This window comes from Melospiza georgiana, chromosome 1 (assembly GCF_028018845.1).
Source record: "Melospiza georgiana isolate bMelGeo1 chromosome 1, bMelGeo1.pri, whole genome shotgun sequence".
Lineage (NCBI taxonomy): Eukaryota > Metazoa > Chordata > Aves > Passeriformes > Passerellidae > Melospiza > Melospiza georgiana.
Window position 1 is genome coordinate 44,372,541 of NC_080430.1, and position 288,358 is coordinate 44,660,898.

The window sequence follows — 288,358 nt, forward strand, 5'->3', positions numbered from 1 at the left end:
TCACAACTTCTCTTCAAAGCATAGATCTCTGAAGTGGCTGAACTTCAGAACTTTAGTCTTCAGAAAACATCTTTTAACCTGTAAATATCTATTGCTGGCTAGTTAAATTAACTACCTTAAAATGGTTAACCTCAGTATGTAAAACATAGGCAGACAAGTGATTTCTCTGAAATATGGTTTCTATATGTGGTTTGCGTGAACCTTGGGCTAACGTTTTTATAGCAGCTGAAATTTCCTCCTGAATGATATTAAACAACTATGGAAGAAAAAGCTTTTACAGAAAAAATAATTTTTAAAGTTTAGCAGAGTTGATGGACATTCTGCCAAACAAACCCCCTCTGTGTGCAGCAAAGGGCTCTATTTAACTTCAGGCTATTACTTTAGCCTGTATAAGGCAGCAGCGAGATTAGGCAGACTGGTGTTCCTTCTCTCTTTGACCATGAACCAGAGTATCCACAGACTGGCAGACATAATTGAGGCTGCCAGCCTGGGGAACTCTCCTCATATCTATTCACTCATCATACAGGAAGGTGAAAAATCTTACACTTCCTAGTCAGTAATTGGTTACTCTGTTATTACAGCTTCATTAGCATATTTAGCCTATTTATTTAATATTTGTACTGTGATTGAAAACAACTAATTGCAGATGTTGCTAGTGGTTGGTGTATGACATGGACTCAGCCATTCATGCAGCAAATGAAGGAAATGTTGGGCAGAAGAAGAAATAAGAAAGGAAAGCCATAAAAACACAGCAGTGGTTGGTTTTACACTGATAAAGTAAAATCTCACTGAATAATCCATAGTTTCAGTGTTGGTGATATTTCACCACCAGCAACTCTTTCTTTAATTGGAAGGAAGTCAACAAAGATTGTAAAGCTTGTTGAATGAAGTGTTGAGGAACCAGGCAGATGGGGAGATCTTGTTTTAGCCTTTTAGTGTCTAAAAGGGGGCTTATAAGAAAGATGTTTTTTATTGGGCCAGTTGGGATAGGACAAGGTGCAGTGGTTTTAATCAAAAAGAGGGTAGGTTCAGAGGGTGGTAAAACCCTGACACAGCTTCCCCAGACAGGTGCTGGACACCCCATTCCTGGTAGCATTCAAGGTCAGGTTGGACAGAGCTTGGACCAACCTGATCTGTTTGATGCTGTCCCTGCAGGGAGGTTGGACTAAAGGACCTTTAAAGGTCCTTTCCAACCCAAACCATTCTGTGATTGCTCTATACACCAGAATCTCTGTATACCACTTCACACTCTCAAATCCTAGATTCCCGATGCACTCAACATTTCCATGGAAGTAATAAGAAATAAAAAGTAAGATAGCCTACACTATTTTAAGTAAGATAGTGTACACTATCAGTACAGTAAGATAGCCTACACTATCAGAAGACTGATGTAGCAGGTTTGCATTGGCTGATAATAGTTATATAGCAATAGCAAATCTAAGGCAAAACGATATAACCAGAAAAGGTAGGGTTTTTCCCCTCTATTGGTTAATATAGAAAAATACCAACCAATAATGATTGTGTCTAATGAGGGGAGAGGAAGGACGGCTTAAAATTTTGAGGAAGCAGCAGTACTTTGGGTAAGACATTGAACTGGAACAGACCTGGGAGCTGCCACTGTTTCTAGATCTGCACTTCTGAGGCTCAGGTTCTCAGCCACACCAACGTCCCTACGAACGTTCCCTTGCCTACGGGATAAATCCTAACTCGTCAGTAGCAAATTTCCTCTGGAGATCTCTTCCAGGCAGGCTCAAACCTGTAAGAGTTGTCCTGACAGCACACGAGCCCCGATGTAAACGAGTGGTAAAACACTGCCAGAATGTCAAACAACCCACTGCTCGCGGCGGAAGGGGCCATGTGGAGCGAACCGCTGTGGCAGCCACCTGTGATTTCCCTGTCACACCGTATTCCTGCCAACAGCTCCTGCCGTACATTTAACCTCCTCAGCCCGGCCCCCCTAAACCCCGGGCTTCCCTCTTGGCGCAATCACGGCTAAAGCCCCCTCCCAGATCCCGGTAAGACCCAGCCCCGGTAAGACCCTGCCCCGGTAAGACCCTGCCCCTCATCGCTGGCAGCCGCTGCCGCAGCCGTGGCTCCTCATTGACATTCGCCGCCCGCGCCTCGCCCGCCGCCGCTCCGCGCCCCGCGGCGGGGCCGCCGCCTCCCCCGCCCTGCCGCAGCCAGGGACCCTTCCCGGGGAGGCCGGGCCGGCGGAGCCCCGCCCGCCGCCGGGCCAGCAGCAGCGGCAGCGGCAGCAGCGGGCGGCGGAGGGTGCCCGGCAGCAGCAGCAGCGACAGCAGCAGCAGCAGCAGCAGCGCCGCCGCCCGCTCCGCAGCGCAAGGGGAGGTGAGCGGCAGCGGGAAGCGGCGCCCGGCTCCTGCTCGCCGGGGCGGGGGCTGCGCGGTTCGCTTCGCTTCGCTTCGGCTCGGCGGCACCAGCTCCGGAGCCAGAGGGATGGGGCTCCTCTTGTGAGACGCGTTCGCTCCTCGGTTTGCCTTCTTGCTCTTGTTTCACGAGAGGTGATCCGAAGTGGCGGCAGCCTGGTGGCCAGCGCTGATAGTTTAAGGAGCGTTGCGTTGTAGCTGTCCTTCTGCGGCGAACTGGGCTCGGTTATATGTGAATAAGCAGTTTCAGGGGTAGGTACGTCGTGAAAATAGCGTGTGGATTATTGCCACTCTCTTCGAATGGGTGGGAGCTGCCAGGGAAGGTGACATTAGTATCTATCATTCCGTGAAAAGCATCATATCTCGGGTAGAAGGCAGGATTTTTTTGGTTTTCTTTTGTTTTCCAGGCAGGAACGACCAGGTGCTTGTCGCGACCAGTTAGCAGAGATGTGTATTGGTAATATTCAGCCAAAGGCACGAGACTGCTCCATATCAAAATGAACTGGGAGCCTGTGGCTTGCATGTTATATTTAAAGTAGAGCACTGCATCCTTTCTTAAAGATGTCTAGAAGTGTAACCACAGAAAAAGCCTGTTGTTGTAGTAGTGATAGGCAGTTTACTAGACATAGCCTTCATATATTTATCTCATATAGTAGGAGGGGCCAGACGACTGTTTCAGTAAAATGTTTTAAAGCACAGATTGCAGAGACGGTTGTAACAGAGATAAAACAACTATGGATAAGTAATTAAGGATTGAACAGACTTATATGGGAAAAATGGGGAAGGAAATTGAACTGTGCTATGAATAAATGGCCATGCTTGTGCAGCAGTACTACAAAATATCTACTGTATCAGAGAAAATTCACCTCTCTTAACTGCAGAAAGCAGTCAGGCATTGAAGGTCTGTGGAGGGAGGGAGTCCTTTATATGGAGATGCTGCTGTGGAAAAAGCCGCTAATTAAAGCACGTAGGATCGGTTCATCTTTATCCTATTGACAATTTAATGTTTAAAAATGACCCTTTGACTGCCTGGGAAGGTAAATCAGCAATGAGAACATGCTTTTGATGAATGAGGGTGGCATTTTACACCTGGCCTTTATTTTGGAGGGGGGACGAGGGGAGAGGGGAAAGTGTGCTAATCAGTAGATTAAGGAATGCAATTGAAAAGAAAAAGAAAATTTAAGTAAACATTTTCTATGAATGCTTTGCAGCACTATCCCTGGAAGGCAGATGCAACTGTTCAAATCTATATTAAGTTCATCAGAGTGAGCTCTGATGTTTGCAGAATGATTTTAACCAGATAATTTGCAGGGATAGATAATAGTATAGTAACAGTGACACTGTGTCTGAAGATATTCTAGAGACTTAACTAGACCTAAAACTGTACATGCAAGCAATTGGCTGTTGTCTGCTCTGCTGTTGTCCCAGAGTGACCTATTCCCTTCTCGTTTATGCCAGACTTACTGTAAGTCAGAATCATAAAGTAATATTTCATGCAGATGCAGTGAAATTATTCTGCTAAATTTCTTACCAGCTATTCTGATTGTGGTGGACCATGCTAATCAACTGTGTGAACACCAGTTACTCCTTTTTAAAAAATGTGTTATTTCTGAGGATTTGAAAACTGCAGAAATACCTTTAATCCTATTAGAACTGATGGAATTTGCCCTACCCTTGTAAACTGATGTTCTCTAGACTAATGCCAGGTGTAGAATAGTTTGCACTTTTGTCTTTCCACTGGAGAGATTAAAGAAAGAGGGAGGCCAATTACAGGTGTTACAATGGTAGAGATGCAATTATGTGATTGCACCCAAGATCTGCAGTTACAACAGCAGAATAAAACAAAACATAAGGTTATTATTGGCAAAATCTTTTATTTCTGTTAAAAAAATGGATGTTTCAATATACTGCTGACATATCTGCAATATTGTGCATACATTAAAGAAATTTTATGTGTTGTCACTGCCTCTAAAAGTTTGAAAACACTGGGCAATCTTTCCTCTCCTGGCAACGGCGGGCAATATTCCTAAGTGCTTGTGCTGTAGCATCTCCTCTGGTGCTGCCTTCCACTGGAGGGCTTGCCAGGGCTGAGTTTTGGCTTAGCAGATAAGCTGAATCAGCACAGATTACATTTCTTCACAGCCTGCAGCTCCCCCAAAGCAAGAGTTCAGCTAAGCTGAACCTCTCGGTGGCCATGCCACAGATCTTGGCTGGACCAATGAAAACCAACTCATGCTCCAGTCTAGGTCATTGTATCATAGGTAGACCAGAAGTTTTGGCCATGCTATAAATTGGATTATTCCATTGCCAGGTAAATAGGAGCAATTGGTTGAATAAATTCTATTGTATGTGTTTGCAAATTATTTATTCTTGTCAGAGTTAGTGGATATGTGTAGTAAACTTTCCCTGACTGGTTCCGTGACATCCTTGCTTGAGCAAAATATGAACAGGTATGCCTGGCTGTGCTTACTAAAATACTAAATTAATTAATAAGCAACCTATGATTTTTTACGAATAAGTACTAAGTTTTTGCATCCAAAGCTCAGCTGTGTTGTGGAGCACAACTAAAGACAATATGGTGTCTATGACAGATCTTCTTTAAGTAATAGGGAGCAATTTTATGACTGTGATACTGAAGATATTGAAAGCTTAAAATCAGTAGAAATTAAAGTGAACTAAAAATCTTGTTATTCCCTGAATTATTTCAAGGAAACCATTAGGCACAGTTACTGTGGGGTAACTACAAGGGACTCATCTGGAGCCATGCCCTGGCCACAGTAAATATACAAAACAGGAAGAATGAAAATCTCTGTTAAGTTTTTAACTTAACATCCACAAAGAGAAAGCTTCTTTGTCAACTCTCTTGTCTGACTGAAGACTGAGTTATTCTTCAAAAGAAACAGGAGTGAGCCCAGGTTATAACTTTGGATCTGCTTGGTAGTCTGTTATAAATAAAGCTTTTCAGACTTTGAGTTTAAGATACTAGGACTCAGAATGGTGAGGTTAGAGGTGTTACCAATAGATCATTAGTAACAGGAGTGTGGTAACTGTTGAAATAAGGAGTGATGGGTGTAGGAAAAAATGACCTATCTCTTGCTCCTGGCTGATGGAGGAAATGAATTATGCAGAGCACTTAGCCATCTCTTTGGGCAAGAACATGATACATCTCTTCTTGGTACTGAGTAATCCTTGCCACTGATGATGATATATGTAATCCACAGGTAAAACACTCATTGTGATCTTTGGTTTGCTGATAGCATTCTCTGAAAGATGTGTATGAGCTGGCATGCTTGCCTGTTTTCCTTTGAAAAGCTCTCTGGAGCTGAGTAAGGGTCCAACTTGTTAGTTATTATGGCAGTGAATTCTCTATGCTTTCTCTTCATTCTTCTGCATCAGAAAAACAGGTTTTATTCAGTGTGATGGGAGGCTGAGGGAAAGATTTGCTAAAAATTGCCTTGGCAGTCACCATTTGGGAGCATGATATAAAGGGGAGACATAAAAGTAATTTTACAAGTGGCTAATGCATTAAATGCTGAAAGTAGGACTACTGATCTTGCTGCAGGCAGCAGTGACCACTGGAGCTTTTCTCCTAAGAGAAGAATAAAAGAAACAGCATGATTCTTAGAGTAAGAAGCATCTTTAATATCTGGGTACATTTTCAAAGTCATTTTTGCATCAGTTTGTTCCATTTGTGAAATGTGGAGAACTCAACTGAGATCTTTGTACCACTGTTCAGGATCAACTTTGTAATTTGGCCAGGTCAGTAACATGCTATGGTGAACCTGTTTTAAAAAAAGAGTTAAGTAAATTTGGGAACAGGGCTCTGTTTACAGGGTCGTAGAACTGCTGAGGTTGCAGGAACCTCTGGATGTTGTGTAGCCAACCCTTTGCTCAAAACATCTAGAGCGGGGTGCACAGGACAGTGTGCAGCTGAGTTTTCACTGTCTCTAGTCTCTGGGGTTGGAGACTCCAGTGCCTCTCTGGGTCACCTGCATGTGTGTTGGACCAATCTCACACTGAGTTTTCTTCTGTTTAAATGCAGTTGCTTATGTTTTCAGTTGTGTCTGTTGCATCTTGTTCTTTCAGTGAGCCCCTGAGAAGAGCTTGGCTTCCTCTTCTTTGCTGTCCCTTCTTTGTCACGTGGGCATTCTCCTTGTCTATGGTCACCTTGTCCACTGAGAGTCCCAGGTCTTGCTCAGTAAATCCATTTTGCTAGCCAGTTGCCCTCTAACCTCTGCTAGCACAAAAGGAGAGGGAGGGCTAAACAGAAAGGTGGGAAGAAGAGAAAATGACAAAGGGAAAAGAGTAGGAGACCTGATGGGAGGTGGGTGGGGTGTGCAGAGGAATGCAGGCATCTGGAGACATTATGCTGTTTGCAGCAGGCTGGTTTACCTCAGCCCCATTATAGTGCTGTTGAGGGAAGACCACATGTCAACCCACAAGTGCTTTTATGCCTGGTAATTGAAGCAGGATTTAATGCATCCTGTCATTGTAAACAATGACATTAGTATGAATCAACAAGGATGTGTGAGTTTTTCCTCTGAGGTTGGTACATACGCTTCCAGGGCAGCCAGTCTTTGCAATGGCATAAATTCAGGCAGTTTTGGTGTGATTTAATAAAAGGTTTGGCTGGGCAGCTCACTTTGCCTTATTAAGCTTATTAAGGCAGGCTTTTCCAGGAATGGCCTTTCAGTAAAACGTCATGATTCCTAAAGGAACAACAATAGTTTTATGACAAGTCACTAGTATGATACGTTAGTTATGGAAGACGTGGGTGAGAGAAGCCTTCTGTGGTCACTTAGAGGATCACTGGCATTCATATTTTAATCTAGTGGTAGTGCTCTAGAGTAGATGGTGCAGGACTACATTTAAGAGTCCTTTATGGTGGTTGTAAAATGGAGGTTGTGCGATGAGGTTGATTCTGGTGTTTCATAACACTTGTACATTGGAGCATAGAATTCCTTGGTGTTTGGAAATCACAAAGACTCCAACCACTTGGAGTCTTTCCTAGCTCAGAAGTAGTTGCTGCTTGTCCTTATCATTAGCCCATGCCCACATCCACTGTAAATAGGTCACTCAAAGTCAATGGAGCAGTATCTGTCCACCACTTGTACTTTGGTTTTTTTCTTCCAGAAGATGAAAAGTCACCCAAGAAACAAAAAATATGATTTTCCTTTTCAAAGTCACCAGAAGTGTGATCCATGGTAAGGTGTTAGAACAATGCCATCAAAATTCTCTTTACTTTCATCCAGGCACATGCCAAGGCCTGTGTCTCAGATGTCCCTTTTCTTAACCTGCTGCCTCTCTGCCAAGTCGAGTTGTCCTAGTCCATGTTTCAGTGAAGATCCTCTTCGAAGCACCCACCATTCAAGAGACAGCAGCCACTCACCTCTGTCTGAACCCTGCTTGCTTCAGGACTCCTTGCTGTTACAGGGAAATAGAGATTGATCACAATAAATATGCTGGCTGCCTTTCCTGACCTACAGGCCCTGGTCCATCCAACAAGCCTGAGATGGCAGGAGGGTTTCATGTACTAAGACCAGATTTACTTATTTGAAGTAAAGTATAAGGTATAAGTATAAAGTACAAGTCATTGTATTTGACATTATGTTGGAATTGTATTCTGAAAGAGTAACACAGTATTATGCCAAAATCCCAGCACAAGCATGCTGCAGAAATTGTAATATATAGTGGAATTGCAATGCAAGCTCTTCCTCATGCCAGTCTCTGCATGCTCCACTGTCATGAAGGTGGATTTCTTCTAATTAGAGAGGTCCAAAATCAGAGGTTGAATACAAATAACGCCTTCAAATGTTCAGATAACCTGTGTAGTGTGGCATTTTCAGGTTTTTTTCCTAGCAGTTTGCATTGTGGTGCTTAATTTGCAAGAGTGTGTGTTGTATTTTTTCCCTACATTAGGTCATGACTGTCATTTTATTCAGTACTTCAGAAGGACAAACCTTTTACTTCATAGAAACCAAGTCCTGAAACTTGTTGGGAGTAAAATGTTGTGTAATGTTGTTATTTCTCTGAGATTGAAAATCAAGGATTCTCAGATAATTGTGTGTGACCTTTCAGATCCGAGATCTGTCTGCATCAAGGCAGAGGCACAGATACCTTAAAATATGTGCCAGGATCAAGGCTTTTTCTGGCTCTATCAGGAGTTTCAGGTTTGAATAAAAATCAAACCAGATATAACATGTGCCATCAGTGTGTGGCATGCAGGGATGGGGTGGCTGTGTGTGCCACCCTTCATGGTGACGATTTACATCAGGATGTAAGGCTACAAGTGGTTCATATAGTATAAAGTGTCACCACTTAGGATTTTTAGACATTCTGACTGAAGTGAATTAATTTTCAATTTTCCATCATAAAAAGGGAGGGAGAGAGCAGCCTACAGAGGATATGCATACTGCAAACCCCATATACGTGAAGCTATACTAACCTTTGAAATACTCATGAACAATTTCTGTGGAGAGCAGGGATGGCTTTTAAGCAGCAGGAGCCAAAATGTGGAAAGCAGCAAATATGCATCCCATTTTCTGTGCCATGATGCTGGAGCCAGGGGTGTCTGGTGAAATCTCATAATGAAACAGTTGTTTGAGCAGTTGAATACAGCCCAGCAAAGCAGCTCTTGAACTAACATGGGCTGCCTGTCTGCCAGTAAACAGATAATTACCCTCTGCTGTTTAATTGAACTTCCATGAAAACTGCAACATGTTTTTTGCAAAATCTACCATGAAAATGTGTCCTGCTTGTGGATCCTGCATATGGGGATCAAGATGCTGGGGAGGGGTGTCAGGTACAGAGGTAATGCTCTATATGCTGAACACAGTGCAGTGGGGAGTCAAGCATATATAAGTGACTCCCTCATAGCTTTCACAGAGGAAAAGAGTATAAGCAGAGAACCTGTTGCTTGGTTTTCAGAAGTCCTTCTGGTTCAGATGACCAAATTTAGATACCTGGAAGGCACTGCAGCTCTGGATACATTTGAGGAATCTACTGTTCCATCTGAGGAATTTACTGAGTAGATTCCTCAGTAGGAGGAGGAGTAGTTAAAAAAAAATCTTTGACTGAATTTTCCTGCTGTCCCACTAATTCATTTTGTTCCTAAAAACCATTGAAAAGTGGCCAGGGTCACTTTTTGGGAAGGTTTTTTGTTTTTTATTACCTTGATTGCTGAGTATAAATCTTGGCCAGTCTGTCAACCTCCAGTTTCTCAGATTAGTAGCATTCTTATTCTGAAACTAGTATTTAAATTGAATTTAGTCTCTTTCCACAAGAATCAAGAGTCAACCTTTAACAGATAAATTAACAAAGAAATTGATGATTCAGAGATACAAATCGTGTCATGTTTTTTTTGTTAAGTGTTTGAATTTCTTAACATTAGGAGCATGTTGGGAAATCTGTAGGATATACACATATGGAATGTGACAGTCTGGAAAGTCTGAGTCTGCAAAGAAATCCTAGAGTCTTCTACTTATACACCTAAAAATCAATAACCTACAGAAACAATGTGGTCTGTAATCCATTACACTGAAAGCTCTGGAGAGCAATAGGAGCCACATGGCACAGAGCCATATGTATTTAAATTGAATGCCTTATAAAATGAGATGAATAAACATCTTGGAATAATACACCCACTTCTGTAAATTTACAGGTTGCACCAGCTGGCAGATTAAAAAATAAGAAAGGAAGAAGCTGGAAGAGATTTGATCACCAGGAAGGTCTGAACCAATGGACTGTGTGGATATAGATATGTTTGAAGGCATCTGCTCTTCCCCTTACAAGGTAAGGCACAAATGGATTTTTCTGCTGCTTTGTGTCTCTTCAGTGCAGTGCAGCTCCCTTTTGTGGCACTGCCCAAGATGGTAGTGGATGTGCTCTCCAAAGCTTGTTCAGCCTAGTGTCTGACTGCTAATAACTGTGGCCAGTTATTAGTGACGTAAGTGGATGATATGCAGACCCAAAAAAGCCTAAAACTTCAAAAGCCAATGATAAATTTGGATCCTTGGGGCCTGTAAAATTCCAAGTTTTATTATACGAAGTACCTGCTCAGATAGCTCTACAGGTTGTCTATTTTTAGCATGTGCTAATAGAAGACCTTCCTGCTCACCTAAGGCATCTTTTTATGTGCTTATTAATTGCTGTAGATTGAAGTAGATTTGAAACCTGTACGTAGTTTAGCAGCTAATCAGGAGAAAAGATCTCTAAACTAAATGCCATAACATGTCTCTGACTGGAGATGCAAGTTTTGCTGTTTTCTTTGTACAGTTTTCATTTTTCACTTTCAGGATTGGTATATGGTTTGTTTACAAAACCTGCTTGATTTTCCTTTTTTTTTTTTCCTCTACCAGTAAAATTATTTACTTACTGGTCTAAACTGAAGGTGGTGGAGAGCTTGATAGATTTGCTGGGCATCTTTTGCCTGATGCCCAGATATAATCTCACTTACTCTGAATGTTTCCTTTACTGAGTTATTTTCAGGGAAGGTACAAAACACAGAATTTCAAAAAGCTACTTGAAGCTGGTAGAAACACTTGAGAAACACATTAACTGAACTTGTTTCAAAGTAAAATTTCTCATTTTCGAGATTATGTAGTTCTGTGTGTCTGAGGAGTGGCTATGTGGGACTTCGTATTTTAACAATTTGGATCAAGACAAGTTTGCTACAAAGCAAACACAAAACCATACCAGCTCTGTGTTACTCAAGAGCTCAAATCAAGCAGCTGAGCAGTTGGAAAAAGAGGCATCTGGGCTTAGCTGGTCTCTACTTTAACCCAGAGCAGCTGAAGAGAGGACTTTCAGCTCAAGTCAGTGCAACTCTTAATTTCTCCATTTTCCCCAGCCAGTGTTGAGTGATAAGGGAACAATCCTGTGCAGTGCTCTGCCATTTCTTCTATTCTGTATGGAAATATGAGCACCAGTGTTATCAGTCTGCCATTTCCACAAGTGTGAGATAACCAGTCTCCTTCTTTTGTGGAAGAACTAAATTGAAGAGATCCTTAGGTGGGGACTGTAACAGACTGTGGCACTGCATCCTGTAGATATATAGTGGGGGGGCTCCCTTGCATGCTGAAATAACAGGAATGACATGTGTAAAGTATTCAGAAAATGCAAAGATAAGCAATAGGCAGATACAACTTAAAAGGAAAAACACATTCAAACACTTGAGCACTTGGGACATTCCAGTAATTTTCCACAACTCTTGTTAGGAAGGAATGCACATGGATCATAAAAAACTGTAGGATCTGTTCTAGATAACAGGCATTTCTCTAGAGAGTTTTATTTCGTCTACCAGGTGGTTGTGTAACCCCTGGTGTCCACACTCAAATGCCCCAGTGGAATCTGTTTTGCCCCCAGTTGTTGCCAGCTCCCACAAGTACAAATGCCTGCTGGTCTGTGCTTTCCTGTTTGAACACCTTTACACCAGGTGTGTGCAGGGGGATGGGGAGTGGCAGCTTTGGTTCTGCCTGTGAGAAGGGACAATGCCATTTCCTGTGCCACCTTGCCTGCTGTAATCATGTCCTTCTCTGGATCAGAGCTTCCTGAGTTTGTGTTTCTTGGCACAGCAGGGAGCCCAGCCTTGGACAGGGCCTCTGGCTGTTGCGTGGCAAGTAATCCTTCCAAATAGGATTTGCATTCTTGCAGCAGCCCTTCTGGGGATAGAGGCTGAATGCATGGAGGCAAATTGTGCTTACACAGACATAGCTCAAGCCCAGCCATTCAGAACACCAGTCAATGACAGAGTTGCACACAAATTGAGTATCTGAGTATCTGAGGAGAACTTGTACTAGTGGCTAAGAAAAATGTACCAGGTCAGAGTATTCTGCAGTGTCTTAGTTAACTGGATTTATTGGTGCTGCTTCACAGCAGAAATGTTGTTAGAGCCCCAGAGTTGCTTTGTTACTTTTCATTTGCCAAAGGCTGTCATCCCTGCAGTGCTGCTGTGTGAAAATGTGAGCTTGCAACTCAGCTACCTCTGTGAACCATCTTGGTCTTCACCTAAAACTTCATTGATCTTTCAGTGCTGTGCATGCCCTGCTTTAAAGCACCTGAGATGATCTACTACATCTATACTCTTGGTATTGGTATGGTATATATAGTACAGTTTATATAATATATGTTGTATAGTGATTCTTGATGGTAGCCTGCAGCTGTTGGATAGAAAAAATAATTGGATGTAATACTGGCTTAAATCAAAGCCAGACTTTGAATTCCTAAGCTTTTAAATTGTGATTTGTTTGTGGGGATTATTCTTGATAACCCTTTGGCCATGTTTATCCAGTTTTGGCTGAGAAATGATTGAGAAACCAGATAAAGCTTAGGAAGTGAAGGAAAAAATGACCTTCTAGTTTATACCCAACACAAATACTCCAATATTACAAGAAGCTAGGTGAGTTTCAGCTAATATTCATGTCATGAAAATGAAGGCCTGCAAACCTCTGAAAATCATAGATTAGAAAAGTTAAAAATTGAATAAACATTTTCTTCAGCTCATCCAAATATTTTGTAGCTCTAGTTTTGTTGTGGGTTTTTTGTTTGTTTGTTTATTTCCTCTGTAGAACATAAGGACATGTTTTTTCTCCATATTGAAGCACTGATAATTTTTAATTGAAACATTTGTTTTTAAACTAAGGTTAGCTGAATCAAAATGAGTTCACTTTGCTAGGAGTTTGCAGTCCAGCAGAAGACTTCCTTATACTTCAATTTAAAAAAAATATTTTGCTAATGACTTAGTCCTGTCTTCCTCCTTTCTGGTGCACTGAATTTTATGTACCTATTATTCACTTTTCTAGCCTTGATGAGACCTCAGTTGTTTTTCGTACTGTGTTGGGTCCCACATAAAGAGAAAATGCATCTTTCTGCAAAGAATATATGATCAAAGAGGCAAGAAAGACTGGATGGGTATGACCCAGGAGCATAGGGACAGTGAGACATTTTTCATCAGCATAGTAAGCAGTGCCTTCCGGAACCTGCAGGCAGCCATTTACATACACAACTCGGTAGCCTTGAGGTGATAGTGTTTTAAGGTGGTAGAGAATCAAAGCCTTTCATCCATGCAAGTGGGGAAGGATCTGAAGAACTGCACATCGTGTCACTGTAGTACTCCATCTATGCTGTTTTGATTTGAATAAGAGCAATTTGATTTAAATCAGCTTGGAAATGGGAGCAGGTTCTTGGCAGTGGGGGGAAGCCTTTTCCTTTTGGAAGTGAATGTGACATACATCTTGCCTGTCCTGCTGTGTAATTTGTCCTGACATTTGCTGGCACAGTAAGTTCTTACTAACTGCAGTGACATTTGCCCCGTGTGACATAATTCGGAACACTTTTTCATAATACTTCCACTTGAACTGAAAGCAGCCAAACTGTCTTTTCTAATTTCAGCTCTCTTGATCCCTTGTCCCCAGTGATAAATTCTGCCTTGCAATGTTTCCCAGTGCTGCCTGAAGTAAAAAGATGAGATAGCAGCTAGCAACACCAGGTTTTTCCCCTGTTGCTACTCTAAAGCATGCTAGAAGTCACTGATCCTTTATGAGCCAAATCCTGAAGGAGTTAGCTTCACAAGTCAGCCCTCCCAAAGCAGACATTAAGATACAGAAGTAACAACAGAGTCACCTAATGATCAGGTGTGTTTGTTCTTGCCTCTAATACTATTAATACTGGTCACTAGTCACAGAATATTATATTCAAAACCCATCAAAAGGAAAAAAGGAAAAAAGGCACAGTTTACAGTCTAAACACGCAAAAAGAATTTTTTTTGTTTTGATGGGGAATTGTTTCAACTTTGATTTCAATTTGTTTCTAAAAGAAAAGTATTCCGTATTCTTTAGTAAAGAATATCGAAACACTTGTTGCTACTTATTCATGTATTCAAGCTGCGTGTGAGATGCAACATTTATTTCTTGGTGATTAGGTGGAAAGTAAAGTTGTTTTGATAGCATTTTGTTCATGTTGGTGACACTGAAAATACATAATTCACTCCAGGTTGTGATCTGGCCCTGACAAGTTTGATTACTATTTCTATCACTAATAAGTGACAGTGTATCTTTTGGGGTGGTAGGAGACAGTAGGGATGAAAAGTCTTTTGGGTGCAGTTAAATGTTGTCAAGTGTGGTGGGGAATTCACCATTAACTGGAGGATGTTTGGGATTATGATCTCTTGTTCAGTATCTGGTATGGAAAATAAACTGGTATACTGTGTAAAATCAGACTGTGAAATCTGATAAAAAAGATGAACTTGCTGTGAGACTAATCTAAGAGGGTCCATCAGTACTGGCAGAAAGAAAGGAGCAGGAGCCTGGCTGTGCAGGATGTCATAGTGCTCCCTCTGGTTTCTCACCAAACATAGAAACAAAGGGAGACGTTTAGGTATTTACTTATATAGCCTCCGGTTCCTCACAATCCATAATGAGCCATAGTTTTGAGGACAACCTTGTATCAGCTCTGTGGGGTGGGGAAATGCCCTTATCCCACCCCTCCATACAGATGGCCACTGAGATTAGCCCAGGATGATCATGCAAAGCAGAGAACTAAATTCCACTTCTACAAATAAGCACCAGACCTGGCTATACTTTTACATGCATGGGCTGATTTTTCTGCAGAATGAGTGGGCCATGCCATACCTGTCCTCAGATTAAGGATCAGTCTGTTAAATTTCAGCTGTGCATTTCTAGGTCAGATATAAAGTGAGTAAAAATGTCACACTTCAACTCTTCGCTCTTCAGGAAGAGAACTGAAAATAGTAAATGGAGAACAGAGAGCTACAGAAATTCAAGAGACTCAGTTTTCAAGAAGCAGGACACACTGAACTTCTAAACTCTAATCTGTCTGCAAAGGTGAAATTGCAGCTGAGATAGCATCACTTTGTGCTAAAGAGGTCCCTATAAATTAAGATCCTCATGCAGGAAATTAAGTCAGTATAGAAAATCCATACAGAGTGACCTGTGTATTTGTTTTTGTATCTGGGCTATTAATTGCATGTTAGATTACTTGAAGGAAAATTTTAATACTCTATTTGTGATTTAACCTTTTCTTTTTTGTTTCTGTTTTCCTCTTGTTTTTTATTCTTCCTTACATGTGTGTCATGATTGCTTAGATTTAGTTAGATGTTAAACTGCTTAAAAACAAGCCTTTGCAAAAGCAAAGTAACATTCTTTTTCAAAACCTGTCTTTTGGCACTTAGCATGCCAACAGCAGTGCTAAGAAGTCAAGGGAATGCCTGCAAGCAGGAAGGGAGAAGCACTTGAAGTGAAATTTCACATCTGAAAGCCAGCATCCTCTTTTGCAACTATTGGGGATGTTTATGGGTGTGAAAAGCTTGCTGACTGCCGAGTTGTCAAATCAAAGTGCTTAAAAAGTTGGGAAAGATTTTGACTTCTATATGTTCTGTAAAATCCTATTTTCATGCATTTCAGTGTGGGATTCAAAGTTAAACTGTTGGCTTCTTTCTAAATGTGTGCAGACATGGGAAACTGATAGATATGATGCACTATGTCAGAAAAAGCCACAGTGGTGGTTTTTTGCTAGAAAGTGAGATGAAAGATGATCCGAACATGGTCTTAGCTGCAGGATCTGATTGGGTTTTTGTTTGGTTTTTTTTCTGCATGGCTTTAGCTAATTTCCTAATTATCTACTTTAAATATTTCCTTTGGTTGAATGGAGTAATAGCTTGACTTTGGGAATGAAATGAGGAGGTAGAAATATATGTGCAGTTGCTGAAGCTCCAGATTGTTAAAAATGCAGACTGCTGGTATTATACAACTTTGGTCTCATTTGAACAACATGAGCAGCAGGCAGCATTGTCTAGGCATCCTAGTGAACTACCAAATAAGTATTTAATTCCCTAAATCCTCTATTGTGGTTGTCTTTTGTATGCATCAATGTCGCAACTCATGTTCTCTTTTATAGCTATTCAAGGAAAAGGTTGGTCCTTTTTTTAAAGTTATATTCTTTGTCCTAGTCCTTTTTTTTTGGAATATTCTGAAGAATTGTATTTCTTGCTCATTTAGCTGCATCCAGTGCTGACTTTCCTTGCTCAGCTTAGTCATATTTTGCAGATAGGATATATTGTCTATAAACTTCAGGTAGTTCAGCTGCTCTGTCTTTTATGCTGAATATTTTTTAATTTTCCACACCATTGTCCAGAAGAGACTTTCAAAGCTAAGAATGACATCAGAGAGTCACCTTGTTCTGTTCTTTCTGATTTGGTGTTGTTAGCTGCTCGTGCCTTATCTTATGGTAAAGTCAGCTCCAAAAATGGTTCATGTAAAGTCTTATTCTCAGAGCTTTTCTTTAAATTGAAAGATGTTTTACTTATCACTATAAAGATACTAATTTGCAATTGTTTCTTTCTCTTTTGAAATGTCATCTTCATGCCCTTGAGTACAGTCTCTCTTAACATGATGTCTTAGGCAGACAGTGTTTATTTTATTTCCTCATTCTATCACACAACTTAATAGCTTTCGGAATGGAAGCTGTCAGGTACCAATTGGCAGGAACCACCATACTTTAATTTTGTACTTTCTTTGGCAATTTAATGATACTGTATTTTTCAGTTTTCTGTTTCTCAATAGTAGTCTGCATCTTTCTTCATCTTTCATTAAGGCAAGGCATCATTTATGACTTTTTCCCTTTTGGAGGATGTGACATCTTTCTTCCTTCCCCTTAGGCTGTTGAAATTCTTCTTTGATCTTCTTGCACCTTTCCAGGTTAATTTTAGTTGTCTGCTTATGGGTGATCAATCTGTTTTTATCCAGCTTTACACTAAGTAGAATCTTCTTTGTGTTTCCCTCCTGGGACTGTCTCATCCCTTGAACTTTTGCTCAAGGGAAAAGTAGAAATATTCTGCTTCTCGAACACAAAAATACCAAACACATTTTCATGCTAGTAGGTAGCTTTTCTTATGTCTTACTTAGGTAATACACAAAATGCATATCAAAGAGATTTACATGGTGTCTCTTAATCTAATGGTAGCTTGCTGTAGTCCTGGACTAAACTTGCTAGGCATGGCTAAAATAATTTCTGTCTTTTGCAGCACCAATTTTATGTGTATATGTATATGAAACCTGTGCTTTGTGCTCTTCACACACTTGTTTAAAACTTCCCAGGGAATTTCAGCTGGGTATCTGCCGAGTTTCCAGTCTTGTTCCATACAGAATCTTTTCTAATTTAATGTTGCCAGTCTCATGATTCAGTTTGCTGAACACCTGACTTCCAGGTTTGGAAGAATGAAGGAAACCTGGAACTTGTTAAAAAATTTTTGGCAAGAAGTGGAGGTGGTAATTTTCAACAACACGGCCAGAAATAGGTTGAGAAAACTTAATGCCTGGTTTCTTTCTGATGTGACTGGTATAATGTATTTTAAAGTAAGCTCAGAAATAAAAGACCAAAATTCATATGCTGGACACATGGCAGATCAGAGCAAAGCAGTCCTAATGAAATAGCAGTCCTTTCTCTCTTCACATTAGCAGCTGCTGGGACAGAAGTGCTGTGATTTTCTCCTGCACAGGTAGAAAAGGCACAAAAAAGTGATGTAAGGGAAATATTCCGTAAAAATTTCCCTAGAGTGTTTGCTTTCAAGTATGAAAACTGTCTAGGCTGATCAGTAGATCAGTTCAGGCATAGAAGAAGCCATTCTGCAGATCTTTCCCTGCAAAACTGCAGAAAATTTCTAACTACCTCAGATATTGGAGGCACCAGCTCATCTAAGGTGTGCATCTGTTTCAGTGAAGCAAAAAAGAAATAATTGGCTCCTTTCCCAAATGTGTGTTTAGTTTCTAAGCACCATAGGGTACAGAGTACCAGCAGAACTCCCTAAGAATTAGGTTTGGATAGCTGGCTGCCAGCAGTGACTTCTTAAAAGGAAAGGTGATTTTAGATATCAGCAACTAATAGTAGAAAACCAGTTTAGCACTCAGTGTGATAGCACAGCCGCGGAAGTTTGGTGCCGAGGCGGGAGCTGGGGAGAGACAGTTGGGGAAGGCGTTGAGGGGGCGGGAAGATAATTTTCACACTCTGCACAAGTAACATAAGCTCTGTGTTTAATCTAATATCCTGAAATCTGACATGGATAGCTATCCTCAGGGGATATTCACAGACTAATTGTTAGTTCTTCTTTGAGGAGAGGAGAACTCACTGAAACATTGCAGGAAGGGTAGCTGTGAAAATTTTTCCACACATTTTTTTTCAGTGCTTCTTATCTCCAGTTTAACCCTTTGTCTTACTGAATTGCCTTCATTACCCCGTCTGATGTAGAATACTCGTGGATTATGACAGACCCATTGCAACAATGGGATCATTCACTATTTTTCTTCAAACTTCCAGTAATATTGTTCAGTGGCTGTGCACACAACCTTGCAGTGATGCAGTGACCTAGCCTCAGGCTTTCCCAGTGTTTTGTGTGCAATTATTTAACTTTACAATACCCTTCTGAGGCAGCATTTGACCTGTGTTAGGCAGTGCTTGTGAGTAGTTATATTGTAATTATTTTAACTGTTTATGAGTGGAAGTATGGTGTTGGGTGAAATCATGGAAGGTTGCCCCATCACATATCATATATCCTCCTCCCAAGGTCTTAATACTATGATGACAGGAATGACAAAAATAGAAGCTGAGTCTCAGCTCCTGGGAGAGTGATTTCATCATTGGACCTTCTGTGTATTTGCTTTATCCCACCTTCTTTCTACCTTTGTTTCAAAGAAGTAGCTTTACTCTAAATAAAATTTTAAATTAAGTGAGTTGCAATAATACATCTCTTCCACAGGAGTTTGCATTGTCTTTCTTTTTAAGTTAGATGTACTAGGAATTATACTGAACTCCTTGCTGTGTAGTCAATACTGCATGAAAATTGAAACATTCAAGCACCTTTTTGGAATGGAATGCCCTTACTGATGTTGCAAGGCAATTAAGTTCTGTTAGTTTTGTTTCTTGAAAATCAACCAAAACACAACACCATTTTTTTTCTCCTCATCCCTGTGTCACAACCCTCAGTTTTTTGTGTAGATGTTAAAAGCTAAGATTCCCATTCTTTAGAGAGCCTGCACAACTTCTCTCTGCTATAGTTTGGATTATCATGTGAGGTATAATCAGGTTTTTTTATACCACATAATAATTTTTGCATTCTAAATGCAGCAAAACTTGCAAAACATGATCACCAAAGGACTGTTAAAGCTGATTTCTTATCACTGGAGCTTACAAGCTGTAGCTGACAGCTGGGAATACATGTAACTAGGTAAAGGTCAGAAGTAATCCACCTCTTTGCATTCTGGCACTGCAGACCCATTCTAAATACAGTAACTGGCTGCAGGGGTGGGTTCTGTTCAGATCTCCCTCCTGGCATACACAATGTGATGAGAAAAGGAGCTAATAAAGGCTTAGTTTTTTGTTTTGAGAGTGCTTGCCCAATTCAGTTTACTAAGGACCAGGCTGCCCAGTGCTTTGCTTTAACATCACCATCATCCAGAATAACATATTGACTGCTCCAGAATAATACACTGAGCACAAATCCTGGTCAGGAACAGTAAAAGTAGCTGATACCATAATGCTGCATGGGAAGGGCAGCAGCTGTTACAGCTGTATTCTTTAAATTTATTTTTAAGTTGTATTTTAGTTTTGGTTTTGTTTGATTTGGAGGGGTGATTTTTTAAATTTTGGTTTGGTTTGCTTTTTTAACTTGATATTGGAGATGTCACCTCAAGGGAATCCATAGGGCATTTTCTCATTTATGCAGCATTTTCTGCATATTATGCAGAATTTTCTCATTTTATGCAGCAAGTCCCTGCTTAGTATGAGGCAATCTCTAGAATTTATGCCTGTATCTTGGCTGCAGATTACAGACTACATCATGCATATGTTTGGAAAAGTGCAGGAGTTCTCTTACTGAAGTTAAAAGTAAACTTTCTGTTAACTAAATGGTTCAAATTAGTTATGGTGGTTTTGTGCAGTTGTTTTCCATGATTTGGACAGGACCAATCACAGGAGAATGATGAAGGTTTAACAGCAAGAAAATAGGGTTAATTAGGAACTGTGGGGTGCTGTAATGACCCTAGAGATTGCTGAAGTAGGCATGGCTTTTGTTGAACATGAGACTGCTTTCTTGTCTCCCAAACAGTTACACCCCAAAATGTGGATAAAGCTGTTGTAAAATGTGCTTCTCCAGAAGGTGTCATTCATTGAGAGAAAGAAGCTTACTAATTTTTTTTCTGTTTTGGAACTATTTGAATAAACATAAATCAGTTACTCTTTCTCCCACTGACTTGTGAATCAAGGTGAGGGATTTTGATCCTGTGCTATTAATGATCATAGTTTTAACTGCAATGTGTTTATGCAGTGCTTTTAGTTGGACTCCTCTCAGAGTTTATTTTTGTTACTTAATGTACTACAGTACTGCTTAGTACATTTGAAAATTATATTTTACTCAAACTCAGAATTTCTTCTGTCATTTTGCAGTAAAACAATGTTATGTTGCCATGTTTTTATAATCTTCTGAAGAACACCATCACTTGATTCCAATATAATTTCTGTTTATTTAAAAGGCTGACACATTATAGTTTACTTCAGATCAGAAAAATTAATGAACATTCCAGGAACATCAGGGATGAATAATGAGTATTAGTTAGTCATCGCCACACCTTTTCTCTTTACTCCTTTTCCTTCATAAAAAGGAAAAATTCAACTATTAATATTTTTTATTCTTCTTTTTTCAGTGAAGATATAATTCAAAATGCATTAATAGCTAACTGCAGAGTGCCATGGAAGTCTAATAAGATAACAAATTACCTTAAAAACTAGGCAACTTTCTGTACTTATTCTTGATTCTGGACCATGTACTTTCAAGGCTATGTACTTAAGCCATTGTCCTCTCAGATAATCTCTCCCAGTTATTAAAGCAGGTCACTGTCTGGTATGAACAGGAGCATAGACTCAGGTTTCAAAATAATTTATCTATTCTGATCTGTGAAATGAAATACCAGTAGTTTAATGTATTTTCTAAAATTAATAATTACAATGTATTTATACTATCTTTCAATTCACATAATTCAACAGCAGATGATAAAAAAAGAGAATAGATAACTTGATTTGTTGCTGTGCCAAAGCAGGATTGTCCTGGTGTCGTATTTTCCATTGCATTGCTCAGTTCACTTTTTGGTAACTTCAAGGACAGATTGCCCCTAATTTCCTCCTCCTGTCTAGGTAAGGTTGAGGTTCTTAAATGAGTTTTGTTAAGAGGCTCATTCTTTGTTGCAGTCAGAAGTTCATCAATGTAAAATGACATTTGCTGAGGTGAATCCATGTGTTTGTGTAATAATGAAGCAGTTTATAAACCTTAGTGACTGGATGGTGCAACTGGAAGAGAAAGCATGTGACCCCTTGACTTCTAAGGGTCTGAAAAGGTAGAAATGTTGCTTCTTGAAGGTCTCCTCAGGTGGTTTATTAAGTGGTTGGTTTATGGACTCTGCACTGAACATTGAGCTTTGTATTCCAACCTCTTGGGAAAATTCAGTGGCAAGTAGGTTTCGTGGTTAGCCAGGAAAAGTGAATTCAGTCCCTCATCATGGAAGTGATTGTATTTCTTAAGCAGAATTACTAACCTTCTTGTAATCTAGAGAGAGAGGCTGATTTGTAATATGAGTCTTTTCCCATTTTGTAACTCTATGTGAAAGAATTGGCAGTCCCTCCGACTCATATAAAGTCACCTTAATCCAGGTAAAAGTTTTTTTCTCCTCTCTTCTTTACTGCAGCCCACCAACTAAACCTTTAGTAGTATTTAAAAGATTACTTCAAAAATGTTTCCTTTACTTTTTGCAAAATTACACTCAATCTCTTCCAGAAATAATTTTCATTGTGAAAGTGCTTCAAGTGAGCCCTTTCTTCAAGCAGAAAGTTTTTGCACTCTCTTATTTAATAGAGGAAAACATTGAAGAAATTACAAAACTTGAACCCGTGTGGCTTGTGTTGTCTCTTAAACCAGCTACCATAAGTGATGACTGAAGGATGTACAGTCCAGCATTTATCTTGCTTGATTAGCAGATCCATCAACTGAATTTTGTTCTTCCTGACACTGAGGAAGTGAAGCTGCTTGCCTGGCCTTCTCAATTCTGTCCAGCTAATTATCTCTGTAGGATTAAATGCAAACAAACCAAAAAAGGCAAGCATGCAAAAAGCATGGTTTATGCTTGGTTTTGAAAAGAGACTTTAGATACTCATTCCCATTTGTTCTCATTGTTAAGGAATTGGGCTGACAAAAGCACTTTGCTCATGAAATAAGAGGAATGGAAGGAGAGGGCAAGGCAACATTAATTGGACTGAGGGATGTGCATGTGGCTTGGCAAATTGAGCAAGTGGAGGAGGTAGGGTCAGGCCTCCCGACTTCACAGCTGATAGACTGATGTTCTCAGTTTAACTGATTTACTCTGCGACACAGAGTACCTTGGCTCTTCAGTACGCCCAGATTCTGCAGATTATTTTGTAAAATGCTTTGGGAAATTTGAATGAGAAGATTTATAGCTAGATAGGTACAGATGTAGAAATAAACACAGTTATGCATCTTAGCCTACTGCAGTCACAGAGCACAGCATTACTGCCACCAGAGGAAAGGACTGAAGGAAATCCTCCGGAAGCCATTAAGTGATTCCTTGAATCTTTTCATGCATGTACTGGATGTTGCTTTTTTCTAGCAACAAATGTGGAGTGATATGCAACTTAGTGCATGGATAGAGGCAGAAGTGTGGGGATAAAGGATCATCTGTTGAGGTTTTTTAATTCTTTTGTAACTTAACTTGTCATTAGAACCAAAATTTGTTATTTCTCTCCTCTAGAGCCCTAGAGTGTTAAGGTACTGGCATTTAAAATGAAAGAATTTCAATACCCGAGAATTATATCCTGAGGAGAAATAAAAAGGCTTTTTCAAACATGCTTTTCTTGAAAACAGGGTACTGGGTAGATAGCTCCCTGGTCAGCTTCAGGATGCCAATTTTTACATGACTACAGCAACTCTTCTCTGAACACTTGTTTCTCCTATGGCTCATCAATTCCATTTGCAAATCACTCCGTTTTTAAACCATTAAACTGGTTAACACATTTTAAGACTCAGTCCTAAAAACTATTTAAAGCAGTAGTGATCTGCCAAAAATAACACCAACCTGTTCTTCTACAGCACTGTAGGATTCATTCCCCTTGCTTTGTATCTTCCATGTATTTTTCCTTTAGATCCATCTTTCTTCAGTTTCTGCTGTCCTTGTGGCAGTGGTATTTAGATGGAGTAGAAAGCAAGAAGGGAGAGCTCCCTGAAAGCATTTTTGCTACACCACTGTGAGAGAAGCCTATTGGTGTGTGTCAGCAGGGACACAGGTGAGAGGTAACAGGTGGCATGAAAGGAAATGTAAGAAGCCGTGAAGGTACAAGGGAACAGCATTTGTCAAAGAAAGATAAGTAATGTCAAAGCAATGTGCAGGGAAGGGAGACAGCTGGGGACCTAAGGCAAAGGTGGTCAGAGCTTGAAAGTGGACAAATACCATTCTTCCCAGACAGAGCCTTTTGTGGGATGTGGCCCATGGTGACCTGCTGACTACTGGGGAAAAAGCTTTGGCCTCTTCACACTGAGCTAAAAGATCCTGGCTTTTTAGATCAAAAGACAAACAGACCTCTCAAGTACTTTAGTTCATGTTTCTTCTTGAAAGTGTCCTGTGCCATTAGTACTTGGGTACAAACGGAAAGAGGGGAAATGTAGGTTCAATATTAGGAAGAAATTCTTTACTGTGAGGGTGGTGAGACTCTGGAAAAGGTTGCCTGGGAAGTTGTGGATGCCCCAGCCTTGGCATTGTTCAAGGACAGGTTAGATAAGGCTGTGACCTACCTGGGAGATGTCCCTGCCTATTTTGGGACTAGATATCTTTAAGGTCCCTTCCAATCCCTTAACATTCGGTGATTCTACAATTAAGTCATGCAGTAAGAGAAAAAGCTGCAGGGCTGCAGCTGTTTATTTTGCCTAACCCGTATGGCTGCATCACCCTTAATGTGGCCAGCGTGCCCAGTGTCACTCAGGCCCTGGGCACAGCTAGATACATTCAGCTCAGCTCTATATAATCAAACATGTTTTAGTTTACAGGTGATAGCTACCTGTAAACTGCTTGCTTGGTGTCGTTATCTGTAGATTGTTAACTCTCAAAGTGTGTCTGGAGTTGTCAAATCCAGGACAGTGACCCTCTGAGTGATCTAACAGCATTGGTGATTGATTTCCAGCAGCCAGAGGGCCATAGGTTGGCTTTCTCTGAAGGATATAGAAGGGGATGGAAAGCTGACATTATACTGATAATGGCAGGTCAGAGATAGGCAGTGAGGATGCACAATGAATCACATTGATCTTGACATTCTTTACAGCCCAAAGTGTTTTGGGTTGACTTTACTCCACCTTAAGGAACGGAGCGAATATTTTGAACAAGTTTTGCTTTTGAATGTCGGAAGTTTGTTTGAGCCTGAGGAGATTGGTTGGAAAAATGAACAGGGACAGATTGCAAGTCTTCTTCCACAGAACTGCTTCAGTACTCTCTGCATAAAGAGAACAAGATTATTGGGACTGTATTGTCGAAAGCGAAGGGAAGCCAACCCACCTTGTCGTTGATCAGCATTGACTTCGATTTATTGATCAAACTTTATATAACAGTGTTAATTAACTTCATGCATATTGCAAAATCCAAGCTCATGATAGGTTAACAGAGAAAACTCTAACCCCTCCTTTTGTTTTACAATACCTATGATTTGTTTATTGAAAACAGGACCAGCGTTCTCACTGTGATATGAAAAGTTCCCAAAACCTCCATATCCATTCCCAGAGTAGCTATCTTTTCCCAGAGAGCCCAAGGACAGAGTGTTTTGCCTGTTATGGGAAAACTGTCTGAGAATCTTATTGTTTATAAAGTGTTGCTTGAGAGAGCCTAATTATTTATAGAATCAAGCCTGGGAATTGCTTTACAACTACCTTTTACTTTACCCTCAACTGTATACCTTCAGGGCCTATTTCTTTAAGCCATGCTAGAACCAGACTCTCCACACTGTATTCCATGAGGACCAGCTATGAAACAAGGCTAAAAAGAGGCACTTTTCTGTTGATTGCACAAGGAATTACACTTGCCAATGCCATTATGTGGATGTCATCCTAATGCCCATTTGCAGCAATGCTGTAAGCAAACTTGTACCATGGTTTATTTCTAACTAATTAAAGTCTTATTTAGGAATAAGTTATCTGTACACCAGAATAATTTATTTATTTATTTATCTAAAATCACAGAGGCAGGCACTTCATACTGAGGCCTGCCACCTCTGTAATGCAACTTATTATCCCTAAAATGATCTGGGGTTGCTTCTCTCTGAATTCAAGCATCTGTGACGTTAATGTTACTGCATTTTATAATTGGTACTTGATAGTTTAAGTGGATAATCAGCTAAGACATAAATGCAGCTTACCAGGAAACAATTGAGAATTTAGGATAATAAGACTGATTAGACACTGTGTTATGCCAGTCTCATGCTAAGATAATTTTACTGAGTTGAAGTTGTACAAATAATGTTGTAAGATGCACAGTGGTCAGGCAGGTCCCCTTCACATATGCTTAACTGCCTGTCTTTGACCTGACACTGTCTGAAAGGTAGTACGCTCTTGTTAGTGAATAAGATTATATGCTTCTCAAGTCTAGGATCATAGACATTGCTTTCCTGTGATCTTTGCTACTTCTTTCACAGAGGAGTTTGAAAAACAGTTAATAGCATCTCAAAGCAGTCATAATTTCAAATACCTTTGTCCTGTTATCTAGGCTCTTTATTTTAGATTAAAATATAAAGGCAGAAGTGTCTTCTCTGGCATTACATAAGCCTGGTGGCTTCCAGCATTCATTGGGAATGCTTGTGTGCTGCTGAAGCATGTGTTAATGCTCTGAGGAGGAGGGAACTGAGGGCATTTTTCTGGTGGACGAGCAGAAAACTGGCAGCACATAATTTGTACAGGCTCTTAAATCAGCAGCAGAAGGAGCCACAAGCTCCCCTTGAGCTGTTAGGTAGAGGTGAACAAAGAAAGCTTTATGTTACCTTTGCTACAAGGCTTCATGAGAACCAGTTTAGTCTATGTCACAAAAGATACCAGCCTTATTGTCGGGGTATCAAAGGAAGGTGACACAGCCTGGTGTGGAAGATGTTGCTGGATATAGTAGCACAGGAAGGAGACCATTATTTGTAGCACAGGAAGGAGACCACTCACTCTTTTGTCCCAAGGGCTCATTCTGGCCTGATTCCCATGGTCTAGGGATGGAAAGCAAATGGAGAGAGTTCAGGGATGATAATTACAAGTTGGTTTTTTCCTAGAGTGTGCTTCTCTGACACCAGGAAGTACTTCTGCTAAGAAGATTGATGTGTCAGTATCTTGTGCTGCTCTGGGACTTGCATAACCTGAATCATTTGGATCTGTTTCTCAAATTCCTCTGTACTTATTAGGCTCATGAAATCCATACACTCTGATGAGCATTAAATGCTATCTCCAAAAGTGCTGGCTAATCCCCAAGTGCCTGTTCAGCATGCCCTTGACAACTTCAGTGTCACAGGAGCAGCAGCTGGAACTGTGTGCTCAGTGGCCGTGTGATGGTTGGTTGGGGTGTGTTAGGCATATGCTGTGTGTTCAGGGCTATTAAAAGGATTAATTTACATGAGCCATGCCACTGTACTGAAGCTAGTGGTCTTCAGTCTGTGCCCATTACTATGTCATGCTTAAGCACAACAAACAATTCATCTTATTCCCAGTTAACTTTTCCCCTCCAAAAATTCGCCAAGGGGAGAAGAAACTCCATGAAAATAACAGGACAGCTTTCATGGCTGGTTGTAAGACAAAGAATGAATTTCCCTAGCTTTCCTGTTCTAGACTCAGTCTGGCTCAAGCCAGCTGCCCAGTGTGTCTGGTTCATAGATGTGAGTGAGCCACAGTAGTGAGGAAAGACACTGGGATGTGTGGGTGGGGAGCTTTTCTGAGATTATTAAGGTAGAGTGGAAAGAAAATTACTGTTTAGGAAACAGGCTGCCAGTGAAATGATTCCTTTTTTAAGCAATTTGATAGAAAGACTGCTTTTTGAGCTAATAGTCCCAGATTTCTTTAGTTACTGACTGTATATTGGGTTATTCTTTCAGATCTTTGTAACAAGTTTTTTTTTTTTTCCATAATGGCACTTTTTTATTTCCTTTACAATAAGGGTTATTTCACTGTCTTCCGAGCATAGGAAGCTTCACTTTTTTTTCTTTCTTTGATGTTAATAGATTTACTTTGTTATTCTTAGGCTGAGAATTTTTTAATTATTACTTTGTTTGTAGAAGTATGGCAAAAGTCCTGAGAACTGTTATCCAAAAGGAACTGGCCCCTATTTGAATTTTTGCTTTGATGCCAAAGGAATTTCTGTGAAGGAAGGGAAAACTCTGGTCTCTTTGTCACTGAGAACATATCTGAATTGATTTCAGTAGAGTCTGGTAAAATTGGTGTCAACCTTAACCACTGGAAAAAGACACTTTGCATTATTGTCTTACTTCTTAATAACAGTAAAGTACCATTTCCATCAAGGTTAGACAGTTCTGAAGTGTGCTGATAAATATCTGATGGCAACTGTGCCAGTGGATCAGCATGGCTCTGAGTCAAGAAGACTGAGATTCTGATTTCTGTTCAATTTTTTAGGTACCAACTGTCCACTGGCCTGTCCTTCTATCCAGCTCCTATTGCCAAGCTATACATTCACTTTCTAATAGACAACTTTTTCCTTTTCCCCCTCATGTTTCTGGCATGCCTATTTGTTTATGCACATATTTATTCACTTATTGTGCATCCAGCAAGATAAATCTGTATGAAGAGCTGACTGTAATTCAGCTGTGTCGTCACAGCAGATTTTTACAAGGAGAACTGGAAAATCCCACTATGACAGTCACAGCCCAGCTGCACATCTTAAAACTTATTGCAGCTCTAAACAAGAAAATGGTACAATTTAAATAATTAAGTGGATCTCAAATGTTTTTATTGCAACCAAACAAATAGACACACAATGAACATGGCCCTGCCACTGTTGACTGACATAAAACATTAGGGAATGTCATATTTCATGGTGCAGTTAAACACCCAACAGCCCTATCTCAGCATGGATGTCACATTTATATTGTAAGAGTGCTGTATGATGGCCATGATTTTTATTGATGACCCTTGCTACCCATAGAAAATGTTTTCTTGCAAGTGTGTTATCAAACTGACATCACCCCTCTTCCTTCCTATTCCACATCCACAGCAACTTTCCACAGCAGATGGATTCAGGTGTTTGACCTTTTTAGCTGCTTTAACAAAACACGTTACTCATAGGCTAAAACTGCAATATGAAGTTATAACATTTCTTACGGTTCCCCTCACAAAAATGTATGTGGCACAGAACTTTATGGGAAGGAAATGTTTTACCCAAATCTTATGTAGCAAGAAAAACGAATCCATCTTGCTAAAGATGTGGGGTTTAGGAATGATCTCAGCTTTGATAGTGAACTGAATACAAATCACCGGAAAAATACAAGCATTTGCCTTGTTCCTTTAGAGGAATTACACTAAACTTATGGTTAAATAGCCATTTCCACTATGGTCAGCCAAAGGCAGTGTTAAAGAAAGTTTGTTGTATTTCAGAGAAGCCAAATCAGCTCTCTCCAACAGTCAGGGGGAATAGGGGTTTTTTGATTATTTTAGCACCTTTTACATCTTTATTCTTGCAAAGCTGGAAATACTGTGTGAATAGCGTCCCTCTGGGAAAAAAGTCGTATTTTATTTGCAGCCTGTCAGGAATGGAGAGATCTGAAACCTGGTCAAAATGAAAACCAAAGAAAATTGTTTGGATTGGGCTGCTGCCTGAAGATAGCTTGCTCTGAGTACTGAACTATGTGTTACTTCATGTTAAAAATGCCCCTGTTGTTCAAATTGTGTCTTAGCTAGTGGATTGAATTTTTTTAGGGATGTCAGCTGAAGGTGCATTCTATGTTGGGATGGGAAGTTATTTGTATGTTTTGTGGAAACAAATCTAATTTGGATAGGAAAATTACTTATAAATGCCAGGTACATTTCGTGGCTGAAATTTTAGTCTAGTAACCTCTTGAATTTACAGTCACAATTTAGTTTTAGGTGGGATGCAAAATACAGCAGGTTAGATAATCTTTCTAGCTAGATGGAGGAGCATGTTTTCTAGGAATAAACAAATGACTGATTTTTCCCTTTTCAAAGTAGTTAATGTTCTCCAAGGTCTCTTCCTCAACCTTTACAAGCAGAGCATAAACAGAGGGGGATGAATCTTCAGTGCATCAGTTTCACACCAGCCAGTAAGAAACATTCATTCTAAATGTTGCTGAGCCCTCACTGCACAGCAAGGCATTCATTGCCTGCGTGTGTGCAGGAGTTCTGCTTCTGTCTAGTTGTGTTGGACACACTGCACTTTGGAAGGTTTAATCTACAGGGCAGGTCTTGTACAGTTGTCAAATGCATCTTTGTTATGAGGTAGTCCTCTGACCAGGGGTGTTTAGCATCCCAGAAATTCCAAAAGGTTGAAACTTTCTTATTTTCCTTGTCTGTAAAATCCCTCAAGCAGTAAAAAAAAAAAAAAAAATGCCGTGAAGAGGAAAACAAACAGAGTAGTGTTAATCAGAGTTATGTGTTGGAATAGGCTTGGAATTCAAAGAAAGGCTGATAATCTTGATGTTTCTGATGTCCTTTACTGCAAAAAAAATTGTTCAGTCACATTGGCTGCAGGCCCTGTCCCTTTGCTTGTCCTCCTGCATGGGCTGTGCTGCTCATATATAGGATTGTGCTCTCCCTTGCTGAGTTCTGGGCAAGCTTGGTGTGGATTCATATGGAAAACTGAAGATAAAAAAGCAGATCTAGAAAATAGAATTATGTGTTCTCACCTGTTTTGTCTGAGGTAAAGCAAGTTGTTCACTGACCTTTTCTTGCTTTAATGATCTCTGTGTTCCATCTCTTATTCCAGGAAGCTTTGCTTATCTGCTTGCTGTACCCATGACTAGAAAGCATTAATTTGGACACCTGGATGACAAAGAATTGTTTATTTACACTTAAGCAGCTGCAGTGTTGGAGTGCATCCTTTGAGGATAAGAGCACATGATGGACACTAATTGGAAGACTTTGAAAACTGAGCAGTATCTGCCTTGAATTATAACCTTGTGCTGTGCTCTGCACAAGATCTCTAAGATCAAGGCAGAAAGTCTCACTGAGAACTAGCACAGTTTCAGAGACTGAAAAGAAAAGAAAAGGCATTGGCAGTCCTAGAAATGCCTCACTCAGGGGTGAGTGGTAGACATGTATCTCAACTGCATGGGCCTGAAGGAGAGGAAAAAAAATCTGATGTGCGGTTGAGGAATTCTAAGCTGCGTTGTGTTAGTTCTGTATGAATTGTAGATCTTTGTTCATTTAAGAGAGGGCTAAGCCTCAAGACCTGAACAGGCTGATTTTTCATGTGCAGAGTTCTGCAAAGACTGCTTTGTAGATTGGTTTTTTAGATATCTATGAGCTTTACAAGCCACTGTACAATAGGCACAATGAAAAATGTATAACCCAGAAGTACAGACAGTGAAAACTGTTATCTCACCAGGAAGTGTAAAAAGGGAACACCGCTGAGGCAAGCAGCTGAGTGAAAAACTTTGACAAATGGTAGCTTTTTCTCTTTGGAGCTTTTCTGGATTTACAAGGCTGTGGGTAGGGAATCAGCTGGGGTAGAAGCCAAGCACCAATTTTAGTGGGACATTCATGATGGCAATGGTGCCATGTGAGAGGAGGCAGAAGGGACGCAGCAGCCTGATGGAGAATGACCTTGTCATTCACCTAAGATGGCAGCATCTGAGAAAGGGGAACTAGAAGAAATGCAGTTGTATCTCACAAGGTGCATTGTTGTTGTAAGAGGTAAGTGCAGTGATGTTTGCCATTTTCCTTTGCAGGACTGCCTGGCAGCCAGGCTGCTCTCAGGGGCAGTATGTTGATTTGCAACAGAGAAAGGCTTGCTGTATCCTGCTCACTTTGGGTAGTTTCTCTAGTTGCCACCAGTTCAGTGACAAGATCCTGTGTTTTTTATGTGTCCCCTAGAAAGGAGTCACTGTCCCTGCCCACCCTTTCTTTTGTAGATGTACAGTAGCCTGTGATGAAACATAAATTTAGACTATTGTCCCGTTCCAAAAATCTGTTCAATGTTTTTATAATGCAGCTAGAGTGATTTTTAGGCATGTGTTTCTTTTCTTTAACTTGCTTGCCAGTCATGTTTATGCCTTACAGAGCACATTGTTCAGGGCCATCTTTGTTTGGCCATGTTTGCAAAAGCCTTTTTCAATTGTGCTGTTGGTTTATGTCTAAAGATGGATAGCTTTTGAGTCTTGGTCCTTCACAGAGGCACTTCAGTGAAGATAAACACTTGGTATACAAAGTACAAGGCTAGATGTAATGAGTTGTTTCCTTGACTTATTTGGGTGCAGTGATTTTTACATGGATGTAGCTGGTGTTGGTTTCCCATGTAGACACCCTTTTAGCAGGGGATATTGGGCTGTTTTGGGGATTTATTATATGCATCTTTTATCATACAGGATTTTTATTTTTTTTAAATAACTTCTACATGACAGCTATACTAACCCAGGTATCTGAAATGCAGGTCTCACTTTTGTGGAGATTTGAGGATTACAGGTTCACATGTTCCTGTACAACCTAAAGCCCTTCATTGCTCTGTGTGCCTCATCTCGGTGTGAAATGCTGGCCTAAAGCCTTACTTGTGTTTCTCTTTGTATATCCTGGCAGCAGAGTAGCTGATGTTGCTGCTGCAGGAGTAACAAAAGCTTCCAATTACCATCTGTCATGTCATATTTATAATTTTCAGGATCCAACCACGGCTCTCCTGGTGCAATTGACTGCGAATCATGATTGACGTTAATAGCTATTTTTAAAAGTCAGAACCTAGGCTTTATTTCTGACAAGAGGAGCATGTTTGATTGATACTGAACTCATTACAATAATATAGTCGAGTCCAGGAGTCCTGCAGTGACATTTATAACAGCTTTGTTTCACATGCACGTGTACAATTATGTCCTAGTTGTGCAGGGCCTGCTCCCACAGCTGAATTTAATGCCATGTTTGGGGGGCTCAAAGAAGGAAGAAGAAGGGAAGAGACACCTGTAGAGGCAGTGAACGCCCCTTTTAGAGAGTTGTCATATTGCTGAGCAGAGGAAAAGAAATAAAATGTAACTCTTATGCATAGACTTTAGCCATATTTTTGTTTGAAGAGATGCACATCCCATTTTTAAGCTGTGGCATGCTGGCATCAAAAAATATTCTGCAAGGGCAGTAAATCCCTATTATTTGGAACAGGCTCATGATATGCTTGAAAAATGCAGAATTTTGATTATCCTTACTTTTGTCATTCACACTTGATTGCTTTTTATTTTATATACAGTAAGTAGTTCTGAGAGATACAGGCAAAAGTTTTGATTCAACCTTGAAACCAGGCTGGAAATAAAATGTTTTTGCCAAAATGAAAAAAAAAAAAGGAAAAGGCAACCAGACTTTTGTCAACTAAGTTGGCAAAAATAAATACTGCACTAGCTTTCATTGCATTGATTACAAGAAAAAGAAGAGACAGCTGTGAATGAAGTCCAAAGGACAACACCTGTGGCCTGAAAAATCAATATATTAGAATAAATTGTGTTAAACATTGACTGTAGTTGAAAAGCACGTTCTGTTGAGAAAATCTTTAGAAGTAGATATTGTCCTTCAGAACTTTGCTTCGTATTCTGTGGTTTTTCTGCTTCTCCTGTATATTTTTAATAATTTGTGAACAACAAAAATGAAATTCTGAAGGTCTTTTTTTCGGCATAGTTCTAGACATTTTAGTGCTCAAAACACATTAAGATTAGGTGATAACACAGTAGCATCTAAGTCTGCCACCAAAACCAGCCCTATAATTTCTGTGCAATGTTAAGATGTTTTTGATGATTAAGAGCCTGTTTCTGTCCTGTATAATGAAGTTTTTAAAGGGTTTCCTTCCAGCTCTCTGCCTCATTTTTGATGTTGTGAGTTTGAAGGGCTGGGCTGGCACCAAATTAAACAGAGCTCTCATGTCTGCTCTCTCTGCCTCCCTGAGACATGGAATGAGTAATAATAAATCGTAAAGACTAGATGAGATTAGAAAATCTGCATAAATAAATAATAGGATAAAAATCAAGTTTTACAGAGTCAGGGGCATTTTTTTCTTAAAGTCAAATGTCATAATTTTTAGAGACACACCTCACAAATATGTAAGTTAGTGTAATAATTTGTGAAAATGGCAAGCCATGAAAGGCAGGGGTTCTAATAGGACTATATAGCAACATGATCTATGATTAGAATTAATTATATCTAATTGTATCCAGTGCAACTTCTAAAATAAGGCAAACTTCAAATAGGCATTTGTCATTACCACCCTCTGTCAAAAGGTGGGATAGAACACGCTTCTCTTGCAGTCCCTGGGAGCAACACTAGTATTTGGCTGGCAAACAATAAAGGTTTTCTAGTAAAATTATGCTCATGGCTGCAGAAGACAAACTCACATTTGAACAAGTACATTGGATCATGGTGCCTACAAGCAGATAGCAGCTCTCAGGATGCACAGCCAAATGTTTGCTTGTCTATGTACAAGACATTTTTGTTCTTGTAAAGCAATGCATGAGCACTTTTGCAGGTAGTTATTGGACATTGTTGTGAAAATCTGATCTTTCATTTGATAGCTTAATGGACTGATACTATATTTTCGTTTTCATTAATACACATAATCTTGATTTTGCATGAATTCCGCTGAAGAAAGGATGTAACTTTTCTGCAGGCCTATTAAATTTTGTCCTTTTTATCTTTTTCTAGGCTGTACTTTAAAAAAACAAAATTGTAAAAATTAAAGTGTTTCTTGGCATGAACTTCAAATGTCTTCTGAAGCAAACTTCCTTTTTTGAGCTGACTTAGCAAAGTGCCCTGTCTGCTCTCCAGCATTCATGCTGTGAACACAAGTTTGAAATGCAAAGAAGGTGTCTGTTTAAGTACCACTGGCCAGGGGCAGTGAAAGGAGTGCAGTTCTTCTTACCTTCAACTTAATTCAGTGCTCCCAGTTCTGGGGGAGAGACTATTGAAAGAAGAGTCCTCAGTTTGGAAACAACTAATGATTTGTGTTTGACTGGGTTTGATTTCAGATCCGTGACTGGGTGAGACACCTGACCAGGATATAATGAGAGGTTCACATTTTGAATTAAAACCAAGCCTAAGTAGAAGTAGCTGGGGCAAAAGCTTTTAAGTACTTCTGCACATAGTAGAGAATATTTTTTTCAAGTATGAAATATTTTATGTGAAATGTCTAATGAACCTTATGTTCTTTTTTATTCTTGTACATATTAAAAAGCTGAGACATGAGATGTACAGTAAGGCAGATAAATTTAATCTTAAGTTGGTTTTCTTTTATTTAGAAAAAAACCCCAAAACTAAGAGATATGAGAGTACTATCTTCAATAGATGTGAGGTATGCTAAGGAAGGCTTGTGAAATTGTTTCCTCTAGGAAACAGAGTTCAAGTACTGTTTGAAGTTTCCCTGCTCAGGAGCATGCCCATGCCAGTATGAGCATGCTCATGGAGGCAGCACTGTTGTCCTGGAGCTCAGACTACAGATGCCTGGGTATCACTGAGCTACTTCCTAAATGTTCTGCAGCACAGGGCAAAGTAAAGTAAGTTTACTTCAGGAAGTTTAAAATTGATTGAAACACAGGCTCACCTCCATTGAAAACACCTTTTCAATGCAGAAAGGTTGAAAATCACTAGACTCCACAATTACATATGTAGGATTATTACAGAGAGCTAATCTAACTGCAGGTAAAAGCTCTCAGTATGGGTTGCTTTCACTATTGACATTGTGTATGTACTGGAAAAGAAATTGCTGTTGTTTTGATTTCTTCAGATGAAGAATGTTTAAGTGTTAAAGCACATTTGTTCCATCTGGTGAGACCAAATACCTCCTGTTTGGAAGTATTTTAGCCAACAGACAGAATGCTTTTATGGTCAGTCATCAATTAACAGGATTTTCAAATCAATTCTTTAGATATCAAATTCTACCTTGGCACAGCTGTTGTCTTCAAGCAATGACTTTTAAAGTAGATTGTTCTCCAGAGAGAAATGAAAGTGTCTCTCTGCTGGTAATGTGATTTATGCTTCAAGTAATGAGCATACCTTGAACAATAATACTTGCATACTCAATTCTATTTACAAGTGAAGGGTTTTTTTTTTGTAATTTCTAGTAAGTTTTGCTTGTGTGATAGGTGGAGTGGTTAACATACACCGAATTCTGATGGCTGGGACTAGTTCCTAAAATATGGGTGCTTTTTTGAGCAGACTTTGTGCAGTTGAAGTGATTTTCATGCCTAAATTCATGTTTAGGTATTACATATTTACTTTTGTCTGGAGATTGAGATGATTGCATGTGTAGATATTTGTAGATTAAGTGAATGTTTAGTTCTAAACCATAAGATAGACTACAAATTAATGGCCTAGAATTTTTAGAAGATACGAGTATGGTGAACAATCTCTTGTTTTAGCTTGACTTCAGTGTATTTGAGGTATCTCTTGTAATTTTTTAGCAAATGCATATTGATGTTCTGGGGTGATTTTTAAAATTTGATTATTTTATATTTATGTTTGAGTCTGAATGAAGAGCATTTCCATTTCTGATTATCCCTGAAGGCTCTCCACTGAGAGAGGAATGCTCCAGAATGTTCCAGGAGCAGTGCCTTCTTAACCACTGACCAAGTACAAAGTCACAGAACCATATAAATTGGTGGTTAGCAGGCATCTCTGGAGAATACCTGGTCCAGCCTCCAGCTCAAAGGGGGCTACTACCAGCAGCACATCAGCTGAAGTGTGGCTTGACTTTGTCTTGCTGAGCCTTGCAAACCTCCAAAGCAGGTTTTGCAGCCTCTTTGCACAAAGCAGCCCTCCAGCATGGTCATTTTGCTCTTGGGCAAGAGGTTCAGCTAGTAATGAGTTGGTGTTTCTTGAGCACACAGTTCTAGGTGGAAGAAGGAGGAATTAATCTCTCAAACTGTAAGACCTACAGTGTAAATCGAAACACTTTCCATAAGTAGGTTTGTTGAAGAAAACATAAAGGGGAAATTCCATGCTGGTTTCCTTTAATCACTTCAAAGCTCAGCAGAGAAACTTGAAAATCAGTTATACAGACATGACTGCATGCCAACACATCTCTTTTAGAAATAGCAGAATTGCTACTCCTCATTTTGCTGATGATGTCATGAGGAATCTGAAGCAGCAATCTGAACAAACAGCAGCTTAGGCAATGCTTTATCAGCAAAACAGTTATGGATTTGTGGTTAGCAGCATATCGATCATGTGTTTTAGTGCACTTGGCAGTTTTATCCTTTAATCTGCTTGTAAACCCTTTTCACTGGCTTGTAAGATAGGCTTTCTCAAAATATGTAAACTGCAGAGGTGATTGTGTATGATGTTGCACTGAGATGAGCATCTCTCATAGTTAATATGATGCCATTTTTTCTTCTTGGGACCATGGAAACAGTTTGATAAATAATGTAGTTATAGATTTCAATAAAAAAGGGAAAGAATTGAGTAGGTCAAGCTGGACACAACTAGATACCACAGTAGTTGGTTTGGAAATGTTTTATAAAGTTGGAAAGAACCCCATGAAGTCTGAATTGGGGCAAGGAAATGTACTCACTTACTTTCAGAAGTAAGTTTTGATTTCTGCTAGAAATAAGACTGACTGTGGGAATAACAGTGATAGAGATCCTTTGACCCTTGATTTTGCAGTGTGTAGAAACTCTTCAAGATTCTTTCAAACTACTTTGCTCTGGAAATTTTGTGTGCATTTTGTGAGCAAATTTTCCCATGTCCTTGAATTTCCATGTCCAAGAATAAGCAATCGGTTTAAGTTACAACTCCTGAATGATGGAATACACCCGAAAATTTGCAATATTTGTTCCAACAGTCCAGCAAGATTTCATATCTAGTTGTCAGGAATTCACCTGACTTAGAGATGAGTGCCTGAGGGCAGGTCTTGCTTTGGGTGCCACTTCCCTACTGAGCCCTGCTGCTTAGGTCTGCTTATCCAGACGTGGACTTGCTGCAGTTGAGTTTGCAGGTTGCCATGGGCATTAAATAGTTCAAAATGTGTTCTCACATTTTAATAACAGCCAGTTCCTGCCCTTCTGGGTCTGGATGATAATAAAATTACTGTGTGGAAATGGATAGGGGACAAATGAAGTGCTGCTGAAAAGGTAGATGTGACAAGCAATATGGAGGAATAAGACATTTCCAGGGCTTTCATTTGTGCTGCATTATGTGAAATGGATGAGAAATGGTTTCTTTGTTCAGTCAAGATTTTGTTATGAGGCAGCTAGGTCACCGAGGGTGACTTACAGTGAAAACAGGAGAATATTGATGACTCCTGATTGCTAGCCAAAAGCAGGAGAGAGGGAAAAGCAGTTCATTTAAAATTGAGAAGTGAAAAATGTCACAGAACAGAAGTTTTTTCTGTTTCAGGAGAAAACATAGGTAGAGAAGTTTTTGTTCTCTTTGTGAATGGGTATCAGACTTGAATGTATGTACAGTCACAGGTATTCCAGGTCTTAAAGCTGTACAGGTACCATTATCAAGGGCCTTCCCTTGCAATCCATGCCAGCTCTCTTGCATCCACTTATTGCATTGAAAAGTAATGACTGAGAAGTTGGTGTTTCTTTCCATCTCTCTTCCTGCTAATAGGTTAAATATTTTCTGCCTCTGTAAGAAATGAATCAATAAAAATGGCTGGAACCCCTTGAAATGTACATCATAGGTTTTTTTGTTAAAGGGGTTATTTTTGATGGTAGCACTTCAGGTCTATTATGTACTTAAGAATCCTAGCCTTCCCCTTCCCTAGTCCTGCTGGGTCCTGACATAATAATATGCACATAAAATTTGCAGTTAGCCAGACAAGTGAACAAGTATGCTGTTTTCTGTATTTTCTTAGTGTTTCCTCATGCCAGTCATATGTCAATCATTTAAGCAGCACCATTTGCTAATATTTTTGTTAACTTGTTTTCTGAGTGCTCTGTCAGCAATACAGAGAATGTCATAAATTGCTAGCAAAAGGGCAAGAGTCAACTTCACTAAACCATTTCTTGAGGCCTTTTCTTCATTGGGTGCAGATCCCTCTGCAGCCTGTACCAATGAATAGTTGATTTCTTGGTAAAGTAAATTTTACCTGTGATGGAATGAGATGAAATTCTTCAAAGGGTTGAAATAGTTATCTGTGCCTGGTAGGGCTCCTTTTAAGTATGTTTGTTTACATCTTTTAGATTGTCTCCATTGATCATTGTTCAATGCCTTGTTTTCTCTTTTACTGCTTAAAAGTTACTTTGTTTTTTCTGCAAACAAGGCAAAAGAGTTTGTACATAAAGAACACTGTGGAAAATTGCCTCTCTGTGTTCAGAAAAGTATGGAAACAAACCCAACAACTAAGTGTACAAATTTTGAAAAAGAAAAATACTGTGCATACATGTAAGCATATTAATATACCTGCATACCCTAAGTAAAGATACAAACCCATGCATGGTTTTGCTAAGTCACCACAGCTGCTCGAGATGCATCTTGTTCACAATTGTATTTATGAAATTGTCAACTCATGTACATCAACACTTTATTTTTCCTGTGTCAGGGAAAAAAATGGTTTGAGATGAAGTTGACATTGTATGATAGGTCCAGAAAAGAAGGGGTACTTGCTTTATGGTTAAATGGTGGCATAAGGTCTTCTTAGCTTGTAGTTTCTCCAGTCTCTCTGAGCTGGAACTGCAGGAATTAAGTCCCTACAGCACTCTGACAAAAAAAAAAAAAAAAATAGTGGGAGACAGACATCGCAGACCTTGGTAAACACATCAGAAAACCTACTGATCCAGAAGTATTAAAATTGCTTGGAGTTTGATATGAGGAAAGTATGCAATTATTTATGTAGGTTTAGGACAGCAGCTCAAAGTCAGTTCATGGTTAGGACCAGATGATTGAAAAGGGATATGTACTATTTTCCCCCATGTGGGCATGGATAGGTGCCTTGAATCCTTGATATAATAATGGCCTTTTGTATGGCCAGTGAAGATAGGACAGTTAGAGATACATTAATTCTTGATGCATTGCTTTTTGCATTAAAAATTTGGCATAGAATATTGCTGTTGGTCCAGACAACTCATGTCTGATGGTGGTTGATCTCTGCTACCTAGGCAAGGCATGCATAAAGTAGCAGAAAATTTTTACCTTCTCCCTGCTCAGGACTGCTTTTTCACAGACCCAAGAAAATGATAAATTGAACTGGGTTGTAAGTGAAATTCTTCTGCTTCTCTCCCTTCTGAATACAGTCACAACTTAGTCATCTCTTATATGTTTAATTTGAGAAAGATTCAATGCTGAAACCTAAAATATCCATATTTCAGTGTTGCTCTTGTGATCTCTACTGCCCATCTGACACTGTCTTCAGTGCCTTGTACAGAGAAATTCTGGTCTCGTATACACAGATAATTTTTCATAAGCCAAGCAATCTCCGGAGCAGGAGATGGGAGACCACAAGAGTATGGCTTTGAAATGATGAGAGAATGTCTACAGGCTGGCAAATAGCATTTTTCAGTGGAACATTACCAGCTGGTCATGATCTACTAAACATACCTTGGAGTTTTTTCAGCCTGGTACCTGATTTTTGGCCCTCTGACAGATGGCACCCCCAGCCCTTGATATCACATTAATTCCTCTCCTCAGTCTTGACTCTGAGGTAAGACTGCCATCTATTGAAGCCTCAACATTATCTCCTGCAAAATTTAGCTTTCCACCTAAATACTGACCAGTTGTAGTCCTGCTTTGTTTATGAGATCTGACAAGACTGGAGGCCTCCCTGGCATGCCTTCAGGCTAGATCACCTTGCAAGCAGAGATCAGAGTGTCAGAGAGCAGCAGCTGAGCAAGAGCTCTTAAGCTGCTGCACTGATTCTTTTTGCACTGAAAGAAGCCATTACAGATGCATCTTTCCATAGCATGGTTGTCAGATGCATTTTTCCAGAGCTTGTCAGTCGTAGTAGGATGCAGCTGTCTTCCATCAAAGGGAATTTCAGGCACTTGAGGATAATAGAAAGAAAGAGATAAGAATAACTTTCAGAAAACACAAAATTGGAACATGATTATAAGAAAAAACCCCTTCCATTCAGCTCATTGATTCCTCTCAATGATTTCTCTCTGCTTTCATTTATATGCAGGAATACTCTCAAGTGTAATAAGATTCATACCCTGCACAGTAGTAGCAGAAATTTTTAAAAGCACTGGCAGGATGCAATTCTGAAATTCTTCCTTCTCCCTAGACACCACTTCACCTTAATAGTTTGATAATGTGGAAATCCCATAAGCACAACATTTGAATTTTTTTTTTTTTTTTTATTTATTAAGAGCCTCTGCTGAATGCAGTGGACTTTTAAATAAGACTCTCTCATTGAAAGATGTGGACTGACCACAGCCCAGGGTTGTGTGAAGCCATGTGACTCAGTGGTCTTTTCTGGATGCCAGTGCAGTGGGGCTCTAGCACTTCAGCTAAGTTGGCAGGCCTTGTTTGTTAATCTCCAGGGACTTCTCTTGCACAGTCAACAAAGGGTCTGTTCAGGAGGATGGTGAGGAGGCTGACTGTCTCTAAACACACCAGGGTCACTACCAACCTGGCACCTCTTGTGTTTCCAGACATTCCTTCTCCAGGCACTGAACAAGACAAAGGTGCATGGCTAAAAGCTTCGTTTCACTTGACATATTCTGCACATCTGTCTACAAGACATCTGTAAGGCCCTCCTTTCTTAGCAGTTTTCCTTGGAATATCTCCTCTGTATAATCATTTCCAATGGTATCACCAGTTTCAAGCAAAATCCTAAATATCATGCACTGCAGGATGGAGCTAAGCATCAAAGATGTCTAAGTTGTGAATCCTCAGAATTTTAAGGATTATTATTTTTTGTTGCCTGCAATGGAAATGTTTGCAGCTATGCCAGCTGAAAAATAAGGTAAATCACAGGCCCAGTTCTTCTTTGCTCTCCCAGAAACTGATGTGAATTACTGGGAGCACTCAATTCCAAAGTGTGGTATATTCCCCTTCAGTGATAAAGCAGCAAAGCTGCTTGTACCTGCACATCCTTCCCTTTGGATTTAGGAAGGATAATGCTTTCCTGTTCAGGCTCCATAAATGAGATAATGCCTCACCATCAGAAAGCAAGGGGGAAAACAAGGCCCAAAGGTTAGCATACATCTTATGCTAGTTTGGCATTGCCTGGACATTGGAAATCCACTGTCCCCTGCTCAATTCCTACAGCCCAAGGAGCAGAGGCCTCATCTTGTTCTGCATGCAGTTGTCACTTGGGGCCCTTCTCCCAAGGCTGTGTGAGCAGTGAACTCCTAATGGAGCCAGAATTGCTTGGCTATTGTAAAGTGCAGCATAAGAGACAGAAATGTTCTCATCCCTTAAGGGGATAAATTGGATAGACACAGGAATGAGAACAAAAGGTTTTGGAGTGGATTAAGCAAATAATACATTTTACTACAAAGAGAATCAGCACATACTGGGTGAACATATTGCTCAGGAGGATATGTTAAAGTGCATAACTGTTCATGTGTGGGATTGTATGCTCCAGTGTTCCTCTGTAGGTGTTCTTGTCACCCACTTTCTCACTTATGGAGAGGCAAAGTTGTGCGTCACCCAGCCTAGTCCTGCACAGTGATCCTGTACGAGGCCTTTCAGCACCCTAAAAGTACCTGTGCAACAACCTCTATCTGAACTGCATCTTGAAAGGGCAAGACAGACAGAAAATGACGTCAGAACTGAAACATTTTTTTTTTCCTTGAAAGATCTCCATTTTTTTCTCATTCTTTCTTGGGGCTTTTCATTCAGACATCAATAAATTCTTCCTTGACTTCTGGGCACCCAGAGAATGGTGCTGGCCCCAGAGCTTGTTGTGTGCTCTAAATGGCAGCATCTTGTCCAATTCTTGACTTCAAAGTCTAAGGGAGATTTGATTCCCCTAAACACATTGGGTAAAAAAACTGGGAAGTAGATGGGCATTTACGAAAATAAATTTCCCCACACTTTGTGTGAAGTATTAGCCAGAAAAACCAACTAATGAATTCATGTATGTGTTTTATTCCTCCTGAGGCAAATATGAATATGGATCATCATTTGTTTATGCCGGACAGGAAATCTGTGTAACTTTAATAGGGCTTTCTATTAGTTTGTGACAAATAACAAAATGTCAATATATTCACAATTCCAAACCCATTAAACCTGTCAGCTTTGCAAATGATTGATAAAATGCTCTGATTCAGACTTGCACATTTCATCCACATTTTACTACAACTACTGCTTCTTGTATGAGGCACAGCATTCTTACCAGTTTCTCATCAGGGATAAGTAATTGGCCAATTAAATCATAGGCAATGATATCTTGTAGAGTGGAGTTAAATCAGTGATAGTCTATCTCTGAACACTTTGAATCTTAATGTAGGATAAATTGGGCTCCCTCCTTTGCAGTTCCCTTCATATGGAATCCTCTGGTGTGAATAATGGAAAACCTGTATTTGTCAGTCAGGCAGGGCTTTACACCCTTTTTTGTCACAGATTTGTTTCCAGACTGGGTTCCACCTCTACATTTATTACTGAGAAGGCATTACCAGCTTGGTTGATAAAATAATGTCTCCCTTATTTAGGCTGAGGCCTGACATCTTGGTAGCAGCAAATGTTTTATCAGGGTGAGGACTCCAGGACTTGATGCTGGAGCTTTCACTCCAATATTACTTTCCCCCAGTAGTTTTGGCTTCTTAGTGCTAGAGGTTGAATTAATATTAGTAGTCCAGTAGTGGATAGAGGTTTTGAGCTGTACCAGAGCTCCATTGTGTCACAGACTGTATGTAAACCCCTAGTTTAGTGGGGAAAAGTCTCAATCCTGTAGAGACTGCAGTATAATCAGGCAAGAAGATGGGTAACAAAAGGAAATGGTATCTCTCTTTTTCAGATGGGGTTTCACTATTGACACAGGATAATGGAACAGTAACGCTGTCTTCAGAAGTGTGGAGAAATAAAGCATTTTGCCAAATGTCTTAAAGAGAATTTCTGTTAGAGTGAGGAGTGAGCTGAGATTTCTTGAGTCCCAGTACATTACTCTGATAAAAAGACAATCCTCCTGCTTTGTGATTTTTAAACAAAATTCAAGCATATCTCCCATAGCCTGGAAGCTAAGTAACGTTCTTCTGGTAGATGAGAAAAAAGCACTGTACCAAGTGGGGAAGGCGCAAAAAGTAAACGAAGATCATACAAATAAATTAGTTTTTCTTTTTTCCCTTCTAAATAATTTACAGATATTTTAGTGACAGTGCTAACATGTAAAGATTGCTTCTACTTGACTCAGAGCACTACTTCATAGTTGGAATATCTCCTTTTAGCACTCAGAGTTAATCTGGGTGCTTGGATAAGAAGGAACAAAAAATGTGAAGTGTGTGTTTAAGTTCCTAGTAACAAAAGTTGTGACCAAGGTTTGCTGTTTATGCTCCTGGATCACTTTTCTGCATTCCTGTGCTGGCAGTGACTGTTCCCTAACTCAGGACTGAATGTTTTCAGCAAAGTCCCTTCCTGAAATATGCAGCAAACTCAAATCCTTACTTTAACTTGAACCCAAGCCTAGGTATTTTTCCATAGAGGCAAGGACTCCAACAGGGGAGTACAAAATCACTGTTAAACACATAAGTTCTCTTAAAAACCAGAATCATAGAATCATTTACATGAGAAAGACCTTTAAGATGTTCAATCCTAACCACAAAAAAAAAAAAAAAAAAAAAAAAAGCAAACAAAAAACCACACACAAACCTTTTTGGTTTTGAAGAAGCGGATAAAACATTGTTTATTTGTTCTTAACCTATCCTTTGGTTATGAGTCAGAAAACACCTATGCAGAAGCAGTTGCAGGACCACAAAAAAATCCTGATTTGGGCTACATTTTCCACTGAATCCATGGAACTGCACCCAGTAGTTAGGAATTTGGTGTGATGTCATGTCAGGAGCAGATGAGGAGGGCAGTAATGTTGCCTCTGCTTCACTGGAAAAAATTCCTGATAACAAAAGCAAAACATCAGCCCTGATTGTGGGGTTTCCCCAGCCCAGCATGGAAAACTGAGTTTTTGAGCTTTTCTTGTTGGTGCTCTGTGAACTTTTTGTAGGTGGATCATGTGTTCATACACTGAGGAAGGAACAGACTTGGCTTTTCACACCACATCAGAAGGGCTTGATTGCTTTTTTGGAGGGAATGTGCCCAGACACCATCAGGGGATAAGTAGTAACCAGCTGGTGAGAGGTATTTAGAGCAGAGACACATTTGGTGATTAAGTTTTGACTGTTGCACTGATGGCCTTCAGCCTGGTTTCCTTAATGGGGCAGACTTGGCAGCAGGAGGAGTGGGAACACCTGTCTGCTGGCTTTCCCTGCTCCAGCCTGAGCATCCTATCATTTGGAACACTGGACATCTGCTGCTAGACCCCGTCTTTGTGAGCACTTGCATACTTTTTCAAACATTTGCATATGAGCTAAATGCCAAATTCAGCTGGGACAGGGTGTCAGGAGTCAGAAACTGAAGCTGAACACCTTTGCATCTGGAGTGATCAGTGGGCTTATTTAAAAAGAGCTGCAAAACAGAAGTGCAGTGAGTCTCAGCTGTGATGCACGGTAGGCTTGTGCAGACTCTGAAAACCAGATGTAAAAAACACCTGCATTTAATCAGTCTGGGGAGAGTTTTCTCTGAGCTTTATCAAGACTTCTGATCAACTGCTGGTGCCTAACAACACCCAGGGAGGCACTGGGAGTTGTTGTGTCACTGGCAAGATATAATGCTGTTGTTAATTTAACGCTCTTTAGATTGTTTAATTTGGAAATTCAGTTTTAATCAAATGTCAAACTCACTGTCCAAATTCCTAAATTAAACATGAATTGTTTGGAAACTTCACCAAACTGCTGTTTGTTGCATCAGTCCCACAGTCACTTTTATTGGTTGCAGAAGCAACTATTTTGTACCAAGGTAATTTGGCCCTTACTACAGGAGTCAGAATAGCTGCCTTGAGACATACTGAGCCCATTTTCTGTAAGAACTTGTGATTTTTAATAACCTCATCAAAGTCATTTTGGCGGAGGCTGAGCAGGAGTGGAATAAAAACCCACAAAAGGAAGGGTAATTCCCATTCTCATTAAGGCATTCCCTTTGTCTCTGTATCATGATGTATGTCTGCTTAATGACTGTCATCTCCCCCATCCTCCTGAGGGTATTCATGTTTGTCTGCTTTTATAAGAAATGAGTCATGGAGTTTGGGCATCTCTGTCACATAAAAGCATCTGCAAAGATCTGAGTGTAAACACTAGGGTTTTGTTCTGCTGGTTAAAACTGCTCTGCAAACACTGTGCTGGCTAAAGTTGCCTGAAATATCTTTGTGAAAAGGGGAAAGACCAGACTTGGAATGTAAATAAATATATGAATATTTGTTAACAGATGAGGCTCTGGAGCAACTTTTTAACTTGATACTGGAGTTTTTGGTGTAGTGTTGTACATGTTTGATTGCTACAACTCTGCAGCCTGGTTCCTTGTTAACAGCAGGGCTTGTGTGAGCTGAGCGATGCTGAAAAGCCTGTCCCACTTGTGCGTGTGAACGGCTCACAGCAGAAATATGGGTCCATCTGCTTTTTATCGACTTCCTTCCACACTGGCACTTTGTAAAGGATGGGCTGTGAGACAGCAGCTATTCTAGATTAGAGTACGGATGCCAAGTGTCTCCTCACGTTGTCCTTCTGAAGAGTTGAAGGATTCGGAGCAAGAGCTTTGCAGGAGCCTGTTACTGCATAAATGCATGTGCTATCAGAACAGTTTTCAGAACAGTATGGTTTCTGATCTTTTGTAAATCCAGAACAAATGATACAGTGTCATTTCATATTTTTCTTAAGCTAATTAAAAGCATAATTTAGTCCTTAATGCAGAGTATCAGAAATAAAATGGTTATTAAGTTAATGGTCACTTAAAATAGTGATGTTACACTCAGTCCAGGAGGGCTTACTGAAAGATGCTCTGCTGCTCCTCCTTTCTCAGGATCACAAACAATGCAAACACCCTTGTTCCAAAAATAGACTTGATCAATACCACTTGTATTTAGATTTTTATTGCAATTATGATTGTATTTCAACTTTTCTTAATAAAACCAGCTACCTGTAGTTCACTAATCCTGTTCTTGGTGTTACTGGCAGAAAGGCAGTTACAAATGTGTTCTGTTAATGCAGAATGGATTTTCAATATGCACCTAAATTTCAGCCTGAGAATACTGAGATTGTGTCCCGTATCTGTTCAGGGATTGTCAGTGGTACCAAAAAACTTGCATTCTGGTCAGTGTAAGAAGAGGTGAATCTTCCCTGCAATGCTCCAGAGAGATACTGGGGATGTTTTGTTGAGGCAGTTGTAGCATTTGGTATTGATGGGACCCTTTACCTTGCCAGATCCATTGGAGCAGGATGTGAAAACTGAAAACTGAAAACTTCTTAGCCTAGACCAGTAAAAGTGTTTGTGTGTGTAAGATCTGACTTCCCTCAGTTCAGCTGGGTTGTTGAATATTTTCGGAAGCCAGCAAACAGCTGCTGCTTACCTATTCCTCACTCTGTAATTTTTGACCTGTTACTTTAATTTTGTTTCAGCCTTGTTTTTACCCCAGTGTTCCTCAGACTTGTCACTAGTGCCTGCAGTATATGGAGCAGGAAAGGAAAAACAGGAGGGAGAAAAGGACAGGAAAGAATCTGGCAGTGTGGTCAAAGCCAGATGGTATAAGAGTATGTTTGGGGCAAGATATCTGGCTTCTGAGAATATTTTCTACCCTTGTTATTTAATTTTTTTTAAATGACATAAGAGTCTGTGGTTAATATTGCTTTGTCACCAATGTGTAACAGCTAAAATGTGTTCTTCCTAGTCTGCAGAAAGCTGTGTCCCAACTAAAGTGTGAAGCAACATGTCAGAAAAGCAAAGTGACATTCCGAGTCCTGAGCAAGACTTTTCTTTTTTTGCTAAAGGGTAAATAAATCTGAAAAATGGGGAAAGCTGTTTTGGTTTAATTTATCTTGCTTCAATGCAAGACTGGTAAAGGGCAATATGAGTGTGCTGTGAAGTGGACGTACAGAATGGGTAATTTAATTTTCTTGCTGTTGTAATCTGCTGGGCATTTTTCCAAAACAAGAGTAGGGAGTAACTGACATATTTCATTACAACTGCCCCGATGACTAAGAGGAGATTAAGCCTTTAATTACAAGATGGAGCATCCTGAGCCAGCATTACAGCTTGTGACTGAGGCCACAGTCAATCCTAGAAAAATCTAGAGGGTCTCAAATAGATGACCTGTATGTACCTGCTAAAGACTTAATGTCTTGCCTATTTACATATTTATTTTATTGAAATTATACGAATGTATGTATAAGAGGATTAATATTTTCCATGAACTGGAAATATTCTCATGTGTCTGGCCTCCTAGCCATGTGGCACTGAAGAAAACTGACAGCCAGTTCTTTTCTTCTGTGTTTTCATATCAGCAACATAATTTTTAAAAGGTGCTACTCTGTGTGGATAGAACCTTTAAACATCATATTTAAACGCCTTGTCTCCTTTTTGACTTTTCCCTTCATATTACCAAGGCTGGTTGCTGTCAGCAGTGGTGAATGGTTAACATTCTTGCTGATTTTACTTGCCATCACACTGTCAAGTTAGGAGATGGCCTGCAATACTCATGTAAAAGCGGCAGAGAGCAGATTTTTGGTATTTTTCCCCTTGTAAAATCAGTAAAAAGCCAAATGGAGAGATCTCAAGTACCAAGAAGGGCTGTCTTTTGACAGTATTTCATTAAACCAACCTGTAAAGAAGGAGCTGATTTCTCTTTTACACAGAACATTTATATGGAATAATGATCTATCATTTGAATATTTTGTTTTTTAGGGAGCTCCTTCAACTACATTCGTCTGTAATGGGAGTTGGAAGGGCTCAGCTTATTGCAGGAAAAGAACCTGAAAATTATGCCTTTATGCACAAGACTTAGGTGATTAAATGTCACTGTCATATTTTCTGAAAAATCTCTTTGCACAGGATTCTTCTCCTGGGAAGCTGAGAAGCCTCAGAGAAAAAGGAAAACAATAATTATCTGTTTTGCTTCTCCTGTGTTTTGCTGCTTTGGAATGTGGTTTGGACATTGTTTACCAACGGGTGCTTGTTTCATTGGTTTCATGTGAATTGTTTTTACTTAATGACCAATCACCGTCAGGCTGTGTAGGGACTCTGGAAGGAGTCACGAGTTTTCCTTATTATCTTTTAGTCTTCTGTCTGTATCCTTTCTCTATTCTTTAGTATAGTTTTGGTATAGTACTCTTTATATAATATAATATCATAAAATTATAAATTAGCCTTCTAAGAACATGGACTCAGATTCCTTCATTCCTCCTCTGTCTGGGGAACCCCAAAAATACCACAATTAAATTTGAGACCTCTTCAGTAAATTATGATGGAATAGTAGCTGGAGCAGAGTGAAAAAATTTATAGTGCTAGTTCATGTGCCCAGGTTGAAGATATGGCATGGAAAGCTGTATTGTGCCAGTGTTAGATGGTCTGCCAGAGAGGAGCATTCCCTGACAGAATGCTCGGGTATTGCAGGCAGGACCTGGCTGTGAAGAACAGTCATTCTCTCTCAGCTGCACAAAAGTTGCAGGATGTGGGTGATTTTGTTACTCTGATTCCCTAAGTCCTGGAGCAGCGCACAACTTGAATAAAGCTCTGGTGCTGTGGATGTTTCTGATCTCTGGCGCTGGGAGCAGGATGCATTAAAGGGGCAGTTGAAAACAGCCATCAAGTTGGGCCTTTTTCAACATACAATGAGTCTGCTTTCCTCACAATGTGTCTGACTCTGGTTGGCATGATGTGTCCTCTTCTTGACAGTGGTCTCTAAGAAGAAAGCAACAGTGCAGTTTTTTTGGACATTACAGTGTGTTTGTCTGAGACAAGGCAAGAACTAAGTGTTGCAGGCACATCAGCTGTAATTGAATGACTGAATTATGGTGACCATCCGGAAAGACCTAAAGAGGAGTGCCGAATTTGGCTTTAATGGGATTACTGTGAAAAATGGTGTCCTATGAGCATGCAGTTTTTGATGCTACTCAGAAATCCTTTGGATGACAGAAAGTCTTATGGAGAAGCTGTAATTTTACATGGGATAAGTGCACTTTCTCTCTTTAAATATAGCATATGTGGACAGTGGCCTAGTGAGTTGATAGTCTTCAGAATCTCAGTTCAGGCAACACTGCTGTTACATCAGTGGGATTTTTCTGCAACTTAATTGTCACTTAATAAGAGGAGAGAATATTTTCAGAAGTGAAAATATCCCTGCTAGCTTCTTTGGAAAGGAGTTTTACCTTTGAAAGCTTTGAAGTTAACATGAGAGGAGTCAGTAAACTAGCAAGCATTTTGATACGTAAAGGTCAAGGATAACTATTAGATAGAGTGGCTGGCAGAGAAAATCCAGGCATTTAGCGGTGGATTCATGCCACAGTGAGTTGTGATCAGGCAGTTAAATAGCAGGGTTATTTGCATCATCCATGTGGCTCCGCTGTGCTATTAACCATTCCTCCTGGTGTCCTCTGCAACAGTGTTTTTGAAAGTTTGTATTTAATTGCATAGATATCCTGAGGCCCAGACTTCTTGTTCTTGTGTTAGTGGCTTTAGCAAGGATATCAAGAGCTGCAGGATAGGGCATATTGCTTTAGCGAAAGAAATTCAAAGACTACATTAAAGTAGCTCTTTCCCTTATTTGTTCTTATGTATTCTGCTTTTCATCCTTTGAACATGACAGGAATTTATTTTCTTTTCCCCCATAGTAGAGTGCATTGTGAGCACTGTATATGTCCCTCAGCTATGACTGAAAAATAAAGGAGGGAAACAGCTGCAGCTATTCCGTAGCCAGCGGCAGCAATCACTGCATGCTGGGTCGCCTGCTTGGCAGGCTCTACAGCTCTCTGCTCAATAGCCAGTACAATTACCTCAGTTTATTTATGGTTGGGGGGGGACATCAAGAGTAAATTTGGGGAAAATTTCCATTTTCATGGTATACCTGGAAGCCTCAGTCATTGCACAAACTCAGCAACCTTACCTCTGTTGAGACAGAAGTTGAAAACCCATCCATTCTAACCCAGCTACATACATCTTTCTTGGGTCTGCTTCTGTTGTGACTGCACATCTGTGTTTTCAGTGATCAGCCCCATTGAAAAAGAAGGTAGACAGTGGAGGATCTGCAATAGGTTTTGTTTAGAGAATCCCTCCTGTTGTCTGCACTTCTTATGCTTTCATTCACAGCAGTCCTGGTGCTTGAGAACTGGACTGGCTTAAGATAAACCTAAATCAGAAGCTGCAGCTCTGTTTGCAAATTTCTCTTATTCAATCCATGGGACACTAAAGCAAAGCTAATCCCAAGTAAGCCACTCTGAAACATATAGGATGTGGTTGCTGGATCTTTAGCAATATTGTCATAAAAAACTACTCCGGTTGGGCTACACTACTTGCTTAATAGATGTAGCCTGGAACTACTGAGCTCTGTAGCGCAAGTCATTCCATGGAGTTCAGCTCAAGCCTTCATGCATCTCTACTCCCAAGTAGGAGAGACTTCACATTCAAAACCTCTCTTGATGGAGGGGGTGATGGTGATTTTCTCATGAGTACTCACAGCAGGGCAGGGTGAGATGGCTTCAGCTACCAGCAGATTCCCAGCTGCCCAGGGAGGAATGCCTCCTTTATCCTACAATAACCCTGGTCCTTTGAAGATGGATGATCTGTATGAACTCCACTTTCATTTAACTTCCTCAGTGCTGTAATGAAATGCCACCACTGGATGTGTTGAGGAATAGAAGAACAATTGTGACGCCTTCATTTTACAAGATGTTAATTGAAAGCTGCTGAATACAGCACAGGATACAAATACTTCCTGTGTAGCAATGTTTATTATTATTACTGTCTGGATGAAACAGGACAGTTTATTGTAGTTATATAGTTGTTAAATGATCAACAGAACACAATTGTATGGAGGCTGTGGAAGTTCAGAGGGTGCCCCACAGCAGCTGAACAAGAGTGGCATTGCAGCTTATTCCCACTGTGTGGGCTGGGTAGTAACCAGCCCAGTTCACTCTTGCCAGGAGAACTGGGTGGGCCTGTTTCTTTCATGCTGTACCAGAAAACTGTCTGTGGTAGCCAAACAATGCCAATGTTTTCAGTATTACATTACCATAATTGAAAATACTACTGAATTGCTAAAAAACTGCCAAATCAAATGTTCCAGATAACCGTGGTGCCATTTGTCTGACAGATAATGTTTGATTTTCTGAAGAACCATGCAGCATGCAGAATTAGGCGAGAGAAAATACACTGCATGGTTATTAATTCTTCAATACTTGAAACTACTTAGCAAAGAACATGTAGATCAAAGCCTTTGCATGAGGAGATTGAGCTTCTGAGACAGGAGATAACAGTAGCAGTCTGGAGCAATATAACAGAATCCTGGAGGATAAAAAAAAGAACTGATTACATTTCCATTAGTTTTAAAATCTGCTTTGTGTTCAGTTTAGACATTTTCATGGCTCTTGAATTCCAGGTTAAATGTAACCTGTTAAGCCCTTGATCCATTTTCTCAAATTGACAGGCACTAGCTTTCCATTTCTAATAAATATGCTTGGAATTTTAGTAGCCATCCTTCAGGAAAAAAACTGAGATGCTTGTTGGTTTCTGATTGTCTCCTTAGATTATGAAATAAAGAGGTGGGTTGTAATAATCCAGTCTTTATTGAAATCGCCCCCAGAAGACATATTTCAGACAGGTCAGATTTTCATGACCTCAGTTGCTATTGCTCATAGAATGGAAAAAGGAGGGATAATCCTTTCTTTCTTGTTGTGATGTGCATTTAATGATCTGATTCATATTTAAAGCCCAAGCCTACCATAAGTACGTTCCCTATTGATTTCATTGGAAACAGAAATAGTTTTTTATACCCAAAAATCCTGTAAATCCAAAATCTGACCCTCCTGAAGTCAATGACAATTATACCAGAAATCTTCTAAGTGGCAAAATTTGACCTCAAGCTCCTCTGGATATATATTGGAGCTTTGGAGAAATGATTTGGAGCACAACTCCAGTTTAGTTACATGAAAAAGAAAATAAAAAATTTAGGGTCATTTTGATCTATTGCTAGCTTTTTAGCATTTAATGTACTCAGTAATTTGATAGTATCAAACCTTCTAAAATTCTATGCTAGTGTATATTGCAGTTTAGTGTTACTGAAAAGGATCAGTTAAGCAAAATACTGATTATCAGTGAAAACTCATCATATTTCATTAGAAGGAATTGCATTTCTCCTTGTATAAGTTGTTGAAGAACCTGAATTTCATCTCAGGAATCTCTAAATCAGTTGAAGCAAATAAAAACCCCTACAAATCTTGTATTAGTAAGGAATAAGTTGATACACTGCATTCTTTATATTTCCCTGACATATAATTGTGTTTATTTCTGTAATTAGCACAAGTGTGAAAAATAGCACAGATTAAGGCAGCAAGCTGTCCAGTTTACAGAGCTGTGACTTTGAGTCACTGGGAGGGCAGTGCTGAGCCCTGGCTTAGTTAAATACACAAGCCAAGGAGTAAATCATCAGAACACAAAAGTAGGCTTTAGGAGATGTTAATGCTACTTATGTTAATAACCCTTCATGTGATACAAGTATATAAATGGTTCTTTCACCATTGCTGTTTTTACCCTTTTGGTACTAACTGGTGAAGCTTCAATTAAGAAAATGTCACCAAAAGGTTAAGTTCTTGGTGGAATGTTTTCAGATCTTTAAATAAAAAATACTTTTGTATCTTCCTTCTTCTCTCCTTTCCATCCCTTTCCTGACCCCTTTTTAATGAGTATAAATACTGGGGAGGATTTCCAGGATGTTTAGGAGTCACTTTGGCCTCACTGACCTCAGCAGACATATGTTTATTTTGAACAAACATCTGATATTCTATTTTACTGTGTCTTTTCTTCCAAAGAGATGCCTGAATCTTTTCTTCTTGGTTGGTTTGGTTTTGTTAAATGTTAAATGCAAAAATGCATTTAGCGTTGCTAGATATCAACTGGCTGTTTTAAAACAGTGGGAGTAAATAAATATTGACAGAAAGTATAACATGCTGTAACAAATATAACTCTATCTTCTACTGCTAATTAAAAGTTGAAAGTCAGATTTTTACATGTAATTTGTGTGTGAATAGAGCAAGTCTTTGTAATTAAGGGTGTCAAAAGAGGAGACTTCTAACAGCTGTCTTTTAATTTATAAGGTGATTTGTTTGTTAAATGGTTCATGGCTGCCACAATTTTGGGTGTACCTGAGTGTGGGCACCCACCATGCTGCTCTGTGTGTTTTAGCTGTGTTCCTCTCTCCTGGAGGCACCATCACCCCAGAGACTGTTGTGTCAGAGATGAAGAACTGCAGGGTATGTAAAATATACAACAGCACACAGCAGCTTGGCTCTTGGTGTGCGTCACAGCCCCCTGAGCACACCTGAGGCGTGGTGTGAAGCACCTTGGAAAGGCTCCATTAGTTTTACAAACCCAAGTTTACTTATGTTCTCAGTTCATTGGTACTGAAGTATTGAACTCTTTTATGAACAGGCAAATGTGTAAAATTCAAAATGAAGGGGTTTATGTGCAGTAGGCTGGATTGCACCTTGAGGGACCTTGTGAGTCAGAGCAGAAAGAAAATCTTCTGGCTGGTACTGGCAGATGTATTGAACTTTTCATAGGTGTGATTTATGCTTCTCTCTGCTTTCCAGTCATTTTTGTTGGGCTGAGGGTGAGAGAAAACAATTTATGCTATGCCTTTAAAAAACAAATCAAAGTTAAAACCTGCTAAATTTTCTTTCCTCGTTTCTTCTTTTTTGACCTTGAATTCAGTATAATGGTAGCATGTTAACAGCAGCAGAGACAGCATTGAAAACAGAGAGAAAATTCTCAGGTCGTGCCACTAGCTAGAACAGATGAAGCACTACTTAACAGGGCCTGGCTATGTTCTCTTGGATTTTTGTTCATGTTTTGTTCATTTTTGTCCATACTTTGTTAGCGTAGCATTATGGTTTGCATGCATTTACTTCATGGCAGAACATTTTGTCTGTGCATATGAAGTGTTGTGCAGTCATTACTCCTGTTGGCACTGAGCTTGGACCCCTTAGATATGAATTACAGCAAGCCTCGATGTTCAAAATGCAATCAATTTTGTCAGAAAATACTTTTGCACTGAAAGTGTTGTTTTACTAAAATAAACACCCAGTTCACCTAATCTCTGTTTGTCAAGTCCAATGTAAGACAAAGAATGTCCCTCTCCAGGGTATGCAATTCCCTCCTGGTATAGACACTCATGTGAGAAGCTGAGCTATGGATTCAAGTCCCTGGCTGAATCAGACAAAGCAACAATTTGAGCTTGTACTTTTCTAGATACTAGGTGAGATTTTGTTTAGGGCTTTTGGTTTTGTGTAGTTTTTTTTTTTTTTCTTTTTTGCCCACTACAATTTTAAGTGTAAATTCCTTACCCCAGCGTAGAACAGAAAAATATTTAAAGTGTTTCCAATTTTCTTAACATAAAAAAAAATCCTGCCCTTTATGATAAATTGCAAGGAACCCTTTATTTAAGTGATGTGTCATTCAGGAGGAAACTAATGAATTCTGTATTATGTGCTGTTCTGCAACCCCATCTCACTGGCAGGCCCTGAAAAGTGAGAAACAAAGTCTCTAAACACTCCCTACTGCCACAAGAGAGCTTTTGCATTAGCACAGAGGTTTTGGAAGCTGCTATATCCACCTTTTTGGAAAGATGAAAGGGATGTGGGAACAGAAGCTGCTCTGTGCATTGTCTCCATTTGTGGGGAGTGAAGTTTGCAGTTTGGGACAGAGGGTTGTTCTTTTGTTGTCTGGAGGACAAGGACATAGGTTCCTCTTGGCCACTGTGGAGCTCTTGGGTGGGTGGGAAAGGCACTTGGAGCTTCGGTAGAACTCTTATTGTCTTCTGTTAGAGACAAAAGAAAGCCTTTGTTTTGTCCTCCTCCATCTTTCTCTCCATCCCCCACATGAGAGCTGTGAAAATCTCCCCTTAGAAATACTCTTCAGATACATGTCTGTATGTTCAGGCACACACACACTCACATGTGAGGGCATGTGGGTATTCCTTGGATTGTCCTGGGGACGTGCAGGTGGTCAGCAGGTAGAGAGCCCTAGCACACAGCAAATGACCCCATTAATTTTCCCCTGTTAGTCCAAACAATGCCAGCCCTGGGAGTTATTTCTGGAATGTGTTAGAGCAGAGCCATGTTCAGCAGACTGACTTTGTTGCTAAGGAATAGCAGCAACCACAGGGAAAAAAAACAAGCTGATTTCTAAGCTTTTAGAAACAATGTCTGGAGGGATTTCCCTCTGGACTTAAAGAACATTAATCTTTCTGTCTCTTGTCAGAATTACAGTGTATTCGTGTTCAGGTATCATAGCTTGGCTGGAGCCTTGTTTGTAAACACAGACAAATGTCTCTTCTCTGAGTATTAGGGGTCTTTTTATTTCAGGAAAGCAGTTTGGCCTCTTCAAATAAATTCTTTATGTCTTGTGATTTCAGCCCTTGGGAATAGCTCTGGCTTGACAACCTCAGGTGCACGGGGCTTTTGTTTTGCTAAACAAAGCTTTTCCTTAAAAAAGGGAGAAAGATATTGTTTTTTCTGATGTGTGATGAGCAGATCTGCACCTAGTCCACAGAGGAGGAGACCTAAGCAGTATGGCAGCAGTGTAGAGTTCTTCACACCTGTGTCTGTCCATATGGGCAGAGAAATTCTGTGGCACTCTTAATAACTCAGTAAAATTGATCCCAGTGGTGGTTGTAGAGGAGAACATGAGTTTGTCTGCTGTTGCTGGTGAATGGTAATATCTGTTTAGTTGGACAAATGGGTGCACTTTGGTGATAAAGCCCATTTTCCGTAGCTGCTGTAGGTGGTCTGTGGTCATTCTGCATGAACTCTTAACTGCAGGTTTCTTAACTGCTGTTCAGTAAATTGAACTGGAGATTGCATCTTTCTTGAAAGAGCAGCAAGAAATAAACATGCAAGTAAATAAGAAAATTGTGAGGGAGAAAAGTAAATCTGTGTATGTATCCCATCAATTGTAAGCATCACCTCTACACTGATATCTGGCTTAAAGCATCTACATGAGACAGGTACAATTTACTCTTGTAATAGAAGGGGGACAGGTCCTTTTTCATGTGTGCTCATGGCTAATGGTCAGAAAACTGGGATAAGTGTGATATTAATACATAAATAGAGTCATAAATATGAATTGTTACTCAGCATAGCTCCCTGTTTACCCTTCAGATATGTGCTACAAAATTAATTCTGTTTCACTAAAGAGTGAAATAATAGGAAGCTTGGTCAAGAAACTGTTTCCTGCTTCAAGAGATAAATTCTCTGTAGCCAAAACATTTTTTGTACCACCAAAATTAAAAAGCTGACTGTAGATTGTGTAAGTTTGATTTTTTTGAGTTTTACTGTTAAATAAATCCATAAGGATGATTAAACACTGGCTTCCTCTCGACCCTTTCATTTGTAAGGAAACAAATGTGCCAGTCTCAGCAAACAGATGTCCACATCATAACAGTCATCATCACAGTTGGCTTGAAACCTTGGCCTGTCTCATAAATGCATCTAAGGACTGAAGAGATGAGGAGTTTTACACCTCTTGGTCTCTCTAGGTCAGGCCTGAGAGAATAGCAAAGGAGAGTAAAGAAACCTGCTTTGTTACTTGGATGTTGTATTGCAGGGGTTTTGAAATCCTTTGGTTCCTGTTGCTGTCCTCTTGGGATATCTTGTTATTAAAAGAGAGTTATAACCAAAAATATGTAGACAATGCTGTTGTGTGATTGTTACTTTATTCACACCATGATGAATCTGGGAGGAGAATGCATTAAGGATTTAATGCAAAAGTACTGGGAGAAGGAATTCCCCAGTCCTGGCACAAGCACTTGGATCACTGTGAAGAAGGGAACTTACCAGAACAGGGAATTGATCTGAATGCTGTGGGGCAATTTTGGGGACCTGTGTGCAAATTCTTTTACTGATTCCTATAAGAGTGTAAGTCAGACTCATTGGATATGCCTGGGATCTGGCTGTACGTTTTTCAGATTCAAAGATTGCATGGAAAATGCAATTTCCTGAATCCTGTTTTTTTGTCCATTCTCTGCATAACAACAACTCTTAAGACCCAAGAGTAAATTTGCAGACAAAATAAGGTGTTTAGACCATTACTTTACTGAGGAACAACTTCAGATTTGCTGTGGGTGCTATAGCTTATCAGCCACCAGCACATGCAAGACGTAAGAGCAGGATGCTCTGGGGGTGCCTTTGTTCCTGAGTGGCTTTGTGGATTTACAAAAGCCTGAGATGCCTGCCAGTCAGTTTTGGTGAGTAGTGTCTCATGCAGGATGAGTGGGGAGATTGTGAAACACTGGAGTCCCACTTCACAGATTATGGTGCTGTTTGGTGCCGGTGCAAAGAACAAAGAGGCTGCATCTCAAAGTGCTTTCAATAGTCTCAAATTGGGTTTTTTGGGGAAAGGAGTGGCTGATTTTAGACTACTACATTGTAGGGTAAGGTTTTGTAATCCCAAACTACCACAAACTGCTGTCTCTAGTTTTTGTGAGGGGTTCATGGCACCACAAGTGAAGTCTGCTGTGGCACTGGGATGGGATGGATCTTTCCTTACAGTCCTAAAAGTACTGCGAGTCTGACCTGTATGGGGAATCTTGTTGTGCACGGCGTGTTTGTCTTCTGCTTCTTGTGTTGTGACCTCTCTTGTGTGTCGGAGGGTGGGGGTTGGGAGAGGTGTCTGGAAAATATCTGTCTTTCAAAAGGACTGCATCTTGCCTGCCTATACAGGAATGATAATGCTGAATTTCTGACATCGTCAATTTCCATGGCAACGAAAAATAATCTCATAAATGTGGGATTATTGCTTTAGGATCAAAGGGGGGAGAACCTGGGCTGTGAAAGAGAAAGTAAACCCCTTACTTTATTTAAATATCTTAGCAGAAGAAGGAGTAAGAAAACAACTCTTGAGATTTGAGCATACTTGCTTTCACTTCTTGATCACCTAAAAACCCAAGCCTTAAATATTAAGCAAATAAAAGCAAGAATGTTCATCTCTCTTACTCTATTATCTTGTCAGCAATGTTCATTGCTTCTGAGTGCTCAGCAGATGATAAAATAATTGCTGTGAAACTAAAAGAAATCCTTTCCTTCTTTCAAAGTATATCTAAAAGAAATCCTTTCCTTCTTTCAGCAGTGCCCTCACAGCCACTGGCTGGAAGGTTAGACCCCAAAAAAGAGCGTGATACTGTCCACATTGTGGTAGGTGACTCATCCCAAACAACTCTTAATGGGGACTCCAGTGGGAATATTTCTTCTGAGCAGGCTGGTTGGAGGGCAGCAAAAACATTCATGGGCTTGCTGAAGAATTCTAGATGGAGTCCACTGCAGTTTTCACCATGAGAGGATCGCTGCAAGCATCTCAGTGTCCTCTGCTTCTTTTCATCACATGTCATTTTGAAGCTGTTTGTCTCTCACATACCTACTTACACATTGAGAAGTTACAGAGGAAGTTTAGGTTTATAGGAAGGGGTTTATCAGCTGCCTTTTTTCCTAAAAGAAAAGCTGCAATTTAACATTAACCTAGCAATTAAGCAAAAATTTACGCTAACATGCTGCTTTCTTGCATAAAAATCCCTCTCAGCAGCTCTGAAAATTATCTACGAGAAAGGTAATAGAATAATTCCCAGCATCTTTGATTTGGAAAAGCCATTTTCTGGCATGATTGATATTTCCTTTGTGTTAGCATGGGAGGCCCTAGAAAGAGGAGTAATCTTTGTAATGGGTGTACTCCATGCTGGTGCCTGGGGTCCATGATACATTTGTCAGGCTTTAATTAAAGCTCTGGAGTTGAATTTCCACAGTAATTAACTTTTATTTTCAGTTATACTATGTCTCTCCTTTTTGACACTGACACTTTCCTGTTAGAGATAGGGGCAGCAACTGGCACGAAAAAGAAAGAATGTGGAAATGAGGAATAATTTAAGAAATGGCATTGTATTTGCCATGACTTCTGACAGTAGACAAAATCACATTTTCCTAAAAAGCTGTTTTGTTGTTAGCTACTTAATATGTTTTTTCTTCTCCATAAACACAAATCCTCTTACCTTGGTTACTCTTCCTTATGCAAGGTCCAGTAGTAAAAAAGCAAGTTATATTCAGTGGTATCACATATTGCTGTTACAACAGGTCTTTCCTGTTATGTCTTGCACAAATATTTTGTTATCTTTTGGCAAATCTTGACTTTTAAGCATGAATATGTGCTAGGGAGGCTATTCAACCATTATTTCTGGTATTTCTGCAACTTTCAGTTCCGTTCTGAGTTGGATTTTCAAGAGTAAATACTACAATTCTATTGTAGTATGTATTGTATTGTCTACATTCTATTGTCGAGTCCACATTCTGTTGTCGGTGGTGGGTTTGGATTGCAGGAATCTCTCTCTCATTGAACATGCACCCTGCTTTTATTAGTAGAAGTTAGGTACTTGTATCTTTCTATTCCACTTTTAAATCATGTAGTTTTCACATGTTTCACATACTGTGAAGTACTGTTTAGTAGGAGCACAAATAGTGAAATGACAGAGTCATTGTCATTTGGCTTGGCCCTAACAAAACAGCCTTTCCACGAGCAGAGAAATTCCAGAAGCAGACCTGGAATCCAGTCCCCTTCTGTCTGAACTGCTGAATCAATTACCCTATGTCAGACACACTGAGCTTCATTTTAAAAATTAAGGGTTCTTGGTTTGTTTTTACACTACTGTAGTCTAAAATCTCTGCTATTTATTGACTGTCTTCTGATTTCCACTTTGCATGTGTTCCCAGCTGGCTGTCACCATGTCCTCACGTGTGCCAGTCTGTGTGTTCCTGAGCTCCTAGATGGGAGAGTGAAAGCCTCTTTGCAGAATGCTGTAATTGAGTCAAGAACTCTCAGAAAATATTAATTTCCCAGGTGTCTGAATGTTGTCTTGTCTCACCCTCAAGAGTGAGGGTGAGACAAGACAACATTTTTTCCAGAGAGGAGGTGGCTGCTTTCTAGCTTTACTTTTCTCAGGCCTGTTGGTGTAGCTTCGGGATTTGTTTTCTGTAATTTGCAGCAGCTTCGTCTTTGCTAAATACTTGAAAGGTATTCCTTGTTTCTAAACTGCAGGTCTGGTCTTGCTGCTATAGCTTTGAAACTGGTGATGGAATTGGCTCTCAAAATGCAATACTACCAGTAAAGAACCAGCTAAGAATAGTATTGCTTCTGAAATAAAGCACTAGAGATAATTAAGCAGAGCAGTGCAGTAAATCAGTGTGGCACTTAAGGGCATGGCAAAGGCCGTGAAAAAGAAAGGTAATAAATTGTATGGTGAGAGATGCTAATTGATCATTGTTTGCAATTTCAAGCTGTGTCTCCAGATTTCATTTTAATATTTCTTGTGGACTGAAAAGCAAGTGCAAAGCTGAACTGATTGTGATCAGATAGAAGAATGGAAGCTGCAGAGACACATGGGCTGTTCAGGCACCAAATTCCTGTGGAGTAATTCTGACTGGCAATATGTTTCCAAATGTTTTGCCTATCTGTTTTATAATGTGCTGGCTCTACTCACCCCACTTGTCTTACAAAACTGTTCCATAACAGAGTGTATCTGAGTGCTGTGAAATCCTGTATGATATTTTCTCTATACTTTCTTTTTTTAATTTGTCTTGATTTTTCCTTGTTTCCACCATGTCTATACTTCATGTGTCCATACATTGTTTATCCACTGTCTGTTAAAACTGTTCTTTGTAGATAATTTTACCAGGTCTTTGATCAGCTTTATCCCTGAATGTACTTCAGTGCTAGCATCTCTTTGGCAGTGCTGTGTCAAAGACTGAGGGACATTATTTTACATTCAGTTGTTCTAGAGATGTCATGGGGAGGAATCTCATCCATGTGTTCCACTGCAATACCCACTTGGAAGAGAAACTTGGGATTTGTTTGATTTCTGACCCTGCTCAAGTTCCCAGATCTGATTTTGCACTAACCTGAGGTTAGTGACCCATCCTATTTTAATACAGAACCTTGTCCCAACTTTATTAGAAATAGGCTTATGTAAATGGCTTACAGAAGGTTCCCAAAGATGGGCCTTGCCTCAAATCTGCCATTAAACAAAATAACATTTCTTCCAGACACCTGGAGAAAATATCTGGAGTCTTGCAAAGCAAGAATTAATGGGCAGGGATCCTGCATTGGTAGAGAGGAATAGCCACTGATGAGGTCACAACTGTATAAACCATATTTGCACCATTGCTGGGAAACTTGTGTGTGATATATTGTGTTTTATATCATTTATAATGATCTTTTTTGTTATAAGTACATTTCCAAAGTTTCCTTCTTCATCAGCAGAACATTTCATGCCATGAATTTATAATTCACTTCTTCCAGGATCTATCTATTTTGCACATAGAGCTATTACTTCATGTTTTACAGAGAAATCTCTTACCCAGGAATAGGATTTCCTGCCTATTCATTGTCCTTTGATGGAGTTTTGCAGACCAGTCTGAGTTCACTTTGATCTTGACTTCCCCAGTGAATGGGAAGCCCTGTAGGTACCTTAGCTGTGCTTGATCCAGTAAGCTCTCTCAGGGGGCTGGATTTATTCCCTAGAGCATACTGCCACACTGTGTGGTTCTTGCCTTCAGCCAGCTCACATTGTCAGTAAAATATGTCTGTGCTTATCTGCAAAAGGCTGTGTAGCTGTAACACTGATGTGTGGGGTGAATGTGTCTTGCAGCTCTTGGCTCCTTGGGGAGGTACTTCTTTGTATGTAGATGGTATCTAGGAGCAACGGTTTCTGCCATTCCCAAACCTTTAGGATGCTTGAAACCCTGCCCTTCATGTGGAGAAACAGACTGAATGTGCATTCAGGATGTTTTTATGGCATATATTAAAGGTGAAAGCACACTGTGACATTGACTGGAATCATTCCATCACACAGGGAGGCTTTCAGGGCACCTGCTAATCATTTGCAGCATCTGTGGTCTTTCTTGACTCTTGCTGTAGCCAAAATATTCTCAACACAAGAATTAGCTCAGCGGTTTTGCATCCCTGTGCTTAATATCTCTGATAAAATGAGCATACACAAATCTCAGGCTGTTAATGTTGATACATAGATGTCTCAGTAAAGAAATAGAGAGAGGAAATAACTATCTGAGCTTTAAATCTATGTGTGTCATTTTATTCTTTCACCTAAAGTGTAAATTAATAGGCTGCCGTCAATCTGCGCATTTTAGTCCTGCTACAGCTGTTTTGTCTCGAAGAAATAGTTTGGTGTTCATGGCCAGAGAGAGAGACAAAGAAACTCATCTTTCCATTTAGCGGAGATTTCAGAACATTCTCATCACATAAAGGAGACTTAGGTTTTGTGTCTTATTTATACAAAATGGAAAAACAGATCTAGGAGGGCAGGGAAGGAAGCCTTATGTTAGAGTACTCAGCAGAATGATGGTTTAAGTACTTATCTAGGCTGTCACACTGGAAGGAGCCTTATTTTTCTGAGAAAAGAGTTGAAAGGCCATTTTTCCATCCAAGAAGAGTGGTCAAATATCTGAAATCTCAATAAAAGAAAGAAAAATTGAGGTGTGAAAAATATCTAACTCATCTCACTGAACAACACTTTCAGTTGTACACACCATCAGAAAGTGTCAACATCATATGTCACTCCTCAGCTTAATATTTCTACAGTTGACAAATCAAAGGTTGGGGCAACACTGCATCAACTCTGCTATCACTGCAGTATTCTATTGCTATCTGCAGTATTCTGAGGCAGTCAAAAAACAAGCTAAAACTTTAACTCCTGTGTAGCAATGGTTCTCCAAAATGCACCAGTAGGTGAAATTGGAGTAAGAAATCACATTACTCCTTGAATTTGCAGTTTGTGACTAGTGCAGTGTCACCATCATATTTTCTGAAAAATCTCTTTGCCCAGGATTCTTCTTCTAGGAAGCTGAGAAGCCTCAGAGGAAAATGAAAACAATAATTACCTGTTTTGCTTCTCCTGTGCTTTGCTGCTTTAGAATGTGGTTGGGACAGTGTTTACCAACAGGTGATTGTTCACTGGTTTCTGCTGTGAATTATTTTGAAATATTGGCCAATCAGGGGCCAAGCTGTGTCAGACTCTGAAGAAAGAGTAATGAGGTTTTTATTAGTATCTTTTAACCTTCTGTCTGTATCCTTTCTGTATTCTTTAGTATAGTTTAGTATAGTATTCTTTAATATAGTCTAGATCATAAAATAATAAATTAGCCTCCTAAGACCATGGAATCAGATGCATCATTCCTCCCTTCATTGAGGATCCCTGAAAATACCAGACTGTAGTTCCAAAGTGTAAATACAAGGAACTTGCACGTATGTTAAATTCACATACATGAATTGTCCTCCTACTCTCATCTGTAGTGTTGTTTGCATGGCCAGCCTGCATTCAGAGCAGATGTCAGTAAAAGCATCACAAACCCTAGGTAAGATAAATCTGAATATCTGGGTCTCATCTGCATTCATAGCACAATGGGAAAGACTTGACAGAGTGATGAAGATTTAAGAAATGGAAGCTTGCACAATTCAGGTGCTGTGTGCTAAGTTACTTAGGCATTCTAACATAAAGATATGTCCTGGTTTTTTTTCCTGAGTCTGTGATAAGGAGGATTATTCAAAGCTACAGTTGATTCATGGATAATGCAGACGTAGTATATTTCCACTGGAATCCAGAGAGAACTGGTTCATACAGATAAGTTATTAGAGAAGAATGGCACAAGATTTTCTTTCCAAGTGAATAATCAAGCATCTACATTGCCCTCAAAATGTCTAATATTGACTTTTCACAAAAAAAGAACATCAGATTCAGTGGACCACTGCCTTTGTGACTATGCCTGGTTTATAGATCCAGGATCACTATGACAAATCCCACTGTTCTTTGGTGTGAGATGCACTGTTTTCCCAAGAAAACATTAAATGGTTTATATAAAGTCAATCTCACTCCCAGCCCTAACAAACTACTCCAGAACTACTCTTTGTTTGCATTGTTCCATGTGCATTTAACCTTCTGGTAAATAGCAAGTGAAAGTTTTGTTCTGCTGTGTTCCAGCATGCTCAGTTGTACTCCTACCTGGTGGGAACAGATGTATCTACTTCTCCTTCTTCAGAAATGCCTTGCAGGGCTTTGAGACTTGAAATGGCCTATTATCTACCAAATAACAGATGTCTTCACAGATTAGCCTCTTGGAGTAAAAACACAGGCACACCACACAAAAGATGATGATTAGCTAGTTGAATAACAATAGACAAACTCCAATGCAGATGTACAGGAAACAAGGAAAGGATCAGGCAGTTATATTTCTATTTTTCTGAGTTCATTATATGCATTCTTTTTTACAATGACATCTTAATGTTAAAGCTGCTATTATGCAGCTTTCTGTTTCAAAGCTTCTAACTTATGATTTTTTCAAATTAAAATAATGTATTAATATTTCTCCCAATTACATGCTAATAAAAGACTTAATTCAGTTTGCATACAATTAATGCATTTGTTGCAAAAGTATTCCATATGTTATTTTACTTGATTTCTTTAAATATATTTCAGTTAAGGATTTGCATTCATCTCTTTCAATATGAAGGAGATTAAAGAATGCTTCAGGTAAATCCTTCAAATCATAATACACCTCTCTGTATATGGTCCAGCAGAAGCCAGAAAGTTTGCTCACAGAATTTGGAGTGAAGCATATGAAGAATTAGACACATTTATCTACAGGACTTCCCCTTGATGTTTTAACTGTCTCCTTGCGAAGACTTGAGTGCTTGCTGATTTGATGGATCAGAGTCTTCCTGAATGCAGAAGAATATAGACAAGGACTCTATTAACCTTGAGTGTGGTAAAGGTTGCCTGATGCCTATTTTAGTCTGTAATTTTTTAAATTTCAGTGAAAATAATTTAGTCTCTTAGAGAAAAAGAAATTAACAAAACGGGGGGATGGGCAATCATGTTTGATCACATTACAGTACCTTGTATTATTATGTGGAATTTCCATATCACAGATCAGGAAGTTGAAATCTATTGGGGAGAGAGGACCATGCAGGACAAAGACTAAGATTTCTCGAGTGGAAGTCAAGGTTAGAGCTTTACTCATATTAGTGGAAAACTGCCACATTAGATTGCCTTCTGGTCTGAAAAATCCTTATCCATGTATGTTTCTTCAAATTTTGCAGTTCAGCTGTGCTAGGATTTGGTCAGTAGGGAGCATGCTTCAGATGAGGGAGATACAAAGGTTGTGGCTATGGCCTAAATGATTGCCTTGGGTATTGAAATTATTAAGAAAGGACAGGGCTGGGATATGGTCCCCATGGAGGGGAAGCTAGGAAAGGGACAAAGAGATTATTAATATGAGGAGATAATATGGTGAGGCAAAGAGAGAAGGCACAGAAGGGTGCTGAGGAGGGGAGGATGGGATGTTAAGGAAGGATGAAACCAATACACAGGAGAAAGAGGTGGGCAGGATTCTGGTGGCAGGGACCAGACTAGCAGTAAGGAAAGGTCAGGTTGTCAGCTCAAGGGTTAAAGTCTGAGCTCAGAACAGAAAAGGCTCCAGTTCTCTGGAGGATTGTTTTTATTTTAATTTTTTTAAATTTATGATTTTCTCTTTGTGTTTTTAAACTGTGTAAGTTACACCTAAAAGCCCTTTTAAGGGTGCAAAGCAAAGCTCTCTGAAATATGGAGAGATTTCAGTCAACATTGCTCAGATGAATCAATATTTTATTTTATCATGGTAGTTCATTATGTCACCTCTTCTTCCTGTAACTGTACATCATTCAAAGCCAGCTTTGAAGCCAGAGTTATTAATTTCCTGGGGAGCACTTCTGTGGCTCTCATTATTGCAGCATCCGAGCACTTTAAAAACATTAATGAATTTATCTGCACAATGTGCCGATAAGGTGAAATGACATTATGCACCGGGGAAAATTATGCACAGAATCATAATGTCAACAAAGGACATTTAATTTAGATGCCCAACTTGAGATGTTCATGCCCTGACTTTCAAGAAACAGCATCCTCTCTTTGTTTTGGAGTTGGCTTCTGCTGAGTCCATCACCGTTGGAATTGCTCCACGCTTCCACAGTTCAGAGCGCAGGTGTTCCATGCTCTGCTCTAAGCAAACAAAGAAGATGCAATTAATGACTGCCTGCATGAAGTTTGGGTTTTGTGACTCCCTTGGCATTAGGCACTGAGGCAGAGACAGAATCCAGTTCCCCAGGCCAGCTTTCCACTGCCCTAGGCACAACCATGGTGGTTTTCCAAGCCCTTACCTCAGTCTTATTGGACTGCCCAGTGCCATCCGTGCTGAGGCAGAGATGCAGCAAACAGAAGTTCCTCCTTGTTGTGACCTTGACTTGCTGAATGTGTGCAGTCAGCCCTTGCTCTTTCACTGAGTGAGGCTGGATATTAGACTAAAAATCAAGGTATGTGAGTGTATTATTTGCATTGTCGCAGTGTGTACAGACCATAACCAGTGCAGATTTCTTGCACTGCCAGGATAGATGCACCAAAAGAGCTCTCATTCCTTCATATTGATTCATGTCTTCTGTAACTGTTGTGACAATCTTAGCACACAGGGGCAGGGGCTCCTGAAGCAGAGAGAAGCTGCAATTTTATTTGAAAATGATCCTTCATTGTGTCCCTGGGCGGCCTCAAATTGTGTGAGCTGATTTGGGGATAAGGTGGAAACCATGTCACACAATACACCTATAGCTGGACATCTCCCGTTTTTGTCCTTGCAATGTTGAACTCATGGCTCAGAAGTGCATTGCACCCAAAAGACACAGCATGTTCTCCCCAGCTTTTTACAGCCTGTAGAAGCAAATCAAGCAGGACTTGGAAGAGGTCGTCTCTGTTTCACTGAAAAATTTTTCTTTAGTAGGAAAAGAGAAGGATAGAAAGGGAGAGAGAAGGTTTTAAAGATGCACAAATAGAAGATAGTCTCTATTAGCTTTCACAATGAGAAGGGTGTCTCACTGAAGTCTGTACCTGCAAAAATCCTGCTGTAACAATCCAATCTCCCCCACATCCTCTCCTGTTCTGTTCAAGACGACTCTTCCCCATTTTCCTTCATCAGTTCATTTTCATATTGAATCCCATTGTGGTTGGACAGAGTCACTGGAATTACTCTGGATTTGCAGTCAGCAGCTCAGAAAATGGCTTACCCCATCTCAGTTGCAGTGTAGCAGAAAGTATCTGACACACCTGAAATGGTCATCACATTTTAGCTCTAGTCAGCTATTTAGGCACATGTTTATTTATTAAATCCACCTATCAGTCCTTCACCTAAGCAGTCCTATTCTTTCCCTGTCTAGGCTCTTCCTTACACCTGTCAGGAAAAAAAAGAACAACCTTCTTCAAATTGTGGCATTTGCTTGCACTGCTTTATGAATCTTGAGCCAGGTGCTGAATCTATACTGAAATCTCCTCTCAGGGTCAGTGGGCCTCACCTGAGGGAGAACTTCACCTGAGGAAGAACTTCACAGTCCCAGGCAGTAAATAGAGTTTTCACTAACCTATTAGAATAAGCTGTGCATCGGAGCATAATCTTAGTTGAGAGGATAATGTGGTTTTAGATGCTGGTGTTTTGAGATTTCCCTTTTTTGTTCATATGCTTTTCCTTCTGGCTTGCTTGCACCTCTGTACATGCCAGTGAACCTTTTGAAGGAGGGAAGATGAGCTGTTTAGCCAGTAGCAGTCTTGCTGGCTGCACAAACTGAAAAGGAAGAAAATAAGACACACAGTGATCTGCATGCTAAATCCTCTCTAAAGCTTCAGACCTGTCATGTAGAGCTAAATCTCTGTCAGTGTCGGGTTAGCATCTTGCCCAATCATCTTACCCTACCTCTCCTTCTTTTGCCTTCAGTCCCCCTCTCCAAAGCCCTAAGTTGTAGACATCACGTTGACACAGACTAGCGCATTATTATTATTCAGAGTTGCATAAAAAGTGAATTTACATTGAGTAAAACCAATAAGCCATGCTGCTCTGACATTTAATTTTCTTGGAAATTCTTCCTATTGAATCAGACAGCACTACATGCATTTTCAAATGAAATTCAATGTTTGCACTACAGTAACCTTGTAGGCAGAAGAATGAATAATTTGGAAATTACCAAGAGCCTATTTCCTGCCACCTTCCTTCAAACCTAAATTTTTATGTGACTGTATTTCTATGTGATCCCATGTGATTTTTTAAAATTTTTATTTCCACCCACTGTCTCAAAATGGTGTGCAAAATAGTCTTCTATAAAAAAAGGATTGCTTTTAATGTGTGGATCACTGGTTGGTAGTCTCCTATTTTTTCTGTGGCCATTTCTTCCTCTGACATCAAACTCTGGGAAAGTTGAGGATAAAAAAATGGTGTCCCTTGAACTAGACATGGTTATGATAAACTCTGAGATGAAATGTCAAGCCTAAGCAGGTGTACTGTTCTACTTTCCAGTGTGTGTTGATCAGCCGCCAAAGCAGTGCAGTCATATTTCAGAGCTCACTTTATCTCCCTTCTCTCCTTACCATATTGAATGTCTGATTATAAAGGAGGTAGTAAATGGCTCTGTTAAAAAGAGGTTTAACCAGAGACGTAGGTCAAGACATTGTCTTACTTTCTGTGTCAAATGATTATGCATTTATGCATCCATCCATCCAGATCTGCCAAAAATGTTCCTATTCTTAGAGCTGAAGTTGTTATAATTTCATAGAAGAAGCTGGTTCAGACAGACTTTGTCTTTGAAGTGATAGACTTCATTTCAAGATGAATGTGTGCTCTAAAATAGCTGAGCAAAGGAAAGCAGCAAACACTTCAGTTGGGATTGCCCCTGAACTAACATCCTGTCATGGGGGCAAGAGGATCTGGCAAAGCACACAGAAGGTCTCAGAAATGCTCAAACTTTCACATCTGTTTACCATACTGATATTTTTACTAAAAATATTTATATAAACCATGTTGAATTTTCTTGGGATTTATGGTCTGTTAAAAAAGCTAGCGATATAGGTTAGTATTAAATACATTAATGCACCATTGAGACTGAATGGTTAAGAACTGAAAAGCTGGTAATGCTTTCCTACCATGCTTTTTTCAATTATAATAAAATGTTTCTTTCAATCTTAGGTACTTGTGTATGTCTATTATAACCTGTCATTGTGAAATTAGATCCTTATGCTGTACTCACACATTATGATTAGAGCTGGTTCAAAACATTCAATCCAAAACTGACATGGAAATAATCTTGAACATGTATTTTGATAGGAAACTTAATATGATTTTCTTTTCACTGAAAAGAAAAAGGAGATATGTTGTACAGTTTTATTAATTTTTTTTCCTTTCTTCTTTTTTCTTTTTTTTGTTACCTTTTGTCACTGAGATGCATGCTAGTATAAACAGAGAAGGGAAGACAAACAGAAAACATAGCTATCATCTATACATATATCCACAAACAAATATACATATGCAATTCAAAATTACAATAATTAATGCATTGCATTTATTTAATTTTTTTGATAACTGAAATGGTTGTGTTTTCCTTAACTGTGGGATCTTGTTTGGTACAATAGGATGGGCCACAACCAAAATACACAGGCAGGGTACTCTGACCTGACTCAAAGTTCTTGTGTTTCACCCATCTTCAGTTCTCAGAAAGGCTGGGTCTGTGGGCTGGCCTCAGCATCTGATGGAGCCAGAAGAGCTCTACGCTGCCATCCTTCACTGGTGATTCTTTCTCTGTGCTTTGTAGATGTAAACCAGCCTGGGGAGCTGAGAGGCAAGGCAGAGTGAACGGGTCTTGGACTCAGGTCTGCTGTGCTTATCTTCCAGCAGGTCAGTTGAAGTTCCCCTAGAGATGCTCCCAAACTTAATTAGCCTATCTTGATCTTTTTCTTCTTTCATATCCCTCAATCTCGTTAATCTTTACAGTCTCTTGAGGAAAGTTAGTACAAGGAACCTTTTTTACAGATGAAGTTTTCAAAGCCTAAACCCAGTATTGTGAGATTTTTGTCAAAACTATTAGAGGCACTTTCATCTCTTAGCTTGTGTCTTTAGTTCACAGTAAATCAGATAGTGCTGATGCACAATACTGGGCCTCCTTTGTGGTGGTGTCTTAAGGATTGTTTGTTTAGCTGGGTAATTGTGACATTCACTAAAGGGAAGATGATCTTGCAGTTAAAATGTTATATTGAGATGTTTCCATCTCTGCTATAGATTTCCTTTGAAGCCACCCAGGGCCTGTGTATCAGTGTTTTCAGGATTCTAGTACAGATATGTTTGACAGCACATGACTTGCTTCCATTTTAGAGCATCTTTATTAAACTGATATTTTGGCCTGAATTTCAGAGACATGGAGCATGCATACTCCTCTTTGTGTACAGATGATGATTTCCATTCTTGAAAATTTGACCCAGTAAATCGACCTTAGGAATACAGTACCATATTATAAAAGAGGGAAAATTATACCTTCTCTTTTGCATGCTTTTTTTAATCTACTTGAAATACTTGCATTTAATCAAGGTGAATAATGTGAAAAGCCTGATTTCGGCTGCTTCACAAAACCCTTTTTCAACTCTCCTGTGTTTATTACAATGCAGGCAAAGCTATTTGCTTGCCTGTCCTTTACATTAAGTCTTTTTTAATTGTATATCCCACACAATGGGAACAAGAGAATAGTTTAACACAGCTGCAGAGAAGTTAACCCCATAAGCCTTGAAATCCCTGTAGCTGGAGAAAGCTCTGGGTGAGATTCCTTTTATAGATGTTGGCATCCTCATTTTCAGTGTTACGGGCTGAAATCAATTGCTTGACCTTCAGCCCTTTGAAACTCAGTGGAGAAAAACAGCCCCACAAAAGGAATGGGCCTTTTCCTCCCAAGAGAAGCATTTTAAACAGGGCACAGGCTTCAGAGGAGCCAATCCATCTGCTCATTGCAGAGGGAGTTTCAGTGTGTAAATCAAATGTCACATCCACATTGTAGACACCCTGAGGCCCATGAGATGCCATAGGAGATCCAGCAGGGAAAACCCAGCATCACAAGAGTGCTGTTTCTACAGTAGAAGAACATCAAGTAGAGCTTGTTTCTACATCCATTCCCTGCTGTGAGTGACAAGGATAAAGAGACTGTATTTTCTTCATTTTTCCAGAAGTTATAGAGACATCTTTACTAATATAGTCTTGTGTGCCAGAAAGGTCTTTTAGCAGGAGAGCTTCCAGTGGTTATAAAGTTCTTATATGAAAGAGCAGGCAATTTATACTGCTGAATGCTTCCTTGGTGTAGTGCAGCCTGTGAAATTTTCATCATGAGCTTGAAATTAATATTAAAAGATTTTCTTTAGTTTGGCTGTCATAAGACCCACAAAGAAAATTTTGAAAAATTACACAACTTAGTCTTAAATTTGTCATATTTCATTAAAAAAAAAAAGGCTTTTCAAGAGGACAGAGAAAAATGCTTTTCACTATGGACTTTTTCTGTACAACTTTCTTGACTCAGTTGTTACACTTTCTTTTTTCATGTTGCATTGTGAAGGATTATTCTCACAAAAACTAGGAGAAGTTGGACTTTTTTCCTTCAGTTACCCAAAACAGCCTTGGTGTATTTCAATTTCATATTTATTTCAATGAAATAAAATTTCATTATCCAAGTTTCAAATGCCCATATATTCTCAATACATGAGCACAGAAGTCTTCCCCTGCCCACCCCTAATATGTATTAATGACCAAATTCTAGTTATCCCTACAGCTCCTAAGTCAGTTTGATCTTTATGAAGATGTTAGCTTCTCAGGGCTCCACAGACAGGAATGAAGTGAAGGAAGGGCTTCTTCTTTTCTATACTAAAACTGGACAGACAGACACACACAGTCATGTCTTTGCACCATTGAGAACAAGAAGCAACCAGAATAACTCTTCAGACTTTTCTCCCACTGGAGCTGCCATAAGAAATATTTGCTAATGGTAGGTGATTAGGAACAAAGAAATAGTCAAGAAATGGTCCCTTGCACCACTGATGTCGTGTGAAGAACATTTAGCAGCCTAGGGCTTTAGAGTTTTTTTCTGTTCTCCATCTCTGGGATTTCTCAGTTGTAATCAGCCAAGAGAGTGACCCTGGCCATCACAGCTTTGCCAGAATGGTCATGTCTCTTGTGAAATGACATTTCATTTCCACCCTGGTATTTTTCCTGTCAGTTTTCCCTACCCTTTGAATGATTGCCTTTTGCAATCAGTGATTGTTTATGAGATGACCATAGATGCCAAGGCATTAAATAGCCAAAGGCAACAGTAGTTTTACCCGGCCTTTTCCAACTAAGTCCTTCCCCTGCCCATGGTCACTTGGATGTGAGGTTCTTCATGCCCATCTATTTTTATGATAGTGAACCCCAAGAGTTCCTTTCTTCCCTCTCCTTTTTATCAGCATGCCCCAGGTCTGACATGGGAATAAAGGAAGATGGTGAAGGGTGAGCTAGCTGGCTGTGGCCTCCACTTGCCACAGGAATGACAGTAGTCTTTAAGCGATCATCTTGCCTAGAGTTGTTCATGGAAACACTGTCACAGCTGGGAGGAGGGCTGAACACAGGAATTGGAACTGTTGTGCTAGAGAGATGAGGGATTGGGACTTGAATAGTTAATAATTAAGTAGGGAAGCTGAGGAAGAGGGAACAATTGCTGTGAGGGTTTATCTTGTATATTGACACTGCTTTCTCTGTGTGTTTTCCTTGACTGGTGTTTGTCGTGCTAATGGGGAGTAGGGATCCAAACGCCAATACAAGGAAAACCACAGCCAGCCTCCAGTGCAGTGGGGATTGTAGATGCTGTGCATCTGAATTCAGAGGGGAGAGGTTTTGGGAAGGTTATTTGGTTTTGCTTTTGTTCTGGATGCTCTGAGATTCTCTGCTGCCAAGTTCGTGTCCCATAGAATGCAAGAAAAGCATGGTAGTAGCTCTAGTTCAGATGCCTCCTGACTATTCCTTATGACAGGCCTGCACTCCACCACCAAGACTGGTTTTGATCAGCTGTGATTTCCTGAGGGTCGACCGTACTCTCTGGAGACCTTAGGAAAGCAAAGCACTTCTCTGGGTAACAGTGGAAGTAAATGTGAATTGATCATTCTTAAATCTGCAAAGAGGAATCTACTTCAAAAAGTGCTGAAATATCTAAGTTTAAAATCGACATAAATATAAAAAACTCTGCACTCAGAATGTAATCAAGAAAGATGGTAACAGTGGTTTGCATGTTCCAAGCAGTGGGAAATAAATCACAGCAAACAATATGGCACATGTTGAACAAGAACAGAGAATTCCTGCTTGGAGGAATCATATTGCTGCAAGTTAATCATCTTTTTATTAGCATGCCCTGAAGCTTTTTTGGATACAAATTTTGCAAAATAACATCTGGATTGTGGGAGTAGGCCATAAAATTAAGAAACAAACACGAAGAAAACACAGAGTTGTGCTTGAGCTGTGTGTAGTCAAGAAGAGGACACCTGTTCCTTTTATGAGGCACACCAGAACACCCTCTGTGATTAACCCGTGGGATGCAGTGGAGGAAGACCATGGTGGTGGACTTTACTCTGGGGGAGTAACTCCTGGGGATAATCTCTGCACTCCTGAGCTGTAAATGAGCAGCCTCTGCTGTTGATGTCTTATGAGAAATTCGTTGAACATCCTGGGGCAATATTATACTGAAAGAATCAAGGCTGGGTCTCCTTGATAGGGGAGTCAAAAAAGATCAGGGATGGAAGTACTTCTGAGTCTGTCTACTTTTTCTCTTTCATTTTCTGGAGAAATACTATTGTTGAAAACTGTCTGTGATGTACCATTTTCTCCTTTCCAGAATGATCTATAGCAGAGAGAAGGCAGTCCGAAGTAACATAATGAGGTTTATGTTTTTTATGGATGGGAGTGGCATGTCTTTTCCTTGTCTCCTGTTTTATCACCATTTTTCAGCTTCTTTATTTTAGTCTCCTGGTTTCCATTTGACAGACAATAAAAAAGAGTTCTCCACTGACTGTTAGCTTTCCCTCAATGTGCATCTTCTGTTCTTTCTCCTTTATTTCTTCTTTAATTTAAGGCCTGGTTGGCATTTTTTCCCCATCAGACATAATGAATGGCTGGGAGCTGTCTGCTCTTTTGGACTCTTTTGTCTTCAATCCATCATTATGTCTTCATTGTCCTCTTTAATTTAACTGAGATGTTGAGGGGATCACTTACTGTGAAAGACAATATTGTGGTCTGTCCACAGGGATTTCACACATCTATTCATCATTTTGGTAAGATAAACTATATGTGAAATATTGTGTACTAAAAAATGCAAAATATCTAAGTCCATTTCAGACACCAAGTGCTTAACCAGTATTTTTAAACACAAATAGGTTAGGTGGTTAGATATATCACACCTTTTCTGGATACAAATTTTATCAAATTTAACTATGGAAGATGAATATTTCAAAGTTGACATTGATTTGATTACAAACTTGCACTAACTTTATTGCTTTCTTTCAAAGTATGTCAGAAGGTACACCAATATGAATGCAATGAAGGTCATAATTAAACCTTTATTTCCTGGTTTTCAGAGGGAGTTCAGAGGATTTGGGAATATGCCCTTTCACTTGGAGACCAAAATCTAGGAAATTAACTTTACAATCCTTAAAAAAAATATCTCAGGGATCAGGTATAGTTGTATCAGATAATTCCTCAAGTACTCAGAATGGCTTCTCAAACATTAAAACTCAGTATGTTGGAGAAGTCAACTCCCAAAAAAACCTCAGGGAGGTGTTGAAGAAATGAGTGAAGAGTATAAAATGGATACAAAACTCAGAGACTCACATTAGATTCTGGATTACTGAAGTTTAGCACACATTTTCCACCTAAATTTTTTTCCAAGACCACTTCTATTTCTGCTCATTCTTCATAATTTTTTTCTATTAAGTGACAGTTTGTGTATTTAAAACAGGTGGTGGTACTCTGGTTTTAAATTAAACTGTCCAAATTCAGGAACTGGCTGTGTGTCTGCATTTTCCATCTGCAGTCCACAGCTTTGCTAATCTATTAGTGCCTAAAATTACATTCCCAAATGGCTAAGAGAACATGGGTTGGTGAACTAGAGCACTCTCATCTACCAGCAAATCTGTAACCTTCCTTGATTGTGATAAATAAATGTACCTACAGGGCCCTGAGAAGAGTATTGTGATGGCTGGACATGGCTTAATACTCAGAAAGAAGATTTCCTCTGCAGCTATTGAAATGTCTGACCATGAGATTTTGCTTTGTCTTCTTAGAGGTACAGAAGAATTTCCATGATTGGAAGGAATTATTGTAGAAACTGTGGCAGCTTCAGAAGTCCTTATATATGATAGGTACATATTTGCAGTATCATAATAATAGCAACAGTAATTCAGCCCTTCATTGCCCTCTCTCAGAAAAGTCAAGGTAGTAAATGGTTGTGTGGCAAAAATGGCAGATGAAATTCCATGGTGATAATTGCAAATTCACATCCACAGGCAAAAATTAGTCCAAGCTCTAAATACCTGAGGAAAGGCTTCAGAGGAGTTGTTGTTACTTAGCAGGCAGGTCTGTAAAACAGCGGAGTAGAGCTCAGGAGCTGTGATGAAGATAAAGAGAATCACAGGCACAACTGGGAAGAGACTAGAGAAGAAACAGGACATATCACTGTGCGGTATGAAACTCCAGTACACACCCAAATTTTGGTGGCTGCATACAATTTTTTTCCCTTCTCCTCAGATCTGAACTGAAACGGATGAGTATAGCTTAAGGCATGACAAATATCAGACATTAGGTATATCTTCTTTATGAAAAAAAAAAAATTCCTCAGCTTGAAAAAGAGATTCTGAATGATCTAATGAAAGACTAAAATTGTATGATGTGGGGGAAATAAGTGAGGAATAATTATTCTCAAGTTAAAAAAATATGGCACCTTAGGTAATTTATTCCACTCAGGCTTGCTGGAAATAGAGCAATCCATGCCAGGGTGTAAAGATTACCTTGCACTGAGGCTGTTTTGCAAATAATTTCCTGCTGTCCTGCTGGCAGCTCATGTTTAAGTCAGGGTAATGGGCTTGCTGGAGCTTTCACCTGGGTGGGTGCAGCAGTGGTTCCTCTGTTCTCAAGTCAGGTCTTGATTCAGGGACTTGATGGGCTGGTTCATCTGCCTCAATTTTGTGCAGCTTTGATGGTCATTGCAAGCAGTCTCTGCCTCTGGAAAACCATCACTGGTGTTCCTGGGATTCCAAAGCTATACAAATAAATCCTATTAGATGTCTCTTGCCTTGCAATAAAACAAATCTTTGTTTTGCACATATTTCCTGTACACAAGAAATAAGATATTAAAAACTGGGGAAAAATGTTTAAAAAATGTTTTAAAAATGTTTAAATTTAAATTAGTTGTACTAGATGATCATTGTGGGTCCTCTCTGAGTGAAATGATCTCTTCTATTAAGCCCAAGTAACACTAAGGACTTTGAAGAAATTATGACCATGTAAATTTATGGCAACATTTCCTTTATGTATGTTCACTGAGTTCTCCATGTATTATTTTATGGCCATGTGGTCAAAAGGATAAATCTTCTAACTGAGATCAACAGAAGAACATAATAAAGTTTTCTATTGATAACCTTTGTTTCTTTGCCCATATGCACACAAGTTCGTATTTCTTAGCAGAGGGTAAATTCCTGGTCTAAATAAATATATGCACAAAAGCATGCAATTTATTTCAACCACAATACTATAATTTATGAGCAAATATCTTTCTTTATTATTGATGGTATTAATATGGAGATGGGAGAGAAATACCAAAAAAAATTATGGTTCACAGCCAAGAACTGCATCACATCAATATTGCCAAGGGTAGTTAAAATTATACAAAGTTAATAATATGGATTTAGGGTTGCAATTTCAGATTCTCCTTTTTATCCATTGTTTTTTATGACTTCACATGGGTCAGTGCCTGTAAATCTTATTTTGATACAAACTTAATTAATTTGTACTTTGTAGAACTACTTGTGTGTATGGTTTCTACATTGTGAGTGGCTTATCAGGTTCTTGTCCTTTCCGGCATATATTTTCATTAATATCTTAGTGGCCGCTAAACACAGGCCTATTGTATATGCATTTTTGAAGAGTGCTGTAACAGCTTATATTATATTTGTTTATACATGAAGACAGAGGTTTTTTACTACATCTGTTTCATCATTTGGTAAGCCATAGGGAAAAAGGGGTAAACAGAAGTCCCTCAACAAGTTTCCATGATAAAACTATAGCATAAATCTAACACTAACTCTGATTAAAAGTGATAGGCTAATTCACAGGTGATTGCTTCCAATTAGGAGAAAATGCCTTGCAGATACTGACATTTCTGCAAGTTACAGAGATGTTTTTAAGGTCCAGTGTTACATGGAAAGAGTGGAGGAATACAAACACATGGCGTTTGTGTGCAGAAATTTCTGTGTGGAATAACTTAACAAAACCCAAGCATCTTTTGTTATGGGCAAGAAAAGTCACGATCCTTTTTCATTTTCCACATAAAAGTCAAATATAGCTCTGTTTTCACAAGCTCTGCAGCATTTATGCAGTTCAAAGGTGTTATTCGTTGGTTTGACTTGTTTATCTTATGTCTTCAAGATTGCATTTTAAAGCCCTGAAAGATTTATATGCATGTTAAAATGACTCAGAAATATCCCTGGAAGAAGATGAAAATGTGTTGAACTGAAAGCTAGAGGATACTACATCCTTTTTAATATTGACCAGGGGACTTTTAAGGAGGTGATTTCATGGTCCTGCTTTTCACAGTTAGTTCTGAATGTTTAGCATATTATTTTTTCTGGAATAAAAGAGCTTGAGTATTGTGTTGTCTTTGGGTACTTGGTGAGACATTACTCACAGCAGTGCTTTGGGACCCCATTCGCTTTTCACTTCTGATTTATGCATTTATTTTCCACACAATGTGAATAATTAATATCAGCATGATTGGGATTAGTTTTTTCATAGTATCTTTTAAACCAAGGTGGAAAAATATCCATGTCATGTATTTTAAAATACTGTCTGAGGACTCATAAAATATTATTAGATGCTCCCCAAGTGGGCAAAGGCAGGGAGGTAAGGTGGTCACATGTTTTTGCCACATCACATTTTCAGACAGCAGGCACAAGAATTATGAGATCCCCTTCTGCACCACGACAGTTCAATTCAGAATTAACAGAAAATGTCTAGAGACATAGAGAAGGTTCTCCAGCCCAAGTAGCTAATGAGGTATATCAGGAAGGAATATGACCTACAAAAGCTGACTAAAATAGAGCTAAAAATGCCAGGACAAAGCTGCCCTCTGTGCAGAGACTTCAGCAGAGTTTGGGGTCTCCTCTGCTTTGGCACCACTGAAATTTTCATTGGGAAAGGAAGGGGTGGGCTTTCCCTGTGTAGTACTTCTTGGGGGATGTGAAAAGGGGAGGCTCAGGGAGAAAACTACAGCCCCATGTGCCCAGCACATCTGACTGCTGGTGTCTGCATCTGGTGTTTGCTTCTCCACCGAGGATCCTTCCTCCAAACTAAAAAGACTCCGATGAAATTAATTTTATCAAGACATAAGCATGACATGAAAGTAATTTTCAGTGTGTTCATTTCACATACTCTTGAGAAATTTTTCCCTGTTTGGCCATGACTCTATCCTTCCCTGCCAAGCTGTTGGGAGAGCATGGCCAAAGCAAGCAAAGGGCAGTCAGGCAATTTCCCAAAGCTTATCAATACAATTTTCCTATGAAGCTTCATCTGACTTTGTAATGAACAGGTATAACAAGGCAGTCTATATTTTTCAAACATAATTTTCTCCTTCTCTTGACTTTTTTTGGCAGAATCATGAATAAACTGGCAGACCAGCAGGACCACATGATACCATGAAGAGAAGCTTACAGGTCCTCTATTGCCAACTGTTTAGTAAGTAAATATGATTTTTTTATTCTGTAAGAAAGAAACTATTCAAATCCTTATGTAAGACAGTAATATTTATGCAGGGCACAATTCAGGGAAGTATTTAACCATGTGTCTTGCTTCAGGTACCTGGAGGAACCATATGAAAGTTAAATTATCCTGTTGTCTGAGATATTTAGAGATGTATTAAAAATGAGTCGAAGGATCAGCTTATTCTGCAGAATTTTGTACAAGAATTGATTTGCTGTGTCTTGCAAGTGAGGCACTTATCACCCTCAGAAAAATGAAATGAAGATTCAGAGGATTGTGGTTGGAAGAAATAACGCAACATTTTTTGGAAGAGGGGTCCATCCCACTTGGCATTTCTGGTGGTTGCCACTCAATAAAAGATGTGTGAGTGAGGAAAAGTCTAGGCTCACACAGACCTAAATTCTATGCCACTTCCTGAGATGACAAGTTTCTTTCTTTTTCTAAGTTTTGGCTTTCAAAAGAGTCCATCCAATGTGAAAGTCCAGCAAAAGCATCAGGTGGAATTTAGACTGTGTGGATAGGGCCTGGTCCCCTGTTCGTGGAAGTAAGGGGAAGTTTTATTTGTAAAACAGCACTGACATTGTTGGGGCAATTTTATAAACTGAGAATTTTCAGTGCAAACATCAAGCAACAATTTTTCTTCAAAATTGTGGAGATTAAATAAAGTAGGACTAGACGAAATATAAATATAACCACTTGCTGTCATGTTTTACAAGGGAAATAGCTAATTTCCAGTAAAAATGGAAAAAAAAAATAAAACAGGTTTTTTAATGTTGTCACTTCAATTTGGCAGAATGTTTCACTTCAATATACATATTTTCATAGACAATTTTGTATGAATTTCCCTTATTCTGACCAAAGCAAGAGAAAAACCAGAAAATCATGCTTAGTGTGCTTGGAATGAGCAATGGAAGGACTGTCATTTTATTGGATGTATGAAAATTAAATCTAAAGAATATTTTGTGGGCTGTTACAGAAATCTGGTTGCTATCATATCTTTGCTTTGCTCATGATCATCAGTGTATAGAGTGAGAGATTTTGTTTTGCTTTGCTGTTTTGGTTGATGTTCTTACTCCTATGTACAGCTTCTCCTGTGGCACAGGGAAAACAGAGGCGTGTCCTCATGACATTAGAGGGGAGGCTCCAGAGGTGCACCCAAGGTTATTTTACTTGAGAATAAATCTGGGCTAGATATGCCTACATGACCTGCCCAGCAGCGTGATTTTGTCCCCCTCAGATTTTCTGCCTGGCTGGAGTGCAATGTAGGAAGAGCTCCTCAAGGAGAATTTTAACCAGGAACCTACTGAGAGTAGTGGGGGCTCTGGTATTTTTACCACAGCTAAGGACCCAGAATACATCGCTGCATTTTGCCATGTTGAAATGTGGTTTAACCCTAAAACTAACTTGGTTTCTGGACCAACATTAGGTTCATTGGAAAGAAAATATGAAGCAGAACTGTATAAATACATTTCTATCAACATGTAGGGAAAAGAAGGAAGGTATACTGTTAAATCAAGCTATCACAGTGTTGAGTCTTTCTGTAACTATTTTTATTTTTTTTAATACCATACTTCCCTGCTTGGCAACATTCGCCTCTGTTATCCCTGCTGCTTTAAACTGTATTTTTCAGGGTCATATGTTGACAAGATACGTGGCAAGTAGAGGAACACTGAATATAAAGAGGGAAAAACCGAGAAAACTGTATATATGTATATGCACACACATACATATGTAGTATGACTATGCAGAAATATTGTCAACTCTCTGATGTAATTTGAAAATACGGATTCTGAACTTACTACTTCTGATGACAGGAGAAAAAACTGCTATATTTCTCTGAGTTCAGCAAAAACTTGTAATAAATGTAGTTTCCATTAACAAATGCAGCAGCAACTATAGCTATATCAGAAGTATTTTGGGCATCTGGAATGAACGTTTTCACTGGTTGGTTTATAAAAAGCCAATAGCAAGTTATAATAATTTCTAGATAATTTCTATTATCTCAGCTTGCTTTTAGATGCACTGAGGTGTGTTACCTAGGCTCACTTTTCCCCCAGTTACATCACAGTGCTATAAACAACCTCCAAGAGAGTGCATTCTGTCCAAGGAAGAGGAAATTAATGTGTTTCCTGTGACTGTTCTTTATGGTATAAGAAGGGCCTGCAGCATGGTCTTATTTGTTTCATTTGGACAAAAGAGGAAAATTGCTGCTATTATACAGCTGAAGAAAAAGCAAACTTTCAGAGAAATTATCCAAAGAGGATATTCTGCTTTGGGCTGATTCACCAATGTCTTCCACCTGCCTGCCTTCCTCATCTGCAACTGCAACAAGTGGGTCTGTGGTGCTGCCTCAATAATGTGGCAATGTTTTCATCTTGTCTGCTGTGGCACGAGTGAGTGATTGAGGTTCAGGTTATAGACAGAAGGGATCTATGTATGCATTCTTGCAAATAGGAGCATAGGGCATGCATAAACACAGAGAACCTAGGATAGCTGGAACAAAGTGTTGGTGGGTTTTGTAGAAACAATGATCAGCTGGAGAGATGAGACTCTGTGTGTGCTTGTGGATGTGTCTGTGACAAAGAAATGTTGGAAGAAGCAGTTTCACCTCCAGACTGGTGTGTTGTTATGATTCTTGCCATATTTTGCTTGAGTCTCAGCTGTGCTACTGGGCCAGTAGTGGCTACACTCATGTGTGAATTCTTTTCCACCTCTGTTCATTTGTGCTGCGTTCAGCTGTGTTTGCGCAGTGTCTGAGACAGTAGGATTCTGTACTCTAGAGGGCTTCTTGGCTTTGGGGCTGGAAGAAAAGGCTTTTGTAGATATTGGTTTGATTTTCAAACAGTGGGATTTGTTAGCTGCATTTTTAAAATCAGACCCATATAAAAATAAGATTTTGGTTGTAACATGTCTGGGCTTTTTGGTGAATTTCACATGAGTTATGTAAGCATTCTATTGCCATCCATGCTCTTTTGCTTCCCAAAAAGAGCACATTCCATCCATTCATGCTGATCAAGAATAGCATGTGAAAATGGCACTAGCAACAGCTGCTCTTTTGAATAGAGTTGTAGCTGGCTTGAATCTGATCCCAGCTGTCAAGGGGTAGAGTCTGTGAAAATTGTAGCACTGCACTTGGCCCAGGACAGGGGCTCCGGGCGATGCTACTTTACCTCTAGTCATTCACAATTTATGAATAAGTAATTAAACATGTGATGTAAGGCTATGAAGAAGTAGTGCTTTCATACTGTATCTTCAAAGATTCTATTTAATCTGAAATTTCTTAAGACATTTTAAAAAAAACCCTCCAAAAAAGATTGAAACAAAAAATTTGGAAGTGGTTTCTTAGTAAGAGCTCTTTGAAGTCACTAGCTAGTTTGAGTTGATGAGGACCAATTAAAGCAAAACATGTGTCCACAATTTGCTGCCATTTGTTCTAGGCACATCTTTATGGATGAAGTTTGTTGCCTCTGTAATGATGAAGATGCAAATGTCTTTCCCATGAGGCTGAGCAATCTCTGTTTTTTATAAAGACCTAATGTGATGATTTAAGCCCTACAGCATGAGCCACAATATGTCTGCATTTTCTGTAGTAAAACATGCACATCATAATTTGCCGTTCATGCACTGTTTACTCAGGGCTTCTAAGTTGCATATAAGCCAGAGAAAAATGTGGGGACACGTAACTGGTAGAGCTTTTGGTGCACAACCTCTATATGAAAATTTATTTCTCAGACATTTATTTTCCTGAAAAAATGCAAGGACTTTTATTTCTTGTTTACTTACAGCACTAGGGTCTGTGTGAGGACCTGTCACACCACAGCATCTGAAATAAACGGCCATCTGAGTGCTTCTTCATGTCATTATCACTTAGTGTGTTCCCAAGTATCACTCTTTCATCTCAGAAGCCTGGCACGATGCCCAGTAATATCAATCGAAGGAGTTTCCTATTTGCAAGTACCACTCTCTGTAGTAAAATGAGCAAAAATGGCTGTGTGTAGCTGTGCCGTGCACACAGGCTGTCACAAGTCTTGTATCTTCTTGCTGTGGATGCAACTTGCCTTCCCCAGTGATAACTGGCAGCCTGGCTGCCTCTCAGTCAAGTCTTTGCAGTGAAGTTCACCCTGTAGAAAGGGTTATCACAGGCCTGCACTCCATTCCAGTCTGAAGCAAATCCATCTTGCTCATCCTTCTTCTCATAAATATTTGATAAGCAATGTGAGTTTGTAAAATTCCTGTATTAGAGAAGACCCAGTCCTAAGTGCCTTCTGAAAGGTGTTGAGCTGCCTCCTAATGCCTCTTGCCTCTGGTAGGAACCCACACCCACCAGTTTTTCTTTCTATTGCCGAGTGCTGTCTGTGAATAATTACGTGTTATTAATAAGATGGTATGCACTGATGGCTCGTTATACAATTACACATGGCTCATTTAGAGCAAGTGAAGAGGCATGGTAACAGTACAGGAAAGACTGCTGCCAGATGCAGGGGAATAACTGTTCTCTGCCCAGAGCAGTAGATGAGATGTGAAGAAATGGATTTATGGAGCAGGTAGCTTGACATTAGGCATCAGGCAAAAATGCTTTATCAGGTTAAGGTATTGAAACTCTAGAACAGGCTAGTCAGGAGGATTTAAGTCTGCCACTGAAACACCAAATGGAAAAAAGCCCCATCTCTCAGGGGAGACAAAGGTCATCTAGATGATTTCTAAAGCTCCCATCAGACCCTCTGTTGCTGTGACCACTAGGTACTGTATCCTTAGTGCAAATGAGCCTGCTCGCTTCCACAGAGAGCTCTCAGCTTGCACTAGCCATGTATAATTAATCCATTCGCTAGAGATGCACAGCTGACAAGGGCGTAAAAGTACTGGGGATCACTTGATACACATCAGCAGAGAGTGTCTTCCTGTCATTCACAAGGACCCACAGAGAGGAAAGAAAACAGAATTTTTGTTGTGCTCTGTTAGATTGGCAGGTATTAGCTTGAGCAGAGACAGCAGCGGGGAGTGGTTATCCAGCAAAACAGATTCCATCTGGTTTGCTTAAAAATTAGAAAGGTAAACAGCCTCTGGCTATGCAGTGTATGATGTACAAAGCTTTTTGGGATACTCACTGGGCTGAGGCATTTGTGTTTGAGAGTCACATGGCTTGGTAACAGCCTGCCCATCGGGCAGCTCGCAGCAAGCAGTCCCTCAACACTTTCTTTTCCCAGAATTCAATTAAAGGTTGTTGCTTCAGCTTCTCAGCAAAAACTGCCTTCTTGAAAAAAGCTGCAACCTTCCATTTTGCGATCCTGTCCTGAAAAACAGACCTTATAAAAGGGGACTTTAAAAGCAAAGCAATGCACCTCATAAAGAAACTAAATAGAATTTACATTTTCTTATCAGATGTAGGCTCCAGTGTCCTTGATGTGCCCTTTAGTGAGATTTCAGCTTAAACACACACATACAAGAGGGAGGGTTCCTGCTTGCTGCCTGAATAAGCAAAACTGTGAATCAGGTGGCTCTCGCCATTCCAAAACTGAGATTGGTCCCGTGAATAGCTTGCAGTATTTATTTTAAATTTGCTGGTTCCATGAGCTGTACCCTTAAAGGCATTACAGTTTGGTAGGATTTCACAGATAGTGTGAACTCTTTAACATCTGTGGGGTGGGGATCTTCTGCCTTGTTTTGCCAAGAGTGGATAAAAATTCAGGACATAGCAACACAAACAACTAACATACTGTGTAAAGTTCTCCTCTTTTCTTGAAGATTTGCGCAAAGACACAGAAAAATGTGGAATAGGCCTGGGGCTGTAGAATATCAAGTCATAGTTTAGGTCCTTGACACTGAATTTGGGATAAAAAGCCAACAGGCATTATTATATTTGCTCTTTGTATTTGCAAACAAGCTATTCATGCCTTTGCATATATCATTTGATAGTCTGAGTATGTTCTTGTTATTAAGCACCTTCAATTTTATGCCTATACTGGTGCTATTTGCACTAGAGCCCTGTAGATTTTTCAAAATTAATGAGCATGGATTCTTCACAGTGTTTATATTCATCAAGCATTCACACACCAGTTGTGTGACATTCTGGTAACAATGTCCATGATTAGTATGCCAGAAAACCAAGAGATATTAAGTAAATACATATAAATATGTATGCTTAGCCAAATTTGAAAATGCTGCAAGGATTTGGTTTTAAAATTCCTTACCACCTTGTTAAAACAATAATCTGATCTAAACCCACAATATTACTTCCATCTCATGTTTTGAATTATTTGTGTTTTAGACCTGAAGTGATCCCCATTGTATGACACCATATCTGTCTAATCTGTTTTAGATTCAGTGCTGTTTGCCTAAAGCCCTGAGAGAGATGTTTTAGAGCGAGAGTGAATAGGCAGGAGTACAAATGTGACTTTCCTCTATTTTCCCTTTCAAAAGTCTATTCATCCATCTCTAACAGAAATGAAACTTCAGGAACACTTAACAGCCTGTGCAAATTCATGTGTGTGTTTTGAGACCCAGTGTCAAGTGGAGAAAGAAATGTTGCTGTTGTGCAGGCCTAGCAACCATGAAATATCAGTCCTATTGAGTTCAATGGCAAAACTCCCATTGACATTAGTAGGATTGGGATTTTATTCCCAGCCTTCATGTTCCCAGCTTCATTGCTTCGACATGTTGCAATATAAAACAAAAATATCCTGTCATACATTTATTTCTTTCCCCGAAGCCTTCTTTTCTTCCTGACTGTGCCTAAGAAACATTGTTATGGTTTTTGACAATATTACAATCAAGGCCTAATTTAGCAGAGATGGTTAAATATGTAAATTGAGTTGTTACCCCAGCCAGACTGCTCCTACAGCAGCCACTAGCCTTGGGCTTGAATTGCCATTGAACTATGTTCCAACAATTTGAAATAAGAAAATTTATATGTCAACATGCACACTGGTGTCTCCTGGCCATGAATTATCCAATGCCTGTGACTGTGTTCCTGTGGGAAAGACAGAAAAATTGCTGTTAGGTACTCTTTACACTGTTATGTGGTATTCCCCATGTGAGAGCTGCCCTGCAGAAGGATTTGTACCACTGGTATCAGTACCAAAGCAATATTTAGACCCCTGTGTTTAGGTGCTGAAACTTTTATATGTTAAAAGTATCTTGCAATGCCTTTGAACTTTTCTCCCTCCAGCCACCCCGTGGCATGCTATGTTCCGCTATTTTTTGAGCAGGAAAGACCTAACTGTGGATGTTATGGCAGCTTTCATTGCTCAGTTGTGTGTCCATTGTAGCTCGTAGCAGGCTGTGTAAATAATTTACCTGTAAAACCAGGCTCGTTGCAGGCAGTAGAAACAGTTTAGAAGAAATACACATACACTAAAGTGTAATCTAATTCAGCAGCATGTGTCCCTTGTCTAATAGAAAATATATGGATGTCCTCTGTGGATCTACAAAAATTCTCCAAAGAACTTGACCATGTACCAAAACTTAAGCACATTCAACTCAATGGAAGACTTCAAAACACCACCTGTGAAAAACTTGCTGTGAATCATTATCCAAGTTAGCCTTTGGAACAAAGCCTTTGCTTCTAGAAGCAGTGCATCCATCTGGTCTTTATTTGAAGACAGGCATCTACAAAATTTCCTTGACCAATCAAGGCCCTGTACATAATTGGTATGAATGTATTATTTTGTAGTACATTATTGGTTTAAACTCTGGTTTAAACTCTGGTGCATATCTGGTTTAAACTCTGGTTTAAACTCTGGTGCATATCCTCTAATGTCTGAAACCTCAAGGGCAGGATGTACTCCCAAGGTCTGGGAAAAGCCACAGTCTCCTTTCACATGATGTTATTCCCCATATTATTTTTGGATGAGAGGATCGTTATATGTCCTACACAAGATGTTTGAAAAGTGATCTTAGCAGGAAAAAACCCCACCCCTGCTCTGGTAACTTAAAGCCATCCCTCTGCTGGGTTCACAAAAGGTTCTGGAAATGAGGAGAAAAATTTTATAACAGGTCACAGCCTTTCAGCTGGAGAAGGCAAGGGAACCACAACAGTGAGGCCATATTTCCTTGGGGTTGAGGTGCTGGGCCTCCACTGTGGCTGGTGTGTATCTCATAATGTGCATCACGAGTGCCCAGGAGGAGCCACCACTTCAGGTTTTGGAGGAATAGTGCAGTGTAGCCTGGCCAGCTTTCCCATTTCTGAGCTATTCCTATTTCTCAAGACCAGGCTCCTGGAACCATGCAGAGCCAAGGACAGGATTTCTGGGGCCAAGTTTTCCATATCAGCACATGCTTAATAACTGATTTTGGCACTCAGTGAGTTTTCCTAAGTACCTAAGCAGATTAACCTGCTTTCTTCCTAGTGGCTGGAGCAGGAAACTTCTGCAGGTGGCTTGAAGAAGTGCATGAGGCACTTCTCTCTAATACAGAGTGCCAAGATATTTTGGAAAATCTAATCCCTTTCCCTCAAATTTAAGGGAGAAGACTTTGTTTCAAAACCGTGTAACACTATGTAGAGCATAAATATTTTGCCTCAGTATTATATGAGTAATATTCATTGCTTGCTAAGACCAAGTTATAAGGAAGGGGGGAAAAACAAAAAAGGAAGGCACGTTGAAGGAAGTAAAACAGTGTAGATGGCTAGAGAGATGGCTATATATTCCTCATAATAAATATATTCATAATAAAGTAAACATATCCATTTGTTATTGCAGGTTTAATTGCAATCTTTAGGTATATTTCACATAACCATTTGAAACACTTTTGCTGATTGGATTTATTGTGTGCCTATTCTGTATTCATTGGACTGTTTTCCATAACTCTCTACTGCAGCAACATGTAAATATCCTTCTAGCCACTGCCATCATCAGTAGAAATGTGTGTCCCATGGTAGAGTAAAGCTTGCTCTGCATAGAAACCTAAAATATTGCTTAGAGCAAAATGTTCAGACCACGCAACAAACTCTGTCTCATGAGGTTAACCCATACACCTTCCTTATTGCTAGAAAAGGAACCAGCAAGTCTCTGTCATCCCTGAGGAATATTGGTCTTAAATAAGTTGACGACCACTGCCATCAGTTGTTATGAGTCATTGCAGGAGACCCTGAAAGAGTTGGAAATTTTTGTGCACTCTTAGGTGACTTCACATCACATTTTATTGTGACTTTCAGAGTGAACCAGTGAGTATTATGGACAGTACTTTGATGTAAAACTGTAAAAAGCAGCATGATTTCTGGCCACAGTATAAATCCATTTTGTAAAACCCATAGCTTTGTTGCTGCTGGAATTCCCATGCAGACAGCCTGTGAGGGATGCTCAGCTTTCTAATCCAAAGTTTCTCATTCTTTATGCATTTGGAAAAGGCACTGCTTCCTTAAGTTATCATTGCATGGGAAGGATGATGACTTTGCACTGTCTTCTAAAGCATTGGATTTCACTGGCTCCTGTAGAGGCTACAAATTCATTAGGCTATTGCAGCTTTTCATTGCTGAGGGCATTAACAATTAACATACAAACACCACAATGAAGATGTCAAAGAGAGGAAAGTAAAGATAACAAACAAGGAGAGAACCTGATAAATTAATAACAGCATGCTTGCAGGGCAAAACACTTGTATTTGTATAGACAGATTAAGTATTGCCTTACAGCACAGGGAGAGAAAAAAAGGGGCTTAAAATCCTGCGAGCTTTCAGCCTTGTCTTGGAGGTAAAAATGGATCAATTATCTCCCATTTTTTGTTGTTCACCTCAACAGTGCTGGGGTTTGACGCTATTTTTTCCTTAGAGAACCTGGCCATTTCACCTAGTTCAAAGCTGTTTTGTTGTGCCATTTCAGGAAGGAAGAGCTGTTTTTCTGATCAAGGTTCTGTACATGCCTGAAAGACTCACGTTAAATCCCTGCCCCGGGACCTACTTCTTAATGCTGAGGTTGTGAAGCATAAAGTTAATCACATTACAGTCTGTACTGCACAGAGGTGCCCTGAAAGTTATTAAGGATGAAGCTTGTGCTGGAGAAAGGGCAATAGGTGCTTAGGGAAAGAGGATCCTCCAAGGCTGATTCCCAGGAGCAGACAAGGAGGATGTGCAGGAATGGAGTAGTGTTTACAGCTTATTAGGAATGGACCGTAGCAGCTCTTTTTTTTTTTCTTCTTTTTTTCATGCAGGACAATCCCTTATGGGAGAGATCATCTACAAGATAGGAGTTATAGAACCCTGGGCCTCAGCAATGCTCACTGCAGTGCATCTGTTCTTGCCCTTGGGACATTTATGACTGGGGCGATTTGTTTCAAAGTCACCACTGAGCATGTATGTGACTGACAGGGAATCAGATATAAATCCTCTAGCCTCTGAGGTGGAAGGGAATGAACTGGAGACAGGATGAGGCAGAGAATGTTTAGTGTGCATTGTCAAAGAAAGGGCACCTACAGGAAAAAGGAAGGTGGTCTTTCCTTGTAGTTTACAGAGCTTCAGAAAACCTGGGGTGAGTGGGGTGCTGTGTACATAGGCTTGACTAGTGCTTCTTCCTAGGAAAATTTGTTTCAGAAAGGAAAAGCTGTTGTAAAGAAAACTCTTGGTCTGAATTGTTGAGAACATCTTGTAATGCTCCTAGCTATAAGCTTCTCTCAGTTCCAGGACACATGACTTCACCAGTATTTTCCAACATGAAAACAATCCCTCTTTCTTGCAGAAGGTGGTGACACCATTGAATGACTTCTGCTGTTCCCTGCTTCTAGCACTTCAGTTCTACTATAGCAACATGCCTTTTCCACAGTGGTTTTCACTGCTGCATCAAAATTTTCAGTTTCGTTCCCCTGGTTCAGAGCCTCTGTGGCAACCTAGAGCTGCACAGCGCAGCTCAGCACAGCAGCCTGTGCTTCTGTGGACCATGGGCTGGCTGTGCTCCAGAGCAGCCCCATCACAGAAAGAACAGCTTGAGGGTTACAGTCAATTAGCATAAATTGCTAAGGGCCCAAAATATGTTGCAGAGCCAGTGTGAATTGTTAAGCTTCAAAATACATTCCCTTTTTCTTGCGTCTTTTCTCTCGCTTCTTTTTTCTCTGCTGACTCTGTGAAGGAGAAAAAGCTTAGAGCCCATTTTTGTCATTCTCAGAGGAGGGATGTAGCTGATACAGCTGGAAGACTAGGGCCAAAAGCACCTCCTAATATCCAGGAGACCTTGGGCTGTTGTTTTTGTCACTGAATTTCTCAGTATCTCCTGTTCCTGCATGTCTTATCTATTGAACTGTAAGCATTTGAGCCTAGGGGTTGACAGTATTTGGATGTGTTATACACTGCTGAGCATACTTTTGGCTCTTATTTAGTAATTATAACAATTAATAAGAAATACCATATGGCTAAAAATATTGTAACTCTCAAAAGAATTCTTGGGCCATTTATTTTTTGTGCATGTGAGTGTGTGCCTCATTTAAGCCAATTATTTTTGTATTAACAGGCATTGGTTATGCCATCCTTCTGCTTTTATTTTTAGTAATATTCAGATCATTACAAGAAGTGTGAAGAGCAAATGAAAAAAAGAAATCAGTTTCCTAGTACTTGTCTTCTAAAATTAAATTTTCTGGTTGAATAATCCTACATTTAATCCTCGAAGGGATGTGTCCCTCAAGGGGAACATTCTCTGCACCCTCAGGTGCCTGCTGTCAAAATGTCAGAGGATGGGAGATGAATCCAAATGAATTAATGAATCCAAATCCTTGTTTGGAAATCAGATGGTGTTTGATTATGGCTTTACCATCTTTAACTACAAATGTGAAATTTATGGGCTAGAGACATGTTACTCTCAAAATTCTATTCTCAGGTTGTGTTCTGCATTTCATAAAATGCAACAAAATGTGATAGAGTCCCTCTTACTCCCCATCTTGTCAGTTATGGGAGACTGGAAAATCTCAGTCTTCAGTGTTTCAAGATGAAATTTTTAGGTCTAGCAGAGATGATCCTTTTTATCATGGCATAGACAAGTGTAAAGCCTCTTTTTTCCTATGGATTGAAGGGATTCAAGCTTTGTATCCATGGAGGAACGGAGATTGCACATGGTCCTGGAGTATCTCCAGATTGCTTCTGTGTGTCCCACTTTTTGGATTGGAGGCCTGTTGTCACAGGCTGTGTCAAAAGCTTCTGTTCCTGTTCAGTGATATTTTGACAGCAGGGTGTTGTTACTGAGCCCATGATCTGGTGCAAAGGATGCATCCATGTGTGTTTGCACTGGGCAGCAGCATCCAGAAGGGAACAGGAAACACAGACCAAGAACTTGGGGCACCATGGTACTTAGATCATCATAGTGGAAGATTTTTAAAGTAATGAATGAGCTTATAAAAGTGTATTTCTTTAAAATTCAGCTGTGAGTAGAATATGATGTTTATTGCTGTTAAGAATAGGGACTAATGTAATGTGCCCATTTCACTGATAATTTCAGAACTATTTCTTATGTTTAAATATTAAGTAGAAATTATTGAAAAGCTTTGACTACTGCCTTTTTGAGAACAAAAGCACGGGTAAGTATATTTTTAAAGTGTGATCTGATATGCTGAGGGGGAACTCAGGGGAGAGATGTGCAGAAGAAAGCACGTTTGTCTTAGTGGTTTTTTTTTTTAAACAGCTAGGATGTTATTTTGTGAAGTAAAGTTGTTTTGTGGTGGCAGATGTATAAAGACATTGGTTGTTTCAATGTCAGGTGCCACTTGCAGATGAATAACAAGACTGTGTGAAGAACTGCAGTTGGATCAGCAAGGCTGATTCCTACCAGTCAGAGAGCTTCTGGAGATTACAGTATAGCATGGAGAATTTATTGAGGTGATTTATCCACAGTGCTTGTGAGCACATTGCATCCATACTGTGTCTCAACTAGTGTAGAGTGGTTCTCAATACCTACAAATGTATTATTAATGTTACTTTGGAAAGCAATATGTTTTTGAATAGCTTCAATGTCCTTCATATTCATGGATTTTGAACATAACTGTAAAATTCACAGTAAATCTTCTGCTGTTTGTTTTGTTTCAATTTGTCTCAAAATTTATTTGAAACAAATAAATTTTGGGAAAACATAAAAAATACTTTAAAAAATTACATTTGATAAAAAATAATCAGCCTTTCTGCTGCCAAGAGTGACTAACAACCAGAAATAGAAATTTCCATAAAAGAGACTTCTGAAAGGAACAAAGGGGGAAAACTGAATATTCTGGTTTTGCCTGTAGGGCAGTTTTCTTGTTTTGGAAGCCTCCGTCAGTAGGTGTGCTTGGTAGCGAAGACAGGTGGAGAAAAGCTAAAAAAAGGAAACAGACGAAGCACTGTTTTATGTTAAGTACTCTGTTTTCCTCTTCATCCATAAGTTCTTGTGCTATGAGGGAAACAAAAACAAAAACACTTGTTAGAGGAGGAGACCAAGAACTTTTTTTTCCTTTTTTTTTTACAATCAACAATAAGACAGTCATTGTTAGACAGTGAGAAAAGGCTCTTTGGTTCGTGTGGTTTCCTCTGTCATGGTATCAGAGAGGGTGAGTTCTTCTCTCTGCTTTACAGTGTCAAGCAGTTCCTCAGCAGTAGCCCTTACACTCACAAGATCTACTAGCTGATCATTGCTGGCATTGCCTCCTGCCCAGGCTTGCAGTTCCATAATTTTTGTTGCTCAGCATCTACAGCCAGGGATGAGTTGCCAAAGAAGTAATTCCTTTACAGCCACCAAAGAACAACCCCTACCTAGATTTTTTTACTGCATCATTTCTGAATGGACCTTGTGAAGTGCAGAGAAGGGAGTCTGGCAGAGCTGTCCTTTTGGAAACTACCCTGGAGTACAGTGGTGTGGGCAAGGGTAGCTCCCCCAGCAAGAGTTTTAGGAAGGGGAAGATTGCTCTCAGATCAGTGTGGCTCTGCACTTCAAAGCTGTAGTGAGAGAGAAAATGAAGCTGTTCCAGGAGGCCGGTCATCTCTGGCTGATCTTCCCCAGCAAAACCTCTTTTGCACAGTGCATCTGTGCAAGAGTAGGAAACAGTCATGAATTTGGCAGTGAGAAAATTTTGCCTTATGAAGTTATTAGCTGCAATGGTTTCATTTGACAGCCCTGAAATACACAAGACACTGAACTGAGAGTGTCTCAGTTTTGCAGAATTCAAAACTGCTGGCTTTGCACTGAGTTATGGCAGGACACTGTGGTAGCTTCTGGTAAATGAGCTTCAAGGATTTACATCCTTATGCTTGCTTTGATAAGCCAATATATATGTGTGCAGAGGCAGTATTTTTTGTGCAGGTAAGATGGGATGCCAATAGTGTTATGTTTATCATTATATAAGATCAAAAATGCGTTCATTTATAATATGCATTCCAATCTCAAGACCCTGTTAATTTCAATGAATTTCAGGGTCTGATTTGAGGGACAGTGTTTTAATGAAGACATAAATCACCAGTCATAAGCACCTCTTGCTATTTTCATATGTAAAATCAGTAGCTGTATTAAAGGTTCACTGATATTCATAGTGCTTTTGGTCACTCTTGAAGATGTATTTTTCTGACAGGTCTGGGACTTTGTCATTTATGATAAACTGTGAGAATAATGGACTCAGAACTGTATGTGTCTGGGGGAGAGGTACCTCATAGTCTACTAAATTTGTCACATATTTCAGTGTTTTAAAATATCAATTTATTTTTATTCCATTTTCTAATCTATTTGTCCATTGTTCAACATAAGAGAATTTCAGCCTGTATACATGCATTAAGCACATCTCCTACCGTGTGGTTCACTCATCAGGCTCTGTAGATTGTTAAGGTTATGCCTCTAGGGCAAGTCTGGATGTGAACTGCACCAATCTTGCTCTTTCTTCCCCTTCTCCTACCCCATTTTCATTTGCAGAGGGCCTTGGCACTGCTGGTTGTCATAGGAATGTGGTAGGATTGTTGAAGAGGAAAAGGGGAGATGCATAGCTTTGCCCATAATACATTCAAGCTTCTATCTCCAGGGGCTGCAACAGCAAGGGACACAGCTTGGAGAGTCACCAGTGACTTTGCAGTTGCAATAATGTTTGGTGAGGGCAATGGAATTTCAGTACTCCTGTTTTGAGCCCAATGCCTTTACAACCCCTAGGAAGGGCTGGGAACATCTTTAAGTGCTCTACAAACATAGAGGTGACAGATATGTCTGAGTGAAGTGCATACTCTGCTGCTCTGTGGTCTCGAGAAGGCATCACTTTAATGCATTTCACAAAAATGTTGCAGAACTTCTCAAGCATTTTGTGAGGAGACACTGAAGTTGTCAAACTATATCTCCTACAGCCTTCACAAAAGAAGCAGAAGCTAAACTGTGCTGTGGATGGCTAGTCTTCACCCCAAAAGAGTGCTTAGTGGCACAGTTGGGAGATGATGTAAAGGAGAGACCTTGGAAATGTATGTCTGACTGCTATGCTTCTATAGCATTCATGTCAGCAGCCTTCTAGCTATTTATTCAGCTTTGAATGGAATTATATTTGTGATGGCTCCTCTCTAAAGCCAGTTTTTGTGATGGAGGGGATTAATGGGTCTCTTTTTTAAAGGAGCTTTGCTTAGTACTAAGTCAGTATGCTAAAAGCACCCTTGGGCTGTTTTTAATGTATGTTGGGATTGCAATACTCTAAAACATTGCTGGCAATGATGGAGCACCTGCAGTTTTCATTCTTTTAATTTTATTTCCTAGCATTTGAACAGGAATTAATCAGACTGTGAGGAGACTGCGGCAAGGTTTAGGTAGAGTTGTGGCTGCCCAAGCTGCTTCCCTAAAAAAAAAAAGAATGTCTGCCCATTTCTCTGTGACTTTGTCTATGCTGGCAATCACTGCATCAAATACTTGGCCTGAACAAGAGAATGGAAGGTCCAGCTGAAGAGAAGATTCAGAATATCTGAAGAAGGAAAAAAGAGTAGTACTGAACTTCTCTAAAGATCGTTGTTAAAGTTAAGATTAAAATCACTAACCTACTTTGTTAAAGAGGATGCTCATCAAGCACAGCTCAGTCAACAAGGCAGCAGTATGAATGCATAATGGGAGTGTGGATACATTGGAAATTAGGATTGTGGATGCAGTGGAGGATTAGTTTTTAGTGTTGTTTAAGAAATACTTCACAAAAGTGAATGAGAATGCAAGAGCCTGAAGCATCCTGACTTTACTCCACAACAAAAAGAAATACATCACCAGAGGAAATCCTGGGATCTCTGCTGCTCCAAGTACCACCTTCAGGTTTCTTTCTGAATTTTCATTTTCTAGTATATGAACTTCAAGTTGCTTCATTGTCATAAGGAACAAATAAAACTATTTTATTAGTAATGCTTCTATTGAGTCTAAAGATCATACTCTATATTTCCAGCAGTGTCAGACCACTGGAATTTCCTTAATTCACTGAATCAGATTCTTAATGGACACAAAGAAGGGCATTATTAACTTGTCTTAAGTTATTATTGTTCCATGGAAATAAATCACAAGGCAAGTATGAAAGTTTTGTCTGGCTTTCTTGTGTCCTTCTGCTAGAGTTCATGTTACTGAGCACACTGTTTATTCTTCAGGAGTTGGTCAGGTAATGCTCATCTTTTAGGCACAGCTTTACTGCACTTAGTAAAATACTGATACTGCATGTCAAACCCATAGATTTATTAGAACATTTATTTGCAAAACCTAAAGCTAGTAGATATTCATTAAAGTGTCTTTTTAAGGATGTTCCTACTGTTTTCCACATTAGTGTAGTCTCAGAGAAATATATATATAAGGTCTGTGCAAGCCCTTTTTTACATGCAGCTATTGACACAAATGCTGTAAATGAAATCCATCAAGCATCTCTTAATTTATTTTCTGGTTCTTGATAACTTCTTCTTTTACTAGTACAGCACTTAAGCATTATCAGAACACAGGTTCAGATTTTCATCTTGGTTGCTCTAATTTAATTTTAAGGAGAAAAATTTAATTCAGTAGATCGTCTTTGGATTTACACTGATGTTAAATGTGATCTGCTTCACTCAGCATCTGTTCCAATGAGAAAACCAATCTATTGAACTATTTTAATATTTTCATCTCCCTTCTTTGCTGCAGTTGCTATACGTTTTTCCTATTTATGACAGCCCTAGATAGTATACAGCTCTCCAGGCTGGTTGATTGTCATGTGAAGGACCAATAGTGGACATCTGGCTGGGGTAGGATGCTCTGTAAGAAAATGATCCCCTGAAGTGTACTGATTTTGCAGCTATGCACAGCACAAGGAGGAAGGTTGTGTGGAGTGACAGATGGATGCCTCTGGTTAACCTCGCTGTAGGTGCAGGAGGAGCAGATGGCAGGCAGGGCAATGTCCAGACATATGATTTTAGGTACCTTTGACCCTCAGCGTAGCTGTGTACAGTAGCAAGTAACACTGGAGTCTTGTGAGTCACTTTTCTGTGGTGCAATGTGCTTCTCTGGTACTTCAGGCACAGTTATGAACAGGTATTATTTCTTCTCCTGAGGGTCTTGTGGTGTCTTGCGTGGATAAACTGAAGAACTGATGACTCATTAGCAAGATCCACAAATTAATCCCCAGTAACTATTTCTGTGCTCTAAATGTATGCTATAAATAGGTGTTGTAGGTAGAAATAGGTGCTGTAACCATGTACATAATTAGTTTCTCTGCCTGTTTTGCAGGTGAGAAGCCAAATCCATGCGGGGTACTGTACAGGTTACTAATTGAGATTACTTTCTATGTAAATTATGTGAAGACCCTCAGCAAGTTAGTGGTAGAATAGAGTTGGAGTGCTGCCTTCTCTGTGTAATTCCTGCTTGTGGTAGATTTTTGGTGAACATGGCCCAGATTCTGAAGTTTGCCTCAAAACATTTGCTTTTCCTTGAGTGATCTCAGTTCAGAGGGTGACTTGATCAAAGCAGGAGAGTGATGATTTGACCTGAGATTGCTTTTATTTCTCTGAGTGATGGCTGAATAGTTCTCCTTCTTTCTTGGGTGAAGTAATGCCTGATCATGAACAGACATTAATCTCTACTGAGAACATTTCGTAAAATGGGAAAATGGAAAGAAAATTAATCCAGGCTTTTACGTAGCACTAGGCTTTCCTCTGTAGCAGAAAGAGCTGAGTGGTTTGTAGGAAGGATCCCAATTCTTCCTTTTTTGGCCCCTGCCAGCAAGCAGCTAAAGGTTAGATACAGCAAAGTGACTGCACAGCCAGAGTACAGAGACCAAGCTAATCTCTGATGTGACAGAGCCCATGATATTACCACTGAGGAGCTCTGCAGTCACCACAGCAGCAGTCTTGCCCACAGTAATGGAATCATGAAAGGACACCCTAATTTTGGGAAGCTTCTTCCTCTCACCTTTGAACAGATCCATCAATCTCTCTCTCACACCTTTCAGGAACCACTGGAAATCGGTATGTGGAGATAAATGGGGCTATTTAAGGTGAGGAGGGTGAAGTTACTGCTACCAGTAGAGCTTCTCTCAAATACAGCCATTGTTAGGGTTGTGCTCCTCAAATGCCAGGGACAAAGGCACGAAAGTTAAGGAAAACTTTCTGCAGCTTATTATTTGTGATGATAATAATAGTCTTTTTGTGTTCAAGCCGGAGAAGGACTCATTTTTCAAGCCCTGTGCACATATGTGCAATACCATCCTGGATCCTAATGCATTTTAAATCTTAACTGAGAGAAGGTGAGCAAAAGCATTATTTTAGCATTGGATGAATTTTACAATGTAGGAACTGGCTTCTTCAAGATTGGAGGGAGATTTGATGGTTCTAAACTCTACCCTCAAGGCCCACTCAGTGTTTTAGTGCACGTTCTTCATTCAGTTTGTCAACCAGTCTAGCTTACTGAATTAGGGGCAAAATTGATCCTGTGTTAATTTTTCTTCTTTCTGGTCTTTAGTACTGTAGAAATTAAAAATAAGCAGCAAAGAGTAAATACCTTGATTTTCATTTCACTTAGAATATATTTATTTCACTGTATAGTAATTGTAAATCCTGCAGATAGTTGCTGTGTGATAAGCACTCTGCTCACATAGGGAGCTTATCTTCAGGAGATGCAGAAGTCCCCTATTTCCCTATAATCACTGTGGTGTGTGAGGGAGAAAAGCAACACATAGGTTATATGTACAAAGGGAGTCTTTATCCCCAAAGCCGATAAACTACAGTGAAATGGTAGTGCCTGTTGAGCCCATGGTAGGACATAATTTCCTGCCACAGGACAATGAAATTGGTGTATTTCTTTCCCTTTTTAGTGTATACTGAAACCTTTGCCCCTTCTCCTCACTTGGCATTTTTGTTAGAAGCTGGCCAAGAATGTGGTATAATCACATTGTGTCTCATACCATACCATACCGTAGTACTCAATGACTGAGCACACACTGAAATGCTTCTGTGCACCTATTCCTTACTCACTTTCTCTGGAAGATGTGAGATTGCACATTCTATTAAGAATCACAGACTCAAATCCTCTTTATTTATGTTGGGTGGTTTTGGCTATGTTGGATTTTCTTACTGTCTCATGTACTTTTTTTTTTTTGACAGTTTCTTTATTTGTCATTTATTTTTATACTCATTGTGCAGCTTCTCTTGGTCTCTCACATTTGCTCAGCTTGCTGACCATGGCCAGTGGTATTACCCTGATGAGTAATGTCCAGCTAGGAGCCATGTCTTGTCTCAAACATGGCAAAGCAGGGCTGAGATCTTGCTCTGAATAACTGGCTCCACTGCCACCTTCCATGTTTAAATCTCCCTTTTGACCTTGAAAGACTTGCTCCATCTTTTGCCCGGTTTCACCATCCCTGCCTAGCCCATGTCCTGTACAGAGACTGGGACGTGCAAACATAGCAGAACTCATGGCCATAAGTAATGTGGTGTTTTAATGTCATCCTGTGGGTTTTCTTTTTAAATTGAAGCCAACTGCCTTCAGCAGTAGTCACAGATGAAAAGGTCTTTAAGTGCTGGTGAGCTTTAACAGGAAAGGAACCACTTATTCTCTGTGAGCCTGAGTGTGCCTTGAAGGCTTCTCAGAAAGAGAACATTTGAAGAAAACAAGAGCTGATTTCAAGTCCAGTCAGACCATCCCCTGCAAAACAGACTCAGCCCTGCCCTGTATCTCTTGTTCATATTGATTTGCAAATTGCAGTTAAACAAGCTTTCACACTGACCCTTTGGAATCACCTTATAAACCACAGACTTTTTGGTTTTTCTTCCATGTGTGAAGTAGAGTAGAGTTAGTGGCATGATTAAGACTTTGCATGTATACGGAGAGAGATTGAGAGAAACAGGAGCTGGCTTATCAGCTCAGGAGGGGTGTCCTGCTCTGGCTGTGGCTTCTGTGGACGTGCTTATAATGGTGAATATGTGAGTGTAAAATGTTTGTCTGGGGATGATCATGTACTATACCTGTGAAGGAAGGGATGCTGCTCCTAACCTTGTGCTTACATAGCCTTTGGTGCCACGTGCCAAGCCCAGTCACACTCATTCACTTGATACTCTGCTATTAAAAGCTGATTTTATAAAACTGCTTGTTTAGCACAAAATCACAGACACTAGAAACAGAAAAAAAAAAAAAGTTTATTTATACAGTTTATTTTTACACTCTCCCAATTATCTCCAGATGTTCCAACATCATACTTTCCAGCCCTCATACAGTCCTCTTCTTAAGTCAAACCTTTCGTATAGAAATTACCAAGGAATAACAATTAAGGTCTTTTTTTATCTCTTCCAGTACCTCATGACTACACAGGACATGAAACCTAATTTGTATGACACAGAGCTACTATTATGTGGTAAAGGCCACAAAATTTTCGCTTGTCTCCTTTTCTCATCTGTCCATGTTTGCTTTTGGTTGAGCTTCATTTATTTCTCATTAATCCACAAGGCCCACTCCTCGTGCGTTGTTCTTGTTTGGATGTAAAATGAAATGGAGAAATACTCCTGTGCATTGCAGAAATTATCCAGGGAAAGTTAAAGGTTCCAGTAAATAGACTACATGTTTTGGAGCTTTGGCTCTGTCAGGCAGTCTCCCCCAACACTGATCAGAAACCTGATCAGGAGTGAATCTCCCATTCTATTCTTTCTTAACGCAAAGCTGGAGGTGGCTTGTAAAGTCTGCTTGAGGAACCTTTCACAATAACAAATCACTATATTGCTTAATATATAATCATAATTACTGCTAGCTAGTGCCAGGGAAAAAGAACATTGCACTTCTTCGTGCTGATGAGACCATGAACATGGTAGAATTAAGATATTTAATTTGTCACCATTAGTATTCAGAGTGAACAGAACTTTATAATAAGTCATAAGATACCACTTCCAGATCTGGGACTGCTACTTAAGCATTGGACTGGTTGATATCAGGAGGGGTGTTTGTTTACGTGTTTTTACATTTTCTGTACTTGAAGCACTAGCAATTTTAAATCAAATCTCAGAAGGGCGTGAATCTAAGGTTTGAACTTCACAAATTAGACTTTTCTATGGCTCTTTCCATTCTCTCATGGCCCTATATTCAGAGGAATTTTATCTCCTTGCACTCTTAATGATTAGACTGTGAAATCCCCCTAATGTGCTGTGTGTACCTGCCAAAATGACCATGGTGCCCCTTTACAGCCAAACAAGAGCAGAGTCCCTGGCACCAGGTGCTGGCTCTACAGTGAGAAATAGGTGGTCTGTATTTCCATCCAAATACCCTCACCTCCCATCTTCCTAGACATTTCAAGAAAATAATCTTGGAATTTGGCAAGGGAACGGGGGACTGCACATGGCCAGATTCCCCTGCACAGATAGCAAAGCAATTAGGTCCAATTTAAGACAACAGTCATCCAAGCTGTTCTGTGTGGAGCCAAATTGAAGTATACCCAAAGCAGATTGCAGGATGTGAGCCTAAATTTGATACCTCAATATTCTTAGAACTTTTCTTTATATTTAATTATTATTTACCCTTTGTTTATTTTGTAGCAGTTCTCCCCTCCTCCATCAAGCAGAGCATTTCCATAAAAGTCAGCCAGTTGATTTCTGTAAACGTGTCAGAATCAAGCTTTCCTTATGAGTAATAAAGAATACATTTATGGGACATTTCTTTTCCACAATGTAGTGCCAGCTCTTCTTTCCACCAGGAGAGGCTGTCTGTTCCATGGCAACTGGAATAGAAATATGATTTTTCAGTTGAAATATCCTAAAGAGGCTCATAACAATGAGGCCCACCTAAGGCTGGTGGGAGGGAATTGGTGATTTTGAATAAAGTGCTCTGGCCATTTTTGACACTGATATTTTCTGAAACAGGGGCAGAAAGTCTCTGAAAACCCAAACACTATCAGGCAAAGAATTAACTTCTTCTTCATAGCTGCTGAATTGAACTATCACTGGAAGGGAAAAAAGCTCCTTAATGTTTTACCCAGACATTGATTCTCTGTTGTTGTTAAACCCCAGCTGTTCTGTGGAAAGGAATAGTGGGGTCAAAGGATAACCCTTGTTCCACACCATAGAGGATCAATACCTGCAGTATAATTCAGGTAGTTGTAATTACAAGGTCTTGACAGCTCTGCCTGTAGGTTAAATGACTATCAATACCAAGTTGGTAGATTTCTTTTTCCTGAAAGCCCCTAAACATGTGGGGTTTACTTATTTTCTAACAAAAATAGATCTTTGAATCCTGGCACTTCTAAATTGTGTGCTCTGCAGACTGGCATGTCTACTGAGCATGGGTGTGTAGGATAAATTCTGGCTCATTTGCCCCAAGGAATCCCATTACTTTGCTTTTCATGTAGCCTGTAAATCATCCTATTTTATAATGTTAAGATTTTTTCTGTTGTGGTGGGCATGGGGAAGGTACTTCCAATGACCAGGACCAGCTTCCCTTTCATGTGAAGGACAAGGCTGAGGTTTCCAAAGCAGCAGAATGTGATGGTGGGTGGGATGGCAGCTCTGGAGTCAAATCACCAGCACTCCAGAAGATATGCTGGAGAGCTTTTTGGATGGATTCCTGCTACTCCTGGATTTCAAGTGCTATATTGAAATTCTTGTCCACATCTGCTGTCACTGTGGATTAAATGATTTGTGTTCTTACCACACAGCAGGGCAAACCATAAGGCTGCTTGTATACTTGTGTGCATGCAGGCACTCATGCCTACCTAATGCTCCTCTTGTGAGCTAGTCACAGACTTTTCAAGAGACGTTCTGCACAGCTCACCACTGCTGCTCAGCTCTCAGAGCCTTCCACCAGTGGCAGGAAGAGGATGGTGCCCAACACAGCAAGAGTTCAGTGGGACTAGTCACCATTGCATTGACAGGACCTGCTTGGCTCACCCTACCTGTGAAATAATGCAGGCAGTACATCATTGAAATGATGCAGGTGCAGCTCTGGGCATAAAAAGTGATGGCATGGTGCTAATCAGCATTAAGATAAAAGCAGCACAGTCTGCTCTCCTGAGACCCCAGTGCTGCAGCACTTGCAGCCCAACTGAGCACAGGCGACCTCTGCATGCTGAGTCCCAAAAGCCCAGGAATCACATGGGTTAGGGCTGTGGTAGTGTGTGCGCCCCGGTTTGATATTTTTGGGCACTGCTTACATAGCATCAAGGAGGAGAAACTACCCAACTGAGTTCCATTGGTTTATGAATGTTGAATGCTTTTCCCAACATTCTGTACAGTCTGAGGCACTGGAAGAATTTATAGACTGATCTTCTGTGTACTTCCTGGCAGTATGTTCATGTTGAAAATTTTCTATTGTCAGTCTGCATTACAAGGAAGAACAAGTAGGATTTTTGCCATGATCTTCCCATCCAGAACCTCTCAAAAAATTTGTTATTCACCCAATAGTTGGTGTGCCCTACCAACAAAGTTTTCTGTGGTTTTGAAACAATTCAAAAACTCCAAAATTTTAGTTGTTTATCATGACAGTTACCCCATCTGGAGGGACTTAAAACACAAGTAGATATGAGGAGAAAAAATCCTGAACTTCAAACAGAGATATATTGTTTATTATTACTGCTGATGGAAACCAAAAGAAAATCCCTGTCTCTTGCAAGTCATATTTATTCTCCTGCTTTATGTTTCATCTGAAAAAAAATAGCCTCCTTAGTAGCATCTAGGAGTCACACTGTAGTGACAGAGAGGGAAGTGTGCCACCCTATGAATAACAAATAAACTGGCAGCAGTATCCAAAACCTATAGTTTTTTAGAGGTCTGTCATCTTAGAATTCACTAGACTAAACCATACTTAGCTGGTGAGACCAGATGAGATAATAGATGAGTTACAGACTGTCCCTGCTGTGGACAGCTGGTAAAGTCATTTAATTTTTAGCCTGAGATTTATCTGCAGACTTTCACTTAAACATCCTTGAATACAGAAGCACAGAAAAGGATTATATCTGTCTGTCTAGAAGTATATATATAGTTCTTACATATTTTAAAGAATGAGAGCTTACTTCTGAGTCAGGATGTAAGTTTTCAAGCTTAAGTTGTTCTAATAAAATAAAAATTGCTTGATACACCAAGTCCACAAAAAAAATCGAAGAAAAATGTGAGCAACATAACCTCATATTTTCCATATGGATTTGAAATGAAGCTGTTTAACAAAATGGAGACATCTTTCAGTTTGAAATTTCTATAATCTCTCTGCAATTATGGGATAGACAGGTAATCGATGGGAATTTTGATTTTTTTACTTACACTGAAAATCCACACTGATCCTTGTTTTCACTGAAGCATTTGGTGTTAAAATAATTTGGATGTCCTTTAGATAGGAATGCCTAGAACAGGATTTACAACTAATATATGCAAGGGATGGGGAAACAATGTTTACAGGCATCCCCTGGGTCTCAATCAAGGCATTAGCCATGGTTATTGTAATAACAAAGGAAGGTGCATCCCCTCTTGGCAAATTCCTGTTGTTTGCTTATCTCATGTGCAGCTCTCTGGTGTTTTATTTGAAGAACATTTATTGATTGTTCCTCATTAACAATCATGTTGTATTGAATGAAAAGAGTCAAGTCATGTTTGATATACTGCCCTCAAACCCTCAGGCTTAGCACATCCATCCTGGTTCCATTTTTTCCCTGACTGCTTCTATTCATTATTTTTAATGGACACTTTGAAAACTGCATGATTAGGAGCTGATTGTGCTTAATTATTTTCTTTTTCTTTTTGTCTTTTTTTCTTTTTTTTCTTTTTTCTTTTTTTCTTTTTTTCTTTTTTTCTTTTTTTCTTTTTTTTTTTTTTTATGAGGGAACAGATCTTATGTTGTAGGAACATACCAGCTCATTCAATTTGGCACATCCAACACCTAGATATGGATATATCTAATCTGATACTATCTCACTAAGAATGGCAAATATGTTGGACCAGAGTTCAGGAGGCTCCCTAGAGAACAGCTGCTATCTTAACTTTGCTTATGACTGACTTTTGTCCTGAAACAAAAGAGCTTATTGTTCCATTTTAAGCTAGCCAGATTAGCAGTGTGCTGTTCTTTTTGTTTTTTCCTTAGGTAGAGATAGATTGGCTCTGGATGATTAAATTCCTTTTTTTCTACAAAAATAACACTGACCAATTTATGTTCTTCTCTCCTGTTCAGAACCACATACCAAACTAGTTCTTTTTCTACAGCTTCTGTTTTCAGAAATCTCACTATTCTACAAGTCTAGATACTCTTGGATTTCCAGACAGAGTAAATAGACACATCAGATTTACCTTTTATCATTATTAGTGTGCAGAACTGTCTCAGCATCCCTTTTGTGCATGTCATCTCTAAGCCTTAAATCTTCATCTCTTCAATTTATCCATAAGGATAATCCTGAACAATTTTAATTATTTTTAACATCATTCACATTTTGCTTCTGCCAGAAAATGTATTGATAATTTTGGGGCTTAACATAATACTTTTTGTCTGATTGTATCTGTTCCTGAACCATACATCTATACTTTTGCTTCATCCTATTTAGCAGAATATTGGCTACATAATTAAAAAGGGGAACAAGGCATGTTGTAATGTTACTTGATAATTATATAAACAAACCATAACTCCAAGAAGTGCCATTTTAACAATCATCAGCTAATTGAACTTAAACTTATAAATAACTGGGGATGTCTGATCTCGTTTTGAAGAATGTAGTCCTGCTCCTTCAGCATAACCATAATTCTGCTTTCTGAGTCACCAGTTCCCAAGCTGCCTGTTTTTCTCTGGATGGCAGTGCTGTACACATGCATCATGCAGCACTGACACAAGCACAGTTTATTAAGCCACTTTCATCTCTGGGGAAAGTAAATGCTACTGCTGATGCCTGCTGCAAAGTCACCAATATCAGCTGAAAAAGTTCTGCTATTGTTGTCATATTATAGGCCATAATCCTTCAGAGCTCTGGAAAAAGAAAACAGTGCCAGCTACTGGTTGAAATGAAAAAACAGATTATTTTTGGCGTGCCTAATGTGCATTTTGACTTTTTTTATTTAATCCTCAACTAAGTCTGTTCTACACCAATAAAATTTTAACATATATTCCCATCTCCTTGGCAACTAACGCACAGATTTATATCAAAATGCTGCCTGAACAGGAGTCAGTTGTGACTAGATGCCCTGCATCCCATGCCAAGCCAATTCTTGGTTCCCAAACCATTAAAAAGATACATCCTGCGGAATGATTATCCTCTCTGCTGCAAACTGATTTCATTTTACCCTCTACTCTCAGATGATTTCTTTCTTTTTTTATTTTTTGTTGGAAGTGCAAAAGGAACAGGTGATACCTGACAATGGACAGGGTAGTGAGATTTTGTCCAAACATCCATGTCTGAGCAAGCAGTTTCTTTATGACCTTAGCATGCATTTCAATGAGCAAATCCAACACCAGCTGCATTTCCCCTCGCTGACAAAACAAAAATTATCCTTCTGGGGCTCAGCTTAGTTTTCCAAGAAACTTTCTAGCCTTAAAAATTGTGGGAAAAGCTCAAGAATGTGACCTCAGTGTCACAGGACACCTCATTGTGGACAAGCCTTTTAGGTGGTTGATCCTTTGCTGTGTTTTGGGATGTTTTGAAGCACTCCCGGTTTGCACACTGACCCTACTTGCAGCCTCCCCACGCAGATGCTTTCCAGCAGACACATACAGGTGTGCATTTTGCTCATTAGGTTTTACCAGGGAGGTTTTCTGGCTCACTGCTCTCACCAAATAGCATTTGCCTTTCTCACTTTCCCAAGATCTCACCTCTGGGAGTCTCAGCTATTTCCAGTTTCCATTCCTCATTGAATTCCCGAGTTACCGGAGGCTGAGTCAGCTCCTTTCACAAACTCCAGACCCCTCAGAACCAGGATCTCATGGCAGACACCATGGTGTGCTGTGTCTCGGTGCTCTTGGCTTGTGCTGATTTGGAGCTGAGTGCTTCCAGCAGCCACCAAGGTGCCCAGCTTCTCCTGGGGGCCAGAACCGTAAGCCAAGAGAACTGAGCCATGATTCACTGCTCATCACACACATGAAGAACCAGCTATCAAGGTCCTCCCAAGCCAGTCTGATCTACATTTTGGAAGCCAGAGAGAAAAGTGGTTCTGGAAGACCTGAGATAATGTGTGCTGATGTAGCTCTGCTCTAGCACCCTACAGCTCCTTTTTAGATGTCAGCTAAAATGTACTACTGAGACAACTCAAAAACTGACTCCAGAGTCTCTGTAGTGGGCTTTATCTCTGCTTGAATTTGCAAATAGCCTGAAATACTGGTTTTGAGCAAATAGCCCACCTTACTGAGATGTTTAGAAACAAAAGGCACAAAATGAAGCACTGAAAAAGATACAGTGCAGTATAAATAAAAGCAGATTGTCTCTTAAAAAAAAACAACAATAATGATTATTATTTTTCCTACTTTGTCCAACAGTCATATATTTTAAAATCATGTTCATCTGTCCCACAAATGTTGTAATATCTAGATACTTTGCAACAGATCTTGAGCCATGCCAGCACGGAACTGTTGCAGTCAAGACTATAACATGTCTATAAATATGTTTATGGTGAGGTGTATGGAGAGGAATTTGAGTGTATGTGAGTATTTGAAAATCAGAGTTTGACTTTATGGTGGGCTGACCTTGGCTGGAAACCAGGTGCCCACCAAAGCTGCTTTGTCACTCCACTCCTCAGCTGGATAGGGGAGAAAAAATATAGTATAAGACTTGTGGGTGGAGACAAGGGCAGAGAGAGATCACTCACCAGTTACTGTCACAGGCAAAACAGACCTGACTTGGGGAAATGAGTTTAATTTACTGGCAATCAAATCAGAGTAGGAACAGGAACAGACTGCTCCAGCATTAGTCCTGCACAGGGTCACAAATCTTGCCAGCACACCTGCTACCCTGCAGGCATCCCTTGGCATCACAGCATCCTTCAGCATTTACCTGCTCTGGTGTGGGCCCCTCCATGGACTGAAGGTGGATCTCTGCTGTACAGTGGAACCTCCACAGGCGGCAGGGAACAGCTGCCTCACCATGGTCTTCATCACAGGCTACAGGGAAATCTCCATTCTGGCACCTGAAGCACCTCCAGCCCTTCCTTCTCAGCTGACCTTTGTGTCTGCAGAGCTGTTTCACTCACACACTCTGACTCCTCTCTTCTTTGACTGCAGTTTCTGTTGTGTCTTTTACTCCCGCCTTGAATGTGTTCTCCCAGAAGCATTGCCACTGTCACTGATGTGTTCAGCCTTGGCCAGCAGTCGGTCTGTCTTGGAGCCAGCTGGCATTGGCTTTGCCAGACATAGGGGAAACCTCCAGCAGCTCCTCACAGAAGCCTCTCCTGTAGATCTACTACCAAAACCTCACCATTCAAACCCAAGGCAGACTTACAAGAATAAAACCATCTCTGAGGAGCCAAATCCCTTGAAAGACTGTTGAGCAACACTGATGTGCTCAAACATCAAACTAAACAGTGGCCAATTGTCTGGAGTCCCAGTCTCTGCTTGATTCTTCAAGACCCTGCTCATATCAGTATTCTGTAGAGGATACCTGTTAGTCATCACTGCAGAAGGAGGTCCTCTCCTGACCTTTACAGTGAAAAGCTCACAGGCAGTGATACACAGTCCCCTGACACTGTTAATCTCAATAGCAATCTGGAAGGTCTGCTGTGGGGACAGGTAGACCACTCATCACCCACTGTCACCTTGGCTCCTTTCAAAATTAGAAAAAAGAAAAAAAATAACAGCAACCAAAGCAGTTCTTCATAGCAAAACTGACAACAAACTTTTATCTGTTACTTGTGCTGACTGTTATCAATTTGGATTGCCAGAAACTTGGAGTGTTTCTGAATGTTGGTCTCTGCTTCACCAGTTGCCCACAGCTGCCAGCTGTATGTTCTTCATGTAGACCATGCTGTATCATCAGATAAAATTGCAATATTGCCTCCAAATAACAATCCATTTAGCACTATGTCCTGGTCAGGCCCATATAAAAATATTTTTAAATTTACTGATAGATGGTGAGGTTTTTATATGGATGCAAGTAACACTACTGTTAATCTTGGGGTCGGTATCAGAGCACTGGAGCCAGCTTTGAAGCTTTTGTCCCTGAGTATTTCCTCCTCTGCCCAGGACAGTTTATCCTATGGCCATGTATAAACAGGAGCACACTGATGAATAAACAGTGTTCCTGCTGTGTCCTCTTTGGGAGCTGTAATTATTACTCAACAAATTACTGGGTACCCTGCTGAGACATTATTTAATGCTACTTCAGGTGCACAGGAACTGATTAATTGAATGCCCCTGTAAGCAGCCATTACTGCTGCTTCAATAGGATTTTATTGTTTTGTCTCTTCTCCGTTGGGTATTTAGAGGACTGTTTCATTGCTTAACTGCCCCATATCACAAGAATTTGCATCTAAGGAAGAGGGAGGAGATCTGGCCCTTCCAGGTCTGTCTGGGACTGTGACTTTGCCTCTGTAAGAGCGTGCACCACATGAATTAACGTAGATCACCGTGGTTAGTTCTTAAGCTGATACAACTGAAGGTTTGTCTCCCCATCTAACACATCCATTGGATTAGCAAAACCATTTAACATGACTCTTGGTCACAAAAGAGAACAGTAATCATAGAACTTTAGCCTCCAAATCCAAATGAGTATGTCTGAGATGGAGCTCACCCCCTGTATGGCGGTCAGGATTGGGATAATCAAGATGGGTTAATGGAAAGATGGGTTTGGGCTGCTTGGGAGTTAATCCATAGCAAAATTCTAAATTAGCTGTCTGGATACAGAGAGAATTATGATCTTTTATAGACCTTTAAACTGTTCACAGATCATGTATTATCCTGCATTTTAAATCAGTCTCATGCAAATCAGCCCTATGGGAGGAAAAAGGGTTAGTTAGATACTGATTTCTAACCTGCAGTTTTGCTTAAATTATGTTTTTCCGGTTCTGATTTAACAGATGTGAAGTGTAATTCTATAATCAGAACCTCAGATGGACTAAAGTTGAATGATTGCTATAGCTAGGGGAATCCTGTAAATTTGGATCTGCCTCTGCTTATGCTGCTGTAAAGAACTATTTTATTCTTTCATTTTGTCTGCAGATAGCAGAGTATAGTTTGCAGTTCCATGAGTATATTTCTGTTAAAACATGGGTTTTTACTTTCAAAGTGGTTTTTAGTGTCTGGCAGCCTGACACTGAGACATCTAGTGGTTTTCATTGCAGTGGCTGTGAGCCTTGTTACTAATGCCTTGATGATTTTTCAGCTCTTCTTTCTCTCCCAGGTAACCAGCATTGTTAGCTGGAGAGATACCTTAAGCTCACTGGTCAGATGGGTGCCAGCACATGTGCATGATGACTCCTCAGTTTATCTCAGCCACAAGTGAAAATCAGCCACATATACATGGAAAAACTAACCTGATGAACAAGTCTTCTTTCTTCTTTTCCCTTGTGCTCCTTAAAGAGCTTAATTCATCTCAGTGGAGAAAAAAATAATAATCAACACTTAAACAATGAGTTTTTGCTTGAAACCCTGGGCAGTGGTTTTTAAGCAGCTCATGGTGGTTCAGTCATGTGCAACTCATTTGAAGTCAGTGAGTGCTGCATGCCTGAAACTATGCAATGAGTCTGAAACTTGCACATAGAGCAGTGTATAAACATTAAGGATGGATTCTGTCTGCTTTCAGGTAGCTTTTCATCCCACATCTTGTACATGAAGAGGCACCAATCCTGCTGACGTTTTTATATGGGAAGAGGAAATTACAGTTTTCCTGCTGTCACCTTCCCAGACAATACACAAAGCTGGTAGTTTCTGTGAAAATTCTTACATCTTATTCAGTATCTTTTCCTTTATCTATTTTCCTTTCTACCTATAAAGTCTTCTAACTCTAGGCAAGCAGTGTTGTCAATTTCTTGGGTGCCTAAAGCATAAGTGACTGCATTAATGTGGCCTCAAAGTAGAGTATTTAATTTGTGTCCTTATGTTGCCCAAGAGAACTATGGATTTCAGCAGCTGAATCTCATTTAGCCTGCCAGTGTAGGCTAGGTCAGCATTTTTGCTCAGATTAGAATGATACTTTTGAAGTGAGTCTCCTGCCTGTCCTGATTGCTGCACTTTGGCTCACATCAGGGAGCTTTAGCAGCATGCAGCAGTTTGATCCCTGTGGGTGAAACCAGGCTGAAGCCCTCACCTGGGAGCACACTGCCGTGCCCCAGCTGCTGATGTGTGCTGGAGATCATCAGAAGGAGCCCCCTGAAGCACATCCACAGTGTGAGTGTTGGGTCTTCAGCAGCTCCAGCTCCACTCCAGAGCTTCCCACCAGCTGCTCCACACTACTTGCCAACGTGGATGTTGGTGCTTGTTTCTGGAGTCCTCTGCTGCTCTGAGCCATGTTGGGTTGAGTGTGCTCTCCGCTCTCAGCAGCATTTCTGGGTGAGCCAGGTGGCTCCAAACAAGTCAGTCCATAAATTCATGTCTGCACCAAACACATTATCATTCCATAGCAAGAGCATTGCTGCTGTGAGAGTTATTACATATATGTGCATAAGGTGAAATGAAGATTACTATTTTTTCTTTCAAAGCTGGTTGACAAGATAATGAATGCGAACATGCAGCTCTTACTGACACACTGGATGCCTAATTCAAAAGTCATCCTGCCCATGTTGAAATCATAATTGCTACCAATTGGGAAAAACCTCCATTTAGCTCATGGTACCTGTATTTTAAGTTGCTTCTTTCTGAGTTTTCATGTACTGAGATTTTGAGTTCCCTGTTGTCAGGTGTCATTACTTCAGAAGGTTAGGTCAGAAGAACCAAATCACAACATTTTCAATATCCCTCTTGATACAGTACTTCAAATCCCTTTGCCCATGACATGAAATGCAGTACAACTGACTCAGTAAATGCTTGAAATAATTGAATAAAATCCTCTCTTGAGTGTAGAATACAGAGGTTCAAAGCAAATGGTTTCAAATCCAGAGATCAAAATAGAAATGCAACATAATGAGTGTTGAAGGAGCAGGGAAAATTTTTTCCTTTCATTGTGATGAAATTCTGGGTTTTTTCAGCTTCCCTTGCAGCAATTCTGATTTTTTTCATCATTGTATGTTTTAAACCACAATTGAGATTTAATACTGTGCCAAATGAGATAATTTATCTTCATCTGACTGCATATTTCTACTTAATCTACTTAGCAGATTTCTACTAGCTCTGTCAACCATAAACAGAACTCTACCCTTATACAGATTTGTTTCAGTGCTTGTGGCTGTGTGATTACCTCTCCCGTCTTTGCTTCTGTAAGCTTTCTTTCATGCATAATGGCTTACAGCTCAGTTGTGACTTGTCAAAAAAAAGAAAAAAGAAATGTTTTGTATGCATGTGGTTATGCTGTTGGGAATATAACATCCCTTCTTAATCAGGAAATGCATTTGGAGTATACAGCAAAACTGTTACCCTGCCATACTCTTCACTGATATTGTATATAAGTCTCTTGCAACACAGAGTATCCAGTTCTCAGTTATCTTTTTGTGCTACAAATAAACAAGTGTAGTATTTTGCATGCTCTCAGGTTGTGTAAACAGTTGTGAAATTGGTTTCTCGGGCAGGTCCTGTGTTCCCCAGCCTTGCTCCCGCTCAGCATGTGGTTAACATTGCACCTCTGGAAGTAGTTCCAGCTGGTGTTAATCTTACTCCACATCTCTCATGGCACTTCAAAGTGTTTATGCTGGTATCTACACTAGTAAATTACTCATTCCCAAGAGCAGTCCTGCGGGCTGATGCCAGCTGGTGGGAATCAGTGGGCTGCTGGGGTTTACTGACATCCCTAGGCTAGGAAACTCCCCCAGCCTGCACAGGAGGGTGGCTGGGTGCCCACTGCACTTGGCAGCAGCTTGGTAACCCCACTGGAGCAGTGCCACAACTGTGGCTGAGAACCCTTTTGCTTTTGGATGACACGGACAACTGCAACCCAGGACCGGGGGTCTTTCCAATTCTTACTTAATCAACTAATACAGGCATAGCTTTATTCAAGGCTTGTGTGCCAGCCTCCCAGGAAGTTAGGAAGTACAAGTCCCTAAGTCAGATTTGCAGTTTAAGATTCATGCTTTTCTGAGATGGGGAGATTTCACAGCACTTCTAACAGAAACATTTAAAATTATTCATACTACCTGGTTGTCATGCAAGTGGAAAAGTGCTAATGGTGTAAAGGGGTCTGAAGTGAGATGAGGTTTTGCATGGCTGTTCTGTGGAGCACTCTAGTACTGAGCAAAATCAGAAACATTAGACTTGGAGATTGCAACAGTTCAGTGCTGCATTGTAGAAAATGGGTATGGAATTTTTCCTTCTAGCTAATTTATAGTCCCAATTTCTGCGATAATGAGCTATGCTATGACCCAGCAAAAATTTCTGTCTTTGTTCCAGAATCAAGGAATGAAGAAATTAACGTATAACAAACCTCACTGATTTCTGTTAGGGAGCTCTGCAGTGTTATGATCAACTTTGATATTGAATTCAGGTGTGGTAAGAGAACTCCACATAACAATTTATGTCTCTTGGATGGAGAGTTTGCACTGAGATAATGAGAAAAAGGCTGCATTCATTCAGTCTCTTTGAGTAATGGTTTTAGTTGCCAAATCATTCTTATTTTCAGTAGAGAAAGGAAAAAAAAGTTTTTAAACATAAACCAAGGTATATGGCAAATAGTTCTCCCTTTCCACTATTTTAACACAGTGCATTTTTTAGAAATAGATTCCACTGACAAAAGAGTACATCGTGAGCCAGAAAATTCTGATTCCTTTTATTATTTTTTTTTATTTTTGCATGATGTATTGTAATAAAGCACATTCCTGTGTGAAGTTAGTGTATGTCAACTGATATTTATTTAATCTGGGCAAAAGAATTGCAAGAACAGCAATAGATCATATTCTGTTGTGTTGCATTTTTGGTCTGCTGAAGTAGATGGTAACAGGAGCTGGTAGTGGTTTTTGCTGAATAAAGAAAAAGAAAGCTGATCTGATCAGTTACTGACTGGCTCATCTCTTTTGGATGTTGTCACTTATGTCACCTGTTCTTCATCTTTCCATGATAAACAAGATCAGCTGAGAAATGTGGGGTTCAGGTATATATGGGAAATATATGTCCAATTGTGTCAGGAACCCACGTTTTAAAAAAGGAACCCACTTGCCGCAGCAGAATGTCCAAATATGGGCAACACTGAACAAACCAGACCAGTGAAGAACTTTTTATTTTTTGCACATCAGTCTCAAGACATTGTTAGACAATGGAGACAAGATGTTAACAGCTCACTGATCCACAGGGAATGTCAGAGAAGGTGGGGTAATACAGAATAACATAAAACTATCTCAGTCTAGATTTCAGCCAGTCATACATAGAACAACACATATTGACAAGCATTCTATCCAATCTTATAAAACACACGTAATGGTAGTTAAAACAAAGACTGGTTCATAAGAGACAAAGAACAGAGCTCTATTCATGCTAACCTTCTAAAGATATACCTTAGATAACCCTGTTGCCATCCAAAGCCAATTCTACAGAGGCCTGTTGTTATTTGTCATGTATGCTCTACTGCTTGGGAAACTTTTCTGCTGTATTTGCAATGCTAACAAAACTTCAGTCTGAGGCCTATACTTTTTTAACCATTTCCTAAAAACCCTCTAACTTTATGGATTCCAACAAGAAAGGTGGAGAATTTTTTCTGCAATGAAACAAAAATGAGGAGATCATTAATGCTCTGATGTTAAACATCCTCTCAATAGGGAGCTTCTGTCTCAGTTCAAGATAATAGACAATGAAGCTCTAAGACAGGAGCAATTTAAATTACATTTTAATCAAGTCTCAGGAGGGAAGGCAGCATTATGTGAAACTGCTAATAGAAAAACAGCAATGTTTCTTACTCTATCATTTGTGTGCATTATGCCTGAACAATCCGATGAATTAACAGATTATCTCCTAATTCAGTCAAACAGTTCTGTGATGCTTTAAAAAAAATCCCATCCTACCTTCCTGCCACTCTTTCAGAACAATAATATCAGATAATCAGAGTCTCTTATCTAATTTCATTGCATTTAAAGTCTGAGGGGTGAAGGCAGTGTGAATGTAAGAGGCAATGTTATCACTGCTGCATTGTGACTTTGAATGGAAATATTTTTTCTTCCTTAGACTTTTATGCACCCTGTCAATGTTGCTGGAACAACCTATAATCTGTGTAATAAATGCTAGAGATTTGGCCTAGAGTCCTGTGAGTAGGCTGAGTTTTCATATGGCTTGTTCTTCTTCCAGAAGGCAAACTCAATCAGCAAAATGTACCAATTGTAACAATTATTTAGTGTGAGGTATCACTGACAGAGATGGAATGGCAAGTGTGCTGTGCTAATCCCACTTCCCAGGCTGGAAATGGAAACTGCTGATTAAGAGCAGCAAATCAATTTGTTAACTATAGTTCTAAAAATAAGGTGTGCTGCAAATAGAAAATTAATGGGAAATGGATAATGCTGAATGGATTGATCAATGGAAATGTAAGAGAAGACAAATGATGTGTAACTTTACTTTTCCCTTGGCTAATCAGCTTCATGCCCATATGTAACCAATGAAAGAAGAGCGAGAGAACACATTAGTAAAAATTAACCAACGACACTGAACACTGCTCCTCCACAACCCTGAGGAATTAGTGCAGGCAAGAGGAAAAATGTTTTACATGAAAAAATCTTTTATTTCTCAGAGTCTTGGTTTAGCTGAAATAGATCCACTGTGTGCCATATATTATCCCTGGATCCACTGGAAAGGGGCAAAAGTGGAGGTGGGGGCATTACTGGAAGGAAAAGGAGTAATGTCTAAGGAACTTGGACTGGGCAAGAGCAAATATTTCAGTTTAACTGTTCATTGCCATTACTGGATTTAACTTGCAATGGTAACCATGGTCATGGTTTCACCTCACATGCCATCCCAGTGACTGAGTTGGGATTACTTAGGGTAAAATAAAGTGAAGAACTTTGCCTCTTAAGGCTGATCAATCTTAGTGAAATTTGGAGGAAACTAAGCAAAAGTAGAACTCTGCAGCTTAGAGATGCATTTGTGCTGCGACCCAGATTAATCTGAATACCTGCAGTTGTGCTGTCTTTGGAATTCCCTCCTTTAAGAGGAAAAACAGGTGGATGACTCATGACCTCTTCTGGGAGTCACACAAATCTGTCTGCATGAGGCTCCACTGCTGATCTTGTGCTCTTTGAAAGCACACATCACTGTGTTACTGTATGTTCTATCTTAATTCCTGAAAACCGCAGCTGTGTTTCTCATTCTCCTCAAGCCAAGCGTGGAGTGGTGGACAGCCTGGGGAGAATCTAGTGTTTAGGTGCAAAGGCCTATATTTCAAACAGCTTTCTTTCATAACAATGGGGGTTTGGAACATATTTTTAATAGAAAATATTGATTTAATCTGTAAACATGTACTAATATCTATAAAACTGAAAACACTGAAAACATCCTGATTGTAAAAAAAAAAATAGAGACATCTGTGGGATGTTTGTCTTCAAGAAAACCAAAGCTAAATTGATTTTTGTTGTGATGTTTGAAGATCCCCAAAATCTAGTTGCTTTTTTACTGTTAAAATTCAAACAAACAAACCAAAGCACGAAAAACCCCCACACTGCGTGCAGTGACAATTCACTCTCCCTTTTCTTTTAGGAATTATTTGCCAGTTACTTTCAGGAATTATTTGCCAGTTTATAACCAGGAGTTCCTGTGATCAGAAAGCTCAGTATTAAATCCAGCAAAGATCAAGGTCCTGATGATGAGGATGCCAGGGCTGTGTTGTGGGCAATTGACTGCATTTTGGCAGACCAGAGAGTTCAGCAGCCTGCCCTGCAAAGCAGGCATGTTCTGCTGAGGGTTTGTTGGCGTTTTGCTGCTGACTGCAATCATCACAGCATAGCTTCATGTTAAAATCAGGAAGCCAAGCCAATCCCAATCCCAATGCCATCATGGCCTTTCCACAGCCAGGTATATTCCTCAGTGTATATATATATATATACCTGGAGTATTTTGTCAGATCAACATTTCTTCCCCATATTTGGTCCTTCTGCTTTGTGGCAGTAGTAAGATTTATGAGACTCGAAGAACAGTAGTTACCTTTTCAAATTTATTTATATTTTCTACATGCAAAGCCAGTTTGTGATTACTCCATAGTTATTTGTGGTGCTGAGATATATTCTGAGATGAGCTGTGTTTTTATTTAATTAACCAATTTCCTGAACATGGATGAATATAATAAGCTCAGTTGCAAGTCTGGAACAGGCCAGTGTTGATACCCAGCCCAGTGAGACATCTAGCTAAAATCAGATCCAGCTTGCATTTAGTGCCATAAGCTATCACAGGGCTTTGCTTGATTACTTTGGGAAGAGAAGAACTGGGAAAGAGAAAATCTGAGGTGGAGATCCAGGAACATGCATGAAATGACTGGATGACCTTATAGATGGCACGTGCTGAACAAAACAGTCAGCACTTTAACAAAAACCTAAATGATTTTGGAAACTCTCGCAAGAAATGGTGCTTTGAGAGAGCATATAAGCCAAATTATGGTACTGTATTTGCCTCCACAAGCTGAGCCACCTCAAGATTAGGATGTGACCATACTAATCCAGCATTTGAGGTGCGTGAAGTGTCCATGTTGTTGCCTGTGGCTGGATATATGGGGAGCTTTTAATCTGGCATGGCATGTCATCCCAAGGAGAACACTGTGCCTGAATCTTCAAAGATGATCTTGTCTCATTGGCTTCCAGTTGTGTTTACTGGCAACCTGCAGCGTGTTGCCGTGCAGCTGGTGTGCAAGCTGAGGAGAACATAAACAACACAGTTGGGAGACAACACATGCTGTTTCCAAAAAAAAAAAAAAAAAAAAAGTCTGAAATGCAGCAGCACATTTTTATGAGAATTCCATATGGAAACAAAGCGCAATAGAGAATCAATCTCACAAATTATTATTTTTGTGGAAAACCTTCCCTTTTCCCTGAAGCTTTCTCTTCAGCAATCTTCCACTGTAATTCCTTACCATTGACAAAAGTTTTTGGCAGGCTACAGACGTGGGTCTAGCCTGCAGCTGGCCTTTTTGGATGCTGCCATCCTGTAGGAAAGGGCTGCCAGGAGCACCTTATCTTTTTTTGCCATTACTGAGAGTCAGCTCTGGCAGTCCCATAGCTCTGAGGCAGCAGCATCCATCAGCTCAGGGCTGTGGCCAGGACACACAGCCGTGCTCTGCATGCACAGCAATGGATGCTGGAACACAGGCTGCTGCTTTTGACAGCAGTGGCAAAGTATGCTGCTGTAAGCCACATCCTTCTAGGCTGTTAAGCTGGCAAGGCAGCTTAACCTCCTGGCTGGCTTTCCTTCCTGGATCCCCTGCTCTCCCACCTAGCAGTGGCTTTTTGCACAACATCCAGGTCTCACAGTGCATTTCTGTTTCCCAGGTGCCATGACAATAGCTCCTGAGAGCTGGGGCTTACTCCAGCAGATACAACCTGCTGACACCAAAAGCAGTGCCTGTTTCCTCCCACTAATTGCATGCAAACTAGTCAAGCTGCTTCACTCCCCTGCTTCCCTCTGTCTGCTAAGGACTGCAGGTCAGGAGCATGCCAGGAAAGTAGGCAGAGGTCATATACAGATTTCATCTTTCCAGAGAGACCAGCGTGTCAGAAAAGAACAGACAGTCAAAGGCACCAGTGTGCTTCAAGATGTTTGACTTCAGCGCTGGCTTTTCTCATCACTGCTTGGCCTTTCCTTCACTCTGTCAGTATCTTCCTAGCCTGGACCAAGTGTGCCTTACAGTCATCTTGAGCTGTGCTTTGTAAAGGCAGGATATTGTCAGTGCTCTGTGTCCAGATTGAAAAAAATAGCTGCAGAGGGTAAGGCTGAAGTGAGTGCCACACCTTTCCCACTGCAATGGGCTTTGGCTCTGCTTTTGTAAAACCAGATGTCAAGGATCAGACACGTGAAAAGGCGAGTGGTTGTTAAAAAGTAATTTAGTAAATAAAATAAGTGGATATCACATCCCCAGCTGGAGTTATTGCAGTCCTAAGTGCTTGAAAGTCATTAGTCAGGCTCCAAGAAATCCTGAAATTGGCTTAAATAATATAAGATTAGAAAGTGGTTTTGGGGTTCATGTAGTTGTTTTTCAATATTGAAGCGTTAAGGGCTCACGTGGGTTAGAAACATATTTTTATTAAAAAGTGAAGCAGGGATTTCCACTTAGGCTTCTTCCATGTTTGAAGAAATTCACAAAATGTGGCAGAACTCACTGAAATGGTTTCCTCAGTTTTTGATCTGGGGTGGAGAACAGCATCAGCTTTCAATGGGTAAGGACTTGGTTCCTCTAACTCCATAGGTCCCAAGGCAGCTGCTCCAGATTTACAGATTTACACTTGAGTGTATGAGAGCAGAGACAAAGTAAACTTCAGCTGACAAAAAATGGTACAATAAATTTATGATTAGTCTTTTCTTTGGTTGCCTTCTAATTACCTCACTTACATCTTGATTTTCTGTGTCAGGCAGCAAAGCACAGGACAAAAAATGTGGACTGTAGGATAATGAACATGACCTTCATGTACTCAGGGTCATGTGTTTTCCAGTAAAGGTGGTTATTTCTAGCCAATCCATTTGTATGCTGGCATGAAGATACCCTATGAAAATGAGGGGTTTCCTTTAAGATATTCATGTATCTTCAAGAAAGATAAAATCTTTTAATTGATGTAATCTCTTAGTTGCAGCACCAAGGTTCATTTTGATAAGAGCAGGCTAAGAATTTTTAAAATTCAGTATCTTTCTTATTGATACAAACTGAACTCACAGCACTTTTAATTAAGTTGTCAAAGTGGTGACAGTGACATTGAGAAGGTAGTTGCACAGTCATTCCTTTTTAATTATGTCTCTTCTTGGTAATTAGGGTAATTCCAGATTTATGAGGATTAAAAGAGCCATATACCTTAAATTTGTTCTCGGAGGTTCTTGTAAGAGACTGAAAGTATTGTGTCAATGTAGTAAAACCAGAGGCAAGGTAATGACAGGTAGATGATTCTCCCTTTCTGAAATCATGTCCTTTGTCTTCTGGAACATTTTTACATCTATTGTAGGCTGGAGAGAGAGCACAGGCTGCCCACGGGCACAGAGACTGCACTGGCATGAGGAATGATGGAGGAATGTTTCTAAAGCAAGAAAGGGATGCTGTTTACTGTGATGAAAGTCTCTTACAGTAAAATATTACCTGCCTTTTAAATGGGAATAATTATTTGGGGCACTTCAATCTGAAGCAGTATGAAGGCCAGGGAGTAATTTCTTAGAGGACAGGTAGTAGCAGCCTGTTCAAAATCAGAGTGCTCTGATGTTTCTGACATTGATGCTTGGAAATTGCGGCATCGATATCCAGATAAGGGGTTGGTGGATGTGCCTGTCAAGTTCATTTCCTTTCATTCCCCACATTTTTTCTTCACACACTGCAGTCTCTTTATGTGCAGAGTTTCTGTTCAGCGTGTAGACTTGTGCAGGGTAGTGGAGGAGGCCAGGTGGTGGCAATGCCATGAGTTCCTGCCTTCAGCCCCCTGCCAGTGCCTGCCAGAGGCAGAGTTAGCTCAGTGCCACCATTCCCCACGTGCCGAGCTCGGTGCTGCCCACCCAGCGTCACTTCCATTAAAAGAGGCCTCAGAACAAGAGCTGAGCAATGAGGTCTCTGAGCAGGCTGCAAGGGGCTGGCCAGTGCCTTGGCTCTGCCTTGCATGGAAGGGGGCACCATGCACTTCAGCCAAGCCCTGACATCTCCTGCCCACATCTCTGGTTTGAATACCAGCCTCTTCGTGGGTCAGAATTGAGGTGCAAGGCATCCCTGTGGAGGTGTCATTTCTGTTCCTCAGGTGCCTGTCTCTCCTGCATGGGAGGATAGATCACCAAGCACTCTCTGAAGCATATGCTCAATAACTCTTTAACTACTGCCTGCCTTTTCACGTGTCTGATTCTTGACATCTGTTTTTACAAAGCCAGACAAAGTCACACCTTATCTGTCTGGATTGTGAGGCATTCACATGCTGAAATACTCAGCTGAGGTAAAATTGCCACTGATCCCAATGCAACTCTTATTTGGGGGATTGAAGGTTTAATTTCTCAACATAATAAACAGCTGCCACAGTGGGTGGCAGACAGGAGAGCCAGTGCTGGGAAGCCCTGGGTTGCAGGCAATGGTGGCACAGCTGTTCCCAGCCACACTGGGGCTGAGGCTGCATCCAGGGTGTCTGGAGCTGAGCAGGAGCACAGGCATTTTCCTCTTTCCCTGAACTGGGGTGTGTTTTACCCACTGAACCAGTTGGCTTATGGGTGCAGACATTCTTTAAATGAAAATCTTACTCACTCAAGAATGCCTCATGATTCTAAAGGAAAATGCATAAATGAAAATACAAACAGTGAGCAGAAAGTGGTAATTAATGTCCAGTGCACATGTGCAGCATCGCTGATAATGTTGCCTGGTAACAGAGGAAAGGGTGGCAGAGCCTCACCAGAAGCCAGTGAGTCCTTTTCAAGTCTGGGGTTTTGCCCAGGGGAGAGAGAGAGCCCCCCTGACAGCTTTCCCCTCCTTATTGACCCCCATTTACAGATGTACATGCATGCATACATGCATACTTACATTTCTTTTGGGACTGCAAAATGCCATCCTGAATAAATAAATACATGAGCTCTCTCTTTTAATCTCAAACCAGACACTCGTGTTTTGCTCTGAGGTGCCTACAAAGGGCTTTGAATAGCAGCATGTTCAGTGGGGGAAATTTTTGCATCCTGCTCCTTTGATCATGATAGCATGGTGAGAAGGAAGCAGACTGTCTTCATTTCTGTAACTAGGTAGGGCGCCCAACTTGACAAGGAAAAACAGTTCTTACCCTACCAATTTGCTTTTTATGACCTAAAGAGCATTAGAACAATTTATGCATTTGTAAGGGCATTAGAAAAAGCTTAAAAGGAAAATTGGAAAATTCCTCAGGAATCAGCATTCTTTTTCAGTCCTTAACATATTCTATTCTATGAAATTATAATCTGTTTTCCTTGGGGTTTTTTACTATGTTTTCCACAACCACAAGTGTGCTTTTGTGTTCCTGCTGCAGTACATGAGACTGTTAACTAAAATTTGCAAACCGTGAATAAGCAAAAGTATTTTATTGTTGCAGCAGCTACCAAGGCCACAAAAAGACACTCCTGAATTTACACTCCCAGCAGGCTGCAGCAAAGATTTTTGATTCATCCACTCTGAAGTCACACCTGGTGCTGAGAACTCAGGGCCCAGGATGGAGTCCACCCAGAAACAGCATGCACTGCCAAGTCAAACGTGCTCTCTCAAACAGAATTTCCATCTTGTAAGGATGGAACTAATTGCATTAGGTGTTTCAATGTCAATGCAAGTCAGGCAGGTTATTAATGGTTCTCACCAGCTCTCACAGAAGCCAGAATAGTCTTTATCTGCAGCTGAGAGGTGTCCCAGAAGGATGTGCATTTTCTTTTTATTCAAAACTACCTTGTGAATTCAAATAAATTCCTTCCTGCCGGAGGTGCGGCAGAAATTGCTGGTGGCCAGCACAAGCTTCTGGGAGACATTACATCTTTATTAACTGAGTTTTGTAATTCATTTGAGAAATAGTTTGTTGCTCTCAGTAATGTGTAAATGTTTTATTAAAATGTTGATGGCATTGACTGGAAGTGAAACAAAAGGATTTTTAATTTCTAAAAAGCCTGTAAGTAATTACTAGTTCATGCCTAGGAAACCATTCAACTGCAGTAGCGCCTCAGACCATTTTTAGCATCTACCTCTAGCTATTTTTTAGAGTGCAGAAGATTAGAATTAAGAAAACCTATTAAACAATTGAATTCCAGCTTTTGCAATAGCTGTAATCTAATAAAAGATTAATGCATCACAGCAGATCTGTGTATGTTGCCAGTGGAAGGTTTTTGACTGAGCCGTTAGAGGTGTCACTTTCATCACAGGCTAATGACTAGATAAATAAAACAACCTCACAATAAAAGAGTTTCAGAAGGCTTTTTTATGGTAATACAAATGCATTGCCTACACTCAAAAGTGAAAATACTAGTACACAAGGGAAATCCATTGTTTGAAGGGAATCATAAAACCTGTTAGGAGAATTAAAAAGTTACAGCAAACAATGTGATTCCTGCCACCACAATCTCAGTATGCAATGAACAGTAGAGTTACCAGATTTATTTTGAAATTATAGCAACACTGATTGAGGACAATAAAGAATAAAAAAGTCTTCTTTTAAAGGCACTTTTCGTTTATAGACTGCATTATTCAGAGACCAAGTGCTGAATCCACCAAAAACCATTTCATGTTTAAAATCATGACTCAAACAACTTTGTAGGGGTGATATGCAGCCACAAGTCTAATTACTTGCAGTACACAGGATAGATGGATTTTCTGTTCACTTGGAATTGTCACAGCAGCAATGAACTGGATGTTCCTGAGCGAGAGATTTAGTGAAATATTACCTAGCACATTGAGTAGCCATGAGATTGGAGGGAAGGTTAGACACCCTGAAAGATGTTTTTCTGCAACTCTGAAGCCATGAAACTGAGCAGCAGCCAATCCCTTTAAAAGACCACTCGGTAATGAGCTGTAAAAAGCATGGTAGTTCAGTGAGATGCTGCTTTATAAACAGTAGGAGAGAGATTTTGGCTAGCAGACAAACTCCTTCCAGCATCTTGATGAAGCAAGCATCGTTTTCCTGCTGGGATGCTGCCCATTAGCATCAATCCAGACCACCAAGCTTTGGGTCTTCCAAAGGAGTATTTTACACTAATGACATTGACAATTATAAATTCAGATAGCACCTTTTAGCCTTACTCTGTGTGGTTTATCATTACTAAACAGTAATCACACTAACAGCGTATCTGAAGTTAGGACATGGAAATACAAAAACACCTCCACAGCCTTGTTGATCATCTGAGCTTAGTGGGAACTTCAAGCCGTGGCTGTTGGGTTGCTGTTCAATAATGCAAAATACAGCTTCATGGCTCCCTACACTGAGGAAGAGAGCATAGCCAGCAAAGGCTGTTTATTTTCCTTTTCTCTATTTGCTGTTGCCCAACTGCATTGGGTTTTTTCCAAAGATCTGCTGTTGCCACACAAAGTGTGTAAGTGACGATAGCTGTAAGGAAATGATTCACTGGAGGTTGTTGGGAATGGTGTCCTCTCATTCTCAGTGTAGAGCACCACCTGGTTTTGTGGGGTTCCTCCCTGACCACCTGCTCACTTTGAATATTTTCTGATGACAGTCTAGCAGGATAAATGCCAACCATCAAAACTTCAGTTTAATGCTGTAATATGAAGCTAATTGAGCCCCAGCAGCCATGGGGGAGTGACAGAGAAAAACAGGTAAGCACAGCAGGATGGACTTGGGCACCATCTGGCTTCAGGAGTTCTTCATTACCTGGGTTTTCTCATTTTCTACAAATTGCTTCTGCTAGGGAGAGGCTACCTACCCCCTGGAAATGAGCTCACTTTTCTTAGGTACTAGAATACATATTAACATACTTAATTTTATGTGTTCACATTTGGGGATCTGTGTCTAGGAACTCACAGTTTGAATGGATGTGGAAGAAAACTCACAGAAAAGTTCATTTTTTCTCTCACATAAAATCTAATAAATTTATAATTTTGCCATTTTTTTAGACTGTGGTCTTTGGTCCAAATTTTTTCATTTTTAGTTCCTAGGAGCTGAATTTGGTTCAGAAAAGGAGTTAGCAAGTAAAAAAGTAGGGTTTTTTCTTGTAAGTTATTTCATACTGGACATTGAGAAATTAGTAAACTTCATAATGTCAAATTTGGAAGTACACAGGCCGTGTTTGCCTTCATTTTACCCATGGTTGAGCCAGCATATTTTGATTAGCCACGAATCATTTAGATAATCCTTTAAAAGTCTGGCCAGTTTCCTCAGTCTTGTGAGCCTACTGCACCCACCTCATTCTTTGGATAGCACCCAAAATCAGATCCTTAGGATATTTTTGTCTCTTAGAAGCTAAAAATTCTCCCAGGCCGAAGGGTTTACCTGCTGGTGGCAAAGATGTGGTTTCCTCTTAGTGCAATATTTGAAACAAGTGTATTGGCTGATCCCCTTCTTCCTAGATGCTGTTGTCTGCAATACCACTGAAATATAAACCTGTTGGTGACCTTCTGTGCAGCTATGAATCTCTTACCTTACCCCTGCACTCTCAAGTGCCTGTGACTTTATGGTGTATTAGAGGAAAAAATGGCTCATGAGGATCTTGGGTATCCAAATCTTTGTGTTCACTTGTGTGTTAAAGCTGTTGGAACTGGAAGGATTCTCACATGCCATATGTATCCATGTTGGATATACCTCCACCATCTACGGCACAATAATGAGAACAAGATGCCGGCCTAGAAACTGACAAAAATGCAAACCTCAAAGCTGCCAAATTAAGTAAATTTGTGAGAGAAGCAGTGAAAGCATCTGCAGGCTGCATCTCATGAATTTCATAAGGAAGAGAATTCCACCAAATTCGGGCCAGGCATATTCCAGATGGCACAGATGGTTTAGCAAGTGACAGATTGGAAACAGAACCCAAATTATGAGCAAGTACATAAACAGAAATCAAAATTTCTCCAATAGGTAGGAATCAAAGCCTGAAGGGTCTTCAGAGACAATAATAACATGTTAATTTTAAGCCTTAAGAAGTAGCCAAGTTGAATGCCTGAATAAGGATGGAAGATGACAAGTTGTGAGAAGAGCACACAGCTTTTCAGTAGCTGCCAAGTTTGGAGTAGATTCTTAACAAAACTGAGAGGCAGAAAATGGCCCCCCAATGCAATATAGTCTAACCTGTAAACTGCAGAAAAGCAAGTCAAGATTTTGTTAACTGGCTCATTACAAAACCAGTCTGAATACTGGATGGAAAAAATGACATTGTTATGTCTTTTTTAATCAAAATGCAATACAGACTGGCTTTTATGACAGTCAATTTATAGATGGGTGAAAATGTGCAAATTATAAAAAGAGAAAGTACCTGTGAACATGTGAAGAAAACGTGTGAAAACAATAGGAGCAATGAAAGAAAAATCAGAAGTAAGAATATTTCAATATCAATAAGGGAGGGAAGGAAATCACACTAAAGTTAATCCTCAAAATGGCATGTGGGGAGAAGTGAGAGGAATCTTGGCTCTGACTTAAACAGACTGATTATTTTATTCTCCAGTAATACAGGCCACCTTAAAATTCAAGACAGCAAAACATTGTAATTATTTGAATAATAATTACATTGTAGGGGCAGTATAAGAATTTTTGAGTGTGAAAATGCCAATTATAGGTTTGGGTGTACAGGTATGTACATATGTGCAGACACAGACATGTAAAATGCATGGATAAAATTTTACAGCTGCAAGTGTCTCCTCCTCCCTTGAAGCCAATGGTAAGAAGGCTTACAAGCAGCCATCCCTTTTTTGGCAGTGCTGCCCTTTATTGCTGATTAATGCCTTGGTGTTAAACATGGGCTGTGGGCCTTATTCATGTGTGAGAGTTGATTTTGTGGCTCTCTTAATACCTCCTAGGCTTTTCCTGGCATTATGGACAGCAAGCATTTTCCTGGTAAATGGTCAAAATAATGAAAGCAGTGGTGGTTTGGTGTTTCAGGCATGGTTACGTCTTCCTTGTGGTTCTTTTGAAGAGAAGCTGTGGACATCCTTCTCCTGTTTTTTTTTTTTGTTTTTTTTAAAGGAGCTGAATGTGTCCCACCTCCTTTAGCCACATGAAGAAGGCTGGAGAGTCTCAGTTGCTCTGCTCTGTCTCACCATGCACATGTACATTCCCCTTCAGTTTTCAGGGTGGCAGAGGGTCATTCAATCTGGTAGGTTTTGTTTATGCTTTTCTCTGGCCAAGTGCACTAAATGCACATCTCCAGGATCCAGGTCAAGCTCAGGATTTATTCTAATGTGCATCAAGGAACTGTCCTAAGCAGTGCTTTGTTCACAGTGCTTTGGTGTAAAACTGAAACCTGTTTCATGGCCCTTCTGTCACCCACTGTCAGAAAATTAAAAAAAAAAAAAAAAAGAGAGAGAGTATGGTTTTTCCAGGTGGCCAGGGATGTCACCTCTTTTTTTCATCTTTTAATCTGGTCTATCTGCAATATCATCTTTGTACTGCCTTCCTGGTTTCTTTATTTGCCTGTCAGTCTCTGCCCTACTCCTTGCCCCATTGTCTTTCTGAATTTCTTTGATATTCAGATTTACTCAAATATGCTCTCAGATCAAATAGCGGAAAAAACCCAGTAATTTAAGTCACATTATAAATCCCAGATAGGCACTAGAGGTTTCTCTCCATATCTGCCTCCCTCCCCTCCAAACATCCCCAGAATGTTTTCAGGGTCTGATACTGCCTGCCTCCTTTATCTTTCCTGAACAGGGGAGAAAAATCCCCAGTGGGTGGAGAACAGGAGACCCTGAAGCCTCTTGTCTCCTCTGATGTGCAGCACGTGCCGATGGCATGGGAAGGAAGGGAGGGAGCACTGCCGGGGGGAAACGTGTGCTGTGCTCCTTGGGAAAAGGCAGCGAGCCTGGAGCTTAGTGAATCAGCAGCTTTCATCTGAAGACGGGCTTGCACAACATCCCTAATTGGATTTCTCTGAAGAACTGCAGGTCATAGACCATCACCTGGAAGGGGAAGGTGGTAACAAATGTGGACAGACAGGGTATGGTGTTGCTTAAAGGAAAGGGAAGCTGCTGGGTTGGAGACAGTGTCAGCACCAGCCTTGTGTGGCTGCTGTGATGTGACGGGGCCCACATCAGTGACAGCAGCTCAGGCACAGCAGGAGACCCTATTAAAAACAGGAGGAAACTGCCAGTCTTCCTAAAACAGCACAACCTCCTCTGTGACAATTTACCCAACCCCAGAGCAATGCCAGCATCCCTGGGGGACATCTGCATTCCCGCCTCACTCCCCCATCCCTCACCCTCACTGACGTTGTGCCATCCACCTTTGGGCTCACCCTGCTGACCCCACTGCCTCTATGGGGTGTCTGATGTGGATGCTGGGGGCACTGGCAGGTGGTGCCTTGGGAGATCCTGGTCAGGAAGTAGGAGCCTGCATTAGGGCTATGCCAGGGAGCAAACAACTGACAGCTAATTAAACATGGCTTTAGGCTGTGGTCACTACACCTTTGAGAAGAGGATTAAAGGAAAAATTAGTGTGTTCTCAGTTAGAAAATGTTTAAAGTCTCCGTGTCTGTCCGACCTTGTGTGGAGGTGGAGATGTTGTTTCAATGGAGGCCTGTGACAATATGTGATGGGCTCTCACTAAGCAAGAAGATTCAGATACCAAGAAATCTTCCTGATGACTGGGAATTCCCCTGCAGTTCCTTGGAAGTCCATATTTTGCACCTGCTGGAGTTGCTGTTGACTTCAAAGGAAGCAAAGAGACAAATTGGGTTTCTGTGTGTGTAAGAGGGTGTATTCACTGGTGGCAGCTTTGTCAGAAACCAGATGGAGTCTTCACACTAGGAGTAGATTATCTGATCCGTCTTTTATTTTTCTCGCTCCTTTATTATGACAGTTAATTTTTCTAAGTAATTTTGTTCTTTCCCTTCCGCAGTTCCACTTCAGATCCTTGATCCAGCCTAGTACTTTCTCTCTGACCTCACAGTCTGTTGCCATGGAAATTCAGCTTGGTAACTTCAGTGATGGATTAGGCAGGAGACAGAAGATAGACTGGATAGGAAACTATTACCAAAATCCATAAAATAAAATTCCTTAACATCAACATGGCATTAAGAAGCAGGCATTTTTATTTGGTGCCAGATGTGCAAGGGGATATTTCCACCAAAATGTTGCCCATGCTGAGCACAGAAAAGGCTCTTGTTTATCTACTATAGTTTACATACATATTCATTGACTTCCCAGAAGAAACATACATATGATAATCATTTCCTCGAAGTCATCAGTGTATTTCCTTCCTCATTAGTGCATGTGTTCTCTCATCCCAGGGGTCTCTCTGGTGGGCTTTGGTGACCACCGACCCTGAAGTTGTAGTTTGCTGCCTGATGAACACAATATTACTTCCCAAATACAGAGCTGATGTGACAAAACTGGTCTAGTTCATTACTTTGGGGACAATTGATCAACAAAATATATTCTCCCATCCCTCTCCTTGGTTAATGTTTAAACATGGTCCTCCTCACTGTGTGGTTTCAGTCTAATGGTTTTGCAAAAAAACATTGTCTTTTCCCTACCAGCAAATAGTTCTTCATCTGGCAACAAAATGAACTTTCATTTGCTAAAAGGGCAAGACCATTTATAGCTGTTCTGCTACCAAGTCTGAGGAAGCTGCTGAAAGCAAAGTCCTGACTCTGGATTTGCTACACAATGCCTGGGATTGAGCCCTTGACCTGCTCATGTGTGACTGCACCAGGAAAGTGGTATACCTGGCAGCCCGTGCTGGAGGAGAGTGTTCAGTCTGTACCTTTGCCCACTACAGGTGGGTCACGTCTCCATAGCTTGCAGACAGGTGCCAGAATTTCATCAGCATTTCATCAGCCCCTGCTGGAAACCAGGGCTAATAGGGCTGCAGTGGTCTATATGGCTACAAATCTTTGATTAATCAAGCTGAAGCATACAAGACTCCCTGAAATACTTGCTTTTCAGTGGAAGGCCATGTAGAAATCCTCAATAAAAAGATCTCTAGTTGGAAGGCAAGGCCAGACATCCATTTAATGTTTTGTCTTATTGCACCTCATTTTTGCTGTAGAAAATTGTGAAGGTTAGGCTTGCCCCCATGGGTTTACATGATGATTTCAGTGGGTTTCCAAGAGAAAGGGTGAGCAGTGCCCCCACACAGTGCTGCAGATGTTGCTGAGGGTGCATGGACAGGGCCAGATGTGCAGCACCTTGCTGATCAGCCCCTGAGAACCCCACAGCTTCCAGGGCACTCAGTGCCTGACATTTTGGTACAATCTGAGCCTTGCAGCGCGTGCCCAGAGCACTGTGTTGATGTCACTGTGCTGGATGTGGGCCAAGCATCCAAAGGGCAGTGAGTTGGTTAACATGATTATCACGTTGCACCATAGTCTCTCCATATGACAGAGCTTTCCATTCCTGTTCGTGACTCTGCCACATTTTTCTCTAAGGGCAAATGTGACTTAAGCAAAGTGGCAGAAGGGAAGGAGGCCAGTCAGCATTCATCAGGGAAAAGAGGCGTCTGTGATGTAAAACGGTAATATTTGGGATTATAAACATCAGGAACAACTCCCACCACTGCTGGATACATTCTGTTTGGTCTGATAAATCTTAAAGAACTGGGAGCCCCCAATAAGCAACAGGAGTGCTGGAAAAATAATAACCCAGTGAGGGTCAAGAAGCCTGGGGGTGGCAGGGACTTCTGTGTCCAATCCAGCAAAAAGAAGGGGGAGCTGACGTGTCTCAGAAGAGGTGGTGCCTCTTCTCTGAGGGATGAGAGTTGCAACAGCTGGAGATTGTGCAGCTGGCTGCAGGCAGTGTTTAACAGCTGGTTTAACATCCAGCCCCACCAAAGGGCAGAGCTGTCCTCACATTGTGAGAGTTATTTGGGTTCCCAGCATGATTTTGTGCTCATGCCAAGGATTAGAGCAGTGCAGGGCCTCTGCCATTCTCTGGGGACAGAGTAGGGCACAGGAGCTTGTACAAAATGAGAGCCAAGCTAAAGGTTTTGGCTAAAGCCATTTTAGATTGGTGGAAATCCTCCCTCTGATGGCAGTGGCCCCCAGATCAGTCCTTGAATCTTTGCATCTTGCCTTGAACAAATCTTTCTTAATGTGAGTTTATTTCATCCTAAGAATTTGCCGGCATTCCCAGCCCTGAACCGAACTCTGGAGTCTCCAGCTGCACCTGCTCCTTCTGGGTTTGTGCAGGCTGAATTTGGTGGAATTGCTTTGTGCTCCTTGGGACAAGGGCTTTCAGTTGCTATGTGTTGATAGGGGGCTTAGGCCCATGGAAACTTGCTTCTGGCTGCTTTTTCCAATTTCTTGGGCACAGCTTGGCCTCATAAACAAGCAGAATATGGGCAGGCAGAGCATAGGGAAGGAAGAGGACCGTGATGCACCCATCCAATTTTTCTTTATGGCAAGGATGACATGAACCAGAGATCCTTTGCTATTGAATTTGGTATTTTAATGGAGAATGTAGAAATATTGTTCATGCAAGGTGTTGCTCATGCCATACATTTCACACCATCAGTCTGAAACAGAACACAGATTGATGTGATCAGTATTTGACCAGCAAAGCTCTAATATCACCAGATGAACCAGAAGAACTTTCAGCTTAGTGGCAGAATCTTTTCTTAATGTATCTATACAATACTTCAGAATATTTGCAATGGATTTATTTTCAGTCGAGTCTAAATCCTCCAGCAAACTCCAAATTTATTACCTCTGTTATGTGCAAAATACCTTCTTTATACCTCATATCAGCTTCCTTTCAAACCAGATGGTACTTAGAGTTTATGGCATACTACATTATAGTCACTTACCATCATACAAATTGTGTTCTTCCATGGCTCTAAATGTTAAAGGACACCTTTTTACCCTATTTGAAAGGAGGGGGAGAGCTGGAAACACATGTATTAGCAAAATTGCTGTCATTTATTTCATCACATCAAGGCTGAAATAACCAATCCATTATAAGGGAGGTAATACATCATACATTATCTGCTGCTTGCTATTGCAAGCCACTGCCTCAGCACATACAGACTTATGGATTTGGTAAGTGGAAAACTGTAATGAATGGGCAGTTGTGATGAGCAAAATTAATGCTAATATTTACTGCTCTACACAATTGCGATATATCAACAGCTTCCCCCTCCTTCCTGTTTGCCTCCCTCTGCACATGCAGGAAGATGTTCCTGCTATTTAATTTCCATCTCAGCTATCACGCAGTAGCAAGGATGTCAGCAGGGGCTCCAACCCTTTAGAGGACAGAAATGGAGCAGAGGCCACAGGGAGGTTGGTTTGCCATGCCACTGTCACCTCCTCTTTGGCTGCCATTGTGCCTGTGTGTGAAAAGAAGCTCCAGAAAGATGCTGCCTGAAAACTTCTCTCTCCACAAAATAGTTCAATCAAAATGTTTTGGATCAGCTGAAAGATGTCTGGCTATGCAAAGCAACAGTGAAGTTCGGCATCAAATGTTTTGAACTACTGTGACAACATATAACTTATTGTTGTGTGTACATATTATACTTCCTATTTTTATATCTAGAAAGACATTAAAAAGTATATGTTATAGATAGATAGATAGATAGATAGATAGATAGATAGATAGATAGATAGATAGATAGATAGATATAGATAGATAGATAGATAGATAGATAGATAGATAGATAGATAGATGATAGAAAAGGAAGATAGATATAGAAGATAGATAAGGAAGATATAGATAGATAGATAGATAGATAGATAGATAGATAGATAGATAGATAGATAGATAGATAGATAGATAGATAGACAGACAAATAGATCTGTTATTATATTTTTACAAAGCCACCTGGTTGCAACACCCCATAATAAGACCCTGTATTTAAGCCCCTGCTCTATTGATGGTGGGGTCAGAGTGAGGCATAATCAGGCTGTATCAGCTGTGTCCTGCCCCACTTTGAGTGGGAAGAGGACAGGACACCATGGGGACACCGCAGGCTCTGTCCTTGCCTCCCAGGAGCTGTGGACAGCCCTTCTGCAGATTTGTAAAAAGCTTTGGCACCTCCTGGAAAGGCAGGGATGTGCAGGGCAACATGACTGATACCAAGACCTGGGTGACTTTCCATGTGTTCCCTGATGTGTTTTGCATGCAGCCTTGAGGTTCCTTTGGAAGTAAAGCAGAAATATCCACATGTCCAAGCCTGGCTCTTCACAGCCACCTGTCTATCGATGCAACAGGGCGTGCTTGGGGCTTGGTGCTCATAGTTTCTGGACTCATTAACTTCATGTTCAGGAAGTGGATCCATGAAATTCATTAACCCTGGATGATGCATTAGTACTCCCTATGGTGCAGACATCAGCCCTGTACACTTATTTTTGCAGTATGGACAGCAAGAGGACACTCCATGATTAGTTCTAGCCAGAACACAGCTACTCCACATGCACATCCCAGGCAGCTGAGCCTGTGCTAAATCACCTGCCCTTTGGAAAGGCAGGGATTTCGCCTGACCACCAATCTAACTTGTTTCACATGCAGTACAACAAAATTGTTGCTACAATTGCAGTGTACCATTATTTTCAGGGTCTGAAATGTTTTTCTCATAAAATTTTTACTGTTTACCTCACTGCTGAGTTGCAGTTGGTTTGTAACTACCGCTGTCTTATTATTTTTAAATAAGAATGCTGTATTCTCACTGGCTGAGTGGCAAATCTCCTATTAATTTGTCTCTCCACCTTTCAGCATTCCCATGTCACCCACTTTAGCGAAATGGGAGTTGTGTGATGCACCTTGGGGAGCAAATCCCCATAAACATGCAAACACTGTAACCTATTTACTTCTAAAGAGGAACAGCTGCACTATTACACTTGTTTTCTAAAACAACCAGAAGATAATGGGTCCAGATTTGCCCTCAGCTCTGTTTCTGTAAGCCCTGTGATTTCAGTGCACTGCAGGTGCCTCATGGATGGGCAGATCTTTGTGTCTTGTTTTGCCCTGATCGTTGTCAGAGCACCAGGGTGAGATTGAACCTGACGGGAGGCCTGGTGGCACAGGTGGGCTGTGCAGGCTTTTTGTCTTAGAAGCATGAAGCAGAAATGGCAGAGCAAGTAGCTGGGTGCTCAAGAAACAGATGTCTTTTGCCCACAGCACTTGCCCTTCATCACCATAAAAAACGTATTCCAGCATCTAGTGACCCTTTCTTCTGGTGATCAAGATATGGGCATTTGTGTCTCAGTATTTCTGTATTTGCCAGGAGAGCTTGTGAAGTAGCAAAACAAGTCATTCGTGGCTCACTAGAGCAGTGAGTGGTTGCAGCTTTTGACAGTGTGACAACTGAGTAATAAGATGTTTTCACATGGTGGCCCTGTGTGATGTCCTCAGCGTCTCCATGCTGTACTAGAGATTCCCTGTCCCAGGGAATGACATGTGAAACAGGGCAGCTACATGGTGTTTCATAACCACTGCCCTTGGCTAAGGATGTGCAGTTAGGCTAGTCAGAAGGTTTTCAAGTGCAAATAATTTTTAGCTAAAAAGGGACTAGAGGTAAACCAGCTGCCTTTTTCTTTTTTTTTTTTTTTTTTTTTTTTTTTTTGTATTTGTCTGTGTATCTCACATGCAAGGAAACAAGTTGTTTTGTAAGCACCCAATTCAAATTCCTCCTTGAACCCTCCAATATGAGCATTTGGAGCTGTGGGGTTTATTCCAGTGGCTCAGACTTCAAAAAATCTCATTTGATCCTATCAAAACTGCAGAAGGCAAACAAGTGTTTTTTGGAGAATGACTGGATGATTACAATGTCCCTGGGATGCCTCACATGGAGCAGGCTCCCCATCCTCATCTGTGTCTCTATGTGAAAGGCATAAATACATCAGTTTAGGCTAAAACCCCTGGACAGGCTTTGTGAGCGTGGTGCTGGCTGTGGTCTGGGCTTCAAGGTTCAGCTTGAAAGATGGGGTTGCCAAAGCAGGCAGTGAGCAGGGATCTGGGGGAAGTCTTACACGCGTTCCCGATAGTCATCGTGGCAGGGTTCCTCTCTGTAAGACATAAGGAACAGATTAAAATTTCCCTAAACAGCCTATGATTATCTGATGCTAAGAGCAAAAATGTCTCTTCTAGGAAAGAAGAAAGCCACAGTCCCACTCAGGAGCATGTGGGCTCTTCCAAAGCTAATTTATGATGGAGGTGTGGGAATTGTAAATTACTTCTGTGGAAGCAAAACCACTGTTACTGCATCCTATTGGTTTCTTTTTCCAGGCTCTTCCCCAGTTTTCACTTGTTCCTAATTTTCTCAAGAAAGTTCCTTGAGGGGGTAGCAATGTCCCTCTCAGGCTTGGCTCAGTCTAAAGGTGAATATTTTGAGAACTCTCAGCAAAAGCAGGCTGGCTGTTTTTATGATATGTGAGCGTGAAGAGAAACCAGCTATTCCTATTTGTTCCGGTTGCAGCTTCTCTGACCTCATAACTCAAGAAGAGCTGATGCTAGGAAATTTGAACCCAGCTTGTTTTATAGACCTCGGTGATGAAGGAGAAAACAGTTCATGTCTAAAGAAAATCAATTCAATATTTCTAGAGTTCGGAGCAATTAGAATTGAAGGCCAAATTTTGCTTTGAAGTACTGCAGCACAGCCCTCCTGAATGCCAGTCCGGGGGCAGAGCTCATCCTGGCACAGTTTGTACATATTGATGAAGAATTTAATTTTTCCTAGAATGTTAAGCAGTGGTTGAAGGGAGGAATGTCAGATTTATTCTGCATGAAACACTCAGTTCCAGCTCTGATGCCAAACTCTGGGCCAAAGTATAAATAATGTTCATTCAGCAAGAAGTAAATATCTCAGCTATGTCAATGGGAGGTCTGTGCAATGATCAGAAAGAGGATTTTGCCAGATACAAGCAATTAGCTTTTTCAGATAACATTATTTATCCTGAACATAGTTCTTACATCCAGTATTGCTTGGTAAGAAAATACGCCATCTTCCATTCTTACTTTATTCTGTTCCCTTTTTCCTTCCTCCGTCTTTCTCCCTAATCCCTGTCTTGGGATATCTCCTTTGTTCTTCCTTCTTCCTTTCCTTCCTTAGAGCAATTCTCTAAGGCTGCCTATTTGCAGAGGTTTCCCTAATGTCTTGCCCATTCCAGGGAGCAGTAAAGAGTTAATGCTGGAATTTGTGTCCTTTTGGGGCTTTGACTCAACATGTTGGTGGCATGTCAAGTAGAGCGAGACAAACTTTCCATTTTTACAAACCCAGAACACAGATATGGATAACATCTCATCAAAATATTGAGGGATTGATCACGTAAATCCACTGAGTAAGTTTGAATCAGCCTTTGACTTGGGTTTTTCATTGGGTTAATTTTGTTATTTCTGTCAAGTGAGCACTTGTGTGAAATTCCACATAAAATTCCTCCAGATCTACCCCCTTCATCTTCAAATAAGCTTCCTGACCTAAGAAAAAACACTATAGACTGCAAATCGTTAAAGGGAACAGACATAGTAAAACCCCTTAAACCCAGAACATATTTACAGAAAGTGAATTTTTCCAGCTCCTGCCTTTATTGAATCGTCACCTGCTGTATCAGGCAAACTGCAAATGAGCAGCTGTTATGAAATCAAGTCTTCCTACTCCTAAACCATTGAAAGACACCTCCACAAGTGACACAGCCATCCTCTGACGTGTCATGACAAAAATCTCTTCTTAGTGTGACAGAGGTGTCCCTGCAGGTCCAGCTGAGGTCAATTTGTCAGCTAGGGCTCTGTTCTACCAGTTCAAAAGGATTCTACCTCTTGTGGTTTGGAGGCAGAGCACTCCATTCTCACACCTCAGCTGAGCGTCAGCTGTCATGACATATATTTGGGGATAAGCAAAGGTTGTGCCTTCGCTTTGCATTAGGAGGCATCCTTTCAAATTGATTTTATATTCGTAGGCTGCATGCCATGTGTAGATGGTTGAAGATTTTGCTATATGTAGAGATAATGCCTCCAAATGAGTAATTTTGCTCAGAGACTCCAACAGAGACTGACAAGGAGACTCAAATGCCTGGATATTTATCTCCTCTATATTGGAGAAGATGCTGTGTGGACATTTCATACCCACCTCAAAATGCTCCATCTGATTCATAGTACTGCCTTCCTTGGGCAGCCTTTGTCAGTAGCTTTTTCTAACTTCCAACAAGTGAAAGACTTTGATGTGTATACTGGAAAAGGAGGCAAGACCTCAACCACAGTAGATTGCATTTTTTCCTGATTTCATTTTTGATAAAAACATGACCAAAATATAAAAATGAAATATAAATGTGTGTGTTAATTGTAACACTGGTATGCCCAGACTTCTTCCCTCACAACTGCTGCTATAACATACCTGTGCCTGTGGGTGCACAGGAGGGGCAGAGAGAATCTTCAGCATAATCATACACACATCACAAAAAGACGTGTAAATAAAAACATCCCACAAGGTGCCTGCTAGGAATGGATTTGCGTGGCTGCCACCAGCAACTCCTAGTCTGCAGGGTGAGTTTGATCATATTCATGCCTGTGAACAAATGAATGAATGAATGAACGAATGGGTGAGTAATTTTTGTTTAAACAGAGATTACAAATGGTTATTTTGTCCCACCATCTAAAAATATTATTCCCTTTCTGCCGTCTGCTTGTGTCCTCCTTTTCCTTTCTTCCCCCTTGCAGTCAGCTCATTTGTTTGAGGCTAGTGGCAGCACTGGCTCAGGAGGGAGGTGTAGGGAGAAGCATGCACTGAATGATCCTGTTAATGGACTGTGCCACCAAGATAAGAGTGGAGCTCTGGAGGGGTCAGTCTGCACTGCTGGCTCTCGGGGTGGTAATGACAGAGTGCTCTTGGCCCTGCAGCTGCGCAGACACAGAGCCAGCCCCTGGATGGCTCCAGCTTGGCAGAGCTCTTTGGGTTTCAGTAGGGCCAGATGTCTCACACGAGCTCAGGGTCAGGTCTGTGCTGCTCTGCAGAGCCTGCAAGACTGCTGATATGTGTGTGTTGCCTGGGCCAGGAACTGAAAATGAAGGGTTAGGTGGGACCTGCTCATCCCACAGGTCCTGCTACTGGGAAAGCCAGATGAGCCACTTCCATCCATCCATCCATCCATCCATCCATCCATCCATCCATCCATCCATCCATCCATCCATCCATCCATGTATCCATGTGGCTGGAGAGCTCTGTTCCACCAGCTCTTTATCTCCATCACTTGTGAATAATTTACACCCTCTAGAGTTAGATAGCCTTCATGGAATCACACAGGAGAAGTTTTATCCTGCTTTAGAGGAAGATCTGAATCTTCATTAAAACTTAAAGGATTTTAAAGAATAATTTCTGCTGCAACCTGCTGGTTTCATCCCTGCTAAGCTTTCCCCATGACTTTGTCCCATGTGGGCTGCAAGGGAGCAAGCAGGAAAGCCCTGATGCAATGTGCAGCTGGCACCAGAGCTTGTGATGCCCTCCCTTTCTCATCAGACAGTTGTCTGGGAGCCACGAAGGGAGCAAGATTTAAAATGTTTCCCTTTCAAGCAGCAGTGAAGCACAGCAGCTCTCTGCAAAGTGACTCAGCCTGCCCTTGGGCACATCTCTTTTGCTGCCATTCCAGAAACGATGCAGCAGAGCTCTCCAGCTGCCTCCTCTCCCCATCCTCCCCATCCCTGTGCTACACTCACATCAGGGTCCATCTCAGGCAGCAAGATAGAGCTGTTCAGATAATTTAGTCCTATGCAGAGAGTCCTCTTTTATCAGAAGGGTTTTGTTGAGGGAGGCTGTGCTCCTCCTGTGCCTCCAGAGGTGCTGTATAGGTGACTGGCCAGTAAAGAATCAGCTAAAATCTCCTGCTCAGACAAAAGCTTGGTATCAAATATTTTTCTTTCCAGTAACACCATATAAAAAAAAATCTCTATTTTGTTTTCAGGAATCATTTTTAAACTAGCTTGTAAGAATTGTTGTCATGTTCCCCTTTTAATCATGCTCTGCCAAGAGCAGCTGCACCTGAGGTGAAAGGGTGTTTGTGTCCAGCTGCTCCCAAGACCCCAGTGAGTGAGCAGAGACAGCACTGCCTCTGTTTCAGTTCAGGGTTGGGCCTTGCATGGCTCCCTCTGCTCCTCTCTTCTGGAAATATCACCTCTGGACTGACTCCAAACCTGAAGTGTTTTAGCCCTGTTAAATAATTATTGTGACAGTTATATGTCTCTTGAAACCACAGGCTTATTAGGGAACCATAATTTTGGTCGGTGCCTTAGGTACATTCTTCCCTTTTTCCCTCCTTTCAGTCCTTTCTAAACTATTCCACATACATTTTTTAACATGTGCCAAAGATTTCACATAGGAAAAGAGGGAAAGTTTGGAAACAGCACTGGATAAGTTAGGTAATATGATGTAATTTCAGGGAATAAGTCTGGATATTTTTTTCCTCCTGCATGGTATGTGCCACGTAGCTTGGAAGATCAGTTAGTGCCTTGGACACGTGCATGGCAGCTTGATGATTTTTCAAGGGACATGCTGAAAAAATGGAGTTAGCTGAGCCTGAATCCAGTGCAAAGAGTTACACAGCCTTTGAGCTTCAATTAGTAACTAAACCCAAAGATGAATCTGACTGTGGAAATTAAAAATATGTCAGAAAAAAAGCCTGTAAAGCACCCAAGGCGCTGCTGATAAATATGGAACATTTGTGTCTTACAAAATGTATTTTTTCATAATTACCAGTATATGGATTTGTACTGTTCAAAGCCCAAACAGTGAATGTTCTGTGATGGATGCACAATAAAACAGGACTAATTGGAAGCATTAATTTAGGCAGAGGCAGGAGTTGACATGGAGCTCTGAGTAAGAGATGCTTTCTATTACCATAGCAAGTACAAAGTGGTTGCCTGTAATTTGCAAGTTCAAATCACACCACCTTCACAAACAAATCATTGTAAACTGTTGCTGTGTCATTTTTTCCTTTTTCTGTTTTATTACACGTCTGTTAAATATCTTGGACCCAAGGTCATCTTCAGGAAATAGTTGTAATGCAGTAGAAACGTTGCTGTAGGTGCTGCTGTGTTTCTGGCAATGCCATTGACAGTGAGTGAGCATGCAGGAGCAGCTCCCAGCAGGGACACTTTCGAATAAATATACAATAAAGAAGCACAGAGGAATGGGAGAGTAATAAAGAGCTGTGCTCTGTACATTTTCCCCAAAGCCTCTTCTTTAGGCTTTGGGGGAAATGTACAGAGGTACATGTCAATTTTGCTGCTCCCCCTGCTTTATCTGCAGGCTCCCACCCCAGTCCCAATTCAGTAAAGTGTGACCATGTGTGACACTTATGCCACGTGGCTGATGCCACCAACATGAGATGGAAGCAGCTCGCTCCAGTGCCTTTCACAAGAAGTCAGATTCTGATTGCATGAAGATAAAACCTTAGGCAGGTTTCTGCTTATCTTAGGGATTTCAGCCACTGACCCTGGCTCATGCCAGTTCACTTGTTTTCAGCCACTATACACAAGTTACTGTTTGTGAGTAACCTTGGGCTGAGCAGCTGTGTTATATGTCTTATTAAAATCTCTCATTTGACTGAAGCGTTGATTTCCAGCAAACAAGACAAAAGGGGAAATTAAGCACCCAAGCACCCAACCAAGGTTGTGCTAAGCTATCACGATGGCTTCAGATGGTCCACCCAGCACCCAGTTTTGAAGAAAACAAAAAATGAGCCTTTCCACTCCTTTGACTACATCTTGCAATTCTTAATTGCCCTTAATCTTCATATTATTTCTTACTCCTAATTTTGTCACTGGTCTTCAACTCCCAGCTGTATTTTACTTCTTCAGGTCCATTTACTGTTTCCTCTGTTCTCCTCTGAGAGTCATTTGTATGTTGAATAATCTTCCTAATTGCACAGGAGCTGTCCTGGATTTACACTGCTGCAGCAGAAGTCACCATCATTCCCAGGGGACTTTTCCTGATGCTGCTCTCTATGGTTCTGGAATTGATACCTCAAGCAAGCCTTCTGTTATTTATATTTCCATCCAGTCCTTTGAACCCATACTGCACAGGACTGAAACTCTGCACTTAAAATTATGTCCTTTGCATAATGCTTATTGATATTCCTTCCTCTTGGTGCCCTGACCTTGGCTAAGGCTATTGCCAGTGCATTCTCTTAGCCACAGTAGTTAATGCTAATGCAAAGACAAATGCTCCCCTGCAGCATTGAAGCTGATGTGCCACACTTAGTGCTCTGTCTCCAAACAGAATTGCATCCTGATACTGCACTTTACTATGGGAGTGATTTTGCTGTTCGGGTACAATGACAGCTGAGAATGCTTCAAAAGAGAGAGAGGGGGAAAATGTAATAAGGCAAAATTGTGACAAGACACTTTTGTCAGTATTATCATTGCATTTTATGGGAATGTAACATCTGACTGCCACACAGCTCTTCCAGCATCTGTCTGGTGAGGACTCAGAGTGATGTTTAATTGTAGTTCATTCAAAGTGCTTGAACAGAAAGTTCTTTGTTTGTCAACAGCTCCACTGCGCCCTAGTTTCAAGATTATGTTTTGCATATTAATAAATTAAGTCCAGACCAAGGAAAGCCTGGAAAAGAGCAGTGTAGGCAGTAAAAACATGTTATTATCTATTTCAGAGATGAATTTGTCTTTCCAAACACACCTCTGGGTATGTTTGCACTTGCACTGTTTCTAAGGAAACAAGTCACAGCTGTGTTGGAAGTTTGTTGCCAATGCACCAGCAAATCTCAAGCCCTCTCTGAGGCCCAAGCAGTCACACATATTAAAGGCAGTGCAGTGAAGGCAGCTGCTAACACTGGGGTAGGCACTGACACTACCAGAAATCGAATGTCCCTGTTCCTTGGCTGGCATTTTTGCATTCCCACCAGAAGAATAAATCAATAGCCTTCAAGAGCAGAGAGCTGGGTCACGGGGCAGAGGCACATCTCCCTGCAAAGCACTCGGACAAGCACCTCAGCACTTGGCTCCTGCAGTGCTATCCTCGTGTGGGGCACCCATGTACTGCAAAGGCAGAGGTGTGTGAGCACTTGGTGCTCTCGGTGCCAGCCAAGGTTGTGCACAGCCCTGCACAGCCCCCCTGCTCTTGGAGGGGAGGTGGGGCAGGGGACAGATCGGAAAACAGCTGCCCTCTATTTTGCCTTCTGATGCCAGCTCGCATCAGCAGTAGCTGAAAAATAAGCACTGTGCTTAGGAGCTATGTTATAGCCTGACTGAAATGAAATGAGGCTCCCAGGGAAGTTTCTGGAGGGGGAAGGAGAGAGATAAGATGTCCACATCATATCACCAACAGCATAACTGGTATTAGCTAAACAGAAGTCAAGGATGAATGAGCATTGGGGCTGAGCTAACTTTCACATCAAGAGAAGATCCCTGAAGGGCTGTGTGCTGACAGGGCAACATGGAAAAGCTGGTACACTTAATCTCTTCACGAGGGCTGCTCTGTGAATAATCAGAAGTTGTTAGGGTTGTCAGTCCAATTTCCTTCCAAAATAAAATTAAGTGTGGTGATGACATATCAGAAATGGGTAAAGTAAATTCTTTCCTGAATATAAATAGAGGCAGGTTTAACCAGAAAGGAGAGACAAATAAAATATCTTACCTGTAAAGTACTGTGTGAATAAGGCTGTAGTAGGGGGCCTGCACATTATTATTGCTGTAATTCCAAACAGTTATTCTGTGTTGATGGTGTCAGGTGCCAGCCCATCATGTGCAAGGCAGGGTGACTTAATCCACTATGAACGCTTAAACCATTGAGGGTAAATGATGCTTCAGATATGCAATATATTCCTGTGGAAGGACAAGACCAACACATGTTCAAAATTGCATTCCAAAGCAGCACACATGTAGTTGGTAGTGGATCTTCTATTTCTTTTTAATGCAAATGGGGATGTAAAAAGAGGCCATCCACACAGAGAAGTGAAACATTTTACTTTGTTGTGTAACTGCATTCATGCTGAATTGCAAATACAAATTGCAAAGTGAATGAACTGCAGAGTTGATAGAGCAGATTTTTATAAAGTGAGATCCTCTTCCTAACTTCACATGTATTTCCATTTACATTACTCATCCCCTGACTAATCAAATACTTTGTGTCATTGTGTCATCTCACCCTTCTGTTCCTTGTGTATGATATTGAGTATCTCCACCTCTTGAATCATTCAGGAGCAATAACACTGAGTGAAATACAAGCAGAGGAGTCTTGCTCTCGTTGGCAGAAATTATATCCAGCTCGTGCTGTGACCTTACTTATAACTACAAATGATTTACTACACCAGCTTGAACCATCATTCCTTCCAGACCAATACCCAGCTCCAAAGCATGGCAAAAAAATCCATATCTCAATACCTGTGCAATCTTGCAGTTCACCTAATGGAGCAAAAACCCCATTCTTCATCTCTGCAGCCAGCAGCTGATGTTCTCAAGAAGGGAATTTGATCTTCCCCTTTTATCTTTGTATGTCCTAATGCAACATGCACCTCTGACATTCTGGAGTTCCAGGCATGCACCTCTGGTGTTTTGCTGTGCAGGGGCTTTGCTGACCCCTCCAGCCACAAGCAGAGCTCCTTGGAGAGTGGCTCACAGAGCACGTGGTCCATCAGTGTGGATGGACCATGATGAACACCCAGACTATTCTGAAATCAGCTGTAGCTGAAGCCAGGCTCAATTCAAGACTGCAAAGAGGTAATACAAATTTTTGTCCCAGAAGCCAAAGGAAAGCTGTCTCTAGTCTGTAGGAAGGACATGTAGAAATGAAAAGTCAGAGCTCGCTTCTTTCCCTAGCAACCTTACATCCACTCCAGAGGCCTTGCTAGCCTGCATAATCCAGCAGATAATAAAATCAGATAATAAAAACAGCACATTACAGCCCTTCTGGCTGATTTATGTGCAACCTTACATCCTTGTGCTGTTCTCACAGGAGAAAATCTGGACATGGAAACGTTCACTCTCTATTTTATCCCAAGTCCATCTTGGGAGTAATTTCCATTTACATCTGACCTTTTGTATCCCCAAACCTGTCCCCAGTCCCCCATACCAGAAATGCTGACTCCCTTGATCCTGACCTGGTTTGCTTTTCACTTGCCCAGACGATAACCTGGGATTATAAATAATTTGCCCAATCCTCCCCTGTCCCCTGCCCATTTACTTGCTCTGAGGCAGTGTCCCTTTTCCTTCAACTGAAAATGGTCAAAAAATCAGAATAAAGCTTTCCTGCAGGTAAATATAGTAATTACTTTCTAATTGTGTCTTACCTGCTCGTATAACAAATCAGTGCAAGCTCCTCATTACCAGCTCTCATTAGAGATCAAGCACAAGGATAACCAGGCACTTGGAAGTAATAATGTGTTTGAAGGGGGGCATAAGTAATAAATCATCCAAATTACTTTCAGTGAGCAGATGAAATGACAGAAATACCTTCAGGGTTTATAGGAGGTAGTTAGCCTGTGCATTACTACAGCCTTCCTCCTGGCTGCAATATCAGGCTTTCTGTACCTGCACCTGGAGAATTTAAGCACAGCTTTTGCAGGCAGAGGAGAAGAAGGTCTGCACTGTCAAAGCAGAGTATCCACAAGTGGGGTGCTCTGCTCTGCCTCACCAGTTGTCATACAGTGTGTTACAATATTTGAAATCAGGAGTGAGTAGGAAAGATAAACATAGGGTGGATAGAAGATAGATAGACAGGGTCTGTTCCTTTAAATGTTTCCTTAGAAAAAACAAGTTGAAATGACTGTGCTGTAATGAAAGAGTAACTTGAGTCCAGAAAAAGCCTCCTTGATTGATAGATAAGTCAGTGTAAATTACTTCGAGCTGGAGGTTTAGTCCTGAAGAAATTAGGTTTGGAAAAGATATATCATCTGGTGCTGGAATCAAATGCCTTGGACTTGGTTGCCTCCAGCAGCAAGTGGAAGTATTTTGAAAGGAGTGCAGCAGACACAAGAGCTGTGTGATTTTGGAAAAAGGTTTATGCATGAAGAAGTGGCTCCTACTTCCTCATGCTACCCACCACTTTCCAGTTCAGCAGGCACCAGATATCTTGCCTTGCAGGGGCCAGGAGCAGCCAATCTGTAGTGTGCTGTTTCTTTGAAAGGCAGCAGCTCCAGTTTCAGCTGAATTAGTGTTTGCCCATTTACCCTCTAATATGTGAAAGAAAAATGCTTCCTAACGCATCACCATGGAAAAGCTGTCAGGCCCTGTTCTAGACCACTCTTTATGCCAGTGTTGTGTTGCTCTCTAGAGCTTGTTGTTCACTTGGTGTTCTGTAAAAGCTGGTTCTGAATGTCCAAAGCAGTGGGATTTTATCTCCGGGAAAGTGTCTACAGGGGCTTCATTTCACCTTTTCAAACATCACTTCTATTTATCCCTTTATGGTTTGCTTTATGATGATGCAGTCTAAATAGGCAGAAGGATATGAGGTGGGATTCCTCTCACCTAGTTTTCATCACCTGAAGGATGGACACCAAGTTAAAACTCATCATCCTCAATGTGACCTTTTTTGCTAATGCAGGAGAGGTGCCTCTCTGAGGTACTAGCCAGCCTCTGGATGAATTGCCTGCCAGAGCCACCTTCGACCAAGCACATAACTTTTACATATGTGAAGTTACTCACTGTTTGGGGAGCTTTCAGAACTCTTTTTAGGGTGGCTTTGAATCCTCCTATTCCCTTTCTTATCAGTGCTTGGGAAACAGACACCCTGGCTTGAGTTAGCATCAGTGACACCAGCTACCTCTCTTTGGCAAGGTCCTATTTTAAGCTTTTCATCAGAGGCCACAGCTATTTGTGTCATTGTCAAAACTCTTCAAAAGGTCCGGTGACATTGATGGTAGGTCTCTTAGAAGCCAAAGGTTCTGCAGCAACATAAATTGGATCAGCAGCACTAAGTGCAGGTGAAAGAAAAGCCAGCTGCACATCCTTTCTGTCTCCCTTGGCAACAGCATCCCGCCAACAAAAACTGCTGCCAAGTCAAGGCTGGAGAGGAAGGGATGCATTTGCAAAGCTGGGGCTGGACAAGCTTTGTGTGAGGGGGGATCTGTCAGACCAAGGAATGCTCATGTGCTTTTAAAAATATTTTTGGTTTGTTCCATGTGTTTTTGGACAAGGGAATGCACAAGCCTCTGTCCTTATGAAGAGTTTTCATCTGAAATTCCAAATGACAGTCCTTGCAGTTTTGGACTGTATGTTTCCATCCATGACAGCAGTCAGGGAAGAAATCTGTGGTGAATTACTACTTACAGATGTGGCAAATCCCCCAGTAAAGGTTAAAATACGTGGCATGGTTCTCTTGTTACGCCAGCTGCAGCTTTGTGCTAAATCATTGTTTCAGCAGCAAGCTCTCAATCAGCCACGAGTTCTAGAAACTGCTAAACAAGCTGATATTTTTAAGGACCTCTTCTTTTTTATAATGCACTAAATATCTTTATTTAGAAAAACCTTCAGACTGGAAACAGTAAGGGTGAAAAGTGAACTGCAAAAGGCAGGGAGAAAAGAAGCATGATCACAAAAACACAGAAATGCAAAACCTAAGATTATTATTATTTGTACTCTGTTTTTCCACATAATTCATGAAATTATCAGTGAAGACAGTGAATTACCTGTGAAGACAGAGTTTGTGTAACTGTGGGTGAAATATGCTTGTGATATAGGCACCTGCCTACTCTCCTGATAGGGACTTTTGTCCCCAGAAATCAGCACTGGCATCACTGTCAGAGTCTCCATAGCTGCGAGTGCTGCCACATCTCAAATCTACTGTCACAACATCACTTCTTACAGATTTGGCCACAGCATCAAGAAAGAAGTCTGGTGGCAACATACTTATTTCCAAGGCCTGGAAAAAATTAGGATGTTCTCACCTGGTATGGTAAGAGAGAAGAAAGAACTGGCTTTTCTCTTTAGAAAAATATTAGGGATTTGTTTTGTGAGGAGCCCATGTAACAAACTGCTTGGGCTATTGCAGCACCCTTGGGTGCAACAGGAACTCTTGAGTCAAAAGCCCTCAAGAAGCCCCCAACTTGTTGCTCTCTTAATATTTTCCTGTGCCTTTTGAGGGATTGGTATTTTGCTGCCCAGGACACTTTTTGTGCTCTCCAGGCAGTGTGTTTTTCCAGACAGCCAGCTGTGCCAAAGAGACAGAGAGAGACTAAAAAAAAAAAATAAAATAGAAAAAATGAAAGAAGGGAGGCAGGATTATGACTTCAGTAGTCACAGGATCTGTGAAATTCTTTATGGTTTTAAGAATTGCCCATTCACCACTGAGGAGTAAAGAAATAAAATACAGAGAGAGCATTTTGATGCCAGGGAAGGAGAAGGAGAGAGAGTGATCACTATTTCATTCCCTGTATTTTCCTCTGACAGGAATATTAATATCATTAGAGATAATTGAATAAGTGGAAAGTCTGGTGGAGGTGCAGAAGCAGGAGGCAGATCTGTACAATCTATCCACACACAAAAAGCTAAGCACTGCTCTGGAGGGAGGGCACTCTGCCTTGGAATAGGGACTGAACAGCCTCACAAGGGCATGCAGCTGGGCTGCTTGTTGCTGTTTTGTTCCCAGAAAACAAGAACTGCCAGCAATCCTCTGGCATCTGAATAGGCTCGTGTCAGACAAACTGTATCTGGAGTTGATGGGAAACCAAGCTGGAATACCAAGCAGCCCTTGGATGTGCTGGCAGAGAGGGGGACTGGCTCAGTGAGTGATCTTGCCTTGCAGTTGCAGAGGTGCTCCATAAAGGAGTGAGCCCTCTCGCTGCACAGCCTGCAAGACACGCCTGCCTGGGCTGTCCCTGTCCTCGTTCCTTCAAACCACTTCCAACAATAACAGCAACTCCTGCGTGCAGCTGCCTCATTAGAGAGATGTATTTTTCCTTTTTCCACTGAGAGATGAAGCTTCCAAATCCTTGTGATGTGAGCAGGTGAGGATGTCTGCTGACAAGTCCAAATGATATTTTCAGGTAAGTGCTTACTTTGAATGAGCAGCTAGAGTCAGGCTCTTTCTTTTTATTTCCCCCCTCTCAGTAATTACTGTTGCCCTGATTGTCAGTAAGCCTTTTCACAAGCTTGAACAGCTCCAATATCTGTATGTATTTAGCTGAGTAGGGGATCTAAATAATTTCTAAAGCACCTATCCCTGTAGTCTCTGTGAGTCTCTAGTGCAGTGTTAGAATGAATTGGGAACTGCTTGCTCTGTGACTACACGACACTGTTCTTTTTGTAGCACCTATTGTTTAACTCTCTGGAGGGCCAGAAATTAATTTTGATTCACAGGCTCACTCTCTCAGAGTCTGTGGTGTAAGTGCATTTTAAAGCAGTAATAGTAGTCTGCAATGTTTTTGTATCTTTAAAGGACCCTGACTTCTTGCCACATGAAAACCATAACTGCTGTTACTGTTGTTGCACAGGGAGTGTCAGCAAAAGCTGCTTAATTTGTGTTTGTACATGTGATTTCCAGAGCTTCTGCTGATGCTGTTTAATGTTACTGTAAATAGAGCTGTTACTCTGTGTGTCTCATTCCCTGCGTTTTACCAAATGCTTGTGTGCTGAATTTCAGGTTGATCGCTCATCTAATACCAGGGAAAACAGATAATAACTTGTAAGTTAATATCTGGGATTTCTGGCATGACAGGTAGACTTTCAAAGAAGAGAAATTTTCTATGCAGAGTAACCTACTTTTTTTTCCCCTCAGTTCTGCAACCAATCACAGAGATTAAATTTGCTTAACTCTTTGTTTGTACAAAGGCTGCTTTATTGTGAGTGCAAATCGTATTGCTTAGACAGAGCACAAAGAAATGACCATAACAGAAATAATAATACACACTTTGTACACAGTTTCCACCTATTAAAGATTCATTTTGCTCCCTGTAACATTTTAGGCTTGTTGAGGCACACATGAGAAGTTATTAATGTCGAGAAGAAAGCTTTTGTTGCAAAAAAGCTTTTGTTGTTGTTGTTTGAAGAGGGTTTGCACAATCTTCTCTCGCTGTTATTAAGTCAGGACAGGAGCACAGAGAAGCTTCAGCCTCCCTCCCTGTGGCCATGTGCACCCAAGCCCTGGGTCTGTAGATAATGGCTCCTTTGTAGGACAGCTCCCGTTGCTTTCCTTGCCCACGGCAGTCTGAAATAATGAGTCCAGCAGTAGGTCTCTGCACAAAACGCTCTTCCTGACTTCCTAGAGCAAAAATGTTTGCCAAGTACTGCTCAGGCTGGCTCTGTTTGTCTTGCTGCAAGGTCCGAGGTAGCAGCAGAGGCCAGAAGGGGTCAAACACCAGACTGAACTCGTTGTGCATTTTCATTTGCTGTAGAAAATGTAAATGTGCAGCTCAAAAGTTTCCACTGTATCTCTGGCAATTAGGACTCAATCCAAAGCTCGCTAAAGTCATTGGGAGCCTTTCCACAGGCTTTAGAACAGGAGTTACATAAGTTTGTGCTGTTTAAAGGGGGTGCCCCAGGGAGGCTGAACGCATGAGCTGACTCGACAGCCACATGCCTGCTCTGCCATGTCATGCAGAAAGGCTGTTCTCAAAGGGCCCATGAAGGGTCCCGTGCAGCACCAGGCAGTGTTAACTCCTGAGTGAAATAACCTTCCAATGCTGTCCTGGGCCAGGACACTGGCTCCTCGTGGAGCCTCCCAAAGCCCAGAGATAAAACAAAGAACATAAGCTGCTGAGGCCTGAATTGCTTATTTTTTCTGTTAAGGAGGGTCACAGTTCTATTGCTTGTGTGCAAATAAAAGGGTCACAAGGAAGTTTCCAAGTGGTAGAAACCTGAGAATTTCATAGTCTAGGAAGTGAAGTACTCCTAACCCCAGACTTTTCTGAGACTCATTGAAGACGTAAACCATAATCTTTTGAAACATTGCTGTAAAGGAATTCCTTCATTTCCTTCACATACACAACTATACACACCATTTCCAGGCTCCTTATGTGAGTGTACAGTGGGGAGAAGCACTGCAGGGAGATCCTGTTGAGATTTGAACCATTGCACCGTGTTGTCAGGAAGTTTTTATGGTTAAATGCACATCCACACCCTCTGTGTACCTTCTGCTGTCACTCTGCTGCGTTTCATCCTTGAGTTAATTCATTTTGTACCTAATATGCCCTTCCTGGTGCACTGTGCACGAGGCAAGACCACAGTTCACACCACAGAGATGTCAGGTCAATCAGCCTTCTCATTAGGGTTGAATGGATTTAATGTAGCCATAAAATAAGGTTCCAAAAGCATGAATTTGACACATAGCACTTAAAACACAAACCAGTTTGGTCTGTTCTGACCCTGTGCTCCTGTACCTTAGAAACAGCCCCTTATGAAAAAAGTTAATGGTGTGAGCTGACCTTTGAAAATATTATTATTTGCTATAATGTGCTTGCATCAGTCTGTATTATTGTTGTGCCAGCAGATCATAAGGACTTACAGTCCTTACTCCAAAGGGCTCATGCTCTAAGTAAAATCAGCTCCAAGAGCTTTAGGCAGCCAAAATGAAGGCAAAGACTGAAGAACTGCGCTTTGAACATTTGCTATCTCACCTGGAATATCAAAGTTTGGCAAGAACTTGATAGCAGCCAGAAGGCTTCCTTTCACTGGTAGTAGAATTGAAGGTAAGCTGAGGAACCAGGGGACAGCTGGCATTGTACCCACCATGGTGCTTCACTTAGTACGGGTGCATTTGTGAAGCACAGACAGAGGGACGAAAAGGAAAGAATGTCACAGGTGCTGGAAAAGTCCATTTCTGGGACAAATGACTCCTGTGCCTGAGTACAGAAATTTAGAATATCATTTTCTCAGGCTTAAGCCAAAGTTGCCAATAAGGGCTGTCCAGTATCAGGGAATTCAGTGAGAACCCCACTTTGTAAGACTTTGCCTGTCCTTAATGATAGAAAAGTAAGTGGGAGCTCTAGGCAATCAAGTCACTGCAAATCCAGACAGAGCATGCTTGGGTGATGATGCAGAGCATCTAAAAATACCATTTCCAGCTTTACTTTTGCTTTCCAGCAAATTAATTCTACTTAGCAGGGCCAACAAAACCCACTGTGAAGTCCTTATCATCAGCTGTTCCTCTCTAAATATACAGCACTGGCTATTTTTACAATTATCTGCTAAGCTGAATATTTTTCCAGTAGTTAGGGGCACAGATTAGCTCTGGTGGTTACTGAAGGAATTACTGTGGGCCATCCAACCAATAGAAAAAATGTCCTAAAAAGTTATAGCTTATAGGGCCACAGTGGCTCTGCAGAGGCTTTTAAAGCAAGAGTGGCAGATGAGTAAAGCCTGACTGCCACAACCTGGGATGGCCAAATGTCATGGGAGTTATTGTTTATTGTCAGATAAATTACTGATGTAGTATTTCCTATAAATATTTATTCATACTTTACAAGCCACCTAAAGGTACGAGCTAAATGCATCTGGTTTCCCTTGCTGATATGTGGTGACCTGCTACCACAACAGACTGCCCCAGAGAGACTATAAATGTTTATAGGGGCAAGTCTCAGATTTATCAGTATTTCAAGATGTGGAGATGGGTGTTAGGTGGGTTTTCAGCAAAAGATCAGGGTTTCTAACCCCAGGGCATGATATGTAGAAGAGCTGACAAGTTCTTTATTCTTTCAGGAATATCCTGGACATAAACATTGATCCAATGGTGATAGGGTTTTTGTGTGTGTGAGGTGTGAGAGAAGAAAGAACACACAAAGAACATCCAAAAATTTTAATAGTCATTAAAATCATTATAATCTCATAATATCTGCCAACGTACTTTATCTTGTGTGCTCAGAACAGCAGGCTCAAAGTTTCCTGCACCATTATCTCCACACACCAAATCCAAAATAAATCGTCATCCTTTCCTCTTTGAATTTGTTCTGTGGCAGCAACTTGTCTTGGCATGAAATATTAGCCATATGGACACTAGAATATCTGCTTTGACCTTGACCTCAGAATAAGCACTGCCAAATATGTGAAGATAACTCCTGCCTTTTATTTCCAAGAGTGATGCTCCATGGGTACAGCCCGATCTGCCCTCCTGGTTGCATCTCAGTGTAGAGAATTCATGGGTTTTAATTTGAATAGGTGCTCTGCTAAGAACATATTGTCTGTGGCTGGCTAGGAACTGGGAAGCAGTATCCCAGATGATGGTTTATTTGGCAGAGATATTTATTCCAGAAATTAAAAAAAAAAAAAGAAAGCTAATTTTAGCATCAGGCAGTGGAAAGTGTACTACTTGTAATTGGCTCTCACCATGTTATTTAGTCAGTGTTTTCATCTTCTGGATACTCTTCCAAGTAACAGGAGTCTGCTGGGGGCAAGATGAGCTGATTTTTTTTTATTGCAGAGCTCTGTGCTTCCCTGGTTCAGAAATGATGGGTAGTGATCACAGTAGAACATTTAGCTGGGTAAGAGGAACAGATACTGCACCTTTGGTGAGTTTTTGCTGCATGTGTTGCAATGATCATGCATGGGTGTGAATGATATTTAGGATTCAGAATAAACTCATTTCATCGCATTTGCATTTGCTCAACATGAAACAGAATCAAGGCCAGCAGACACCTAATCAGAGATCTTCTTTCATTTTCCCAAGTCCCTGTCTTCCTTTGGCCCATAACACACATTCCCAAAGACTGTAGAACTCAATGGCATAACAAGGCTCATGGAGAAAGCTGGCCAACTAGGAAGGGTATAGCAGGGGGCAGGAAGGCATTCCACAGTCCTGGCTGGAAGTTGATCATCACCCAGTTTGGAGTCCTGCAGTTTTGACGAACTCATCTCCCTGATTTGTTAAGACCATGACAACGTTTTTCACCTCGACACTGCTGGTTGAAATCCACCCTAGCACAGTGCTAATGGTGCCATCTGATGATGCTCAGTGGACTGTGCAAAATGGATTTATTCCATGTGCTTCCTGGTAGGCGGAGATCCACATTACACTCGACAGCTTCAACATATGGAAATGGTGACATGTGATTGATGTGGTCCCTGCAGGTCACGCTCACTCAGGGCGTATTAGCCCTGCATCCCGGGGAGGCTTATGCTACTGCAGCTGCCCACCTCCATTATCTGAACTAGGAACAAATGAAAGAATTGATGTTCCCAGCAGTGTGGATCTGGCACCTCGTGAAATTATATGCAACACTGAGGGAGGTGGGAGGCAAAATTCACACAATTCAACCCCACACCACGTGTGAGCACAGAACATGTTGCAACCAAACTTTGGTTATGGATGCGAAGGGCAGTTGTGTTAGATCACAATAATCACAATGTTTTTTGAAATGGCTGGGATAGCTGTGTTTTCTTGTTAATTTTTGACATTTGGAGTGACTAGATTTTCCGAAGTCGCTAAGTAAAGCACAGCATGTATAACCCACGTAGCCCTCTCATCAGACATCCCTTCTTGACCTAATTTTCAGCAAGGCCTAAGCATCTGCTCTTTCAAAAAACAGATTGCTTAATGGCAGCCAAGACTGGAGGCAGCCAAATTTAGGATTTTGTGGCCAAAGGAGTGAGCAGACTAAGGTTTCCCATAATGATATGGACATTCATCTGGACACCTCCTGGCCGCAATGAAAATGAGGACGTCTGTTCTTTCTGCCCCTGAAATGTAGGATGCTTTTTAGCTTCTCCAGGGAAGTCATCTGCCTATGGCATTTTAAAGATTCACATGAGTCAATACTGCAAGGTCCTCTCTTTTCTTGCAACAGAAATTCCCTGTAATCTTGCTCATCGCTCTTATGACCATGGGGTTACCACAGCTCCTGCAGATTTCTTTCTCTTCCTACTTTCGCAGAGAAGCAGACAAAGTTGGATGTTAACGCTTCTGTCCTTCTGCAGAACATGGAAGGTATTCCTTCCTGCCAGACTCACAAGCCATGCTGTCCCCATCAATCCCTTCCTCCCCAGTATCTCACCTTCTTTTTGTGTTTTTTCCTCAGGTGTTCTACTGATCTTGGCACTGACAGAAGAGCTGGTGTTTTCTGTTCAGGTACTGTCTCCCACTGTCTCCTCCTCTCAGGGCTTCCCGATGAACACTACAACTGTCACAGCCATGGGAACAACACCTCACCACAAAGACCACCCCACGGCAGAGCCCCTTCCCATGTCTGCTGAAGCCATGTCCCACCCCATCAGCCTGGTGGAGAAAGGCCCTTCCACCGGGCAGGAGCGAGAGAGTGGCCCTCGCATCGGCGAGAAGGAAACTTACCATTTGTACAACCAGAGTGCTTTGTACTCAGGACAGTCTCGCCCCAAGGGGAAAATATTCCAGGTTTTCAAAGGCAACTTCTCAGAGTCGACAGAGCCTTACCTAAAGACAACCCTGCACTCTCCCTTCCCTACCCTGAGGAGCCCTTTCACAGATCACCCGTTTCAGTCCCAGACCACAGCATCCAGCGATCCAAATGGAATGGGGCTGGCAAGAACTACACACTCAGACCCTTCTCCCCACCGCAACTCCTCGGGAAGCCTTAGGGAAGCAGAGCGAGGGGATGGGACCGAGGTAGCAGTGCAGGAGGCAAATTTTGCCACCACAACTGCTGGACCATCAACTGATCCTGAAGCAGTGTCGGTGCCTTTTAAACCCACCCGCTATGGCATGTGGGATATGCTGAGCAAAAACAACTCTTGGGTAACCTTGAATCTCAGTACAAATGTCCCTGTGTTTGCTGGCTCTGGATCTGCTACAGCAGCAGCTGGTCACTCAGTTCAGACCAGTTTTGACGTCAGCATCTCGTCCTCGGCAGCGGGAGACGCCGAGGGACTGACTCCGACGCAGCACGGCGCGGTGACCAATGCCACGTCACCAGGCAGTGCTCTCTCCTCAGTGCCTGCCACCAGGTTGTCCAGCGCCACCTCCACAGCTGGCTCCACCGCCACCGGGAACTTCCTGAACAGACTGGTTCCTGCTGGGACCTGGAAACCAGGTGTGCAAGGAAACATCTCCCATGTCACCGAGGGGGACAAACCCCAGCACAGGGCAACCATCTGTCTCAGCAAGATGGACATTGCCTGGATCATTCTGGCTATCAGCGTCCCTATATCCTCATGTTGTAAGTTAATTGCCACTTTATTTCGCTTTCTCTTTCCTTAATATTCAGATTCTGGCCCATGATTCAAGGACTAGCTGACCTAACAGAGGCAGATCAGTTTGGAGTGGATGAGATGTACAGGCATCACATTCACTGACCAAAGTGTTCAACTTCAAAATGCAGGACTCAAAAGTTATAGTCAAAGCATCCTCACTCTATTGCTATTAAAAATCTTATGGGGTAACTCTCCACTTGAGGGTGTAACACTAGCCTGAACAACTCTGGAATATAAGGCAGCTTTACTCCAAAGTGTTTAGGACAGTGACCAAAAACTTGATCAAAGACAGTGATTCTTTTAGACAGCAATGCTTTTATATAAGAACTAGTACTTGCTGCCCTGAAATTGGAGCTAGAAAGCCCACTGCTAAAGGATTAATAAAATCTGTAATGACTAATAATTCAGGAAACACCCGTTTTCCAGTGCAATAAAATATTTCATTGCAGGTAGTACATGAATTATCAGATTTTAAAATCTGATAACCAAAGTGCTGGTTTCCTCAATTTTAATTCCAATTTACAGTTGCCAAGGGAAGAGAAAGAAACCTTGGCCTTCAGACACCTGGAGTCAGCCACCTGCAGGACCAGGGCAGGTTGGGTATCCAGACCTGGCTCAGGGTCCTGTTGTTTGATTCAATTACAAAAAACACATGGGAAATTATGATCAAGCTTGTGAGTGCTTGCCAGGATGTCCTGTGCCTAGCTGGGTTGTATCAGCTTGGTGGGACAGCATATTCTCTGTAGTCTCACTGTCATGGGGTGTGATTATTCTGAGCTGTCTGGAGTGAAACAAAACCAAACTTTTCCCAGCCTTTGCTGCCTGAGGCAACATAAAGGGGTAGTAGCCAACAACACTGAGTATTAATGCTGTAATTTACAGCTATGAGCTGCACTGAGGACAAGGCTAGATGAGCTGCCTGAGCCAGTCTCACACACAGCTTACTCCAGCCAAACAGGACAGTGCTGCTCTCTCCTGCTCTTTCTGATGTGCAGGCACCTGATCCTGCCCCTCTTCTTTCTGTCTGGGCCTGACTTTTCACCTCCCCAAGACACTTTCAGATTGTTAAAGTGGCAAAAAAATATTTATTCACTTTGCTCATTGGTACTTTCTGTTCACCCAGTGAGCTGAATCAGCTCCCCACAGAGTTAGATGGGCATGAGACCCAGAAAGGATGAGGCTGCAGGAGTGCAGACCTGGAGAGGGGACCATACTAATCCTTTCAGCAGCTGCAAATTATTGGATTGGGTCAGCATATTTGTTAGAGTCACACCTCTGGGACCATCAATTCTGCTATTGCCAACGTGGTTAAAACCACAAGTGAGAACAAAGCTTAAAGGCTAAAAGTTGGGCAATCAAAGAGAAACCAAAGCAGAATTTGCACGTGTATTTCTGGGCAAGATGGGGAGGAGAAACTGGCACTTAGCAATCATGTAGCTGGAAGCAGCAGTATTTGATGATTTGATGAACTATGCCTTGTCTGTCCATCAAGGATCAAATAAAGGAACTAAACTAAATAACTAATAATTAAAGGATCAAATAAAAATTTCCAAGAATTACATTTTGAGCCAATATCCAGAAAGAAAGCTGAGCTGGATAGAAAGCATCTAAATACAAAATAAGAAGTGTAAAACCATACAACACAAGCATGGGAAGAATAGCCAGTGGGTAAACTGGTCTGTGCATGCAGAGTGCCATATATGAGGTGAATAATAATAACAGTAACAGTAACAATAGTAATAATGAGAAGTCTGATAGCAGGAGTGCTAACCCACTGTTCATTAAACAGAGGTGTCAGCACTTTTCTTCTTTTCATTTGTGCCATGTGTTCATGTGACTGCCTATTCTGGTTCTTGTATTCATAAGCTACGTTAAAAAAAAAAAAAAGTTAAATGCTGTTTTGAAAGTTATCTGTATCAGCACTAATACAACTGAGTGTTTAAATAATTCGGGTATTTAAGTCCTGCTCTCAAGACCAGATTCCTGAGGATGGCTTTCATTGGGACTCCCCTTTAAAAATCCGGGGATCCTCGGATCTATTTCAGAGCTGAAACGAACGGCAGACAGGCATTTAAATGGTATTTTTGGGGGTGATCTGGCTTTAGATCAAGGAGATCGATTCCATCCCGATGTTTGGCTGTCTAAAGCGTGCCGCGCACCGGAGGGACGCTGCGCTGTGTGCGCGGTGCGAAGGGGACTGTCGCCACCTCCCGGCACAGGCGGGGACACCGGCCCCCGCTGGCACACGCTCCTCTCCTCTGGCATGCAGCGGGCTGACGCCGGGAGAAGCATGAAGAACGGATATTAGGGGTTCATTTCATCTTCAAACAGCGAAGAAGTTTTGCAAGAGAGTCTCTCTCGGTTGTTGTAGGCACGGATTGAGAAAAAACTATTGTCGTGCTCCTGCCTTGGGATGCTGAAAGGCTATAGAGGCACAGTCCTGTGCTGTGAAATAGCTGAGCTGCCTTAGGAGGGATCAAACCACAGGGGAAGTCACTGAGGACCCCTTACAGCTGTGGGCTGGTGGCTCTGCGCTCAGGCTGGCACCTTCAGCACCAGGCAGAGAGACAGCCTCAAGGCAGGGTAGTTAGCCACACACCCTGGAAGAACAGGGAAAGAGGTGAGGAGAGGCAACCCAGAGCCTGTGCATGAGGCTGCAGAGCTGCAGGAATCCAATTAACTCAGCTCCCTTGTCCTGCTAATGAGGGGTGCCCGGAGCCGAGCCAGCTCGCTGACCTCCTGTTTCCCCAGAGCCTTTGAAGAGATGTGCAGTGACCAGAGCATCTCTCCTCTGCCAGGAGCCCTTGTGTCTTTCCATATAATCTCATCTCTGTGTGAGGAGTTACAAGGAGGCTGGAAAAGCTTTCTTTGGAGGGCTTCTGGGCACAGCTTGTGGTACCCAAAAGTCCTTGGAAGGGAAAACATATCGCAATACTGCAAAGATGTCTCTGTCCCTCTCTGATCCCTACACGCTGCTTGCTGTTACACTTCTAGTGACAGGCACCTGTTGCATGAAAACCTCTGGGCATTTGAGCTTCTATAGCAGGGGAAGTGACTTGCTAGAGAGCAACCACAGGAGCCTTTGGCTCCTCATCCTCACTGGAGGAAGTGCTTGGGGTGCAGCGCTTCTCCTCCCAGAGGACAGACTCTGCTGGGGTTTCCTTGCTGGCCCATCCCCGCTGTGGGGATTTGCACCAAAGGGCAGGAAGCAGCAGAGTGTTTGTTCAGCAGCACTGTGCCCTGACATCTGAGCCCCACTGGGGACTGGCAGGTCCTACAGCCAGTGCTGGTGGCACAGCTGAGGGGCTGGAACACAAGCCTGGAGATCTATGCCTCAAGAACTCCCCTGCTTAAAAAAGACCTGGGATTTAGCCTCCCACCCTCACAATTAATGCTTCTTTACAGATGCACAGATTTCTGAGTCCCACTGAAATCCCTGAAACTGCTAGCTAGAAGAATGATGCTTTGAGTAGGAATGCACAAGCCATGTCTGCTGCATGAACTTAGGGAAATCATTTCACCTTTTGGCGGCTCAGTTTCATGGTATAAATAATGACAGTAATGTTGCTAATGCCATGGGAGGGCTGCAAAAATGAAGGATTCTGTAAAATTCCCTTTCCCAGAAAAGCAAAATCATATACAACAGTGATGTCATTATTTTCTTCATGTCACAGTTTGAGCTGGTTTTGCAGTGTCCTTCAGGCAGCCTTGAACATTTTTGTGCACGTTCTGTTGTACATGTGTAGGTGCCTCTCTCTGCAATGCAGAACAAGAACAATATGAGCTCATTTTAAAACTCACTGTTCCAGTCCTTTGGGCTCCTGGTTCTTGCGTCACTGGAAGTACAGAGTGACACAATAAAATGTGGGAGAAGAGGAACTTGCAAATCAGATGTACAGGAGTCAATTTATCCAGTCAGTTCTGCTGACACAGGAGAACATGAGAGGAAGGCTGAGCCTCTCAGCACAGGCATCAGCACAACTCAGAGAATATGTGAAGAATTGCCTTGGGCCTAACCTCACTTAGCTCACATTTCATGCACTGGAATGCTTTCCAAAATTACCTCACTCACCTTCTCCATCACAAAACCTATGCTTGCTTTCCAGTCTGAAGCAACAGAGATCGCAAGCCATGAGCCTGATCCCCAGGTGTGAACTCAGGCTGAGCTGGAGTGACTCCTGTCCCCAGATGTAGTCAATAACCAAATCCATCCTGATACCTTTATCACAGCCAAGTATGTGCTGCTACATATAGGAAACCAGGGAAATAGAACAAAATAAGGAAAAAGCATTTTTAGTCATGGAGGGAAGTGTTCTTTAAACTCAGTTTATGTTGTGATCTGCAGGCATAGGAAGAAGTAAATGAAGATCCTTCACCCTGAATATTACATGACTTTTAAGTGCTTACAATTTCAGGTCTGTTAACACTGTGTTTTGTGTGGGGGCTGGAAAGTGGAGGAAGAGAGCATGCAGCTGTGTAAGATTGGTAAAATATTTTAGTGAGTTGAAGGGAAAGACTGTCAGAAAACTATAGGGAATTGGTATGATCTTGTTACACTGCATTAATGATGCTGGATTGGATGTGGTATATAATCATATTGGGTTATATTTGAAAAAAAAAACACTAGAGATTAGAAAAGAGACATGGAATTACTCAGGAGTGGAGAAATGCAACAAGTTCCACTTGTGCCATGATGTAGCACAAAAAGAGGCTGAAGCTTACATATATAGGAGAGATTTCTGACAGCATAGAGGAAGTTTTCAATAAAAAAGGCAAAAGAACATGGAGGAAGTGATGGTTGAAGGTGAAAGTACTATACAAGAGTAGTGTAAGCATGTCCCCACAATGGAAATTAAACATTGAAACAAAATTTGTGGGAATGGGATGGACATCTGGTCACTCTGTATCCTTAAATAAAGCTGAGTATTTTCCTATGAGATGTGCTATGTCTTAAATACAGATTATATTAAAGGTAACAAGTGAAAGTCTCCTGGTGTGCAGGTGCTAGATGGGTGACAGTAGGTGATGGACATCTTCCCACCAGCCTAGAAACTTGTAAATCTGTGAGAATCTTGTTTCTCCCATTTGTGGGATGTTTTATGTCATAGGTGGGGGGACAGATAATGCAGATGTAACTTGCCCTATGCCAAAGAATGTCCAATGTCAGAGCTGGAACTCCTCAGCAGCTCAGCCCCTTAACATGTGAAAAGACATGGGTTAGAAATGCTTCCAGAATCTCTGAACCTCCAGAGACCCCTGATTTTTCATAACATTGTCACAGTCTCTGTACAAGGGACTTCAGGCTGACACAGGGACAACACTCACATGTCCTCCTCATGGCACTCGCTGTCGACTTGAACACTCTTAAATGAGATCTCCTCAGCTTTGAACTGGGGCAGCTTAGGTAGACATCCTTCTGCTGAAATACATATTTGTGGAAGCTCAGGAACCCATTTTCCATGCTCTTCCATCCATTTTCTTGTGTGTGCACCACAGTTGGAGGCCAAGAGTGTAATTAAGAGAGGGAGAATTATTGCTGTATGTATCTACACATGGCAAGGCCATTTCCTGCTGGAAGAAGCTGGGATCTCTCTCAGCTCAGTGTCACTGGCTTTCCAGCCCCTAAACCCCAAATCTGATACTTCTCTGTCAGCAACCACAATATTTTATAAGCTGTAAAACCTCAGGCTTTCAAAAAAATATTTGCACAGAGTTGACTTTACTGGAGCTCCCACATCCTCAGGCACCTTCAGAAATGCTCTGTGCCTTAGGGATGGATCCCTTGTTGCTGGGTACTGAAAAGCTCCAAGGGCTGTTTGCTCTCACCAGCAGTGGTGAGGACTAAATGCAAGTCCTGCATCACTTTCTAATCTGCCCAAGCCTGCAGGCTGGGCTGGGACATGGAGAGGGCAGCAGCCAAAGTAGGGATAAAAGGTGCAGCCCTTCAGGAGGACAGGCATTTCCCCAGGCAGGGAGAGCAGTTCTGAGGGGGTTCTGCACCCCCACCATGAGGTGCAGCGGCAGGATTCAGACTATTGGGTTGTCAGCAAATGAAGTTGTTAGTGACAGAACTGCCTGAACAGAAAGACATTGATTTTTAAAAATTTTTTAATTATTATTCTTAATAGTTTATTCTCTTTTTTTTTTTTTTTTTAATAGAGCTCTAGCCTTGCACTTTTGTGTTGCCATTTTTCTGTGGTAGATGGGATAAGGAATGAGATCCATGGCACATGGGTAGCTGCAAAACATACATAGCAGCAATGATCTCTCTGCAGTCTTTTCTTTCCTCTGAGTTATCATTCTAATACATAATTATACCTGTAGCTGAGGAAATAATATATTTTTCTGCTTCAATAATATTTTCTCTCTTCTCCTTTACCATGAGGGATTTAGAAATGATAGAGGGAATTTACAGCAGGGCATTTCCTATTTCACAGGTACAAACCAAAGCAAGTACATGTACATGTACATGAATTCCACAGGTGTAAGGGGAGCAGACAGAGCTCACACATCACAGCTCTGAGCAAACCCTTGCACACACCCCAGCTCCTGCCTGAGCCAGGGCCAGTGGGAGCAGTAAGTCTCCTGCTCTGGGTTTGCCTGTCTCTCTAAAGTAGCCAAGATTACCCTGAATGGAAACAGAGATGAATAAACTGAAAGCAATTCCAGAAAATAACACTCAGCCAGCTTTGTGTTCAGCTCCCTGCTGGGAGAGAATTACCTGGCCATTTCTGGAGCCTGGGGATCCTGTGGCCCTGGGACCAGACAGACTCCTGAACATGAGGAGTTTCACTTGCTGGTCACTTTGTCTTGCCTAGCTGCTCTACTTTAAGTTTGGATATTTCAGATTGTAAAAGCTTAAGTGAGTTCTGAAGGCGAGGAAAAAAATAACACTCTCAGACATCACCCAATGCCCAGGCAAGTGTAGGGGAACAGGTTACCCTTATCAGTAGATTCCACAGCCCAGGCAAACATGGGAGAACAGGTTACCCTTATCAGTAGATTCCACATCCCACAGCTGATGGAGACAGGCAGGAAAACCCCAGCTCTGGCATGAACACTCTCCTGGAAGGGTAAGGTGTGTGAGACTGGTGCCACAGGATCTCCAAACCCTTACCCCTCTCTCATCCTACTCAGGAGCCCATCTGTTCCTCTGGCTGGTTGCTGATGTGTTCGAACATGGTCACAAACCAAAATCCAAGTTACAAATGGCAGGCAACAGAGGCAGGGATCAGTGGCACTTCAGGACAGAGGCTTTTGGTGTTGAAGCCACACAGCTGTGGCATTTATGAATTTGCTGTTTGAAATAGGACAGGTATCTCTCACTGCCCACTTGCTAATGTGCTCATCTCTGCAGCCCCTGAACACACCAGATGCAGAAAGGATCCCCACAGAAGCATCTTAGCCCCTGAGGAGTTCCCTCTCTCCTACAGGGTCTATAAATCCCTTCTTGGATATTGAATTGCCATCAGTTACAACAACAAAGCTTTCATTAATCAGGCAGCCACATCTTGGAGATTATACACTCACATCAATAAGAAAGCAAAAACTTCATATTCTGCCAAGCCCAAAGCCTCATCTGCTTGGCCCAGATTCTGACATAATTGTGTAGGGTTTGCTAGCAGAGAGCTGGGGCTGGCTGAGACTGAAGCATATGAATGCAGGTCACCAGCCCTCTCCTTAGGTAACATAAAGTACAAATCCATGGTACTGATGAGTCCTTATTGCAAGGAAATAACCAGATTTTTGGCATGTTTTTATTAACAGCAGTTCTGCTGACAGTCTGTTGCATGAGAAGGAAGAAGAAGACATCTAACCCAGAGAACAACCTGAGCTATTGGAATAATGCTATTACCATGGACTACTTCAACAGGCATGCTGTAGAGTTACCAAGAGAGATCCAGTCACTGGAGACTTCAGAGGTACCTCACTTGCAGAGCTGGTGTCTGAAAACTGGAACTGAAGCCATGCTGGGAGGAGGGGAGAGGAAGTCATATGAATAAACCTTGAAATCCCTACACATGTTCAGGGGAGCAGCTATTAGGGAAGGACTCCCTCCTACACATGTATTATGATGGGATAAGCATCTCAGCAAAACTGGATTGCCATCCTCTTCCAAGCCACTGCAGATGTGTTCCAAATTGCTGTCTGGTGATGGGCGTTAACCACCTCTTGGTGAATTTGTTCCTGGGTTTCTCTTCCTTGTGAGCCTACAGCCAATGTCAAGCCAGGCCATGGTGGCTTAAGGAGAGCCCTTTGGGCTGCCCCATTACTGACAGTCAGTCACAGCATTAAAAAAAAAAAGGAGGCTGGTGGGAGTTAGTAAAACAAAGAAATTTTTTACATATTTGTCTCAGGAGCTCCCTGCAACTTCTCAAATACCAGTCCAGGGAATGAGTGTTCCCACTACAAAAGTAATCAGAACATCAGCATGTGGGGGAGTGTGGTGGTGTGGTGTGCACTCATCAGCCTTTACTTAAGGGGTCTGACTGGTTTGGTGGGCTTATTCACGCAGGAGCAGGTGATCCTACTGACAGAAATCTATTCCCTGGCCTCAGAGACAGAGAATAATTCAGTTCATTTCAAAGATAATTAAAACCTAGAAACAGTGGAGAGTCTGAGTTTATGCTAAAATGATTTTCAGATCAGCTAGCTGACTAACTCATGTGACTAAATTAAAAAAAAAAATTAGAAAGGAGCCTCTGAGATGTGATTAGACAGTCACAGTCACTTCATTAACCTCACCTTGCTGGCAATCATGTTGCTCAAGCTAAGGCAGGACCTGGTCTGGTTTGCCCAGAATCCAATGTCAGGCCTGTTCACATACAGGGTGGTCTTCAAAAGCTGAGTCATTTAAACCTGATCAGAATATGACTGAACTGGGGAATGATTGAGTGGCTTGGACCCCTATGTGTGGCTTTCTAACCTTAAAAAGAAGTTGAAAATGCATCTTTGAGGAGTCAAGCCCAGCTGAGAGACAGGAAACACTTGCAATGAGTCAATAAAGTGAAAAAAAAAAAAAAGAAATTAAAGAAATGTGAAAGTTCCAAAAGGATTGGAAGTTTGGTGCAGCTGACCTCTGGGTCCCCAGGCTGAGAAAGAATCAGCAGACTCTGAACCTTTCACTCACAGCTCCTCCTGCCTGACAAAGGGAAAACCCAGCTCACCAAACCCGGCTCTGCAGAGTCACAGCCCACACCATTCAGGCACCTTTGGGGGCCTGGGAGGAATGCCCTGAGTGCCCGTGGAGGCTGAAGGGCATGAAGTGCTCATTCTGCCTCTTTGTTTTTCCCCAGGACCACCTGTCGGAGCCGCGCTCCCCGGCCAACGGCGACTACCGGGACAGCGGGATGGTGCTGGTGAACCCCTTCTGCCAGGAAACGCTCTTCGTGGGACACGAGCAAGTCTCTGAAATATGACCCCACAGCTGCCCCCAGCCTGCAGTTTCATCTCTACCGTCTCCAAATTATAAATAAATATATATATATTATAAATATAACCTTTGTGTAACCATGAACTACAAGAAATGTTTTCAGCTTTTCTTTTGTCCCTCAGAATTGTCAGCCCCTTTTTTATAAGTGTGGTAAAACTTTACAGAACAAACTGTGGCTTTATAAAATAAAGGTATTTCTAAGCAAAACATCTGTCAAGTGGACTGTATCCTTTCTGTGACTCCAGTACTGCCTGAGCACCAGCTGGGGTGAGCCCTTTGCTGTCCCACTTCCAGTCTGAGCTCCAAAAGTCTTTTATATGAGTAAGGACAAGAATGGCTCTTTTTTCCTGCATAAGTGTTTTAACCACACTATACATTGGACTTACAGCTGCTACACTTCAGCCCAATAAAACTAGAATTATTTCCTGAAGATCAAACAGCCTCAAAAGAAGTTGTGTAGAGTGCTGCATTCAGAGGAACAGAAAATTCCTTTCAATTTATCAAAAATCTTGCAATCTGGTGACAAGGGACTACCACCAATTGAATGCTGTGACTTTGACCACATTTCCATTTCCCCACTGTTTTATTTATCTTGTGTGTTTAGACTGCTGGTGCCACTGAATCAAGTTTCCTCATACCCTCTTCTCCTCTCTGAGACTTTCTTTTCCCCCTTAGGAAGGAAAACACAGCATTTTGGAGCAAAATGGCAATTCTTTCCTACCCTGTTAAGTGCTAGATTGCAGACTCTAACAGTGTTAGGGGAATAGGGAAGGGTGAACATAGCTTAAATGATGGATTAAAAATAGGTTGCTGCAAGGCGAGATTAATACGGAACATGGAATGATTTGGCCCAGATTGATGCTCTCTCTTTGAGTAACCCAGAACTGTTACTGTGAGACCAATTCTCAGTTTTGCTTCTCAAATTGCTTTTTTATAGCATTCAGCAAGTGAAATGGCTTCTGTCCTTTTAAGCCTTGTCCTCCTTCTCCCCACCTCTGGCCACCAGTCCTGCTGGGCAATGTTCTGCTTTCACTCCTCACTTGATCAGGAGCAGACTGTGAGGGGCAGTTCAGCCCCTGGCTGCTCCCTGTCACTGGCTGCTCAGGTTTCATGCTTGGCTGCATGAAAGGGAAGTTTGAGCAGGACAGGGTTAGTGTAGCATCATTAACCATATGCTTTGTTCAAGATGAGCCACAGCTGGTGCTAGAAAAGAGACTTATAGCAGTGGCACATCTGGTCCAGCTGTGCCCACTTGCTGATAGTGTCCCAGGGGCTGCTGTTGGTCAGAGCAACATGACAGCTTTACTAAGTGATGGCTGGAGTCAGATCCAGACTTGGCTCAGAGAGCCACAGAGGCCCCAATGCTCCTCCTTTCTCCCCATCCCACACATGCACTTCTGCTGTGCCAAGGCAGAAACCTGAATGTGGAGTACAGAAACTGGAAGATTGTAATGTTACAGGGACTCTCATGGGTATTTGTTCCTCTGCTCAGCATCAGAGAGCAATGCAGGACTTTCTCATAAGGTGATGGGGCAGGCAGGATGACAAGGCTGTCTATGGACATGGATGGGCACTTTGGGAATAGATCTTTTCACCATGGGATAAATGCTATGCAATATGATACCTGTGATCCTCATGATCAATTGCTAAACAGCCTCCTAGAAACCGCTGTTTGATAGGAGAGTAAAAATTCCCTAGGGGTATTGCCAAGACCAAAAGCAATCCCACAAGGACCCGTGTTTTTATTTAAAGAGGGAGGTGGACAGAGGGAACAAGGTTACAGAAAGCTAAATTCAGATCTTTGAAAAAAGACCCCATATTATTACATTTGTTTTCTGTACATGGTGCTACTTTTGCAAGGGAGGTTTTCTAATTAGACACAGAGCAACTACATTGAAAATACTGTGTAAGAAATACTGGAGGATGCTTCCCATTTAACCAGCACAGTTTGTTTGGTAATCTAAAGGCAGAATATCTAAACTAGCCAAAAGTATTTGCAAAGCTGAGAGGCGCTGTGCTGTTCCCAGTCTTCACACAACCTGGAAATGGTGACCTGACTTTAAGCAGCCTTGCAATTCTCCAACTTAAAAAAACAAGTGAAACAAACTCCAGCCATCAACCCGTTGAGCCAGGATTAGGCACCAGTGGAAGACAGGGATTTCTGACTTATCCTGTCTCGCCAAAGACTCACCACTGCCCCCGCACAAACCTACACTGCATTAGGGCAATGCCCAACATCAGCACATTACAGTCGTGCCTACAGAGATGTGCACACAGTGATCTACACTGGAACAGCATCCTGGCTGTGAAGTTTCCCTGTGTATAGGTAGAAAAAGCCAGACCTAACATTGTGTTGTGAAGAATTGCACTGTACCAGGAACACATCCTACTTAATACTTATTATTACCTATAAACTACCCACCTGATCACTAGTAGCTAAAGAATAGTGACATAAAAAGAAAAGCAGGGGAAATCTCCCCCTTTCCCTGCAGTAAGTCTCTAGGATTGTTTTGCCCTTTTCTTCTAATTCACAGTTGCCTCACTGTGTCACCACATTACGCAGGCCAAGAAGTGAAACAGGTCCGTGCTGAGCAGACAAAGTGCAATTGATTATGTGAAGTTAAACTGACTGGGAAGGGGTGGACGTGAGGGTGCTTGTCCCTATAAAATCTGCTGGGATTGTGTCAATATCCCTTGGGTGGGTAGTGAAGCCAAATTGCAGAAGCTGCAGCAGACACAAGGGAGCATTCGATGCTCTGCAGTGGCAAAAGGCTGGCTCGGCTCTGCTCAGCCGTGGCTCAGGTGACTCCACGGAGGTCTGGGTTTTGCTAAGTTAGGAAATGTCTTGTAGACTTGGTCTGGAGCAAGCACTGGTGTGAGAAGCAGATGCATTTGTAGTATATAACGGATACCTGTGGCTGTAAGGGTAGGAAATCATCCGGGTGTCAGCGTAGAAAACACTGCTGGTATTTTAACACGTACATTGTACTGAATCCCCGTCCCGCTGTGCCCGTAAACACCATTGTGCTTTTCATCTGCCACATTTGCAGCAGCAGCAGCAGGGAGATTTCCCCTGAAATGGGACTGCTGACCCAGCAGCCGCCGGACAATGCGACGGGCGCTCCCAGGCGGCACAAAGCGCCCCTTCCAGAAAGCCGTCGCACAAAGCCGAAATCCCAGGCGAGCCCAACCTGCTGGGCTCGGCACATCGCTGCCGCCAGTGCGGGGCCAGGCGGCCGGGCTGAGCGGCGGTGCTCGGCAGGCTGGAGCGGCACCATGCCCTTGCCGAGGCGCCGCTCGTCCTTCCTGGGGCAGCAGCCCTCCACGTCCGCGGCGGAGAGCTCGGGGCCGCCGGGCCGCCGGGTCAGCGTCGGGGGCGGAGGGAGCCTGTCGAGACCCCCCGGCGTGTACGTGGGCACCGTCCCCACCGGCGGCGTGAGCAGCCTGGGCACCCGAGTGTCCCGTAGAGCCCTGGGCATCAGCAGCGTCTTCCTGCAGGGCCTCCGCAGCTCGGCCGCCGCCGTGCCCCTGGCCCCGGGGCTGGATAAGGGCCGGGCTCTCTCCTACGAAAGCCTGAACGGCTGCCTGGTGGAGTACATCGAGAAGGTGCGAGCGCTCGAGCAGGTCAACCAGGAGCTGGAGGAGCACATCAGAGTGTACCTGGACAAGAAGGCGGCCAGCGTGAGCAGCTGGGGAGCGCTGCGGGAGAACTGGGAGGCGATTTACCACCAGGTGAGCCCGGAGCGCCGCCGGCAGCCCGCGGGCGGGAGGGAGGGACGGACGGACGGAGGGACGGAGGGACGGACGGAGCTGCGCGGGTCATCGGCAGCTCCGGGCGGGCAGGGGCCAGGCTGCTCATGAATGCCGTCTGATTCCAGGGCGAGGAGCCCTAGACAGAGGGTTCAAAATCCACCTTCATGATAATTAGCGTTATTATGCCTATCAAGCGGGAGAATTGCCTCAGGCATCGTGCGCATGGGAGCGATTGAAATGCACCCCAAGGCGCCCAAGTCTGGGTTGATTAGAACGGGTGGGGGTTTTTTCCCTTTTTTTCCCCCTTATTTTAAGTCTGTGGTTATTACACTGAGTATCAAAATTATTGAAAGAAACCTGCTAGGACTGAATTAGGTTATGCCACAACATTATATTACGAGCACGTTGTGGGATTGTTTTTTTTTTTTAATCAGCAATTCAGATTTTACTTCATTCCCTTGTTGGCTTAATAACATTTTCAAAAGCTCTATTAATTTAAAAATAATTATTACATGGCTACAAATGAGTGACTCCCTTTCTTTCCTTTGCTGTCACCCCACCATCCCTTACTCCCACCTTCTCCATATGGCACAGATGTTTATTGTGGGGGTGTGAAATAGTGTCTGTATTGACCTCATGGACCAGAAGGAGTTCCTTTTGTCTGCAGGCTGATGTCCTGCTTGGAGCAGACACAGATCTCTGTCTGCTGAGGTCTTGGTGCAGCACACAAGCCTGGATTCCCAGCTCCCAACTAGTGGGAGCAGACAGACCTGGAGTTTGGCATCTTGCACACCTCTTCCCAGCAGCGCTTCTGCAGGCACACAAAATGCCATCACTGGGTCTTCAGAAAGCTGAAAGCCAGCTTTAAGTCACCTGGGACAATTGTGTACTTTAACTTGGGTTGGCCAGTTTTACTTTGTATTTTTAGGGCAGGTGTTCCCCCAGAACACTGCAAACGTGTTTGAACCCTGAATGTTGGCAGAAGCTGTTGTACAAAGATTGTGTCAGCAGAAACACCCAGCCAAGCACCAGCTTTTAAAGTTGCTACCTTTTAGTATTACTAAATGACACCATTGCTTCCTGAAGGGAGCAGCTGCTGAAGTAAAGGGGTGCTCTGAATCCAAGGTACAAAAAGCCATCTCCTTGAAACTATTATCTCACTGGGGAAGATGGGGACTTGGTGGACGACAGGGAGTTAATCCTTTGCAGCCACCATCCCATGTTCTCCAGCCCAGTGTCGCATTTCGTAGTTGTAGACTTCACCTGTAAATCCTACCAGGATTTATGGTTAAGCCCAAAAATGTGGGACCATAGGAAAGGACCATTTAGGAAGGAGTGCATGATTTTTCATTATATAAACCACTAACATTGCAGTGCAGATGAACCTGCAAATGTGATAATTTTTCATCCAAATTGCTTTTCCTTCAACCTTCCTTTGTAGTCATTCTTGCCTCTACCTCTTTTTTATGAATGAATAAGAGCATCTCATAATGAAATCTAGCCTGAATATCAGGCTCTTCCTGTATGAAAACCAGAAAAATAAAGCCATGTAGTAACAGCATTTCTATCATAGAAAAGAAGAAAAAAAATTAGCATCATCCGTATCTATTTAACTATCAAAACACATCAGAGAGCACATAAAATCTTCTGAATTGCTTCAATTAAATCAATAAAAGAGGCACCACTTAGTGGGTTTTGTCTTTCACGGATGTGATCCAAGCTGTTATGTTCAATTCTGATTAATAGGTTTCTTTGCTTTTTTTATTTAAGCATTTAACCAAAAATGAAAGTAGGACCCTATCCAGTCCAAACACCAATTAGCTCATTCGTCCTGGAGCTAATAGGTAAAATTATGCCACCATCAACATCAAAACCCCCACATTTATTAAAATAATGTCAAAATCAGTTGCTGCAGAAACAGCTGAAACCACATGAAGTCAGAACCCTCCTGCCACAGCACATCCCAAGCAGAAAAGGAAAAGGCATTCAGGAGCAAGGTGTAGCAGAAATGAGAGACACCTGGCAGATACATTCCTAAATGTGATTTTTGGAAATATATTCAGATTTTCTGCAGATGTCTGCATCCACCTTGATTTCTTTAAAAGTGGCATACCCCATTTTCAGCTTCTTGTAAAATCTGAGCACTCATTTCAATTCCCAGCCAGGCCCATGTGTTCAGTGGGGAGAAATGCCTGGCAGCTGTAAAACTCCTTGGTCATTTGCATAAAGCTGCTGTGAAAGTTTTTGGGGAAAAAACACTCAGACAGGCACCTGGATTAGCCCAAGCACTCATGATAGGAACAGTTTTTGAACAAAAAACAGCGAAAGAAAGGAAAATACACAATTGGGAGGGGGTCTAAGCAGGAGCCCTTTCCTCTTGCCCTGCTAATGAGAAGACAAGCACATGGCCACAAAGGACTCTCCTGGTCTCAAAATCACAAATGTGACAGGCCCATCTTTACAGTGGCACAGGAGAGACCCCAGCAGGCCTGAAGTCCCATTTCCCTCCTGCCCTTCCTGGGATGTGCTCCAGCATCCCAGAGTTCGCGTAGCTGCGTTTCCAGCAAAAGCAGCTTGGTGCCAGCACATCTCCCAAACAGAGAGCTGAGGGAAGAACGAGTCAGGGAGTGACTCAGAGGGTGTGTGTGAGCACAGGGTCCCTCAGGGAAAACCACTCGTGTTTCCTTGCCATTGTCAGAGCCATGGCTGCAGCAGGGGATCGCTGGTGGGAGCGGAATGATGGAAAGCCACTATCCTGCTCACAGGGTTAATTACCCACCTGGGCAGCTGGCTTCTGGCAGAGCAGGTGGACACACACTAATTGGGAAAAAGAGAGAGGATTTTTGCAGGAAAAGAGGGAAATGAGAAATCCTTGCCAAGAGGAGTTCATATGACAGAATTACGATTTCATGACAGAAATATAAATTTTACCCTGTGCATACTCTTCTTCTCTGGGCTTCATCCTGGTCTTCTTGTGGAAAATTCTCTCTCTAATCAAATGTGTCTCTTCGGCAGAATAGGAGACTGTTTGCAATGGCAATTCCTTCCCAGGGAACAGGGCAGCACCTGGCAGAAGTGGATGCTTGAAACAGTCTGAGTGAGTTTACAGAGAGAAGAGAGTAGCTCAGTCTCCATGACTGCTCAATTACAGCTGCATGGGAGACACAGAGATTTATTTTGTCTATGAGATGACACATAGTGCACTTCAGATCACAGGAGTAAACACACAAGCAAAAGAAGGAATCAACATTCTGCACCAATTTTATCACTGCTATGACTGATCATGACATCCTATGTGTGGTTGGGAGCATTTGAAAGACCTCCAGAGTTTTCTTCTGGAGCTACTTTTATTTGCATTTGGCCTTTCTATTGGCATTTAGTCAGTGTGAATATTAAGCCTGGAGAATATGCAGGTCTAACAGCCTGAGGAATTGTCACATTTGGACTCACACCCACTAATTTATTTGCTGCAGGGTCAGAAGAGCCTCTGAGTGTTACTTGTGACACACTCTGGCACAACACAGTGCGTGATCAGTGTCTGTAAATGCGTGAAATAGCACTCTGCTACTCATCTGAGGGTACAGCAAACTCCCACAAAATGGCACAAAGCTTGATCAACTGCCCTACAGAGGATGGCAGTGAATTAGTTTTAGTCATGTTCTCTCAGCCACCTCCAACAGCATAAATTTGGGCTGCCTTCACAGGCAGCTGTGAGGGGCCATGAGGTTTTTTCCTTGTGCTTGGATAATATTACAGTTTTACAGATCATTTCTTGAAGAGGTCTCTCCTGCTTTGAGAACCAGGCATTCTTTGATGCAGTCCTGTGTACTTATAAAATATTTGATGTATACACGAAGTTGAATTTCCCTGGATGCAGCAGGAAGCAGGAGAGGAGCCATCAATCTGAGCCTCTCTCCAGATTTTACCTTTCCTGAGGCCATGCAACAAATGCTGCCCTTGCTGCCTTCGAGGTTTCCTCCTTCAGGCTCTGAGAAAGGGTTCAACATGGAAAGCATGACCAAGACCATTAAGAGTTTATTGCTTGGCAGTGGGCTGCAGGCTTTTAGCCTGATTTTAGTTCATTTTAGTGAATTAAAATGTGTTGGAGGCAATGGTCTCAACTATTTCCTTGTGTATGTGGAAGGAAAGACTGGATCAACATCTTCCGATCTTTTCCCATGGTGGCGTTTGCTTTACTGAAGTGAACTTAAAAGCCAGAGAAGTTTCCATTACATGAATAATTAAACCATGAGATTCATTATCACAGGCCACACCTGAGGCCATGAATTTAGTAGCAGTCAGAAAGGATTTAGATTCTGTAAGAGCGGCAAAAGTATACAAATCTACAGATAAAGCACAGCTAAAAATTTGAAGGGTATAGTAAAATCTTACCATGCCAAACTTGACCAAATCTCTGTTAAAAATCAGAAGCTGCTAGTCACCAGGGATAAGGAGTAAATTCTCCCTGGGTCTGTATGACTTCAGTCTGGCATCTGCCCACTCCCTTGAAGCAGCTGTTTTATCCTTGATGCCAGTTTTAACACAGGAAATGGGCCAGCATGTCAACACAGATTTTTATGTGACTTTTCTTCCAAAAAATTAATATTGCATTTTCATGTCCATAAAATCACAATGAAATCAAAGAAAATCCTTGCTGCTTTGTTGTTAAGATGTTTGATACCGTGAATATTCACTGTTAATTCAAGAGCTGGAAAAAAATCGTGATCAAAAGGTGTGTGTGTATCACAGAACTGAGTGTTGAAAGACAATGTGTGACTGAAAGGAGCTATTGTTAGTAATAATATTTGCATTTTTTTTAACTCTTCCCATTTTGGCTGTTTGAATGTGCATCAGTGATTTAAGCCTCCCAGAAGCTCTGTGAGGCAGGACAGCACTGCCTTCTGCTTTACAAGCAGAGGAGGCAATGTCTAAGTGCTTGCAGCATTGCAAGGCCTCTCATTCCCTATGGACGCAAAGAAGGGTGTTTCCTAAACTGCTGCATCATGTGGTTTAGTATACATGTCAGCAAAGTGGCTACAAATCTGTCTCACTAATGCTGTGTGTTTGCATCCAGCTGTTGATTAATAGGAGAATTAAATCATACAAAAAAAGTCCCTGATGGAACACTTAGATTTCTTCTGGAGCTAGGAAAGGGCTTTCACAGCTCATGCAAATCAGAGGCACCTAAGATTTCAGAGCTTGTGTCAAAGAGGTCCCTCTACTTCTGTGCCGACTAAATGCCAATTTTCCATCCTTCGGGAGAAACTCAGGTGTCCTGGTGTAAGGGAACCTGAGGGCAGAAGAGCAGCATGTCCCCAGAGCCCCAGCTCTGTTCAGCTGCTCGGAAATGCCACAGATTGGCAGCCCAGGGTTTGGGGAGTTAGGACAGTGCTGGTAAAGTGGGGCTGCAAAAAGGTCAGGGAGAAGGAAATGAGGGGCTGGACAATGAAGAGCAGCCAGTTCTGAGTGCAAACAAGCACAGAGAACTCTTCTGTACGTGTGTGCTGCACAGCAGGGCTGGCTGGTGTGTGGTGAGGGACCATCTCTTTGCCTGCACCTGGGGCTCTCATGACATCTCTGAATCCTGTGCTTTTGCTGCACTCCCCAACTTTCCCATGCCCAACCTGGGGCTTCCCCCACTCCGAGCAGCAGTATTTACAGAACCTCTCTCCTCTGTCCAGATGCTATTTTCATGAAATGAGTTAGAACTGGATGTCTCTGAGATGGCCTATCCCTCTATCATATTGTTTGGAATAGGCCAAGAAATCCCACAGTTATTGAAGAAAAATAGGTTCCCCATGCAATGGTGTGAAACAAGATCCAACCCCCAACCACCTTCCCTGTTTTTCCCTAAAAATAGGGAAGAATGAAGAAAAACACTTTTTAAACTCTTGTTCTTCATCAGACTGAAAAGATGTAAAGTGCTTTTAACTTCCTGATCCATTATGAACATAATAGATAGTGAAAAGCAGGCTGTTTCTCCACATTTCTCCTTATCAGATGCTTTCAGGTATTACATATTTGTTGGTCCAAACATTTGTAAGACATGTGGAGCAGTAAGCCATTCTCCATGAAGGAAAATGTTAACTGCCCCCTAGAAATGCTTCAGCCTTGCATGCCCACCTCCACCCCATCACCAGGCAGCCTCAGGGCAGGTGGGAACATAGGGCAACAATCCCACTTGAGATCCACTTGTCTGGATGCATCCTTGATGTTTCCACATTGCATGGTGTGTTTCACCTTGGAGGAGCAGAATGCTTTGGGTGATTTGCAATCTTAGTTACAGACTTAATTATCTAAGGAAAGATTTTTCTGCTTGAAGAACTCTCCTGGCCAGCCTAAAAATCTGATCTTATTCATGAGGTGATTTAGTTTTAACTGCAAATCTTCATGGGCGTCTCCTGAAAAAGACCAAAGAAATGTTCAGTGCAGCTTTTCCAGAGTGACAGCATGGATCATGGGGTGACTGGAGCTCCCAGACACTTGCAGAGGTGATCACTCTAAGCCTGGTACTGAATTCTGCATGGCCATAGCTCAATGCACATGTGACTCCAGGGCAGGCTGTGATCTTTTTTTCCTATTTACCATTTTATATGACCTTCTTGAATCACAACAAGCTGCCAAGTCACAAGCCTTTCGGGTTTACCCCTCAAGTACCTCTTGGACGTTTATAGATACAGCCCAGAGCCATTGCAATGATGCCACAGTCTGCTTTGCACGATCTTTCCAATCAGTGTAATAATCTCTGAAGGCTTCTCAGGTCTCATATCTGTCGCAAGAGCCTAGAGGATCCCCTAGGAGAAGGAAAGCGACGCTCTGGGAGCTGAGGAGGGCTCGCAGGCGGCACGAGCAGCACGCGTTCCGCGGCTCCCTGAGGAGGACGACCCTGAAGAGGACTGCTAATATGGGAAGTAGAATAGGAACTGCATAAGTGCTGCTTAAATTGTATCTAGAAAGTATAAGTGGGACTTAAATGATGAAAGTACCTTGAGCACAGCAATGAATTTTGCCCCTTGCAAAGAGCTGGTGATCAGAATAAATGTGTTGCTACAAGAAGATGAGGGTTTAGGAGGAATAAGCAGTGTGATGACAAATTACTGTCTCTTTGCTGAGAATTTGTGAACTTATATGTACAAAAATAATTGTTTAAGTTATCTGGAATGAGTCACTTGAACAGCCCTAGGATGAAGGATTATTTTCAGAATCAAAGCTGTACATCTGCTTAAGATACATGTGCTGAAGCTGTTCACTGCTTGAGCTCTGTTGTATCTTGCTTCTAGGTGGGTGAAGCAGTCCTTGAAAATGCTCGTCTCATGCTGCACACCGAGAATATTCAAGCCTGTGCTGAAGATTTTAAAGACAGGTAGTCCTGTGGTGGCACCCAGATGGCCACTTTCTTTAAAATTTGCCTTTGTGAACACTTTATTTGTAAGGGTGTAATGATAGTGAGTAGATTTTTTAAGTTGCATATTTATATTCAACACTCTGATTTGGGAGAAAAATAATGATGGTGCTAACATTATTTTAGAAGATTTTGAAGATTTGTAGTAACAAAAATGTGCACAAGAACAAGCAAAATGACCTAAGCTAGTCTTAACACAGACATTGGTTTTTCACTGAGAGGCCAGTGTTCATTCAAAATTGGGTTGGCATTCTATAAAGGCGAAATTCCATGGGCTTTTTAGTTGTAATTTTTAGCATTTTAGTGCCAAAACCAAGTGGTTTTGGAAGTAACAATAATTTTGCTACAGCCACAAAGTGAAAACTGCACCACTACAGACATGGGTGGAAATGCTAGACAAGAAAACAGAAATGGCCTGTGCTGAATTTACTTTACTGAGAAAAATAAGAAATAAAAGAAGATTTTAAACACTGGCAAACTACTTTTTTATTGTCTTTCAGTTGGAAAAGCCTGATAGTCATGTATATGAGTGCATGAACCTCTAGATTTTACTCAGGAGATGTGATCCTTCTAGCTTTTTTTAGTTATTATGGTCTCATTCATTTACAAATAGCTTTTTGCAAGCTCTTACACAAAAAACATACATCAAACTAATTGATTTTTATCTTCTACGGTTTTTATCATCTCTTAAACTTTTTTTCTCTCTCTCTGGCATTATTTTATTTAATCATAAAACTAGAATGTGTTAATCATTTTTAAGTTTGCCTTTTATTTCAGAAAGGTACAACTCTGAGATACTCATTTGGCCTTACATCCAGCAAGTTACATTCATATTTTATGTAGTTTTAAAAAAATACTTTTTAGAAGTGTCAGCTGACTTGGACAAGCAGTCTACATAACAAAAACAATGTTGAATCAATCTACTGCATAGTGAAACCTGAGATCAGCTGCTGCTCTCCCAGGCTTTAAACTCCAGCAGTGAAGGTGGTTATCAAGGAGCAAAGTGTTCATGGAGCAGGTTCCCAGCTAACCTGCCGTTCCCTCCAGGTCCCCAGGTCGGACAGGTTTGGCACAAATGCCTCCCACCCAAGGAGATTCACAATGCAATCCACATTTTCAATGGAAGGCCTAAACCAAAAAGTTACAAAGAAGAGCAATGCAGCAAGCAGTGCTCTGGAATGGAAAGCACTTGCCAAAATTTCCCTACCATTACAGCCATGGTTTGGAAATGAGCTCTTTGTTCCAACAGCAATTCCAGCTGACAAACCAACCACAGAAATTTCCTCTTTATTTTGATGCTACTGGGATTTGGTCTAAGGGATGGGCCAGGACTCTGGAACATAGGTCAGGCTTCCATCAGCATGTCTATTAGTAAAAGTAATGCTCTTTCTTTAACCATTGCTCTAAAAGGTTTTTATGTAGACAAGTGAGTTGTTGTTCTCATTTTACAGCCAATACAACTGAGAAAAAGCCACCCATGGTGATACTGTAGATAAATATCAGATCTAGCAAGAAACCATGACCCTCTCCATGCTTTTTCTGGAATCCTATCAGGCTGATAACCACCTTAGCACATACTGCTAACTTGACCTGTTTTCTTACACTCTGAATTAATGACAGGGCACTTCAGGCAGTTAACTTCAAGTACGAAGAGATAAGGTGAGAGCAAAGTATACTGTCTCTGTATTCTATGCTTCTGTCTGGGACACGTTTGCTAATTAGCAGAAATACTATAATTCAGAAAAAAAAGACAGGTTTTACTTGCTGAGTTGTGCTGTGTTGAAGTTTGGCTTTTTTTTTTTTTTTTCTCTGCAGGTATGAAAATGAGCAGCCATTCAGAAAGGCAGTGGAAGATGAAATTAATTCCCTATATAAAGTGATTGATGATGCTAATTTAACTAAAATGGATCTGGAGAGTCAGATAGAAAGCATGAAGGAAGAACTAGCTATGCTGTCAAAGAATCATGAAGAAGTAAGTGCAGACTCAGGATACTGCAAAGGCAATGTGTGCCTGTTTGTTCTGGTTGGTATCACACATCTAGTGCAAAGCAAACATTAAAAACTCCACCTGCCCTGTCTGGGCAGGGGGGGGGGGATTTTCCTGAAACCTACTCCTATTTCTTCCTTCTCTTTTAACTCTGAGGACTAACCCCTGAGGCATTATCAAATGACTCACATGTAGGTGTTAAGCCTTTCTTGTTTGATAAATGAGAAATGGAAGAGAAGCTGTCCCTTCATTTCTTGTCAGTCACCCCATGATGGTCAAGGGGCTGCACAGTCATGCATGTGGACATCTCAGCAGTGAGATCTGATGGAAGGAGAAAGTCCATGTGCAGGCCACCAGCTCTGGTCTTGCTGCACTGATGCTGAGCATTAACCAGGTTTTTATGAAAACACCTTGCCTGACTTAGCAAGGGGCTCGGTTCCCAAAACTGAGTCTCTCTTGAGAAGCACAACACTGAAGCAAGTCACAGGGACAGTAGCATGAAGGAGTGGCTCTAAAGAATCATCACCAAAGGTGTTGGCAAAAGCAGGTTTAATATGAGATGTGAAAGTGCAATTTAACTTTGATGGCAAGGTTCCTTTTATTACTTACTATATCATGAAGCTCACAAAGTAAAATTGGATTAGAATCAATCTAGAACAGTTTACATGGAAATCAGGGAGACAGAGGGTAAAGGTGCTAAAGGATAAAGGTTCAAAAGGGTTAGGGGAGGCCTTCCAATTGAGTCATGAGGTTCAGAGCAGACCCCCTTGCTTTCTAAACCTCTGATGGAAATTAGGTGCAGCTGAGCCCAAACTTGACCTCAGACTTGGTCAATGGTTTATAGCTATAGGATTTGTCACCACCTGATCACTGACTAATTTAACATTTTCAAAATTATCCAATAGGGTTTCCTGTAAGCACAGCACTAACTTAACTGTAGATCTGGGATGGCAGTATTCATACTATATTTGCTATAGGGTATTTAAACGAATTCACACACACACACACAAACAGATATGAAGAAGTTGGTACAAAAGTACCTGTTAAAAATTTCCCTCAAGTTCAGTGCAATACTCAAGTCAGATACTTCTGCATCTCAGAAGCATCAAGTCAGGTGCTTCTGCACCTCAACAGGTGAGAGCTGAGCCTTGAGGAGTAGTCAGAATATCCCAGGTCCTACCACCAATCAGCATTTGGCAACAAGTACTGAGTATTGCAAACTTGAGAGCTTGTTAGCTCAGAGAGGCGCCCCAGTCGGAGGGAGATCACAGCCCACTGCAGTCCTGGAGATCTCAAAGGGCCTCACTCAGGACTGCTGTTTATAGAGTCCCAAGATGATTGGCTTCAGTCATCTGTCAATCTCCATCTTGGCTATAATCCAAGATGGTAATTACTGAGTTTTCCTCAGAAGTCTGGTAACAAAAATATTGTTCTACTCAAACTATGATTCGGGCAACTAATATTCCAAGTATATGCTAGGATAGCTGACTATCTCTTCCCCTTTCTTTGTTGGGCACCAGAAGCTCCTAGGAACAGACAGTGTTTCTGATAAACACAAGAGAAACTTAATTGCCCAGGAGCCATTGACTGATTAAGGGTGAGGTCTGTAAAGAATTCCTGAACCCACAGAGAGGCCCCAGTGGGTGGGGAGGATGCACCACCACAGACAGGCAGACAGAAGAGAAGCCCATACTGCCCAATTTTGCAATACTTTCCCACTTACTGCAGTCACCAACACTATTTGCATGAAGGTGGTTTACTTCCTTCAGCAGGGATTTCAGGATTGAACACAAGTCAGCATATTTATTCATGGGGACTTGAATATGGAGCTGTTGCTAATCCCTTATAAGGGAAAGCAAGCAGCTGTGCTGGTGCCTCAAAAGTAAGATAGAGCTTGAACTGTGATGGCTCATGAAAGCAAGGTACTATCCTACCTTACATTTCTTACCAGTTGTTCCTCCAACCACAAGATTTCAGCAACACTGGCTTGCCAAGATGAGGTTGCATCATGAGCTCCCTCCTTGCATCAGTCTAATTCCAGGGCTGGCATTTTGCAGAAAATAACCAGTGGCTTCATCAGCAGTGCATGGTAGGAGAAAATTGATGTTGTTTTAGATAAGAGGGTAAAGAGAAAAATGATAGAAATAAACAAGATCCTCTTTAAACCTCCAAGTAATGCAATGACTGTTGTGAAACCAGAAAAGCTGGTGCTGATGCTGTTGTCTGTAGCTATGCATAATGAGAACACCATCTTGATCCATCTTGATCCTCATGTAGCCAACAAGGAGCCCTTGCAGAGTGGAAAGATGATTTTTTCTTTATCTTTTGGGACTACCTGAGCATTTGCAGAACCACTTCAGCACAGGCCTGGTTTTCCCATGGCAGCAGGACCAGGGAAAGCTGCCTAAGAAAAGTCACAGAATAAAGGCTAGAAGCAACCATTGCTGAGCTCTGGCAAAATAAAGTCCCAAGGACTTTCCTGAACTAATCCAACCCACTAGCAAATTCATGCCAAGTCCTTTTGAAGGGTTTGTGAACTTGGAGTGGGCACATTTTGAGGTTTGCATTCTTGCAGGTTCATAATTCGCACAATTCCCATCCATTTTTTCCAGTATTGTCACTATCAGGGGCCATTGCTTACAAATACAATTCCCAGATGCTTTTACACTGCCTTTTTTTTTTGTTTTGTTTTTGTGCCAATAACACAGATAAACAGGCTGATCTAAAAGGATTGCAGTGCCAGACAGTTAAGATACATGTGAAAATCTCATTAATTCTTGCATTCCTGAACACAATGTACAACTGATGTGCTACCTTTAAGTGTTCAATTCTAAACCTGCTAATTCTCTACTGCTTACATGTTTTTGGAGCATTTAAACTTAAAGAAGGAAATTTAAAGGCGTTATCCTGCCACAGAGGATAACGCTCTTCATCTAACATGCACACGCATAAAATGCACACTAGTCTCACACAAGCTGTGAGGCTGTAGAGCTCCTGCTGCTTTGCACATCTTGTGTCTTCCAGTAGATGCTGGAAGGCTCCTGCATGGTGCAGCAGCAAGGGAAGAGTTTCTGATGTCCTGTAAGCTGTTAGTTCCTTGGCCCAAAGTCCACACTGCAGCTTGACTGGCAATGTTTGTAGTGATTTCGGGTCCCAGCTGTGCAGTGTGCACATCTCAAGAACTGGCTGCTGGAGAAACTTGCCACCATTGAGAGGCCGCTCCAGGCACTGCCTTGGTGCAGGGCTTCAGCCTCCTTCCACCAAGGGGAAAGCTCTTCCTGCACCCCAGATCTGCAGGAAGACACCCCATGCAGAAGCAAGGGATATCCACATCTGAAAAAGAAACCCTTTAGTGCACCAAATCATTAATGCAGAGATAGCTTTTGGGGCCAAATTTAATTACTCTCTCTGTTTGTGGCACCAAAAGAGCTCTTCCTTGAGCTTCTCTGAAGATACCATTCAACTGTCCAGTTCACTTTCTTTATGTTTGTTATTTTTGTTCAAGGATGTGAAGGTATTATACAAGCAGCTTGCTGGATCTCAGCTGGAAGAACTTGATGTTCCCCTGGGAAGTGGCCTGGATGACATTCTGGAAAAAATCAGAATCCACTGGGAGAGAGACATTGAAAAGAATCGTGCTGAGGCAGGTGCCCTGCTCCGTACCAAGGTCAGCACTCTGTAACCCACTCCAACATCACAGGATATCAAGCAAACACAAAATCTCTCTAATATTCTGCAATATCTTTGAGGGTTGGGTGCTTTTTGGGGTTTTTTTGAAACAGAAAAGATATTAAAAATCTAAAATATTTTGGTCCAATCCAAAGGAGAATGCACTTATAAAGGCCTTCTTGGGATGCACAGAGTTAAGCACTGGTGGAAATGGCCCTGCTCCTACCACAGTATCTGTGGGAGCCTTTCATGGGCTCTGAAGTGTTGGCTAAGGAAAACAAACTTAATCAGTTGATACCTTCTGTATAGGATAAGCCACTGTTATTACCCTTCTTACTAGGGCTGTTCCTCCACTTAATAATTTACAGGGGTCTATAAATAAGAAGGGCAAAACACATTGCCCTCTACACTACAGACTCCTTGGTCTCTCCCTGATATTTTTTCCTCTGGCAGCAGAGGAAAAGTTTAGATAGTAGCTTAGAAATGAAAAGTGATTATAATAGCCATTCCCTTTAAATAGGGGTTTTTCTCTCCTGAGGCTGAGTCTGAGACAGACTCAGCATTTTAATACAGCTTTTTCTCTGTCATGAAGGATCTCTCATTTTCCAAAGTAAGTATTTTTGTACAGATGAAGCATTAAGTTCAGTGGATGATCCTGTGTGTTAGAAGCCATCTCATTCTGAGCTTGCTCTTACAGCAGAGCATGACAGGGTAAATCAGGAGAGCAATTAGAATGGTGAAGGGCCCTGAGGGGAACCCTGGTGAGGAGGGGCTGAGGTCACTGTGTTTGTTCAGTCTGGAGAGGAGGAGACTGAGGGGAGAGCTCATTGCAGCCTGCACCTTCCTTTTGAGGGGAAAAGGAGGGGCAGGCACTGATCTCTTTTCTCTGTTTATCAGTGACAGGGCCCGAGGGAATGGCCTGAAGTTGTGTCAGGGAGGTTCAGATTGGATGTTAGAAAAAGGTTCCTCACCCAGAGCGTGTCTGGGCACTGAACATGTTCCCCAAGGAAGTGGTCACAGCACCAACCTGGCAGAGCTCAAGAAGTGTTTGGACAGTGCTCTTAAGCACAAGGTGTGACTCTTGGGGATGGTCCTGTGTAGAGCCAGGAGTTGGACTCGATGATCCTTGTGGGTTCCTTCCAACTCAGCATATTCTGTAATTCTGTGAAATCATAACTGCAGCAGTGCTGTTGAAATACTTAGCAAAACCATATAAACATATGCCCCCCTGTTTCAAGGTAAAGAGCTGCCATGAGAGGTGTAAGGGGTATTGAAGGCAAACAGTGAGAAAAAACAACAAAACCAAGAAATATGTTTGCAAACGTATGTGCAAGCTCTGAGTTAATTTTCAAAATAAAGAAGAAAAATCATGTGACAACAGTGATACCAAAATTGCTAGGAAATGTACAAGAAGTCAAGCAGAGGGGTTTATCCCAGAGGTCCCATCAAGTTTATGAGAATGCCAGACTTATTAAGCAAAGTTTTCATAAAGTTAGTCTGTGGGGCCTGATTTTCAGCTCATAAAGTCCAAAGGAAATGAGTGACACAGTGATAGAATGCACGAGCCTGGAGAGTGCCTCCATGCAAAGCACATGAGCTCTGAAAAGCCAGGGCATCCTCAGTGGCCTCTTGAGCTTTCCCCAGAAAAATCTGTTCCTGACCCACTGCAAAATGAGCATCACTCTGATGGCACCAAATTCTTCAGTGCTCCCGCTTGCCTGTCCTGCTTCTTCTTCCTCCTTGTCCTCCTGTGCAAAAACACCCTTACAACTTCTTCTTCCTATTTCTTTCATACCTTTGAAAGAAATAGGAAGAAGATATCTGGTCCTTTAGCTTCAGAGATGTCACTTGGTGAGAAAATTGACAGCTCCTAGTACACTGTTGTATCATGTCTTTGATACCCAACCCACCCCTACTCAGCCATCTGAGCCTAAGCTCTTGCTAGTTTCAGTTGCTCCTGTTTTGGTTTGGTTTTTTTAATGGAACAAAGAAACAGAATATCACAGATTTCTGGAAAGATCAGTTCTGGATCTGCACAGATTCTGGTAAGACATTCTAGGGGCTCTTTTTTTTCCCAGAAATTAAAGCCAGGTGATCCAGTTTTGTGTCCTTTATCTTGTACAGACACAGATCAATTCAGATTACTACTATGGACACAGATGACAAGAGTTTAGCTTTTACCAACTAAGCTTGTGGTTTTAAATCATCTTTTGTGGGTAAGATGTATAATTTGGTTATCCACACAGTGAAAAACTTGCTCTTGCTCTTTTGTGACAGCACAGGAGGGAGAGCAGTTCCCTGCACTCCTTGGCTCTTCATTACCAGTTTTTTCAGTGTCTCTCTGTGAAGTTTTCCTTGGCCCCTAATATTTTAATTTCCTTTTTCTGCACCTACTCTCTGGTGTACCTGTGACCAGCTCAGACCAAGGTGTTTCAAATGATGTCTTAGCATTGAGTTAGACATGAAGGCAGTATTTTTGTATTTTTGTTATTTTCTGAGTAATTACCTTGCCTCATTTGCTTTGTCTTGGGCCTAGATTTGCACTGTTGGCTCAAATTTTCAAGGATATTTGGGCACCAAAACACATCACTTTAAATTCATACCTCACAGGGTTTCACATGAGCCTTTTTTAGATGAGTAACCCCAAAACTTAAGTCCATTGGTTTCACCTGTGCACTTTTTTGTCTGTAGTGGTCAAAATCCTTTCCTGAATTGGCACAAGTGATTCAAACCCTTGCAAGACATGCATGCTATTTAATATTTTTTCCCTGGAAAGATACTTTACTTACTGCTGTGCTGTTCATTCATGTAGTTTGATTCCAAACATCCATTCCTGCTCATTGCTAATCTGTATGGTTTTCTGTGATCCATAAATCCTTCTAATTCCTGCTTCATTCCCAACGCAGTACACCTTGAGGCATCAAGCTGTTAAGCTTCTGTCTTAATGGAATTAGACCTTCATTTTCTCTTCATGTTCTGTCTCTAGAGCAGCTGTTGATCCATGGAAATGTTCTGCCCTGAGCACACAGATACACAGCTTTCTCTGTTGTCTTCATAAAAGGTTCTGAAAAATCTTGTGAATCACTCCAGTTGTTTCTCCCTTTTTTGCTACTTTGCTAAAACTTTCCCAGAACACTCAAAAGCTTTTCAAAGTAACTTTGTTTCTTTAGATACCACACTGGTCAACTCTGGGTGTTGGTGTTCCATTCCTAACCATTCTTTCATTATCTGGATTCCATGAAAAACAGACTAATGAGGGATCCTGCGCTCATGCACAATGCTTGGGCCGGGACTGTACAGAGGTTTGAAATGCACAGATTCCTAGGAAACTCAAGCACCAACATGATAGGTTAGGAATATGATTTCATCCTCTCCCTCCATTAGTCCAGCTGTTTTTGCTCACCACATATATAGCCTTTCCCTTATAGAGCATCTCAGGAATAGGAAAAGTCCCCAGAAAGCATGAATAGCCTAGTGAAGAGGACACAGACTACTTCTGCACTTCTGCACAGAAGGAGCCCCAAAGCTGAGGCCAAGTGTCAAGCCCAGCAGCACCTGGACACCTGGGGCTGGTAACCTGTAAGGAGGCTGGGGAAACCTTGTGTGTCCCAAGAGCTTTAGAGCACATTCGGTGTGTGCTCACTTGCTGTGTCCTCCTGAGTGCTCAGGACCCAAAGTAGCCATCTCCATCTACTCCATCTGCCTGTTCTCCTGTTCACACCACTATGGTCACTCCACAGCTTAGGGGAGCTCCTGGAAGGGTTTCAATGCCGCCTGTGGTGAGGGCAAGCTGGATTTACAGGTAGCATTTGGGCCACCAGCAGGGTAAATGTCAAAGCCAGGATTCAGGTAATGGGTGTAGGCTATAAATATAGATGCAAAGGCACCTTCCCTTCCCTGTGTAATTCTTTAAAATGAGACATTTGCAGTCCTTGTAGCCCAAGAAGGTGCAGACTGCTCTCTCAACACAATTTAGCAGACACAATTTACTGAAGAGTGGCAGGTCCTTGATCACTGGTTCACCAGGAGTAGTCAGGTAGAAAAATGTCCCTGTGAAGCACAAGCCCCCAAAAAGCATTTCCAGAAAATGCAGGATCTGTGCAATTTGCTGGAAAAGACAGGTTTGGTGCTTGGATTAAAATTCAGCCCTCTGCAACACAGGTTCTTAAATCTAAATTTATGTTTGAGATTTAACTGGTATTTAAATGACCTTTTCCCACTGAGGCTATTTCATTCACAATGTGCAAGGTGTGGGCTTCACATGGTAATTCAAAATAATCCCTATTTTTGGTGCATGGTCCTAGATTTTTTAAAAATTCAATCTTACTTTTAAAATAAAAGAAAACCAGAGCAGGGTTGAGATGAAGTTTCAGAGTGGGATGGAAGTATTTTGCATAGTTTAATTTTAGCATCAACCACAAGAAATGTAGGTTTTGACTGAAGAACTGTATTTTCTAGAGAGCCCAGAGCTCTGGGCTGAAAAACCTTGATCTCAGCCCTTATTAAAAAGTATAGAAATTCTATTTTTACTAAGGTACTTTTTCCTTCACCTATTTTCAAGGAACCTGAACTAAACACGTATAAAACCCCCCAAGCCATAAGAGCAGGAAATAGCACAATTAACTTAGGACTTAATTAACAAAAATTTTTTTTTGACCCCTGCAACATGACTTGCTGTCTGACTCATAGAATCTTATGTGCAAAATTAAGGTGGAGTAGTTCTGAAGACACAAAACTTTTTAAGAAATATTATAGTATGGCTATAAAATGAGCACTTACAGCCATGTTTTATCTTTAGAGATAATTTTAAACATACAAGTATGAATTCTGAACAGCTGTTGTTGACACGGATAACATAAATATGCTTGCATGCATAAGCCATTTTACAGTAAATGCCTAGAAAATATGATCATTTTGACACTAAGAAGTATCCAGAATTATTCAACCGAGGGATTTAATGCACAGGAATCAAACTTGGAGTCAGGATTGCCACAAACTGTGAAAATATTACTGTCAGTTTGGTCTGCAAGGAAGCTAAACCATAACTTGTGTAGGTTGTGATGACAGTCGCCTTCTTTCACCAGCAACAGGCTGAGACGGCGGCTGCCGTGCGGACCCAGGAGGAGGAGCTGGTGGAGGGCCTCAGAACCGAGTTCCACGAAACTGCCTGCAAAATACAGAGCTTGCAAGCAGAAACCGAATCTTTGAGAACCTTGGTAAGGAATGCTGGGTTTTCAGGGGGTGTATTCTCTGCGAACTCAACGCAACCTCTGAGGGGAACATTCCTGTCTTGGGATGCAGAGTTAAGAATTAATCCCATTTTCCACCCAATCTCGGGTAGAGAGTTGTTAGAAAGGCTCCCAAGGTATTTAAAAAGTCTTTTTTCCCAGCCCCACTCTTGAAGAAAAAGTTGGGATTCCTTGGCTCTGGTTTTCAAGGTTGTTTATTTTCTCTTATCTCATACAATCTTTTTCTTACCGCTGAGGTCTGTCCAGCAGGTTGGGTTGAGGCACACTGACTGCCTTGGGGTGGTGTTATCTTTTTATACTAAAAACTACGTGTACTTTATTTACAATAATTTTCCAATACCTATCACCTGTGTTAGATAGTTTGTCTCTACTCTAAACCAATCCAAAAGTGCCACCATCACAGCAGAAGATGGAGGGCAAGAAGAAGGAGAAAGACAGGACACACTCAGATTCCTCCATCTTGCCTCTTGAACGCCCATTCTAAAAACCCAAAAATTCTACATTTTCACCCTGTGATAATTTCACTATCATTCTACTCAAACCCTTGTGGCTTGTAACTCTTCACACAAAGTTGGTAATTGTTTCCATGGGTTAAAATTGAAGGCACAGGTGTCTTTGACTCCATGCCAAGGTCTCTGAGCCCCCTGCCAGAGTCTCGAGTCCTCCAGGGCAGACAGAGAATGTCCTGGGTTCCAACACACCAAATACTGTTTCTAGAGATGCCAGATATTTCTGGGCTCCTCTTGATTTAAATAGCACTCTAAGTGTACCACATTTGACAACCAGGCTCCAAATTTCCATCTTCAGTGTATTCATACTCAATTTCACCGAGATTGCTTGGTAGTGTAGTATTAGTATTATAATGTCAGGAATATCGGCACCTTATAAAAATACAGATATTCAACTTTTGTAATGATAATACCTAATACCAAGGTAGCTAAAGAAAGGAATTGTCAAAATATATATATAGTCAATAGAGATATTGGCCAAACCTGAATAAAAATCACTATGAAGCATATGGAAATTGACTGATTCATTGTCTGCTGTCCTGCCCTTGCAGAAGAGGGGTCTGGAGAACTCTTTATATGATGCCAAGCACTGGCACGACATCGAACTGCAGAACCTAGGCTCTGTCATTTCCAAGCTGGAGGCAGAGATGGGAGAAATCAAAGTAGAAACCGAACAGCAGCAGAGGGATCGTGAAAATCTGCTGACTAGCAAACAACAGCTGGAGAAAGACATTGCTGCATACCACTGCCTCCTGGATGGAGAGCAAAGCAGGTACTTACTTGTCCTTAAGTATGGAGAACATGCTCCCAGGGAAGGGGTTGTGAGGTTGCTGGAAGCAGGAGGACTGGGGTGCTTCTCATGTTTCATAAAGCTGGCTGGTAGATGGTGAGGTTTGCAGAAGCTGCCAAAGAGGGAGAACACACCAAATCCCATCAAACAAAGATTCCTAGTATATTGGAGATGGGTGGTTTCCAGCACTGCCAAAGAAGGACATGGTTTTGGAACATGCCATGAGTTTCATTTCTCTGAAGGTCTGAGATGTGACACTAAAAAAGCTGCTACCAGGGGCTACATTAGGGACTGCAAAGCAGATGCGTAGTTGTTTCCTAATTTGAATACATTATGCCATCCTTCCTCCTCCCTCAATACAGTCCAAATATTATAGCTGTGAAAAATTCTCTGCCTAAGCTTATAAGTTTGTCCTGAAGTCCAAGGACAGAATCTGGGCCACTGACTGTACCTTTTGTGAAGAAATGTGGTTCCAAGTCCTAAGATTTTTCTTCTGGGCATAACCTGTAAACACCTTTACAGTGATTGGGTAGGGTTGCTTGGTTGGGCATTTCTAAGATCCTTAACCACCCTTAGTCAGGAATCTCTGAGAATCTCATCCACAGATTTTGACTTGCTCTTCTACTCAGGACAGGGAGAATTTTAAAAGAATCTAATCTTGCTGAAGCTGGTGAGTTTTCACCAGCTGAACTGAGAGTAGGACTTGGTTCAGCAATTTTCCGGTTAGTAGTAGTGACCAATTTTTATTTTTATCTTTTTCTTTTTTTACTTTCAGCTGATTATGACTCCCAGCTCACAGAAGACCATTGCCATTAAAGCAAAAGATGTCACTGCCAATTATGTTCGTGGAAGCTAAAAACTCATCAAAGCAGCCTGCTTTATTCAGTTTGATTCAACAATCAAAGTAGGTTGTAGCTTGAACAACTTTATTAGACCCTCTTCACGTAATTGCTTTGCTTACAGATTTCAATTTACTCATGTTGTTAAAATTATAATAAAAATAAAGAATATCATGCTTTTGTTTGATTTTTTATTTTCTTCCAGTATTTTTCATGATAGCTGGAGAGGGTTAGATTAAAAATATTAGTTCTCCATTTCCCACCAAGTATACCTTTTCTTTTGACAGTATAAATATATCAAGATATATATGTGAATATATCAAGCCTGAGCTACCCCTCCACTGTGCACACAGCACCCATATGGAAATGATGAATGTTCTGTTGTGTCACAAGACCATCAGCTCAGTGGTGTGAAATCTAATTCAAATAATGCCAAAGGAGTTTAAGTGTGCTGTTAAATCAACATGATTAATTTTGCAACATGTAAACCAGCAGAATCATTAATCTAAGCATCCCAACAGTACCTTATAAACACATTTTTAAGTCTAGACTAAATTTCTGGAAAAGCTGAAGGTGCAGGAGAGAAACAGCAGTTCTGCCTGCATCCAGGTTACATCCTTTTACTGTATACTGAAAGTCCAAGCCAGGGAATCAGTTTGTGAAAATTTGATACTTTTTGAGATATTGATATATTTTTATATTTGTTTTTATATGGTTGCTCTTTCTTAAAATCTGACCTCCAAGGCAGGTCAGCCACACTTCTTTTGAACAGGAATCCACACAGCATCATCCTGATGCTTGACCTTAGGTAATTTCCTGTATTTTGATGGTATCATGAGGAAAAAGATTTCTCCATCTTTCACTTTTGACTTTCTTTTATATTTTAAACATGGACAACCTCATTGTATTGCATGTGCAGTTTGGTCACATAAACTGCCAAGATGGAGCTTGCATTTTCAGAGAAACATAATGAACCTTAGCTCCTATCACACAAAATTTTAGGCAGGTGGCTGGCTTTCCTTCACAAGTTTCCGCACAGTGATGAAGTTAACCATACATGTATTTGTTGGATTGGGACTTCACAAGACCAACACTTACACCAGGTGACAACACAGTTCATTGTATGGACTCAAAGACTACAGAGAAATCGCATATATTAGAGAACACAGTGGCATACAGGACATAAGAGAGGCAGACTTTAGATATTTTGATTTTTAATTGAAACATTAGCTAAGAAAGCTAGTTAGATTTTAATGACTGATAAAATCAAATACTCTCTGAATCCACTAAACGTGATCCACCAGTGAATTACAGGAATAGGGACACAAGTGTTGTCATGCCTTTCCTTGTACATTCCTCCACACAGGAAAAATCCTCACTGATGCAGCTGCTTGACAAATTATCCTTCATTTAATCTCTACAAAAAGTCCATCTGGCATACATCACCTGCAAGATTTTGATAAAAAATTACTGGATTAAAAGATTACCCAACAAAAGCAAAAAAAAAAAAAAAAAAGGCAGATGATGACAGATTCTGGTTGGCTTTTTTTTTTTTTTCTCATATGATGAGAATGGCTCCTCAGAGCAGCAATAATACCTTCTAATACATCAGTGCAGACAGAACTTAGCAAGCTGAGACTCCATCAACAACAGTGATGATGAGAGAAAATACACACAAACAGTGATACAAGAAATTAGATGGCACATGCCTTTGGGTTGGGGCTAACTGGTTGGTGTCTAGGAATGATCACTTTTTGGCATTAACAGAACATAACTTCCCACTCATTCCTGACACAGAAGAGAGCAATCTCCCTCTGATTTGAAAGTGAAGAGAGAATTTTAAAAATATAACAATATACAATCTGGATTCAGATCCATTTGCTATCTTCTAGTGATGCTTCAGGTATGAAGAGCAACTGATTATCCCCCTGTGAAACTATTCTTTATAAGTGTCACTCATGGAGATAAATCTGATGAAATTCTGAGTCTACAGTTATACTCAGATGTGAAAGAAAGATTTTGAAAAGTTTTTTATATGTCATGATCCATTATACTCCATAAAAATCAAGTTAGATTAATACTAAGATGTTTATTCATTGGAATGGAAACAGTTTCTTTCAAAATCATCAAGGTATTTCAGCACGGAGAAGTGTCTGGAAAAGGAGACAGCATCTAAGCATAAATAATGAATTTCCAGCAGCTTTTCTCTCTATTCCTAACAAAGACCAAAAACCACAGAAAAGATTATTTTTGGGAGTAGCCCATCAGAAGTCAAATGTAGCACATCTGGCCCCTCTAAATCAAAGTGTTTTCATATTAAGTGCTAAAGCTCTTGTGAAGAAATCCCTCTGCACTTTTACACAGACTCCTGTGAGTCCCTGGCTGGCAATGCAGCCCCTCCAGGCTGCTTGAATGCTGTCTAAGCACTGACAGTCTTCACTGTGCCAGATGGGATATTGAGAGTATGAGAGACTAAAGGCTTTCACAACTCTTTGTAAGCACTAAGGTTCATAAACTGATTTAGCTTTATATTTATCCTCTAGTCCAGCAGTTGCTTTATTAAATACACATGAACACGTTTCCAGCTGGTTTTCCATAGAAAATCAGCACCAGAAAACAGATTTTATTATCTCCCTCTGCAGTATCTCTCACCTCTATATTCCTGTGAAGGAATTTGAGGCATTTGCTGTTATGAACACTCAGGATGCAGTCAGAGAGCACAGATAATACAATCTAACAGCCAGCTGCTGCACAAAAAGACACCTCAGCTCCCCCTCATGTGCTATGTATTCCCATTGCGTCATCTCGTGTTAGCACCAACATCTCTCTGATGTCTCAGGAGACAGCTCAAGATTCAAAATCAGCAGAAAATTAGTCCTGCAAAATGCTGGCAAACTTTCCTGACACTTGGTTTCCTGAATCTGGCCACTGCAGGGGCAGATATGTAGCAATGGCAGCACAGGATGGGAGGGGAACTAGTCCAGACTGTAAAGCACAGCCACCCCCTTGGTAACAGCTAGTCACTAGGTCAGATGAGCTGTGCTGTCAAACCAGATGTGTACTTTATACTCCTGCCAGCCAGGCACAGCTTCTTCTGCACCACAGCCTGCACCCACACTGCTGCATCCTTGGGGGAAGGAGAGGGTGCCAGTTCTATGCGAGCCCCTGCCTCATTTAAGATTTCACACTGAGCAGCAACATAGCACACCAGCTAGAAACGGGTATTCTAGCCTAACATTCTACTGTTTCTATTTTAGTATAAGGACTATTATACTGGTTCTGTGGTTAAAAGATTATTTTTAAGGTCACTTTCACTCTGGCTTTGTCTAAAATTTAACAGTTTAACAAACCACCATGCACTGCTGGCACCAGTGCCTGCGTTCAGATGGCAATCCATGGTGAAGAAATGAACATGATAAAACTTCTCCCTTCTGGTTGTAGAGGTCTGAAATTACAGTAAACTCAGAGCTTAGAGGAAGGCTAAGCTCCTAAAGAGGAATGGGCCCATGTTGTGACAAGGACTCCACCAGAAACCTTCTGCAAGCTGCTCTGCACCTAAGGGCACCTTCTCCAATTTCCTTAAGCAGGCATCTGCCCAGGAGTTACTGATTGTTCTTCGGCTTGTGCTCTGCAAATGTCAATGCAGTTCGCAGTGCTGTCACCTTCACGTCACGGAATGGAGATAGCTGGGTACAAAGGAAGATGAAACACTGGGAGACTGGAAATGGAAGTCTGCTCCTATCTCTTGCATCACCCACAACTCACTCCCAATTTCCTTCCTTTGGCTTCTCCAAGTTACTGCTGCACCACTTTCCCTACATGCAGTAGTGCTTCACAGCTCAGGCTTTATAAAATGCACCAAGATGCACAGGGAGCAGTGCCATGGCAGGACTTGCCACAGCTCCAGAATGGAGAGGAGGCAGACAAGCAGCACTGCAGAGGGAGGAGAGAGAGACAAAGTCCTCAGAGTCCTGGGGGTAAATCTGTAGCGAGCAGAGGCACTCAGAGCACTGTTTCTTGCCAAGGGCAGGTCACACGGGTCAGCGATGCTCAGTGCAGCAGGGAGCCATGTGCTGAGCTCATGCTCCCGGCACAGCAATGTGGCATTCTGGATATATTCCTTGCATTACAAACATCACTTCTGCCAGTCCGTGCCTGCGAGCCATTCTTCAGCCAAGTGTCCTCTGTGCAAGTATTGAGGGACATAGAATTTGAGAAAGGAACAGAAAAACACAAAAAATAACTTTTTTCCTGCATCTTTTTACATAATAAGAATCTCAGTGGTAAAAGCTGAAGAAATGCATTTGCACAGAAATACAAATGCCATGCATCAGCAAATTTTTGCAACTTAACATAAAAATAAAACTAGAGGTGGGAGGTAAATCCAAGCATAACTGCATAACTAATGCTTCCTTTAAAGCAGCAAAACACGTCTTTAAATCGGGATCTAAGCCTTCCGAGGCATAAAACGTTGCTGCTATTTTCCATGATTTCTGCTGAGTCTGTTCCAGATTTAACAGCTGAAACGTTTCTTGGTGCACTGCTCCTGACAGGTATTAAGTTTCTAATCCAGAGCTGGGCATTCCAGCCTTACAGTACTGTGTTTGCAAGAGACAAGTGACGCAGATGCTAAAAGCTGCAAAAAGGCACTGGGTTCACATTCTCCAGCCTGATAATGGGGCTATCCACAATAATACAGTGAAAATATTTTGCCACTTGCTGAAATTCAAGAAATTATCAGCTTAGAATCAGGCACAGCACTGTGCTTAGTACATTATCTACCACAAAAGCTAAGGGACACAAACTGTCTGCTTGATTGAATGGTATTACCAGTGCTGAGCCTGCAAGTCCCAGCATGGGGCAGTGCTGGAGGTCTGCTGGCTTCCCAGGAAATAAAGGAGCACAAACACAAGGGAATGTGGCCTTTGACAACAGGAATGTCAAACACTCTTCCACACCCAGCCGTTCCCTGTCACACCTTCCCCATGACCTTCCATCATCACAAGGGGACAGGAGGAAGGGAGTACCCAGGAGGCACAGAAAAATGAGATTTTGCTACCAAATGTGCTCCCTGCTTCAGCAATGATTCCTATCACAAATGGAAAGTGTCACTGATCACATCACATTCTTGGTGCTGCCACATTTATTGTTATGCTTGCAACTTTTAGCACTCTAGGGCCTGCTCTGTGCAGGCTCAAAACCTCTAACTACACAGGTGGTAAAAATACGAGGAGGACATCGGGTGACGCATAAAAAGAGGATTGTAACATTTCCCAAAGGTGAAATTGACTGCAGTGACTCAGTTACAGCTACAAAACACTTCATGAAGACATCGTGTGTTTAACTTCTTTCTGCAGCGTCAACGGCACCTTGCCTGTTTTTTCAAGCAACCTGAGAAATACAGATGGAAAGCACTAAGTAACAGCATTGTCATGGACATAAGGTGAGACTGACAACCTCCAAAGGGTGGAAAAACTTTTAATTTATATGCTAATACATACATAATCATTTCAAGTGAAAATATGACATGCACAGAATTATACTAAGTAACTCCAGAATACAAACATGCCTACTTTTAAATAATTGTAACACAAACCTATACATGTTTGATGCGTAATTTTCATTTGGGCTCTCACTTTACCAGTAGGAACTTCTATCTCCTTTAGATGGCTGATGAAAGAAGTAAGCAACTGGAAACAGTGTTTCATGTAATTATTTATGAGTCATGACAGGCTGAAGATGTTTTTCCAAATGTCCTGCCTCAAAGCTTTTGACGTGATTTGAAGCCACAGGGAACTTTTTAAACACCCATGTTTTTTCCCAGTTAAAGGTCACTACAGTACCCAAAGTGAGAGGGAACACTCTGCAGACACCAGCTGTGGAGCTTGTTTTCCAGCATGTATTCTCTAGGCTTCAATGCCAGTCAGAAAAGCAGCTAGGAAGCTCAGGCAAGCACATCCAGACATCCTAGACAGAATGGTGTTTCAAGACTTACTCACTTAACCACACAGACCCAAGATGAAAGCTAAATGACTTCCTTGCATCCTGGGCAATGACAGTGCAAGTTCACAGCCCTTGCTGGGGTGTGGGAGGCAGCACAGTCCATGCTGGGAATGAATGTCACCTTTCCTCAAGGGCTGGGGGCAGCTGGGCTGGCCCTGAGCCTGAGGGACCAGCTGAGGACTGGGGCTGCTCCAGCAGCTCTTGCAGCCTCCTGGGAGGTGTCCTGTCAGAAAGGGCCTGCACCCAAAGCGGGAAGCAGCCAAGGGCTTCCAGAGGAGCTCTGCTGGTGTCAATCACAGAATTGTTAGGGTTGGAAGAGACCTCTGGAGATCATCCAGTCCATCCTGCTACAAAGGCAGGGTGACCTAGAGGAGGTGACATAGGAACTCATCCAGGACGGGCCTCAATGTCTCCAGAGAGGGAGATTCCACATCCGCTCCAGGCAGCCTCTTCCAGTGCTATGCCATCCTCAACATACAGAAGTTCTTCACGCTAAGGTGAAATTTCTCATTATTTCGCTTACAGCCATTGCTCCTTGTCCTGTTGCTGGGCACTATGAAAAGGAGCCTGGAACTCTCTTGGCACCTGCCTTGGAGACATTTATGTAAACTTATGAGACCCGCCCCCTCGACTGTGTCTTTAGATTGAACAGGCCCAGCCCCTGCAGTCTCTCCTGCCCTCAGGAAGAGATGGTCCAGTCCCCTCATCATCTTTGCGGCCCTCCACTGCACCCTCGCCAATACCTCATCCTTCTTGTCCCGATGAACCCAAAACTGCACACGGGACTCCACATGCGGCCTCACTAGGGCTGAGCAGAGGGGCAGGATCACCTCTCTCGCCCTGCTGCCCACACTCCTCCCGCGGCGCCCACGCCCGGTGCCCGCCGTGTCCCTCCCACCCTCACGCCTCCCGGACGCGGAAGGGCGGGGCGGAAGGCGCCGGCGCGAGCGCGGGCCCCGAGCGCGCACGCGCTGTCCCCGCCCGGCTCGGCCAATCCGCGGCCGCTCCGCCGCCGCCCTCCCCGCGCCCGCCGCGCGCATCCTCACGCGCCTCAACGTCAGCGCCGTTCGCCCCATTCTGGAGCCACCCCCGAGCGGCCGGCGGCGCCCATTGGCCGCGGCGTGGCAGCGCGTGCGCGGTCGGGGGCGCGGCCCCGCCCCGTCTCCCTTCAGCCCCTCCGCTCCCTGCGGGCCGCGTCAGGCGTGGGGTGCGCGGGCTGCCGGGCGGGCCCGGGCAGGAGCCGCCGCCGCCGCAGCAGCAGCAGCCGCAGCCAGGCGGCCGCGCTCGCCGAGCAGCGGGAGGGCCGCGCCGCTCGCCTCTTAGCCCGGACCGCCGCCGCCCTCCTTTCCCCACCCGGCCGCCGCCATGGCGGAGACCGAGGAGCGGAGCCTGGACGACTTCTTCGCCAAGCGGGACAAGAAGAAGCGGAAGGAGAAGAGCAGCCGAAACGCCGCCGCCGCTGCCGCCTCTAGCGCTTCCAACGCCGGCTCCAACGCGGCGGGCGCGGCCGCGGGGACTCCGCGACCGACTGAGGGCGGCGGCTCCGGGGCCGCCGCCGCCTCCAGCGCCGCCGGCGGTTCCTCGGCCAAGGCGGCGAGCAAGGTGCGGGCGGGGAGGCCGCGGGTTCCTGCCGGCAGGGGGCGCCGCCGCCGCCCCGCCATGCGGCGCCCGGGGCCGTGCGGGGCTGGCGGCGCTCCCGGCCCCGCCCCGGGGCCGCCGGGCGGGCGCTGCCGCCGCTTCGGTGCTGCTGGCGGGGCGGGGGGAGCCTTCCTCGGCGGTGCTTGCCCTGGGGGAGGCGAGAAGGCTGCGCCCCTCCCCGCTCTGGTGCTGCGGCGCAGCCCGGCGCTCCCTCCCGGCTTGCGGGGTGTTGGGGCCGGAACCGGAGGTTGGCGTCAGGTGCCACCTGGGGCTGTGCAGCGTGGCATGTGGACCTTGGCGATAAGATTCCTCCAGAGTCCGCCGAGCTCTGTGCCTCGTTGCCAGGCAGGGTTTTGCTGCCAATAGGTTTTTTTTGGTGTTGTTTTTTTGGTTTTTTTTTTTTTGGTAGCATATACAGTGAAACGATGAGAATGCAGGAGAGGCTTAACTGTCCGTAGTTGAGGTAGTAGCTCTCTGTTTCTTTCTCCGCCCTTGTTCTTCCTGCCAACAATATCAGCTCTGAAGTAATGAGATTTAAACCAAAAGTAATTATGAGAGCTCTAATGCTGTGTATTTTTAAGCGAATTTTAAGAAATACTGTACTGCTGCCTGATGGTTTTTTAATTGTGGAGCTTGACACGTGCAGTACCTTTGTTACATATTTGTCTGCTATAGACCAGACAGATAGGACCTAAAAAATTACCTGTGCATTTTATCTCTATTTCTGGTTTGGTTTTTTTCTCCCTTGGTATTGTTTTCCTTTGGAGGCTTCAGCACGTAGCAATCTGAGGATGTGTTCCCTGTCTTACTGCTAGGAATTGAACCTTTATCCCTATAAAATTATACTCTGAGTGTAAAAAGATGGCTTGTGAAAGGGTTTTTGGAAGTTAGGTACTTTGCTTCCTTCTTGCTTACATAGAGGATCAGTGATTTAAGGATATTACCTTGTTGTGCTAGATTGATACAAGAGCTCTAATGTTGTATATTTCAAAATGAATTTTAAGAAATACTCTCCTGTTTCCTATTGTTGTTTCACCTGGGGAGCTTGACACGTGCAGTAGCTTTCTAAGTAGATCAAGGTCAGTGCTAATCTTTCAGCTGCTATTCTGCTCACTTGCTTGCAAAATATCTGGCTTTGATTGAGGCTGGTACTTGGATTAGAAACAAAAGTCATTAAATGTGAAAGGTATGTTAGCTTGGAAACTAATGTTTCCATGGAGATGGGGATTTAAGAAATCTAAAAGATTTTAGAACTGTAGAGTGCTGCTGCTCTTCCAGAAGACTGAATCTGCAGCAGACAGTGCAGTCAACATGAGGTCACTTCCTACTTCTGCTGCTCCTCTAAAGCAGGTCAAAGTTTTTTCTGTGGGGGATTGACTGTCGAGGAGATCCCATCACAGGGCTCTAAAAGCAGATTTATTCTCAGCTGTTCAGTGGAAAGGGGGCTGTACCTTTGGCAGACCTTGCTCACAAGGTCCTCCTGTTTGGAGGAATGTAACTGCATTTCAGATAGAGTGTAGAATTAGGTAAACTACTAATTAGGCTTTGGGTGCCTTAAAGCTGGGACTGGGGACACGGGAGGACTGCTTGTCTGCTCTGGTCCCATTTTGGTCTGTCTTAATAATCCCAGAATCTCCTGGTGACACAGTAGGACAAAATTGCCTCCACAAAGGTGAATTCCTCTTTCCCCAAACAAACTCCCATTTTAGAACCCTCAAGTGGTTCTCTTGAAAGATACACACATTTTGTGTACTAAGATTGCTGTGGTTTTGAAGGTGACCTTTCTACTGCTACGAAGACGCTGCTTAGGAAACAAGGCTGTAAATGTGGTTGTGAGTGTGAAAAAGTCAAATGTACCATTATTGATCTTTGTCATAAATCCACTGTAAGCTATTCCAAATGTTCTTTTCTGTTTGGCTCATGAAATAGGTGATGGAAAAGTGAATTTAAAGCTTTGTGAGCATTCAAGCTGTTGTGAAAGCCTACTGTTAGTGAAAGGGAAAGGTCTTGCTCTTGTGTTGCCCTGGTCATGACTGCAGGGTTGTGTTCCATACTGTGTTGTTGCTTGATTTCCTGATGTGTCTTTGCTGAGGTAATGTGGTTTCTTTGCTTGAATGACTTCTTGCTGGGGCATTTCTTAGCTGTTCTAGTGAGTTAAGTCAGCTCTCAGGTGCATCCCTGAAAGCTGTGACACAATGATTTAGGGGATGAGGAGTGCAGTCCTTTCCCCTCTTGGCAGTGGGGCACACAGTTTGGTTTCTCCTGGAACTGTACCTTCACCCTCAGGGTTGGTTTTTTTGTATTATCTTAGTTATGTTCTTCTTTTCTACTTTGGTTTTAGAGAAAGTGACAACTTATATTTTTCTCTTCTTACAGGAAGAGGATGATTGGAAGGAGTTTGAACAAAAGGAAGAAATTGATTATAGCGGTCTTAGAGTTCAGTCCATGCAAATAAGGTACTACTTTTTCTTTTTATATTTTCTTCAGTATAATCCTTACCAATGTCTAAAAAGGATGGGGTTTTTTCTACAGAACTGCTTTCATGGAGTCCAGTTAAAGAAAGGTCTGATATGTTTCTGATAGTACACAGGTTTGCTACTGGGTAATTTAACTTTGACTAGTCTCTGCCAATGTTCTCTTTATTTTCTGAATGTCTATTCATACTCTGTTCATACTCAAGAGAGCTATCTGTTTTGTTTGGGACTCAGGATTTTTATTTTTTTAAACATTAACATTCTGCTCCATAAAGATAGTCAAGTAGGAATTCCTAGGAGTAGTGCAGGATAGTAATTCCCACTGAATCATTTGACCACTGTAAGGGTATCTGACTTAATCTACTCAGTTGGAGAGCAAATTCCTGAAACATTGCACTTGAATTTCCAAAAACCAAAAATACAGTTGGTAAAAGTAGTGTCCCATGATAAAATCCCACAGGATTGATAAATCTAATCCATGGTTCCTTGTTTATTTTTTTTTATTGGACTTTTCCTATTGTCTGATGGAAAGTAAGTCTACTTATGTCTGTCCTGGTTAAAAAAAAAAAAAACAAAAAAAAACAAAAAAAAAAAAAACTTTCCATCAGGTCAGAAAAAGGGTTTTTATGACCTCAGTTGTAGATTGAGAATGTCAGATAATCCTCATTGTCCAGGTATTGATGTTCAAAATAATGTCACCTTAAAATCAGCCTGCCTGTAACTTGTGCAATAGATGCTTTCTTCACTGTTTGAGCAGGTCTGACATTTCTGGAATCACTTACTCTTTTGGATCATAGCATTTCCCCCACTCCTTTCAGTTAACTAGTCCTTTGGGCCGTTTCCATGAATTTGTCCCACAAGCTGTCTATAGCACTGAAGTGTTGCAGTGGATAATCACATGTATGATTAGACAGCCAGTGACCTGCAGCTTCACTGACTGCTGGTGCTGTTTGGCTGAAAAGCCTCTACTTTGGTTTTCCAGACAAAGGCCAGCATTCCAAATATTTTTTTATACTGTGGCAGATTTTCAGGCATGTGGAAGTTTTTGCCACAGGATTTTGTAACCATTCAATTAGTGGATTCAAAGAAAGAGTGGAGAAGTAAATGGAAGAAAAACCCACTAGAGGTTATAAATTATCCATTTCTGGAGGTCTCTTTGATGAAAAAAAGATATACAGAGTGTCTGGTGGTGGTGGGGTGCTCCCTGTGCTTCTCTGTTGTATTTAAGTCAGTAGACAATGCTTCTGACTATCATTTAAAACTAGGTGTTTTAAACAACCACCTTACCATGGTTGTTACTATGTTTGGATGAGCAGTGAAAGGCCATTTACAGGCATATTTTCCTGTTCTCTGACCATTACTTACACAGAAAGCTTACACAGATCATGATTAGTAGGATTTAGTATATTGTAAACTTCTGAGTTGACACATGGCTGCTGCATTGCTGCTGTTGAGATCAGTGTCTTGATTCTTTCCAACAGCATCACTCTCCACATCTGTCCTTTACCACAGCTTTCTGTAGTAGCTTTGGCCTGCGAATTATTTTGTGTCTGGCTACATCTGTGCAAAACAAAGTAGTCTAAATAAAATACAGCTGAGCTTTTGCATTGGGTCTGTCTTTCAAAAAATTACATTTTTGTCTTGTATATATGGGTTGTATATTACCCATACATATAAGGATGTTTCTTAGGTGGTTGTGGTCATAGGAAAGGTGAGCTCAGGACTTGCTTTCTTTCAGCACTACTCCACTATTTCTTTCTCTTGACTAAGGCATTTTATGGAAGCTGGACTTGTAAACCTTTCCTGCTTTATCTTGTCATCCCTTCCAAATGCACGTCTGTGTTATTAAGAAAAAAGCCTTTCTGCTCAAAATAAGATGCCAATTTCTTTGATCGCTTTGTTCAAGTTGAATTTTTTTATTGTTCTTCTTTTAGGAGCTTTTTTCCTTTTCAGTTGCCAAGTTATGTAGCATCATGCCAGAAATTGTTCAGATGGAATTGCTAGTACAGTGAGTACAGGACTAATGTAGTCTAGTTTAATTTAGTATCCTCAGCATGGCAGCCATGAAATCTTGTCTTAGGGGGATTGTGTAATCTCTGGCAAATCTTAAACCTCTGCTTGTAGGGTGCTACTGATTGTTTTTCTCTTACAGTGAAAAAGAAGATGATGAAAGTGAAAAAAGAGAAGAACCTGGTGACAGTTGGGAAGAGACTGGTAGTGGTGGTAGTGTAGACAGATCATCTGGTCCTTGGAACAAGTCAGCTCCTGCACCAGCCCCTGTCGTTGAACCAATTGGTAAATTAAACTCAGACTTGTTTTTTTCCCATCAGAAGTGCATCAGGTTGAATTAAGCTGCTTAGTGGGTAGAGCTCAAGGAGCAGCTCCTGTTCAGGCATCCTTTAATGAACTAATGTCTGTTTTGGCATGCCAGCCATCAAGGAAATTTTTGTGTCAAGGGATGTGAGGAACAGAATTGATGTTAAACTATCTGTCAGATACTTGAAAACACATGTGTAAGAGGTTTTTTTATTTCCAAATTCAAAATGGGGGGAAGCAGTCTGCCTTTATGGGACATTCCTCTGTTTTGCAGTCTGTAAAATATCTGTTGGAAGCATTTCTGTTGATGTAAAAATGCTGCTTTAACACTTCAGTGGATTTTTCAGCCAGTATCTGGCCATTGACACACTTTTCAAATGAATTCTTAAAATGTTGAGAACATGACATTGCAAAATTGATTCTTTTAACTAGGATAGGGATCCAGTTTTTTTTATTAAGTACAGTTTATTAATGTCAGTGGTGATAAGCTACTTAGTCATCTGCTGAGTTGAGAATATTCTTTTCCACTGAGAAATTAACTGAAAAATAGCCTATGTTCTTTCTCGTTTGTAAAGGAGGTAAATCTAATTAGTGTTATTTCATCTCAGATTTTTACCTTAAGTGCAAACAGGGCAGTCCCCTCTGCATCTGGAGAGGTGTTTGAAATAAGATTTGGCATTTATATAATTATGTGTTTAGATCTGTTTTAAATATGTTTAAATTGTTGCTAATAAATTGCAAACGAGAAACATGAAGTCTGTGCTAGTAGTTTGGATTCCCAACTTTGACAGACAATACTCTGGAGCCACATTTCAATTTGACTGAGTGTAGGTTAAGTTAGGTGACACCTGATTTCCTACCTTGTCTAGAACTCACTTCCAAAACTTAGAAGGTGGAAAAACATACTTGTAAGATTCTTTTCATTTCTTCTTTTTGGAGTTTTGTTTGTGCGTTGGTTGTTTCGGGTTCTTTTCAGCTGTGAACGCAGACTTGTTCCCACGTGTGAGTCCTGTTGTTGTTCCTAGTTACAGAAGCCCCAGAACCGGTGCAGAGCGGCGGCGTGTACCGGCCGCCGGGGGCCAGGGAAGGCGGGCGGCCGCGCAGAGCACAGCAGGGACCCCCAGAGATCTACAGCGACACGCAGTTCCCCTCGCTGCAGTCCACCGCCAAGCTCGTGGACAGTCGAAAGTAAGTGCGTTCCACTGACTGCCCAAGAGATCTCTAGCTGCCTTCTCTAAGTTCTTATGTTGTCCTAGTGCTTAAACCTGAATCTTTCCATATAGGAGAAGGATAACTAAGGGGTGATAAATGTGTTGTCCAAACTCTGTTCCTGTGAAATAACTTTCATAGGATGTAGCACAGTGAGATAGCCAAACAAGACTGCCAGTTGTATTCTTTGACAGCTGAAGAATTTTGGTGAATATTTCTGGTACTGACAGCATCTGCTTCCCTCAGACACTAGACTAGCCATGGTGAGGCTCTGTGTTAGTTCCTTCAGCAGAGAGATGCAGAAGTCCTGAGCTTGCAGCTTTCTTGTTAGAGATGTGGAAGTGGTTTAACTGGAGGAGTGCAGTATAACTACAAATCAATACACTTGCTGTCTGAGCTGTGATTTACAGAGACAAGCTCCCCCAGTTTTACTGAAGTGTTTTGTATTATGTGGTGCTGAAGACTTGGTCTCACCCTATCTTTCAGTCGTGATCTTTCTATAACCTTATTCCCAGTAAAAGAGATGGCTAGGTCAATACCCAATTCACTTGGGGGATTTGGGGTGGTTTTTTGTTCTTGGGGGGTTTTTTTTCCCCTCTTGCTTGCTATGTTACTGTTTAATACAGCTTAGGAGAAGCTTTGTTTCCTCTGGGAATCTTTTGGTGTAGCAAAGGAGACGTGCTGTTATTGATGCTTTGTAATTTGAATGGTGCACATTGAGCCAAGATGAAATTCTAAATGAGCATTCTAGAAAACTCTGCTTTCTAGAACCTATTTTTCATAAATAGGTTAAATTTACTGTCAGATACTTTAATAAATAATCTCAATTTTTAAAAATTTAAATTCAAATGAATTTACTTAAATTTAAATTGGGAATGTTAATGTAAGGTGTACTGCTGGGTGATGAGCTTATTTTGGAGATAAGATTTTAAAACATTTGCTTGGGAATGTTTAGGTGTTCTCTTAAGATCTTAGTCTTTGTTCTGTATTTGTAATGTTTTTGTTGGGATGGGGTGGAAATGGACTGGAAGTTCACAATTCACAAGTTAGTGACAAGATATTTACTGATTACATTTATTTTCCCATAGGGATAAAGAAATGGAGAAGAGCTTTGAAGTAGTAAAATACAAAACTAGAGGTAGGGATGAGGTCTCAAAAAACCAGGCACTTAAACTTCAGCTAGACAACCAGTATGCTGTGCTTGGGGATCAGTAGAGCTGCACACACATTACAATTAAGGAATGCTTTTTTGGTAACCCTTCTACTAAGGTAACTAAACTACAGCTAACAGCTATGATGAACGTGCCACCTTATTTCTGCTGGATCTACTGCAGCAAGGCAGACTGCTTTGACATAAGTGATTGGTTCTCCTGCACTATGGAAGCATAATATGTTGCAACTTCTCCATTGGATATGGGGCAAATTAATGTAAATGATTGAACAAGAGTCATCAGTGTGCTTTAATTGCTCAGAAAGATACCTACAGCCAGTGGTCATTTCAAAATCTTTTTATGTTCAGATACTGAGCCTTCGTAAAGGTTGACTACCTCAGACTTGATGCACTCATTGTGGACACCATGTGGATCACAACTTCTGGAAGAGAAGGTTACAGCTGTTTTAGTGGCCATCTGAAACTTGAAACCAGCTCTACTGGATTCCTGTCAGAAATCCTGCAGAAGTCAGCCATTTGGTTCCAATTTGCTATAACAAAGATTTAAGTGACCTTAATGACAAACCTGTTCGTTCCCCTTCTGAGGAATCCTGTCACGTGTAGCCATAGCCTACTAGAGACTTCTGGAGTGTCCCATACCACCCACACTGTCCAAGTACAACAGAGCTGTAGTTTGTTTACCTTTCTAGAGTGCTGTACGGAAGTATCTGCAAAACAAATTAAAACTTGTTCAGTATCAGATTTGAGGAATGATGGGTTTGAATGGTTTGTTTGCATTAGCAGTTTTCTAAGTTGTCTAAGTATTTTTTTTCTATTATCCACAAAAGAAATGCCTGCCTTGTTTCTGATATCGATTTGCAGTATATTAAATAATGGTTAAATGTTGTACTGAAATAGGGTTTTATTTTAGTTTTTGTCATGAAGTTTGTCTTTCTCACCCTAAAGCACTAAGACTTGGAGTTTTGATTTGACACAGAGGTATCCAGACTCCAGCTACAGTCTTCAGAATTTGTCCTTTAATAATGAGACACGTGGCAGTAGCGATACTAGATAAAAACTGTCTTCTGTCAGAAACAATTATTTGTTTATTGAAGAGTGATGCTTACTTGATAAACAGAATAACTTAACATACAGAGAGATAACTAAAGCTGGTAAGCCTGGTTTGTTTGGCTACTTCTGTGAAGCATGCAGCTGTCTGAGGCAGCAGTCCTCCAGGTATAACTCATAAATGGTGTTCACAGTCAGAAAGTTTAGTAATGATGGAAGGCAGTGACTTCTTAAAGTTACTTAATTTAGTGGAAGTAGGCAAAATGGCGCTGGTACACGAGGAATATAGGACATTGCCTGTAACTGTTTCAGTGAACCAAACCTGTCAAGTACCAGAAGTGTTCTGCTGTAACTGTTTTTCTCTTCTCTGAATTTTTACACCAGAAGCAAAATGAAGTACAATAGTGGTGTGCTCCAGTGTTGAGGTTTCTCAGAGTAAATGCCAAAAAACAGACCCATCATCCATAAGAGTTGCCAATGGCAAGAAAAACAAGGGAACAAAACAAAGCTTGCTTACGTGTGTCAGAGTACTGTGTATGTGCAGAAGATAAGGATAGTTCAGGAATCACCCAGTTGGGTTCCCTTTGACTAACTGTTGACTTGCTTTAAATTTACTTCTCTGAGGTCAGTGCAGATTTTGCTGTTGACTTCAGTGGGGCTGGGATTTCACCTTGTTCTTTTGAGCACAGACTAAAACTGGCCTTGCCCTTGCAGAGTTAACTGTCCATAAAAATTCTGCTAGAAGCTGCTATTCAAGAGGGCTCAAGAGACTATTCCTAAAGTTGGAGACTTCATTTGGAAGCAAAACCCCACTGAAAGACTGATACCAATACCTTGGAGCCCTGTATCTTCCTTGAAAATCCATTGTTGCCAGCAAAAGTGTTGTCACAATTTCTGTGGAATTCATGGTAAATGGACATGTCACTTGATGGGGCAGAGATGTGAAGTCTTATGCTTTTCCTGATGCTCTAAAGAGATTGCGATCACTAATGCACATGAATAGAGTTTTAGTCTCCTGTGTGAAGGGTGGATGAGACTGTCCATTGTACCACCTTTATCTGAGGTTTTTGGGCATGAATCCTGGCAGTTCAAGAAAACCCTGTAAAAGTTTCAAATCAAATAAAATGGAAATATACATGGATTCTGGAGTCTAGTGAGTCTTTACGTTTTAGTTTGAGCTCATGACTGTACAATAGCAGAGGAAACAGCATTTGGATCTCTTCAGGGATAGGCCTTGGAGCAGGCAGTTGTCCTTATGGTCAGGTGGGCTCTGTTTCAGAGCTTGTAGCAGTGCAAATAAATAAGCTTTTATTTATACTTAAAAGTTTAGTTTGCTACTTGGCAAAGTGTCTTCTTGCTCCCACCATAGAAGACTGGTTTGAGATTGTGAGTTGAGTATGAATGAAGTTTAGATTTGCTTTTCACTTCAAAGTACCTCTGCTGAATTAAAGAATGGGGAATAAAAACATAACCTCTGCATGGCTGCTATCACTGGAGCCCATCAGGTAGTGATAACTAAAGGTGTTCCTTTGGGGGCTTCTCCTAAGCATATCATTCCAGTTTCTTTCTGGAGGCATAAGGAAAACAAATCGGAAATGCAGCAGATTTCCATAGTACAGAATGTTAAACTGTTTCAAAAGAAGTGTTTCTCGTGTGAAGTATAGCTGCCAGCAGCTATCAAAATGCCAGTTGTCAATGTCTGCCTTGTAATTGCTCTGTATGCCTGAAATTTTGAGTCAGTCCTCTGCAGAAGCTTGGTATGCTTTGGAGACTCTGAAATTCAACTTTATCCTGGTTTGTTGTTGCTTTCATTTAAGGCATGCTAAGAATGTCCTTTTCATTCCTTCAAAATGCTTGTTGAAGCCTTATTCCACAAATGAAGCGTTGTCAGTTGTAGAAATGATGCCAGTCCATCTGATGGACTGTGTGCTGTTTCAGGGACTCCTAACATGTGACATGCTTTTATGGTGGGCTGCTTGTTAATTCCCAGCTTAAAGGTTCTGGTTTACTTTCTCCAGCTTACAATAAAACATAGCCATAAAGTTACTAGTTTGCTGGTAGAACCTGAACATGTCCAGTGCTCACTGGGAAAAGAACAGTTTGGATTTGTGTTTCTTAGTGATAGTCTGTATTTGAAGATGTTAAAATGCTAAAAACCAGGTAATTATAATCAAGTTAGACTTCCCAAATGCCAGCTGTAGGTATCTGGAATCTGTATTTACTTGAGCTGATGATAAATATAGGAGAGGATTAGTTTTGCCCCTGCCCTTCTCTCCCAGTTTAGCTGTGTCGTGTTCAATCTTATTCACAAATGAAGAGGAATTGACAATTAAAAGTGACTGTCTCCTGTTACTTCAGTTTTGTATTTGTGGCTAGCTCTACCAGTAATGTCCACAGTAACTTAGATGAATTTTTAATGGTTGTGTTAGAGGTCTGACACCACAGGGAATATGGCTTTTGGTGCTTGACTGCATCTCTCAGCTCTTGGAAACTTTGACCACACCATGGCTGAGACCCCAGTGTTGTTCAGGTCAAGTAAACACAATATCAATTCGATTGGGCTGCACGTCTTTGGAGTTTGCTTATCTGAGCTTTTGCAATAGTTGCCTTTCTAATTTCTGCCCATTTGAGCAGTTGTAGACCTGCTTGTGGTTTTCTTTCAAATACCGTAACTAAAATGGAGGAGGGATTAATAGGGCTTCATGTGCTTAAATAAGGTTGCTTACTTGCAGATTAGTAATATTATTTCCTCCAGTATTGACATGGTCAGAAACTTATACCTCATTGGCCCAAGAAACTAAATTATAACCAAAACCACCTTGAGTACTGTATAGTCTTTATGAACAACCACAATCCAGGTTTTTTTTGATGGACTGAAACTTAGTTTCCAAATTCTTTCTCCCTGTTTTCAGCTTTTGATGTTACAACTTGTTTTCAATGTTAAACAGGGGCTTTTATGAGACAGTACAAGAAAATAGAAAGTGTACTGAAACTTCAGGTGTATGAATTAGGTATGTACAGAGGGGATGAAATCTGACATACATTTGCAGATAAACTCCAGAAAAAGTTAGAAAGACAGCTTGTCTGTATTGAGGTTAATATGAGAGCCTGCAAGCTCTAGCAGTTGAAGGAAGAAGTGACAGCAGAAAACAGAACTGAGGAGTCTTAAGTCATTGCAGTTGTATATCTAAAGTTTGGCTTCTCAAGCATCACCTGTTGTTCTGCCATGTTCTGTTTGAAGTGAAATAGAGTAGGAAGGAAGATTAATAAATAAATAAATTTATTTATTTATTTAAGGAGAGTGGAATTATGCAAATAAAACAGGTGCTGTAAGAAGAGAGGGATTAGGAGGGCTGTTTTCTAAATGATACCTTTAAGTGCATAGCCTGAGGCAGGAAGTGGAGTGTCAGATGTTGGATAGGACAAGTGCTGTGTGGGTAGGCACTGCTTGCACATGTGACAGATTCATCTGACTTTAAATCAGCAAAACTGTTTAAAGTTCAGTACTTGGGGAAGGCAGCACGTTTTATTTCTTCCTTTCAATGAACTGGGGGAATGTGTTCACAGAGAAGGTAGGATTTTGCATTGGTATGAATCTGACCTGTCGCCTAAAGAGAGAACTGAGGACAAATTTCAAGATGGCTCAACAATCCTCTTAGGAAATAAGTTGTGTATTTAAGAAAATTATTTTTCTCTTCTGCATGATTAAAGGCTGAGGCATTGTTTTAAATAGCTATGAGGACATTTGTTTGAATGAAGTAACTTCTAAATGGTACATACATCATGGGTTTATCTTCAGTTGCTTCAGAGTATGTGTTGAAGCAGCAAGGTTATTGAAGTTCAGTGTTCAGTTCAGTGAAGTTCTGCTTAGCCAGAGTACAAATACTAAAAACATATCACAGTATCAGTGAGTCACCAGGTGAAGCAGTGTGTCCAGAGCATTGGATTGGAAATGTCATCTAAAACAACTGTGTGCACTGAAAAGAAGCCAAGCCCATTTCTTAGCAAGAGCATGGGAAGCATGGGACCAAGAGAGTGGGATTTGGCCTAGGTTTTCTACTGAGCTGCTGTGTTCAAGTAATTTAATTTCACTCTGCCTCAGTTTCCCCAGCTGTACCAAAATAACCAACAACCTACCTCACAGGGATGTTGTGAGGCCAAAGCTGTTCTTTGTCAAGGGCTGGGGCTGATGGAAGGTTCTACAGAGGACTAAAAATCTTTATTAAAATTAGCTTTTATTCTAGTATTTTAATACTACTTTGGCAAAGGCTTATCTTATGGAATGTAATATACGTCCTATTTAAGTATTATGTAATTTGACTTATTTTAGTATGTATGAGTAAGGAAAAAGTTCAGGCTGAGCACTCAACTGGTATTTCCTCTATTCAATTATCTGTGCAACCCAAATGGCATATTAATAAGAGGCTCTTTGTTTTTATGTGGAACATATTAAAATGAATATTGCTTTTATTTTGTAAACCCCATGACTGAAATAAAATCCTGCTCACAGTTGATAGCCATTTCTTATAATGTGGCTGCTTTAAAGTTTGTTCAAATCATGTGAACCAGAAATGTTCACTCCTGATACTAAGGGGTGCTTTGTCATAGGAATGTGTTTTTCTTCTCCTCTCCATGTGTAAACACTTTTTCCTACTCTTTATTCTTTCCTTTAGTTAAGTTGAAGTGGCATGCAGATACAAGGGAAATAGGGAGAGAGAATAATCTTCAAAACTTGTAAAATCTTGTATTAAGGCAATTTGTAGAGGAAGGGAATTAACAAAAGGGAAGTAGTTTGCCATGGAGGGGGTTTTGTGAAATAAACAAAGGGAAGAAATTATCAACAACTTAGGTGTGAGTGGGGTAAGCAGAATAGGTAAGAGGAAGGAATACAGATACAGCAGAGGCAATTATCCTACTTATTATCTCCTGATTTATCAGTTAGCTGCAGCTGAAGTAACATGCAGTAGTAACTTACAAATATGCCTTTGTCTGCTTTTGCTGGTGCTTTCAAGGTTCATTGCTCCCTTTTTTACAATGGGGCTTCAAATAGAATCAGAAAACAACACTCTGGTGGCCTGCATGCAGACAAATGAGAGATCTGGTGGGTCCTGGACAGAGATGAGGCCCAAGCAGTTAGCTTCTGTTACTGACATTTTTATCATTGCAGCACCTCTAAGACAGCTGTTAATGTACATCAGCTGTGACAGTTCTCTGTCAGAAATTATTACTGTTAAACTTCAACTAACTGTGGCAGTTGCTTCAGAGAAAATGTTTAGCTAGATGAATAAGCACTGAATAACATGGGACTTTTTGGAATACTTATGATGATGATGGTAACAAGTAGTATTAAGGTCCATATATTTATTGGTAGGTTACTTGAAATGACTTTCAATGACTTTCATGTATGTATCTTGTATGGGAAGGAGAATTGCTTTTAAGATGTTTGTCATCTATCCCCCTATTAACAAATAAGCTACCTTAGTTTTACTGTCCTTCTAGTTCCAAGGAACTGCTTCTACCATTCTCTTACCACTTTCCTGCCTTGTTTTTCTAATATGTCAATTTTTTTAAGGTGCTGAAGAAACAGCAAATATTCATTGAGATTATCACTTCTAAGAGAAATAGATGCTGTAATATTTTTCTGTATTGTTCTGTCTTTAATACAGCCTAACATCTTATTCGCTTTCTTGACTGCAACTACACAGTGAGCAGATGTCTTCATCAAGCTGCCCATGGTGATGCCTAGATCGTCCCCTTGAAAGATCACAACTAACTCAGACTCATGTCACAACTTCTACCAGAGCATGTATGAGTGGCTTAAAACCTTTCCAGTATTTATTGCCTTGGTTTTTCCTGTTGACAACTCACCTGCCCCTGATTTGCCAAATTTACAGAGTCATTTAGAATATCCTAGCAATCACCATCAATCCAGTAACTTCCATGGGGAGTGGCTTTTGCCATTTGATATACTGAAGTCTTCAGTTTCATGTATATAATCCACTCTTCTGGTCAGTGAGTAGCATGGCAAGCTCTTACTAATTTTTGCTCAATCTGATGTTTTGTATTCCTTTCCATGTCTCCTCTCTTCTGTACAGAATTTCCATTCTAGCTCAGTTATAGCAATGAGGTCATCACATTACATCTGTCTGCTTTATTTCAAGTAATTGCCTACGGAAAACTGTTAAAGTATTGTCATAAGCCTCCTTTTTCAATTAAAACAAACCACTTATTTTGCATATCTTTCAGAGTATATACAACCATAGCAAAGGGATTCAAACCATAAAAACTGGTTGCTACAATAGAACATATTTATTAAGAAAAAGGCAAAATATGTGTATGGTCTCCCAGTGCTTAACTTCACTGGTTTCAACAAAGTTATTTCTGTCACACAAGGTCAGTTTCATTAACATTTGATTTGAGATCAAAGATTTGGGGTCATTTGACATCTAGGTGTGACAGCCAGAATCGAGTGCCAGTGAACAAGCCCCGTAGAAACTTGTTTTAAATTTTTGGGTAATTCTCCTCTTTGTGCCAGAGATGAAGCAGATGCATTACTATTACTTAGTCTCTGACCAGCAACCACATGAGCTCAGCCATGCTCGATCTAATATACCTGGAGTAGTATTTAACTGGATATTGAAACTGCCTTACAGTATTGGAGATGAAGCAACACTGGAGGGCAGGCTTAGTCTTTGTGGTTTGCTTCTTCTCTTCATTCTCATCATCTTGTGCTTTAAAGAGCATGGAGTTGTAAATGATGTTGTCTTTAAGCACTGACTGAATTTCCCAGTCATGTTATGTTTACAGATACAAAGGATGTGTCATAAGGGCAGACTCAAGCCTGGTAGGATGTACAGCCTGGCCCTTGAGAGCTGCATTACCTCAATTATCAGAGTACCACATCCTAGAGAGCAGCTGCCTTTCAGTACTAATGCTGATACTGGGTAGAGAACAATGTACCTTGGATTTTGCATCCAAAGATCTGTATCTGTTAAGTGTTCTATTACAGCAGTAGTCTGTCAAAAAACAGTTGTGGCTCCTGGGAGTTGATTAAGTTCGCCAAGGGGAGTTGGGAGTTTTTTACTTTTTGAGGATGTGGGTGGGAAAACAGAGCCAATGAGTCCAAGAGTTGTTAGAAGGTAACACTTCATAGGTTCCCCCATGCCTCTGGAAGCCTCACCTCTGCTGTACTCACCAAAGCCCTGTCTTGCCACTGTAGCTCTGTACTGTTACTAACAGCCCAGTAACCTTCAGCACTGACAAGTTCTTTGACCGTGCACTGTGTCTCTACTCTGGGAATTGGGAAAAAGGCAAAGTGGCTTTGGAAACTGGTATGACAGTATTTTCTAGGTAATGGGCTCTGCTCATTGTTTTTCCTGGAACTCAAAACACAGCAAAAATCTCTTGGTTTGACCTCTCTTTGCCCTAGAGTATTCCCTCCTTCTTCTGTTCATCTACATTATTACCATGCCAAGGATTCCTTAGTCAGGTGCCTGAATTATTCACCACTTATTTAGAAAGCAGCAGGCAAGAACTCCTGAGTCTTGATCATGCTGCATGGTTTTTGTCAGGGCTGTAATATCATAAACATTGCAAAACTGCCTAGCAAGTAAATGCAGTCTCCTTGAAGAGCTGAAACCTAGAGAGCCTCAAAGGCTATGCAGGAGCTGAATTCCCACGGAGTACAACAAAAGGGAGGCAGTAGCACTGTTCACAGTACAGCACACCTCAGCTATGGAAAGGAGTAGGGTTGCATGACTGGTAATGCCCTAGCTTAAACAAAACTGTCTTACCTGGACAGCAGGATCTAGCCTAAAGCATTTTAATTTCTTTTTTAATTAAGAGATTATTGAGGGAAGAATTGTAAGATGAGCTCTCTCAATCAAAAGGAAAAAAAGCAACCTGAATTTGTTTTCAACAATGTACCAGAATGCATCAGTACCAGACTTTATGTGAATAAATTAATTGTGGGTTCAGTGTAGTGCAAAAGAAAAAGAATTATACTGTCTGGGAGCCTATGGAGCACAGCAGAAACTGTTTCAGCAGAGTTCAAGATGATCTGTTTCTGCGAATCCCTGTGTGGCCCCCACAGTTAACACAGGAACCTAATGGTGCCTGTATATTTATATAATTGTGTTAATAGTCATAACTTAAGTTCAATACCTGAACTATATATATTTTTGTCAGTAGATTTTTTTTTTTTTTACCCTGGTTTACCTATCATGGCTTCCGCATATGACAACTTCTAACTGTGCAATGCACACACCTGTTGTCCTTTTGTCCCATGGTAGAGTAATGGTATTCAAACTCTGTAAAGCACTTTCATGATGTTTCCTGTGAAGAAAGCTGAAGAAAATAAATTTATCTTAACAGCACCAACTGAATTTCCATCTCCCAAGTTTGTCTTGCTTGTGTTGTGTTCCCCTGTGTGTGGCATACAGACAGACAGCTGGATGTTTGAGGCCCAGCACAGAAGAGGAATTGGCTCTGGCTGGAACAGCTGCTTTCTGCTTCTGTTCCCCAGCCCTCCCTCACTGTCCTGCCTCAGCCCTGGCTTTTAACCAGTGTCCACAAGGGCAGAGAACACTGGAGAACATGTAGCACTCAAATCCCAGGTTACTTGTTTCACTGTGGGTGGGTATGTGCCTGATTTTAGCTGCTCCCCCTTCTGCCCTGCCCCAGGATTCACAACAGCTGCAGCAACTGTGTGGCTCAAAGACTTCTTTTAAAGCTCAAGTTAAGTGGGTCAGGGAATGGGTTCTTATCTATAAAGTGACAATACCAACACTACTCTTCCACAGCAGCTTCTAGGGACTGGGAAGAAAAAGTCACAGGAACCTTAGGTCTTGCCTGGTAATACTTGCACCTATTTGAAATGCCTGCAATGCAAAGCAGCACTTCAGAGGTAGAACAATGAAATACAGTTAATTCAAAGTTAAAGTTAATTCAAAATGTGATGTAAGGCACTAACAGTGGCATTATTTTCAGTACATGGACTTGGAACAAGTTGAAGATGTTTGATGTCCACATATACCAAAAAGCATCAAGCTGTTATAAAAAAAAAAAAAACAATCAAAAGCAGGTGGGGTAAGGCTGTAGTCACTGCAGCTCAACATAGCAGTCTTGTCACAGCCAAGACCCCAGTGACAGGGGCACAGATTTCACTTCTTTAAGGAATCAAATCCCTCGCATTCATTCTCATTCCTTTCTGACAATTCCTTCAGGTTGTGCTGACAGCAGGTTGCAGAGCTCACTGACAAAAGATCTGCTGCAGTAAAGCAGGAAATCAGAAGCACAAAGTACAGCCTTGCACATAAAGACAAGCTGCTTTTCTGTTCTCTCTCACCTGGAGACCCCATGGCTCAGGTGCCTTGTCCCTTTCCCAAGCAGCAAAAGGTTTGTTCTGCCCAGCCTAGAGTGCCTCTCCAGGCTGCACAGGGCTCTTAAATGATTGTGGCTCAGTCTTGGATCTGCAACAAATACTGATGTAAACCCTTTCTAGAAAACAGTATTCAGCAGCTAGAAAATAAACATAACATACACCCTTGCCTTCAAAAGAAAAAGAGGTAAATTAAATAGACTTCAGTGTTACATGTATTCTTCCAGACAACTCCATTGGTCCTGTGCAACTGGATGCTGTGTTTTTTTGTTCAAACAGCCTGCAGTAATTCCAGCTGCTTAAATACAGCTCTTCAGGTTCCATGAGAACACCTTTGCCTAGACTAACACAGTGCACTCACATACATAAAGTTCTGTAAATACAGACCCAGACCCACTGTTACTGAAAAGGTCAAAGACTTTGTCAAATATTCTGGCTGTCTGACCAAGAACATTTCCAGCTGCCAGAAACTGAAGTCTTGGTCTGGCTCCAGTTCCTGTCACAGATTCAAATAGGGAACATGGTCAAGACAAACTTCACCTCTTGGGTAACAGAGTTGTTTCTACAGCTGCTGAGCAGATTCATTAGCACTCAGGATGGCAGCAACCGCACCTGTAATCTATAGCAATAATTTACTACACTCTCTATTAGTACAAAAAATTTACAAGCCAGTTCTTTTTGTCTGATTTGGCTCTTCCAATAGAAAATACCAAAAGATGAAAAAATAATGCAAAAATCTTAAGTCTATTACTATATGGGAAATGCAATGGAATTTTCATCAATTGGTATTTTCCCCACAACACACAGATAAAAGATGTGATAAGCATTTTACAAATGATTTCTGAACTATTATTATATAACTGTGTCTACAGACAAAATCACTAGTGATGGGATAGTTGGGACAAGGTAAAATATGTTTTGGATGAATTCTTGCCATAGTTTTAGATGCTACTGGTAACCAAATCAATCTTTCCTATAAGCATTACTGCAAATTTATTTTAATCTCAGGACAAATTAAAAGTGAAACTCAAAGCTTTTAATTTTTTGGGCAAGAATGAAAAAATATAAATATGAATTTTAAAATGTACAAATTAAGATCAGAGAATATGCTTAGTGTATTCTGGATCGCTTGACTCTGCTCATTTCTCCCAGTGCTTTTCTTTTCTGGGATGATCCAATTCCAAGATCTGAGTTATTCTGAAGGTAAGACTCCGCTTCTGGCAAGCAGTAAGACTCCATTGGGGGAGGTGGATCCTTCAGTAAAGAAAGAAAAAAAGAATGGGTCAGCTCAAGAGCAGCTTTTGAGATAACAGAAACAGCTCATTAGTTGTCTAAAACTGAAACAACAAAACAAATATTACACACCTACATTTTAAATATGTTTTGCAAGCAGCTCCCTACCCTGCAAGAGATCCCACTGCCAGTACCAGAACAAGTCATGTTAGAGCATAAATTTGAGGCCACAGATCAAAGCCCTCAGCACGGGCACTTTGTGGCAACAGTTCCTGGCAAAGGAGCCCGTGACTGGTAGAGCAGCCATCCCCTGCAGGGGGCTGGGGCAGTGTGGCAGGCAGGGAGCCCTGGCTGTGCCCACCTGGATGAGGTAGTCAGCGATGTACTCGGGTTTGAGGCAGTTCACTCCCTGGGCTGCTGCCTCTGCCACGTCCACCCTGGAGTCATCTGGCTTCAGTTTGCTGAAGTCAGCAAAGAGGTGAGTTGCTTCTTTAAAGAGAGAAGCAGAATGGCCAGAGAACACCTGCAGACAAAACACGACCCACAAAAGTTTAGTTGAGTTTCTTCCCCAAGACAAATGCAGTTCATAACATTTAATTTCTCTCATCAAACTAAGAGAAACCAGTGGGAAATCAAATACCATTTACAGCTGCATTCTGTACCATCACATACCTGTCCAAAAGGGTGATCCTTCCCATCAGAGCAGGGGACAGAAATTCTATCCTCAATTCCCACCAGCAGTACTGACTTGTGTAACCTCAGACAAGCTGCTCTGCCTGACCACTTGCAAAGTGAAGATGACAAAGCTTTTTCCTCCCACCCTTTGACCATCTCTCAGCTACCCTGTGTAAGCAATTTTGTTCATTAAGACCTTTTACTCTCATGAAAAATGCCCAGCACAGAGTTAAACAGAAAGAAAAAATAATTAAACAACATATGCAGTTCATTGTTTTTTTCAATCGACTACGTACTTTTGCTCCTCCCGACTGAAGAAGGCGCCTGAATCCTGCTTCCTTGGTTTGATCAACATTCAGGATCACTTTCCAACCACTGAAAGCACCCTAGATAAATGACAATTCAGTCAAAAGTATGCTGGTATTGAACAAGTACAAAGAGCTAATGGGTCTTCAGATGAAGACCTGCAATTACCCAGTTTTGCCTTTAAGTATGCATGCCAGAAAAAAAATCCCCAGAACATACCAGCCCCCTCTAAGGGAAGACCCTTGCAGAGAGTATGCTTCCCAAAACACCAGACACTGTGAAAAATGCATCTTAAAAAACCCCCAGTAACTTGGAAACATCTTCCCCAGTTCCCCCAGCGTGCACTTAGTTACAGTAACAGCACAGAGGGCCAACTGGTTGCCTCCTAGGAACACTCAGCGTGGTTTCCACATAGGCAAAGGGCACGGAAGATTTGTTACAAGCATTCCATTAAAAAATGTTACTGTAACACACCAGATTTCTCCCGACATAATTGAAACATAATCTTTCAATGAAACCTCAACTGCAATGCCTGATTTGAAGGCTTTGGAGTTGAAAGGCTTTGGGGAGTTCAAGTCTCACTTCCAAATATCTCACTGAAAGACTATGAAAGCAGTAAGCAGTTTTGGTTTCCTAGCAGAGCTGAGTTAGGTTAGCTCTCCAGTGAGAGCTCTGAAGAATAAACACCATCTTCCTGGCCGAGGGACACTTACAAACATAAGTAGCCACATTCCAGCCTTGCAAAACATGAACAGTGGTTCAGAGGAGACGAAGACTTTTAACATATCATCACAGAAACTTCTTTAAAAAACAAAATTACTTAACTAGAATATATCAAGCCAAGACGTTTTGTTCTTAATAACAAGACAGAACCTTCCCCTGACAGTGAAGTTTTTAGTTTCTTGATGACAATCCCTGTCCTGTCCATCCACACTGTACAACTCACATTAGAGGATTATCTATATACCTCAACAACACCTGTTTCTTGCTTCCCTTTATGAATTTTTTTCCTCCACCTCATGGCTGCCACTGCTAGTTTCTTCTGGTTTACATTGATTCCAGACAAAACATTAAGTATGGAGTTACTTCCCCACTCATAGTCTTCTTCCTGAAAATAATCATAAGCTTGGATTACAAAGCAGTCTTGCCAGCTTTATCAGCAGAAAAATAGATTTTAAAAACCCACACCAAATAGAAAATAAAAAACCCTGAAACAAATCTCATCTCACTGTAGCTATATATATAAATGGATTTTATCTAGCCAAAACAGTTCTAGGTAGAATTCAAGATATTGATATTCAAGATAATTTAGGTAGATAATTTTAGGTAGAAACAGTTCTAGCTAGAATTCAAGATATTGATATTTGAGATAATTTAGATAAAAATGTGCAATTGCTCTGAATTGCACATGTTTATCTAAATTAGCTCATGTTTTCTGTGACATCAAGTCTTGCACATAATCTGATTCCTCTTGCAGTTACATCTACAATAGAATTCAACAGCAGGACAAAGCATCTCACTACACTGGATACCACTGATTATATTTCAGCAGTATCTTCCAAAACAATTAAAGTCAGTTTTAATACATAAGGATATGAAGTAGTTTACAGGCCTTTTTTTAAAGTTAGCCTGGTCAATGTAAAAGAACTATCTGAGAAGTATCAGAAGAGTGCAAAATTAACAGTTAGGAAGGCATTGGAAGAGGTAGAGTTCAAAAGTATTTACATACATGGTTATAAAATCAAATTATTTTAAAATAATATATGTTCATTTATTGAAAGAATCAAGATTTTTTCCTGGTTTAACAAGAGCCATGTAAATTTAGCTGATAACAGTGAGAATTTACCAAAAGGTATTCAAAGACTCAATTTTAAGAAACAATTATAAAAAGCATAGGCATTTAATTTATCTTACATTAGCAGTTTGGTGCAGGGCTAGTTTTCAGACAAAGGTGGCCAAAAACCTCTCAGATTTTGGATTCTCTAACACTCCCGTGGCTTGGGCACCCTAAACTAGCAATCGGTTTTGTGAAGCTGTTTTTCCCTAGCAGTGCAAAACAAGAATAAATGCAGAAAGGTAAAACACACTCGTGTCCTAGTGCTAGGGTGACGTGCCTGAACAAAGCAGCCGGCTCCCCTGCACGCCTCCAGGTAGGAGCGGTGAAGCACCCACTTGCCAGCCGCCATCGAGGCCAAGAACTTCTCATTGCGAAGAGGATGTCCCACAACAATGTGCGTGCAGCTCGCATCAAAGTACTGCTTCTCAAGTACTATTCCACCTTGAAGTGAGGAATGAATCGCATTCAAATTATCTAAGTATCATGCCACGCGCAGAAAGGATCAACTCTAAGTGAGAATTATTTGAATTCAGACAAAAATTCAGCTCAAATTTACATGGAGAGTATTGTCATTGAAAAGACATGGGCAGAAGCTGCTAGGGAGGGAGAAGCAGCCAGGAAAGAGTGGCTCTGTAAAATGCCACAGCAACACAGACAGGAACAAGAGACCAGAAGAGAGCCCATCCTGGGCACTCCCAACAGTAAAGAATGAGGCTGTTGTAAAAACAGCTAAAAGAAAACTATCAGAAGACAAAACCATTGCTGTTTTATGGAAAAGCTGATCACTGACATTATAATAACACTATATTCAAAGAATTGCTCACAAGCACAGAAAGCCATAAATTTGAGACCTCAAATCTGATGAGTCACTAACAGAAGCCCTTTCTTCTCTCCAACAAGACACAGCTGAGCAGACATATACAGACAAATACTATTCTGAATTTCACAAATACCTAATTTCTCAATCAGATGGCAGTAATCAATTCTTTCTTGAGGATTAAGAGAAGACAGCTGAAATTTACGGAGTTTTTCTGTTTTTTCATCAACCTTCTTATCTTCAGTAACAACCTAGAAATACGGTAACAGATTTTGAAAATATGACAGAACGATTAGGTTGACAGCTGACTATTTCTCTGCCAAATATTTATATATTAAGTTTCTTTTAGCTGGGAAAAGCAGAACCAAACCTGTCAGTCACTTGACAAAAAGCTTGGATCTTATCATATTATCCTTAGGCTCCTGCCTGAACATCCTCTTGGTTCCCCCTTTCTTCAGGGCACAGCTGAACTAATCTGTCATAACAAGTAGCCCTTCATTCACATCCATGGAGTGCCAGGTTGAACACATGAAGAAATCAGCACTGATCTATCACACTGCCTCATTCATTCACTTTCTGTCAGGTCAGAATACCATGGTTTTTTGAGGGCCTTTCCACTAAGATGATATGCTATGCCTCTGAAGACACACAGCTGCTGAAACTTTGAGCATCAAGTGACACACTGCAGGTGAGACTATAAGCTCATTTTCCTTTCCCTTTCCAAGTTCAAAATAAAATAGAATTTTAAACCTGGTTTTGGCAGAAAAAAAATAATTTCCCATTTGTACCTAAACATAAAATTCCAGATACAACCAAAGAAACAAAGGCCTAAATTTTTTTCTGTCATCCTAACATGGCTGGAGGAGTTCCAAGTAGTACACATAGTAATTCTTCATTCCAAAGCCTGCCTTAGCATCCCAGCACTAACTAATGGGAGAAAAAGCTTCATTCCTCTAAACAAGCAAACCTCATTTTTTTGAGCAAATATTATCTGTTAAAAATCTCAAAGGAAGGGGGAGTAATGAAAATAATAGAAAAAAGATAATAGAACTGTACAAAAGTAATCCACCTCAAGATTTTAAATCCAGATCTGCACGTGTTATATTTATCATTAAATTCAAAATTTCTTTAGGTATAACTGCATCTCTCAGAACACAAATCATCATAAATATATTTCCATTTGACAAACCTTTTCTTTGGGCTCTGGTGCCACAGGAGGGTTAGCCAGGGGGAAAGCAATGCTGGGTGCCTGTGGAGTAGGGATCAAGTTATCCTTAACGGGTGTTTCGGGATCTCTACATATGGGATTCTTCAGCCTTTCAGTCACATCTCCATGCCCAGCCTCAGGAACATCTGTCAAAGTAAAGTGGTGTTGCATGACTTGCCTTTGGAAGATTATAAGTATGTATAAAGATATAATAAAAATTAAAAATCCCCACAACTGCTGCTACAACATGTACAGTTATATTTCACCTGCCTTTGATAACGATGCTCTTCCTATACCACAAACCACCAACAGCAATATTGCAATCATGTCCCCGAATGCCTTGCTTTAAAAAAAAACACCTGAAAACCTCAAATGATCTGATTTCTTTGGCTAAACTGGACTGATTTAGTTGAACCAAAAATCAGTTGAATGGAATTATCTAATTTTCTTCAACCTCCTCTAGGACAAGATTAGTTTTCAGGAAGACTGCTGCTATAGAAACTCTGCAAGTAGACTGAGGAAAGGAGTTGGTGGTAGCAGCGAGAGAGAAATTAAGGATTCTGCTATCACAGAACAGAAAGAAAGCAAAACAGATGGAAAAACATCTGGTTTTGGCAGAAAAGATATGTTGCTTCCTTAATCTTAGCAACAGACTTTTGACCTCAAGAACAGGGAACATAAATATAGTATCTTTCCCAAATCCTGACCCAAGCATGTCCATCAGCACCTTGATACATCTTGGTGTTTTGGGTCTGTGAGTTAATCTTGTACCCCAATTTTTCACCTATAAATACTTTCCATTCCACTACCATGGAAAAGATTCTCATGGTATTCCCATTAGAATTCCACTATACTTACCTGTGGAGTTACCTGGAAGCCAGCTGTGGTTCAAAAAAACAAAGAAACCAAAACAACTTGAAAAATTTTATTAAGTCCTTCAAGTTGTTGGCATTTTTTGGAGCCACAGCAGTCTATTTTTAGTAAATATTAAAACTAATATTAGACTAAGTATTTTTAGTCTATATGGTGTTTGACCACAAATGAATGGGAAAGCTTATCTTTAAAAAACAGCAACACATAATGGAACTCAAAGACATGAAATTGCATTTTTGACCTTTGAGAAATGCCAACAATGCTCACATTTTTTGTAAGTAGAACTCAAATACTACTGTATTTTAAAAGTCTCAAGGCCAAATGGATGCTGTTGCACAGAACAAGAATATTGCATTTATAATTTTACCTATACCAGCCATCTCTGCATCAGGTACCGATCCTTTGAGGGCAGACTCATCCATGTTCTTATTGGTGTTACTCTGACCTTGCTCAAGGTACTGAGAGGGACTGTTAGGCCACTGAAGGTTGCTGACAAGTCTTGCTCTCTCTTCCCTCGCAGTAGGATCATCCCAAATGATCTGCTCGCTTTGGGACGGCTCTGTATTTACATCTGCCAGTGCCTGGCGGGACTGCCTAAGGGAAAAACCAAGACACCTTACAGACTCATTTTACAGAAGACTTCCACTCTAGGAGGCAATGTGTTAATGATCACAGCAACTGCAGAACCCAAGTGACCTCATTATTAGAAATTATGGCTGGGAAAGGGGAAAATTTCACAATAGAAGCTATTCTAGCACCTTGGCTTTATGAACCTAAGTGTCAGCATGGCTGAAAACAGGCACCCAAAATACCAGCAGATATTTTTTATTATCTGCATATTAATAAGTTATTATAAAATCAGTGTACCTTACTCTTTATTAAGCCTATTTATTTACAAATAGGCACCAAGCTAAATGAACTATTTTGCAAGGGTTCCATTACTGTCTTATTGCACATCAGTATTGATGGAATTCAAATCCTATTCTCTATTTGGAGAGAAAAGAAAAAATAAAAGAGAAGAAACATTCACAGAGGTGCTCTGCAGTAATGCCTACTACTTCTTTATGACCTATGTAAGCATTCATACACACTTTCTTCAAAAGCTATAAGAACACTAAGGAATCTGAAGAGAAAGAAAATAAGCCAGTTCAAAACCTGAACATTAAAACCAATCATACCATTCTGGTTTTTATAAGAAACAAAAGATACCCACTATGGATTAAGGCAATATTCTGACTTTACCTAGCACATCCAGTTAAACATTCTGAATTGCAGAAGCAACTCAAGCACATCATCAAGACAATACATTTGAAAATCCTGGAGACCTATTCAAATATCAGTGAATGTCTAAATACATGCAAGGACAAAACAAGATACATTTAAATACAAATCCATACCTTAGAGCTTCCAAGACCCTACTGCGGCCATTTCGCACAGACCGTGCGCTGTCGGGAGTGGCTGGAGAGCCATCAAAGCTGCTCCTTGAAAGGGATCCTCTTTGCCCTTGTGGCTTCACTAGTGATGTGGCAGACATGAGCTCCTGCAGCTGCTTCTGGAAGTTCTCCCTCATTTCTAGTGCTTGGGTTAAAACTTAAGAGAAGAAACAAAACTCATACTATCACAACTCTTATACTGAAGCAAGTGAAAAGTGAACAACTGCTCACTGTCTCAGTGAAAACTGAAATTCCACTCAACCTCCCTCCTTCCACCAGGACAAAGACTATACATTAAAAAGAGGAAAAGTACTTAGGGCATATGTAGTTTTCCTTGATAGTCTTGCCCAAGTAACTTATTCTTAGACACGAGGAGAAATCTCCATTTGGCTCACTTCTGAATCTCCTCACACAATCTAACTTAGATCCGCATTAACACATTTAATTACATAATATATACTCCAAACTAAAAATCTGTCACATTAAGGATGAACTTCAGTGTTTTAAAAACAAAGAAATGGCAATTAAGTATCTTCCAATGACTGGTCATGATTTTCTGCTGGGCTGCCAAGATCTTTAAAAGAGAGAGGAAAACCCTTTGCTGGCATCCAGCACCAATAAAAGCTAGCTGTACTTGACCTGTATACTAATATGCTACTTGAAGTTTCCAAATCATAGCATTCAGCACCTGGAACTGCAAAGGCTCATATTGATACTCTGATAGTCCATAAAAATTCTGAAAACAACAATTTACATTTACCTCCTTTGGATTCACTTGCTACAATTTGTTCTTCTCCTACAGTGACTGTTTCCTTTATTTGGTCAGTAGTTACATCATCTTCATCCTCTGGAATAATCTAAAAACAATGAAGACAAGCAGATTTCTGAAACCCTCTTTTTTTTTTTTTTTTTTTTTTTTTTGCTTTTTAACCATGTATAACACTTGTATAAATTCTGAAGATCGTTAATCTTGCCTTAGAGTAAATCTAACCTTTCTGCTACTGCAACGACAGTAGAACAGTGAACAGTAGCATGGATGACAACTCCAATTCTGCAATCTTAATGTCTACTAAAGCAAGTTCACACCTTGGATCTCATTACCTAAAAGAAAAGATATTTATCTTTTCAAATCTGGAAAGCAAATGCTGAAATGCCTGAGTTTTTCTCCATCATCCTAGAAGATGAATATTACAAATGCAGAAAAACCTTACAGAACATATGCAATAGCTACTATTAACAACTAGCTAAACCTGATTCAGGACATTGCTGAATTAGTATCAATGTGTTTTTATTACTATGTTAATATAACTACTAACTGAATTCAAATCATGGACCACACATTGCTATCACACACCATACCTCATTTTCCTCTGCTGGTTTTCCAGTTGAAAGAAAGGAGGAGGAGGAGAGCCTGATGTCTTGTGCTGCACTGATGTCCAGGCTCATTTTGGGATTGTAAGTGTGAGGAAAAAGAGATTCAGGAAGCCGTTTACATTCTTGGGCACTCTGTAATAACATCAGTTAATCAGAGAAAGATGAGGAATTGACTGAGATAAAAAACTTCACACCTAAACATAAGAAAAGTACAATAAAAACATTGTCAAAAGAAATACTTCACACAAGGAGAAAAACGTGGTTGCCATTCTGGGAAAAATGTAGCAGAAGTGTTCAGTGGAAGAGAATTTATTTTCTCCTTATGGAAAACAATGTAAATGTACATCAGTGCAAAGAGATCACTCTATTAATTCAAAGCAGGATGCAAAACATCAGTCCTTATGTATGTTTAGAATAAATGCTTACAGAAAACCCATTGCTATAATTTGGAGGTTTTAAGCCTCCATTTCATTTTACTTTTAAATGGGGAAAAAAACAAGCTTCATACCTCTAAAAGCCAATGTTCTGAAACAATATGTATACCCCGTTCTTTAACAGATTTGTACTCCTTATTGTTATCATTCTGTCCGCCCTTATAGATGAAGTGTGTTACTGTTTCATCAAAGCACCATCTGGAAAAGAGAACAAGATACAACTTGAAGATGGAATTTCTATCAAAAAGTATCATAAATCCAGCTCAAAAATTGTTCCCTTGTTCAAGTTAAAGTAATTTTGCCTATTTTGTTATGCCTCAATAAACAACGAGCCTACTTTCTTTGACAGAAAAGACAGCATTCAGTTTCATGATAGCACAACTTCAACATGTTTTCAAAGCATTCCTGAAGAAAACTAAATAGGATAAACATATGGAAAGTAGGGGGGGGGTTTGCTACATGTTTTGTTTTTATTTAAGTAGAATTTTAAAACAGTTTCTGAAAAGAATGTGTGAGCCAGGACAAGAGCTTTTTCTTTTGTTGCCATATTGAACTGCAAGTGAAATATTGATCCTTGAAGCTCAAAATAAACAAAAATGATGACTGTCAATTTTTAAACTGATAAAAACAAGTATTTTCTATCTAATCCAACTATCTTCAGTATTTCTAAGGCACTAACAAACATAAGGCTAACCTCCTTCACACCATGAATAATAACAATTATTTAAAAGTCAGTAGCAAAACACACATAGTGGAAGCAGAATTCTGTCTTAAATCAAAAATGTTAGTTTGTACTTTCTCTTCATGATAACCTATTTTTCCTAAGCTTTTCTAAGAACACTGACTTAGCCATGCTTACAATCAAGAAAATAACTTGTTTTGAGCCAGGAGACACATACACAAATTCACGTTAGATTCAAAATGTAAAATATAAAGCAAATGTTAAACCATCCAAAAGCAAAATTTCTTCAAACCAAAGGAGAAAAAAAAAAACCTGCAATTCAAGAAGACTTCTGGACAAACAGTCTTTCTGACATGGACTTACAAAGAATATGGGGACTGGGGAAGTGTTAGGGAAAAATGGCTTTATTGCACACTACAAGTGGATGACTTGTAATGTTGTTTAGGATGGTGAAATCTAATGTTTAGCTGTAGCAAAAGACATAACAGTATGTAAAGACTCAAAGTTATTAGAATTCACATCAGTGCAAAAGCTCAGAAGCCACTGTATTGGCTGATACCTGTAGTCTGCTCCAAGAGATGCTGCCACTGCATTCAGCTCCCTTTGCCTCTTACTAAGTTTTTTACTAACATATATAACAGCACCAGCTAGAGGCTTGGGCTCTTCTTCCTGGTCAAGCAGGAGGGATAAAAACAGGAGAGTCGTGATTAGAAGGCTTCTGTATCAATAACAAAAATACTTCAATATTTAGTGAAGCATGTAGTAAAATACACAGTGACTACAAAAGTAAGAGAAACACACTTCCTCTATTTTTGATGCTCCCGTACCCATGCTCAAAACCCAGCATTATTAACATATCATGCACTAGGAATGCCAAGACAAAGTTTCAGCCAGTCTCCCTAGAACATACCCTACTCCTTTCATCACAGGCTGAACACTGAAATTAAGGAATTCTGAAACCTGATGCTACTGAAGTATTTCACTGTAGAGAAGTGAGTGAGAGAAGTGAGTGAGAGAAGCTCCTTAGAAGACTAAGGAGCTACAAAAGAAGCAGCAGCCTTCCCTTTCCAGAGGTCATAAGCTTTCTACCCCTCCAACAGTAAACAGTGCACTAACATGGCAAGCAATACATAAATCCTCCCTTTTCTCCTACATCTTTTTGTTTTCTCTCACTTTTCTTCTCCTATTAAGGACAGAGGAAGGCAGGAAAAGAAGACACATGCATCAATAAAGAACCCAAATTTTAGTCCAAGACAAAATACCTAATCCTGTTTAGCTGGAACCTGAGAATTTCTTAAGTGTGATATATCTCATTCCAATACTACAGTTTAAATTGGCACATATTTATGTCATATTACTTAGCCACTGCTTAATATTCGAGACAGTAATGCAGATAGTAGAAAAAGGTTTTAAAGTTCTTTGCCTTCCATAAGGAAATTCCTCTATCTTACATTGCTTTAACTGTCATTGAAGAACACATAATCATATGAATTTATCACATATAACAAATCACAAATTCCTTTGTAACTTAAATCATAAAAGATAAAGCTTTTTCTTATTTAAACCTATGCTCCAGCAACTAAACCCCCAAATTTCCTACCACTTCTGGCTGTGCAGCAGCCAACTGAGGGCTGGCAGTAAGAGCTGCTGCATGAGTTGTGCTGCTTGCCAGTGCCACTTTCAAGTTTCTGCCAATGACTTCGGAGAGAGGTGTGCTCAGTTTCCTGTTTCTTTGTTCAAAACCCCTAGGAGTTCTCAGAGCTTCCAGAGCATCCTATTAAAAAAAAGAAGAAACTGACTGCCTTTAATGAACATTTTACAAAATTCTAACTCAAGTGCAAGTTTTACAAATACAGTAGGACTTCATACTCCTAAACCAGGAGAGCAAACTACAGTTACCAAGAGCAACTGCAGAACCACTGCACAAAAGCTGTACAAGGCAAACCCCATCTTAGAGCCTGCAGAAGCAAAACAAGGAGACAACAGTTTATTAACCTCTCTGTTCACTGCCATCACTGAGAACTGCCCTCAATGGAAAAGCCAGTGACCAAACCCAGGTACTCCTAACCCCAACCAACTACTTTAATGTACTTGCACCTTGCTCTAAGCTATTACATTAAAACATACCATCAATGTAGCATTTTATCAGAAAATGCAAACACTTGTTTAAAAATATGGGGAGCAATTCCAAGGTGCCTTGTCACATTTATCAGTCTCTAGATGCAAAGAACACAGACTGGATACTGTCTGAGGTGTAGGACACACAAGCATAATAAGCACAAAGGAGCTTTGCAGAGAACATTAAAACACTTACTATTCAATAAATTTAGTCCACAAGCCATTAACTAAACTACATAAATAAACGAGCCAGTTTCCCTGGCTTTGTTCAAAAGGGAAAGTCTGTATGTAGCAGCACAAAAATAGGTAAAAGCACAGGTTTCTGTGCTGTTTAAAGTTTATGCACATGTTAAATAGTACTAGCCACACAGACTAAAAAGTTTGCAAAAATCACCTTCACATCAAAAGAGGGCTTGAAGATCTTGTCTTCGGAAAGAAACTTTGATGGTGTGTCAAGATTTAAAGATGGTTCTTTCTGAAGTGGTCCCCCTTGTGCAACAGGAGTTGTCTTCCCAGTATGATGAGAGATTACAGCTTGGAAAGCTTTACTCTGAAACCTGTTGATATCAAGGGGGGTCACAGGTCCTTTTTTTCCAGCTTCAAGAATATGAATAGGCTGTTCAAAATTAGGAGATTTTACAGTCGCTGGTGTCTTGCTAAGCTGAGTAATGAAACTCTCTGTGTCTTTAAAAGAAACAAAGAAAACATAAGCAAGTAAATTGGTTTTCCATTTGAACACAGACCCCACACACTCTTATTTAACCAGCAACTATGAAGTATTGAAGAGAGGGGCATCAAATCATTGCAGACTAACAAGTCTGAAGTCCTAAGATGGATCTCTAATCAATTCTCATGCAAGCTACAAAGCAGCATACATGCTGAAAAGGACAAAGTGTAAACACTAAGCTTGAATCCCAACTGACTGATAAGCACCAGAGCCCACTGGCTCCACGAGATTTGCAGCAAACACACAATATCGTTTCTGTAATCACTACTCAACAGCATGGTTGCATGTGCAACCTGATCTAATGGAAAGTGTCCCTGCCCATGGCAAGGGGTTGGAACTACATGATTTAATGTGCCTTCAAACTCAAACCAATCTACAATTCTATCTTTATATGTGGAAAAATATCTTTTAGCTCTAATACTTTGAAGGTGTTAGGAAAGAAAATTTCATCACGCCTGCTTTCTTTATTGTGAACAAACAGTACAATGACACAATCATATCCCCTAACTTGCTAAGAACGAACCTTCAGCCTCTGCATTTTCAACCAAGAACTTGCTTTCATCTGCCCTCTTTCCTGTCCTTGCAGACTGCAAAAGCCAAGCTACAGTGACTGCTGGCAAATTCCACTTCTTCGCAGCTTCATACTTGGAGCCATTTGGTTCTCTCACCACAAGATGGGTGCTGGCAAACATTCCTTTTTTCGCACTGGCTTTCCGCACAAAGAATTCTTGGACTCTGCAATCAGGTTGATAAAACATTCATTTAGTCATGAACAGCATTAATCTAGGCAACATTTATAGTATTGTAATTTGTATTCTCACAATAGAAGAAGAACCAATAGAAGTAGATATTTAAGGCAACCTACTTCACACTTTACAGCCTAACCTGCAGAAAGGAAAAAAAAAATCCACAAATACCCCCCAAATAACTCCCAAAACAACAACAAAAAATGCTACACAGTAATGTTTCACTTCTACCAGCACTGAAAACAATTACTCCAGCAAGCCCCCAGCAATATTCCATTTTTAAATCCTACGCTGAGCCTAACATTCTTCAGCAAGATGAATGGAACAGGCTTGCTTCCCTTACAGAGTCAACAAGCATCACTTCCAAATGAAGAACAATCTTCTTTATATTAGAGTTCTTCTCTTATCATCTGTGATACAATCTTGCAAAAAGATGCCAGGATTGAGAACTCATCAGCAAATAATTCAGTCTGAGCAGGCTACAAACCAGACTAAATGATACTTACTCTAAGCTACGCTATTTTGCCATGTCATGACTAAACATGCTTTTCTTAAAGATTTTCAAAAATTTTTGTGAACTCTAAGCAAATAGAACACCGTTTCTTAGGAGCTGGGATACTGAATGGGGTTCACCATACTTATGAGGCAAAGTCAGATAGTACTGAAGTGATCCTTTCCTAGACAACCAAAGAGCAACTTGGAAGGCCACATTTGAAAATCTGACTTGCATTGATCAATTCATGAGCAGAGTAAAAAGCTGCTGAGACTCAGTTACTGAGAAATAAGAGACTGAGCATACTCTGGCAGAAATTAGACTGTGTGAGTACTGACCATATTTCCTTAAAAGAGAGCAAAATTAAAGACCTATATAATGATGCCTCATTGCTTCAGCATGAGGTTTTGTAAATGGATGGAATTCAAAGGAGTTTTAACTCCAGTATCTGTACAGAAGAAATGAAATGCATAATGGCAGCACATTGGCTCCTGAAAGATCAAGGAGAAACTGTGCCAGAAGTACCTGGCTCCCAGCAGTTCTGCCAGATAAGCAAGGGAGTCTCTCTCTGCACCCGTGAACTGGCTGAAAGAAAGAACACAATCTTCCAGAGGGGTAGCTCCTTCCATTACCAGGACTGGTGTGAAAAGTGGATTGGATTGGAGATCTAAAAGGGCCTGCTGTTCCACGCACGTTATCTTCAAGAAGGTGAAAAACATAAAAATGTCAATGGAGTCAAACAGTAACAAAGCCAACAAGATTTCAGCAAATCTACAACAGCATTTACGGACTCAACAATGAGCAATCATACTTCCACCATCACACAAATTATTTCCCACTGGTTCAGACAAACTCTTTCTTAGACCATGTCTATTTTGTCAAGGTTGACATACTGAAGCATTATTCAGAACTTTTCAGTCACTAAAATTCCAACTCTGCATGTTCCCATAAAGCTGGAAGTTTCCAGTTCAGTACATGATCTGAGGGTCTGTATAGATTTACTTCAAAGGAAGTTACCTAATACTGAAAACTGCTAACAGCAGGCAGCCTATATCATGGGCCTGCTCTTGCCAAAGATGGTTAGTATTCTTGCATTTTTAAGCTATAAAAACTTGCTCTTCTGCGACAAATTAAAAAAAAAAACTTACAAAAAGCATGAAACAAACAAAAATATCAAATCATTTTTAGTCAACTAGCTCCTTCTACAGTTCATTTAGACAGAATGCTGTCAGACCTCATATAAGCCTGGGTCATGACAATGAAGTCCTATTTAACAGTCCTGTGGAAAATGAAGTGAAACAGATAAGACACCCTACAGATACAGAGGCTTTAATGAAGGCTTTTGTTTAGCACATTTCAAATTAAATGAGGCTGATATCTCAGTATCTTTATATTTAAGCCATTAATAACTGCATTCTGACAAGACAAATTTCTAATAGAGATAACTGTTTATTTGGGAATTGAAAAAGTGTAACTCCCTTACCAGCCATGTATTTGTGACAACATCACCAACAGTTGCCTTCACAGTGCACCCTAACAAAGGTACCACAGCATAGTCTGCAACAATTCTGCTTTGCAGTGGCAGAACTTCTCCAGCATTTTCCTTAATAATATCTGCAAGGCAGGATTCGTCCTCTTCACTAAAACCCAGAAGAAAAAATCTCTTCCTGAAAAATAAGCCTCCTTCAGCCAGTGCAGAAGACTCTGCCAAAGACCCATTACAGAAAGAAGGCTGATTCTCTCCTTGGACAGTCGAGTTAGTAACATCACTGAAGGTTCTGGATGTTAGTTTTTCAACTTCATCTGAAAGGTTAAAGAAAAATAAAAAAGAATCAAGCATAATAACTGTTTGACAAGAACATCAAAGACAACCCAAAACAGCTTCATGAAAAAATTACACAATTGTGCTGTTTTCAGCAAGGTTTTACTTAAAAACTGTTCTACATAGGCCTATTTAAATTTGAATTTTGAAACACAAAGTAGAAGTTAACATACTAGATGTGAATGAATTTTTAATAAGGAAATTCTGTAAGCTCAAATGCTAATTATGAGCAGTTAAATTTTCTACAGTATGCTGAGCCTAGAACATACCTAGTGCAGAATAGTTATCTGCATATTGAGAGAGGAAGTCATCTTCAGCAGTTTTCTGGTGTTTTATAATGTTCACAGCATCTTTCTTCAAGAGACTGGCTTTTCTGGGAAAAACTGACTTCAGTCCAGGTTGTTCTAAAATTGGATTCTCTAACAGCTGGTAGTTTAGAGGGATATAGTGCTCCACTGGACACAGATAACCTTTGCCAAATGACTCCAGCAACCACTTTGCTGTCACTATATGAGGCCTATAAAATAAAATGTTATAGAAACAAGTCACAGCAGGTTTCAGTCCAAAAAAAACCAGTATATACACACACAAAGTCTGTAACTCTAATACTAAGTAAGCTTTGGGCAATTTACAACCCTTAAAAGACTTTAATTCTTTCAGTCTGAGAAGAGAGCATTTCACAATTATTTTCTAAAACACAAATGATATCTGCCACTGCTGCACTGCCAAGTTCTTCCTCCTCAATGCACTAATAAATGCACATTAACACTTTTTTTCACCAATAAGAACACTTGCTTTTCTACCTATGGCTACCCAAAGATACAGTACTGACAAGCCCATGTGGACATATTTACTACCACTAGCTCTAAGTCTTTTCATTTAAATCAAGAATTACTTAGTAGTTTCAAATCAATATATGATTTCAAAGAATCATAAAATGGTTTGGAAGAAAACTTAAAGATCATCCAGTTCCAACACCCCTGCCATGAGCAGGGGACATCTTTGACTAGACTAGGTTGCTCCAACCTGGCCTTGGACACTTAAAGGGATGGGGCACCACAGCTTCTCTGAGCAACCAGAGAAGCCTCACCACCCTCATAGCAAAAAATTTCTTTCTAATAGCTAAACCAAACCTCCCCTCCTTCAGTTTAAGGCTATTCCCCTCTGTCCTGTCTCTACATGTCCTTGCCAAAAGTTCCTCTCCACCTCCCTTTAGGTACTGGAAGACCACCACAACTAGGTCACTCCAAATCCTTCTCAAACAAATCCTCTCAGCCTATCTTCACAGGAGAGGTGCTCCATTCCTCTGACCATCTTGGTGGCCCTCCCCTGAACTCACTCCAACAGTTTGATGCATTTTCTGTGCTGGGGACACCAGAGGTGGAAAAGAGGTGTAACTAGATTTTAAGCAACACAGTTATCACAACCTGTGAGCTGTCTTGTCCAAAAAGTGTTTCAGCTCATCATTATTTTCCCCCACAATGACATGAGTAACATCTTCATTAAGTTGATTAAATCGAACACCACCACCGCAATTAATAAGCCTTCTCATCTTGTCCAACTTCCTGCCACTGAAGCCGCAGAGATAGATCTACAAAGAGAACAGAGCAACAAGTAAAGCCTTAAAAATGTAAAAAAAAACACCAACAAAATAAGAAAAAATAAAGTAGACTATTTTGGTATCATTTGTTTCAACTGCTGCAGAACACAGAAAGTAGTGCTGCAGCTTCTGAGAAGCAGCAAAAAGAGTTAAGCATTTATAAAGACTAATTTAGCTTTGCAAATTAGTCTAGCAATGAGTCAATGTTTACTAATGGAATGAAACCCTGAAATTGCATAAACAAAATAAGCCCAAAACCAAACAAACCCACACACTAATTCTAGAACCCATTCCCTCTAATGTTTAAATGGAGATGCCTATAAATATAAACTTTTATACTTCCACTACATTTTTAATATAATTATAGTCACACACACAGATAGGTAGACACACACACAAGCACATGGACACAAAATAAATTTGGCATTTGTTGCTGACCATGGAAATTATTTACTCAAGCAGAAAGTGCCAGTGCTTCAACATAGTTGCTTTTGCATTGTTAAAACTGAACATTTCAAAGTATACACCGTTAAACATACTCGACACCCATCTAGCAAATCTTCAGCAGCTTGAAAAGAACTTATGTCCAGGTCTTCCAGCTCATCAGAAACAGGATCCAGTCTGCTGCTCATAGCTGAACTACATGCAGTTTCATTAACACCACTCAAATGGATATTGGAAATGTGGCTGACATCTGAAAAGGTGTGATCTTAAAATAAAAATAAAATTAAAAAAGATGGCATTAGATTTGGCTCAGCTCTCTCCACTGCTTCACTAAAGAAAATACAGACTTGCCACTTAAAATTTTGTGGTGTTATAAGGAAATGTAAAGTTTGAAGAATGAAAAATACTAGGTAAGTAAAACCTTTGCCAAACCTTTTCTTTATACACAGATTGAACATCATCTTATTAGAAAGACTGCGGATCATCTTCTGTTTATTTCCTAAAGGACGACACCCATGACACAGCAGCCAATGAGACTTGTTTGCAAACCTGTTATTCTAGTTTTGTGACACCTAAGAGAAATACTTCTTAAATTAAACAGGACTCTTTGTTGTAGAGAAATCAACTCTTAATTTAAGAGCAGTCAGCATCACATGGATGTACATTAAAGCTGGCTATATCTTTTAGGCTACCATGTGTGCTTACTTTTAACTGTCCTTCTGTTATTAGCATGAAATAAATAAATGCAAGTGTATAAAGAAAAACTAAGTAGAAAAGAAGATTAATAAAAACTTATTTGTTTTGCCCCACCCCAAAACTGCTTGTTTTAAACTTAAATCTATGAACAATTGTGCTTTTTTAGGATGTACAGATATACACCGCTGGTTCTCAAGCAGACAATCATACACCTAACTCAAGTTTATTTTTTTAATCAATCATCCACATATTTCAAGACTACGCATGTTGGAATATTCAGTGTGCATAAAAGCAATTTATTATGCTTTAAGCTTAAACTGAATCTAGAACCCAAACTATCAAACCACTATTTATAAAAGCAAGCATCTTACTCATCTCAAAATAGTTCTTTCCCCTTAATGAAACACATTTTAAAATATCTTACTTACTGGGAAGCTTGCTGGTGTCATTTGTAGGTGTTGATGTACTGGGTGCATTACTCAGTTTTGATCCAGCCTCTATTTTATACATTGTCTCATCCTGACAGAAGCCTTTCTTGATGCTGTCAGAAAACCACTGCACAGACACACAGTGCACATTCCACTTTTTGGCACATTCATACTTCTGACCTTCCAAATGAAAACAAAATTTTAAAAAAGTCACAATTATTAAAAGACTAAAGCATCAAATATCGACTGCTAAAAGATGGCTGGACATTAAGAAAATTTAGAAATTCAAATAACAGATTTTAATGGACAAATTATGTTATACTAGACTGTTGATAAGCTGCTTATGCTGTAATTAAAGTCAGAGTAGAAAAATCTCATGGAAGGCTAACCCATGGTATGACAAGGCATTAAAGAAACAAAAAGGGGAAAAAGGCTGTAAAGCTTTCAAGCGCACAAAAGGGGAAAAAGTCCCAGCATATTTCACTATAAGCAAAGAGAGGGAAATCAAGGCAAAAAAGAAAACCTTTCCTTTCTTCTCACAATAAAACTAAAATCCTTTCATGTTCCCAAGAGAAAGGAAAAGGAGCTTTCATTTTACCTTAGCGAATTTGGAAGGCACAAAGAATAATCAGCTAAAAAACATCAGGCCACAATCCAACTTCAATCACGGTACAAATTACATCCTATCCTGCTCTCCCAAAAAAAGTTTTTCTTTTCTTTATCCCCTGTAGGATTTTCCCTTTTCCTTTCTTTAAATGCCATCTATATCTCTGGCTTTTCTTCCTCTTTTGTTCTCTTTCTCATGTCTTTAAAGCAAAGCAAAGGTGCCCTGTGTAACTCTTTCCATAACAGTGATTTCCTAGAGAGAAGCAGTAAGAGCAACACTGAAGCAGACAGAGGCAGTTCCAGCTCCTGTGCTTACACACCTTCACACTACTTCAACTCCAGGAGTGAAAACAGCATTTATTGTGTCAGTTTTACCTTTTGGCTCTTGCACTATGAGGTGAGTGCATTCATTCATCTTGAGCTGCCCCGTGTACTGCCCGCCGTGCTCAGCAGTGAGGCGCTGCACTTCTTTCCTGTCGGAGCTGCTTAAGCCAGTGACACAAATCGTGCAGCCAAGGAACACAGGACAGGCATAGTCTTCCATGTTAACATCAGTGTACCTCATCATGCTACAGGGATGGAAGAGAGAAATAAGTTATTTTGCAAGTAAAATCAGCTAGGAAAAGAAATCAGTCTGTACATAAGAATTAACATTACCCAAAACAAAATCAGTTTTGTTTTTTTCATACCCTTGCTGAGACTTATCCCACAAAGTCTTAACCCAAGAGGGAAGCAAAATAGGTTTCTTCAGGGAAGCAGCTACCAAGTATTTCTTGCTGCCAACTTCTCCAGCTATAAGATGAGTTACTGACACGTTGAGATCTCTGTATACACATCCACCCATCATTTGCACATATTTATGAACTTCTTCCTGGATGGAGGAAAAAAATAGAGAAAATCATCAGGGGAAAAAAGATCCTATGTCACAGTCATGTTCATCTTACACCAAGAACACGGATTTCAATTGTCCATTATTTCCCCTAAAAACGGTTAAAAAAAATACTAACTGGATATAAAGCAATAAAACATAACTGTAATTTCCATTTTATTTGCACTTATGATAAACTGAACATAATATATATCCTAAATAAAAACATGACAATTATGCTGTATGAGCAAAATTTTGCAGATGGTTGACATTTTAGGCAGTATTAGAAAAAGGTATCTGAGTAGAGTAAATGTATATAATAATATTTGAGGTGCATTAATATGTGAATAAACTACACATTGTCTACAAGCTACAGAAGAGTTGATGGATCTAGGCACAATGAGACGTACATGCCCTGACTGCTGCCTTACTAATGAACCATGCAAAGCAAATACCAATGATAACCAGCTGAACAACCCATCCTTGGGAAGGCCTTACCCTCACGTCCTTCTCCAGGCTGGTACAGGACACTGTGACATCGGCCATGGTCATGTTGTACACGGGATGCTCGGCTCTCGGGACACACCGCTGCGACTGCATGCAGTACAGAACTACCTGTGGTCCCACAATCCTACAGCCAAGCTGCAAGAAAGTAACAGGAAAAGCACCAAGAAAATAAGCAGAGGGTACACTGGCATCAGGAAGACTCGCCTTGTTCCTGAATTCTGAAGAGGGCAGGGCTCTTGGTCTGTCCTCTGCCTTCTCCTCTAGCACTCCCAGGTAGCTGACAGGTTTGTTTTTACTTTCAGTTCTGGATTTTCTGTACAATCCTTGTAGATTTTCTGGCCTCAGTAAAAGCAGCTGATGCTATGGCTATGGCCAAAGAATTCCAGCTAGCCTTTGCCCACAAGACAATTTCTTGCAGATCAAACCAAATCATGTTTATCAGGAGATAAACAGTAAAAGACCCAGCTCAGAGACTCCAGCAGAATCAGGACCAACCATAACATTTACTTTTCCAAATGTTTGAAAATAATCATTATGCTTTGCTTCATCCTGTATCCTAAATACAGGATGAAGCTCACACTGCTGCACTCAGTGCAGGAGAGAACATGCAGGATCTAAGTAAGGACATGAGTGCTTCCAAACAAAAAAGAACAGAGCTCAAAGCAAGTTGTTGGGTGACATACCTTCTTGAGATGACTGAAACCCACACCACTGAAAGGATCACAAATGTAAAGTGATTTATCATTTTCTTTTATATTGAGTACTGTTTTCTCTTCAAGGATCTGGAGATGTTCTTCTGACTGGAATTCTTTTATAGACTGCAGGTAAATGAAGTGAACAACAACATTTATTTAATTAGTAAATAATTAATAAAGAAGCAATCCTGTGCAAACTACCCAAGTGCACATCCTTGAAACACCTCACAACAAAGCTACCATGCAAACAGGTATTGGCAGAAGAAAGGGCTAAAACATCTCATGGGCGTCCCCCTCATTCCCTTGAGTCTTCAGAATATTCTGACAAATATTTGGCACAGAGGCCTTCAGGACTCGATCCTGCCACACAGTGCCTTTGGCTCCCAACTAACCTCCCAAGGTGTAAAACGATGCAGAGTGTCGTTTCAAAGTTTGTGCTTAGATGAGTGACCACCATGCAGGCCTTCCAAGATACATGTCCCCTCCCTACATGCCACAGGGTTTTGAAATTGAAGCTATTTCATGAGGCTCTCCAACAAAACTGTTCTTGTTCAACAAGCTTTATTACACACTAAGCATCCCTGCTATAGAAACAGCTTTATTTCCAGGCGTACACATACAACTTATCTTATAATATGGCACATGCAGCTAACTACGATACAGAAATCACACACCAGTTCACCAAGTTCACCCAGGTGACCAAACCCACTTACCTCAAGAGCTTTAGAAAAATACTCCGAGCTCCCGGGAGACTTTATGAACTTCACTAAAAACGGCTCCTTACTACTTCTCATCCTTCAACTAAGAAGCAAAGCCCAGTGAGCGCCCTGACATTCCCGCCGCAGCCCGAAGCCCTCTCGTCCCTGTCCCCGCCGGGCCGCGGGCCCGGCACACGCCGCCCGGCACCCGCTTCAAACGGGCACGGAGGGGCGGGGACTGGCCGGCCCCCACCCGAGAGACCCCTTCCCACGGGAAAGCCCCTTCCTCACCGGGAGGCCCGTTCCCCACGGGGCCCAATGCCCGCACGGATGGGTCCCTGCTGGGCACCAGTGCCCGGCGCTCCCGATCCCGACAGACCCAAACTCGGCCCCACCGGCGCCCCCAACAAACCCGGCCCCTCACCCGCGCGGGAAAGCGGCGGTGCTGGCACTGCGCAGGCGCGGGGCGGGGTCGGCACGGGGAGGCGGGGCTGGGGTGCGGCTGGGGCGCGGGGCCCCAGCGGATGTGGGCGGGGCGGGAGCGGGGGCTCCGCGTGGCTGCGCGGCCGCGCTCTGCCCGCAGGGGGCGCTGGGAGCGCGCGTGGGGGAGCGGGCGGGGCGAGCGCCTCCCTGAGGGCGGGGAGGGGAGGGAGCGGAACTTAGGGAATCGTACAGGGATAACGCGTTGGGAGGGACCTGGAGCCTCAGCCTCCTCTGCCATGGGCAGGGACACATCCCACTGAATACCCTATACCCTATCCTGGCATTGGGCGCTGCCAGGGATGGGGCAGCCACAACCTCCTTGGGCACGCTGCTCCTCACCACTGTGACAGGAAAAAAAATTCTTCCTAATATCTAACCTAAATTTCCCCTCTTTCAATTTGTGCCCTGTATTATTCGATTTATGCCTTATATATATATTACTCTTTGTCCTATCACTGCAGTTCCTGACTGTGAGTCCCTCTCTGGCTTCCTTGCAGGCCCCCTTCAGTTACTTTGTATTGGGTTTGCAGGGCCTGGGTTTTGGTAGCTGGGGTGGCTTCTCTGAGCAGCTTCCAGAAGCTTCCTCTATGTCCGGCAGAGCCAACCCCTGGCAGATCCAAAGGTGGATTGGGCCAATTAGAAATGGCAGTAATGCCTCTGTGGTAATATATTTTAGAAGAAAGAAATCCAAAAAGTTGTGGTGCAGTGGTAATTGTGGCCAGAGAAGAGCAGAGTGAGTTGAGTTTTTCATCAACCATCACCCCCAAGTCTTTCTCCACTGGGCTGCTCTCAATCGCTGCTGCACCCAACCTGGAGCTATGTCTGGCATTGCCGTGACCCAGGTGTTGGACCTTGCACCTCACTTCCATTCCTGTAGATTGTAGCTTCCAAGCTGTGGGCAAAAACATCAAATGCTCTCCTTCCAGAGCAGAGTCTGGAAGCCTGAACCACCCTCTTGGCATCTGCCTGCATCATGACAGGGTAACCCTGCCTATGTACCCAATGCACCTCCCTAGTCACCACAGTGGCTTGCTGCTGTTTGCATAATACTGATAATGCCTGTAGTGGAGGGAGTCATTGGATTGGGAGATTTTCTTAGGAAAAGAGATCACAGCATCAATTAGGTCGGAAAAGACCTCTGAGATCACCAAGTCCATCCCATGACCCAACACCACCCTGCCAACCAGACTATGGCACCGCACCGAGAACCGCATCCAGTCTCTCCTTAAACACCTCCAGGGACAGTGGTACCTCCCATTGGAAAGTCCATTCCAATACCTAATCACCCTTTGTGTGAAGAAATTCATCCTAAAAAATGTTTTGAATGAGAAAAGCACAAAAAGCCTGCCTGAAGTAGTGCATGTTTGTTGGCATCAAACTTTACAGTGAGACCACATGGTGGCACTGTAATCTTAAGAACTGAAGGGAAGGGTGCACACAAGTCCTCTGTAATTGTTAGATTTTAGCTAGATGACCTAATAACTTAGGTCACTAAATACACTGGAATTTTTTAATACGTTTATTTATTTTTAAAAACACTAATATAAATCATCTAGGATTGGTATGAATTGTCTGAGATACTGCTTTTCCTATTGGTAAATGTGAACAAAATCACATGTAGTCACAACCCAAATAGCATATTTATTATTAGATTATTAGTGACAAGCAGTTAAGAGCACTGGAGTTATCTTACTGGTTATTTGATTATGCTGGTTCTTAGCCCATTTGTAAAACCCCAATTTTTTTCTCACCTGTTCTTTCAGAGTTATGAAGAGGAATTTATTTTCCTTTTTCATTCTTCCAGGCTATTCTAAAAAATTAGGGATGGAGGTGAGAAAGGATCAAGAAGTCTAACAAAAAAGTTAGCCAACTTTAATGGATGGTATAATACAAAGTATTATAACAGTTATTGGCAGAGTCCTTAACTGAGTGCACCAGCAGTGCAACCAAATACTGTGTTTTCAATTGTCTCCTTGAATGTGGATCACAGAACATTGCAGTCGCTGAAATATGACTTGTTTTCATGTGCTGAAGTGTGTTGCCTCTCCAGTGAAGTGATGGGAACTCTTGATAAGCTGCCGAAATGCTGGGCCACCAACCTCAGTTCCTCTTTCCTCTGAAGCTGCTTGTTGCTTAGAAAGATCCCTGATTAGAGGTCCATGCTGTAGAAGGATCAGGGCAGTTTTGACATGACTCTCAAGAAAGCTTGTCAGTGTCCCCACGCATGTTTGATTGTTGTGCTTTGCTCCCAAAAGGCTGACAAAGAGGCATTACTGTGTATGGCATCAAAGCCCTCCAGAGAAAGTAGTTTCCTAAAGGTGTTTTTCAGACCAAGAGAAAGTTCTTGTCAAGACAGAATAAAATATAATTTTTTTTCATAAATGTATTCTGTAAGTAAAAAAAAAAACAAAACTAACAAGCCTGACTAGAAGGCGTGTACTTCTCATTATGCTGATATATTTACCCATTTTAAAAGCATTTACTAAGTCCAGAAAGTAATTGATGCACAGGGCCTTAAAGAAGAGTATGCAGCTGAAAATCTTGTAAATGAGATCAGAAGGTGTGATATACTTCTGTTACACCTCTCATGTGGATGTAGTTCCAAAGTGGTGCTTAATATGACAAAATAAATAACACAAAACAAGTGGTTTGATAAGATTTCCCTATTTTACTTCCTGCTTTCACAAACACTTTCCACTGTAAAATTTCTTTGAGACTTCTTGAAACATTTGCTTCTTTGAAAATATTATTTTAAAGGCTGGCTAGAGAAGTTGAGAAACAGAAATTGCCCTCCTGGATAGGAACAGCAAACAAAATATTCACTTTTTTTTTCCTGCCTCCAAAGTTGTTCAATACCATATGTCTTAGGGGAAATATAAGAACTGTTAGAAGGAGAAATTGGCCCAAATTAATTAATATTGTGATTATGGTATGTTCTTAAGCAGCTGAGTAGCCAAATATTAATTTCATGTTTTCTAAGTGCTTTACAGGTTCTGAGTTTTATGGAGAATCAGTCGTATTTAACCACCAGTCTTACTAATTATGGAAATTTTTTGCTCTATGTAAAACTCTCAAATGGCAAAAAAAAAAAAACAAACAAAAAAAACAAAAACATTATCACAGCCCCCCAAATGTTACCAGCTTCTAAAACAAAAGAGAAATGGTCCATGCCCTTTGCCCTTGACTCTGTAGAACAGGGAATATTTTTACTTATTCAGATGTTTTGTAAACTTAAATGTTTATAACTTATCTCTAAAAACATCTGTGTCAATCCAATTCAGAAATCATTTTCACATGTGTTTCACCACTGTTGTGGTGATAGCCATTATGCCTGCATTCATTTTTTTTTTAAAGTTTTTCTCTTATGGAGGCTACAAAAAAGGCGAGCAAAATCACTGCACTAAAAATTAAAACACTCTTGACTCACTCTCCACTCTTGATCCAACCTGGTTAAAGCTCCATATGAAATATATTTTTTAAAATACTGTCACCACACTGATTTTCTGATCAGCTATAGGACATTAGTTTTTTAATGATAGCTCAATTATATTATCTTTTTAGCATGAGTAGCATATAAAAGAACAGATGAGTAAAAGAGACCCTTCAGAAGTATCAAACCTGAAAGTCACTTAGGTATTAGCCCTTAGCAGTTAGAACCATTATGAGAAAGATCTAAGTGGTTAGGACTCAACCATACACAAAGGAAAATATACCATGAAATATCAGAGTCCATTCTAAGTGTATAAAATTTTCTGTTCTATGCTGTATGATGGACCTTAGTAATTTAGCATTATTTACAGAGATAGACAACCAGACTAGTAAAAAATATGACTGGAACTGAGTTTAAATCAGTGAGGTATCTTGTGTGATGCACAAAGTCAAGAGATGTTTCCAAAGAACCAGTGTGACTTTATAACCTCTAGTTCCCTTCAGAAAATCTGTTAGCCTGCTAGCTCAGGCCCCCAGTCAGGTAATTTACTGCACCTTTTTCATATATTTACAAATACTCAAGTCTGTGAGCAAATGCAAACTTTGGTAAATGTGTATTCTGTGATTATTTTTTTTTTTTCAGCTGCCTTAGAGACAATATCCAGGAGAGATTCAGCAGGCTTTCTACATAGAATTGATCTCAAGAGAGTCAATCCCATTTTTTCACTACACACAGCTCATAATGCAACAGAGACTTCTTGTTCTCCAGTAGATTGTGTGTAGGTGGAGCTTGCTCGTTCAGCTGTGTCAGCATAGAAAACAGGACAGTATTTAGACAAGTGGACTGCAATCTGCTTTCGGAAAAAGCTGCGAAGATATTTTCTAAATTTTTCTCCAGCAAAGGCATAGATTACAGGGTTGATACAACAATGGATCATTGAGATTGTTTCTGTCACTTGGATTGCCTTGTGCAGTTGACCATTTCCTTCACAAGTAGAGATGGAAAATACACCCTGAAAATCACGCAAGAGAATGCAGATGTTGTATGGTGCCCAGAAAAAAAAGTAGATAATCATGATAATGAAAATAAGCCTGACTGCTTTATGTTTCTTCTCATTCCTACATTGCAGTAATGTCTTTATAATTCGTGTGTAGCTGCAGATCATGATTAACATCGGAATAAAAAGTCCCAGAATGTTCATTTTTAAGGTGAGGAATTGCTTCCATGTATTTCTGTGCTCTGATGGATAATGAGCACTGCAAGTATAGCCTGAACTTTCCTTCTGGGTTTTGTGAAACACTACCCCAGGGACAGAAATAAGAATGGCAACAACCCAAGTGATGACACTTGTGAGGATGCTGTAGGTGACTGTCCTGGCCTTCAAAGCAAACACCGCATGCACTATGGCCAGATACCTGTCCAGGGTCAGCAGGATTATGAAGAAGATGCCACTGTAGAAGCCAAGGAGGTAGACACCTGACAGAATTCGACAGAGCGCCTCCCCAAAAATCCAGTCGTGAACTGCGTAATAAGCCCAAAAGGGGAGAGAAAACACAAACAGCAGATCAGAAATCGCCAAGTTGAGCAGGTAGATGTCAGTCATACTCTTCAGCCTCTTGTATTTGACCAGGATAAGGACAACAAGCAGGTTGCCGGTCAGGCCAAATATCACCACTAAAGAATAAAGAGGTGGCAAAAATTTTGCTGCAAAGTGCTTTTCCTCAGTTGCAGGGCAAGGTGTGGAATCACTGTAGTCAAATTCTGTTGTGAGTGGCCAGTCGGTGTAGTCTGTGGTTTCATTTCCCATGGTGTATTGGTCTGAAAAGGAGAGAAAAAAAAAAGACATTAAACTAGAGGAATTAGAGGAATCTCCAGTGAGAATGAAACATGCTGAAGTTCTCATTTGAAATAATTTCTGCTGATGAGCACGCAAGCATTACGATGTCAAGAGAATGAAATTGCAGAGCTCCCAGGAAACTCATCCATACAGCTGTGCAGTCACACTGCTTCATGTTGGAAGTGTGCAGTGTGTCATTTCCCATGTGTGCATTGTCGTGTGCCTTTTTCCTTCTCAGTAGAGACTGTCAGCTGCCTAGCTAAGCCAGAAACAGAGGAATGGTGGATTGAATCTGAGCCATGGCTATTCTTGATTTAGGCACTCTGTGAGGGACTGGCCTTCCCTTGTTAGGAGTCAGGGCCTGGGAAGTGAGCATGCAGCAGAGCTGTGAAAGCTGTCAGGCAAATTCTGCTACACACTGGGAGCAGGGAAAGTCTGTGATTGTGATGTCAGCCCCTCCAGTCACCAAAGCCTCCCCTTTTCCCAAGACTCTGGTAGGACTGTGAGCCAGATGCAGAAGCATAGATTTGTTTAACTTGATCTCTGAAAAGCTCAGGACTACTGTCTTCTCACAGACTCCAGAAGAACACAGAAGAATTCCTGTGTGTCCCATGAGAAGCTGGGCAGAGGATTTTGTGAAATGTCAGAGAACCAAAAGTGCTCTCTGCTCACTTAGTGAGGAAATGCAATCAATGCCTTTGGTAGCCACTCAGAGAGAGCTACTTTCTGTCTGTTTAAAGGGCTGCTCTGTCTTCCTGTGCATCATGACTGCTTTTATCAGACCCTTCATGACAGACAGGTGGCTGCTCATGGCATGATGTTAGTTTTGAAATCAGCCTGTTCCTGGAAATGTCATGCCTGTTCTTAGACAAAGGCAACAGTGTCCGATGCAGAAGAGTTCAGGCAGTGCATCTGGTCCAGCTTGCTGTGTGATCCCTGAACACTCATGTCATGCACCTGTGTTCTCTCCTTTTCTGAATGCACTTTTTTCAGTGGTGTGCTCTGCCCTGTGTAATTGCAGGCATCTTCTGCAGAGACCACAGTCTCGAAACCACCGCTATTTCATTCAGTCTGCACTTGAGCTCTGCAAGTTTAAATGTCACTGAAGAAACTCAGCCCATGTCTGGAGTGACTGAGAGACAGGCCCCTGCTCTGCTTTTTGGTACAAGCTCATACTGGTCCATTCTGACTTAGAGCTTGTTAAATCCCCAAAGCATCTCTTTGTGCCTGTAGATAAAACCACTCAGGAGAATAAACTATTTACTGCTGTAAAAACAAATTGCTGAAAATGCCAGTGTCCTTAATCAGTGTCCAAGTGGTTGACTTAGCTAAACCTAAGCTGAGGTCTTGGGGAAGGGGCTATTTTCTAGGTCTCTGACCTTAAAAATGAGGTTCTGCTGCCAGCTCCTGAAGGAGATTCTTATGCTGCACAATGCAGATATGCCTCTGCTCCAAAAGAGGAAGTTTTGTTGGAGCAAAATCTGCACCTTGTGCAAAAAGAAATGCTGCTTTTGCAAAAGGTTGTTATGCTCTTTCCCTTAGTTTTTGAGTCTGGCTACCAGCTCTGCTCCTAAGAATAATAAGAACAACAACATCTATGTTCAGACATTACTTTGGTATGTTGAGTATGTTGTAAAGTTTTCTTTTGGAGAATGAGGAGTAAGAGAATATTAGCAAATTGTAATTGTTTGGGTCTCAGCTTTGCTCAGATAAAATTTCTTGATGACAAAATAAGTGCTGTCAACCTCTTCAGACGGACTTTTAGGAAATTCGGGCAATCTTTGTGAAACAGTTTTTTTCCATAGTCATACTATGTAGCTATTACAATGCAGCAGTTATGGTTTTGTTGGTAAAGGAAGTGGCTGTGGCTCTGTCTGTTGTCAGTAAATATCTTGATTTCAAAGTAGCTAAGGGTTTATATTTCTTAAGTACTTTCAGCAACACTTTTTTTTTTAAGTGTGTTTGGTTTAAAACATTAAATTCTTTACTCCAAAACATTATGAGACTTGGGCATTACCCAAGTAAATATTCAAGATTTCGTTCAGCTGGACTTTCTAGATCCATGTGGCATGCCCTGACAGTACATCCCTGCACAGAGCTGAGTATCCTCATTTACAATGTCAGCCATGCTGTATACTGGGATTATGGGATGAGTGCCCGACCTAGCACTCCCTGTCTTGTTCATTTTGCACCTGTGGGATGGTCATGCATAAATATGGGTATGAAAAACAACTAAGTCATAAACCCAGAGTGGGATTTTATGAGTAGGTGATTGATAGGATTCATAGCAAAATGCTGCCTTGATATTACTGTGATAATTCTTTTTGTGACAGACCTTTCTTCCCATTAACTGCTATCTCAATGCCTTCTCTCTTTTTCCTCTGCCTTCCTGGAATGACTACCACATCTTCCCTGCATCTTGTCTCCTTCCTTACAACCCTCTTTGCATGCTTAAGCTATGGCTTCCCCTTTGAGCAGTTGCTTCTGATAACCAAGCCCCATTCCTTCAGCCCTTTGCTTCACAAGTCTCTCTGCAAAAATTTACTACTCTGAATTGAGTATAGTATCAAGCACATAGTGACAATGGAGACTAAAAATACTAATTTGGAATCCAGAAAAAATAACTATAAGCAGGTTTGTGCTTTAGCCTATAATCTTGATGTTTTAGGAGACACTGTTGGCTACTGGTTGGAACATTTCATTGGGTTAATCAGTGCACTAACTAGAGTAGGTTGTTCACCTAACTGGTGGGATCTGGGCTTATGTTTCCTGATCATTAAAAAAACCCTGAAAGGTAGTCAACAAAGATCTCTGAAGAAAAGATATTAAAAAAAAAAAACCCTTCAATATAATTTTGAGTACAGTTTATATAAATGCAATATTTCCAGAAACTTGCAATCTGCTATACAAATTCTGTTTCTCTGCTTGAGAAGAGTAGCTGTCGTGCATATTTTAAAAGAAAGGCTCACCATAGAAAAGATGAGTAAACTCGTGTCCCTGTTTCATGCTGAGTTTCAGGTCACAGCTTTCTGTGTTTTAAAAGGCAAAGATTTTATTAAAGTGACTTTCAGTTCATTTGCATAGTCCCATAAAATGGTAATAATTTTAAAGCTGTGGCAAATGGAGGTAAAGTGCTAAGTGTAAAGCCCTGCATGTAAACAGGATCCAATGAATCAATGTCTAAAACACGACACTAGTTTTTCTGTAGTCATCCTATGAGAAGCATAAGTACTCTTAAATAACTCAACATTCAAACTGTTTTGTTTTGAAGTAACAGTTTTAAAATTAATATTTCTATCATTGCACATAATTTTCAGAGACAAAATCAGGGAGGCATACTCCATTATGTTTCTTAGTCAGATCAATCACTAGAGATTGATTTCTTTCCCTACCTGGATGCTCTGCTCAAGTCTTCTAGTGATTTTGTCCTTTAAAAATAGTGTATTCAATTTAACATATATTATGCATTTTGCCAGCGTGCTTTTTAAAGATGAGTACACTGGCAGGATTCCACTAGTATGTTTCACTTCAGACATCATACTACCTATGTAGCTACTAAATGTAAAAAAAAACAAAAGAGGCAAAGATGACTTACCATGTATCTTGTGGTGCAGGTGATGTCTTGTATTATTACAACATGAGTAATGCTAAAATGACTTGTCCGTCACAAAAAAGAAGGTCAAAAACACGTCTTCCTGTGTGAAGAAGGATGTATCAGTTTGAAAACTTCAAGCAAAAATATCTATTCTCATGTAAAAAAAAAATGAAGGAGCAGTTCTCTGGTTCTCTTTTTTCTAAAAATGGGTCATCAGATGTTACTTGTCTAACTCTTGAGGCGTGCAGATATGTTGAAATTCTAGAGGATCCTCCTAGGAGTTAAAGTTTCACAACCCAGCACTATAGTTTTAGAAAAAGGGTTTATAGAATTATTTTATCTTTTAGCTAACCTGTTTGAATCAAGAACAATTTACATGCGGTTCGGCCCTTTACATTTTTAAGTTGTTACGTTTCTTTTATGTTTTTTCTGTCCTTTAAGAAAATGTGAAACCTCTGAATAAAGTTTATGCGTCTATTCAGAATTACCTGCACTTTCTGTTGTCTTGCTCTGAGTTGCAGTCCTTATATTTCAGAATAGTTGATCAATCCTATTTTTCTTTCACCTTGTCTTCTGGACTATGTTTTTTATTTTAATCCCTCTCATAAGCCTATAACTTAGTCTGTGTAGTGAACTAAAAGCTAAAGTCTGATCTAAGAACTAAGAACTAAAGTCTGATCTTTTAAATCATCACTGTTACTTATGTTTTGGAATTAAACTTTAGAAAAGCTTGATAAAATCTGATCTCTTATCAATTTCCTTCCTCGAAGCTGAGTCCCCTGACTTTTAAACTGAAACTGCACTGTGAGCAGGTTTCTAGATCCTTCCTGGACATCAAAGAAATGACAAAGGATGTAGGAAAAATACAGAAAGCAAGAAAGGGAATGGTGCCTGACCAAATGTCAGAGAACCCTTTAGAGAAAACCCCTGAGAAGATACCTGGTGAAGTACCACTCCCTGCCTCACACTGACATCCCTTGGTAAGGCTCTGGAGGATCTCATCCCATCAGTGAAGGCTATAGAGGGATGCCTTTTCTGCATTGACTCTTGGTATCCTTAAAAGATTTTAAAACAAAAGCACAAAGATATCTTTATTTGGATGCTGCCATTCCTTAATGGAAGTCAAGGGAATCACAACTTCTGAGTTATCCCTCAGATCTGTGGGGAGACAGTGAAGAGTGAAAAGCTCACTCTCTTTTCCCTTGTCAACCCTTCTTTGCATGAGGACTAATCTTTATTCCACAGTACAAATCAATTTTTCTCTTCCTTTCCTAATCGGCTGTTCCAATGAGCTCTTTAAAGGCTGGAGTCTCGGGATAAAAATTAAAGCCCCCTGAAGGGTATTCTAAGGGTTTGTTCACCCTACCATGGTTGATGGACTGACTATATTAGACCGCTTACACAGTCAGTGGAAATAGCTGCTTCTAATACTGTTTCCACTACACCTTAATAAAGTTCCAATTACTGCCTAACTTTCCTGGATAAAAAATTCTGCTTTCATACTGAATGCTTATAATTCTGAAACAAGGTATTGTGTCAAATTACTTTTTCAATATATAATTTCTAAACAATCTACATACTAAAATTAATACATATTTTAAGTATCTCTTCATGAAGATTGCATTGATTCCTGTATGTTACTTAACTACTGGAGACTCCAAACCCTTTCATAATTTCACATCACAGGAGCAGAGGAAACAGTCTTAAACCTGTTGCTGGACTTGCCTGTTTTTTATCAAGCTTTTTAATTCTAAAATATGCTCCTGCAAAACTTGTCTACAGCATTTTGACTAACAATAACAAGATCAACTACTGCTACTGCTTTAAAATAAGACCTGTGGTAGGCTGGTCTTCAGAAAAAAGTCCCTTGTTCCCATGGATTCATTGGCTTTATTAATGTGTTTGATTTTGTTGATTATTGGTTTTAGCTCCCATAGCTCAGTCTGGTCAGCAAGCACAGTGTGGCACGTTATTTACTGATGAAGAGTATTGCACACCAACAGGGGGCCTCTGCCACTCACGGTTGTCAACAGCTGAATAAGGGGAATGCACTTGGTCTGCTCACCAGCTGCTTCTTACAGCTGGATGAGAAAATTTCCAGAGTGTGAACTGCTGTGGTTCTTGGCAGCCCAAGTCCTGGGTTGTGTGGCTTTACTGCCAGCACCTGCAGGATATCTACAATTAGCTTTACCCCAGCTGCAGATAAGCAGAGCTGCTGGGAGGCCAGATTTGGTCAGGCCTTGCATGAGGCTGTGGGCAAGCCCAATCCCCTTGTGCAGTTTGTGGGGCACTGGGTGATGTGCTGTTCATCAATGCTGTTAGGACAAGATCTTTCCTGCAGGAATTGGTCTCCCACCCAGTCTGAAACTTCAACGCGCTAATCTGGGACTGATCATCTTAATGCTCTCTCACTTTCTCTTCTCTGCATCTGTCAGTCTCTCCTATCCAATGTTTGATTGTATGATTCATTTTTACAGCACTCAGCCCACGACACTGAAGCGTCAGTATCTGAGTGATATGGCACTCCCAGAGGAGATGCTGTAATTCATGTGAGACTTACACTGGTACCAGACTGGCTACTAGGGCTGCCAAAACCTCACATACCACTGTGATACACAAGTGTCATCGAGTATAATGATGGGTACAGAGACTTGAAAATTCAACTTACAGTTTCCATTCAAGTTATTGCAAACTTGCAGCACCTGAAGAAGAAAGGCTGGGGGGAAGAAGGAATCCTGGGGCAGAATGACAAATGCCTTTCTTAGGTATACACAGTGTGATAGAGCACAGCAGTCTTATTAAAAGTCTATCGCTAGAGCAAAGATTAATTCTTTTCATCTGGAGAAGAGGTCAAATGAAGACAACAGAACATGAACTAGATGAATCTTGTTACTTGTTCTATTTATAACATCTGTGTCCAAACTAAGTTAGTATTGGCATGTATTTTCTTTCATCAGTGGCAAATGTCTTTGTCTTGAAGAGGCTAAATAAAAACATCCAGTTCAAACTACTTTATTGCTTAGGCTATTTTTTCTTATCAGCCTTCTCTTTCAGGCTTTCAATTCTGGTGACTCATCATTTGAGCCACCATCACAATCACACCCAATCTTAACATCTGTGAAATGTATTCTTTTGAGGAGAACAGGGGGAAAGCACGATGTACCACACCCTAAGATTTCTATCGTAGAGACTAGTGAAAAAAAACACAAAACACTTCACAAATAGGTGTAAAAGAAGATAGGTAACAAAACCAAACACTGGAAGACACAAGCATTTCTAAAGCCGATGAACATTTCTACACATTGCTCTTTATTGTCAATAACATCAAAGGCTGGGGGCTCTTTCACCTATTATTTTTATGCTCTTTCTTTCTTCATTGTAAATCTGTCACATATGTCATTATACATCCTATCTCTTATTGCAGCACATCCTATCTCTTATTGTCATTATATGATTTTTGTTTTGGCTTTCTCCAAGCTGCTCTTACTGAACAATGTTTCCTTATGCAGCAAGGAAGAGAACGTTGCTTCCTTCTACTATTTTTATCCATGTTTGTGATGTATGCTCTACCAATTTGTAGGCAAAGGGTTGTCATTATACATTAGATTTTACTTTTGGGCCACAATTATGCATTTCACAAAATTTAATCTCTCAGAATCTAATTTTTACACAGGCCTTCAATTCACACACTTTGGGGTTTTTTTCAGGTACATTACTAGTACATAAATTCTAGGTCTAGAGTTTGGTGTTTTGGGGCTATCTTGTCCGTGCATGGGGTATGCTCCTCCTGTGTACTTGTAAATCCTGGACCTTTTATCAAGGAGGCTGGGAAAATCACACACCACATTTCTTCCCAGTGAAAACTAGGTCACACAAAGGGTGAACAGAGTCTGTTTGATGAGAAAGTATATGCCAGTAAGGCAATAAAGTAGCTTGAGAGAGTTAAAAATTCACTGTAGTGCAGAATAAATTAAAGAACTTAGGAAAAGTGAAGGAGAAACCAAACATGCAGGAACCAAAATCTAAAACCTGAGAAGTAAGAACAGGAGAACACTATAAGTTAAGCTACAAATAAAATGAAACTTTTGATAAAGCCAAAGAAGTTTGCTTAGTCATTAACAGAGTTAAATACCTGCCTATGACTATGATTGCCTCTTACTCACAAAACCCCCTTCTTCAAAGGGCATGCAGGGTGAAGGAAGTGTGCACTCCCTTAAATGGAGATCAGAGAATGCAAAGCCAAGGACTTCAGCTTTAGGTTGGTACATATGTGGGAAATGTCAATCTTTTATTGTTCAAAGTGTATAAAAATGATCACCTGGCATTTTGAAGGTGTGCTAGCTTTGCAGATTTGTGACCTAGCACCCATCTCTGCCCAGATATAAAAGAAAAAAATATCTCAACTGCATGTGTGAATCGGCTTCTTGCATATCAGGTGAAAGAATCCATGCTCAGGACAATGCCAGCCCCTAGAAACCAGAAAGTACTTTCAAGAGTCAAAGGTTAGATATAGTCTGTAATTGTCCATACCTTATATTAGTGTCCCTGCAAGCTATATCCAGATGGCTCTTTTGCTTCCATCTATTTGGTTTGCATTCCATTCAAAAAGTCGGCTATCAGGATACGTTGTGTTGTATGGGTAGCATCCTGCTGGCACAGCCCTGTAGACAGTTCTGGAGAGCTGAGCATCACTTGGAGGTTTGTGCAGTTTTGCATATTGGCAAAACTGTGTTTCTAAAAATGCTGCCCTCCTCTCTCTGAGTGCTGGGGTCCCACCTTCCCAGCATCAGTCATTCCAGACTTCAAACATTCAAACCAACATTGCTCTCGCTGTCACCAGACGTACAAAACATCTTGGCAGTGACACAAACTACAACATCCTTTTTTAAAATCCTTCTATTCAATTTTTTCAATAAAGTACAGCTCCTAGTTGGGAAGCGTCACCAAAATATGGGTACAAAGCATATTGCACCCTTTTGTTCTGGCCTGGTTGCTATAGATATTCTAAATACACCAGAATTTTCCCTCTGTTAGCTTAAATTTTTTTATTACTTTATTAAGGAATGTTGCTTCTGAGGCCCCAGTGACCACACTAAACACTTCCTAGTGAAGGGCAGTAGGTATCAGCAGTTGAAAACAGCAGCAAAATTAAATTTCAAAATGAGCAGTATCTGACTGCTGTACTGTTTAACCTGGTCAGTGTCATGTTATTCTCCTGGCACTTTCCTTGTTTCTAATTAACTGCAACAAAATACCATGTAAATTTGTTCTTATATTCTTTTATTTATTTATCCCTCCTGTAATTTTCAGTGGAAGGACAGATGTTTATTTTGGAGCTTCATAACTGTAAGTTGCAAAGCTGCAATGAAGAATCAAGGATTATCTTGCTTGGGCACATAACAACAGCATAATGTTTTAGTTTATTTGTGCTCCTACAGCACAAAATAGAAGATTGAAATCAGATTAAAAAAAAAAAAAAGAGGAGTGGGGAGTGGTTATAGAATTTTACTTATCCTGTGGTGGATAGATAAGAACAGTGTGCAGGGGAGAGAAGGAGATGTGGATCATAGGCTAAACAAAAGGAATGGGCACAATGAAGCAGGGAGAATGGCAGGGTGAAGCAGAAGCACATTTCGATACTGAACTTTGAGGGCTTAATTTCCTTACACATAAAACTTGGGACAAGAGGCACATTGCTTATCTGGGATCAGTCTATATGGTGCAAGGAGATCTATAATTTGATGCAGAGAATCTATGGAGAATTCTGGTTTTATCCCAATGTTAATTTAGCGACATCTTTTATTGCCACTCTTTCTCTGTTTATAACACACACAAACCTCTTTCTCCAAATCTCACTAATTTAAAATCTGTGGCCCCAGACTTTTTCCAAAGCTATTGTATGTTCCTCTTCTGAAGTTTGATGATGGATAAAAGCTGGGCCAGCTGCAAAATCTTCTCGACTTCTGTGTTTCCTTGGTTTGCAGTGTGGTATTGCAAGTGCCCATTTGTCTTTTTCTCATCTCCACTCTGAGATCAGAGCCAACATCCTTTTGCTTACAGAAGAGAACAAGTATACACAGATTTCCAGACACTGATTTTATTAATTACACTGCATTAACATGAAAACAGGAAGAAATTTAATTCCAATAAGAGAAGGATTTACAGTTAAACACAGCAGTAGAAATATCACTGTTACAGTCGGATTTGTATTGCACTGAACTAATTTATGCTTTAAAATGAAAAAGGTGCTTTCACATTGTTTCAGTAAAGAAAGCAGGGAAGAAAGAAAAACTACTATTTTTACACCAGAAAGTTTACTGTGAGGATAGTTTGGTCTTTGTGTAGTCTATCTGTGGCTATTAACCTCACAAGGATACAATAGCTGATGGGATAAAAGCTAACAAATAGAAGCAGTGCCCAGGCATTTTAAGGCAATAGCAAGAAGAGTATTTGCACCACCTAGATAAAGGCATCTTATAGCCAAATTAAGAGGCTGACATTTTCAGGTTCCTTCCACAGCTGGACAGTTAATCTTCCCCTGAGACTAAATCCCATGACTGCTTCTGGCTCAGGGACTTCCTATTCTCTACTGACCACTGAGGGACCTTGAAGAGATTTGCTGTTAATTCAGGCATCTACATCACATGCCTGACCTTAAGTAGCATGGAATTCCCTCTGGTGTCTTTGCTGGAGGTTAGTTGAACCTGCCCCTCCAGAATTCCATGAGCAAGTCCTTGCACGCATGAGCTGTGCCCTTCCAAAGAAAAGGGAAAAAAACCAGAAGGCCAGCTCACTTGTGTAAGGAGTGCACACCTGCACTTCTTTACAGTTTGACGTAGGAAATTGTGTACTATGCTCCTTCTTCCTCTTCTTTGCTAACTCCATGTCCATAGAATTCCTTTCTTTTACAGGGAAACTCTCAATGGTGGAATAAATATATGGCCATTGTACACCAGAAGGCCAAGGGTCTGGAGTCTTCAATCAGCATGCAGGTCTCATTGAGGCACCAGTTGGCAAGAGGCACTCTTCTCCTGGGAAGGCAGGAAGATATGCCTTGTCTGGAAGTGGCTGATTTTGCAGTTCCAAGGCCACTGTCTTCCTAGAAGTGTATCCCAGAAGTCAAAGTTGCTGTGCATGTGAAGAGCATGTTTTTCCCATGCAGGAGCCTAACCTGAGCACCAGTGTCACGTGTTGCTGTGTCAACTCTTTTTCTGCACATGATTTACCTGTCCAGAACTAGGGAGGCCTGCTCTCAGTACTGTGCTCACATCCTTCAGAGGTTCCTGATATTTTGCTCATACAGAAACTTGCATTTCACATACCAAGGTAATTTTCATTCAGGTCTTGCAGATCTTTGCTGAAGGGGCCTTATTGGTTTAGTTTAGTTTTGTTTTATTTTTTTCTTGGAGGGATATGACTTGTCAGAAGCAAGCTCACACTTTTTAGGAGTGCATGATTGTCTTGTTGTATAGTCAGTAAACTTGATGTGTGTAGTTGCTTGAAGAATTGCACCCACAAAAATCACAATGTTGCTGATTAAAACCACTCTTTGGAAAAAAGCAACTGAATGATTATATGGCAAACATAAAATTAAAAAGCAAAAACCAAAATGCTATAACTTAGTAATAGGTCTTAAAGGATTATGTTTAAAAATGACCGCACTATTGGCAGAACAAAAAAATTCTTGAGTTAAATGGTTCCAGTAGGATCTTGTGATCTTATTACCCCTTAGACTTGTCAATATTGTAGTCCCCTCTCAATAAACCTCAGTGGATAGATTTTTGTAAAAAAGCACCATTATATTTGTCTAGGCCCTATTTAAATCTTGATGTGACCCAGGATGCCTTAAGGATGTGCCACTCCTTAAGGCAAAGCAAGTGATGCAAAATTTATTAACTAATGTTCTGATGTATTTTTACAGTCCAGTAGAGATGTCGTGCTCCGCAGTGGATTGTGTGAATGTGGAACTGGCTCTTTCCAACTTTTCACGATACAGACTTGGACATTTTTTGCAGAGGTGAGGTGCAACTTGCTTTCGGAAAAAGATATAAAGATATGCCCTAAATTTTTCTCCAACAAATACATAGATCACAGGATTAATGCAGCAGTGGATCATTGAGATTGTTTCTGTAACTTGAATTGCTTTCTCCAGCTGACTTTGAAGTTCACAAGTTGGGATGAAAAGTGGATTTTGAAATGCATGCAAAAAAGAACAAATATGGAATGGTGTCCAGAAGATGAAGTAAAAAATCATGATTACAAAAATAAGTCTGACCGCCTTCTGTTTTTTCTCATTCTTGGATCTCAACAATGTTTTTAGAATTTGTGAGTAACTGAAAATCATAATGAGCATTGGAACAATAAGTCCCAGGATGTTCATCTTTAGAATAAAAGAGTACTTCCAATTTATTATGGAATCACTTGGATAATGAGCACTGCATGTATAGCCTATACTTTCCTTTTGAGTTTTCTGAAATAGTACCCCAGGGACAGAAGCCAAAACAGCAACAGCCCAGGTGACAACACTGGTGAGGATGCCGTAGGTAACTGTCCTGGCCTTCAAAGCAAACACCGCGTGCACTATGGCCAGATACCTGTCCAGGGTCAGCAGGATTATGAAGAAGATGCCACTGTAGAAGCCAAGGAGGTAGACACCTGACAGAATTCGACAGAGCGCCTCCCCAAAAATCCAGTCGTGAACTGCGTAATAAGCCCAAAAGGGGAGAGAAAACACAAACAGCAGATCAGAAATTGCCAAGTTGAGCAGGTAGATGTCAGTCATACTCTTCAGCCTCTTGTATTTGACCAGGATAAGGACAACAAGCAGGTTGCCTGTCAGGCCAAATATCACCACTAAAGAATAAAGAGGTGGCAAAAATTTTGCTGCAAAGTGCTTTTCCTCAGTTCCCATGCATGGTGCTGAATCGCCATAGTCTATTTCTGTTGTCACTGACCAGTCGATGTGGTCTGTGGTTTCATTTCCCATGGTGTATTGGTCTGGAAAGGAATAAAAGACCATTAAACTAGAAGAATCTCCAAGTTTAGCAGTGAAGAGAATGAAACATGGTGATCTTCTCATCTGAAATGAGTTTTGCTGATGAGCACACAAGCATTATGATGTCAAGGTGTGAAAGAGAATGAAATTGCAGAGCTCCCAGGAAACCCATCTATACATCTGGGGAATCACACTGTTGCATGTTGGAAGTGTGTCATTTCCCATGTGTACACTGTCATGTGCATTTTTCCTCCTCAGTAGAGCCTGTCGGTTGCCTGACCCAGAGGGAGAGGATGGATGAATTTATGAGTTGTGGGTAGTTTGGGGCTCTTGTGCTCATCAGCGGCTTTCCAGAGGAGTGTAGAAAGCCAGGAAGGCAAGGAGAGCCCTGTGCCTGGCCTGCAGAGCATCGTCCTGCTTCTCATTGGGATCTGGCTACCTGCTCATCATGCTGGTCCATCCTGTAGCCCTTACCCATGGAGGACCAGGCATTGCTCAGGTGTAAATGGTGCCTGCAAAGGCACTGTGAAATGGATGAAAAACAGCTGACTTCAAGCACTTCCTCAGGTTGCTTCAAGTGACATTTTGGGAGCCTTAATGCCTGTGGGAAGTAGGACAGTATTAAACATACCTACCTGTGCTATTGTGGGTGTTGAAGAGTGGAAAGTTGGCAGTGTTGATCTGGGTTAAAATGGCAAACACTGGGTCTTTTACAGAGCCTAGGGCAGGTGTAGGCAGTGGAAGTGTGCTGGTTTCAGGTACCTCTGGAATGAAATTGGTTCATGGTCCTGTGGAGAGAACAGACAAAGACCTTAGCAAACAATGCAAAAGAGTTTCCATTGGAATGGCCTCTAATACCTGTTTCTGGTGTGGCATCTTCCTGTTTGCTGAAAGGCCTCTCCACTGCTGTTTGGGGATATAAGGAGTTTTGATTCCTTGTTTCAGTAGTTGTTTACAGCCTTATTCAGGAGCTGCAAAGTTCAGATTGGTAGAGTGTCTTGGAGGGGGCACAAAGGCAAAAGGCAGCGATATGGCTGTGGCTAAGAGTGTGCACTACAGTTGTTCTTGTTCATGTGATGTTGTTCTTCACCCTTTGTCAGTCAGTGTTTCCAGTAAGACAACAATGAGGAAGTGCAAGGGTTGTGCAAACCCTCTGTCCCTTCTGTTTTGATTTTGGGATGGTTGGAGGGACTGGACTTCCCCTATAAGAACAGACCTGGGTGTCAGCCCCTACAGCTGCCAAAGCCTCCCCTTTTCCCATGACTCTGGTAGGACTGTGAGCCAGATGCAGAAGCATAGATTTGTTTAACTTGATCTCTGAAAAGCTCAGGACTACTGTCTTCTCATAGACCCCAGAGAACACAGAAGAATTCCTGTGTGTCCCATGAGAAGCTGGGCAGAGGATTTTGTGAAGTGTCAGAGGGACCAAAAGTGCTCTCTGCTCACTTAGTGAGGAAATGCAATCAATGCCTTTGGTAGCCACTCAGAGAGAACTACTTGCTGTCTGTTTAAAGGGCTGCTCTGTCTTCCTGTGCATCATGACTGCTTTGATCAGACACTTCATGACAGACAGGTACCTCTAAGATCATTGAGTCCAGCCATTAACTTAACACTATTAAGTCCACCAGTGAATCATGTCCCTAAGTGCCACATCTACACAGCTTTTAAATATCTCCAAGGATGGTGACTCAACCACTTCTCCAGGCAACCTGTTCCAGAGCTTGCTATCCCTTTCAGTGAAGAATTTTTTCCTAATATTTGATCTAAACCTGCCTTGGTGCACTTAGCCTTGTAGAATCTTTGTATCTGTATAAAAAGAAAGTAACTTTTATTTTCTTCAAAGTTTGGAATTTATTTTGAGTAGTAACACCAGCAGGAAATAATTGTGGGAGCAACAAAACTGAAGTTTGACTCCCTACAGATTTGTCTTCTTTGCTATCCAAGCCTTGTGTCCTGTGAAGGGTTGAGCCCAGCCAGCAACTAAGGCCCCATCTGGTCAACCCACTCACTTCCACACAGCAGGATCAGAAGTGCTGAAGAAAAGAAACTTGCAGGTTGAGAAAAAGCTGAATATAGAATTCACAGAATCACAGAATCACAGAAATTCTAGGTTGGAAGAGACCTTTAAGATCATCGAGTCCAACCCATGTTCTAACACCTCAACTAGATCATGGCACCAAGTGCCACATCCAGTCTTTTTTTAAACTCTTCGAGGGATGGTGACTCTACCACCTCCCTGGGTAGATGATTCCAGTATTTGACCACTCTTTCTGTAAAATACTTCCTCCTTAATTCTAGCCTGTATCTCCCTTGGCGCAGCTTGAGACTGTGTCCTCTTGTTCTGTCTGTTGTTGCCCAGAGAAAGAGACCGACCCCCAGCTCACCACAGCCACCCTTCAGGAAGTTGTAGAGAGTGATAAGGTCACCCCTGAGTCTCCTTTTCTCCAGGCTGAACAACCCCAGCTCCCTCAGTCGCTTGCAAGAGGTAATAAATACAAAGAGGAGTGCTTGCCATGTTCAACAAGCAGGGAGATGCAGTCCTTGAGCAATGGAAAAAACTGCCCTCTGCTCCTAGTTTTATTTCTGAGTGTGATGTTGTATGGCACAGAATATCCTTTTGGTCACTTTGGGTCACCTGTCTCAACTGTGCTCACAAACCTAAAAGACATCACCATAAGGGCTGCTGGGAAGAAAAGTAAGTCCATCCCAGTCAGACCAAGCTCACCTTCCCATCATCACATATCAGCTCTTGCCCTGTACAATTGACACTGACCCTGGCTAGAAAGACAGACTGTGCTGAGGTTGTTTTATTCACTGGCTCTGACCTGGTAGGAAAGCTCACCGTATTTGTATGGTCCTCCTTTTCAAAACAAGTAAAAAAATTTTACAAATATTTTCTGAGATGCTTTTTAAAAAATGCTTCTCTTTTGCACACAAGCAGTGTTAATCACAAAGAACTCTAGAAAACTGACTTGGATAAAAAACTCTATTACTGGTTGCACTCGATTTTAATTTTTTCATTTATCTCTAACCATATTTCCCATTTTCATTTTTGTGCAGAGAGAAGCATCTTCTGCAGAAGTTGTAGCCCTTGATATGATGTCTGGTTTTGGCTCCTAGATTATCTAGATGTCTTCAGAAATAAGTGTGTTACAGCAAAGAGATCTCCAGGTTTATCTCTGCTCTTCTGCTGTTCAAACATAATTGGAGCAATTCTGATTTGAGAACTTGTATTTAATTATTTTATCTATTTTTTTTTCTGTCCAAAACTACACATGAATATTCAGAAAGTCCTAATTATTTGAATTTTCTGCACTGCATGTGCCCATCAGTGCCCCCTGTTCTGACCACAATCCCACTGTTTCTGCATGAAGAGAATAATTTTGTTTGCTAACAGAAATTCTGAATGATTTTTGCAAAAGTAGGCAACATGCCAAGGTTAAAGTAGACATATAAGAGGAGAACTTACTAATTTATCATGTGTTTAACCATGTAAGAGTATCTAAACACATGAACAGTCCAATAAGAGGCTACAGCTGTTTCCCCTTGGAGGACTGGTTGTGTTCTGAGTTGCCAAAGAAGCTGGATACAGAGAGGTTTAGCCAAGCATTGGGCCAAATACCAGGACCCTGGAAAAAAAATTCATGCAAAGAACATTGAGTTACATCTTAGATGGGATAAAATTTGGTTCGCTGAACACTTGTAAATTTGTGAGCCCAAATAAATGTAATTTCATTTCTCTAAGTTTTAACAAAGCTGCACTTATGGCAACATCAGAGATTCTTGTAATGAAGGTGCAGCCCTGCAGTCTTTCCAGATTTCTGTATTTTGGCTGCTTTGGGAGGAGCCTCATTAGCTCTTGAGCATTAGCTGCTATCTACAGTGTCACTTTAGCTAGAAGATGTCTAGGTGCTGGCAGGACTATCAGACATGATGTTGTCATGTCATTCAAGCAAAGCAGCTCCTGAGTTGCTGCAGTGACTTATTCAGGGATGACATTTGTCACAGCCCAATGAGTCTGCTGTGGTCTAGAGGGGATTTGGACAAAGCTTCCCCTCAGAAACCAGAACTCGTAGTAACTACAAGTTACAAGAGCATCTGTGCATGAATGGAGCTCCTTATCTCAAAACCAAATGACCTTCCCAAAATTCCCTTCACCTTTTTTCAATTTAAGAAAAGATTTCTCTTTAGAAATGTATGAGCAGGTAACACAGTGCTACTGCCCTCACCCTCACTCTCCTTCTTTCACAAATGCCAGCATTTGGCACACAGAAAAAGAAATTGCTTAATGACTTGTAGTCAGCTTAAAAGTATGTGTCAGCAGCATCTAGGACATTTTTGAAGAGAGAGAAGTGCAACATAACACTGAGTAATACTGAAACTTAAATAACAAAAAATAATACCACATATTCTGGTAGCAGGCTCTGCAAGAGGGTACCCAGTGTTTCCTGCCCTACCTCTTTAACTTTGCCTTTGACTTTCTAGGAGGAGCAAAAGTGCAGAGAAATCTATGCACAAACACCTGCACTTGCTTGGAGAGCAAGCATAAAAGTAAGAACTTTTCCTGAGTTACCAGGAAAGATGAATGAAAAGATGGAAATGTAAACTAAATATTCTGTGTAAGACTCTAAACTGATAGTTTCCCTCAAAAACAACTTTTCATGTGGTAGTGACCACAGGATTTCTTTCTAGGATTTGACTGGGTAAAGAGCCCCTTCCAAAATTAAACTTTGCCTGGGAAACCTCTTCCTCTTTTCTAACAGCTGAGCATTAGAAGCATTCAGAATTACTTGCCTCCTAACTGATGGGTTTTTTCTACCCTGCAAAACTTTGAAAGTAAAATATATTCTGGGCTGAAAAGAGCAGACTTAATTCTCTGTGAGCCCTCAGGATCTGATTGTTTACATTCTCCAACAAAAACAGAAAGACAGTCTGGCAAAAATTCTGAGGCTTTTCTGCAGTTAAATAGAGTCAGTCTCAGGCCTCAAGACAAAAGAAGGAGGATGTGTTCTTACCTAAACAAATGTGCAGTAAAAGAATATCATAAGCACTGAAAATTAGCATTCTGAGAAAGAGAAATTTGAGACATAGATTAAGTATCTTCCTCCAAATCATGAGTAAATGAGTATATAGGCTCTTCTCTTGGGTAAGCTAACTTCTGTGCTAGTATGTCTGTTAGGGGTTTTTTTGCTCTGATGTGGTTTGGGGGTTTTTCAGTATCTGATAAAACATTGAATTTGGAGTAGTTCAGGCAGCAGTTGTAGTCACAACCATTCTGAGGATGAACTCAAGTACAAAATGGAAAGCTAATAGCTTGGAGTGGAGGTTGCCAGCATATGCCATAGGATCATGTGATGTCCTGTTATTGCTCCAAGGGTCTCTACACTGAAAGATTCAAGCCCCCTGCTCTGTTGCTGCCAGCTGTTCCAGACAAATGACAGTGCAATTCTCCCAAGAATGTAAAAAAAAAAAAGAAAAAGAATTTGTAAGCTGTTGTAGGTTTTTTTTGCTCCTATACAAGCAGAGGAGCTCACCTTTTCTTGTGTGTGAGTAGAAAAATTCCAGGGTAGCACTGATGATTTTTATTAATGTAAACCTTCATTAACAAAAAATTGCCATCTGGATATAAAACTGATACCTCGTTGAGATGTAGCTGAGGTATGGAGTAAAGACTTTCTAATGTGGTGACTCAGAGACATCACATTAAAAAGAGGACACAGTCACAATATCTCTTTAAAAAATTATAATGAAATAACACTTTTAACAGATTAAATGTTCGAATAATACAGAGAAACCATGTGATAGGATAGGATAGGGATGGAGAACACCTGCCAACTGCATCTGACAGAGCAAGATGTGATTTGGATATGGAGCATTTAAGTTAAACATGAAGGATTTCATCTCTGACCGATTTTTATCCTTAGAAGAATGCAACTTCAAGCTATCAGTCTCCTGGAACTGCTTCAAAACCAAGATCCAATATGTTTCTGGTACAAAAACAGATTATCATTTTCTACACCAATTGTCCAGTTGAATTCTCTGCTTTCACATTTAGCTTTATCCCAAGCTCTAAGCTAGTTACAAGACCAAATTTTTCCCAAATATATTATCTCTGCTTCAATGTCAGCTCTACTGCCACTGTCATTAGGCACAGTGACTCCCCACCCAGAGAATTAATCTTAAACATACATACATTTAGATGGAAAGATAAGGAAAAAAATCAGCTACTCACTGTTCCATCAAGCTGGTCTAACTGTGGGTGCTTCTTCTTTGTGAACGAACATTTATCTGAAAATAGGAAATAGCACTTCCTGTGACATATTGCAAAAGGGGGGCAAGTTTCTTCTCCCCTGAAAAAGCTTGGTTTCCAGGATGAGGTCAAAACTGGTGGATGAAGACTTTATGGGTGCCAGCTTATTCTGCTCCGGCTGGAACTACTCCATCTCTACAGGGTTAAGACTGGCTGGTTCAATAAAATCCCATTCTCAGGTCAATAAGTATTTCTACCTGCTCTGGAAACTTCTAATCTCAATTTACTCTCTTCCAGTTTGAATCCGTTGCACTTCATGCTGTCACCCCATGCCAATGTAAAAGGTTCTTCTCCTTTCTTGGAGGCTCCCTTCAGACACTGGAAGTCCACAATTAAATCACCCTGAAGTCCTCTCTTTTTCAGGCTGAACAAACCAAATTTCCTCAGACTTTTCTCACAGGAAAAGTCCTCCATCCTTCTAGTTGTCTTGGTCTCCTCTGGACTTGCTCCAACAGTTTGATACCCTTCCCATGCTGGGGACCCCAGACCGGGATGCAGCACTCCAGGTGGGGTCTCACCAGAGCAGAGCAGAGGGGCAGAATCCCTTCCCTTGCCCTGCTGGCCATGCTGCTCTGGATGCAGCCCAGGATGCATTTGGCTTTCTGGGCAGTTGGGCTGGGTCATGTCCAGCTTCTTATCCATGAGCTCCCCAGGGATTCTCCCCAGGGCTGTTCCCTATTAGTTCAACCCCAACCCTGTGCTGATACTGGGGATTGCCCTAACCCAGGTGCAGGACCTTGCACTTGGACTTGTTAAACCTCACATCAAACTTGTCCAATCCCCCCAGATGGCATACCATCTATCAGGTGTGTTAGCAGCCCCACTTAGCTTGGTGTCAAATTTGCTGAGGGTCCACTCAATCTCTTTGATAATAAAGATATTAAACAGCACTTGGTCCCAGTACAGACCTCAGGGGGACACCACTTGTCACTAATGTCCATTGGGACTCTGAGCCATTGACAGCTTCCCTCCAGACAGGAGAGTCCAACCACTTGTTAATCTGTCTAACAATTCACCCATTGACTCCACCTCTCTCCAACTTAGAGAGAAGGATGTTGTGGGGGCTGTTCAGAAGACCAGATAAACAACATGCATGGCTCTTCCCTTGCCCACTCTTGCAGTCACTCCATCACCGGAGGGCACTGGGTGGGTGAGGCACGACTTGTCCCTGGTGAAGCAGTGCTGGCTGTCCTGAATCAGCTCTCTGCCCTCCACGTGCCCTAGCACAGCTCCCAGGAGGATCTGTTCCATGTTCTTCCCAGGCACAGAGGTGAGGCTGACAGGTCAGTAGTTCCCAGGGCCATCCTTCCTACTCTTTTTAAAGAGAGGTGCAATGTCTCCCTTTTCCCAGGAGACTGGAAAAAAAAAGGTGAAAACTCCCCTTTTCACCTGGGACTCCACCTGACTGCCATGACTTTTCAAGTATCATGGAGAGGGCCTTGGCAACTACTATCAACCAATTCCCTCTGGACTCTGGGATGCATCTTACTGGGTCCCATAGATCATTGTAAAATAGGATTTATGAATAATATGACCGCTTCTCTGCTCCTTATGGAGTCTTTTTCAATTTTATAGCAAGGCTACTTATTTCAAATTGCACTCTTTTGGCAGCAGCTCTTGACCATTCTCTCTAAGACTACAGAGTGTTTACCTACAGTATTCCTGAAAATCAGTAAGACTGGCTTGTGCTACAGTTATAGCTGGATTTTTTCATTTCCTAAAAAATTTATTTCAATAAACTCAGCGATATATAACCGATCACATGTGTTACAGGGAGTATAAAAGAGACTCATAAAGCTGTTTCAGAAAGAGTGCCTAAACACTCAGGAAGAGGGATGTGATGGCTGGAATCACATAAGGGAAGGGACTGTGTAGATTTTGCTGTTAGTGCAGACAGAAAACCATTGAAAACTTTCAAGCCTGAGCAGAAAGTGCCTTTCCTACAGTGACACAGTGGATAACAGGGAGACCCAAGACATATTTCCATTCTATACCATCTCCCTCTGTGTTGCTGTCTGAATTTGAAATTCTTTTTTACAGCTCGGGACATGTGTTCGTACTCAATGTACAGGCTGCTAGCTGAGAAGTCTTGTTTGCATGTTTCATCTTTTATGAACTGCTATGCCTGGTAAAGAAATGAATTGGCTTTCAGGATCCAAAATCCTGCCTAAAGAACTTCATTTTCACTGCCTGGTGAAAAGGAAGGGTGTCACCTGGAGAAGGGGCTTGGCTTTTAAGGGAGAAAGTCCTTTGGAATCCACTGTCCAGGATCTTCGCGTGGGTGTAATCTTCTGGGAATAGCAGAGGTTCTTGACTAGTCCTTGATTTCTTCTCTCCCTGTCTTGTGAAACTGAGGCTTCCTTCTGCCTTGCTCAGAGTCTTTCTGGAGTCACCAAACTCCAATCAGTTTTAGGAAAGATCACAGGAGAAGTCTTCCTTGGAAGACCTCTGTTCTATTTTCATAACCTGGGGGGTAAACAGCAGTTTTGAGTTTGGCATAATGGGTTTGGTGGATGCTTGTGGTGGTGAATGAATCACTCTTGACCGACCAGTGTATTTTAACTTGAAGACAAAAGCATGGTTTTGCACATATTGTTTGGAAAGAATTTTAATTCTTTGTGCTCCCAATCTAGGTGCTTAGACTGAAGACAAGTGGACAAGTGTTTTCAGGCTGCCTGAGCCCCTGTTGCTCCAACCTTTGAAAATTAGGAATGGTCTCTTTCCAAAACGGTAATGCAAATAATCTGAAGCTTCAAAAAGTTTGAGCAAGATTAAAACACAGGAGAAAAAAAGAAGACATATTCAAAGGAAAGGCAACATTTCATATCAGGCACTTGATTTTAAGCACCTGTGACTACATATTGACCTGTAGCCAAATTACTATCATCATATAGAGGATAGAGCCTGTTACAAAAGACAGAACCCCCTGAAAATGTCTTTTTCAGCCGTATTGAGACTCTGAAGAAATCCAGAGGAAGGAAATTGTGTTTATTGGTCTAGAAAGCATGGCCTGTGAGAAGTGATTGCAAAAGGACTAGAGGATTTCTCAGACTTAATTTCTATGAATTTACTCTTAGTATCTTTCCTGTATGGGTTTAACGGGCTTTATAAACATTAACAAAGTCATATAACTTCTTAAGAGACAGAAGCAGAGAAAGCAGTGGGACAAAGTCTCCCAAAATCAGCGACATTGCCAGGAGAAGATTTCCATTTAAAATTAGGTTCTCCATCTTCATTAAAAATTAGAATGACCAGTAAGAAAAGAGTACAGAAACTTCAGCATGCTAATCCATTGAAATTCTGGAAATAGGGAAGTACTGCTTGACCAAAGGGAAGAATCAAAAAAGAATGAAGAACATCTGCAACAAAACTGTCCTACTTCATCTGGAGCTTTCTACAAGCTGTCACAACAGTACCACCGAGAGAACTAAAGCAAGGGAATCGCATGTACTTCTATTACTCCATCAGTTACTGAATGTAAGAGAAGACTAGCTTTTTGTGACAATAATACAATGTTTTGTGCATAATGAAGTCAGGCTGTGGGGATACACTTAAAGGCACTGAAATAATTTTCCTTTTTTCTTGAACAAGTATCTTTTCCTGTGGAGGGAAAGGGAAGCTGGAGACAGGTCACTTATGGCAAAAATATTGGTAATTTTACCAACCAGATTACCTAAATAGAAATGACTGGTCTTCAGCTATATGCCAGTTAGACTGTAGAAAAGACAAGAGATGGCCTTGCAGTTCATCTCATTTTCTAGGCTTTCCATGGAAGGAGAAATGCTGACTTCAGTCCTTGTGTCAAAGCCTGAAGGTGCACTCTGAGGGAGTTATTTTCCAATGTGCTTCAGCCATTTGTTATGATTAAATTGAATGAAGCAGATCTTTTGTGCTAAAAGAGGAATCCAATAAATATCTTGATGAGACCTGTGCTGCAGATTCTTCTCGAGCACCCTCACCCACAGCAGCTCGCATCAGACATTTTGCTGACTGTCTTCATGTTTACAGGGATGGGCATGTGGCAACTTTGTTTGAGCACAAGGAGGAGCACAGAGCAGGCCTTTGCAAGGTCTGTTAGTAGGGAATTCTTTCCCAATTCCCCCAAACTGGAAGGTGTAGGCTGCAGGAATCATCTCTCTCCCACCCTTAGTTGGTAGTTGGCTAGCTAATCCAAGGGCTCCTTCTCTAGTCAAGGGACAGAGGTGGGTATTTGCAGAGGGTGGAAAACTGTTTTAAGCTACTCCACCTTAGGCTGGAATGAATCACCTAATGTGGGGAGCTCTCTTTAATGATATGAACAGCCTTAGGCAGCAAGTTCAAGGCAGACAGCCAGCCTGTGCCCTGACAAAACTTTCAGGTAACTTGAATGAATGCTTCAGGGCTTTTGGTGATGAGAAACCATCGAGTCAAACATTTTTGTTTTGCTGTTCCTTGGGGCCAAGGTGATGTTTTAGCAGCTAAGCCTGATAATGCTGTCTACTCCCATTGCTGAAGAGGAATAGATCAATGGTAGATCTAAAGACCAGCCCAGGTGGTGATGCACCCAGAGGCTGGAACACATTTGTTATGGCACTATGAACACTGTACTCTGTTCATGCCCATGAAAACTGCATGTGCTGCCTATCATGGCACAGAAGTAAAGCTGCAAAGCCTTGTGGTGGTGTTTGCAGGGGTCCCAGGACAAGGGAAGAGATGAGAATCTTGACTCCATGTTTCAGAAGGCTGATTTATTATTTTATGATATATATTATATTAAAAGAAAATTATACGTTAAAACTATACTAAAAGAATAGAAGAAAGGATTTCATCAGAAGGCTTGAAAAGAATAGAAGGAATGGAATGATAATAAAATTTTGTGACTGACCAGAGAGTCCGAGACAGCTGGACTGTGATTAGTCATTAATTAAAAACAACCACATGATTAGCCATGTGATTAGCCATTAATTAAAAACAATCAAAGATGCACCTGTTGCATTCCACAGCAGCAGATAATTATTGTTTACATTTCGTTTCTGAGGCCTCTCAGCTTCTCAGGAGAAAAGATCCTAGCAGAAGGATTTTTCATAAAATATGTCTGTGACAAAGCCTGTCCTCCTCTTTCCCTACATCTTCATACCCATGCAGGTGTTCTAAAACTGTGGTTTTTGCGGGGGGAGAGGGGTAGGAACATAAAAGGAAAACAGTTTCTATTGGTGGCTTATGCAAGTTGCCATTAGCTGCTCAGGTGTCACAATACTTCCTTACAGCTTTGGGGCACTTCACGGAGCCTTGGAGAGTAAGACCTGGCAACAGAGATGTAAGTAAACTTGGAGTCCTATATATTCTTAAGATATTCTGCATTACTCACAGAAGAATGACACAAGGACGTATCAATGCGATCTGCCCTTCACATGAACCTCTCCTCACAAACACTGAGGTGCTCAGTCCCCCGTCACAATGCTTGGCTCAGTTTGCAGAATGCACCCTCCCAGCTGAGGAACTGGTTATTTGGGGTTATCTTTACTGCTCTTCACCACAGTGCAGGAGCAGCCTTTCTTGGACTGCAGAATTTTGCTTTTCTCTCATGATCATGTCTCTGGTTCTATCAGGCTAACCTCTGAGTCCTTCACAGGTATTACTGTATTTGCCTTCTTAGCACATTTATGAGATGAAGCAGTACAATTATGTCCATTTTGCCAGCACCCACTAATTTGTGGAACCTGGTTTGTAAACTGCTTTTCTCCAAAGTGAAGTACTGTGCTGGAGCAGGGTTCTCATCTGTTGTAGCTGCTGGTTCTTGATGTTCACATTGATTCTTGGAACATGAGGATCACAACAGCAGAGGCTATCTATGAAGATCTTAGTGTGAGTGGAAAGGGAAGGTGCTTAAGGGAAGTGTGCTAGAATTAGTCACTCTGGGGTGAGTAGGATAAAATCAGCTCTAAGTGTCTCACTCGCTTGATGAAATTTGTGCCTGTCCTGTGATAAGGCTGCAGATTCCAGTATTATTTGTGGCACAGGACCTGGCATCTCTGAAATGCAAGCTTTCCCTGATTTTGCTTCTCAGGTATCTGCAGGACTGATCAATGAAATGGAACCTGAAAGACACAAATGGCTCCAAATCGCCTGCAGTCTTCTCAGAGACTGGCCTCACACTCCTGTGCACCCACCTGGAAGACCCTGCTGTGTTCCTGGAAAAGGTTCCCATGGATAGTCCAGCAGCTACACTGGTAGCCACAATACACCAACTTACACACTTAATGAATCTGATGTCAGTCATCTTCTGGCATATTTTATTTATGAGTGGAGACATCACTTCCTTTGTAACTTCTATAGAGAAAACAGAAGAATACACAGGGCTTCAGATAAGCCATCAAACCTTTTTTCACAGTCCACAGCAAACTAACCATACATAGAGTCTGTGGTACTACAGATTTCAAATTCTTCTCCATCCTCCATCCAAAAGAGGATGACTGTGATATTTTCTGTACTGCGGTAGATTGCATCCTCTTTATATATTTTATTAATTTCAAGGCAGTACAAATTGCTGTCTCATAATGGGAATGGAAGAGCTAGCTTTGACACAAGGGAGATATTTCACACATGCAGTCAGTTGAATGCTTCTAGATAGGCTGTTTGTGCCACTGTGCAAAACAGTCCCAGCAAGAGTGATAGGAAGCCAAGTCCATCTGTATTTGTAAAGCTCTCAGATCACATTGCAGGAGTTGCTTTACATTTAGCATGTGCAAACTATTTTGTCATTCTTCTTGGAAAGATTGTGCAAGCTTTAAGATGAAGGCAAACCACAAGTAAGTGACGAAAATAACTTCAACAAAACCTATGTAAGATAATTAAAAGGAAAACTGATACTTCTGCCTCAGTTGTACTGAAGTATGCTGAGATAAACACCTACATAAACACCTACATGAATCCTGGGGAAAAAAGAGTATTTTCATTGCCTAAAGTGTACTTGGTTTCACCTGAAATCTCAAAACCTATCACTGGCTTGTTTGTTTGGGGAGTTAACCTTGTACACTGGTGCTCCATTTTACAAGACTTCATCAAGTGACACTATTTTCAATACTTTTGGATACTGGAGAAGTTCACTGTCTATTACTGTTTTTCACACTGTCCAGGGACGATTTCTAATCTCCTAGTTGTTCATATGTTAAAATGCATTAAACATTAAATGCTTACAAGTGCTCACCACTGGCACTTCCAACTTCCCTCCCTCCACACATTTCACTGAAAAGACTTTCAGAGAAGTCTAAGCCACCCCAGCCTTTGTGGTTTTAATCTGAAATCAGGGAGTCTCTCCTGAGGTATAACCTAACATTTTCTCTGCCTGAGATAGAAGCTTAAAAAAATCAGTGCCAAAGGTTCTGGACATGAAACACAGCCTGGAGAATCTGTGTCAGAACACTGTGACAAGTGAAAACAGTTTGTCAGCTACCTTGAGAATCAGTGTGAGGGAAGAGAACGGGTTGAGTCACTAGGGGGAGAGACTGGACTGGCCAGCTGACACTGCAGTGCACTGGGATGGATGAGGGAGGACACCTGATTCTCCTCCTCAGGCCAAGAGAAGGAAAGGAACTGCTGACAGAGAAAGAGAGAGAGCAAGCAGCTGGGCACAGGAGTCATCTAAGGGCAAACAGAGTGGTGAGCAGACCTCTGAGATTTTGGGGTTCTTAAAGAAAGTTATAGTTAGGCACGCTTCAGAACTCAGTGGCATTATGAGGTCATTTCAGCAGAAATTGCAAACCACAGAAAGTTTTGTATCTCGCTTCTGGGTTAATTTAATAATGCATTTGGGGTTTGCACTGGATAATGTATTTTGGTTATAACATATTTCTAATTAAGAAGAGCAAAATCCACACAAGGTATGAGGCAGAAGGCGGTGTGAGGTGTGTTTCTGTAGCCAAGGTTCTACTGTAAGGACTACAAATAGTTACAGTGTGTGGCCACGAATGAGCAATGTCATTGATTTCAGCTATTCCAATTATCCTTTATAACTGGAAACTAAATAAGAGAAGGAGGTAATACATACTTCTTACCTGGATCTTTTTAACTCTGATGTCAAGCCCCAGAAATATTATGGAATTTCCTAATGAGTGCTGTATCCTGACACACTGAATCCAATGGTGGTTCTCAAACATGTGGCAGATTTCTCATAACCCTAATGTGGGGGGTGGGCAAAATGGAGAACATCTGAAATTCAGTCTCACACCTTCTTAAGTTTGGGCTATCCCATGGTAAGTGAAGAGAACTGAGGGACACTGTGAAAGCTCTGAACTTGGCAATCATAGGCTGGAGAAAAGCCAGAAGGAGTCACAAATAGCACCACAATACGCATTATTATTTTGCTTTTCTAACTGTCAGTGCTCCTTTGCAGTGCTTTGCACAGTATTAGTATGCTTCCCTTACTGTAATGGTCTGGGAGGTGTTTTTGAGGATGTGCACATTTGGACAAGAGTAGAGTAAGGTCAGACTTGGGTAAGGTTACAGTGCCACAGGCATCAGACTACAAAAGGACGGAGAGAAACATGAGACAGAAAAGTCAGTGAAACATGTTAGCTGAAAATCAATAGATGAAAATTCAAGCCCTTCAGAACACACAGAGAACACAGTTCAGAACCAGGTGGGGAAGTGTTACTAAATGTGAAAAGTGATATTCAGTAGTTTAACTGGCAAGCTGGTATCAACAGTTTCAATAGAGCTTGGTCTCTGGAGGAACGATAATTGCTTTGGATGTGCAACATCTCATTAGAAGATCTGTTCTACAAATGGCAATAATTTCCTTTTTCCATCCTCTTCTGAACAGTGATCACATTTCCACTAATTTAGTGGAACAAGACTGAGCTATATATTTTGGCACATATTTTCACAGTGTCACACCAAGCCCCAGGAAATCCAGGTGACAATAAACCCGACTGTTACTTGGTGCTTTTGCAGTGCTATTTGCAGCTGACAACATCTGAGCACATGAAAAGTAACTGATCTGGTTATGATTTGATTGCAAAATTTCTTTTACCAATTTTGCTGTGTGTCAGAACCTTGAAACTGAGGAAAAGTGAAACTGCTACCTGCTTTATTTCAAGATTATTGCACCTGCGGAAAAAAAGTAGATTGTTGTTGAGAAGTTTCTGCCTTAAAAAAGGTATAATTGGAGAAATAGCAATACCAGCTCATTATTATTATTATCCTGAGAATGTAGTGCTCTTTCCAGAACTCTTTTAGTGCATACAAGTGCAAAAATTTTTGAACATTGTTGAGTGTCTCCATAGATTATTTCCATCACATATAAGAAGAGTAGCACAAAGTCTTGTGGTCGAAACCATTGTAAATACAATTTCATGTTTAGAGAAGAGGCACAATGCTTCTGGATGCTCTGCTGTGTTCAGGTGCTTTGGGGTGATGCTGGGTGTGTTTGTGTCTCTGTTTTTTACAACAAAAGGGGCAAAATACCTACATGTATTATTCCTTTTCACAGCCACATTATACAGAGGAGGAGCCTGCTGAAGGGAAAACTGTCCTCAGAATCTGCAGTCTGGTTCTGTGGGAGATTGGCTGTGCTTGGGCAGAGGATGTGAGGCTTGGATCTACACTCCTGAATTCTTAAACAACAGTATTTTAAAAACAGCAGTGGAAGATGGGGAGCGGGGGGGAAGAACTCTTCAGTGAGCCCAGCATTATTTTAGTAGAAGCTGCACCAAAAAAAAAAAAAAAAAAACAAAAACAAAACAACAAAAAGAAAGAAACCAGAGTTTGGCCCTTGTCTAGTAACCCAGAGAGACTCTCACTGCTCATTGGCAAAAGTGCCAGTGGGTGAGGGCTGGTCAGACAACATTTCCATTACCCCTTCCTCTCAAAATATCAGTTAAAGCAATATAAGCTCTGTTGCCTGTCCCTTCCTACAAGAAAAATGATGGTAAGTGTCACTGAATATTTTATACAGAAATACTTTCATCCAAACTCCAAAATCTGGCCACAGAGAGAAGATAACCTGACCTGAGATACTGATCCACGTTTCTTTTCAATCATTAAAGACCCTATGCAGTCCAAAGAGCCCCAAAGAAATGCACAGAAAGTGTTATTTCTAAACAGCAGTTTTCTGAGAAGTAAAAGAATATAATAATTGAGTTGTAGGGTTTTTCTTGTTCATTGGGGAATAAAGCCTAGAAACGTTACTCATGCTATCTATAATAAAATACAGAAGTATTTTCTATACTATATAATTAATAGCAAGAATATTTTGGCACCAAGGTTTTTTCCTTTTTTTAATTTTTAGGAAGGATTAAAATATGAAATTATATTTTCATAAGGAAAGGGAAAATTAGGAAAATATTTAAAATTTTTATTACCTTAAAAAAGAAAATATTTTACAATATCCAGGCTGGGTTTTCCCTGATTTCAAGTGTTCTCTTGATTAGCTTTTAAAAATGTGTTTGCAGTAATACTACCTCAATATAAATTATATTTTTTCCCTGTGAATTTTTACTGGGATTTGGAGAACAAAGCTTCCTTAGCAGAAAAGTGGAGATAAGAGTTGTTTTACTGAGGAACTTCAGGGTGCCTCTCAATTCCATCAGATGCATTTATGTGATACCCACTCAAAAATATGCAAACTCAAAGTTTTCTTATCCTAATCAAGGCTTGTGAGTCATCAGGCAGACTATCAAGAACCAAGACAAAAAAGATGTAGCTAATGTTTATTTGAAGAAAGCATTTTTCAAATGGCAGAAAATGAAGACATTTGGGAAAAGAGAAGGAGCCTGCTTTGCTACAGGTCATTTTGTGATGGTTACATTTAGCAGCGAGCATGGAAGGCACAGAGTTGGAGCTCCCACAGCTCCAGAGGTGATGCAGAACCCCCGCCTGCTCCGAGGACAATATTGTCAAGTAGGAGCCTCCACGAGTGACCAGCATAGGGGACACCTGGAGCCACTGCTTGCTAGTTTTGGAGACATCACTACCAAAGGCTGCTCTGGGTGACAACAGTTCCGAGGATTCCAGGGCTCTGCCCCTGGGCCCATCCCACAATGAGCAGGGCTCTGAGCTGAGGGGGTTTTTCCTCTGGGATCTGAAGGAAAGGGGAAACTGTGACAGTGTCTGAGGTGATTCCCTCTTTGCCAGATGAGGCAATCCTATGCCTGTCCACTTCCCACTTTCCAGAGGGCTGTCACACACTTGTCCCAGGGATGTAGGGATTCAGTGTCCACAAGGCACAGCATACTTGGGGGTGAGGCAGAAGCGATGCTTTTGTCACAGAAGAAAGTAGATACTAGAGGAAGCAGCCTACTTGCTGAAGTGTATTAAAGGAGCTCTAAAACTTCATTAAAATTTGTTCTGTGGCAATGTATGATCACCATTTCACAAACACACTGGTTCTCTTGGAAAATCGATGTCACAAGTGTTTGTGTGGCAGGTCACAGCGTATCCCAACAGGAGGCACAGCACACTGCACCTCCCAGGGGATGCTGCACACGCGGCACAACCCCCAGGACCACAGCAGACCTTTGGCCAGCCCCTCGCCCCAGCAGAAGGTGGCTCAGGTGTGCTCACAGGACCCCTGCACTGTCAGGGAGACCTGGGTGGGTGCCGAGAACGAGTGTGCAGCCCCGGCACCTCCGGCAGGGCTGGAGAGGACGCGGCCACAGGACTGAAGGAATGCTTTGAGATGGCCCTTGAGGGTGACGCCGGCGAAGGCGTAGATGATGGGATTCAGGCAGCAGTGGATGAAGGAGATGGTTTCTGTCAGCTGCAGGGCCAGCGCTATCTGGGAGCTCGCCTTGCAGTCATTGATGACGTGCAGGCTCTGCAGAGAGTCCAGGAAGAGCGCGATGTTGAAAGGAGTCCAGAAGAGGAAGAAGACGATGACGATGATGAAGATCATCTTGATCGCCTTGACCTTGTCGCGATTTTTGCGCTTTTGCAGGTCTCTTAGTATCTGAGTGTAGCAGCAAACGAGGATGCTGAAGGGAATCAAGAGGCCCAGGATATTGGCTGCAAACTGAGAAGCAACCTTCCAGGTATTGTCACCTGGGGGGTACGTGGGGACACACTGCAGCGCCTGCTCGACCTCCAGCTCCTGGCTGAACACGATGTTGGGTACAGAAGCCAAGCCAGCCACCAGCCACAGGATCAAGCTGATAACTATGCCACAAGTGGCTGTCCTTATCCTCGTGGCATGGAGAGCATGGACAACTGCTATATACCTGTCTACGCTCATGAGGGTTATAAAGAAAATACTGCTATAAAAACCTGTGTAGTAAATGCCAGCCATTATCTTACACATGACATTGCCAAAAACCCACTGGTCTGAAGCGTAGTAGGCTTGGAAAGGGAGGGGCAAAACGAAGAGGAGATCAGAGGCTGCGAGGTTCAGCAGGCAGATGTCAGTCATTGTTGTCAGCCTTTTCCTGGTCAGGAGAACCCAGAGGACCAAGGAGTTTCCCAGGAGGCAGAAGACAAACACAAGGCAGTAAAGAATTGGCAGAAAGAGGGAATTAAACCTGCGAAAGTTGTTTCCTTCATTACACGGAGCAGTGTTTTCATCGTATCCGTAGTCATATTCTGTTGTGCCAGTGAATTGGCTGGTGGGATTCATCTCAGATGCCTGTGCAGGAAAGAGAAAGGATTAGAAATGTCTGGCTGTCCTGGCACAGCACTCTCACTGTGCCTTCTGTCTCTGTGTGGGCTGTGTTGAGCCTGTGGGTCAGCCTCCAGGCAGAGGGGGACTAAAAATGCAGTTTTGGTCTCACTGGCTGGATGAGAACAGCTGTGCCACCCAGAGGGCTGCCCTGCAGCCTGCTGATTGCTCCTACACATGTGTAAGTGTGAGCTCTGGGATGCTCTCTGTTTTTCCTGAAACTGTTTTAGTGCCAGCGGACCAGCCCCTCACCATTACAATGACAGGGGAAAATTCAGGTCTCTGAATAGTCCTAGTGATAAAAAAAATACAAATCCTGCATCTGACCTAGGGATCTCAATTTTCTCGTGCTCCCTGCGGTGGGGAAGCTTTTTGCCTGCAGCATAAAGACCCTGATAAAAGTGTTTTGCCTGATGAAGCTGTCACCAAGCATCATAACCTTTTTTTAGCAGAGCTTATCAGGGCTAGGTACTGGCACAGAGTGCAGAGACATGCAAGCTACTTTTCCATGGGTGGGTCCAGGATTGCATGCAAAAAGCTCTGCAGCAACAAGGAGCTGACAAGACTGCACAGCAACACTTGCAGTGCCAAGCTGTGAGGTGCCACCAACCTCCAGGGCAGCTGGTGAGCACCTTGGCTGTGCCTTTTGCCACAACACAGCAGCTTTGTGCTCCTGCCTGTTCTGTCCAGCTTCAGTTTTCTAGCATAGAGAAAACCAAAACATTAGCAGGAGTGGCTCCTCTCTTTCATTTCTGAAGAACTGTAATGAAGGCAGCCTCAAAATAGTAAAATAATCTGACGTGCTCTCCAAGAGTGAGTCAGTGCTTCAGCCAACCTTTTAATTGTTTCAGATGTCAGTTCATGACCCTTATAAAAGCAGATTGGGTTTCCAGACTTGAGTGTTCACATTTTAAGAAGTGATGGTTATTTCAAAAGAGTTTGGTTTTTCACTGCTAAGACATTTGAAAGCTTAGGCTGTGCTGCACCTCTGTTGCACCCGCTTACGGGCAGACCACATCTTGAAAGAGCTTCAAAGACCCAGAATTTCTCAGTAGGAAGAATAATTTGTAATAATCATTGCTGTTAAGATGAAGCAATAACATAAATGGAGGTGATTAATTCTATAGAAGTAGATTATGTGCTCTCCTGAATTAAAGATTGCTGCCTGGAGATACAAAAAAGAGAGAACAGTGAAAACTTTTTGTACTGACAGGAATAAATCACAATTCACCCCTTCTTGCCTGGCTGTGCCACCTGTGGAGGGAACAGAGCAATCTGTATGTACAGCCCAGAGGAGTGCCAGTATCCATCCTCTGCTCCAGGTATGGATGCTGCTCATGCCTCACTGACCTGCCTCAGCTGTCCTTGGGGCACCAGAACTGTTTCAATTGTTAAGCACAATGAAGGGAAAACTGTTACAAGTACAGCATTCAACCCCACAGAATTCCTTGTTCAGAAATAACAAATAATGAGAGAAAAGCCATGCTGCATCTGCAATTACACATTGACAGTGTAATTCTCTACCATGTTGAACTCTTAGCTATAGCTAAGACATCTGCATTATTAATTTTAACTCTGCATAAAGCATAAATCTTCAAATATTTAGCTGGTGAGTGACTAGATAATGTGACTCTTCTTGCTGCAACAGATAAAGGTAGAAAATGTTTCCTGCTAAAGCTTTGATGTGTGAAACTGATACACCGTGACTGAGCGATGCAGCACTGGCTCCCGCTTCTTAATTTTCTGCCAAGGACCTCTTAAAAGCAGTGCATAGATCCAACTACCAAAACTAAAAAATAGTAAAAACAATTCACGAATACTGTTATAGATAATAGATCTGTAAACATGTAGATGGATATGTAGAGATACGTATATCAAGATTTGTAGTTAAAAAGCATCTACTCCAGCAAAATTCAAGTGTTTTTCCTGTTTTTCCGGAGATGCTCTACTTCAGACCACCCTTATACCATTAATGCCTTCAACTGCTCCCAACCAGGCCACAGCATTTTCCATTTCCCCCCCTCTCCATATCACTCAGCAGAACAGTCCAAGTGAAAAAGCAATTTCATGGAAGGTATCAAGGGAGAGGCGGCTGCTGCAGGTCCCCTGCTTGCCACAGACAGCCCAGGAACAGCACTATGAGTATGGATGGACTTTACCTCTGATAGCAGGAGGACTCTCCTCTCTCAGATGGCCCTGGCCCCCTTCTCCTTGTGCCCTGCTGCCTGGGCTCAGGGCTTTCCAGGAGGTTTACTTGGTTTACTTGGCTTTCACTTTGCTTGTGCAGAGAGCTGAGATTCTGTGATATGTTGCTGTCGAATGGGCAGCTGCCAGACACAGGGGCAAATAGAATATTTTGTATCTTTGGTAAACAGGAAAAGAGTGAGGGGGGTATCAGGCACCTTCTGCAAAAAAAAAAAAAGATCAAATACCTCTCTTCTTTAACACGGTAATGGGTAGCACTCCTTTGGACGTGTTTGCTAAACCCCACTTCTTCACAGCCTCACCTACAGTTAAGTGAAAAATTTAAAAGTTCACATGTCTCCATCACAGGAAACACCCTAATAAATTTGCAGCTTTTTACAGAACCTGATATATAGTTATAATAGTTTTAATTAGCATTGTTTTAGTTTTTCATTTTCTTCAGCTAGTAACAACTTGTATCCTGCAGTCTGTTTAAATCCCTCCCCATTAAAACCTCATCAGTATTTTAAGCAAAACAAGAACTCAAAGCTACTGATACCTCTTAGCCATAGTTTTCTAATCAGTTCTTATTTAGTGGGGGTATTTCTGTTTCTTTGCTTGGGTTTTTTTTCAAGTTTATTTTAGTTACTTGAGGATGGAACAGGACAAAATATTGAAACAAAGACAGGTTTGATATTTTGTATTTTATTCAATTGCTTTGAATTACTTATGGTTAGTGGAACACTAAAATTGTACATAGTGGTGCTTTATAAGTCAGACAGATTATACACTTTTAATCCATTTATCTCAACAGGCACAATTTTCCTGACTTTTAAGAGGACAAGGAATACCAGAGGTTCACTCAAGAAGTCCCAAACAAGTATGTGGCAGATCCAAAACACGATTTTTACTGAAGTTATTTGCATGTTCTTTGGTTGCAGTCCCAGCCCAAAGTACCTTTACAGGTCACTGATTGTTGTTGCACAGGTGAGTAGTGAAAGAATCTCAAAGACAAAAAAAAGTAAATACTGCAGGCAGAAAGAAAAAGAAAAGTGAGAAAACAGGCTGGAGGATTAAAAGGAATAAAAACAGTCTGGAGGATAAAAAGAGTAACTTAATGAAGGACCTGGCACTAGTTGGTAGCACAGTCAGAAAACACCTGTCCCATGAAGTATTCAACATATTAACAGTGACCAGGGCACCATCCTGCCTCCAAGTACCCAGCTGGTCTTATTACACAAGAGAGACCAGCTCCAATTATTCTGTTTATATTTTTTTCAGAACTAAGTTTTGAAAATTGTTGCAACCGAGATTTATTTTGTTGTATTGTATAGATATTCGTTATATTATTAATAATATGTCAATAGTATGTCCTGGTGCTATAGACACACAGTATGACATAATGTAGCTTTATTCAATTTAGGTTTATTTATATTTGTTTAGAAATCAATAAAGTTAGCTTTCATTATTTCTTAGGAACAAAACATTAATAAATTAAGGATGCCTCCTCTTACTTCATATGCTTTTTTGCAATAGTTTGATTGACAAATTATTAATACATATAAAAAATAAACCAATAGTTTGACATGAAACCAATAAAGGAATAAAACATTTCTTCATTTTTGAACATTAGTACATACTCTAAAATTGAAAAAATCTTGTATTTTTTCTTGAGTTATTTTCTGCTGCACAAATTATGATCTTGCAAAAATATTCCAGTTCATTCAAAATGCACATTTTAATTGGGAAATCTCCCGGCCGTATACTTTAACCAGCTACAATTCTGCACAGCCAGCAAAGAGAGGCATGAAGCTGGGAGAGGCAGTAGGGGAATGCTCCGTAAGTTGAAGAAAATTGGAGCAAGCAAGAAGATGAAGATTACCTAAAAGGAATCTTGAGGAAAAGATCTTGAACTCAAGAGAACAAAAGCTAAAGCAGGCCTGGTGACTGATATGGCTGGAGGATGGCTGGGCTGGCTGCTGCACTTTGGGCACACCAAGGCACATGGATAACAACTTGGAGATTGATAAGAAGAGTGAGGGGAAAATTGTGGTAGTGCCGGTGTTTTGGAGAAAACAGTAGAATTTTGGAGTCTGATGCAACATTTCCAAGAGTAGCTCTGCTATCTTTTGGGCAGTGATATACTGTTGCAGAATGAGGCCTTTGTTGGGGATGAGCCATTTGTCGGTGAGGGGAGACTCGGACACTCAATATGAGTGATAAGCAAGTTCCGTTTATTGAAGAGAGCATCAGACCCTTATACAGCAAATAATAAGCTTATGAATATTCTGTAAGCCAAGCGTTCTATTGGTTAAACTATACCATCAACTCTTCCTTATTCATTTGGGCCTACATTTTCTACTTCTCACGTCTCTCTGTCCACTGTTATCATACCCAGCTAGGCCCAAGGACACGCTATCTTGCAGGCACAAAGACTCAAACTAGCTGTGTTCGGTACTTTCCCAGCTCCTGGTCGGCTAACAAGCGAATGTCTACATGACCTCTGTCATGTAGCCATTTCTCCACAATATACAACTGTGAGACCCTGGCCCTACCTGGCTTTCAGGAAGGTTTATGTTCCTGCAACTGCTTCCGTTCCTGACAAAACCACCAGTTGTTGGTGGTTGGTGTTCCTAACACTCAGCCAGAACCTGAGGTTTTCTCAGCAGAGAAAGGGAGTTCATGAAAGGAGGAAGAGGATGTCACTAGTAAAAAGCAGTGAAAGGAGTGGAGTAGAGATGAGTTTAGGAAAGGTGCTGGTTCTGACTGGCAGGTGCAAGGGTGGATGGGAGGTAAAACCCACAGGGTGGGCTTGAGAACTGAAGAGACTATAATTATGATGTTGGCTGAAATGGAGAGAATTACAATGACGAAAACTAATAGGAGGTGCCTATGCTGGGCGACAGGAAAAACCCCCACAAAGAGATTTTATTCTTCTTTCCATGCTGAGCCCTACTGGCTCTCCTACAGGCAATCCAAGAGGGACATGGGCAGGCAGAGCCCTGCTGAAACACCAGTGTGTTCACAGCCGTGGGGTGCTGCAAGATGCAGGTGTGCTGAACTTTTCTTGACAGCTCAGAGGGAGATAGCTGGTGGAGGGAGGAGGAGAGGTACACGTTTCCAATTTCCTTCACATCAGCTGTGAGCCAGGCTGCAGTGACTTGTACCCTTCCCAACACTTTTTGAGTCTGTGAGCAGCAAACACCAAGCCCTGAGCTACACAGGGGCTACACGGTCAGACCTGAATTTTCTACCAAGCCAACACACAGCCCCTTGTAGTTCACGTGAGGAGGAAAACAAAGAAAATGTGGTAAACCAGCAAGAGTGGTAGGCTAGGAACAGAGAAGATAAAGGTCATCTGCACTCAAAAGTGCTAAACCCTGGCAGAAAGGTGCAGAGAGGCTGCAAGGTGGCAGGACAGGCAGTGCAAGGGCTCAGTGTGGTAAAGTAAGATCATGGAGGGGATATGTTTGTTTCATACAGACAACCCAGTGAAGACATGGCCAGGGGAAAAGAGGATTTTCTCACCATAAAAGACTACAGCCATATGATAGCAATATTTATCCCCTTGAGCTCAAGTGAGTTTGCTGCTGGGGCACTGGGGCTGTGGAACAGGCTTGCTGTGGGAGGAGAAACAGTCAGCTGGTATAACAGCCCTTGGTTAAATGTCTGAAGGGGATGCACGACCCAGGAGTCTCATAGCCAGGGATAGGACAGCAGGCACCAGGCATTCCCCCCCCCAGGGCCTCAGGATGTTCCCAAGGTGCTGGATGAGAGCTTAGGAGCAAGTTCTCAAATCTGTTTGTTAAGAACCTAGCCAAAATCCACCCCAGAGCTTCCCTCTCCAGGAGCCCTGACTGCAGCCCTGAGGTGTCCCTCCAGCTCAATTTTAGCTGGTCCCTAATACCAGAGCTTGTGATACTCTCTATACTCCCGTGGGATTTCCTGTGGGAAAGAAATGCCTCACAGCAAAACAGAGACAACTGGCTGTGGGTATCTCTGGTGCTCCATTTGGGGCCATTTTGGGTCCATGCACCCCTCAGTACTGAGGGTACCAGAAGGAGGAGCTAAATGGCATCACCACTTTGTGAAAGTGCAGGCAGTCCCCATTTAAACTTAAAAACATAGCAACAATATTGCTGTGTGAGGAGCTTTCTGTTTTATCTGCTCGTGTTTTGGCAGTGGCTGACAGGGTCAGCCTGCAGCAGCCACCGGAGCCCCAGACAGATGGCAGGGCTGGGGAGTCTCCAGAGTCTGTGCACCACACTGCTCACACTTCCCTTCCAGCTGCCACCACAGCCATTCCTTTATTTGCACTGGAAGCTGCAGTCTCTGCTGGTTTATCTTCTGTCAGAAGAGCTGCTTCAGTGTGGGAAAAACTCCCATGCAGTCCTTCATACAGCTGAAGACACTGTCAGCCCAAAAGTGATCAGCATATTGGACTAATGCAGACTTCCACTCCTCCAAGCTACTCGGAGCCCCAGGGTCAGGGAAGCAACACTTCGCTGCAGCCCTGTGTTACATGGAAAGACTGTGGCAAATGCTGCAACCAAAAGGAATCTTGCTGTGAGACAAACAGCATGGCCACATCTCCAGCTCCTACAGCCAGAAATGTTCACTGCAGTGGAGACATCCCATGCACACCAGCTCATCAGTCCCAGAGGGTTTCCTTATCCTGCCATCCCTGCAGATCCTCAGCCTGGGGGTGATGGTCAGCTGAGCTGCTGCAAAACCCCTATGCCTGCTCTTGTAGGAACTTCTCCTTCTTCCTGCAGATGGGCTAGATAAATGGAGTTTGAACACAGAAAAGAAACTGTAGTTGCCACAGAAGACACCACCAGCAAGAGCTTGCTTTGGCCTCGGGAGTGCGGGCTGCAAGCCCTGGTATCGCTCTTGTTGTTCGCCAAGGTGGATGGGAGACACCTTTCTGGTAGCAGCCATTAGGGAAAATATGGCAAAGAAAGCAGAGTGGGAGAGCCTGCCTGGTAGGGTATTTCCCAAGAAAAGGCTAAATATTTCCTGGATCTGCTTGCTGTCACAGCACCCATGTACAAAGTGAAGGACATGTTCACCTCAATGTGATGCTCAGCTTCCACCTGTCTCAGAGCTGTGGTAAGCAGCCAAGTCAGGTGCTGTTATCCAAGAAGATAACTTTCCTCTGCCTTTGCTCAACAGCAAAATAAAATAAGTTTCTTAGTCAAAAGGAGGCCTTTCTCTTTCAGATCCGCTCTCATCTTACTTCTCAGAAGTCTTGCTGTCTCATTGGAAGAGGGAAGAGATGATTTCGTTCAGAGGAGGAAAACAAACAGGATTAACTGCAACAGGGGTTTATGGGATGTTCAGAGATGCTGGGTTGTTCAGCTGAAGTGTCTTGCAAAATACCAGCAGTCATCACTGTTAGTGAGAAAAACGATGAGGACAGCTCAGTTTTGCAGGAGAAGGCAGCAGTGGGGAGTCAGGCTGAGCGTGCTCTCTGCAGCATGGGAGCAGCTTGGCAAGTAGCGTTTTGATGACTGTCCCACCCCAGGTTCCTCTTCCTGGCCATCTTTCTGTCCCAATAAACCTCTCCTAAGTGTCTCTGCTGCCTGTATGGACCAGCAACTGCCCTTCCCCAATTGCAGCACCCTCAGTGAATCCCTTTCACACTTCTTCCATAGGGCAGCAGGGGTGGGCAAGGGGCACACTGAGCTATGGGTGTCCAGGGCTGGCACTCACCTGTGAGGTAGAAGAAGAAATGCCCCACAGGAGTTATGTTTTGAGGAATCCTTGCCTGCTTTAGTTATTTTCACAATGTTTGGGTCTATCAGCATCAGCTATCAACACACCATCTTAGCATGACCGCATTATCTTAATGAAAATTCATTTCATCAGACCACTGCCAGTGTATAGGTAAAAATCTGTCATATGGCAGAATGGTTCACTTCCTTTTCTTGAGGAGAATAACATATTTGCATGCCCATGCACAAAGAGGGGGGTGTGGCGGGTGAGACTTTGTTACCAGGTAAGATTCTGGGTGATGTTTTTTTGACATAAAAAAAGTATATTTTTGTTGACTAAAATATCTCTGAAAGTGCGAACTTTGGGGGAAAGATTTTCCCCCTCCAAATCAAAAGAAAAAGGAAGAACAATTGCAATACTTTATTCTGAGAAGACCCAGACAGAACATTGCCATTTTTCATTTTCAAAAGTGTCATTTTCAAATACAGCATTTTGTTTTATAAATAACCTCTTCTCCTAACCCATTTTTCTCAAAAACTTCAAAGCTTCAAAAACTTTCCAGTTGAACTAGGATGATTCTGTTCTGCTGAGAGCAGGCAGAAATTTTTATTTTTCTTCTCAGCTTGATCAGCAAAAAAAATTGACACCCTCCACTAAAATGTGGATTTGTATTACCGTAACAAAGTGCTTGTGTATGCAGACTTGTACAAATGTGCACCAGAAGAACCTACTGGGCATTGTTCTGGCTCTCCCCCCTGCAGCAGATGCTCAGTGCAATAAAAAAGGCTGTGAGCCAGAGAATCCTCCAAAAACTGTGGCTGAGTTTGTGTAGGAGAAGCAGCTGGAGGTGCTTGGTGAGGTCTGGACCAGCACACTCTGCTCCACGCTCTGCTTTTGGCTGCCAGCACCACAGCCACAAGGATTATGGCTGTGACAGCTGCAGCCTTGCACAATTGTTTGGTTTCACCCTCGCAGAAATCAGTGCATTGCAAAACTCCCAGCACAGTAACTCATTCACAGCAGCGAGGGGAATTTTCTCACCCAAGCGTTACGACAGGGTAATTGTGGGACACAAAGGAGTAAACAAATACATCTCTTGCATATGGAGTCTTTGAGAACAAAAATCTTCTCCATCTCTCCTTTACTTGATAGTTTTTTTCTCACCATGGAGCACTTAGGTTTTTAAACCTTTGCTGTCCCAAATCTTTGGTTCACCAGAGCACAGGCACTTCCTGGATTTGCATCTGACAGTGCTTTGGCTGAGCGCGGAGAGCAGAGAAGGCTGCAAGCAAGAAATCAATTAGAACAGAAAAAGCACAGAAGACAGGACTGCACGGGACACTGGATGATCATGGAGTCTGTCCCCTGTCTTGAAGACAGGGGCAGTGTCCCACTGTCCCACTGTTACTCTTGCTATGCTCTTGTTCCACCTGCTCCTACTTTCCCCCAGCCTCTCCTGATGAACCATCCTAGTGCTTTTCCAGATTCTCTCCTGGTAAATTTGTCTTCATCCAGAACAGTTCTGGTATAATTTGAGCCAGTTATTTACCTTAGCCATGGAGGAACAATTACTTCTAGCTATTATAAAATATTACAAGACAACATTTTCCTTCAGTCTTAACAGCTCACACTTAATGTTTTTTTCCTCTGAAGTCATGCTTTCTAAACCGCTAATTGTAGTTTCTGTTCTTCTTTAGTGACTGTCCAATTATTTTTAGTCTTTTTTTTGCATTGCAGTGCCCCAAACTGCCAAAGCAGACTGGAAGAGTCGTCTGTCAGCTGTTTTCTTCTGCAGTCAGGTAGCAATGATGATTCACAGTTCTTTCGTGCTGGATCTCAGCACCCAGATGCTTTCCCCAGAAGTGCTGCTCTCCTCAGAAGTGCTGCCTTCCCCAGAAGTGCTGCCTTCCCCATGCTGTGTCTGTGGCCTCAGCTGACCCTCCCATGGGGAGAAGTGGTCCCTTGTCTTTAATGCACTGCAGCCCATTGCTGCCAGGTTTTCCATCTATCAAGGGCAATTTAAGCAGTCATCCTGTCCCCCAGTATATTTGTACCCCTTCCCAATATGATGGCATGTGTGAAAGTAGCAAAATCGTGCACCAGAGGTTCATCCAGAGCAGCAAAGTGCAGGAAATGCTGGTTTGTGCAAGGGCAGGGTGCAGTCCCAGATGCAGGATCCTTCTGGGCAGCTCTCCCGTCCAGTGGCAAGCACTCAGGAGTTTGTCTGAGCACTTGTGCACCCACACAAAGGCTGTTTGAGGTGCTCAGAAAGCTTGCTAACTCTGAGACATGAGATACCACTGCTTTGCCAGGCGGCATGAGCCTGTAACTGAGGCTGATTTGACGTAGCTGCCTCTTGGCAAATCTATATCAGCCCCTACTCTTTTTATTTTCCTGCAGCCTGCTTATTCCTTCTAGTGCTTCCCAGCAAGTGTAATTGCACTGACTGGCACATAATTCCTTCTCTGGCATAAACTGATGGATTCTCAAGGGTCCCTGTGCTGACTGGCTGCCCAGAGCTCACCACCACACCTTGCCACTGGCAGCACTGTCTCGTATTTTCCGAGACCCCCATTGTTGGAAGGACGGAATGAATCTGATTCCATGAAGGAAGGAATGAATCTGATTCCATGTTCTTAGAAGGAGAATGTATTATTTTATGATACTATGTTATATAAAAGAATACTAAACTATACTAAAGGATACAGAAAGGATAATTACAGAAAGCTAGAAAATAAAACTGAAAAACTTGTGACTCTCTCCTCCAGTCTGACACAACTTGGCCGTCATTGGCCAATAAGTAAAAACAATTCACATGTTAGATAAACAATCTCCAACCACATCCTGAAGCATCAAAACACGGGAGAAGCAGATCAGATAATATTGTTTTCCTTTTTCTCCAAGGCTTCTTGGCTTCCCAGAGCAAAATCCTGGGCAAGGAGATTTTTCAGAAAATATGAAGGTGACAGCACTGGCTCGGAGCAAAGGTGGCCACCAGGCACCAGCACCACGGCTGGGTGGCCCTGCACCAGTAGCACCCAGTTGCAGCTGCCCCACCCTGCCCAGCCCAGCCAGGGCACAGCTCTGGTCCCAGCACTGAGGCAGGCAGTGCCTGTCAGAGACCACTGAAAAGCCCAAGTGGCTGTGCCACTTCTGCCTCTCAAGTGGCCTCAGACCATGCCAGCCCAGTGGCTGTGAGGGGCCAGGAGGCTTCAGGGTGGGAAACTCCCCATGTGGGTACCAGGGCCCGTGTCTGTCTCCATTTATGCTGCAGGAACCTCCTCTGGGAGAAACTCCTGATGATTATCAGATTTTTAAAGGAAAAAGGTAAAATACATGAAATCATGCTCCTAAACTGGAGAAGTGTAGTTTAAAACTGGGTTGATAACTCAGGAGCCCTGGATTCAAACCTGCCCCCTGCCACTGGCAGGCTTCTCTCAGCCCAAAAGCATCATGCACTGAAATGTGGTCATCTGGCATTTCCCATCTTGACCACGGTGGCTACAATCTCAAATCTGTGTGGCATTGTCAGGCCTCTGCCCTGGCCAGGGGCACAAAAAGAGGCTTTCTGGGGTAGCACACACCTAAGCTGCGGGTGTATGAGCAGAGGTGTGAGGAGAGCTTGGCAACACCACTGACAAAGCTTTATTTGAGTTGCTGGTAAACAGGAAGCTGATGAAGAGCTTCAATATTTTTCTTACTTTCTTAGGTTCTTTTGGTCTGATTTTCATAGCTATTCTTCTTCGCTTACTTCATCTCAGGAAACATTTTTTCTGCCAACTCTCACAGGAAATGTGCAAGATACCAAGTGCTGAAAACCTCAAGGTTCGCTCAGCCCTCTCTACAAGAGGTAATGAGTCAAAGGGCCTGGCAACATCAGAATGTCTTTGGCAAAATCTGGAAGTGTAAGGGTCCAGTTCACAATGATAAACATAAGGCTAAAAGAGTTTGACAATGCAGAATGCAGACACTTACTCACTTTTGTGCTGTGTTCAACCTGTGGGGGCTTTTCACCAAATCAGGGAGAGAATCTCAAACCTTTCTGGCCAAGACCTCCAGGGGCAAAGGTCTCTAGTGAGGTGTGGCACCAGGCTCTTGGGAACTCCTTTCCACACCCAAGACCCACCCTGCTGTCCACACCAGGCACGCCCATCATCCACACCACTGCAAGCAAAACAAGCACCAATCCTGCTGTGCTGGATTCATGAGCCAGAGTTGGTGGGGAGAAGGCCCTTGCTCTGAGTGTCCAGACACACCACGAGCAAGCAGGGCAGACTGTTCTACTGTGCATCAGATATCCCTGTCTTGTCTTAAGCTGAAGGCAGAAGTGCAGGTACAAAACCTGTAGGGATCAGTGCTCACCATGTTTAAACTCTCTCCTGATCCTGCACGAGAGAACAAGCAAATAATGAAGCCCCACATTGAGCCCTTGACAAGCCTTGAGCCATGTCAAGGCTTGCAGCAGCAGCCTGGGGCTGCAAATGTGACTTTGGCTGACCATGCACTGACAGAAAGGAGTTTGGTTTTTGCAGTCACCTTCTTACCTGCTGCTCAGCACAGCAGTGAGGAAGATCCCTAAATCTAGACAGGGTAAAACAGATTCTCACCACTTACACCATCCTCCTCTCCTGTGGGCTGGGGATGGTCATGCACAGCCCAATGAAGATAATAGATACAGCCTAAAAATGTTCAAAAAATAACAAATCCAGCAAGAAGCTGGGTTAAATGACAGAAGGATGAGTCACTTTCTGGTATGCAGATGTGTGGGTAAGGTTTCCTTTTTGATATCAAACTGCAGCTTTATTTTTTTCTGGTGTGGGTTTCAAATGAGTGGGATAAAGCAGAAGAACTTTTCCACTGCATAGTTAAAATCTCATTTTTCCTTTCACAAAACACAGCTTGTTGTGTTTTTTTTGTTTTTTTTTTTTTTTTTTGCTGACTCTTCTGATAAGCTCAAATAATTCCAAGGACCAATAATTCAAGATGTCCTATGTTGTAAGTTGGTGGGCGGGAGAGTAAAAGGTCAAAAGTTTCATTAACCTTTTGAGGGTCTTTCTGAGCAGGACCTAACTCAAGACCAGACCCAATTCATAGACAAGAAAAATGGTAATGCATCCATATTTCTTGGACAGAGCAAAGGACATCTGAGAAATCCCAAAGTCAAGAGTTGAGTAACAGTGCTGGGCACTGTTAGAAGAAAAAGAAGGCTCTTGATTTAATCTCAAATGATGGTCAAAACAACAACAACAACAACAAATTAGTGGTTTGGATGTTTAAGTTTCCTTAATCCAAAATGCTGTCTGCTTGCTTTACCTTTTTTCTATCAAATATGTGCAAAGTGAGTGATTCCAAACTTGGAAAACTCTTTAAAGAAAACTCTTCAGCTTTCTTTAAAGAAAAGCCCAACATGTAGGTGGGGGTAGTCAGCATTGGGAAACCTTTGTACCTCACTTTGTCAGTGAGAGTTGCCATAAGCTGGATAAAGTAAGCTTGTCTTTTTAACTATTCAGGACTTTTATCAGCAAAATGGGTCTGAAGATGTAGCAAACCAACTCTTGTTTGTTCCCGCTGTGGCTCATTTCAGCTTGGAAAATTTAAAGCAAATTTAAAACAGAAGTTCTTCTCTGTAACATAATAAAATACATCCTCAGTCCAAGGCAACAAAGTGAGATCACATTATTAAAAAAAAAAAAAAAAAAAAAAGCACAACGTTTTAGGGTTTTCTTTGCTCTTTGAAATGTGAATTGGTGTTGTGATAAGACATCAAACAGCAACTGACCACATAAACCAAGGGAGGTTAACTCTTAATGTACATCCCGGTAAGACATACTATTCAAGAGTATGAGTGTGCTCCCATCATGATTTCATTTATGCTCTTGCCATTTAGGTAGGTATAAAATACACCTCTTTGCACAAAAGAAGGAAGTGACTGCTCAGGAAAATTACACATTGGTCTCCAGACTCTCTAGAAACCTGTGACAAAATAGCATCATTAAATCACTGGGATTGTTATAAACTCAGCCCTGGGAATATCTGCAGGTCTGACATCCAGTCTTGCTTTTAATGCAAAAATGGTTTTTGGTTAAACTTATGTCTAGAATCCTAAGCTGTGGTCTGTGTTAAGGTGCTGGTGGCTAACAA

The 288,358-nt window shown here is 41.3% G+C and overlaps 7 protein-coding genes across 15 annotated transcripts; 3 read left to right on the forward strand and 4 right to left on the reverse strand.

Annotated features, from left to right (window-relative positions):
* Nucleotides 1–2,384: 2,384 nt before the first annotated feature.
* Nucleotides 2,385–164,452, forward strand: TMEM108 (transmembrane protein 108). 3 transcript variants are annotated; one of them, XM_058031870.1, is made up of 6 exons: nt 2,385–2,636; nt 10,045–10,175; nt 79,604–79,685; nt 153,704–154,816; nt 162,618–162,772; nt 164,147–164,452. In XM_058031870.1, exons 3-6 carry the CDS (start codon nt 79,646–79,648, stop codon nt 164,267–164,269), a joined length of 1,431 nt encoding a protein of 476 aa, XP_057887853.1. In that variant the 5' UTR covers nt 2,385–2,636; nt 10,045–10,175; nt 79,604–79,645; the 3' UTR covers nt 164,270–164,452. The 3 variants fall into 3 exon arrangements, with proteins under 3 accessions (XP_057887853.1, XP_057887871.1, XP_057887862.1); XM_058031888.1 differs by lacking the exons at nt 162,618–162,772; nt 164,147–164,452 and having other exon boundaries at nt 153,704–154,857; XM_058031879.1 differs by lacking the exons at nt 2,385–2,636; nt 10,045–10,175; nt 79,604–79,685 and adding an exon at nt 147,551–147,742.
* Nucleotides 164,453–167,361: 2,909 nt separating this feature from the next.
* On the forward strand, nt 167,362–188,567 carry BFSP2 (beaded filament structural protein 2). The gene is made up of 7 exons (XM_058037927.1): nt 167,362–168,015; nt 175,317–175,399; nt 177,254–177,410; nt 180,931–181,092; nt 186,179–186,310; nt 187,404–187,624; nt 188,418–188,567. Exons 1-7 carry the CDS (start codon nt 167,362–167,364, stop codon nt 188,419–188,421), a joined length of 1,413 nt encoding a protein of 470 aa, XP_057893910.1. The 3' UTR covers nt 188,422–188,567.
* Nucleotides 188,568–195,754: 7,187 nt separating this feature from the next.
* CDV3 (CDV3 homolog) lies at nt 195,755–212,720 on the forward strand. 4 transcript variants are annotated; one of them, XM_058019500.1, is made up of 5 exons: nt 195,755–196,086; nt 198,499–198,578; nt 200,749–200,891; nt 201,938–202,100; nt 210,006–212,720. In XM_058019500.1, the coding sequence occupies exons 1-5, from the start codon at nt 195,850–195,852 to the stop codon at nt 210,028–210,030; spliced, it is 648 nt and encodes a 215-aa protein (XP_057875483.1). In that variant the 5' UTR covers nt 195,755–195,849; the 3' UTR covers nt 210,031–212,720. The 4 variants fall into 4 exon arrangements, with proteins under 4 accessions (XP_057875483.1, XP_057875463.1, XP_057875490.1 ...); XM_058019480.1 differs by lacking the exon at nt 210,006–212,720 and adding an exon at nt 203,210–208,856; XM_058019507.1 differs by lacking the exon at nt 210,006–212,720 and adding an exon at nt 203,641–208,856.
* A 1,698-nt stretch (nt 212,721–214,418) lies between these two features.
* TOPBP1 (DNA topoisomerase II binding protein 1) lies at nt 214,419–237,483 on the reverse strand. 3 transcript variants are annotated; one of them, XM_058024704.1, is made up of 28 exons: nt 237,462–237,483; nt 237,053–237,140; nt 236,328–236,462; nt 235,636–235,779; nt 234,959–235,140; nt 234,645–234,838; nt 233,664–233,843; nt 232,635–232,804; nt 231,923–232,086; nt 230,765–231,012; nt 230,157–230,476; nt 229,199–229,371; nt 227,958–228,169; nt 227,102–227,391; nt 226,190–226,363; nt 225,149–225,258; nt 223,982–224,105; nt 223,459–223,605; nt 222,860–222,956; nt 222,064–222,256; nt 221,034–221,260; nt 219,776–219,939; nt 218,723–218,837; nt 218,047–218,210; nt 216,900–217,040; nt 215,923–216,012; nt 215,313–215,474; nt 214,419–214,972 (listed from the first exon to the last, which is right to left on the reverse strand). In XM_058024704.1, exons 2-28 carry the CDS (start codon nt 237,131–237,133, stop codon nt 214,829–214,831), a joined length of 4,545 nt encoding a protein of 1,514 aa, XP_057880687.1. In that variant the 5' UTR covers nt 237,134–237,140; nt 237,462–237,483; the 3' UTR covers nt 214,419–214,828. The 3 variants fall into 3 exon arrangements, with proteins under 3 accessions (XP_057880687.1, XP_057880703.1, XP_057880694.1); XM_058024720.1 differs by having other exon boundaries at nt 216,900–217,036; nt 218,043–218,210; XM_058024711.1 differs by lacking the exon at nt 237,462–237,483 and adding an exon at nt 237,329–237,409.
* Nucleotides 237,484–241,576: 4,093 nt separating this feature from the next.
* LOC131088952 (C-C chemokine receptor type 5-like) lies at nt 241,577–246,450 on the reverse strand. Of its 2 annotated transcripts, none has more exons than XM_058033435.1 (2): nt 246,383–246,450; nt 241,577–242,768 (listed from the first exon to the last, which is right to left on the reverse strand). In XM_058033435.1, the coding sequence occupies exon 2, from the start codon at nt 242,755–242,757 to the stop codon at nt 241,687–241,689; it is 1,071 nt and encodes a 356-aa protein (XP_057889418.1). In that variant the 5' UTR covers nt 242,758–242,768; nt 246,383–246,450; the 3' UTR covers nt 241,577–241,686. The 2 variants fall into 2 exon arrangements, with proteins under 2 accessions (XP_057889418.1, XP_057889409.1); XM_058033426.1 differs by lacking the exon at nt 246,383–246,450 and adding an exon at nt 245,757–245,793.
* A 6,013-nt stretch (nt 246,451–252,463) lies between these two features.
* On the reverse strand, nt 252,464–259,000 carry LOC131086683 (C-C chemokine receptor type 5-like). Its single transcript, XM_058029811.1, has 3 exons — nt 258,847–259,000; nt 256,013–256,165; nt 252,464–255,379 (listed from the first exon to the last, which is right to left on the reverse strand). Exon 3 carries the CDS (start codon nt 255,366–255,368, stop codon nt 254,298–254,300), a length of 1,071 nt encoding a protein of 356 aa, XP_057885794.1. The 5' UTR covers nt 255,369–255,379; nt 256,013–256,165; nt 258,847–259,000; the 3' UTR covers nt 252,464–254,297.
* Nucleotides 259,001–273,214: 14,214 nt separating this feature from the next.
* LOC131081247 (C-C chemokine receptor type 8-like) lies at nt 273,215–274,273 on the reverse strand. The gene has a single exon (XM_058020260.1). It carries the CDS (start codon nt 274,271–274,273, stop codon nt 273,215–273,217), a length of 1,059 nt encoding a protein of 352 aa, XP_057876243.1.
* Nucleotides 274,274–288,358: the final 14,085 nt, after the last annotated feature.

Bases quoted from the DNA above. Each gene is read 5' to 3' on its own strand.
- TMEM108 (XM_058031870.1), top strand. From the start codon at position 79,646: ATGAAGAGAAGCTTACAGGTCCTCTATTGCCAACTGTTTA. The intron at 79,686-153,703 runs GTAAGTAAATAT...TTTTTTCCTCAG, and splicing joins CCTCTATTGCCAACTGTTTA to GTGTTCTACTGATCTTGGCA. The intron at 162,773-164,146 runs GTACCTCACTTG...GTTTTTCCCCAG, and splicing joins AGTCACTGGAGACTTCAGAG to GACCACCTGTCGGAGCCGCG.
- BFSP2 (XM_058037927.1), top strand. From the start codon at position 167,362: ATGGGACTGCTGACCCAGCAGCCGCCGGACAATGCGACGGGCGCTCCC. The intron at 168,016-175,316 runs GTGAGCCCGGAG...TCTTGCTTCTAG, and splicing joins GGGAGGCGATTTACCACCAG to GTGGGTGAAGCAGTCCTTGA. The intron at 177,411-180,930 runs GTAAGTGCAGAC...TTTTTGTTCAAG, and splicing joins TGTCAAAGAATCATGAAGAA to GATGTGAAGGTATTATACAA.
- CDV3 (XM_058019480.1), top strand. From the start codon at position 195,850: ATGGCGGAGACCGAGGAGCGGAGCCTGGACGACTTCTTCGCCAAGCGG. The intron at 200,892-201,937 runs GTAAATTAAACT...TGTTGTTCCTAG, and splicing joins CCCTGTCGTTGAACCAATTG to TTACAGAAGCCCCAGAACCG. The intron at 202,101-203,209 runs GTAAGTGCGTTC...ATTTTCCCATAG, and splicing joins AAGCTCGTGGACAGTCGAAA to GGATAAAGAAATGGAGAAGA.
- TOPBP1 (XM_058024704.1), bottom strand. From the start codon at position 237,133: ATGAGAAGTAGTAAGGAGCCGTTTTTAGTGAAGTTCATAAAGTCTCCC. The intron at 233,844-234,644 runs GTAAAACTGACA...TTCATTTGGAAG, and splicing joins CATAGTGCAAGAGCCAAAAG to GTCAGAAGTATGAATGTGCC. The intron at 222,957-223,458 runs GTATGGTGTGTG...CATTGTTTTTAG, and splicing joins AACCAGCAGAGGAAAATGAG to ATTATTCCAGAGGATGAAGA.
- LOC131088952 (XM_058033426.1), bottom strand. From the start codon at position 245,793: ATGAAACAGGGACACGAGTTTACTCATCTTTTCTATG. The intron at 242,769-245,756 runs GTGAGCCTTTCT...TCTCCTTTTCAG, and splicing joins GTTTACTCATCTTTTCTATG to ACCAATACACCATGGGAAAT.
- LOC131086683 (XM_058029811.1), bottom strand. From the start codon at position 255,368: ATGGGAAATGAAACCACAGACCACATCGACTGGTCAGTGACAACAGAA.
- LOC131081247 (XM_058020260.1), bottom strand. From the start codon at position 274,273: ATGAATCCCACCAGCCAATTCACTGGCACAACAGAATATGACTACGGA.